Source organism: Bacillus rossius, chromosome 1, assembly GCF_032445375.1.
Source record: "Bacillus rossius redtenbacheri isolate Brsri chromosome 1, Brsri_v3, whole genome shotgun sequence".
Lineage (NCBI taxonomy): Eukaryota > Metazoa > Arthropoda > Insecta > Phasmatodea > Bacillidae > Bacillus > Bacillus rossius.
This window is the reverse complement of record NC_086330.1, coordinates 73198919-73442711: the sequence shown is the minus strand read 5'-3', so window position 1 is coordinate 73442711 and position 243793 is coordinate 73198919. Positions and strand designations below refer to the sequence as shown.

General features: G+C 39.1%; 3 protein-coding genes and 1 long non-coding RNA gene across 4 annotated transcripts; 2 read left to right on the top strand and 2 right to left on the bottom strand.

The window, feature by feature from the left end:
• Positions 1-675: 675 nt before the first annotated feature.
• Positions 676-26289, bottom strand: LOC134537691 (beta-1,3-glucan-binding protein-like). Its single transcript, XM_063378411.1, has 7 exons — positions 26047-26289; positions 23703-23857; positions 9516-9679; positions 8484-8741; positions 6289-6440; positions 2118-2219; positions 676-911 (listed from the first exon to the last, which is right to left on the bottom strand). The coding sequence occupies exons 1-7, from the start codon at positions 26254-26256 to the stop codon at positions 807-809; spliced, it is 1146 nt and encodes a 381-aa protein (XP_063234481.1). The 5' UTR covers positions 26257-26289; the 3' UTR covers positions 676-806.
• Positions 26290-27833: 1544 nt separating this feature from the next.
• Positions 27834-122656, bottom strand: LOC134537684 (nose resistant to fluoxetine protein 6-like). The gene is made up of 14 exons (XM_063378398.1): positions 122594-122656; positions 121518-121734; positions 117612-117760; positions 113483-113682; positions 111957-112045; positions 95855-96054; positions 94383-94543; positions 93765-93933; positions 92961-93133; positions 86079-86211; positions 40101-40290; positions 38861-39003; positions 34470-34578; positions 27834-30075 (listed from the first exon to the last, which is right to left on the bottom strand). Exons 2-14 carry the CDS (start codon positions 121711-121713, stop codon positions 29945-29947), a joined length of 2043 nt encoding a protein of 680 aa, XP_063234468.1. The 5' UTR covers positions 121714-121734; positions 122594-122656; the 3' UTR covers positions 27834-29944.
• On the top strand, positions 28128-30953 carry LOC134537698 (uncharacterized). Its single transcript, XR_010076031.1, has 2 exons — positions 28128-28183; positions 29650-30953. It is a non-coding gene; the product is annotated as an uncharacterized LOC134537698 (long non-coding RNA).
• Positions 122657-125016: 2360 nt separating the features above from the next.
• LOC134537677 (uncharacterized) lies at positions 125017-128479 on the top strand. The gene is made up of 2 exons (XM_063378387.1): positions 125017-125665; positions 126436-128479. Exons 1-2 carry the CDS (start codon positions 125507-125509, stop codon positions 128263-128265), a joined length of 1989 nt encoding a protein of 662 aa, XP_063234457.1. The 5' UTR covers positions 125017-125506; the 3' UTR covers positions 128266-128479.
• The last annotated feature ends 115314 nt before the right edge of the window (positions 128480-243793 follow it).

Sequence of the window (243793 nt, the reverse complement as noted above, 5' to 3'; positions counted from 1 at the left end):
GGTACCTACTGAAAATGATAAAATATTGCTAAATTAATGTAACTTGAAAAATTGGCCAAAATTGTTTCTCCGAAAGTATTGGTCAAACAATAGTCATTCTTATTTCAAATTGTTTAAAATTCAATCAACTTTAAAAGTGACTAGAACGATTGTTGCCAAAAAAAACAGTTCTTCCAGGTCAAAACCGACAAAAACCAAAAATTTTTCGAATAATATCGAGGTTATCTTTATTTTTGACAATGACGCGGTCCTCTGTGGAGGTCAAAAACTTGGATTTAAAATACTCTTTGCATCATAAACAAAATATAAAAAAAACCTAACTCCATCCATCGTTCACCCCCTTTTCGTGACTTTATTATTTGTGTTAGCTTTGTCCGAGCATGTGCCATGACCTAAACCTCACCTAAATCAATTGTGACCACAAGTGTTTTTCACAGCTTCACTCCATGGGGTTGATGCTTATAAGCAGCGCATGTATTAATTTTTTTTTGCATTATTCTACAATGTAGCCTACTTGAAATTCGAACATAAAAATTAATTAAAATTAAAGTATGTTTTGGACACCATAGCCAACACAACAACAAGTTACGTAACTTGTAACATCTATATTGGGATGAAATATGCTTTTCTTTAAAATTAATGTTATGGGTTACTCTAAAAAAATACTAAACACAATAAGATTAATTTATTTAATTTTAATGATTTTTCAAACAAAATTTAAAGTGACACTTAAAATACATTTTACTCTTTAGAGCATTGTTCTTGTGTTACACTTTCTGACTTCTCATTAAGGTGTGGTGAAGACCTCATACAGCCCAAACCTTAACCCAGTCCACTTGCAAGGACTTGGTTTCAGCTGTTCCCCATGTGGGCAGCCAGTCAGCGCGGCCATTCCAGAAGTCCGTGGATGCCTGCAAAGCCACCGCAAAGCTAAATGAGTGAACCATGTCATGTTAAGGTCCTTCTACCCAGAGATGAGAAACAGGTTATTGAATATCGATATTGATTCCAAGCGAGATTCCCATGTCTGGAAAGTAGCTACTGTTAAAAGTTTATATTTAAAATATAACTCTGGTAAATTCAATAACTATATACTAGCACATAAGTCACATGTGGTGTAGGTGATCATCAGGGCTGATAAGTTGCTTAAATTACCCCTAGTATGCCACACCCACACTAACATAATCCTGTAATCTTGGAGGCCTTATCACCGTAAGTCTGTCTGGGCTTTTCTGTGCAAAATAAAATCTCCTGCCATCTCTTTTTTTCTTCACTGCATTAAACTAGTTTTTACCCTAAACCAGACAACTTTTTTCTCATTTTTTTTAAAAACATTACATACTTAAGTGTCCTTGGTGGCTGTTGTAGCAAAACATCTCCTCATATGGTACAGCACAGGCATGACTTGTCACTTTATGACCACTGAGTTAGTAATCACATGCGACTTGGATTATATCATAATCCTGGAGGTACTGCAAAGTTTGCAAAGTTTAGTTATTCTTTGTATAGCTATGCAACGTTTGAGAAAACCTGCCCACTACTCAGTGGCGGATCCAGAGAAAAAAGTCTTAAAATTACTAAATTTGTATTTAATCTACTCACACTACACATAACATCCAACGACAAGATTTTATGATTCTACAAGAAATTCATTAATTATATTAAAATATTTTATTGGTTTCAGAAACAATCATTTTTGTCGGCAATATTAATGTAGCAGACAACTGGTTTATCCGGGGGGGGGGGGGGGTTCACTTGCCTCTGGTACCCCCCCCCCCCCCCTGGATCCGCCACTGTCACTACTGAAGGCTAGTTCAACCAAATGTCTCGGCAAATAGGTTTTTGTATCATGGGGATTCTGAAGTGATGTAGATCTTTTCCAAGCTCTCCCATCTCCTGCATTTTCATTCCTCAGAGACTCACTTCTATCTTATCTCTCATCATTTCATAGATTCAGCAGACTGGCCAGGCACACGTAATCCAATACTTGGGTAGGGCAGATGGCCTCGCACAGGTAAAAACTCCTCTCGTCTCCCCGGTACAGATGGTGCTATTGGTTGAAAACAACGCGGTAATGGTTGTTTAGTCAATGTACTCAAAACAGCAGAGTGCAATACCTGGGGTGATGTATTGAGCCACGGTTTGCTCTTGGGGTTTGCAGCGCTGTCTGGGAAGTATCCGTTCACCCCTCCGACTGCAAGGTTCAGCAGGATGTAGAACTGAAACACAACACGAATCATTAAATTCGATTATTGTATCCTAATTATTTTGTATTTTATTTGTGCTTTAAATATCGTCAACATAAAGGTAATTATTGACGGTTAGACACGACCACAGACCAGCGACATTGAGGAAGGAATCGGCCATGGGATTTAGCAAGGAAACATCCCAGAATTTGTCGGGAGTGATGGGAAACCGAAATTTGGACGGTGGTATAGGGAGTCGAACCTGAATGCTCTAGAATGCGAGTCTATAGTCCAGAATCTTACCACTGCACCACCTCGTTCCAACACATTGATTGTTGCTGCGTGTTAGCCACAAGTTACATTTCGTGCCGCTTTGTGGGGTCGTCAACGTAAGGTATTGGATTATGTCGTTCATTTGCGACACGTGGGTTTTCTACCCATTTTACTTTTATTTTGAGCTGACAGGTAGCTGTGCCGCCTCATCTCACACTTGGAATAAACAGGCACAGCTAGTAACTTGTTAGTAGATATAATAATTAGACGACTTAATGTGCATCTCTCCTCAGGTTTCATCTCACAAAATAAAGACAGTTTTTTGGAAAATCTTAAATCGAGAATGGATGATTTAATGACAAATTAAAATATTTCGTGACATTAAAAAGAAAACCACACACTAAGTTAAGCGGTTCTATGTTCTAAAATAACTTGTAATAAAATATAAATTTAAAGTTTGTAATTTTCATCAAAAATTAGCGTTAATATATATTTACCAAATTTTATAATAGGTTCTGGTGCTTGAAGTCAAACTTAGCGTCAAATGAATCCGCGAAATGTTTTGCTTGATAACATTAACTTGATAATAGACAGAACAAATAATAATATGTCACCTTTGGTAAACAAGACACTTCATAAGCGTTATATCAGAGATAATTGTGTGGCTATCCAAAGAGCTGATAAGCTCTGATAATAGCGAGGTGCGGTAATCTTTCCTGGATACGGCCATTAAAAAATGCTGTGCATTAAATCGCCCAAAATATTTGAGGCAAATTACGACAAAGTGAAAGTCATTTTCCTATTTCAGTTCCTGAATGTTATATTCATTCTTAAAATCGGTTTTATATATGGTATTCTGGCAAAACATCGAAAACTGTTAAAAATTAAACTTCAATTCTTATGATATAGACTTCTGCTCTTTATTAATAATAATCTTATAAATCAAATAATCTCTTTCCTTCATAAAAATCACAACGTTTGGCACCTTCCTATTGCAACATTTTTTTTCTCTTTTGATTATATGAATATCTCATTCAGTTTTATTCAGTAACATGACATAATAGAATATAAATGCCTATATTTTTGCAACTCCGTAGGATAAGCTGTTGTGAGGTACAACACATGCAAAGGTTTCAGCGACACACATACAATACCTGGGACCTAGTGTAGGCAAAACGTATGCCATACATGCATAAGTAATCATACGGTAAGCAGCCAATATTGGGCCGACTTCCTTCATAGCCACATTGAAACGCCCTACGACAATTGGTATTCGCTTGCCTCGCGTGTGTGATCTGCGGCAGCGAAGCTAGTATCTCGAGGTCCACTTTGGAGGAATTCGACGACACGCAGCAGGCTACATTTGCCTCAGACCTCACCACATGTCCCAGAAAAGGTTCGGAAATCGTGTGACTACTCATGCTCATCAAATAAAAAAAGCTACAATAATAACATATTTATGTGCCGTCTGTTTGTTCTTGACGACATTATTGCTGTGTTTTTCATTAAGTATAGTCTAGACATTCCATGCTTTTAAAAGCTCCAGGAATTGTGTTGAACTAAGATGCTCGTATCATGATAAACTATAATTCGATTTCCATAAGGAATCATCTCCAGAAAAAAAACGTTTGTAAGTTCCCGAACAACCTGTATTGTATATCTAAAAAGAAAGAAAAAATCGAATCGTACGCTGAATGTGAGATGGTCTTATTTTAGTTTACTTTGCATGTTCCCATGACTTACTCAGGATTTTTCCACAGAAGCCTCCGCGGATTCCTTACTGAATGGATATGAATTTATATTAATTATAATCGTAAGTCGAATAAAAAGGATTTCTTTTTCAACCTACAATCATAATCCTTTCTTACGAGGGTTATTTTTTTTTCAACCTCCGATCGGCTGTAATAAAAAACGGGAATGAATTGGGAAATTATTTTAATGTCAAAACAAACGTACATCTTTACTCTATTTTTACACATAATCACCGTGCAGATTGAGGCATTTGTCGTACCGATGCACCAGCTTTCCAATACCCTCTGCATAAAATGATGCATCCTGCCTATTCAGCCACGTTTTAACAGTGTCCTGCAGTGTGATTACAGTTTCATTTCTCCATGGCATGCCCATTAATCGATACCCTAATCGCTCGTACACGAATCGACACGTCTCGTAGTGTTTACCCCCTTCCACCAACCATGTGGAGCGGCCAACTCACACCTCAGTTGAAGCTTGGTTATGGGAATGTCAACATGGCTGCAACGATAAACTGTACGGCGAAATGCGAGCTGCGTGGGGTCATCCGTTTCTTACAGGCAGAAGGGCACACCAATGATGAACTGCAGAGCACTGTTAAAACGTGGCTGAATAGGCAGGAGGCAGTTAGTTTCTTTTGACATTAAAATAATTTCCCGATTCATTCCCGTTTTTTTTATTACAGCCGATCGGAGGTTGAAAAAAAATAACCCTCGTATTTAGCAATTTATTTCATGTGCAGGATATTTCGATGTACTGAAATAAAACAGCAAGCATCATGTACCACAGGATCAAGCCAACAAGATCATGCAATCAGAATCAAGCCTTCAGGATCAGTGATAAACTGGGATACACAATTTCACCAACCATTTCAAACACATAATATACTACGGCTGTAATCAAAGAATTGCTTGGAAATATTGCAAAATTCTAAAGAATTTTAAGAGCTTATTTTATCATTCAAACATTAAATAACTATTTGAAAAATAAAGAGGGTTTATTTTTCACGTAGCACTGCTTCCATTAAACATTATGTAAAAGTGGTTATGATTAGTTTCGTTAAAAACAAAATAGAGGAACCTTTTTATTAGAATTCCTATGACAATAATATTTCTCCTTGTCATAAGAAATAACGTATTCTCCCTCCACTTTTCAATACAAATTTTTATATGACTCTCGCGAGAAAGCACTAGTGTCCAAGGTTTTAATGTTTCTCCATGCTAAGCATGCCCAGTGTCCGGTCACAATTGTTTATTCTGTGGTCCGGTATTGAGTTCTGGATTATTTGTACTATGGCCATGGCTTCCAAATAAGGAAACATTGGCCCCATCACGAAAACAAACGTAAAAAATGGTTTCGTGAAAAAAGGTGTTGCGAAAATTCGCTGGTTAGTGATATTATAGCATTTTGTAGTCAAAAAGATATTATAGCGTTTTGTCGTCAATAAACTTGTTTGTAGGAATTATTTACGGCTATATCGTTTAGACAATTTTCCGTTAGGTATCTCTAACAATTGTGTTGCCATGACAAGTATCCTATAACAATAGTACGATCGCCTGGATTCGTAGATTTTTGATATATTTTTTTAAAAAACATTTTCGGAGATTTAAAATGAAATTTTTTAATTATTTTGGAATTTTTCCGTCTGTTACGGGACGATATCTATTATTGTCAAAATTTCAAGTTTCTAGCTCGTCTGTAAATGTCTTAGAATTTATATAAATGAGTGAGTGAGTGAGTCGCTCATCAGGCTGTATATGTGTGTGTGTATATATATGTATATATGTATGTGTGTGTGTGTGGATGGATTAAAAACTTGTACGTTATTAATATCTGGGAAATTAAAATAACAGTGAATTTAATGTATTCCAAAAATAACAAACTTAATCCCAAATAAAGGTTATTTCATAGAGTAATTAAATACTTAGTTGGCTTGTCTGCGATTTTGTACACAGCTTAAGTGACACATGATTTTGACAATTTTGTTAGGAAAAAAAGCAATTTTATGATGGGGCCAAAAATTGACTAATGTGCAGCCATCCTGTACTCTCTACTCCAAATTATCTGAACACAAAACCTCCTGGTCAAAAGGAGCCATCTTCGTCCCTCCTCGCCATGGGTTGTCGGCTGATGGGTTGACGGAATTAAAATTCCCAAGCTCCCAAAACCCGCCACTTGGAGGTGTCACCGTGCCCATCTCAACACCATCCAAGCTGAACTTGATGTGATCTGGAACATATTGCACAAACCCTTAGTCCTATTTTGTTTTATGTTCTAAAATAGTAATAAAAATTAAATATAAGTGGATTAATCTTTTCATTAAAAAATGGCCTCATATTTGTTATCGATTTAAAAGATTTTCTTGGACATACGCCATTGTTGGTTTTAACTGTATGTGATAGAGAAATCACAAGAATCAACAAGAAAGAAGAATACACAAAACACACAGGAAACAAGCTAAAATCAGCTGATGTCAAATGTTAAACGCATAGACATCACGGATAGAATCCCGCGGAAGATATTGGCCAAAAAAACAAACCACAGCACAGAAAACAGTGGCCTGCCAACAACGATACAGTTGTAACAAGAACATAAAATAATAGACAAACAACCACCTTGGACATCACAGAGACAAACAGGTGAATCCAACGACGAAACAAAACAGATAATCTGGACAACACAACGACCACACAGAGTTGCACAGGCGAACACAGTGATGTAACTAAACAAACGAGATAGCACAGATGAACACAATATACGCCCTAAGACAAACAGTTGCGACGTTTCTGGAACTGATATCTGTTCCCAAGGACACTGGTAGAACAGGGGTTCTTCACTGTGTTTTTTAGATTATCTGTTTTGTATTGTCGTTGGGTTCGTCTGTTTGACGCTGTGTTGCCCAAGGTGGTTGTGTTGTTTGTATGTATTTTCTGTAATTGTTACAACTTTCTCGTCGTTATCAGCCCGCTGTTTGTCTGAGCTGTGATTATATATATAATTATATATATATATAGTAATTTCTTCCATGTAATTCTCTATATACTGCCTATGTGTTTAACGTTTGAAATCGGCTGATTTTGACTTGTTTTTTGGGTGTTTGTGTATGCATCTTTCTTGTTTATTCCTGGGGTTTCTCTGACATATATTAAAACCTGCAATGGCATATATCCTTGAAAATATTTTAAATCGAGCTTCCCCATCGAAAGAATCATTAAAAGAAAGAATATTTGTTATTATTGTTGAACATTTTCAATATCTAGGCCATTAGTATTAAACGTGCTGCTCAAGAGGGTCACAAACAAATGAAATGATGGCTGATGGCCTTTCTTCCTTTTGGCCAGGAACATATGCCACATTTAATTTCGAGAAAAGGGGGAAAAGGGTGAAAAAAAGAGGGGGGGGGGGGGTGATAGAACTTCTTTGCCTTTTGCTTTCATTATATTTCCTTTTGTTGGTTGGAATGATAAATTTTTTACGCCTCTAGCTCTAGCCTATCTGATTAAAATAATTTGAACATTAATATGTCTGTGATTTCTGAATGTTTCATACCATTGACACAAAATACGTTTGGTTGTTGCAAGAATTAAGTACTATCGTGAATAAACACAATTACACTTCAGGCATAATAATACTTTTAGTAACCATGAAATATTGTGATTTATTCCAAAGGCTTTTCATGCAACCTTTAATTGCTGTAGAATCTCCATCGGTTATTCCTGTCAAATATTTTTTGACACCTTTAGGAAACCCGTTTAATGTACGAGTACTGTAATTAATAGCCCACAGAAGGCTACTGAGAAGTTATGCGCACTGAATCATCACACTCTTGTGGAAAGTTCTACAATGTATCAATGATCATTTGTGCCCATTTTGTTTTAGCCTATCTCGATTTATAAACAACGAGCCGCTGCCTAATAGGTACGAGGTTACTGTAACCTTAGATGCCCCGTCATCTGAAGTCTACACGAATAAAACTGTTGCTAGCGTGTTTTACTACACTTCCATACGGAAGACTTCTGTTCTGGTGGAATCTATGCTTCTGTGCCATTTGACTGGAAGGAGACATGGAATTAAGCTCTACAATGGAGCATCGAAGTTGCTTTTGGGTAGGTGAGTCACGAGTGCACACCACTAGGAAACCCAACATCCATAATGTTTGTGGGAAATGGGGGAAGGACCCCACAGTGGATCTAACTCGGACTGCCTCGGTGGGTGGTCGTTGTAATGACATGGCTCCTAGTCGACCGGAGGGACACGATGGACGACCCGCACCTGCGGTCCACTCCATCTGGTAGAGGTGGAATTCCTTGTCGTAGCCACCACCTGCCCCGGCGTTCTTCTGGAAGTGAGCCCTCTCGTAGGCATCCAAGCCACTGTACGGCCCGAAGTGCAGGGTGGACGCCACCTGCTCAGAGCCGATGTTCACGCCGTCCTGGACGTAGTTGGCGTTGCCACGCGACTCTGCCAGGTCAATTTCCCCCGAGGCTGGCCACGTGCTGTAGGCGTTGTAGAGGGGCAGCATCCACATGCCTGCGAGGGGAGCACAGACAATCCTGATCCCTGCAGGAGTTCATGGGAGACCTAAGAATTTACACAGTTTGGAGTACTATCGGAAGTCCTAGAGGTCCAAAGGTAGCGGCACACTTGCAGAACTAAGCGCAGCATCCATATGCCTTTGACGGGAGCACTCAAATTTCAGATTCTTACAGATATGTTTTTTCATGCTTGTCTGAGTGCAATAGTTATGGAGTAACAGCTTTCATTCACTAGCAGTGTCAAACACTGTACTGCATTGAAACACGGTTAAACAAAGCTATAGGCTACTAGATTTATAGCCTTAACAAATTACCATCTGTGTCCGCTGTTACATAATAATGTTAAGACACCAACATGTTCTGCTGCACCATCTATATCCACTCTTAGTTCATGGTTACAAAATGACTGCAATAAATTACTTTAAGCAGCTCACTCCGTAGTTACAAGAAAAAAAACTATACAATTGGCTTGTAATTAGATCTTTTTATCATTTGTACAATGATTATTTATGGATAAAGCTTTAATGTTTTAAAGATACATTTTAAGTATTGTTATCATATTATATCGTCTTTCCATGTTTACTCCTATTATGATTTTATTTCGGATGTTCCATAGTTTTGTCCATCTTACCTACTGCCTGTGCAAAATATTGCGACTTTATGTAATGTTTTATATTGTTTGAACGGTTTTTAATGTTGTTATATAAAGCTTTGCAAAATCTGATGCATGTCAAAATGCTCGGGTCGCTAAAGGTGCGGACTCACGCACCTGGCCACAGCCAGTCTCCGGAGGGCATCTTCGCCTTTATCTCCACACGCCCGTACTTGAAGCGGAAGGAGTTGATGGTGCGGATCCTCGCGGACTTTACCGGGTTCAGTATGTTGGTGGTACTGCCAGTTCTACTGCAGCCGTAGTCTGCAGGGTTGGTACACCTGCGAGGGCATGCACAGAAAACCTCAATCCCAGCATGTTAAGAATTAATTCCTTAGCAGCTAGTAAATAAAGTTTTTTTTTAAATATTAGGATGATGACGAATTAGGAAAATCTTAAGAGTTTAGCGATAAATAGTAAATTAATGTTGCACTTAATTTGAAACGAAATACAGTGATCCAAATACGGAATATTGGAGATCTTGGCAAAAGAAGTCTTGCATGGCACATGGTAAACACAGGAATAATAAAATTCTAAAACTCAAACCACTTGGCTACCCCTACCCCCTCCCTCTGCACCTGGTGCTGAGTCAGTAGTATGATTTGGCCGGTTCGGCAGCAGGTTCAAGGTTGAGGAGCGAGGAGACAGGTCCGTCATATTGTATTGTGATGTCACTCAGTTATCTTGGATGACTGTGGCCTTGAAATGTGACTGAAATATGATACCTAGAGTTAATTCGATACCACAAATTACACTTAACCTAAAAACAAAACAAAAAATTAAAAATTTAAAAAAATTTAATTTTTTCTCAATTGACTTTGGAGACCTGGGTTTGAGCCCACATCAATGGGGCAGAAGGCTCCGGAACCCCCACCACTTTGACCAAAAAATATATTATTTCCGCCTTTTGATGTTGCGAAATTTGCGCCGTTGCAAAAACTAGAAAATAAATAGATTTTAAAGTGTTTGGAAGATCTACCATGTTTACATTCTGCTTACCCCCCGCAATTAATAAAATTGTCATGGGATTCAGTGAAAGTAGAATAATGGTTCAATTTGTGCCTTAGGAGGGTGAAAGAGAATTTGATAAGAGATTTAGTATTTCAGGGAGAATGTGAGAGTACAGTTGAGTTTCTGCAAGGCATTTGTAACTACGCTAATTTTTTTGGAATCATTTTTTCCGATGAAATATTAATTTTTAGCTATTGAAAACCTGAAGCCTAAGTTAAGACGAGAATTTTCGTTTGTTGCGAGGCCTCAGACTTTGAGTGAGTTAAAATATTGGGCAGTCAATGTATATAACATGTGATGTGCTAGGGAGTATTGTGATAGTTTTGGCAATAGTAGTAAACCAGCAAAAAATTTTCTAGCACCAAAAAAAAAATTTCAATCAAAGGAATCCTCTTTTGGCTAAGAATCAAGGATGTTTCAAAATTGGAAAAGTAGGGCATTTTGCCCAGAAATGTCCACCGCAAAGAAAAAAAAAGAATATGTATGTGATTTTTGTGGTAAGGCTGATCACTTAGTAGATTTTTGTTTTAAGAGAACAAAGGCTGTTGCTAAAAGGAGAAGGACAGGGGGAAAAAGATAAGATTAATGCTAAACTTATCGTGATTCAAAAGGTAATAATGCATGAAAGGTAACCCGAGACAGTCGCGTGTTACTCGCAGGTAATAAAATTTAATACTTTATCATATTTTTATAACACTTAAAACCTCTTTTATTTTAATATTTTAACGATATGTTAATTATCCAGAGTAGTATATAATAGGGGCTCCTGAAACTGGCTTCTGGCTGTGGTGTGTGTGTCGGTGTCCGCCATCTTGGATTGTGACGTCACGGCGGCCATTTTTGACTCAAAATTCCTCAAAAATGACTCAAAATGACTAAAAATTTCCCGTTTTCGAGGGAAAAATTCCCGTTTCGAGGAAAAATTTCCCGTTTTAGTCCTTAAAAATCCCAGCAGCTAGAAATGTCCATATGTAGGCTTAAGCATCCATGTCTACAGCCTCCGATAAGCCTCTGACGTCGTCATGGATAATGTCGTCACCGTTGCAGTTTCCGTTACACCCGCCATCTTTAAATTTATTATCTGATTTTAATGAAAAAAAAATTAAAATTTATAAAAAAATTCAATTAATAAAAATTTAATAAAAATATTTCAAAAACAAACTTTTACGGCACGGAGCTCAGAGTCCTCGGTTCGAACCCGGTGAGGGCAATAAAATAAAAATGGCGAACGATCCTTCCTCCACAGAAGCCACCTACAGACTGACCTACCACCAATAACAAGGTATAGGTATATCATCAACTTGTATGACGTCATGTCCGCCATCTTGTAATTTAGTCGCCATCTTGGAAATATTTATTTATTATCCGATTTTAATGAAAAAAATTCCAAAATTCATCAAAAAATTAACTTATTAGAATTCTGATTGATTCTATCGATTCCCGTCCTTGGTTAGAAACCGGTGAGGGCAAAAAATAAAAAATAATAAAAAATCAGATCCTTCCTCCGCAGAAGCCACCTACAGACTGACCTACCACCAATATCGTCAGCTGGTATGACGTCATGTCAGCCATCTTGTCTTCGTACGCTGGAGACCGTCATCTTATTTTCGTCTGCTAGAGTGTGCTGGCGACATGTTAGTATAATTTTCTGTTCACCATAACTTTAATATCGTCTGTTGGCACTGAACTTTGACCTGGCTTGTACTAGAACTCTATATTTGCTCTACAATGATAAGTTCACAAGCTTGCAAAATCTGTTTATGTATTTTTTTAATTTTTTTAATAATTTTTTTATAAATTTTTATTTTTAAATATTTTTTTCCCTGTAATTTTATGATATCAAAGAAAACGTTAGTCGTTTTTCTCCGTGTGCTTCTGATTAATCTTGTCAATATTATGCTGGTTATCTCCGTGTACTCCTGATTATTCTTGTCAATATTTTGATGGTTAATCCGTGTGCTTGCGATCATTCCTGAGGTTTCGGTCAAAGGTCAAGGTCACACCCATCCAAGATGGTCGCCGTGACGTCGCAATCCAAGATGACTGACCGTGAGAAATCTGAGAAGCACTAGCAGGAAGGACGAACTTCCTTCTCCTTGGAGACTATCGAAGCCATCCTTCTTATGCGATCGATAGTGAGCATCCCGCATCCCGCATAAAATAAATACATTTTATTTACCTGCAAGCAACACGTGACGTCATCTGATGTTCAAAAGCGGAACTACTTGCAGCAAGTACCTTTGCATGAGATAAATTAACTCTCACCACTGAATAGTGTTATTGTAGTCAGTTAGAGACATGAAGTTTTGTATCCACGCGGCCAATTAGTCATGCAGTCTCGTAACCATGCGTTCTGGAAGCATCGTAGTCCTATAGCCTCGCGATCACGTAACCATGAAGACTTGCAATCACATAGTCTCGGAACCTCATGGCTCGAAGTCTCGTAGTCATGATGCATTGGAGCCTCGTAGACTTGAAGCTACGTAAGCAAGTAGTCTTGTAATTTTATAACATAAAGCTGATGGTGCAGATGTAGCAAAAGAGAAAATTCCGTCGAAGACAAATGTGGCAATTGGAGCCTTGTAGACGAGTAGCTTCGTAGTCAAGAACTCTTGCAGACTTGTATTCCTGTATCAACGCAGTCGCGTAAACTTGTGTTCTAGAAGCTTCGTTGCTCTGTAGCCTCGCAGTCTCGTAAACTTGAAGATTCGTAGTCACGTAATCTCGTAACCTCATGGCTCGAAGTCTTGGGACCTCGTAGAATTGTAGCTACGTATCCAAGTAGCCTCGTAGACTTGAAGCTACGTAAGCAAGTAGCCATGTAATCTTATAACATAATGCTGGTGGTGCAGTTGGAGCAAAAGAGAAAATTCAGACGAAGACAGATGCGGCAATTGGAGCCTTGTAGACGAGTAGCTTCGTAGTCAAGTACTCATGCAGACTTGTAGACCTCTATCCTCGCAGTGACGTAAACTCGTTTTCTAGAGGCTTCATAGCTCTGTAGCATCACAGTCTCGTAAACTTGAAGATTCGTAGTCACGTAGTCTCGTAACCCTATGGCTCGTAGTCGCGTAGCCAGGATGTCTTGGGACCTCGTTGAATTGTAGCCTCGCAGTCTCTTAACCATGCGTTCTGGAAGCTTCGTAGTCCTATAGCCTCGCGATCACGTAACCTTGAAGACTCACAATCGCATAGACTCGTAACCTCATGGCTCGTAGTCTCGTAGTCATAAAGCATCGGAGCCTCGTAGACACGAAGAATTCTAGCCAAATATATTTGGAGTTAAAAGACTTTTGGAACTAAAAAGACTGTTGGTGTCAATGACTGATGGAGCCAATGAATATTGGAGCCAATGAATATTGGAGCCAATGAATATTGGATGCAATGAATATTGTAGCCAATGAATATTGGAGCCAATGAATATTGGAGCCAATTAATATTGGAGCCAATGAATATTGTAGCCAATGACTATTGGAGTCAATGACTATTGGAGTCAATGACTATAGGAGCCAAAAGACTGATGGAGCCTTTTGGAGCATTTGGAGTCTTTTGGAGCATTTGGAACCATTTGGAGCCTTTTGGAGCATTTGGAGCATTTTGGAGCAATTGGAGCCTTTGGTGCCTTTGGTGCCTTTTGGAGCAATTAGAGCCTTTGGAGCCTTTTGGAGAATTTGGAGCCATTTGGAGCATTTGGAGCCTTTTGGAGTCAATGACAAACGTGCTGCCTTTTCGTTGATGGTGCTGCCTTTTCGTTGTCGGTGCTTCCAAATGTGCCGCCTTTTCGATGACGGTGCTTCCTTTTTGTTTTTGGGCACAGTACAAAATGTAGTGACTGATTATTTACTAGTTAAAAACCTCTTGGTGTTACTAAAATATTTTTCAAGGTCACTTGGTCTTTTAGTATGTCTAATAAATGTCACGATGGACTAATTGAATATAATTAGCTAACGACGAAGAAGGTCATGTGGTCCTGAAATGACTATCCTATACGTCTGATATTGACATGACTCGGTCTCATGGTCTGAAGACAATTGGCCTGTATGTGTGGCTTGTACATGAACGGCTTATATATTATTAAGATTAATGAAAAATTAGACTTTCATGTTAGGCTAATCGCCACTGTATTTAATTCATTGGTCAGGTATATTGTCTTGACTTGTTTTTCGTAGAGTGAATGATTAATAAACTCCGCGAAAGGTAATGGAAAACAGAACCTAAAATTTATTTAATAATTTGTCAAGAATCGAACCGTGGACAGGAATCCATCGATTTTATTTGTAAATTAATAATTGATTTTATCGGAGACTTTTGGAATTTTTCCCGCATTTCAAGCTAAATAATTACATGATTTCAAGATGGCTCCCAAATTTCAGGATGGCGGGCACCTCAGTAATAATAAATTATTACTGCACTGTAGCAGGTTAGAATAAAACTAGCATGATGGTAAGACGAGTACACACAAGATGGTGTCCTCCAGCAGACGAAAAGATGGTGACAATGACCACTAGCAGGTGGTAGCTCCTGGTAGCATGTACTGAACATAAAATGTCGGATCCATGGTGGACGTCAAGGTCAAGGTCAAATTTCAAGGTCAAGGTGAAAGTTCACTGTCAAAGTCAAAGTTCAGTGCCAACAGACGATATTAAAGTTATGGTGAACAGAAAATTATACTAACATGTCGCCAGCACACTCTAGCAGACGAAAATAAGATGACGGTCTCCAGCGTACGAAGACAAGATGGCTGACATGACGTCATACCAGCTGACGATATTGGTGGTAGGTCAGTCTGTAGGTGGCTTCTGCGGAGGAAGGATCTGATTTTTTATTATTTTTTATTTTTTGCCCTCACCGGTTTCTAACCAAGGACGGGAATTGATAGAATCAATCAGAATTCTAATAAGTTAATTTTTTGATGAATTTTGGAATTTTTTTCATTAAAATCGGATAATAAATAAATATTTCCAAGATGGCGACTAAATTACAAGATGGCGGACATGACGTCATACAAGTTGATGATATATACCTTGTTATTGGTGGTAGGTCAGTCTGTAGGTGGCTTCTGTGGAGGAAGGATCGTTCGCCATTTTTATTTTATTGCCCTCACCGGGTTCGAACCGAGGACTCTGAGCTCCGTGCCGTAAAAGTTTGTTTTTGAAATATTTTTATTAAATTTTTATTAATTGAATTTTTTTATAAATTTTAATTTTTTTTCATTAAAATCAAATAATAAATTTAAAGATGGCGGGCGTAACGGAAACTGCAACGGTGACGACATTATCCATGACGACGTCAGAGGCTTATCGGAGGCTGTAGACATGGATGCTTAAGCCTACATATGGACATTTCTAGCTGCTGGGATTTTTAAGGACTAAAACGGGAAATGTTTCCTCGAAACGGGAATTTTTCCCTCGAAAACGGGAAATTTTGAGTCATTTTTGAGGAATTTTGAGTCAAAAATGGCTGCCGTGACGTCACAATCCAAGATGGCGGACACCGACACACACACCACCGCCAGAAGCCAGTTTCAGGAGCCCCTATTATATCCTATTATCCAGTTATATTATTTTGGTTTGTGTTGTAAGTAAATAACTTAAACTAAGAGGTATTTATTTGTATTATTTTTTGTTGGTTTATCAATTACTTACGAGATTATGTTATTTTGGAAACGTAAGCCTGAAGTTGGTAGTTACTGTCCAAGGAAAATACTGAAACGTTTGATATAAAACTTCTAATAAGTTATTATTTTAGTATGGTATTAATTATTTTGAAAGACGACTTTAAACTATATTATAGTCACCAGATTTGCCAAAAACACATGAAAAGTTGATATTTTAAGAAAGAAATACGTTTGTGAGCAGATGGTTTGTGACGTGTACGGTGAGGTGGCAGATGGGAGAGCAGGGATGGTGTTGATGACGTACGGAAGAGGGGAGTGTGAGTGCGCCGGGCATTCGGCGACGGGGCTGGATTGTGAGCGCTCGCGCGCTGCGCTTCGGCGACTCGGCTAAAGTTAAGATTTTTCGTGAGCAAAAGAGTGAACAATGCGAGGAAGACTGCTCGACGATAGGACTCAGGTGTCATGGAACAAGAGGTCATGCCTGGTTGCATGCGTATCATGCCACGCATTTCCGACGACTTCAAAGAGCTACAAGTATTACTCAGCGCATTTTGGCAAATAAATAAGGTTGGCCAAAATTTCTAGGAGAATCTACATTGCATTTAAGTGTCAAGCCCATCATTGTAATCCCATTAGAATAACAGTATAGAGAAACTCTGTCGGTAAGAAAAAGACTACATAGGAAAATGATCTGGCTGAACGCTGACTTCGGTGGACAGACTGGAGCTGAGAAGTAGTCATTTCGCCGCATTACAGAAGTAGATGTATACATTATTAATTTTACATTTTGCATGTATCCATATAATAGAGTATAAATTATGTCATAATATTTTTATTTGTAATTTTGTTGTTTTATTTCTTTTACCAGTCACTTTTATGGTATTTTAAATTCAATTACCTTTTATTATCGACCAAGGATCGAATTAAGTACTGTAATCGATCGAATCAATAAGTAAATAGAAAGGCGAATTATTTTGGTGAATTTTGGAATTTTTCTAGAATTTCTAGTTAAAATATTATAGATTTTCAAGATGGTGGCGAAGATGAACGACAAGATGGCGGATGTTCTGTAATAATTCATTACTGCACTTTAGCAAATAAAAATCAAACTAACATGGTGGCAGCGCTTTCTAGCAGAGGAAAAGAAAATGGAGGACCCAAAATGGCCACTGTGACATCATATTGGCTGATATATCTGCCTTGGCATTAATGGTGGGAGGTCAGTTTGCCGATGGCTTCCGTGAGGGAAGTATCCATCGCCATTTTTCCCCCTGACCGGGTTTGAACCGAGGAACATAAGCGCTCTTTATTAAAATTTTACTATATTAATATTTTGTATATTTAAAATTTTCCCCGAATAATTATGTATTTTCAAGATGGCGGCCTAAATGAAAATTTTAAAGTTTTAGAATCTAATATGGTGACTGTAGCAAAAAGTATAACATTCTAGAACCCAAGATAGCGACTGTAACGAAAAATGCAACATTATAGAATCTTAAATGGTGATTGTAACGAACCTTGCAACATTATATAATCAAATATGGTGAATGTAACGAAAACTGTAACATTTATAAATTCCAAGATGGTGACCATAAAGAAATTTCCAACATTCTAGAATCCAAGATGACATCTGTAACGATGAATGCAACTTTTGGTGATTGGGACATTCGATTTCAAGAGGGCGGAATTCAATATGGCGGCCATAATGAAAGTAGAATCGATGACGTGGTCATGATTCTGGCTTAGCAGCTTGAATTTATTAATTTTTAAGGTCTCTTAAACGGCTTCTAAGCCTTTCAACCCGTTGGCATTTTTTTAGATTTAAAATGGAAAATTCCCCCTTAAAATGGGAATTTTCCCCTCAAAATAGAGAAATATTATTTTTCTGATTTTTTTTTTGTTTAGATTTTTTGCCGATTTATTCCCCTAAAAAACTGGACATTTGGAAAATTTTTTGGCAAATTTTGAGTCATTTTTGGCAATTTTTGAATTTCAAAGGTCTTAGGTCAAGATAATCCAAGATGGTCGCCGTGATGTCACATTCAAAGATGGCAGTCGGTCATTGAACGGCACTCCGCACTCCACCCTAAACCCTGTCATAGAAGGAACTATTATATTCTACTCATAAGAAACCTCAATTGCAGGCAAGAAAGATAAGTATGCAAAAACATAGATGTTATGCCTGAAACGTACTACATAAATGTTTGTTTTAAGAAATTTGGGTGTGCGACGAGCTTGGCCGCCTGGTGGCACGCCACCCACCAGTTTTCTATCGCCGCGCGGGCCCGCAGTCACTTTCAGAAGTTGGCTGCCTGCGTTTGTCCTGACGTCGTGGTCTCGTGATCATTTGGCGACTACAGTATGGGACATTCCAGAAAAAAAATTACGTTACAAGGCTTCAGCAGGCCAAATGGAGGAGTGTGTTTCTATTGCCCGAGCACCAGCTACTGCATCGACGCCGTCGGCCGTGGAGAAGCTTGCTGCCTCCACACCGCACCAACTGCCACCCGACCTCCGCCGCGGAACGTGACGCTGCCTGGCGGAGGGGCGTCGAAAATTCCGCTGGACTTGATCTTTTCCCTCTACAAGGGACATCGGCAGTATGACTGAGTGTTGGAAACTTGGTAACAAATAAAGCCGAGGGAACAGAGTCGGAGTTTCGTAAGCAACTAATGAGCAGTGAAGTTTGTGGCTAAAGGACTCTGTGACGTTTAATATAATTGTAATATATGTGTACCCCGTTAACGAAATAAAATACATAAAAGTTTAAGGCGTCATTTAAATAAATATCGGCAGATATAAGTTGCGGGCAGCTAAAATATTTGATTATTCTCTGTACGACTAGATTGATAAAGGACAAGTGAAGTAAGGAAAGGATCGCTATCGCTATCCTAGAGAGCTGTGTTCATTGTTATAGAACACGAGAGTCTTTCACGAGGTTATTCATGTGTATTATATGGAGATTGTGCAGTAGTGAGTTTTCTCACCATCCCAAAGATCGTCGAACGAGTCGACAGTCGAGCCAGAACGAGTACCTGGGTGGTGCCCGTCTTGGAATACATCAGCAGCGAGCGGGAGGAAGACAGCGAGACCATCGCTGAACGAGTTCAGAAGGCGACCAAGGGCTTCATTTGCTGCGAGGATTCGCTAACGCAGTCCCGCAACTGTGACGCGAGAATCCAAGGCGAGTGACTTCTCTAGGCGCAGTATTACGAGCGGGTTTACGATTAAACACATTTATGCCACAAGGGATAGACTTATAAACTATTGATAATTTTATCAGAGCTCAAATAATAATTTTGAAATTATAATCTCGTAATAATAATTTTCTCGGATTGCAGATTGCAAGGAATATAATTGAAAGTCTAATTTTGTAATATTGTTTATAAGGGATGATATTTGTGAGAAAACAATAACATTACTCGTGCTGTCAAATAATATGTTTAGCTGTTTATGAATTAATGTCAGCCGTAGTATTTAATAAAGATCAATTTTGTCTAAAGTTTAGTTAAACTTAAATATAATATTGAACGGCGTTAGTTCTGCTTCCAGAATATTGTTTGTTAACATTTTAAGTAAAGGCCTTTTTGAATAAGTATTCTAGAATCTTGGTATTGCAGGTGTGTAATTTCGTATTATTTTATGTTTACAGAGCGTCAGTCGTTTTGAGTACAGCTGTATTATTAAGACCAAGTTGTAGAAACCAGAGAACATGTACAATGTTTATGTTTGCCAAAGAAACATTGAAAATAAAACAGTATTTACGCTTAGCACTTCTCTCGCTCGTTATTAAAAACTATCGTCTAGTGTTGCGCCTTCCAGGGTACAGCACTAGACAAGACAGAAAACAAGTCAAAATCAGGTGATGTCAAACAATTAAAAAAACATAGACAGCACAGAAAATTCAATGGAAGGAATTAGTCAAAAAATTCATTACAGCACAGACAGACACATTGGGATAGCAACGACAAGATAGTAGTAACAACATTAAATAAAGACAAAAAAGAACCCTGGACAACAAGACGATAAACAGAATAACCAAACGATGATACTAATCAAATAAAATTGATAACATTACTGCAACACATATATGCACAGGCTAGCGATGTGGCAAAAACATTCTGTACACTACAACGACAGCACAGATGAACAATGTAGACTTCCTAAGACAACAGTTGCGACTGAGAGCTGCTACCGTCATCAGTCTGTTTTTACCTGAGTTTATCTTTGTGTTGTCTAAGGTCCTTTTTGTCTTTATTTACTGTTATTGTTGCTACTAGTCCGGTCAAAATAGACATTTCAAATAACAAAAATTCCGACAGAGCTGAATTTTGGTAGAGACCTTGGGTACACCAGTAGAAATAAAGTGCCAAAAGTCCTCATAGATCCCATGTGTGCTAAAAAAGTTATTCAAGGTCTAAGGTCAAAATTTTCTGTTTTTTGGTTTTTATCAAAAACGGTAAGTTTTGTCAAACATATAGCCCATACAAAAATTGTAGATTATAAAATTATCTACAAAAATGGCCCTTCTATTCGTTTTCCTAAGAATCACCATTACTAAGATATCACCATTCTAAACGTTGAAAGAGTTAGATTCTACACTATATGCACACATTTCCACGCCACCTGTGAGGTAGTGTACTTGGCGCGTTTTGTTTAACGTGGTTTCCCCGGTAGGCCTACTCCACGATCTGTTATGACGGAGTTTTATGGGAAAATACTGTATTTACTGCATTATGATTACTGATTTTGATATTGATATAGGTGATTGATTTTAATTTTAGTTCTGATTTCTGTTAATATTCTCATCTGATTCATATTCTTCAAATTCAACTCCAACAGTCATGTCTTCTTCGATTTCTTCTTCTTCTTCCTCTTCTTCTTGCTGGATGTTCAGAAATTGTTCAATTGAAGATGAATCAGCTGTCTTTACATCGATATGACATGAATCTTCGTCTATTGGATTAAACTGAACATTCGAGCAAGACTGGCCCTGGAAATTAGTGCACGCTGGTGAACACAACAACTCTACTCTTCTACAGCCACATTTAGCACTGCAACCTTTTTTGCAATTGCAAAAAAATAGTGTTTTAGAGTTTTTCCGGAGCAGGTGGGAGTATAGTTTAAATCGGTTCCAAAGTATTATCTGTTAATTTCCAACCCCAGGCTTCGGGGTTCAGTTGATTGCCTAGCCATGTCTGAACTTGATAGTATACCCGATACAAGTGTTGATGAGCAGAAGCCGATTTTGGAGGAAGACAAGATAGTTGTACATGTTTCTTGTTCCGTGAATTTTTTTACAAAAGTTAAATATCTATACTTGTCGACACAATTAATTTTTTTTCGAGCTCCATAAACAGCAAGGAGAAAGCGAATTCCTTTTGTGATTATCGTTTGAGGAGGAGAGTCAATTTCTTCAAATACGTTAGCGCAATCAATTAAATCCTTTTTCTCAAATAATGTCAATACTGATGAAATATTCAACACTAAAAGTATTTCACTTTAGCCACTTGAAGAAGCAGGTATATAACCGCTGTCACGTGGACAATAGAGTAAGCAGATGTTGCTCAAGGCCATGCGGGTAGAAGGGACTGGCTAACGGACAGTTTCGATTGAGTGTATATTCTCAGAATTGTATATTTTATACATATAAGAGACACAAATAGGCATTTTTACTTATATTAAGTGCCTAACTAACTACGTATTTACGTGGCATTTGTGCGCATATCATGTAGAATCTAACTCCTTTATATTGGCCTTTAGAATGGCGATATCTTAGGAATGATGATTCTTAGGAAAACAAGTATAAGGACTATTTTTGTAGATAATTTTATAATCTACAATATTTGTCTTGTATATATTTTTGATTAAAATTACCGTTTGTGAGAAAAATCCAAAAAACCGAAATTTGTGACCTTTGACCTTGAATAACTTTTTTTTAGCACACATGGTATCAATGGGGACATTTGGCACTTTATTTCTACTGGTGTACACAAGGTCTCTACCAAAATTCAGCTCTGTCAGAATTTTTGTTATTTGATCACTATTTTTATGTCTATTTTAACTGGACTATATTGTCTCGTTGTAGTTAGCTCACTCTGTCCGTATGTGGTGTAATAATTTTTTGACTTAATATTCCATGGTAATTTCTGTGCTATGTTATTAATTTTTTGACAAAGACTGAATTAGGCTTGTTTTCTGCGTGTTTGCATATTTATCTTTCTTGTCTGTAACTGAGGTTTCTTATGACATACTGTGTAACCAGCAATGGCGTATGTCCAAGGCTACATCTTGAATCAATCTTCTTAATTTCAAGAAGCATTCAAGAACGCATAGTGGAGAGTTTTTCATATTGCTTACCGGAATAGTCGTAATTTTATTGAAGAAAGGCTTTAATTTCTGACTAAACGGATGCTTTGTTTTTTATGTTGTTTATTGATTTACTGTTATTATAATAAAAAGTTTGTGTGATTCTTTTAATGAATATTAAGATAATAGCGTTCATATATTAATTTCACCTACTAAATATTGTTGCGAGCGCCAGGTACCCGGGCGCCTAGCGGGCCCACACGGCCACTGACGTCACGCGCGTTTACCTTCGGAATTAGAGCGGTCCAGCCTTGCCAAAACCTCCGACCCCTGCCCCTGCACTTTCCTTCCTCTGCGCTGTAATCTATCTTTGAGTGGCCTGGGAATCCCGCTGGTTTACAGAGACCGCCACGTGGAGTGACATGAATAATGCGCCGCTATTCTGGATACTTCGAGCCTCGGGTCGGCCCGGGATGACGCACGTCACAACCACTCCAGTCGGTTTCAGAATGACGGCCAACGGGTATAAAAGCGGTGACACCGGCCTCGGCGTGAGTTCCAGCAGGCGGGTTGAGTGAAGTGCGAGTTCGGTGAGCGGCGCACGCGCGGAGCGACGGGACCGTGCGAGTGTGACCGAGTGGCGCGAGACTGTGTGTGTGAACAGGTGCGAGGTAAGGGGCGGACCACTGTGGACTGGACAGATACTTAGTGATTTGTAAACATACATTAAGTGTGTTGATTTAATTAGTAATGTAAATATAAGTAGAAAATAATACTGTATAAAATTAATTGGACTATCCTTAAGAACCCGTTTACCCACTCGTAACAATATAAATATTACGCTAACCAGTTGGACATAATAGTAGAATAGTTATATTTGTGTATAATTTTGTATTATCTACGAATATTCTTTCAAAGTATCAATCATTGGTAAATCACCTTGTTTTTATAATTGTTCAGGATAGCTAGTTCTTTGTCATATTAAAATATTATTGACATAACTACCTTTTTCCCTCTTATCAGATTTCAAGGCTTGGTGTTAAATTTAGTTCATATTAGTTACCAGAATCGTTGTTGATTTTAAATTTTGGTTTTAGTTAGTAGGTAAACCTTGTGTCCTCTAACTGATATTTAGTCAAGAGTTTTTTTTTTTCCATCGAAGAAATAAATGTTGAGATAACTATACTCAAAAGATTTTGTCTTCCTAAAGAGAAGAGATGAAAATTTTACGTCACCGGCTTTATGGTAATGGTAAACATTTAAAAGATATGGATTTTTTTTTTAATCGTTAGGTTTGAAGAGTTGTGACATTGATGAAGTACGGTGTGTCGCTCCCCCTCCCTCGCCAGGGCGCGGGGTCCACTCACGTGTCGGCCGGCGCGCCCCCGTACAGGCTGATGGTGCCCGAGCTGAGGAAGGCCTCGCCGTACTGCTCGGCCGTCAGGCTCGGCGTCAAGTACAGCCTGCCGTCCTCGGCGTAGCTGTTGCTCCTGTTGTTGCCGTACAGCTGGAACTCCCAGTTCTGCCGCCACGGCCCCGCGAGCCCACTTAGCGCGCATCTCCCGCGCCCAACCGATCAGCAGTGCAGCCAGCTCAAAGTGTCGGAGTTCAACCTCTCTCGTGGGGAAGAGCAGGGGCGCAACAACTAAATTTCCAAAGGGGGGGGGGCAATATACCTTTTTATAAAGAATCATCGATCCTCCCTATTGTAGCGGGGGGTCCGGGGGTCCTCCCCCATGAAAATTTGTATTTCAAGGTGGAAAATGGTGCTATTTAAGCAGTTTTATTATCTAAAAATTGATTACATAGTACTTTCTTTGCTCCCATTTGCCCCCACTTCAAGGTTTCAGAGAAGGGGGAAAATACCCTTGCCCCCCCCCCTTGTTGTTGCGCCCCTGGGGAAGAGGATCAAGGGTTTCTAACAATAATAAACGATAACGTAACGAACAACATAATTGACGTATTTTTAGAATTAATTTGTGAAGACAAGTCACTTTATTTTAAACTGTAGCTCCTTTGTTTGCGGAAACTCATTGACGACGAATAATCATGGGTTGGTTGACCCATACTGCTTCTTAACCATGTTTTGATACACCATAACAAATGTCTGTCATAATTTTTTTTCTTCAAATTATTATAGATTTAAATATTTATATTCCACTTCAGAAGGGAATAGATGCCCTCCTACCGGATACTCCCTTGCGCCTCATCACGATTTATTGGACAAAACGACCTTGCGAATATTTTCCGATGCAAGACGAGGGACCGCGATAAAGAGTGGGTAATAATAAATAAGTGGTAATGAAACATTTATGACAAATGTTTTTTCAGGTTTTAAGCTAGTGTGTTTGGGGTTGTGACCACATTAAGGCTCTGTCTCACGCGTCATGTTGGTTATTTCACTGTCCGGCCATTACTATTGGTTAAGGATAGTTCCCTGTAAAATTATTGTGAGAGCTCTCTTGCTAACGGCTACTGCTGGGTAGCGTATCTTCTCAACTGATATTTTCTAAACGTTGATTTCGAGCTTAGCTATGAAAACTTGCGTGACTTTAAACACTAATAGATAATATTTAGGAAATATATATATATTGAAAACAATTTGAGACGAAATATAAACTTCAAGAGAGCTATCGTAATAAATTAACAGGAAAATCACCGAAATAAAAGCAATGTCAAGAAAATGAAAATACCAACATGACGTGTGAGACCTAGCCTCAATATGAGGAGTGGTCACTTTGTGTGTCTTCATCCTTCTTTGAGTGCCTTTTGTTGGCTCAGAGTCCTCCACATAACATAAGTGATGGTCCGGGACTAAGTAAATTAGATAGAAGAAAGGCATGCAAAGATTATTACAAATTGTATGGATCCATTTAAATAAGCTTTAATTTGGTTGTAAGCATATATGATGGACGAGTTGGCGCAGTGATCAGAGGGAGGACTCCAACTCCAGGAGGTACGGGTTCGAATCCCGGGGCGGCCATCCTGATTATTGATTTTGGGATTTCAAGGCTTTCTGAATCATTCAGGGGCCTCGCGTTACTGAGGGTCAGTGAGCTGTGGATACAGTATTGCCAGAATAAGTTGACAATGTTAAACGGGAGTACCCCAAGAAAACCCACCAGTTCACAAAAACGTCCACCACGTTTATCACTTGCGAAAAAGAGAAATTGATTGCGAATCCGCCGGTAACGGAGCCCGTATCGCCTGCCGGGAGCGAGTCTCTGGTTCTCGACCTCTGCACATTTCACTCCAGAACTCCTCGTCAATTACGTCGTTTCAAAACGAAAAATCTTCACACGTCAGGCATTCTTGGCATATTTTTGCTCACGACAGTCTCTAATCAGTTCTATAACAGCATTCATATTAATATGTTTAGTGAACGTGACTGCAGGGGTGAATTCAAGAATTTATTTGGGGAAATGGTATTTTTTAAAAAATTAGAATTTGTGTATTAAAAACATTTGTTAACAATGGGTTTGGACAGTTACGTTATCATTCTCAACATGAATCACTTCCTGTGTGGTTATGTAGCTCCAGGTGTTGTAACAGCTCGCCTTGCATCGCCTAGAATATAACATACTGCATTAACTATCCCTACCCCGTGCATCCACCACTGAACGCGAGGTTCAAAGTAGCGAGTGTTTATGGCAGATACCTCCATGTAAATCCCTGGACGGTTAACGGGAGGAATGCCGTGGCGCGACTCACCCCGCCTCCCGCCAGAGTGACCTCGTGCTCCCACGCGGCCAGGTCCAAGGTCGAGAACTCCTCGTCGAAGATGAGGTCGCCCTTGCAGAACTGGCTCGGCGCCCTGGAGCCGCTGGCGGTGGTGGAGGCGGCCTCGCAGGCCCTGGCCGCCTCCGCGGGGGCGGCGCCGCGCCAGCACGCGATCAGCAACAGCAACAGCGCGCCTTCCATCGCCGTCGCCGCCTCACTTGTGAACCAGGCGGCGGTCGGGCGGGCGTCGGGGCCGGCTGTCGTGTCTCGGTGCGGCGTGTATCGAGTTACGGTACACGCACCAAATAATGGTACGCTCCCAATGTTCGTGTACGAGGTCAACGTAACAGTTTCACCGTAAAATGACCGCCTGGCTGATCGGTCAAACGGCGCACAGAACTCCAGGTGTTGCGTAGCTCGACTAGCCAAGGGTGTATTTGAATTGTTTGTGTTGTGTTGGTGTTGAGGTGGATTGTTTAAGTTCGACGCTCCTTGGTGTTTACTGTGCGGCGGATAGAAATTGAGAAATAATAAATTAAATATAATTTATCTACTTTATCAATTGTTTATACCATTATTAAAACATTTTTATGATTTTTTATATGCCAACAAGTTTGGAGGAGTGGCATTAAGTAAACTTTTAGGGGGGAGGGGGGCAAAATACATCTTATACCCCTTTCCTTCATTTATCACATTTACATTTATATGTAGTATATATGAAGTACGACACCTCAAAAAACAAACAACCAACAACCAATTCAATAAGAAAAAAAAAACACATTGCACGAGACTAGAATTCAAAACAAATCAAGTTTATGATCGTGATTATCTGGTAACTTTTGCATCATTGGAAACCTTTGCTACATCAATGTCACGCCCTCAGAATAGTTATGTTCCTGTTTTCAAATAATTTTTGCTACGTAGGCAGGGTTAAAATAAATCTGTAAACAAAAATTTCCATAGTATATTGCATAAAACTACAATTTAAAACATGTTTCCTGCATATATCATTTACACGTTAATTCTGTAGTGTCAAATAAAATAAGTGTACCTTGGTAATATTATTAATACACAGTACAGCTAGCTCTATAATGGTATATTTACCACGTTACGATAATGGTACACGTAAGGACCTTGGACAACGCCCACACCTTGAACAACGATCAAGTGGCGCACCGCTCAGAGCGGCGACGATAAGCTACGACAGCTAACAGATAAAATACCAGTAAGTGACTGCCGCTGTCGAAAATGCCGCTGTCGAAACTGCCGCTGTCGAAACTGCAGATTATCCGGGTTCCCACCTTCTCATCTATGCTCGAGGGCGCACTGGGAAACGTTAGACTGCAGCGTTTCACAGTTGCCTTCAACGGCACGAAGGTTGAGAGACCACGCAACACCCGGTCCTCGGCACAGGAAGGGAAATGTTTACATTCAGCCGGGAGTCGAACCCAACAGGCCAGCTCTGCTCTAGACGTGCTGTCAGATGTGTCCTTGGTGGCTGTGAAACACGCGGCGAGGGTCATGGAACCCAGCACGACACCCATTCCTGAGCACTCAGTCGGAAACCAGATGATTCAGAGCCCTCTACAACCTTGGAGGTCTCGACCCTTAAGCCTCTGTACACGACCGAGCAGCGTACAAGGAACAACAATTACTTTATTATGGTCAACATATATGTAGACTTATTTTTCTTACAAATGGTAAAATTGCTTCCAACAGTAATGAATATAGCGCAGAACTTATCCAACTTTTTAAACACGGCGATTGAAACAAACATCTCACACTTCTCAGTTTATTTAATACGTAGGTACTTGGAATATCACAATATTGGGTTACATAATCATCCATGATAATTATTATAGGAACAAACGAATACACGATCATAGAAGTGAAATAATTTAAGACATCGATGACATTGGCGAGATATGCGGGTCCAAACTTCCCGTCAATAGGTCCGTGGCTGCTCGCTGACCGCGAGATGGCAATGAGCGAAGAGCACTTCCGCTCAGCATAACGACCACTTCCGGCGTCGCCGCTTCGACCGGACACTTTCAGTGCCCTCCAGTAGACATCCTCGACCACGCGAGGTGCTCGGCTCTCTGGAGGTCAGGGCTTCGACCCCATCCAGGTATTCTGATTGGCACGTCATGATGTCTCTCTCTCTCTCTCTCTCTCTTTGCTTGTGTGAGTGCGACTGAGTTGTATATTAGGTCGACGCCACCACAAACAGGCTGTGTAAACATAAAATAATGATTGAAATTATAAATTTACCAAAATATTGTATTATACTTACAAAACCTTTCCAAAGTGTTCCATTGATATTAATTTATCGATAGTCAAATAATAAGAGGCAGTTATGGTGAAGACAAAAACCATCGATGTTATTCTTCATGTAGTGTTACGTAAGTTTTGCATAATTGTTTTTTTAATCAGTTTAAATAAAGTATCAATTATAAACCATTAAATAATTTTGGGAACTTGTATTTACGAGGTAATTATTTATGACCTGATTTATCATCGTTGTGGTAAGCGAACGTAATATTTAGTTAAGTGGTTGTAGGTTCAATTATCAATTCGAGAATAGCTGTATTTATATTCAGTTAGTTTGAGGGTTTTTCATGCAAGAGCTTAATTGGTTTACAACATAAATAGCAACAAATCTAGCAAGAATGTAAAGTCCATAATTATTTTAAAAAGGGGGTTGTTTGTAAAGTCGGTTTACGGACGATAATTTTACGTGATAAAGTCATAAGAAAACATTGATGAAAAATTGCATACTTTTATGAATTGAATTGACTTATTATCACTGAATTATCATTATTTTGTATAATACAAAGAAGGAGTTAATTGAAAATTACAATTTTTTTCATTGAATACTAAATAAAAGCAGTTGACTTTTTATACGATCGTTTATATGACATAATTTTTAGTCAAAATTGTAACAAACCTATTATTACTGCACTCGCCGACCGATGCTACTTTTTTTAATAATCAAAGAACAAATATATGAGATTATATCGCTAATCAAATTCTTAAAATGCAAGAATTAATTACCTTTTTTGCCGCAATTTTTGTTGTAATAAACAATGGAAACCACATTAACTTTTCACTTCACTTTATAAACAGTTGACAAAACATTTCACGTGTAGGTTGTGTGCTGCCGCTGTCTCTCTTCTACTCGGACGCATCGGCCGATGGAGTGGAAGAGAGATAGATGCGTCACAAGCCGATCGTGCCTCTCTATCGCTTGTTCCGCGCTCTCGCTTGCACGCTCGGCTCAGGTGGAACGTGACAATGAGTCATGCTTTTTCGTGCGTGCAGCCGGCGTTCATCGATTTACAAGACGTTATCACGTCAAAAAAAAACATGAGAATAAAATGTAAAGAACAAATCACTGTCAATAAATAATGTTCATTGGTTGAAAAACAAAACGCGCAATGAAAATTCAATTTTGGTATTTGGCATGCATATCAATGCTCTCTCATTAATTTGTTCTTTAGCGCCAACATAATGATGTCAACTTTAACCGGCAACAACACTGAGTGTAAGATTTTACTGTCAATTTTTTTTCTAGCTAAACAACAAATGTTACAGCTCCCACGAAAAGACGTGCTTGCCGGCTACGAGGAGGGGCGGTGACCCGTGACGCCGTCTCGCGGCCAGAGGACCAGGGGTCGCATCACTGTTCCGTGGTTTTGCCCCGCAATCACTCCTCACGATTGCAGGGATGATTCCTCCCCCAAATGTCCCTCAGTCTGTGTTCTTCCGGATCACTGGTCCTCGATATGGACCTAGCTGTCGAGACGCCAGTCCCTAAAGAAGCACTTGAACTTCCTAGTGGACAGTGTGGTCACCAGGATGTACTGCGGAGTGGACGAGGGGCGGAGGGTCACGAGGCGGGGCTGCTGTCGACGATGCACACGCTGCTGCCGGCGCACGAGGGCAGGCCGGGGTCTCGCCGCTGCAGGGAGAGGCTCCTCTTCAGGTCCGCCGGCAGCCGGGAGGTGGCCGCCGCTATCCCTGCCGGAGGGAGAAGCAACAGTCACGGCTAGACACGGCTGGAAAACAAGGGGGTCGTTATTCCTGCCGCACATTCAGTAACATGCCTGGAGCAAGCCCGTCATGATGGGAGGATGCAGTCACCCTGGAGAGCTAAGAGGCTGGTTTTCTGGGTGACTGAGGACTCCCAGGACATGCGAGACTCAAAAATGTTTGAATGCCCTTTTCTAAACGATACTAAAAAAATAATATGTAAAGTATTTTTTTGCAAAAGTTAAAAAAAAAAAATAGAAACCTGGAGCAAGAATAATTGTGATTTAAAAACGGTTATTGTATTCAAGAGTTAGAAATTCCAATGGAATCGCAGACCATCCAACCAAGAGTGCACTTCGAATAAACCAAAAACTTATTTGCAGTCGCGGACAGCTGGGTATTCTAAGACCACCCGTGCCGAGTACGAACACCGTGTTCTGTTGTACACAGTGTAAACCAACTGTTTCGCTGCAGTCACGGACAGAAGGATATTCGAAGAGCCCTGCCGGAGTTCGAATGCCATGTTCTGTTGTAAAAACCAAGCTCCTAGCTCCTAGCTTCTAGTTCCTGGCTCCTGGCTACTAGCTCCTAGCTTCTAGCTCCTATCTCCTCTCTCCTATAGCTCATATCTCTTCTCTCCTATAGCTCCTATCTCCTAGCTTCTATCTCTAGCTCCTAGTGTCTAGCTTCTAGATCTTACCTCCTAGCTCCTAACTCAGCGCTGGTCTCGACAGCAGCGCATCACAGCTCGTAATATGTAACCAGGTTCCAATAAGCCAGTTAAAAATTGTTACATTCACTAGTTGAGTAACTTTAAAATTGCTGTTAAAATTACTGCAGATACAAAATAAAGTTGATCAAAAGCATTACAGAAATATAAATTAAATGTTAAAAACTAATTTAAAACAAACAGTCAAAAAATTAAAGGTAGAAAGTTACTGACTGAGCGAAAAAAAAAACATTAAATATAGTGTCAAATCGTATTTTTTTCCGTAAAGAATATTAAATGGTACAACAATTTTAGACTGAAACAGGAGTAGATGGTGGCACCCGCTACACTTCTTTGTCAAATACTTAGTATGCAATACGTCCAACCAAAAATATATAGACAAGATATAGACTAGCGTCTACGAACCAAGAGGATTTTTCTGCGGATTTACTCTAAATGCTTTATACTTACAAAAAGGCCTATGCCATGCATATAGGACGAGTATCTCCGAATTTCCAGTTCTACAGTATGGATATAACATGACATACTTAACGTATACTAAAGTTTATTACAGGCATATTGGATAAATTCTGTAAAATACAGGACCAAAACTAAAGGCAATAAAATGATTATTCACTGATGATATTTGATCATGGAGTTATGTAGAGATCATTCTCAACATTATAAATGATAGGCTATTATATAACGAATATACATTTGATCCCTTGAGACGTCTTTCAAAGACGTAGGATACTATCGGAGGCGGTTTCAAGGGGGGTTGGGAGGGAGGAACTTTCCCCCTCTAAGAGCCGAACCTTGCAAAAAATGGAATTCTGTTTATTAATACCAACGATAATACATTTATCAAAGGCTATACCTGAAAAATGTTTCGTATAATTATTGAGAAATTTACCTGTGCCTTTTTCAAGGAATTTATCACTATGAAGTTGGCGACACTGCTTGGTAACTTCACTGTATATGGTGGAGTACTATATCTTTAGTAGGAAGTTTATCATTTTTTCAAGGAGTTCCTCAATATGAGGTTGATATCACTGCTTGGTAACTGTAGTGTCCAAGATAGTTTCGCACGCAGTAAAATTAAATAGCAGCAGGACTGTGGTAGCAAGTGTTGTTTCGGTAAACCAAGTTTTAATTTTGAGCTATTTGATGCAAGGATTACTGCAGCATTTATTTTTAAATACCTAAGAAAATTGACAATACACTATTTAAAATGCATCGTCTGCTTCCTAGGTTCCACTATTCTCCTCAGTAGCGTGGCGGCAGAACGCGCGGTTGTGGATTAAATGGGGTAATTTTTGATGTGGTTCAAACCTCTTCACTTTTTTTTTTAAATAACAGTTTACTAGATTATAAAAATTTGGCTTTAAGCAAATTTCTTTGTGTAGGCCTATCTAATTGCTATAATATTAATAAATACACATCACAGTCCATTGACTATTTCATTATTCAAGTTTCATACGTTTTACAGGAATCACGAAAAAATGTTTTACAGTCAAATATCATTCTTTAGAATTTCATTAAATTTCATTTGGAAGGGGGAGGTCTCCAAGAATTAAATACATACTTTTAGTATTGTAGTATTTCTAGGTTACCTAGATTTTGTAATTATCCGGTTTCGAAGCAATCCAGGTGAATATTTTTTTTGTAAATATTTTGAAATTTCTCTCAGTTTATCTGCTCAAGACTCTAACAATATTTAATTTTTTAGGTTAATAATTTTGAATTATGTTTATCAAGTTTGGTATCATCAATATGCCTCTTCTAAATTGGATAGTCTAGGCCTGGGTTTCCATAACTGGATGATTTGTAACCAGTGTTCTTCATAAATTTAAGGTAAAAAATAAACTGTGTTCTAGGCCATCATATATATTCCATTCAACACTGAGCATGAAAATACAGGGTAATTACAAAGTCCGTGAAACATTTCATAAAATCGGTACATCGAAATGGAAAAGAATAACGTAACAAATTATATACCGCGTGAAAGAACAACTCTCAAAGTTTTTTTGAATGTAGCGCCAAAAAGTTATTTTAAAAAACAACCGACAGGGGCGATAGTACATGTAGTTGCTGAAAATGGCTGCGAACCAGGCAGAGAAAACCTTTTGTGTGCTTGAATACGCCCGTAGCGAATCGGTAGTGAGTGTCCAAAGAGCTTTCCGTGGCAAGTTTAACAAAACACCACCAGTTTACAATAGCATAATGAAGTGGTACAAGAAATTCGAGGAAGACGGCTGTTTGTGCGACACAAAATGGTCGGGTCGGCCAGGCGTGTCACAACAGACAGTGGATTGTGTACGGGACGTAATGGTGCGGAGTCCCAAGAAGTCAACTTATCGGGCTAGTGCAGAATTGAACATCCCTCAGCCAACAGTGTGGAAAATTCTTCGTAAGCGATTAAGAGTGAAGCCGTACAAACTGCAGCTTCTGCAAGCCATCAGCCACGATGACAAATTGCTCCGACTGTAGTTCTGCATTGCCATGCAGAACCGTCTTGAAGACGATGACTTTGCAAGCAAATTAATCTTCAGTGACGAAACCACTTTTCATCTCTCAGGAAGAGTCAACCGACACAACACACGCATATGGGGGACAGAGAATCCACATGCAACTCTCGAACACGTCCGAGATTCGCCAAAAGTTAACGTGTTCTGTGCCATGTCAAACAAGACAGTTTATGGCCCCTTCTTCTTCGCTGAGAGAACTGTCACTGGTATCACCTACCTCGACATGCTGGCTTATGCCACAACTTGAAGCTGATAGCAGGGACTTCATCTTCCAACAAGATGGTGCTCCACCTCATTACCACAATGTGGTAAGAGATTATCTGAATGAGACGTTTCCACATCGCTGGATGGGCCGTGGGGCGGCCGCTGACCAAGTGCTACTCCCGTGGCCACCACGATCACCGGACTTGACACCTTGCGATTTTTTCTTGTGGGGATACATCAAAGATATTGTTTATGTTCCACCTCTACCACAGAACCTTGACGAATTGAGACATCGCATCGTAGCAGCTGCTCTTACCATCACTCCTGATATTCTGGGTCGGGTATGAGCAGAATTGGACTATCGATTAGATGTGTGTCGTGTGACGCAAGGTGGACACATAAAACATTTATAATTAGTGAAAAAAACTTTGAGAGTTTTTCTTTCACGTGGTATATAATTTTTTACATAATTCTTAGCCATTTATTTCACTGTACCGATTTTTTGAAATGTTTCTCAGACTTTATAACTACCCTGTACATTAGAGTCCCTCTCATCTTAGTTTATTGCAAAAAAAATAAGTACATAAGTACATGCACCCCTTTTTTCTATTTTTTTTTTAAAATTCTTCCTTCCAAATCCTTTTCTGGAAGAAGGTTGCAGTTTCCGCTCAGGGCTACGACAATCCTCGCCAGACACACGGGGCGTCCCGGCGAGGATGGAGACGCCCCGAGAGCAAAAACTAAACATAAAACACACAACGGGCGTGTAGCTTATAGCAGTTCAACTGCTTTCAGCGACTGATGGAGTCGGTTGACAATATTGTGTATCTCTCTAGTTTTAAGACTGTTTCGCAGATTCACCAAAATTTGCCAGCACAGCTTGCAGGCAGCGCAGATAAAAGGTAACCCACGGAATGAAGTGAACGCGCGCTCGTACTCACTCTTCGTCAGGATGTTCTTGTCGATGAGCATGAAGGGCACTTCGAAGGCGAGCGTCAGGACGACGGAGAGGGCCAGCGACACGACCAGCATCAGCAGCCCTTCCAGGAGCTGCGCACACATCTCGCCGTCACTCCTCGCACACATCTCGCCGTCACTCCTCGCACACACCTCGCCGTCACTCCTCGCACACATCTCGCCGTCACTCCTCGCACACACCTCGCCGTCACACCTCGCACACATCTCGCCGTCACACCTCGCACACACCTCGCCGTCACACCTCGCACACACCTCGCCGTCACACCTCGCACACATCTCGCCGTCACTCCTCGCACACATCTCGCCGTAACTCCTCGCACACATCTCGCCGTCACTCCTCGCACACATCTCGCCGTCACTCCTCGCACACATCTCGCCGTCACTCCTCGCACACATCTCGCCGTCACACCTCGCACACATCTCGCCGTCACTCCTCGCACACATCTCGCCGTCACTCCTCGCACACATCTCGCCGTCACTCCTCGCACACATCTCGCCGTCACGCCTCGCACACATCTCGCCGTCACTCCTCGCACACATCTCGCCGTCACTCCTCGCACACATCTCGCCGTAACGCCTCGCACACATCTCGCCGTCACTCCTCGCACACATCTCGCCGTCACTCCTCGCACACATCTCGCCGTCACTCCTCGCACACATCTCGCCGTCACTCCTCGCACACATCTCGCCGTCACTCCTCGCACACATCTCGCCGTCACACCTCGCACACGTCTCGCCGTCACTCCTCGCACACACCTCGCCGTCACTCCTCGCACACATCTCGCCGTCACCCCTCGCACACATCTCGCCGTCATTCCTTGCACACATCTCGCCGTCACACCTCACACACATCTCGCCTACACTCCTCGCACACATCTCGCCGTCACACCTCGCACACATCTCGCCGTCACGCCTCGCACACATCGTCCAGTCACTCCGGAGACTAGCACCGGACAGCTCAAACATCCTTGTGTGAACACCTGGTCATTCCGATGCTTGGCAGACGGTATCCCCAGTTTGAACAACGTATCTGGTTTTAATTACCTGTGGTACCAACCTTATGACAACGAAATTAAGATTCCTTTCTCTTAGAAAAATTTATTAATCATAATACAGACTGAGGGGGAGAGGGATAGACCTCCAGTGATTAAAATTCCTATAAGGAGATGATCATGTTTGACACCAAATAATATAATATAGAATTTAACAATTTAACTATAAAATACAATCTTTGTAGCCTACTCAGACCTCTTGCCACTAGATCATGGTTCACACTTTCGTCTGTGCTTTTAGAATAGAGTTGTCCGGTATTAGTCTGTAGTGCATTTGCTTAGATAACTGTAACATTGCAGTAGCAGACGTGGAGCATGGAGGTATTAGTCTATGGAGTGGTCGTTTGGTCTGAAGTCCCAGTAAACTGGTTATCAATTGGTTAGCAACACAAATCGAAGCTGTACAAAGACAAATATGCTAGAAGTTTGTTTAATAGCTTGAGAGGAACTCGCTAGAAATAATCGTTAAAAATGCTATCAGAAAGTGAATATAATTAATCCAAGACGAAAACAACGCAACTGCAATGAATTAGCGTTTAACTTCATTATAACCAATACACGTTTTTCTCTTCGGATAGTAAAGTGTAGGTAGGGTATCGTTTTCATTTTGGCTTTAATTATTAACATGGCAAAGACTGCACACACCCACGACTAACTTCTCACCTCCATGCAAATAAATCGAGACTGCGCACTCACGCCTCTCTTGGCAGGTCTGGCATCACGATTGCCGACGGGCGTGACGCAAATACAACCATTTCCTAGTCAGTCACGTTTGACACAACTGTGACGTTACCGTGACCTAATTAGCGGGTGCGGCAAAATTTATTATTAGAATGATTTCCTATTTCCATAGTGTCGTGGACGCGATGTTATTGAAATGTGTGAGAATGTTAGAATTTTTGTTTTTTCAAATTATGGTTAGATTGGTGCATTGATAATAAGTACAATTATATTTCATATATTTTAAAAAGTTTTGTTTACGAAATTTATCTTTGTTATCCTTGAAATTTGTTAACGCAGAGGGATTTTTCGATTGAACGTTAAATTTTATAAAATATATTTCTCTAAAAATGTCAATAGTTTTAATTAATTGATGGCTGTCATATTCATGATGCATATGTAACGACCAGTAACACTTAAGGCATAATATTATTATTTTTTGGCTCGAGTAAAACACCATATGTTAAAATAAAGAGATATCTCGCTGATGCGACACGTCCTTCATGCGAATTTACTCGCGAATGACGTCTTCGTATCACGTAGTATCTTTTCTAGGACGTTGTTTTGACGAGCCATGATCATATAAGGGAAACGGCTGGCTATCGTGGGGTTTTTGAATTTTTAAAAGTATTAAATAATGCTAAAAAAAGTTCTACTCACTGATAGTTTAGTAAATAAATTTATGCGAGATACTGCCCATATAGCATGCAATATTGCGGAAATCTCGTCATAGATTTGAATTAGGCTTGCCATACATGCCTGAGACATCAAGCGTGATTAAAAGTTATATTTGTTAGGTTTAACCTTTAATAATGAGACTTGCTTTCTCCAAGCTTGCCAAAGGCTTGAATTTGGCATGCTTTTGGCACCTGGACGCTGTGGCAAGCTTGTTTGGTGACTATAAATTTAATTTTTTGTTACAGTTGGTAACTTTATTGAGTTTCATTAGCTTGGTAATTTTTTCTTTGTTTTGCATTCTGATTTTATAATTTACTTAACTTTATCATTTGTAGTTTAATATTTTTTTGGTATTAATTTATATAATTATCAGTATTAATATATACTTTAAATGTTGTCAGTTCGTAACCGACTTCAGTTAGTTGGTAAAGATTTCGGAACGGACCACGTACGCGGGGCGGGCCGCGACGCTGCGGAAGGACACACGTGACGTCACGGCGGACAGCAGCGCGGAGTGGGAGCGGCGGTCAGCCGGGACAGAGAGGAACTGAACAGAGCACGCCGGTTTTCCGACCGCCGCGCGAAATGCGTCACGTCCGAGGACGGCACCGAGGGCAAACGGGAGCTCGCGTGTGACGCGGGACAACTGGGAGTGCCGTCCGACACACGAACCTCTGCGCCGACGAACAAGATAATTAGGTACGACGGGACACAGTCATTTACGCCCTGTTTTCCGGCGTGTACGGCACGATGTAAGGTTTTAAACCATTTGCAATTTTAATGAATTTTGTCTTGCACACTTTGATTTTGACTGCCCAGTCTTGTGAAACTTTTCATTGCAAACCATTTTTATTTTTATTTTTATTTTAGTATAGTATTGAAGCAAGTGTTCCCGAAAAATTATGGTATGTAATTTACTTTCCTTGCCGAGGTTACAAACCATTAACGCCCTAAGGAAACAGAAAGTTTACCAAATTTAAAGATGGCGGACGCCTCAGTAATAAATATATACTGCACTATAGCGAGCAAAAATTAAACTATTATGGTGGCAACGCTCTCTGACAGACGTAATGTACACTATCACTCCGGATATAAATTACTGAAAACAAGATGGCGGTGACGCCTTCGAGTAGACGGAAACAAGATTGCTATCATGACGTCATACTGGCTGACGTAATATCTGCTTTGGCATTAGTGGCAGGGTATCAGTCTGCTGATGGCTTCCGTGGAGGAAGTATCCGTCGCCATTTTTTCTCTCATCGGTTTCGAACTAAAGACTCAATGATGATTTTTGGTTACAATTATATTTATTAAATTTTTTAATTAATTAAAAAAAATTCCATTAAAATTGGATAATAATTATGGATTTTCAAGATGATGGACTAATTTTTAAAACACTTGAATTTTAAAAATAAAATTTTTAAAATTAAAGATTTTGAGTTTATGGTCAAGGTCAAGATCATGACGTCGGTGGCCTAGGGTGGCTTGCTTTTGGGGGTCTTAAGCCATTTTTAGAAATTTGGGTTCTTTCAAAGGCAAAATCCTTTTGAGGCACTACAAATTTAATTTTTTTTTAATTTTTTGGAATAAAAACGAGAAATTCTTCCACAAAACAGGGATTTTGCCCTCAAAATGGGGAAATTGCTGATTTTCGAGGAATTTTGAGGAAGTTTTAGGAAATTTGACACCATAATTGGCCGCCTAGACGCCATGATTTAAGACGGTAGATCGTCACCTCGGCACCTCACCCTGGAACCTGTAGCCGGGGATCGGCATTTACATACTTGTATTGTAAAAATAATCTGTTAGTCAGCAGACAGAGCTCTGCACCCAGCCAGGGCGGCCACTACACCTCAAGCAGAGGAACGCACGGGTGCCAACCGCGGGCCTCGGGCGTGACTCACCACGTCGCCGACGCCGATGTGCGCGGGTGTCCTGACGAGCCCCAGCCGCACGTAGATGATGGCGAAGTGGCTGAGGTACACGCAGTAGGACAACCTGCTCAGCGGCTGCATGAGGCCGCAGGACAGCAGGCTGTTCACCGGACCTGCCACAGCGAGGCTTCGTCGCGAACACGTCTGGGCACCTCCACACAGTCTTAGGAACTGTCAGGAGACGGCATGCTGTGACGTAGGTTACCTCGCCATCGCCCAAAACATAGCGGAAACGGTGCTTGGCGAGTCTGATGATGGTTATTCTCCTTCGTTACACACAGTCACTTAGACAAAATAAAGTAATCTAAAACTATTTACCTAAACGGCAACCAATGAGATTTCTGCCGACCTCCGTAGTATAGTCGGATGCACACTGGCTTACGGTGCGAGTGGTTCTGGGTTTGAGTGCCAAGTAAGGCATGGGTGTTAATCTACGTACGGATATTTTATTGATGATATGATAATAAAAAGGCTTCGACTAAGAAAAGGCATCCAGTGTTGGTCATAACCGTTAAGTTGAAGCTAATAACCATTCAACCAGTTAAAACAAATTATCCTCCTCCCATAAAAAAAGTTAAAACTTGGGAAACTTTTGATGAACGGACGGGTGGGATTTTCTAGGCCATCTGATTAGCTTTTGATCACATGATTGACAAACGGACGGGAAACGGACGGATGCGACGGATGATTGTGAGTCTAGCATAAAGCCGAAATTACAATAGTCCGTTGCCTCAGTCCGTCCGTCATCCGTACGTCAATAACGTGACCTGCACAGCCAATCATATGGCCCAAAAAATTCCATCCGTCTTTCCGTACATCCGCCCAGAAACTGACCAATGTCATATTTTTGACGGACGGACTGATGGAATTATAACCCTCAAATGTATACAAAGGTTTTGCGTGCCAAATTGAATCGAATTGCAAGTTTTTGAAGTTTGTTTATTTATAAAGAGCCTAACTTAATTATTTTTTTATTTAGCTTTCAACACATTTAAAAGGTTGTGTTTTGAAACAAATATGTCCTATTGACAGAAGTGATATTAATTACGCACCACGGTAATTCTGAAAAATTTTAAAATACCCGAAGAAAATTAATTGTTGAATGAGTTATAAGTGCATGTCAAACGACAGCAGGCAGCGTGTGGAGGGGGGGGGGGGTGGACGCTGGGGGTTGAAAGGAGGAGGGGGAAGCGAGGGAGGCTGTGCCCACCTCCTCGGCCCTGGACGCAGGCGAAGACGAGCCAGGCGAGGCCCGCCGCCCACGCGGCGCGGTGCAAGGCGTCGTAGCAGACCACCTCGGCGGCCTGGTAGCCGTAGGCGCTCTGCCGCAGGCGGTATCCCCCGAACAGCGCAGCGCCTATCAGCGCCAGGGCAGTCGCCCAGCCGACCGCCGCCGCCGCCTGCGAGAGACACCTTCACAGTCCACAGTCCACAGTCGCCGTGGCGATCTTGATGATGAGGATAAGACATCGCCAATGTGACGGGTTTTAAACGTCAGTTCTAGCATTTGCATATAAATAATACTTATAGAAGTCGCCAAGCAATTGGATTTTTTTTTTTAAATTTTATTTTGAAGCTAGTAGGACTACTACTCTACACGAGGTGGCATTGATGATCACCTTGTCGAGCTGGTGGCGACGTTGTGCGGTGAGCAGGGAAAGTAGGTATTAAATTCATTCATTATTCCGTGAGGGTTTTTTTTTTCCTTCCGTGTTTCATGAATATGGCTCTGGAGAAAACATACCACGGAACAAGTTGCTCGCTTTCTCCTTGGGAATCTGAGGTCATGTTAATTTGCTTGACCTTTGGTGATTCATATTTTGCGGATTATTGTATACTTACAACGGGAACACATCAATCACTTATGCTGCTTGTGTCTTGCTATTTGGGGTGTGCTGGTTTTTAAATCCAATATTTATTTTAAAAAAGCCAAACTATAAGCTGGGCAATAATAACTTCAAAGGTTGAAGACCTTTACCAATGTCATCATAAAATAAAACAACTAATACTTTCTGCATATCAATCAAACAAAATATCAAATGTAAATGGCACAGTACATTATGATATATTTGAACTGTGATTCTTCCCATTCTACAGATAGTAGCTTAACATATTTTGTAGCTGAAGAGTAGTATATAATAGGGCATCCGGGGACAGGGTTCAGGGTGTGGAGCCGAGAGCCGGTCCGCCATATTGGATTATGACGTCATGGCGGCCATCTTGGATGGTTGTGACCTTGACCTTGACATTTTACCCTTAAAATGTGCCAAAATTCGCCAAAATTCGGCAAAATTTGCCCAAAATTCCTCAAAAATCGCCAAAATTTCCATTTATGTGGAAAAAATTTCCGCCAAAAAATCTCAAAAAATTCCTCAAATTAAAAATTTCTCTTTTCGAGGGAAAAATTCCCGTTTCCAGGGAAAATTTCCCGTTTTTAGTCCTTAAAAATCCCGGCGTATAGAAATGTCCATATGTTGGCTTAAGCATCCATGTCTACAGCCTCAGATAAGCCTCTGACGTCATCATGGAATATGCCATATTGGATGATGACGTCACCGTTGCAATTTCCGTTACGGCCGCCATCTTTAACTTTTTTATTTATTATCCGATTTTAATGAAATTTTTTTTAAAATTTTTAAAAAAATTCAATTAATAAAAATTTAATAAATTATTTATAAAAAAATATACTTTTACGACACGGAGTTCGGAGTCCTCGGTTCACACCCGGTGAGGGCAAAAAAAAATTAAAAATGGCGACCGATCCTTCCCCCGTGGTGACTTTTGGCAGACTGACTCCCACCACTTTTCTTAAATCATATATATCGTCATCTAGTATGACGTCATGTCCGCCATCTTGTCTTTGATGCTGGAAGCCATCATCTTGTTATCGTCTGCTAGAGTGCGCTGACGCCATGTTAGTTGAATTCTCACCCGCTAGAGTGCAGTAATCATTTATTATTGATGTGTCACCCGCCATCTTGTCATTTGGCCGCCATCTTGGCATCATGTAATTAGTTAGCTAGGAATTCGGGAAAAATTCCAAAATTCATTAAATAAATCACTCATCATTTTACAGATTGATTCGACCAGTTTCAGTCCTTGGTTCGATACCCGATAGATGCAATAATGTTTAATTTTATGTAAAAAAATAATAATTTCAATATACCATGTTCAACATTCTTAAAGAGACTTTAAAACCTCTACTACCATCATCCTATAATCCATCAACACCACCATCTTGGAAAATTCGTAATTATATTGCTAGATATTCGGGAAAAAGTTCAGAAATCATTAAATAAATTTCCATCAATATACTGACTAATTAGATCAACTCTAAGATCCTTGGTTCGATCCCTGGCCGATACAAAACAACTTTAATTTAAAAAAATACTAAAAAAGTGTTAGGTTTGAGAAAATAAAAACACCACAAGTTCTTTTAAAAAAATGTATTACATAAATTCAATACACTACTACAAGTACAAAAAAAACACTGACAAATTAGCAAAGCCTTTTGGAATCCTCGTTTCAAACAGTATTCTTATTGTACGGACTAAGCCTTTTACATGACTTTAAATGTCTATCCGATCCGTTCATTACCGCAGCCAAAGACGGACTGAAGTCCATATCACCAGGGTCTCACTTATATAGACTCATCAGTCGGTACAACACATGAGTCAAAACAAGAACCATGTTCATTATACTCACACTTAACTTTCTCGGAGCATTTTTTATAATGAAGATGTAAGCTATCAAGACGTGAAATTAGTTTTTTTGCATTTATTGCACTGAAATTGTATTCTTTTAACATTATTAGAAAAACTGCTTCTTTCATGTCTGCGAGCATTTGAGGTGATAGTAAATGATGCGTCACAGTATTTGCACTGACGCAATGTACGCTCTTCATTAGTTGAAGAATCCATTGCTGACGATGAAACTTCGGATGATGGTGGTATCACGTCTGTTGAAATCTCCTCCAATGTTGACATCGTCGTTGCACACGGGATCTGCTCCTTCTCCGTCGTAGCTGTCGTCAAGGTTCCCGTAATCGATGGTACAACCTCCGAGTTCAACGTTAAAGACGGTAAAGATGCCATCGAGGTCTCAAGAACAGCTAATTGACACGACTTATGCACCAGAAGAAACAAACTAGGTGATCCTTACACCACCGTCGTCAGAAACAAACTGAGCGTCCTGCTGTCTAGGACTCGCTTATATACAAGCACCATATGGAATAATACGCTAGTCAAATCAAGAACCATGTACAATAATACTAGAGTCAAATCTACAAATTAAAAAAGAGGATCATTTGATCGAAAAAAAAATTCGATCTCTCCAATATACGCCAGGCTCCAAGAGCTACAATTCACGTCATCAGATCCATCTACATTTTGCTCCTATGCTTCAATTGACCATTAGCTACAAGTGCTCCAACAGCTCCATCAGCTCCAACACGTAATGTACGCAATGTACGCGCAATACATGCAATTTACACACAATAAATGTAATGATTACACAGTACACACAGGAAACTAAACGTACACACAGTACACACAGGAAACTAAACGTACACACAGTACACACAGGAAACGGAACGTACACACAGTACACACAGGAAACGGAACGTACACATCGTACACACAGGAAACTAAACGTACACACAGTACACACAGGAAACTAAACGTACACACAGTACACACAGGAAACTAAACATACACACAGTACACCCAGGAAACTAAACATACACACAGTACACACAGGAAATGGAACGTACACACAGTACACACAGGAAACTGAACGTACACACAGTACACACAGGAAACTAAACGTACACACAGTACACACAGGAAACGGAACGTACACACAGTACACACAGGAAACGGAACGTACACACCGTACACACAGGAAACGGAACGTACACACCGTACACACAGGAAACGGAACGTACACACCGTACACACAGGAAACTAAACGTACACACCGTACACACAGGAAACGGAACGTACACACAGTACACACAGGAAACTAAACGTACACACAGTACACACAGGAAACGGAACTTACACACAGTACACACAGAAAACGGAACGTACACACAGTACACACAGGAAACGGAACTTACACACAGTACACACAGGAAACGGAACGTACACACAGTACACACAGGAAACGGAACTTACACACAGTACACACAGGAAACGGAACGTACACACAGTACACACAGGAAACGGAACGTACACACAGTACACACAGAAAACGGAACGTACACACAGTACACACAGAAAACGGAACGTACACACAGTACACACAGAAAACGGAACGTACACACAGTACACACAGGAAAATGAACGTACACACAGTACACACAGGAAACTGAACGTACACACCGTACACACAGGAAACTTAACGTACACACAGTACACACAGAAAACGGGACGTACACACAGTACCCACAGGAAACGGAACGTACACACAGAAAACGGAACGTACACACAGTACACAGGAAACGGAACGTACACACAGTACACACAGGAAACGTAATGATCACACATACAGTAGCGGAAACACACACAGGCTTAGTTGGAAATCAGAATACAAGAAATAAAAACATTAAATTTTTACTTTTAATATTTTATTACTTCTCAACATTACACAAATACAAGTAAAAGAAGCCATTATTGTATGTAGCCAGCTTTCCTCAGTTCTTTGAGTATGAAGGATATTTCTTTGATGCACGGATAGTTTCCTGCACAAAGCGAGCCATGTAGAAGTCTTAGCCGGTCAACCAATATGTTTGGATCTTTCCATGATGTATAATCAATCTCTTCTACCACCATCTTACTTGCTTGTTTATTATAAATACTTTTAATATCACAATCGTCCCAGTGATCATAATAAGCATTATCAGATTTATTTATTATAACACGACGTTTCCATCGTTTCGGTCTCAGGACATCGCCACATTCTTCGATCTTGTCAGCTCTAGGTGCTTCATCACAGTCTATGCCTTTGTCAACAGCCTCAGAGTCACTGTAACAATCACTGTAGAAGACATCCTCTTCACCCAGATTACCGTATGAATTCGCTATCGATGATGTCGAAGTGTCTTCATCGTCTTCATGCTTCCTTTTTAGGAGTCCATCATTTTTACAAAGAATGGAGGATCTACTGAATATAGGCTTGAATGTATTCTCACTTTTCACGGTGTTGATACTTCCATTAGTTTCAGTCTTCCCGAAGCCATTAGCATCCTTCAATTTATGTTCTTCCTCACGATCGGGTGAGCTAATACCATCACGCTCAGGACAAGGAAAATTATTGTCATAATGCAGATCACTCTTCTTTAGTCTAGTGGATCCATCGGTGTCCTCTATGCCGTAAGTAGTCTTGACTTTACATGTTCTACCATGTCTTTTTAAGCTGTCAATTCGTGTTAACAACCTGCTACAACGATTACAGCTTAACATGTTGCGTAGTGGGTTTCTAGCACAATCATTCTTCTCATGACAAAATCCTTGCCACAGTATCTACAGCGGCTTCCTTCCGATTCAGCTATAGATAACAAACCATGATCCATGGTAGCTTCTGTGACTAATGTTAGATACAAACTGTCAGTTTTCACCAATTGGAACCATTTCTTAAATAGAGTTTTTGAAATATTTCATCAGCGAGAGTTAAGTTATCTAATGCAAAGCAAATTGATGCAAGTAGTTCCGGCTGTCGTCAACAGATGGCGCCACGTGTTGCTTGCAGGTAAATAATATATATTTCATTAATGTGGAATGCGGAACGCTCACTATCAATCGCAAAGGGAGGTTGGCTTCGATAGTATCCAAGGAGAAAAAAGTTCGTCCTTCCTGCTAGTGCTTCTCAGATTTCCCACGGTCCGCCATCTTGGATTACATCACGGTGACCATCTTGGATGGGTGTGACCATGACCTTTGACCGAAACCGCAGGAATGATCGCAAGCACACGGATTAACCATCAAAATATTGATAAGAATAATCAGGAGCACACGGAGAAAACCATCATAATATTGGCAAGAATAATCAGGAGCACACGGAGAAAACCACCACAAGTTTTCTTTGATATCATTAAAATACAAAAAAAATTAATAAAAAATTAAAAATAAAAACGAAAAAAAATTCAAACATTCTGGCTTGTACTAGAACTCTATCTTTGCTCAACAATGAGAATTTCACAAGCTAGCAGAATGTTTGAATTTTTTTTCGTTTTTATTTTTATATTTTTATTAATTTTTTTTGTATTTTAATGATATCAAAGAAAACTTGTGGCGGTTTTCTCCGTGTGCTCCTGATTATTCTTGCCAATATTATGATGGTTTTCTCCGTGTGCTCCTGATTATTCTTATCAATATTTTGATGGTTAATCCGTGTGCTTGCGATCATTCCTGCGGTTTCGGTCAAAGGTCATGGTCACACCCATCCAAGATGGTCACCGTGATATCCAAGATGGCGGACCGTGGGAAATCTGAGAAGCACTAGCAGGAAGGACGAACTTTTTTCTCCTTGGATACTATCGAAGCCAACCTCCCTTTGCGATCGATAGTGAGCGTTCCGCATTCCACATTAATGAAATATATATTATTTACCTGCAAGCAACACGTGGCGCCATCTGTTGACGACAGCCGGAACTACTTGCATCAATTTTCTTTGCATTAGATAACTTAACTCTCGCTGATGAAATATTTCAAAAACTCTATTTAAGAAATGGTTCCAATTGGTGAAAACTGACAGTTTGTATCTAACATTAGTCACAGAAGCTACCATGGATCATGGTTTGTATTCTATAGCTGAATCGGAAGGAAGCCGCTGTAGATACTGTGGCAAGGATTTTGTCATGAGAAGAATGATTGTGCTAGAAACCCACTACGCAACATGTTAAGCTGTAATCGTTGTAGCAGGTTGTTAACACGAATTGACAGCTTAAAAAGACATGGTAGAACATGTAAAGTCAAGACTACTTACGGCATAGAGGACACCGATGGATCCACTAGACTAAAGAAGAGTGATCTGCATTATGACAATAATTTTCCTTGTCCTGAGCGTGATGGTATTAGCTCACCCGATCGTGAGGAAGAACATAAATTGAAGGATGCTAATGGCTTCGGGAAGACTGAAACTAATGGAAGTATCAACACCGTGAAAAGTGAGAATACATTCAAGCCTATATTCAGTAGATCCTCCATTCTTTGTAAAAATGATGGACTCCTAAAAAGGAAGCATGAAGACGATGAAGACACTTCGACATCATCGATAGCGAATTCATACGGTAATCTGGGTGAAGAGGATGTCTTCTACAGTGATTGTTACAGTGACTCTGAGGCTGTTGACAAAGGCATAGACTGTGATGAAGCACCTAGAGCTGACAAGATCGAAGAATGTGGCGATGTCCTGAGACCGAAACGATGGAAACGTCGTGTTATAATAAATAAATCTGATAATGCTTATTATGATCACTGGGACGATTGTGATATTAAAAGTATTTATAATAAACAAGCAAGTAAGATGGTGGTAGAAGAGATTGATTATACATCATGGAAAGATCCAAACATATTGGTTGACCGGCTAAGACTTCTACATGGCTCGCTTTGTGCAGGAAACTATCCGTGCATCAAAGAAATATCCTTCATACTCAAAGAACTGAGGAAAGCTGGCTACATACAATAATGGCTTCTTTTACTTGTATTTGTGTAATGTTGAGAAGTAATAAAATATTAAAAGTAAAAATTTAATGTTTTTATTTCTTGTATTCTGATTTCCAACTAAGCCTGTGTGTGTTTCCGCTACTGTATGTGTGATCATTACGTTTCCTGTGTGTACTGTGTGTACGTTCCGTTTCCTGTGTACTGTGTGTACGTTCCGTTTTCTGTGTGTACGTTCCGTTTCCTGTGTGTACTGTGTGTACGTCCCGTTTTCTGTGTGTACTGTGTGTACGTTCAGTTTCCTGTGTGTACGGTGTGTACGTTCAGTTTCCTGTGTGTACTGTGTGTACGTTCCGTTTCCTGTGTGTACTGTGTGTACATTCCGTTTCCTGTGTGTACTGTGTGTAAGTTCCGTTTCCTGTGTGTACTGTGTGTACGTTCCGTTTCCTGTGTGTACTGTGTGTAAGTTCCGTTTCCTGTGTGTACTGTGTGTACGTTCCGTTTTCTGTGTGTACTGTGTGTAAGTTCCGTTTCCTGTGTGTACTGTGTGTACTGTGTGTACGTTTAGTTTCCTGTGTGTACTGTGTGTACGTTCCGTTTCCTGTGTGTACTGTGTGTAAGTTCCGTTTCCTGTGTGTACTGTGTGTACGTTCCGTTTTCTGTGTGTACTGTGTGTAAGTTCCGTTTCCTGTGTGTACTGTGTGTACGTTTAGTTTCCTGTGTGTACTGTGTGTACGTTCCGTTTCCTGTGTGTACGGTGTGTACGTTTAGTTTCCTGTGTGTACGGTGTGTACGTTCCGTTTCCTGTGTGTACGGTGTGTACGTTCCGTTTCCTGTGTGTACGGTGTGTACGTTCCGTTTCCTGTGTGTACTGTGTGTACGTTCCGTTTCCTGTGTGTACTGTGTGTACGTTTAGTTTCCTGTGTGTACTGTGTGTACGTTCAGTTTCCTGTGTGTACTGTGTGTACGTTCCATTTCCTGTGTGTACTGTGTGTATGTTTAGTTTCCTGTGTGTACTGTGTGTATGTTTAGTTTCCTGTGTGTACTGTGTGTACGTTTAGTTTCCTGTGTGTACGATGTGTACGTTCCGTTTCCTGTGTGTACTGTGTGTACGTTCCGATTCCTGTGTGTACTGTGTGTACGTTTAGTTTCCTGTGTGTACTGTGTGTACGTTTAGTTTCCTGTGTGTACTGTGTAATCATTACATTTATTGTGTGTAAATTGCATGTATTGCGCGTACATTGCGTACATTACGTGTTGGAGCTGATGGAGCTGTTGGAGCACTTGTAGCTAATGGTCAATTGAAGCATAGGAGCAAAATGTAGATGGATCTGATGACGTGAATTGTAGCTCTTGGAGCCTGGCGTATATTGGAGAGATCGAATTTTTTTTCGATCAAATGATCCTCTTTTTTAATTTGTAGATTTGACTCTAGTATTATTGTACATGGTTCTTGATTTGACTAGCGTATTATTCCATATGGTGCATGTATATAAGCGAGTCCTAGACAGCAGGACGCTCAGTTTGTTTCTGACGATGGTGGTGTAAGGATCACCTAGTTTGTTTCTTCTGGTGCATAAGTCGTGTCAATTAGCTGTTCTTGAGACTTCGATGGCATCTTTACCGTCTTTAACGTTGAACTCGGAGGTTGTACCATCGATTACGGGAACCTTGACGACAGCTACGACGGAGAAGGAGCAGATCCCGTGTGCAACGACGATGTCAACATTGGAGGAGATTTCAACAGACGTGATACCACCATCATCCGAAGTTTCATCGTCAGCAATGGATTCTTCAACTAATGAAGAGCGTACATTGCGTCAGTGCAAATACTGTGACGCATCATTTACTATCACCTCAAATGCTCGCAGACATGAAAGAAGCAGTTGTTCTAATAATGTTAAAAGAATACAATTTCAGTGCAATAAATGCAAAAAACTAATTTCACGTCTTGATAGCTTACATCTTCATTATAAAAAATGCTCCGAGAAAGTTAAGTGTGAGTATAATGAACATGGTTCTTGTTTTGACTCATGTGTTGTACCGACTGATGAGTCTATATAAGTGAGACCCTGGTGATATGGACTTCAGTCCGTCTTTGGCTGCGGTAATGAACGGATCGGATAGACATTTAAAGTCATGTAAAAGGCTTAGTCCGTACAATAAGAAGACTGTTTGAAACGAGGAATCCAAAAGGCTTTGCTAATTTGTCAGTGTTTTTTTTGTACTTGTAGTAGTGTATTGAATTTATGTAATAATTTTTTTTAAAAGAACTTGTGGTGTTTTTATTTTCTCAAACCTAACACTTTTTTAGTATTTTTTTAAATTAAAGTTGTTTTGTATCGGCCAGGGATCGATCCAAGGATCTTAAAGTTGATCTAATTAATCAGTATATTGATGGAAATTTATTTAATGATTTCTGAACTTTTTCCCGAATATCTAGCAATATAATTACGAATTTTCCAAGATGGTGGTGTTGATGGATTATAGGATGATGGTAGTAGAGGTTTTAAAGTCTCTTTAAGAATGTTGAACATGGTATATTGAAATTATTATTTTTTTACATAAAATTAAACATTATTGCATCGATCGGGTATCGAACCAAGGACTGAAACTGGTCGAATCAATCTGTAAAATGATGAGTGATTTATTTAATGAATTTTGGAATTTTTCCCGAATTCCTAGCTAACTAATTACATGATGCCAAGATGGCGGCCAAATGACAAGATGGCGGGTGACACATCAATAATAAATGATTACTGCACTCTAGCGGGTGAGAATTCAACTAACATGGCGTCAGCGCACTCTAGCAGACGATAACAAGATGATGGCTTCCAGCATCAAAGACAAGATGGCGGACATGACGTCATACTAGATGACGATATATATGCTTTAAGAAAAGTGGTGGGAGTCAGTCTGCCAAAAGTCACCACGGGGGAAGGATCGGTCGCCATTTTTAATTTTTTTTTGCCCTCACCGGGTTCGAACCGAGGACTCCGAACTCCGTGTCGTAAAAGTATATTTTTTTATAAATAATTTATTAAATTTTTATTAATTGAATTTTTTTAAAAATTTTAAAAAAAATTTCATTAAAATCGGATAATAAATAAAAAAGTTAAAGATGGCGGCCGTAACGGAAATTGCAACGGTGACGTCATCATCTAATATGGCATATTCCATGATGACGTCAGAGGCTTATCTGAGGCTGTAGACATGGATGCTTAAGCCTACATATGGACATTTCTAGCCGCCGGGATTTTTAAGGACTAAAAACGGGAAATTTTCCCTGGAAACGGGAATTTTTCCCTCGAAAAGAGAAATTTTTAATTTGAGGAATTTTTTGAGATTTTTTGGCGGAAATTTTTTCCACATAAATGGAAATTTTGGCGATTTTTGAGGAATTTTGGGCAAATTTTGCCGAATTTTGGCGAATTTTGGCACATTTTAAGGGTAAAATGTCAAGGTCAAGGTCACAACCATCCAAGATGGCCGCCGTGACGTCATAATCCAATATGGCGGACCGGCTCTCGGCTCCACACCCTGAACCCTGTCCCCGGATGCCCTATTATATACTACTCTGAAGTTCTCGTTACCTGGTATTCGAAAAAACAAAGTTTGACGTAACAAACTCAATCTGATATCAAACAAGATACGTAGTTTTTATCACAATTATAATTTTCTGGATAGAGCCTAGAGGTGAAAAGGGCTACCTGACCAGAAATTTCTTTTCTTTAAAGCTTCCTAATTTAAAAAAAAAATGTTAGTAATTGAACGTTATAGCCAAGCAAAATATTAAATGTTATTTAAATAACTTAGTTGTGGTTTCATTCGAATGAAAACAATACGGTAAATGCTAAAATGTGATTAAAGTCATGATCCAATACTAACTTAAGTCGTGAAAATTCTTGTGATCGGTAGACCGTGTTTTCATTAACTTCGCGAAAGAAAAAAATACTCTAATGTGAAATTTATAGGGCGTTTCCCAATACAGTTTTTCACCAGGTTATAAAGTATGGAAATAAATTTGGTGGAAATGCAATATTTCATTTTTGTGATAATATCCAAAGAATTTGCTTGAATGAAATGGTTTTATTATGGGGTTTTAAGCATGCTTTATAGTTATTTTAAATATACCAACATGAGTAATTTACAAAAATACAGCTTATAATAACTCTTCTTAGACTCGTGTGAAGAATGCTCAAATAATTATTAGCATATAGGTTTAAATTTCTTACAGACTGGGGGGAGGTTGTTTGCACGACTCTCTGTGAAATTTAAAATACCGTCATTGTGAGGACAATCTTAGCTGTGAAACGGGGATGATAAACGTAATAATACCACCAAAATACGTTGTAAGGGAAAACATTTTTTTAAAAATTATTACAACAGTTTTTTTATTGCGTGCATATAGGCCTAGACCGCCTAGTGCGATGAGACGGTTACCCCTGCGCGCCATACCGCAGATTCGCGCCCTTGGTAGCATCGGTACCGGTTTTAGGGTTCGAGCAGCCAAGTGGCGTAAGTCATTTAAGAGAGTGACGTTAATGAGCAGCAACTCACTAAGTGAGTGATCCGTCGCCACTGAAACTATGGGAAAACAGGGACGGGAGCGAGTCGCTCGCTCTCCGTGGTTTCTGCGGCCTGGAATTGGAGGAGGCACTGGGCTGCCCGAGGGACATATCCACACATTAGAGACTGACCCGAAAGGGAATCCCACCCTGGACCTTTGTTTCCCAGCCAGCAGCTCTAGCCATATATATATATATATATATATATATATATATATAGTAGTATATAAATGGGGCTTCTGGCACTGGCTTCTGGCTGTGGTGCCTGTGGTGCCGACCGCCATCTTGGATTGTGACGTCACGGCGGCCATCTTGGATGACCTTGACCTTTGACCTTGACCTTGACCCCGGCGGCCATTTTGGATCCGCCATCTTGGATCCGCCATCTTGGATGCATCGTAACAGGACACAACGTAACGGGACACAACGTAACGGGACATAACGTAACGGGACAAGTAGATCACGGAGGCCATCTTGGATCCGACATATTTAAATCGAGCGCCCCACTCATTATGATGAAATTTTCATCTCTGTCGCCATATTGATTTTTTTATGTTCCACTGGAGGCTGCCATCTTGGATACCGACGACTCTGTTTCAGCTGTTTGTTCCTAGATAGCGCCAGCGTCGCTTTTGATTTTTTTTATGTTCCACTGGAGGCCGCCATCTTGGATACCGACGACTCTGTTTCAGCTGTTTGTTCCTAGATAGCGCCAGCGTCGCTCTTGATTTTTTTCTGTTCCACTGGAGGCCGCCATCTTGGATACAGTCGACTTTGTTTCAGTTGTTTGTTCCTAGATAGCGCCATCGTCGCTCTTGATTTTTTTTCTGTTCCACTGGAGGTCGCCATCTTGGATACCGACAACTTTGTTTCCGTCGTTTGTTCCTAGAGAGCGCCAGCGTCGCTCTGTCTCATCACATAAGGTCGATGTTCCATTACCTACCAGAGCTATTATGATCCTTATCGACATATTAAATTTATTTTTTTATGAAAAATATATTGGAAACGCTGTGATTCGAACCATCACAGCTCTGATCTCTAGGTTGGAAAACATACGCCTTTAACCGCTCGGCTATCGAGACATGTACCAGACTGAAAATTAAATAAGGTATATAAAAAAAATAACATGCATATTTGGACTTGTAATTTTTTTAATTTAAAGTAATAAAAGCACCACCTGTTCGAGACAGAACCACCATCTTGTATTAAGACGTAACTGTTGCAATTATCGTTATGGTCGCCATCTTGAAAATCCGTAATTCTTATGTTAGAAAATCGGTAAAAATTTAAAAAATCATTAAAAAAATTAATCAACCTAATTAAATAATAAAAAAATCCTTTAAACCACCGTTGCACTTTTCGTGACGACCGCCATCTTGAAATCACCCGCTGGAGATCATCATCTTGTTTTCGTCCGCTAGAGTGTGCTGATACCATGTTAGTATAAGTATCTAGTCACCACACATTTGTCCTTGACCTTGAACTTTGTCCTTGACCTTGAACTTTGACCTTGAAATTTGACCTTCACCTTGTAATTTGACCTTGACATTTAAATTTGACCTTAACCTTGAAATTTGACCTTGACCTTGAAATTTGCCCTTGACCTTGAAATTTGACCTTGACCTTGAAATTTGACTTTGTACTTTAAATTTGACTTTGTCCTTGTCGTCCATCATGGATCCGACATTTTATGTTCAGTACATGCTACCAGGAGCTACCACCTGTCGGAGTACACCATCTTGTGTGTGTACTTGTATTATAGAGTACATTTCCATCTGGATGATTTTATTCTAACCCGCAACAGTGCAGTAATCATTTATTACCGAGGTAGCCCCGCCATCTTGAAATTCGGCAGCCATCTTGAAATCATGTAATAATGTAGCTAGAAAAGCAGGAAAAAGTTCAAAATTCATTAAATAATTCACTCATTAAAGTAATGATTGATTAGATCGATTCCCGTCCTTGGTTCGATCCCTGAATTATGCAATAATGTTTAATTTTATGAAAAAAAAATAATAAATTCAATAAACCATGTTTAAAATTCTTAAGAGACTTTAAATCCTCTACTACCATCATCCTATCCGACATCAAGACCAACATCTTGGAATTTTCGTAATAATTAAACTAAAAATTCAGGAAAAAGTTAAAAATTTATAAAATAAATTTGCAAACAATATACTGATTAATTAGGTCGTCTAGGGTCCTTGGCACGATTCTGGACGAAGCTAAAATAAATTTAATTTAAATACCAGAAAAGCGTTCGGTTAGAGAAATAAAACACCACAAAGTCTTTTACAAACATAATATTTATTACACAATTTCTATCCTACTACAGAATCACTTGCGAAAGCCAGCAAACTTATAAACATTTAGCTTTGCATAGACGTGCAACGACTACTTCTTAGCTCCAAATGCTCCAGCAGCTCCAAATGCTCCAACAGCCTCCAAATGCTCCAACAGCCTCCAAATGCTCCAACAGCCTCCAAATGGCTCCAACAGCTCCAAATGCTCCAACTACCTTTTCTTTCAACAGCTCCAATGATATTGGGCTACAATGCTACGAGTCTAAGAGACTACGAGGCTACAAGGCTACGAGTCTAAAAGGATCTAGCTGGTTCCGAGTTATACATGGCTGAGAGACTGCATGACTAAAAGACCGCATGACTACGAAACTACATGTCTATGAAGCTACCTGGATACAAGTCTACTCGGCTCCAACACGCAATGTACACACAGTACACACAGGAAACTGAACGTACACACAGTACACACAGGAAACGGAACGTACACACAGTACACACAGGAAATCGGAACGTACACACAGGAAACGGAACGTACACACAGTACACACAGGAGACGGAACGTACACACAGGAAACGGAACGTACACACAGTACACACAGGAAACGTAACGTACACACAGGAAAACGAAATGTACACACAGGAAAACGAAATGTACAAACAGGAAAACGAAATGTACAAACAGGAAAACGAAATGTACAAACAGGAAAACGAAATGTACAAACAGGAAAACGAAATGTACAAACAGGAAAACGAAATGTACAAACAGGAAAACGAAATGTACACACAGGAAAACGAAATGTACACACAGGAAAACGAAATGTACAAACAGGAAAACGAAATGTACAAACAGGTAAACGAAATGTACAAACAGGAAAACGAAATGTACAAACAGGAAAACGAAATGTACAAACAGGAAAACGAAATGTACACACAGGAAAACGGAATGTACACACAGGAAATCGGAACGTACACACAGTACACACAGGAAACGGAATGATCACACATACAGTAGCGGAAACACAGGTTTATTTGGAAATCAGGATACAAGAAATAAATCATACTTTTTTAAAATATAAATAATTCATTTTATTTTTCATTAGTACACACATGACAGTTAATCAAATGATTATTGTATGTAGCCAGCGTTCCGAAGTTCTTTAAGTATAGTCGATACTTCCACGATATGCGAGTAGTTCCCTCTACGAACAGATGCCACCATCACTCTTAGCCGGACAACCAATATTTTTGGATCTTTCCATGATGTGGAATCAATCTCTTCTGCCACCATCTTCATTGTATGTTTATTATAAATATTATGATCTCTGGTGTCTTCCGTTTTAACACCATCCTCACGGTTACTTTCATCATCTAGCCAGCGATCATCACAAGCTTGATCACATTTTTTATTATAACACGACGTTTCCATCGCTTCTGTCTCAGGGCACCACCACATTCTTCGATCTTGTCAGCTTTAGGTTCTGCATCACAGTCTATGCCTTGTAAACAGCCTCAGAGTCACTGTAGCAATCACCGTAGAAGACAACGTCATCACCCAGATTACTGCAAGAACTCAATATCGTTGATGTCGAAGTGTCTTCATCGTCTGTATGCTTCCTTTTCAGGAGTCCACCATTTATACAAAGTATGGAGGATCTGCTAAATATAGGCTTGAATGTATTCTCACTTTTCACAGTGTTGATACCTTCATTAGTTTCAGTCTTCCCGATACCATCAACATCTTTCAATATTTTTTTCTCGTCACGATCGGCGTGCTAAGGCTTCCATCTGTTCTATATTAATAATATTATTTGTCTTAAAATCTCCGCGTCCGTGTCACTATCACAGATGTAAATCATCATCATAGCTGTCATCAATATTATCATGAGTTGCATCAATATCACTCATTTTATGATATCGTTTCCACATTTCAGTTGTCAGAGATGTACCACAATCTATGATCTTGTGAGCTCAATTCTCATTTTCTGTAAAAGCCTATCAGTCCAGTTTTATTATTTAATCCTTCAACCCATCATCACAAACTCAATTAAATCATCTTAGTATATAGAAAAAAAATCATCAAAGTTCCTTTCATTTAATCATAGGAACCGCATCATCCTTTCCACCTATAGTTTAGTTTCTTGAGCCCAAGAGTCTTTCATTATATATGCCATACAGTGTTCTTCAAGAGATGTGGTATACTACCAGTTCTACATACAAATCCATTCTATCAATGATTTGTTTACACATTAGAAAAACCTTCACATTATTTTTACATGTTTTATTAAATTATCTCTTCGACTAAAATAATTACCACACATAGTAATTTCTACAAAGGACACTTTGTCCAAGACATTTTAACCATCATCTGTCTGAAAACAACCATGTCCCATCTATATCACAAAGTAAACGAGGGTTAGTGGAGATAGGTCAAACAAGTGCTAGTCACTCATAGGGTAAGAACCATGTGTTCGATACCTATCTCAGTCAATGTAGCATCTATGTATTTTTCTTACCTCATGTAGAAAAATATGTTCCAATGCATACGAATTTAAACTTATTCACGTGCGACAGGTCAAAAGTACATAAATTCAAACACGTCAACCTCAAAAAAAAAAAAATCTCAAGGATAGAGGCAGAGACTACACGATCGAGACACGCATACCATCACCTGCAAATGAACATTGACCCCTCGCGCAGGAGTTGCAAGCTTGCAGAATGCTGCGGCAGTCATATTTTTGCTCGAGTCATACACACTTCACGACGCTAGTCTTTCCACTCATTTCACGTAAAACTCCAGTGAAATCGTAATCCAGCATACGTAAAGTACTTGCTGGAACCACTTCAAAGTATACATCACTGAACCAGAGCAGAAAATCAGCCTACGAATGTATATCTTGCTACCTACAAAAATAAATGTATAGCACATATACGAGAGGAGTCGATTCCTACATACCATACTCAATACTCTGATAATTATAAGCAGCAAAATATTTTAAATCAAGACCTTAGCCAGTATACATTCATTTTCCCATGTTGTAAAAATTCATGTTAGTAATCAGCAACGAAGGAGTGAGTTACTTGGACGAAGAACAGCTTTCCAAGTATCCAGAATCTTACTGATACAGACCATCCAGTGCACCAGCATACCCCGAAGTGTGGTCAATTGATAAACATTCTTTAATTTTTTAATATCACCTCCGTAGTGTACACCAATATATGACAGGTTACGATTTAAGACCATAAATTTCCCACAAGTCTGTTAGTTTTATTTCGGGGAGTAATAAATTATTTCTCAAACATAATAAATCAAGTTCCTATCAGATTTGCTCTAATGTTACGGCATTACCTGTACCAGCACATTACCAAAACATCTCCCATAAAAATCTTAAGAATGCAGATGACATACACAGTCAAAAATAATTTTAACAAAAAAAAACAGTCTTCAGCATTATTGATAAAAAAAGAATACACACAAACAAGTCAAAACGGACATTTCAAATCCAACCTAAATTACGTGACACATGTAGTTTATTGAATTAAGATAAACGATGCAGGTTAGGGAAAAATATATAAAAAATTCTTTAATTCTATAATTTATTTAAAATTTTACATTTATACACATTAAAATCTGACACTGTATATATTTTTTACATTTCTCAGTCCATGCGACATTCAATATTATTAAAATAAATTATTATAGTTCGTATTAAGAGTGAAAAAATACAAATAATTCATACAGATCACGTTACATCAGATCAGGAGTGTAACACCTTAGAGGGCCAGAAATTATGCTAGAAACCCGTCTTTACAAAATTGTTAATGTTTTTTCAAGTAAAATTTTCGTGTAACCTGTACACCGCACTTCTCACACAGAAATTTTACACGGTCAAGATTTCTTCTGCAGCCATGCCTTTCATGGATGCGTGTACTTCGTACTCGTTCAAAACGTTTACCACAGTAGCGGCACTGATAGAGATACTCATCACAATTACCATCGCTTCCCCGATGTACAACTTGCAAATTAACTTTGCTTTTACAATGCCTAATCAAATTACTTTTGTTTGTGAAATGTACACCACATGGCTCACACGGAAATGTCAACGATTAACGTTTCTTCTACAGACATGATTTTCATGTCTTCTTGCATGTTGTCGGTATTTAAAACTTTTGCTACAGTACGTACACAGATGTCTCGTCGTTAGACCGTTAGTCACCGACGGCTCGGAAAGTATATTACTTTCAATGTGCACTGCTGTTGTAGGCGACGAAGTCCCGTATGTTGCATGAGCTGGAGATTTCCCAGTCGACATTAACAGATCATCTGTACTGGATGCCAAAGAATCTGAAGTATACACGACTGATGCAGAAGCTGGGAATTGCTCACAAAATGTTTTATTTACGAAATGCGGTGTATTTGCAGGTATCGGAGTCTCCTCTGCGTTCGATAATGAACACATTGAAGTCTCTTGTAGTGAAGAGACAGTAGATACAGCCATACATCGGGATCTCTGGAGATGGTAGCTTCGTTACTATCGGAATCTCTGGAGCTTCCCTCATCGTTGTCATAGGGATCTGCTTCGTCATCATCGCCTCCGTCGTCAGGGACCCCGGTGAAGACGTGAGACCCTCCGTCAAGATCTCTGCAGTCGTTGACCCCGCCACCATTGGGATTTATACCGATTTCAACGTTGCTACCATTGAGTTCGGATACACATCAATATTCATATACCAGACTTATATGCAGCCAAAGACTCGCTTAAATAACAGTGTCCGCTTGTATAATACACAAGGCAATACATCAACCATTGTTATTACTTAAAAAAAAATTAGGAATTTCAAGGAATAAGAATTTAAATTATATATTCAATCAACTAATCACACATCATACATACAAGGTTCATTTAGACCTACAAGAGGAGAAAGAGTCTGTAATCAATGGAACTTTCAGAATCCAAACAAAATTTAAACTACTCAAATGTAAATTTTATTATGTACAGCTACACATAACCTCCAACTGACTACAAATTTCTACAACACATGACTAATTTATTTTATCCGATACCAGGCTAGGTCCAAAGTCAATTTTTTTTGTACCTCTCATCTACAGTTCAGGGGAGCTTCAGTGCTGATATAGCTACAGCCAAGACATGCTCAGTACCACACATCTTCAAAATCCTAACCCTTCAAAGTCGATCCTTGTTAAGCCTTACGACAAAAGTCTCCGAAACAAGAGACCTACTCTATAATTTTACTAGACATTTTTAACCTTTCATAGCACACATCGATAAATATCTTCGTAAATAACCCAAAATATTATCAGACCACTAGCATTTGATTTATGCACATACTGTGGGTCACCAGCGTATTCATCAACACATGACCATTCAACATTAAGCTCCCCACTTACTTCCATCAGTCTACTAGGCTCCACGCAGCACACATAAACTAAAAGAAGTCAATTAACAACCTATTATTTATTTACATTCGAATATTTAACAGCATACCGTCGACTAGTAAAATAATCCTGTCAGTGAACATGTCAGCAAAGTCTACATTTATATAGAACCAGGAATCCATTGAACATTCAGAACCTAGCTACACATACACAGTGCTGGATGCAAGTTAATTCTACACTTATTTATCATCACTGACACTCATATTACATCATAGGCACTTGAGTCAACATTCATTTTCCATCATTAACATGCACACAAATGCAAATTAACCACCATCGACACTCAATGCATCCAACCACTTTCCATAATCTAATCTCAATTCGGCACTCATTTTCCAACATCAACACTCAATTCAACACTCACTTTTCATCATCGACACTCAATTCAACACTCACTTTCCATCATCAACACGCATTTTCCATAGTCGACACTCAATTCGACACTCATTTTCCTTAATCGACACTCAATTCAACACTCATTTTCCATAATCGACACTCAATTTCCATCATCGTCACCCAATTCGACACTTATTTTCCATCATCGACACTCAATTCAACACTCATTTTCCAACAACTACACTCAATTCAACACTCATTTTCCATCATAGACACTCAATTCGACACTCAATTTCCATCATCGACACTCAATTTGACACTCAATTTCCATCATCGACACTCAATTCGACACTCATTTTCCATCGATGACACTCAATTCAACACTCATTTTCCGTCATCGATACTTAATTCTACATACTCTTTCCTTCTTCGACACTAATTTTCCATCATCTACATACAGTAAAATGGAAACTTTCCACACACACACACACAGATACATATATAAATATATTCATACTCAACTCAATTCTTTAAAGTAGCATACACATGAACTTTATTAGGACATGAATAACGACACATTTTAATAACAATTTTTAAAATTATATTTATATCAAAAATACAAAAGTATAAAAATCCGTCAGTCAATACACATTACTAACTTATTATATATACCCTGAAATTCTAAGTTCATCAAGAATAGCCCACGTTTCTTTGATAACTGATACAATTTCGTCATCTTGCGAAACAAGTAAAAGTCGCAACCTGTTCGTTAACACGTTCGGGTCTTTCCACGATATATAATCAATTTCACTTGATGACACCATCTTCTTCGAATGTTTGCTGAACATATTCTGAAAATCGTTGTAATAATGATTATGATAATTTGTATCATCATCATCATCGATGCTATCCACATCTTTATCAAACACACTGACATCTTCATCTTGCATATCCCAGTATTTCGAATTTTTTGACATTGGAGTACCATCATTGGCAACAAGCTTACTTGCTAATTTTCCAAAAAAATATTCCAAAGTCCGTAGAAGTCTACTATAGGACGCCTTGACACTTTTTCTGGAGATGTTACTTTCATTATCTTCTACCTTACTTATATCTCCAACACCATTTAAGCTATATACTTTCTCAAGACCTGGAGAGATTTTAACACAATCACTTTTAATACTAGGTCGATCAATTTCATTGTAAGACATACTGTCCCCGAGCATATCGTCTCCATCTTCGTACTTTATCTCCTGAACGAGCTTGGCTTTACAAGTTTTATAGTGTCTTTTTAAATTCTCTCTTCGTGTCATCCGCCTACCACACTTGTCACAACTTAGTATTTGACGGAATGGACTTTTAAAACAATCGGTCTTTTCATGTCTACGAGCATTATAGCTTTTATCAAAGTATTTGCTACAGTATGTACAATGTCCTTCAGATCGAGATCGATATTTGAGTATCGTACCTTCACTAGACTGTATGTACTCCATAATGGTTGAATAGCCACTAAAAGTATTATTTAGGTACTTCGTATTTTTATGTATGAACATTCATTAATTATTTACGAAAAAAGATTTTTTTTTTCTCATTTTGACTAAAAAACTCATGTTCCACGTAGTTTTACTACCCACCTTCATATTTCCTCATATATTATGTTGTAAAAGCATCCAAAGTTGGTTGTAGGTTACGGAATGCTCACTCACGATCTCTTGAAAAAGGTGTGCCTCCCTAGATCTCAAGAGGAAGAACATTGACCTTATTTAAAAATTAGTGAATAATATCATGACCTAGCAAGAATCACAAGATAATCTATTCACATATTAGCAACCATCATGTATCAGTTGTCTGTATATGCAGTCTCTGTTGTCTGTATAAGTAGACAATGTTTTGTGTGGGATGCGGGATGCTCCCTAACGATCGCAACAGAAGGAGGACTTCGCTAGAACTCAAGGGGAAGGGAAATCTTCGTGTGTGATAGCTTTTTCCATTTGTTTCAAGGCATAGTAATCGTCTGATTAATGAACTTTGGTTTTTGTGTGATTTCCACCTGTTAAAATTATTTTTTAAGTGTTGATTTGATAATATGACTTCGGAAATTTACACGAAACTCTGAATAAAATTACCTGTCTTAGACACCAAGGACAGTACAGTTTGTCTTTCATGTTAATGCTTCTCAGATGTCTCAAAGCATATTATTTGTCTGAGTAAAGTTATTATTTTTTTTAATCCACCTGATAACAATATTGTAAGTGCTGATTTATTGACAGAATTTCACTGATTAAATTTAACTCTGAATAGAAATAACATGAGTCAGTAAGTAAAAAATTCTTCATGCAGAGATAGATCTCTCGTAAATAATCAGGAGCACTCGGCGAAATCCATCAGATGTCTAGCCAGGAATAATCAGAAACACTTGGAGAAAGCCATCAATATAATATCAAGATTAATCAGAAGCACTCGGAGAAATCCATCTGATGTCTTGTTAGGTATAATCAGAAGCACACGGAGAAAACCACCATAATATTGTCAAGAATAATCGGAAGCTCACGGAGAAAACCATCAGGGAGGATGTCGTTTATAAACATCATAAATTACCAATTTTTTTAAAAAGTCCAAATTTAATCCTGCTTAAGCAACATGAGAGATCTAGCACAAGCCTGCTTGTGAACTCTTTGCTTAAGCAACATGAGAGTTCTAGCACAAGCCAGCTTGTGAACTCTTTGCTTAAGCAACATGAGAGTTCTAGCACAAGCCCGCTTGTGAACTCTTTGCTTAAGCAGGATTAAATTTGGACTTTTTAAAAAAATTGGTAATTTATGATGTTTATAAACGACATCCTCCCTGATGGTTTTCTCCGTGAGCTTCCGATTATTCTTGACAATATTATGGTGGTTTTCTCCGTGTGATTCTGATTATACCTAACAAGACATCAGATGGATTTCTCCGAGTGCTTCTGATTAATCTTGATATTATATTGATGGCTTTCTCCAAGTGTTTCTGATTATTCCTGGCTAGACATCTGATGGATTTCGCCGAGTGCTCCTGATTATTTGCGAGAGATCTATCTCTGCATGAAGAATTTTTTACTTACTGACTCATGTTATTTCTATTCAGAGTTAAATTTAATCAGTGAAATTCTGTCAATAAATCAGCACTTACAATATTGTTATCAGGTGGATTAAAAAAAATAATAACTTTACTCAGACAAATAATATGCTTTGAGACATCTGAGAAGCATTAACATGAAAGACAAACTGTACTGTCCTTGGTGTCTAAGACAGGTAATTTTATTCAGAGTTTCGTGTAAATTTCCGAAGTCATATTATCAAATCAACACTTAAAAAATAATTTTAACAGGTGGAAATCACACAAAAACCAAAGTTCATTAATCAGACGATTACTATGCCTTGAAACAAATGGAAAAAGCTATCACACACGAAGATTTCCCTTCCCCTTGAGTTCTAGCGAAGTCCTCCTTCTGTTGCGATCGTTAGGGAGCATCCCGCATCCCACACAAAACATTGTCTACTTATACAGACAACAGAGACTGCATATACAGACAACTGATACATGATGGTTGCTAATATGTGAATAGATTATCTTGTGATTCTTGCTAGGTCATGATATTATTCACTAATTTTTAAATAAGGTCAATGTTCTTCCTCTTGAGATCTAGGGAGGCACACCTTTTTCAAGAGATCGTGAGTGAGCATTCCGTAACCTACAACCAACTTTGGATGCTTTTACAACATAATATATGAGGAAATATGAAGGTGGGTAGTAAAACTACGTGGAACATGAGTTTTTTAGTCAAAATGAGAAAAAAAAATCTTTTTTCGTAAATAATTAATGAATGTTCATACATAAAAATACGAAGTACCTAAATAATACTTTTAGTGGCTATTCAACCATTATGGAGTACATACAGTCTAGTGAAGGTACGATACTCAAATATCGATCTCGATCTGAAGGACATTGTACATACTGTAGCAAATACTTTGATAAAAGCTATAATGCTCGTAGACATGAAAAGACCGATTGTTTTAAAAGTCCATTCCGTCAAATACTAAGTTGTGACAAGTGTGGTAGGCGGATGACACGAAGAGAGAATTTAAAAAGACACTATAAAACTTGTAAAGCCAAGCTCGTTCAGGAGATAAAGTACGAAGATGGAGACGATATGCTCGGGGACAGTATGTCTTACAATGAAATTGATCGACCTAGTATTAAAAGTGATTGTGTTAAAATCTCTCCAGGTCTTGAGAAAGTATATAGCTTAAATGGTGTTGGAGATATAAGTAAGGTAGAAGATAATGAAAGTAACATCTCCAGAAAAAGTGTCAAGGCGTCCTATAGTAGACTTCTACGGACTTTGGAATATTTTTTTGGAAAATTAGCAAGTAAGCTTGTTGCCAATGATGGTACTCCAATGTCAAAAAATTCGAAATACTGGGATATGCAAGATGAAGATGTCAGTGTGTTTGATAAAGATGTGGATAGCATCGATGATGATGATGATACAAATTATCATAATCATTATTACAACGATTTTCAGAATATGTTCAGCAAACATTCGAAGAAGATGGTGTCATCAAGTGAAATTGATTATATATCGTGGAAAGACCCGAACGTGTTAACGAACAGGTTGCGACTTTTACTTGTTTCGCAAGATGACGAAATTGTATCAGTTATCAAAGAAACGTGGGCTATTCTTGATGAACTTAGAATTTCAGGGTATATATAATAAGTTAGTAATGTGTATTGACTGACGGATTTTTATACTTTTGTATTTTTGATATAAATATAATTTTAAAAATTGTTATTAAAATGTGTCGTTATTCATGTCCTAATAAAGTTCATGTGTATGCTACTTTAAAGAATTGAGTTGAGTATGAATATATTTATATATGTATCTGTGTGTGTGTGTGTGGAAAGTTTCCATTTTACTGTATGTAGATGATGGAAAATTAGTGTCGAAGAAGGAAAGAGTATGTAGAATTAAGTATCGATGACGGAAAATGAGTGTTGAATTGAGTGTCATCGATGGAAAATGAGTGTCGAATTGAGTGTCGATGATGGAAATTGAGTGTCAAATTGAGTGTCGATGATGGAAATTGAGTGTCGAATTGAGTGTCTATGATGGAAAATGAGTGTTGAATTGAGTGTAGTTGTTGGAAAATGAGTGTTGAATTGAGTGTCGATGATGGAAAATAAGTGTCGAATTGGGTGACGATGATGGAAATTGAGTGTCGATTATGGAAAATGAGTGTTGAATTGAGTGTCGATTAAGGAAAATGAGTGTCGAATTGAGTGTCGACTATGGAAAATGCGTGTTGATGATGGAAAGTGAGTGTTGAATTGAGTGTCGATGATGAAAAGTGAGTGTTGAATTGAGTGTTGATGTTGGAAAATGAGTGCCGAATTGAGATTAGATTATGGAAAGTGGTTGGATGCATTGAGTGTCGATGGTGGTTAATTTGCATTTGTGTGCATGTTAATGATGGAAAATGAATGTTGACTCAAGTGCCTATGATGTAATATGAGTGTCAGTGATGATAAATAAGTGTAGAATTAACTTGCATCCAGCACTGTGTATGTGTAGCTAGGTTCTGAATGTTCAATGGATTCCTGGTTCTATATAAATGTAGACTTTGCTGACATGTTCACTGACAGGATTATTTTACTAGTCGACGGTATGCTGTTAAATATTCGAATGTAAATAAATAATAGGTTGTTAATTGACTTCTTTTAGTTTATGTGTGCTGCGTGGAGCCTAGTAGACTGATGGAAGTAAGTGGGGAGCTTAATGTTGAATGGTCATGTGTTGATGAATACGCTGGTGACCCACAGTATGTGCATAAATCAAATGCTAGTGGTCTGATAATATTTTGGGTTATTTACGAAGATATTTATCGATGTGTGCTATGAAAGGTTAAAAATGTCTAGTAAAATTATAGAGTAGGTCTCTTGTTTCGGAGACTTTTGTCGTAAGGCTTAACAAGGATCGACTTTGAAGGGTTAGGATTTTGAAGATGTGTGGTACTGAGCATGTCTTGGCTGTAGCTATATCAGCACTGAAGCTCCCCTGAACTGTAGATGAGAGGTACAAAAAAAATTGACTTTGGACCTAGCCTGGTATCGGATAAAATAAATTAGTCATGTGTTGTAGAAATTTGTAGTCAGTTGGAGGTTATGTGTAGCTGTACATAATAAAATTTACATTTGAGTAGTTTAAATTTTGTTTGGATTCTGAAAGTTCCATTGATTACAGACTCTTTCTCCTCTTGTAGGTCTAAATGAACCTTGTATGTATGATGTGTGATTAGTTGATTGAATATATAATTTAAATTCTTATTCCTTGAAATTCCTAATTTTTTTTTAAGTAATAACAATGGTTGATGTATTGCCTTGTGTATTATACAAGCGGACACTGTTATTTAAGCGAGTCTTTGGCTGCATATAAGTCTGGTATATGAATATTGATGTGTATCCGAACTCAATGGTAGCAACGTTGAAATCGGTATAAATCCCAATGGTGGCGGGGTCAACGACTGCAGAGATCTTGACGGAGGGTCTCACGTCTTCACCGGGGTCCCTGACGACGGAGGCGATGATGACGAAGCAGATCCCTATGACAACGATGAGGGAAGCTCCAGAGATTCCGATAGTAACGAAGCTACCATCTCCAGAGATCCCGATGTATGGCTGTATCTACTGTCTCTTCACTACAAGAGACTTCAATGTGTTCATTATCGAACGCAGAGGAGACTCCGATACCTGCAAATACACCGCATTTCGTAAATAAAACATTTTGTGAGCAATTCCCAGCTTCTGCATCAGTCGTGTATACTTCAGATTCTTTGGCATCCAGTACAGATGATCTGTTAATGTCGACTGGGAAATCTCCAGCTCATGCAACATACGGGACTTCGTCGCCTACAACAGCAGTGCACATTGAAAGTAATATACTTTCCGAGCCGTCGGTGACTAACGGTCTAACGACGAGACATCTGTGTACGTACTGTAGCAAAAGTTTTAAATACCGACAACATGCAAGAAGACATGAAAATCATGTCTGTAGAAGAAACGTTAATCGTTGACATTTCCGTGTGAGCCATGTGGTGTACATTTCACAAACAAAAGTAATTTGATTAGGCATTGTAAAAGCAAAGTTAATTTGCAAGTTGTACATCGGGGAAGCGATGGTAATTGTGATGAGTATCTCTATCAGTGCCGCTACTGTGGTAAACGTTTTGAACGAGTACGAAGTACACGCATCCATGAAAGGCATGGCTGCAGAAGAAATCTTGACCGTGTAAAATTTCTGTGTGAGAAGTGCGGTGTACAGGTTACACGAAAATTTTACTTGAAAAAACATTAACAATTTTGTAAAGACGGGTTTCTAGCATAATTTCTGGCCCTCTAAGGTGTTACACTCCTGATCTGATGTAACGTGATCTGTATGAATTATTTGTATTTTTTCACTCTTAATACGAACTATAATAATTTATTTTAATAATATTGAATGTCGCATGGACTGAGAAATGTAAAAAATATATACAGTGTCAGATATTAATGTGTATAAATGTAAAATTTTAAATAAATTATAGAATTAAAGAATTTTTTTATATATTTTTCCCTAACCTGCATCGTTTATCTTAATTCAATAAACTACATGTGTCACGTAATTTAGGTTGGATTTGAAATGTCCGTTTTGACTTGTTTGTGTGTATTCTTTTTTTATCAATAATGCTGAAGACTGTTTTTTTTTGTTAAAATTATTTTTGACTGTGTATGTCATCTGCATTCTTAAGATTTTTATGGGAGATGTTTTGGTAATGTGCTGGTACAGGTAATGCCGTAACATTAGAGCAAATCTGATAGGAACTTGATTTATTATGTTTGAGAAATAATTTATTACTCCCCGAAATAAAACTAACAGACTTGTGGGAAATTTATGGTCTTAAATCGTAACCTGTCATATATTGGTGTACACTACGGAGGTGATATTAAAAAATTAAAGAATGTTTATCAATTGACCACACTTCGGGGTATGCTGGTGCACTGGATGGTCTGTATCAGTAAGATTCTGGATACTTGGAAAGCTGTTCTTCGTCCAAGTAACTCACTCCTTCGTTGCTGATTACTAACATGAATTTTTACAACATGGGAAAATGAATGTATACTGGCTAAGGTCTTGATTTAAAATATTTTGCTGCTTATAATTATCAGAGTATTGAGTATGGTATGTAGGAATCGACTCCTCTCGTATATGTGCTATACATTTATTTTTGTAGGTAGCAAGATATACATTCGTAGGCTGATTTTCTGCTCTGGTTCAGTGATGTATACTTTGAAGTGGTTCCAGCAAGTACTTTACGTATGCTGGATTACGATTTCACTGGAGTTTTACGTGAAATGAGTGGAAAGACTAGCGTCGTGAAGTGTGTACGACTCGAGAAAAAATATGACTGCCGCAGCATTCTGCAAGCTTGCAACTCCTGCGCGAGGGGTCAATGTTCATTTGCAGGTGATGGTATGCGTGTCTCGATCGTGTAGTCTCTGCCTCTATCCTTGAGATTTTTTTTTTTTTGAGGTTGACGTGTTTGAATTTATGTACTTTTGACTGGTCGCACGTGAATAAGTTTAAATTCGTATGCATTGGAACATATTTTTCTACATGAGGTAAGAAAAATACATAGATGCTACATTGACTGAGATAGGTATCGAACACATGGTTCTTACCCTATGAGTGACTAGCACTTGTTTGACCTATCTCCACTAACCCTCGTTTACTTTGTGATATAGATGGGACATGGTTGTTTTCAGACAGATGATGGTTAAAATGTCTTGGACAAAGTGTCCTTTGTAGAAATTACTATGTGTGGTAATTATTTTAGTCGAAGAGATAATTTAATAAAACATGTAAAAATAATGTGAAGGTTTTTCTAATGTGTAAACAAATCATTGATAGAATGGATTTGTATATAGAACTGGTAGTATACCACATCTCTTGAAGAACACTGTATGGTATATATAATGAAAGACTCTTGGGCTCAAGAAACTAAACTATAGGTGGAAAGGATGATGCGGTTCCTATGATTAAATGAAAGGAACTTTGATGATTTTTTTTCTATATACTAAGATGATTTAATTGAGTTTGTGATGATGGGTTGAAGGATTAAATAATAAAACTGGACTGATAGGCTTTTACAGAAAATGAGAATGGAGCTCACAAGATCATAGATTGTGGTACATCTCTGACAACTGAAATGTGGAAACGATATCATAAAATGAGTGATATTGATGCAACTCATGATAATATTGATGACAGCTATGATGATGATTTACATCTGTGATAGTGACACGGACGCGGAGATTTTAAGACAAATAATATTATTAATATAGAACAGATGGAAGCCTTAGCACGCCGATCGTGACGAGAAAAAAATATTGAAGGATGTTGATGGTATCGGGAAGACTGAAACTAATGAAGGTATCAACACTGTGAAAAGTGAGAATACATTCAAGCCTATATTTAGCAGATCCTCCATACTTTGTATAAATGGTGGACTCCTGAAAAGGAAGCATACAGACGATGAAGACACTTCGACATCAACGATATTGAGTTCTTGCAGTAATCTGGGTGAAGACGTTGTCTTCTACGGTGATTGCTACAGTGACTCTGAGGCTGTTTACAAGGCATAGACTGTGATGCAGAACCCAAAGCTGACAAGATCGAAGAATGTGGTGGTGCCCTGAGACAGAAGCGATGGAAACGTCGTGTTATAATAAATAAATCTGATCAAGCTTGTGATGATCGCTGGCTAGATGATGAAAGTAACCGTGAGGATGGTGTTAAAACGGAAGACACCAGAGATCATAATATTTATAATAAACATACAATGAAGATGGTGGCAGAAGAGATTGATTCCACATCATGGAAAGATCCAAAAATATTGGTTGTCCGGCTAAGAGTGATGGTGGCATCTGTTCGTAGAGGGAACTACTCGCATATCGTGGAAGTATCGACTATACTTAAAGAACTTCGGAACGCTGGCTACATACAATAATCATTTGATTAACTGTTATGTGTGTACTAATGAAAAATAAAATGAATTATTTATATTTTAAAAAAGTATGATTTATTTCTTGTATCCTGATTTCCAAATAAACCTGTGTTTTCGCTACTGTATGTGTGATCATTCCGTTTCCTGTGTGTACTGTGTGTACGTTCCGATTTCCTGTGTGTACATTCCGTTTTCCTGTGTGTACATTTCGTTTTCCTGTTTGTACATTTCGTTTTCCTGTTTGTACATTTCGTTTTCCTGTTTGTACATTTCGTTTTCCTGTTTGTACATTTCGTTTTCCTGTTTGTACATTTCGTTTTCCTGTGTGTACATTTCGTTTTCCTGTGTGTACATTTCGTTTTCCTGTTTGTACATTTCGTTTTCCTGTTTGTACATTTCGTTTTCCTGTTTGTACATTTCGTTTTCCTGTTTGTACATTTCGTTTTCCTGTTTGTACATTTCGTTTTCCTGTTTGTACATTTCGTTTTCCTGTGTGTACATTTCGTTTTCCTGTGTGTACGTTCCGTCTCCTGTGTGTACTGTGTGTACGTTCCGTCTCCTGTGTGTACTGTGTGTACGTTCCGTTTCCTGTGTGTACGTTCCGATTTCCTGTGTGTACTGTGTGTACGTTCCGTTTCCTGTGTGTACTGTGTGTAAGTTCAGTTTCCTGTGTGTACTGTGTGTACATTGCGTGTTGGAGCCGAGTAGACTTGTATCCATGTAGCTTCATAGACATGTAGTTTCGTAGTCATGCGGTCTTTTAGTCATGCAGTCTCTCAGCCATGTATAACTCGGAACCAGCTAGATCCTTTTAGACTCGTAGCCTTGTAGCCTCGTAGTCTCTTAGACTCGTAGCATTGTAGCCCAATATCATTGGAGCTGTTGAAAGAAAAGGTAGTTGGAGCATTTGGAGCTGTTGGAGCTATTTGGAGGCTGTTGGAGCATTTGGAGGCTGTTGGAGCATTTGGAGCTGCTGGAGCATTTGGAGCTAAGAAGTAGTCGTTGCACGTCTATGCAAAGCTAAATGTTTATAAGTTTGCTGGCTTTCGCAAGTGATTCTGTAGTAGGATAGAAATTGTGTAATAAATATTATGTTTGTAAAAGACTTTGTGGTGTTTTATTTCTCTAACCGAACGCTTTTCTGGTATTTAAATTAAATTTATTTTAGCTTCGTCCAGAATCGTGCCAAGGACCCTAGACGACCTAATTAATCAGTATATTGTTTGCAAATTTATTTTATAAATTTTTAACTTTTTCCTGAATTTTTAGTTTAATTATTACGAAAATTCCAAGATGTTGGTCTTGATGTCGGATAGGATGATGGTAGTAGAGGATTTAAAGTCTCTTAAGAATTTTAAACATGGTTTATTGAAATTATTATTTTTTTTTTTCATAAAATTAAACATTATTGCATCATTCAGGGATCGAACCAAGGACGGGAATCGATCTAATCAATCATTACTTTAATGAGTGAATTATTTAATGAATTTTGAACTTTTTCCCGCTTTTCTAGCTACATTATTACATGATTTCAAGATGGCTGCCGAATTTCAAGATGGCGGGGGCACCTCGGTAATAAATGATTACTGCACTGTTGCGGGTTAGAATAAAATCATCCAGATGGAAATGTACTCTATAATACAAGTACACACACAAGATGGTGTACTCCGACAGGTGGTAGCTCCTGGTAGCATGTACTGAACATAAAATGTCGGATCCATGATGGACGACAAGGACAAAGTCAAATTTAAAGGACAAAGTCAAATTTCAAGGTCAAGGTCAAATTTCAAGGTCAAGGGCAAATTTCAAGGTCAAGGTCAAATTTCAAGGTTAAGGTCAAATTTAAATGTCAAGGTCAAATTACAAGGTGAAGGTCAAATTTCAAGGTCAAAGTTCAAGGTCAAGGACAAAGTTCAAGGTCAAGGACAAATGTGTGGTGACTAGATACTTATACTAACATGGTATCAGCACACTCTAGCGGACGAAAACAAGATGATGATCTCCAGCGGGTGATTTTAAGATGGCGGTCGTCACGAAAAGTGCAACGGTGGTTTAAAGGATTTTTTTATTATTTAATTAGGTTGATTAATTTTTTTAATGATTTTTGAAATTTTTCCCGATTTTCTAACATAAGAATTACGGATTTTCAAGATGGCGACCATAAAGATAATTGCAACAGTTACGTCTTAATACAAGATGGTGGTTCTGTCTCGAACAGGTGGTGCTATTATTACTTTAAATTAAAAAAATTACAAGTCCAAATATGCATGTTATTTTTTTTATATACCTTATTTAATTTTCAGTCTGGTACATGTCTCGATAGCCGAGCGGTTAAAGGCGTATGTTTTCCAACCTAGAGATCAGAGCTGTGATGGTTCGAATCACAGCGTTTCCAATATATTTTTCATAAAAAAATAAATTTAATATGTCGATAAGGATCATAATAGCTCTGGTAGGTAATGGAACATCGACCTTATGTGATGAGACAGAGCGACGCTGGCGCTCTCTAGGAACAAACGACGGAAACAAAGTTGTCGGTATCCAAGATGGCGACCTCCAGTGGAACAGAAAAAAAATCAAGAGCGACGATGGCGCTATCTAGGAACAAACAACTGAAACAAAGTCGACTGTATCCAAGATGGCGGCCTCCAGTGGAACAGAAAAAAATCAAGAGCGACGCTGGCGCTATCTAGGAACAAACAGCTGAAACAGAGTCGTCGGTATCCAAGATGGCGGCCTCCAGTGGAACATAAAAAAAATCAAAAGCGACGCTGGCGCTATCTAGGAACAAACAGCTGAAACAGAGTCGTCGGTATCCAAGATGGCAGCCTCCAGTGGAACATAAAAAAATCAATATGGCGACAGAGATGAAAATTTCATCATAATGAGTGGGGCGCTCGATTTAAATATGTCGGATCCAAGATGGCCTCCGTGATCTACTTGTCCCGTTACGTTATGTCCCGTTACGTTGTGTCCCGTTACGTTGTGTCCTGTTACGATGCATCCAAGATGGCGGATCCAAGATGGCGGATCCAAAATGGCCGCCGGGGTCAAGGTCAAGGTCAAAGGTCAAGGTCAAGGTCATCCAAGATGGCCGCCGTGACGTCACAATCCAAGATGGCCGCCGTGACGTCACAATCCAAGATGGCGGTCGGCACCACAGGCACCACAGCCAGAAGCCAGTGCCAGAAGCCCCATTTATATACTACTATATATATATATATATATATATATATATATATATATATATATATATTTATATTTATATATATAAACCTCGAACGATTTATTTGAATAACTGATATTTCTTTGACTAGAAACATTTGTTTTACCGTATTTAGACATTACAAATACACAGACGCCTATCACGGGACTCGGATCCAGAACTTGCCGTGCCGAGAGAGCCATCGCGCGTCCAATTGCGTTACAGAGGTTGGCACCACTGAGTTTACAGGTCGAACAAAGATGTGATGTACAGATGTTGTCTTCAGCGCACTAGGCCGCCAGTGGCTAACGATTTGCCAACAAAACTTTTCAAACAAGCTAGTGTAAACATGTTGAAATTTTTTAATGGTAAGTGATAATTTACGCAAAAAAGTATTTAAATTTAATTATTAACATACACCGAAATGCAAACAAACAAAGGGACAATATATTTCACAACCCCAACACACGACTGCCATGACGCATATGTTAAACAATTCTAGCGACAAGGAAACAGTTCAATGATTGGCTGAGATATTTTCTACTAAGCAGCTTGTGTCGATAAGCAAGCGGCGACCGTTTTAGTGATCACAAGACTGTGAGGTCTAACCAAGATGTTGCAGAACTTGGTAAAATTTCTGGTCAATAATAATAAGAGACGTCATTAAACTGGCACGCCATTGACTGCCATAAGAAAGATGAAGCGTATGGTACCGCCTCCCATCTGAATGTATTCTTATATTGTACGTCATACGTGATATATTAATTTTATAACTATTTTAAGAGTAGTATAGGAATGACGGAGCTGGCCCAGGCGCCAGGCGCGTGGTGGTGGTGTCGGAGTCCGCCATCTTGGATTGTGACGTCACGGCGGCAAAAATTCCTCAAAATTCCTCAAAAATTCCTCAAAATGACTCAAAATTTCCTGTTTTAAGAAAAAAAATTCCCGTTTTCGAGGGAAAAATTCCCGTTTCGAGGGGAAAATTTCCCGATTTAGTCCTTAAAAATCCCAACGGCTAGAAATGTCCTGATAGAGGCTTAAGCATCCTTAACTCAAGCCTCAGTTAAGCCTCTATCAGGATGTGACCTTGACCTTTGACCTTGACCCCGACGGCCATCTTGGGTCCACCATCTTGGATGACGTCATTTCGTTTTCTCGAACATTCCGGCATTGTGTTATCGGCCATTTTGAATTATGACGTCACCGTTGCAATTTACATTACGGCCGCCATCTTTAAATTTATTATCCGATTTTAATGAAAAAAAAATTTAAAAATTATAAAAAAATTTAATAATAAAATTTTTAATAAAATATTTAAAAAACAAACATTTACAACACGGAGCTCGGAGTCCTCGGTTCAAACCCGACGAGTGCAAAAAAATAAAAATGGCGACCGATCCTTCCCCCGAGGTGGCTGCAGGCATACTGACTCCTCACACTTTTTTTTTCAAAGCATATATATATCGTCAGGTAGTATGACATCATGTCCGCCATCTTGTCTTCATCCACTGGAGACCACCATCTTGTTTTCGTCTGCTAGAGTGTGCCGATATCATGTAGTATAATTATCTGGTCACCACACCTTTGACCTTGACCTTGAACTTTGACCTGACCTTGAAATTTGACCTTGACCTTGAACTTTGACCTTGACCTTGAACTTTGACCTTGACCTTGAAATTTGACCTTGATCTAGAAATTTGACTTTGACCTTGAAATTTTACTTTGTCCTTGAAATTTGACTTTGTCCTTGATGTCCATCACGGATCCATCATTTTATGTTCAGTACATGCTACCAGGAGCGACCACCTGCTGGAGTACACCATCTTGTGCGTGTACTCGTATTACCATCATGCTAGTTTTATTCTAACATGCTACATGCAGTAATCATTTATTATTACTGAGGTACCCACCATCATAAAATTTGACCGCCATCTTGAAATCATGAAATTATTTAGCTAGAAATGCGGGAAAAATTCCAAAAGTCTCCGAAAAAATCATTTATTAATTTACAAATCGAATCGATGGATCCCTGTCCACGGTTCGATTCTTGACCAGAGACAGTTGTAACTAATTATTAAATAAATGTTAGGTTCTGTTTTCCATTACCTTTCGCGGAGTTTATTAATCATTCACTCTACGAAAATCAACTCAAGTCAATATACCGGACCAACGAATTAAATCAGTGCCGATTAGCCTATTATGAAAGTCTAATTTTTCAATAATCTGAATACCATATAAGCCGTTCATGTACAAAGCCACACATATAGATCAATTGCCTTCAGTCCATGAGACCGAGTCATGTCATTATCAGACGTATAGGCTAGTCATTTCAGGACCACATGACCTTCGTAATCCATCGTGACATTTTTATACATTCTAAAGGACCAAGTCACCTTGTAAAATATTTTAGTAACACCAAGAGGTGATAAACTAGTAAATATTCAATCACTACATTTTGTACTACGCGCAATCAACAAAAAAGGAAGCACCAACAACGAAAATACAGAACCACCAACGAAAAGGCAGCACATTTGGAAGCACCGACTACGAAAAGGCAGCACATTTGGAAGCACCGACAACGAAAAGGCAGCACATTTGGAAGCACCGACAACGAAAAGGCAGCACATTTGGAAGCACCGACAACGAAAAGGCAGCACATTTGGAAGCACCGACTACGAAAAGGCAGCACATTTGGAAGCACCGACTACGAAAAGGCAGCACATTTGGAAGCACCGACAACGAAAAGGCAGCACATTTGGAAGCACCGACAATGAAAAGGCAGCACATTTGGAAGCACCGACAGTGAAAAGGCAGCACATTTGGAAGCACCGACTACAAAAAGGCAGCACATTTGGAAGCACCGACTACGAAAAGGCAGCACATTTGGAAGCACCGACAACGAAAAGGCAGCACATTTGGAAGCACCGTCAACGAAAAGGCAGCACATTTGGAAGCACCGACAACGAAAAGGCAGCACATTTGGAAGCACCGACTACGAAAAGACAGCACATTTGGAAGCACCGACAACGAAAAGGCAGCACATTTGGAAGCACCGACAACGAAAAGGCAGCACATTTGGAAGCACCGACAACGAAAAGGCAGCACATTTGGAAGCACCGACAACGAAAAGGCAGCACATTTGGAAGCACCGACAACGAAAAGGCAGCACATTGGAAGCACTGAAAACGAAAAGGCAGCACATTTGAAAGCACCGACAACGAAAAGGCAGCACATTTGAAAGCACCGACTACGAAAAGGCAGCACATTTGGAAGCACCGTCATCGAAAAGGCAGCACATTTGGAAGCACCGACAACGAAAAGGCAGCACATTTGGAAGCACCGACAACGAAAAGGCAACACATTTGGAAGCACCGACAACGAAAAGGCAGCACATTTGGAAGCACCGACTACGAAAAGGCAGCACATTTGGAAGCACCGTCATCGAAAAGGCAGCACATTTGGAAGCACCGACAACGAAAAGGCAGCACATTTGGAAGCAACGACAACGTAAAGGCAGCACATTTGGAAGCACCGACAACGAAAAGGCAGCACATTTGGAAGCACCGACAACGAAAAGGCAGCACATTTGGAAGCACCGACTACGAAAAGGCAGCACATTTGGAAGCACCGTCATCGAAAAGGCAGCACATTTGGAAGCACCGACAACGAAAAGGCAGCACATTTGGAAGCACCGACAACGTAAAGGCAGCACATTTGGAAGCACCGACAACGAAAAGGCAGCACATTTGGAAGCACCGACAACGAAAAGGCAGCACATTTGGAAGCACCGACAACAAAAAGGCAGCACATTTGGAAGCACCGACAACGAAAAGGCAGCACATTTGGAAGCACCGACAACGAAAAGGCAGCACATTTGGAAGCACCGACTACGAAAAGGCAGCACATTTGGAAGCACCGACTACGAAAAGGCAGCACATTTGGAAGCACCGACTACGAAAAGGCAGCACATTTGGAAGCACCGACAACGAAAAGGCAGCACATTTGGAAGCACCGACAACGAAAAGGCAGCACATTTGGAAGCACCGACAACGAAAAGGCAGCACATTTGGAAGCACCGACAACGAAAAGGCAGCACATTGGAAGCACCGACAACGAAAAGGCAGCACATTTGGAAGCACCGCCAACGAAAAGGCAATAAGGAAGCACAAGTTACGAGATCTAAGTCTTAGTAAGAAATCATAATACAAGAAATAAAAACATTACATTCTTATAATTTAAATTATTTATTTTATTGCTTTACATTATACAAATGCAAGTAAAACAAGTCAATATTGTATGTAGCCAGCATTCCTCAGTTCCTTGAGTATGAAGGATATTTCTTTGATGCACGAATAGTTTCCTGCACAAAGCGAACCATGTAGAAGTCTTAGCCGGTCAACCAATATGTTTGGATCTTTCCATGATGTGTAAATATTCTCTTCTACCACCATCTTCCTTGCACCTTTATAATAAATATTATGATCTCTGGTGTCTTCCGTTTTACCACCAACCTCAGAGTAACTTTCATGTTTGAGACGGTGATCATCACAAGCTTGATCAGATTTATTTAATATATCACGTCGTTTCCATCGTTTCGGTCTCAGGACACCGCCACATTCTTCGATCTTGGCAGCTTTAGGTGCTTCATCATAGTCTATGTCTTTGTCAACAGCCTCAGAGTCACTGTAACAATCACCGTAGAAGGAATCGTCTTCACCCAATTTACCGTAATAATTCAATGTTGATGATGTTGAAGTGTCTTCATCGTCTTCGTGCTTCCTTTTTAGGAGTCCATCATTTTTACAAAGTAGGAAAGATCTACTTGAATTCGGCTGGAATATATTCTCACTTTTCACGTTAAGGATTCTTCCATTGTCTTCATTCTTCCGTAAATCATCAACCTTCTTCAATTTAAGTTCTTTGTCGAGATCGGAAGAGCCAAGAAAATTATTGTCGTAATGCAGATCACTCTTCCTTAGGCTAGTAGATTCATCGTTGTCCTCTAGCTTGTACGCAGGCTTGGCGCTACAAGTTCTGCCATGTCTTTTTAGGCTCTCTCTCCGCGTAAACGACTTGCTACATCGAACACAACTTATCATATTGCGCAGTGGATTTTTAACACAGTCATTCTTCTCGTGTTGTCTTTTATTCTTTCTCAAGATAAACTCTTTACTGCAAAACTTACACCTATGTTCTTTCGATACAGCGTCAGATCCCAAATCGGAATTCATATTAGTTACTGAGACTAATGCCAGATACCAATTGAGTGTTTTAAATTAGATTCACTTCCTAAATAGAAATTTTTTCATATTTCATCAGCGAGAATTAATATATCTCATGCAAAAGTACTTTATGCATGTAGTTCTGCTTTTCAACATCAGATGTCGCCACATGTTGCTTGCAGGTAAATAATATTTAGTTCTTTTATGCGGGATGCGGGATGCTCACTAACGATCGCAAAAGAAGGATGGCTTCGCTAGACTCCAAGGAAAAGGAAGTTCGTCTTGCATGTTGGTGCTCCACAGATGTCTCATGGCGTATTATTTATTTGACTGAGTAATGATATTTGTTAATTCCACCTGATAAAAATATTGCAAGTTTTGATTTAGTAGCAGAAATTATCGAATTAAATGTAACTCCAAATAAAATGACATGTCTCATTAGACCAAAAAAAATCCATGCAGAGAGCGGTTTCTCAGAATAGTCAGAAACACTTGAAGAAACCACAGGAATGATTGCAAGAACACGGGAAAAACCATCAAAATATTGTCAAGAATAATCAGGAGCACACTGAGAAAACCACCATAATATTAACAATTATAATCGGAAGCACACGGAGAAAACCATCATAATATTGACCAGATTAATCGGAAGCACACAGAGAAAACCACCACATGTTTTCTTTGATATCATAAAATTACAAGAAAAAATATTTAAATATAAAAATAAATTAATAAAAAAATTAAAAAATTAAAAAAAATGCATAAATTTTTGGCTTGTACAAGAACTCTATCTTTGCTCAACAATGATAAGTTTACAAGCCAGAAATTTATGCATTTTTTTTAATTTTTTAATTTTTTTATTAATTTATTTTTATATTTAAATATTTTTTCTTGTAATTTTATGATATCAAAGAAAACATGTGGTGGTTTTCTCTGTGTGCTTCCGATTAATCTGGTCAATATTATGATGGTTTTCTCCGTGTGCTTCCGATTATAATTGTTAATATTATGGTGGTTTTCTCAGTGTGCTCCTGATTATTCTTGACAATATTTTGATGGTTTTTCCCGTGTTCTTGCAATCATTCCTGTGGTTTCTTCAAGTGTTTCTGACTATTCTGAGAAACCGCTCTCTGCAAGGATTTTTTTTGGTCTAATGAGACATGTCATTTTATTTGGAGTTACATTTAATTCGATAATTTCTGCTACTAAATCAAAACTTGCAATATTTTTATCAGGTGGAATTAACAAATATCATTACTCAGTCAAATAAATAATACGCCATGAGACATCTGTGGAGCACCAACATGCAAGACGAACTTCCTTTTCCTTGGAGTCTAGCGAAGCCATCCTTCTTTTGCGATCGTTAGTGAGCATCCCGCATCCCGCATAAAAGAACTAAATATTATTTACCTGCAAGCAACATGTGGCGACATCTGATGTTGAAAAGCAGAACTACATGCATAAAGTACTTTTGCATGAGATATATTAATTCTCGCTGATGAAATATGAAAAAATTTCTATTTAGGTAGTGAATCTAATTTAAAACACTCAATTGGTATCTGGCATTAGTCTCAGTAACTAATATGAATTCCGATTTGGGATCTGACGCTGTATCGAAAGAACATAGGTGTAAGTTTTGCAGTAAAGAGTTTATCTTGAGAAAGAATAAAAGACAACACGAGAAGAATGACTGTGTTAAAAATCCACTGCGCAATATGATAAGTTGTGTTCGATGTAGCAAGTCGTTTACGCGGAGAGAGAGCCTAAAAAGACATGGCAGAACTTGTAGCGCCAAGCCTGCGTACAAGCTAGAGGACAACGATGAATCTACTAGCCTAAGGAAGAGTGATCTGCATTACGACAATAATTTTCTTGGCTCTTCCGATCTCGACAAAGAACTTAAATTGAAGAAGGTTGATGATTTACGGAAGAATGAAGACAATGGAAGAATCCTTAACGTGAAAAGTGAGAATATATTCCAGCCGAATTCAAGTAGATCTTTCCTACTTTGTAAAAATGATGGACTCCTAAAAAGGAAGCACGAAGACGATGAAGACACTTCAACATCATCAACATTGAATTATTACGGTAAATTGGGTGAAGACGATTCCTTCTACGGTGATTGTTACAGTGACTCTGAGGCTGTTGACAAAGACATAGACTATGATGAAGCACCTAAAGCTGCCAAGATCGAAGGTTGTGGCGGTGTCCTGAGACCGAAACGATGGAAACGACGTGATATATTAAATAAATCTGATCAAGCTTGTGATGATCACCGTCTCAAACATGAAAGTTACTCTGAGGTTGGTGGTAAAACGGAAGACACCAGAGATCATAATATTTATTATAAAGGTGCAAGGAAGATGGTGGTAGAAGAGAATGATTACACATCATGGAAAGATCCAAACATATTGGTTGACCGGCTAAGACTTCTACATGGTTCGCTTTGTGCAGGAAACTATTCGTGCATCAAAGAAATATACTTCATACTCAAGGAACTGAGGAATGCTGGCTACATACAATATTGACTTGTTTTACTTGCATTTGTATAATGTAAAGCAATAAAATAAATAATTTAAATTATAAGAATGTAATGTTTTTATTTCTTGTATTATGATTTCTTACTAAGACTTAGATCTCGTAACTTGTGCTTCCTTTTTGCCTTTTCGTTGGCGGTGCTTCCAAATGTGCTGCCTTTTCGTTGTCGGTGCTTCCAATGTGCTGCCTTTTCGTTGTCGGTGCTTCCAAATGTGCTGCCTTTTCGTTGTCGGTGCTTCCAAATGTGCTGCCTTTTCGTTGTAGGTGCTTCCAAATGTGCTGCCTTTTCGTAGTCGGTGCTTCCAAATGTGCTGCCTTTTCGTAGTCGGTGCTTCCAAATGTGCTGCCTTTTCGTAGTCGGTGCTTCCAAATGTGCTGCCTTTTCGTTGTCGGTGCTTCCAAATGTGCTGCCTTTTCGTTGTCGGTGCTTCCAAATGTGCTGCCTTTTTGTTGTCGGTGCTTCCAAATGTGCTGCCTTTTCGTTGTCGGTGCTTCCAAATGTGCTGCCTTTTCGTTGTCGGTGCTTCCAAATGTGCTGCCTTTACGTTGTCGGTGCTTCCAAATGTGCTGCCTTTTCGTTGTCGGTGCTTCCAAATGTGCTGCCTTTACGATGACGGTGCTTCCAAATGTGCTGCCTTTTCGTAGTCGGTGCTTCCAAATGTGCTGCCTTTTCGTTGTCGGTGCTTCCAAATGTGCTGCCTTTTCGTTGTCGGTGCTTCCAAATGTGCTGCCTTTACGTTGTCGGTGCTTCCAAATGTGCTGCCTTTTCGTTGTCGGTGCTTCCAAATGTGCTGCCTTTTCGATGACGGTGCTTCCAAATGTGCTGCCTTTTCGTAGTCGGTGCTTCCAAATGTGCTGCCTTTTCGTTGTCGGTGCTTCCAAATGTGCTGCCTTTTCGTTGTCGGTGCTTCCAAATGTGCTGCCTTTTCGTTGTCGGTGCTTTCAAATGTGCTGCCTTTTCGATGACGGTGCTTCCAAATGTGCTGCCTTTTCGTAGTCGGTGCTTTCAAATGTGCTGCCTTTTCGTTGTCGGTGCTTCCAAATGTGCTGCCTTTTCGTTTTCAGTGCTTCCAATGTGCTGCCTTTTCGTTGTCGGTGCTTCCAAATGTGCTGCCTTTTCGTTGTCGGTGCTTCCAAATGTGCTGCCTTTTCGTTGTCGGTGCTTCCAAATGTGCTGCCTTTTCGTTGTCGGTGCTTCCAAATGTGCTGCCTTTTCGTTGTCGGTGCTTCCAAATGTGCTGTCTTTTCGTAGTCGGTGCTTCCAAATGTGCTGCCTTTTCGTAGTCGGTGCTTCCAAATGTGCTGCCTTTTCGTTGTCGGTGCTTCCAAATGTGCTGCCTTTTCGTTGTCGGTGCTTCCAAATGTGCTGCCTTTTCGTAGTCGGTGCTTCCAAATGTGCTGCCTTTTTGTAGTCGGTGCTTCCAAATGTGCTGCCTTTTCGCTGTCGGTGCTTCCAAATGTGCTGCCTTTTCATTGTCGGTGCTTCCAAATGTGCTGCCTTTTCGTTGTCGGTGCTTCCAAATGTGCTGCCTTTTCGTAGTCGGTGCTTCCAAATGTGCTGCCTTTTCGTAGTCGGTGCTTCCAAATGTGCTGCCTTTTCGTTGTCGGTGCTTCCAAATGTGCTGCCTTTTCGTTGTCGGTGCTTCCAAATGTGCTGCCTTTTCGTTGTCGGTGCTTCCAAATGTGCTGCCTTTTCGTAGTCGGTGCTTCCAAATGTGCTGCCTTTTCGTTGGTGGTGCTGTCTTTTCGTTGTTGGTGCTTCCTTTTTTGTTGATTGCGCGTAGTACAAAATGTAGTGATTGAATATTTACTAGTTTATCACCTCTTGGTGTTACTAAAATATTTTACAAGGTTACTTGGTCCTTTAGAATGTATAAAAATGTCACGATGGATTACGAAGGTCATGTGGTCCTGAAATGACTAGCCTATACGTCTGATAATGACATGACTCGGTCTCATGGACTGAAGGCAATTGATCTATATGTGTGGCTTTGTACATGAACGGCTTATATGTTATTCAGATTATTGAAAAATTAGACTTTCATAATAGGCTAATCGGCACTGATTTAATTCGTTGGTCCGGTATATTGACTTGAGTTGATTTTCGTAGAGTGAATGATTAATAAACTCCGCGAAAGGTAATGGAAAACAGAACCTAACATTTATTTAATAATTAGTTACAACTGTCTCTGGTCAAGAATCGAACCGTGGACAGGGATCCATCGATTCGATTTGTAAATTAATAAATGATTTTTTCGGAGACTATTGGAATTTTTCCCGCATTTCTAGCTAAATAATTACATGATTTCAAGATGGCGGTCAAATTTTATGATGGTGGGTACCTCAGTAATAATAAATGATTACTGCACTGTAGCATGTTAGAATAAAACTAGCATGATGGTAATACGAGTACACGCACAAGATGGTGTACTCCAGCAGGTGGTCGCTCCTGGTAGCATGTACTGAACATAAAATGATGGATCCGTGATGGACATCAAGGACAAAGTCAAATTTCAAGGACAAAGTAAAATTTCAAGGTCAAAATCAAATTTCTAGGTCAAGGTCAAATTTCAAGGTCAAGGTCAAATTTCAAGGTCAAAGTTCAAGGTCAAGGTCAAAGTTCAAGGTCAAGGTCAAAGTTCAAGGTCAAGGTCAAAGTTCAATGTCAATGTCAAATTTCAAGGTCAAGGTCAAAGTTCAAGGTCAAGGTCAAATTTCAAGGTCAGGTCAAAGTTCAAGGTCAAGGTCAAAGGTGTGGTGACCAGATAATTATACTACATGATATCGGCACACTCTAGCAGACGAAAACAAGATGGTGGTCTCCAGTGGATGAAGACAAGATGGCGGACATGATGTCATACTACCTGACGATATATATATATGCTTTGAAAAAAAAAGTGTGAGGAGTCAGTATGCCTGCAGCCACCTCGGGGGAAGGATCGGTCGCCATTTTTATTTTTTTGACTCGTCGGGTTTGAACCGAGGACTCCGAGCTCCGTGTTGTAAATGTTTGTTTTTTAAATATTTTATTAAAAATTTTATTATTAATTTTTTTTTATAATTTTTAAATTTTTTTTCATTAAAATCGGATAATAAATTTAAAGATGGCGGCCGTAATGTAAATTGCAACGGTGACGTCATAATTCAAAATGGCCGATAACACAATGCCGGAATGTTCGAGAAAACGAAATGACGTCATCCAAGATGGTGGACCCAAGATGGCCGTCGGGGTCAAGGTCAAAGGTCAAGGTCACATCCTGATAGAGGCTTAACTGAGGCTTGAGTTAAGGATGCTTAAGCCTCTATCAGGACATTTCTAGCCGTTGGGATTTTTAAGGACTAAATCGGGAAATTTTCCCCTCGAAACGGGAATTTTTCCCTCGAAAAGGGGAATTTTTTTTCTTAAAACAGGAAATTTTGAGTCATTTTGAGGAATTTTTGAGGAATTTTGAGGAATTTTTGCCGCCGTGACGTCACAATCCAAGATGGCGGACTCCGACACCACCACCACGCGCCTGGCGCCTGGGCCAGCTCCGTCATTCCTATACTACTTTTAAGTGTGTATTTAATTTGGTTTAGCTCACTAGTGTAATTACAAAACTTAAATTTGATTTGTTTTTGTTATTTTTATTCTGTGTCAATCTTTAGAGCTCCTAGCTAAATGTTTTTATGGTAATGTTGGTGCGACTGTGCTCGCGCGTACAGAAACTATGGCGCATGGTTGTTGTGTTTCCTGACCGCGGCGAGGCGCTGCTATCGGGTCCGAGATGATGTGCTCGCCGAGCCTCGAGGCGTCGCATGGACCACGCCACAGCAGGGCTTAGCAGCTACGTCATCTTTGCTACGAGCCGGCTACTTTAACATCTAAGAGTCCTCCTCGGGACAGCTTGGCTTCGACCCACCATTGGACTTCAACCCTTACTGACAACATTAAACCATTGCCAGGAATCGGGCAGGATAAGCACTTCACCTTTGTTACGCTGGTTAGCGTATTTCGTGTGATTATACATTTGTGGTCTAAATTACGTTAATGACTGGTGTAAATTTTCATTGAGACGCTGTTTGGGCTACAACTAAACTATTCTTAACTTTTGCCCTGTACTGTACTGGACTGCGCCGTGTGTTATGTTGGACAGTAGCAGTTGGTCAGCGTGGCAGTTTTTATACAATCATGTTGTCTCCATATGCGCTTCGTCAGTTTGGAGTATGTGGGCTTCCACAGCTATATTCTACCCTCCGTTCATCCTTAAGCAAACGCCATCTACAATTACTCCTTAAATGACAAGGGATGGACTTGGAACTTGCGTGCAGTGGTTTACGAACAATTATTGCTTGGGTTCATGCAAGTGGCGTGCTTGTTTGCCTATTATACCCCAAGATTTGGTGCCCGATACGGACTGGCTGATGACGGACTTCAGCTGAGAACCAATCATTCGTCATACAGCTATTTTTTTTGCGTCTTTTGCATATTATATGATTTGTGTTTTGTAAAGGACGTGGTGAACAGCAAATTTTGAAGCAATTTTATCGGCCTGAAAATATAACAAATACACTGCTTACGACCGTTTTCTTGCGAGGAAAGTAATACAATTCATACCTTTAATATTTTTTTGGTATTACTGATAATTCTAAAGCTTTTGCTGTGTGCTTTGTAGTTAAGGCCTACCAGCTCACTCTGAAATATTTTGTGGCTATTACAGATGCCTCGATCAGAGATCGAGAGAGGTAAAGAGAGAGAGAGAGAGAGAGAGAGAGAGAGAAGTGAAGTAGAGAGGAAGATGGCTGGAGAAAGACACGCGCACACTTGCAGGCGAGGTCCGCGCACCTTGGACAAGGCGAAGTCCTTGCGCAGGACCTGCAGGAGGTACCCGAGTGCCAGTCCCAGCAGGTAGGGGACGGCCCTGGTGTACACCGGAGTGTACGTCAGGTTCCAGTTGTCGTCGTACCAACTGCTGAAACTTCATCACAACACAACAGCTGATGAGCGCTCTGAAACGTCTTCCTCTGTACAAAAAAAAAAGAATAATAATTTCTTGCAATAAACAAACACGTTTTATTTTAAGTGGTTGGGTATGCTCTGTCTTACATTTTTTTAAATGTGTATAATGCGTGATTTCAGAATGTTATGATTATGTCTCAGCACGCCATGTTGAATTTTTTTTTCATTATTGCTATCATTTAAGGGCTTTTGCTGAACTTCAAACACGATACCTCTTTTGAATTTGTTGATCTTTCACCAATATTTTCAACAGATATTGGCTAAATGAAATATAAGTAGCAGATGTTTGCGGGTTCTAGCGCAACTGATAGATTACAAAAAAAAATAAAAAATCTGTCAAATTTTGTTTTGCTTTACAATCATTTGGAATTTTTTACATCAATTTTCACATTTTTTAAAATAAACCTTATATTTTAAAAATAAAATTGGGCGCTTTGCATTCAAGATTTCACGTTTTTTCTACCCTAAATTAGTTAATAAAAAGGTAAACACAAAAATGTTGACCATTGCTGAGATTGGACAAGCCACCGGCGTGGGTCGGCGGATCCACTGGTCGCCGGCACTCGACGACCTCACAACTTTGCCTCTCGGCTGGCGAGTCCCGGGACGAGTGGAGAGGGTTGCTGGAGAGCAAGGAGCCGCACTCGTGACCGACGTTACGTGTTTCAGGCGAGTAACAACGCATATGGAATATTCCTCTTTTCCGGCCCATGTTTACCATCCAGAGTTTGAGCCTGTAAATTTTAATTGCCATTTTATATAACTTATAAATATTTTGATTTATGTCAAAAATTGTAGTGATAAATATATTAAGTGTTCATTCGACACTGTCATTTAACAGTTTAGCCTCAATTAAGGCGTGTGATCGTGGCATAATATTTAACATTATGGCCCGGAGTTATATTTGTATATATAATAATGGGGTTTTCTTTAGTGATTATTATTATTATTATATTGTACTCTGTGAATCTGTGGTTAATACTACGACCCCTGTAATACTTGTATATTTGGTAATAGATTAATTGAATCTCTATAAGGCAATTAATAGATATGTTATGATATTACCGTCATTTGTTATATTCTGCCTCTTGTGTGTTGCAGTTGGCTAACTACCACCAAGTTTATTAACGAGTGTCATATAGAACTGTGCCATACCTGAGCAATACCATTATAATATTGAGTCTGTTGCTTCTAATTTGTTTGTTGATATTATTTATTGTGAATACATTTGTGCTTTAGCTCAACGAACCTCCTCTATCATTTTTGAGTTTTTCACCTAACTCACTCCATGTTCAGGTTCCGGCAACAACATAACAATCTAAATTTTTCGAATATTTATATGTAGGTAGCTCTCTTTACCTCTATAATTAACTGTAGATATATTCGATATAACCAAATCCATTTCATCTTCCATTGTTTCCAGTCTCTTACAATTTTTAAGTATAATATTTCAAATAATATCTCCAATTTTATTTATTTCTTTAAGTTTTTGTTTAATTGTATTTCGCCTAAGCAATCTATAATTTTAAATACTTATATGTGTGGGTTATGTTTTACCATTATAACATTTAGTTCCATTAGCTTTTATTTCCAAATAGGTGTTTCTGTTGAGAACTAAACATTTTATATTATATTATCTGCTACAAAATACATTTCTTTTAATATTTCTCAATTTTCACTAGTCTCTATCAACCTACTTTTAAATAAACCTTTAACATAATAAAAATATTTAACTTATTTTTTGTCTAAAAGTGCTCAGAGTTTTCCTATATTGTTTACCGCAAATGCAGTGTGTTTATACAAACATTAATATTGCAATTTTTCCAATGTTTATTAAAATTGTTTATTGATTCTTGCTCAGTTTCTTTAGTTTTTTCTTTACTTAATACAATTTTGTATTCTTGAATGGATTTGATTTTCTTTAAATATTATAATTTTCTTTGTTAGTTACTTATTTATTTTATTTCTTGTTCTCTTTCCTTAGTATACAACAGATATAAAGGATAAAAAAATGTATTTCTGTAATAGCATAAGCACTGAATATAAAGCAGATAACACAAAAAAAAATTTTATTTTATTTTGTTTCTATGTTATTATTTTGCTTGTAATTTAATTTGTATACCAGTTATTATATAATTTTATTCCCCTAATAAATATTGCAATAAATCTTTAAAAAAAATTTTTGTTATTTCATCTGATAATTTATTCCAAATTTTATAAATAGGCACGGAAAAATGGAGCATTGTAAAAATATTCTTTACTATTTTCCATTAATTCTAAACAATCTTTTATTGGATCAAACTATTTTTCTTGTTATAAATCTTCGTTAAAATAATTATAAATACTTGATTCTAATCTATTAATCCCATATTCGTTTGATAATTATTTGAAAATGTTTCTTTTTTTTTATCTGATCAATTAAAAAAATTATTTAATATGGTTTCCAAGTTGTTTAATTAATCCGGGAGATGTTATTAGGCATTTTCGGTCAGTAAGCATAATTCATATCCTTCGTTAGTTTGTTTAGTTTTTATACCAAGCAATTATGTTACAGAATATTTGTTTGTTGTAGTTGGAATTTTAAGACGCGTGAAAAAAATGTTGTTGAAATATTAAAAGCAAATTTGGTGTAAAAACATAGAAAAATAAATCAAAATTTGGTTGTTATAAAGAGTATTTTAAACTGTGGTTGTAGAAGTAAAGTTCATTTCTAAACTTTATAATATCCATATGGCATCGTATCTATTTTATTTTCTAAAACAATGATTTTGTTATATAAAAGACTCAGTGCGATTTTATTAACTTCCAATAAATACATTTCGTACTTTTGACTTGTTTTAAAGTTCAATTTTTCTAACAAACAATTTTTAAACAAACAATTTATATAGTCATCAAATGATTTTTTCTTTTTAATTACAATTTTCTACACTCATTTGGAGATTTTATTTTTAGTCGTAAGAAATTTGAAATTTTATGAGTAAAACGTTTTCACTTTCTTCACGTTTTCACTTTCTTAACTATTTTTTCAGGTATAAAACAATTAAAAATTTAATAAGTAAAGCTTTTTCCCCTTTTATGTTACCTATTTTCCCAGCAAAATTTGAAATTGTATGTGTAAAGCTATTTTTTTAAAACTATTTTCCCAATTCAAATTTTTTTATTAGGAAAGTTTTTTCCCAAATATTTGTTAATTTTTTGGTAAAAAAATAGTTTAATAATTTATTGTCTTATTGATTACGAATAACATTATTTAATTTTTTGTGCTTTTCTAAATATCCCTTAACATATCGTCCGCAATCGCATTATACTTTGAATTAAAGCAGTTTCTTGGATAAAATAGACCTTCATTATACAGAAATAGGTTTATTTAAAATGAGTATTAATAAAGTTATATAAATTTTTTTATGGTTTTTAACACGCTAGCTCACTTTTGATCTATTCATTGACTTTGACAAATTCATAGTGATTCTTGATTATTGGTGACTTTTACCATGTTTGGTCAAAATGATTGTGGTTAACTTTTACTATTTTTTGGTATAAAGAAAACATGAAATATTGTGTGAAAATCACCAATTTGGTTCGAAAAAATAATTTGTTTGATGTGAAAAATATGAAATTTGATTGAAATTTGATGTAGAAAACTCGTAATGGATGTAAAACAAAATTTAAAATTTGATTGAAAATTTGTAAAATTTGATTGAGAATTCGTTAATTTTAATTGGATATTCATGAAATTTCTTGTAATTTATTAAGTATGCTATAACCCGCAAATCTCTTCTTCTATAATAGGACTAAATGGTCACTTAGTGTTCTTAATTACTATTACTTGCGTGAAATTTTACACCTATTATATGTATTACACTTGATGAATAACTATTGAAAATATTGATGACAGAAAAGCAAATGCAAGGGTGATATCGTGTTAAAATATTTTGAAACATAGCTTTAATAAAAATATTGAAGAAAAAATAAAAAATTCAACATTGCGTATGAGACAGAGTCGTAATGTGTATCTGGTAACAAAATTTGCGACGAGACACAAAATATAAGATATATTGTGATACATTTACAAACATATCCCTTAAAAGGTAGTAATTACTAGGAAATAATATAACTAACATTTTGTGTGCGAATGAGCCTGGAGTTTACAAACACTTGTTTTAAAACTGTTGAAGGTGTAATTTTAACAATCATCATTTCAGTTACAGTTACTAATGTTTCACCTTTAACAGTAATACAAAGCCAAGTTGCTTAATGGGATTTCAATTGCCAGCAGCCTACGAAGTATGCAATCACGCACGTAGATCTGCTAAGCGGGTTTCCTGACAACGTAAATGGAAGTCACACACGATCCAACTACGAGGCGTGTACGGAACGTAAGTACTGTCTGGTCAATAAAAAAATTATCTCGTGAAATAAAGGTTTTATTGAAAATTTAAATTTACTGCATATATACATAATATTTTCACACAGTCAACATTCAGTTTCAAGCACTTTTCGCAACGCTCTACAAGTTTATTTAACCCCTCTGCATAGAAGTTCGCCGCCTGGAAATGGAACGGACGCCTCGGCCATAGGCATCATGGACTTTGAATACGCAATGCGTGTAGCCTAAGTACAGGCGCTTAGTAAACATCTCCGGAAAAAGTTTAAGCAATCTCCGTACTAGAGTCGAAAAATGATTGCTACCGTTTTTTGGGACAATAAGGACTTAATCTTGGTTTATTTAATAAAACGTTAGTAAAAAATTACAGCAAAATGTACAAAATTACGATTGTCATCTGGTTAAATTTCCAGGCGGCGAACTTCTATACAGAGGGATTAAAGAAACTGGTAGAGCGTTGCGAATAGTGCTAGGAACTGAATGGCGACTATGTGAAAATGTGATGTAGATATGCAGTAAAATAAAACTTTCAATAAAATCTTTTTTCATGAGTTTATTTTTTTTTAATAACCAAACGGTACTTACTTTCCATTCACGCCTCGTATTTGCAGAAACGAGAACAATTTTTATATAGTGTTCAGTACAAACGTTGTAACATGACCTGTTACCTGTACGAAAGAATTAAATTCTGGTATTGTATATGTTTACTGTTAAAGAGCAGTACAGCAGACAGAGTAACGAACTACACATAAATTCATTATTGTTTTTTTTTATAGTGAATGTTACAGCAAACTATAATGTTATGATTTACAGAAAATTATTTTGCTGGAAGAACTAATACAAAAATTTAAAAATTATAAATATATTGAAAAAATAACCTGGCATCTTAAATAATAAGCCTAATTTGAAAACTGACTTATAATAATAGTATGAAAAATGTGCAATTCACTGAAAGTTTATCACTCGTGTTACTTTACGTCTTTTACTCATGGTGTTAAAACCCGTATTGAAAAAATTAATTCCACTCACGAAAGTTTATAAACTTCGTAATATTGTTTACATACAAGCCTGATTTAATGTAAAAGTACAGGTACTAAAAGAAAAACTATAGTGACTGAACTAATAGAAAAAAAATGGGCGTGTATACTTTATGTACGTGCGTTTAAGTTATGCCTACTTGGTCTAATAAATAACTAACTTAAATATTGCATGTAAATAATAAATTGATACCAAATAATAATAAAATATTTGAGTGATATTATAAAAACGGTTGGTAAAGTATAAATTCAATCAAATTAAAAAAAATCTGCATCCAATATTAATACAAACATGTGTACAAAATAAATCATTTAATTTAGTTAAATAACAGAGATAATTTTAATTAATAATGAAAATAAATATTCTGATTGTTTATTCTAATTGAATAATTTTAAATTTTTATAAATAATACATTTTTATTTTATAATGCAAAAAAATATGCATACATAAAAACACACGTATCTAAATAAACATGAAAATAAACTTTAAAAGTTATAAAGATAATTTCTATCACTAATATTTACAATATTTTTTTTTAAATATGGACCTGTACTCAATAACGTCACTAAAGTATAACATTAAAATTTTTATTTATAATTTTTATTTGTATTTAGCCATTTTTTCATCCTGTGAAAATTTCGTTGCATAGTGCGCGCGCATTGTACAACTTCACTCACATAATTTTTTCATAACGTGCCTAAAGAAGTATAACTTAAAAAAAGAGTTCATTGAAATATGTACTGATAAGATGCCTTATTTTTTTTCTCGAAAACCTACTTCATCACATACACATAGGAACACTAATTAAATGACTTTACTATCACTTTATTTGAAAACAAGTAACATTTAACATCTGCAATCCACTTAAGTGTCTAGAAATTGATTGGCAAAGGACGCACAGCCACATATCTGGTGTTGTATACCAACATGTTTAACTGTATAGGTGTGTAGAATTTTATAATATATTAACTCGTCTGATGAAGGAGGGCATATAAGATACAGCGTGTACCTAAAACCGCCAAACCCGAGGTGGTAGTTGAGTTCAGGACTTGAGGATTAGAAGTAAAGTATATAAACACAATACTGACCATACTATACAGATTTTCTCAATGGATGTTAATAGTGTTGACTCATCCGATACCGTAGCGGAATAACCAGGAGGCGTGCTCATTCGAGACCTCCTGGTGCAAGAACCAGGAGGTACTCCCAAAAGATACTGTAAAGTAATAACCAGGAGGTGCGCTCATTGAGAACTACCTGGCGTAAGAAACATGGCTTGCACTTACTCAATGCCACTGTACGCGGCGGTGAGAGTCACGAGGGCGGCTGTGGACGCCACCATCCCCGTGACGATGATCAAGCACCCGGCCTTCGGCCACCTCCACAGAGGATACAGCACTAGCGGTGACAGCCAGTAGAACTGCATGTCGGTCGCCAGGTACCACGACTGCACAATGCACTGCAACAATATACGTACGTGTTCTGGTATTTCACAAGTCATCTTCTGTCGCCAATAAAATTATCGTACTACTTTTTTTTTTGGGAAATAAATTTTCACGGATATTGTGACTTGGACAAACATTACAGTCCAATGCGAACTTAAATATTAGCGTCGCTTGCTTAGTTACTATTGCTTTAATGACAACGATGATTGTTTAGGGACTGAATCAAGTTCACACTCCCAATGGGCGTCAGAAGCAAACTTGTTCCTTAAAGTTGACATGCAATAAAACCCTACGATGGAGAAAAAAACAAATATTCACGATCATCACCCACTACATTTTACATTTGCAATATATCAATTCTAGTTCACCTTAGGAGAAGACGAGCCATATTGGCATTGACCATATTGGCATGTATTTTTACTTGTATTTACAATTTATCGCAGTTCATTTTTGTCCTTTTTTTTAGTTTATAATACTATATAACACATATGATTCGCTTTAGCTTAGTTTAGTAAACGTAACGTACATTTATTATTGAATAATTTTTCGTTTAACCAAACAGGATATGATATAGTAACTTGTAGGATGTTCGTGCAGTTATTTCCACTGTAAAAGATATACATGTGTTAGGCGAGACTCTAGTACCGTGTTGTTATTGGAGTTGTAATTGTTGACGTAGAGCAGGTTGTTGAACCACCAGTCGACACACTTCCTTCTCTCGTCCTTGATGAACTCATCCCACATAGGGCCCGAGCCCAAGCGGTACAGTATCGTCGCGTAGAAGAAGATCACGACTGCGTAAACAGGAGTGAGTCTGCAACCGAAAAGTCCTGCGCCTTCAGCAATATGCATACATTATTGTTCTATCAACTATCAGAGTATTAAGTATAAACACACCGAAAAAACTAAGGCGAAGGTACAATTTCATATTGTATGGTCGTGTTCAGAAGTACTTACAGACCGATGGACTTACAATATTATGAGTAACGGCTAAGCTGTCACTGTCACCAAATACCTCCTAATCTGAATTAAAGAACATAATATAATCACACACGAAAATTAATTTTTATCTGTAAAATGAACTAAAATACTACATGAAATTTGGTAGTTTTATGCTAAATAGGTATATCAATGCGTTCTTTCTAGTGTCTTTAACATTCACAATAAAAATTCATTCTTTCTAGTGTCATATTTGAACTACCTCACATAAGCATGGAATTCTCAGAAGACTTTCAGTGATACAGTTTGGCTTTTTTAACTCACCTGATGTACCGGTGCAGGTAGAAAGTTAGTAAGTTAAACGGTTGATTCTTCTTTCGGTCCCTCATGAATATGTATGCCAACAAGACCCCGCCAATCAAGAAGAAGGAGTCGGTAGATAGCGTCCCATTCACCAGTATCATCATGTACCATCTCTCCTTGAACTGAAAAGCAAGGAAGTCCCCAAGTTGTGTTTATTTCGCAACTATCTTAAGTACAGCTGTGTTTGAGTTCACGTGAATTAACTCTATGTAATATTGTATATTGTGGCAATTTAATATTTCTTCATTTTTTTTCAATCTCGACCTCACCAAATATTTAAGTGTTGACAAAAATATCTCCGCTAAGTGGCTTTATTTTGGGCAGCATAATTTTGTTGTAATAAATGCCCTTTTTCAGTCCAAAAAATTATATTGCCGTAAAAAAAAGATGTGCGGCCGTCACACGCTCTAGAAGTAAAACTTCACAGATAGAGGCATGAGAAACTTGCAGGGTACACAAGTAGGCAAGTATATAAGAGTACAGGGGAGTGTACAGGTATGCGAGTAAAGCGTACAGGAGTGTACAGGTATGAGAGTATACAGGCGTACAGGGGTGTGTATAGGTATGCGAGTGTATATATAGTGTGTAGTGTACAGGTATATCTAAGCGTGGATGTATGCAAGTATGTAAGTGTGCTATAATATTGTAAACATGCTATCGAGCGCTGCTACCGTCTGTCTTTTCGGTAACTATGATTTGATAGATAAAAACGATACGTTAATTTTCCTTCAATGAAGTATACCATGGAGGTACGCACTGGAGATTCATTGTTGTCTCGAACATGGCGACTAAAAACCCGCCAAGAGTCTTACACTTGCCTGATTCTCTACTTTATTAGTTGCTAGCTGCTCCATCTGCGCTTCACTACAGGAGTCTACATGCAGAGCACTCTCGCACTGCTTTTCATTAACTGAAATTAACTGAATTAAACATTTTTAAAAATAAAATAACGTTAGCACTAAGATAACGGGAATAAATTTAAACCCAAGATGCTATTTTGGATTCAATAATTTCAGATTAGCATTTATTTAACCGATACCGTGCCAATATGATAGCAAAGATAATTATTAAATACATACTGGATTAAGATCTAACTTGAATTGAGGCACCAACAATGCAGTAGCCGTTGCCAGGAGACGAAGAGAGCATCATCAACAATGCGACGGCCGTTACCATGGAGATCATCAGGTAAATGTAGTCGAGATTCACTAAAAATAAATAAAATTAATAAAGAACTAAGGTATCGAACAAATCTCTTAAAGGTTTTAACGACCCCCCTCCCCCCTTCAACGTAGCGGAGAAATCCCTTAAAAAAATGTCACGTTTCAAAATTACGTAGCCTCCGCACAACGCGGACAACAGACACACACAGATTCCTCATCTCGCTCCCCTTCCCGTCAACAGCGAAGGCCCCACTCTTGAGGAGCACTCACGCGCGAGGTCTCGTCGGCGTTGGCGCGGGGTGTCCTGTGGACGGCGGCGTGCGCGTGGAACACGACGACCCACGCCATGGACAGGAAGCGCACGCCGTTGACGCAGGCGAGGCTGCCGCTGGGGCTGGCGGTGCTGAGGAGCGGGGGCGCGTTGCGGCGCGCGGAGAAGGCCAGCAGGGCCGTCTGCCAGGCCGAGGCGCCTGTCGGGAGCCGCTGCTTAGTGGACACGTCTTTCCTCGACACGAGCTTCATTGCTTTCATTTTACCCTTGTTACCTCCCAAGCATTTGTTGTTTCGTTTTCAACACAACCAGTATATAAATGGAGCTCCTGGGACAGGATTCAGGCTGAGGATTGAGGATACGGTCAATGACCGATTGCTCTGACGTCACGGCGGCCAACTTGGTTGACATTCACCTCGAACTTTGACCTTGACCTTCAAAATTTGCCCAAATTTGTCCAAAATTGGTCGAAATTCACCAAAATGTTAAGTCTTTTGGAAAAAACATTCCGCAAAAAATCTCCAAAAATTTGATAATTCAAAAATTATGAATTCGAAAAACCTCGAAAGACCTTTTGCTTCAGAAAGAACACAAAATCCTAAAAGCGGCTTAAATGTCCTAAGAGTTAGCCGCTCTAGGCCGTCGAGGTCATGATCTTGACAATTAGGATGACTTGGCAGCCATTTTGAATTATGACATCACCGGTGAAATTTCCGTTACGGCCGCAATATTGAAACTCTTTATCATCCAATTTTAACGAAAAAAAAAGTTAAAATTAATATAAATGTAATTAATAAAATTTTAATAAAAAAAAAATAAAAACGCACTTACGACATGGAGCTCGGATCCTCCGGTGAGGTCAGAAATAAAAAATGACGACAGATCCTTCCTCCACAAAAGCCGTCGTCAGACTGACCTCCCACCCCTAATGCCAAGGTTTATATCATCAGATAGTATGACGTCACGTCCGCCATATCGTTTTCGTCTGCTGGAGGCCGACATGTCGTTTAAATCTGCTAGAGTCCGATGACGCCATGTTAGCTTAATTTTTTGTTCACCATACCTTTGACCTCAACTGTTGGCATTATTGAACTTTGATCTGAACCTTTTCCTTTGACCTTGACATTGACCTTGACCTTTAACCTTGTTCATGGTGACCAACTTATATCCTCCATCATGTGTTCAGTACTCACTACCAGGAGCGATAGTTAACATATATCGCCTGCTAGAGAACATTGCCACCATCTTGTTTTCGTCAACTAGAGTGCGCTCCCGTCATATTAGTTTAAGTTTTACCCGCTAGAGTGCAGTAATAATTTATTATTACTGAGACGTCCACCATCTGAAATTGGGACGTCATCTTGGAATTGTGTATTAATTTAGCTAGAGGTTCGGGAAAAATTCCAATATTCTATGGTGCTAAAGATTTCCGTTCTTGGTTGGATCTCTGAGCAATGCAAAAAAAAAAAAATACCCCTCAAGAGACCTCTAGCTAAATTAATACACAATTCCAAGATGACGTCCCAATTTCAGATGGTGGACGTCTCAGTAATAATAAATTATTACTGCACTCTAGCGGGTAAAACTTAAACTAATATGACGGGAGCGCACTCTAGTTGACGAAAACAAGATGGTGGCAATGTTCTTCTAGCAGGCGATATATGTTAACTATCGCTCCTGGTAGTGAGTACTGAACACATGATGGAGGATATAAGATGGTCACCATGAACAAGGTTAAAGGTCAAGGTCAAGGTCAAGGTCAAAGGAAAAGGTTCAGATCAAAGTTCAATGCCAACAGTTGAGGTCAAAGGTATGGTGAACAAAAAATTAAACTAACATGGCGTCAGCGGACTCTAGCATATTTAAACGACATGTCGGCCTCCAGCAGACGAAAACGATATGGCGGACGTGACGTCATACTATCTGATGATATAAACCTTGGCATTAGGGGTGGGAGGTCAGTCTGACGACGGCTTCTGTGGAGCAAGGATCTGTCGTCATTTTTTATTTCTGACCTCACCGGGTTCGAACCGAGGATCCGAGCTCCATGTCATAAGTGCGTTTTTTAATTGTTTTATTAAAATTTTTACTAATTACATTTTTATTAATTTTAACTTTTTTCATTAAAATCGGATGATAAATAAAGATTTTCAAAATGGCGGCCGTAACGGAAATTGCAACGGTGATGTCATAATTCAAAATGGCTGCCAAGTCATCCTAATTTTCAAGGTCATGATCTCGACGGCTTAGAGCGGCTAGCTCTTAGGACTTTTAAGCCGCTTTTAGGATTTTGTGTTCTTTCTGAAGCAAAAGGTCTTTCGAGGTTTTTCTAATTCCTAATTTTTGAATTATCAAATTTTTGGAGATATTTGGGGGAATGTTTTTCAAAAAAACTGGACATTTTAGAGAATTTCGGCCAATTTTGGACAAAATTTGGACAAAATTTGGCGGATTTTGAAGGTCAAGGTCAAAGTTAAAAGTCAATGTAATCCAAGATGGCCGCCGTGACGTCAGAGAAATCGGTCATTGACCGTATCCTCAATCCTCCGCCTGAAGCCTGGCCCAAGAGCTCCATTTATATACTACTATCAGATGTTCACTTAGTGTATAATAGTGGCTTATGAAGTTGCACTATTTTTCAAATTTTGTTTTAACTTTTGCTATATTTTACACCCATTATATTGTACTTACTGAATATCTGTATGAAATATAAGTGACAGAGCTCAACAGAGGTATCTTATTAAAATCTTTTAAATAGTCCTTCAATAATAGTGATGTGAAAATGGAAAAATCCAACATAGCGGGTGAGACCGAGCCTCAAGAAGCCAAACGACATCATCTTGGTTTCAACATTTTTTAAAATATAACAATTATTAAATTTTTAATATTTCACATCTGAATTCGTTGAAGCATAATGTATAATTTAATGGACTTCCTGAAGTCAATAGTGAATATTTGCTACAAATAGATAGTTCTGCGAAGTCATTGGCATCTAGAATAATTTAATTTAACTTTCGGAGTGAGCAGAACTTGAAACAATGCTGTCAATATGTTGTGTTAGCTACACGTCCCACAACGAACATCCGAAGCGATACTTCCACCTGAAGTGATGCCACCTGTGCTACGTGCCTGTGTAGCGGGTGTTTAGTCCCGCAGGCGCTCTACTTGAACAAGCGCGCTTGCGCCCCACCAAGAACCGCGGGAGGGGGGGGGGAGGGAGGGTTTACCTACGTCATTAGGGAGCGATCACGTGACGCGCCATATGACCGCCCTCCCCTCCGGCCGCCCAGACTGAAGTAGGAGAAACCGCGAAGTTCTGGATGATCAGAGAACATAGAGGAATGTGGCCCGAGGTATATATAAACCCCCGACCTCGGCGCTCAAGGCGCAGAACACTAGCAGGCCATCAGCATAAAATCGGCGACCAGTGGAAGCGCTGCACCGCCGCAACAAGACATGCCGCCACTCTGCCTGGACCACCAAGAAGACCGTCACTCTGCCCTAACGAACATCGAACTCCGGTATGGGACTTAGCATATGCGAAGGGTAAGCTGGACTTGGTTATTTTTCGTCATCAGTCGGACTTAGCCCAATTCGCGGAGCAGTGCCGGAGCACAACGAGATTGTCAGAGTCTAAGTGCCAAAGGTATTCAACAACGAGTAGAGTGTCAACTGTGTGGCAACCAAGAGACTCGTACTTGGTAATAGCGTGTCCGAGACAGAGTCGGACAATAACAGTGGGCAACGCTGCGAGCCAGTGCATGCAGGTGACAGTATGGTCAGACAGATGCAGGCAAACCAAGGGTAGCGTGTGACAACTACCAATTTAGACTTCTTTACACCAGTATTGACACGCACATCACATAGGAGTGTTCACTCGGAGGTTATGAGACACACGAGCGGGTGTGCCAGGTGCGGACATCGCGACAGCCCAGCCCAGGGGCAACTCGCTTCGCGGTCTTCAGGGGAACTTCAGGTTCCTGGATAGTAGCGCATCCACGGTGTCGAGAGGGAAGCCGGGCGCTGGATGGCCGGTGGGGTACCTGCAGTGACGACTCGGCGAGCGACGCCCGGGACAGGACGACCCACCGAGTGTTGAGGCGAGCGTCCGGCCATGTTGGACCCGGTAGCGCGAGGGGTCTACCATATGTAAACTTTGTTGTAAGCCACAAGGCAGTCTTGAACTTGAGACTTTTAACGCACAGTAATATTTTGGTAAAACAAAGACTTAATATTCTGTTGTAATTTTTCATATATATATATATATATATATATATATATATATATATATATATATATATATTTATTTATTTATTTATTTAACGTGCAATATGACTCACTATTGTTTCTTAGAGTAAAGCGAGCTTAATAACTTCAAACAGATTTCCAATGCTTTTGTAACAATTCAATGTGCTGTCATTTTATGTGTTATACCAATTGTTAACATATGTCTTATTTTTGTGTTGACAGCCAGCTGGTATGTTCAAGTGGGACAAGTCCAAGAACGAATATTAATATTCGAAGACGCTTGAGTGTATCGTAATAACGTGTTTATTTTTCTCTTGTGTTGTTTCAAGTTAATAAAACTTGCTACTCTCACAACACAGTTTACTTGTGTCGCTCTAACTCTCTTGTTTCCCCTACCCGGGGGGAACAAATAGACTATTTTATAGTAGCATAAAATATCTGATGTAACAAAGGCAAAAATTCAATGTTATGCGATAAAAATGGAAATAGCCTAAGAACCCTTACATAAAAGGTTTGGCAGTACTTTGTGTCCGCCAAGCGAAGCCTAACAAACCATTGGGTTGGCCATTTGATTACAGGATAAGGTAAAATACACGCAAAATTTAAATTTTACTACCTTCAAAATTTATTAAACACATTAAAATACATAACGACATAAAATCTAATAATCCATTAAAATCTAATATTTTAGCTATTAAAATTTTATCAGGACAAATTTTCTACCATTTGGTACACGTAACAACGACTTGTTTTGTATCGAATATAGTGATTGATATGGGAAATAGTAAGCAAACCAAACAATACACAAACCATCAAATATACACACACGCACGCCCGCACACACATATACACATATACACACATACACACATACACATACACACATACTGACGTACACACGCACATACACCTGCATACACACATATACACACACGCGCGCGCGCGAGCGCGCGAACGATTAACACAAACACACAAACCCCCCCTCCCCGCGAGGGACCCATACCACCAAAAACCATAATAATTATTAGTTCTAGATGCCAATAAAATATATTTCTTTATTTTATTTTATTATTTCAGGTCTGTAGCTACTTTCAAAAATAACAATTTTATTAGATGAACCAAAGTAGCATGGATGTTGTATATACATTATATGTAACTGGATAATGTACTGAGAATGTCTCTAACAAAAATATGTAGATGACTTGCCTACAGCTACGTTTCTTACCGCTAATAAACAATATAAATTCACAGATTTTTGTTTTACCGTATTCGATTGAATAAAAACTAAATTAAGTTTATTCTTTCTTGTGTAACCACACAACTGCAGGTGTCCTGGAACTTTCCTTTCTGCGTCCAGTCAATGACAGTCAACTCCGCATTAGGCTTGTTTACAAACAAGCGCTTTAAACATATATAACCTGTGTCATGTAATATGTATAAGATTTGACAGTTTTCTAAAGTGTTACCAGTGGTAACCATTTCCCAAATGTCACTGCTAAACTCGTCCATCAGTTCTACTACTGAGATCTGTCAAGTTGAGACAGGCTACACGGCACATACTGTATCTCATAGCGACGGCTTCTGTGCGTAACAAAACCGGCTAACAATAGCACTTCAACTCCCGTATACCTCTAACTCCATGTTTGAATTCCTCATAAATTAGTAAAAATAAGTAGGTAAAGGTCAACAGAACATTTCTTATATAGGTTTATGAGTAGTATATAATAGCCGGTCCTGAAACTGGCTTCTGGCTGCGGTGCTGTGTGTCCTTTCCGCCATCTTGGATTTTGACGTCACGGCGGCCATCTTGGACGAGCGTAACGTGACAATGTACGTAACGTGACACTTTTTCGTGCGTGCAGCCGGCGTAACGGGACACAACGTAACGGGACACAGCGTAACGGGACATAACATAACGGGACAAGTAGATCACGGCGGCCATCTTGGATCCGCCATCTTGGATCCGCCATTTTGGATGATGTCATTTTGTTTTCTCGAACATTCCGACATTTTGTTTTCCGCCATATTGGATGATGACGTCACCGTTGCAATTTCCGTTACGGCCGCCATCTTTAACTTTTTTATTTATTATCCGATTTTAATTAAAAAAATTTTTAAAAAAATTATAAAAAAATTTAAATAACATAAATTTAATAAAATATTTATAAAAAACAAACATTATCGACACGGAGCTCGGAGTCCTCGGTTCGAACCCGAAGAGTGCAAAAAAAATTAAAAATGGCTACCGATCCTTCCCTCTCAGTGGACGCAGGCAGACTGACCCCCACCACTTATGTCAAAGTATACATATCTTCACCTAGTATGACGTCATGTCCGCCATCTTGAAATTTGGACGCCATCTTGAAAATCTTTATTTATTATCCGATTTTAATGAAAAAAACTCCAAAATTCATCAAAAAATTAACGTATTAGAATTCTGTTTGATTATATCGATGTACGTCCTTGGTTCGATTCCCGGCGAGAGTAAACGGTTGATCCTTCCTCCATGAAAGCTACCTAGACTGATCTACCACCTCCAGTACCAAGGTATATATCATCATCTGGTATGATATCATGTCCGCCATCTTGTATTCATCCGCTGGAGACCGTCATCTTTTTTTCATCTGCTAGAGTGTGTCGATACCATGTAGTATAATTTTATGTTCACCATACCTTTGTCCTCAACTGTTGACATTGAACTTTGACCTTGACCATGAACTTTGACCTTGACCTTGAAATTTGACCTTGAACTTTGACCTTGACCTTGAACTTTGACCTTGACCTTGAAATTTGACCTTGACCTTGAAATTTGACCTTGACCTTGAAATTTGACCGTGACATTGAAATTTGACTTTGTCCTTGAAATTTGACTTTGTCCTTGTCGACCATCATGGATCCGACATTTTATGTTCAGTACATGCTACCAGGAGCGACCACCTGCTGGAGTACACCATCTTGTGCGTGTACTCGTATTATAGAGTACATTTCCATCTGGTTAATTTTATTCTAACCCGCTACAGTGCAGTAATCATTTATTACCGAGGTGCCCCCGCCATCTTGAAATTCGACCGCCATCTTGAAATCATGTAATAATGTAGCTAGAAAAGCGGGAAAAAATCCAAAATTCATTAAATAAATCACTCATTAACTTACATATTGATTCGATCCGCTCCCGTCCTTGGTTCGATACCCGATCGATGCAATAATGTTTAATTTTATGAAAAAATAATAATTTCAATATACCATGTTCATCATTCTTAAAGAGACTTTAAAACCTCTACTAACATCATCCTATCAGACATCAAGACCACCATATTGGAAATTCATAATTGTAATGTTAGAGATTCGTGAAAAAGTTCAAAATTCATTAAATAAATTTGTAATCTATATACTGATTGATTAAATCGACTAAGGTCCTTGGTTCGATCCCTGGCCGATACAAATCAACTTTAATTTTAAAAAAGTACCAGAAAAGTGTAAGGTTCGAGAAATAAAACACCTCAAAGTCTTTTACAAACATAATATTTATTACACAATTTCTATCCTACTACAGAATCACTTGCGAAAGCCAGCAATCTTATAAACATTTAGCCCTGCATAGACGTGCATCGACTACTTCTTAGCTCCAAATGGCTACAAATGCTTCAAAAGGCTCCAAATGCTCCAACAGCTCCAAAAAAAGGCTCCAAATGCTCCAATAACCACCAAATGCTTAACACAGCTCCAAATGGCTCCAAATGCTCCAAACGGCCTCCAAATGCTTGACAGCCTCCAAATGCTTGACTGCTCCAAACGGCTCCAAATGCTCCAATTGTCTCCAAATTGCTTCAAATGCTCCAAACGGCTCCAAATGCTCCAAATTGCTCCAAATGTTCCAAACGGCTCCAAATGCTCCAAATGCTCCAAATGCTCCAAACAGCTCCAAATGCTCCAAACGGCTCCAAAAGCTCCAAATGTCTCCAAATGCTCCAAACGGCTCCAAATGCTCCAAATGTCTCCAAAAGGCTCCAAATGCTCCAAACGGCTCCACATTGCTCCAAATGCTCCAAACGGCTCCAAATGCTCCAAATTGCTCCAAATGCTCCAAACGGCTCCAAATGCTCCAAACGGCTCCAAATGTCTCCAAAAGGCTCCAAATGCTCCAAATGCTTCAAAAGGCTCCAATTTTTCCAAGAGCTCCATCTTCAATTGATTCCAACTGATTCCAATTACTTTTCTTATCGAACTTGGCATGGTTACTAACATGTCTTTATTAGTATACATTTTGACTGGCAGTGGTAACGTATTTTGCACCTTTAAGTTATAAGTTTTATTTAGAAATCAGATTTCGATAAATGGTAGATACCATTTGGAAAGAAAATATATTAATTTATCTTCAAGTTTATACACATTTAATTTAAGCCATTATTGTATGTAGCCAGCTTCCCTCAGTTCTTTGAGTATGAAGGATATTTCTTTAATGTTCGAATAGTTTCCTGCACAAAGCGATCCATGTAGTAGTCGTAGCCTGTCAACCAATATGTTAGGATCTTCCCATGAGGTATAATCAAACTCTTCTGCTGCGTTCATCATCCTTGCATGTTTATAATAAATATTATTATCTCTGGTGTCTATCGTTTTAACACCAACCTCAAGGTCACTTTCGTCATCGTGACAGTGATTATCACAAGCTTGATCAGGATAATTTATTTTATTACGACGTTTCCATCGTTTTGGTCTCAAACCACCATCACAGTCTTCGCTCTTGCATGCTTTTGGTGCTTCAGCACAGTACTCAATCATGTCAGCCTTAGATGTGTCAGCACAGTCTTCGTTCACGCCAGCTTCTGATGTGTCACCACAGTCTTCAATCATGTCAGCACCACAAACTTGATCAGGATAATTTATTTTATTACGTCGTTTCCATCGTTTTGGTCTCAGACCGCCATCACAGTCTTCGATCTTGCCTGCTTTAGGTGCTTCAGTACAGTACTCAATCATGTCAGCCTTAGATGTGTCAGCACAGTCTTCGTTCACGCCAGCTTCTGATGTGTCACCACAGTCTTCAATCATGTCAGCACCACAAACTTGATCAGGATAATTTATTTTATTACGTCGTTTCCATCGTTTTGGTCTCAGACCGCCATCACAGTCTTCGATCTTACCTGCTTTAGGTGCTTCAGTACAGTACTCAATCATGTCAGCCTCAGATGTGTCACCACAATCTTCAATCATGCACGCTTCAGATGATTCATCATAGTCTTCGACCTTGTAAGCTTCAGATGGTTCTCCATCTTTCTCATTTTCATGGAGACGACTAGATATTGGAGTAAATATATTTTCATTTCTAATGTGGTTACAACTTCCTTCGTTTGTTTTAGATTTTAAATTATTATCTTGATCTAGATCAGTAATTTTAGCATTAGCTTTTTCGCCTTCGTTCCTCTTCCGCGATGTTGTAGCCCAGTCTTCGTTATCTTTATTCATCTTAATTGTACAGGTCTTGTAATGTCTATCCAAGTAATATCTTCTACCAAAGGATTTCTGACACTGACTGCAATGAAATGGTTTTTGACAAGGACCCAAATTACACTCGCTTCTCTCATGTCGTTTAGCATTCTTTCTCAAGGTAAACACCTTGCTACAGTATCTACAGTGATGACGTTTCGATACAGCGTCAGATCCTAAATCGGAATTCATATTAGTTACCGAGACTAATGACAGATGCAAACTAAGAGTTTTAAATTAGATATATTACTTAAATAGAATTTTTTAATTATTTCATCAGCGAGAATTAATTTATCTCATTCAAAGGTACTTTTTGCAAGTAGTTCTGCTTTTCAACAACAGATGTCGCCACATGTTACTTGCAGGTAAATAATATTTAGTTCTTTTATGCGGGATGCGGGATGCTCACTAACGATCGAAATAGAACGATGGCTTCGCTAGACTCCAAGGAGAAGGAAGTTCGTCCATCCTGTTAGTGCTTCTTAGATTTCTCAGAAATTATTTGACTGAGTAATGATAATTTTTTTTTTTTAATTTCCGCCTGATAAAAATATTACAAGTAATGATTGAGTAGCAGAAGTTCACTAATTATATGCAACCTTGAATAAAAAATGACATGCTTCATTAAGTAAAAAAATCCTTCATGCAGAGATAAATTCCTCATCAGTAACCAGAAGCACTCGGAGAAAACCATCAGATGTATAGTCAGGAATAATCAGAAGCACCCAGTGAAATCCATCAAAATATTGTCAAGAATAATCAGGAGCACACGGAGAAATCCACCATAATACTGTCAAGAATAAACGGGAGCACACGGAGAAAACCGCCATAATATTGACAAGAATAATCGGAAGCACACGGAGAAAACCGCCACAAGTTTTCTTTGATATCATAAAATTTCAGGAAAAAATAATAAAAAATAAAAATAAATTAATAAAAAATTTAAAAAAATAAAATAAAAAATACATAAACAGATTCTGCTAGCTTGTGAACTTCTCATTGTTGAGCAAAGATATAGTTCTAGTACAAGCCAGAATTTTATGTATTTTTTATTTTATTTTTTTAAATTTTTTATTAATTTATTTTTATTTTTTATTATTTTTTCCTGAAATTTTATGATATCAAAGAAAACTTGTGGCGGTTTTCTCCGTGTGCTTCCGATTATTCTTGTCAATATTATGGCGGTTTTCTCCGTGTGCTCCCGTTTATTCTTGACAGTATTATGGTGGATTTCTCCGTGTGCTCCTGATTATTCTTGACAATATTTTGATGGATTTCACTGGGTGCTTCTGATTATTCCTGACTATACATCTGATGGTTTTCTCCGAGTGCTTCTGGTTACTGATGAGGAATTTATCTCTGCATGAAGGATTTTTTTACTTAATGAAGCATGTCATTTTTTATTCAAGGTTGCATATAATTAGTGAACTTCTGCTACTCAATCATTACTTGTAATATTTTTATCAGGCGGAAATTAAAAAAAAAAAAATTATCATTACTCAGTCAAATAATTTCTGAGAAATCTAAGAAGCACTAACAGGATGGACGAACTTCCTTCTCCTTGGAGTCTAGCGAAGCCATCGTTCTATTTCGATCGTTAGTGAGCATCCCGCATCCCGCATAAAAGAACTAAATATTATTTACCTGCAAGTAACATGTGGCGACATCTGTTGTTGAAAAGCAGAACTACTTGCAAAAAGTACCTTTGAATGAGATAAATTAATTCTCGCTGATGAAATAATTAAAAAATTCTATTTAAGTAATATATCTAATTTAAAACTCTTAGTTTGCATCTGTCATTAGTCTCGGTAACTAATATGAATTCCGATTTAGGATCTGACGCTGTATCGAAACGTCATCACTGTAGATACTGTAGCAAGGTGTTTACCTTGAGAAAGAATGCTAAACGACATGAGAGAAGCGAGTGTAATTTGGGTCCTTGTCAAAAACCATTTCATTGCAGTCAGTGTCAGAAATCCTTTGGTAGAAGATATTACTTGGATAGACATTACAAGACCTGTACAATTAAGATGAATAAAGATAACGAAGACTGGGCTACAACATCGCGGAAGAGGAACGAAGGCGAAAAAGCTAATGCTAAAATTACTGATCTAGATCAAGATAATAATTTAAAATCTAAAACAAACGAAGGAAGTTGTAACCACATTAGAAATGAAAATATATTTACTCCAATATCTAGTCGTCTCCATGAAAATGAGAAAGATGGAGAACCATCTGAAGCTTACAAGGTCGAAGACTATGATGAATCATCTGAAGCGTGCATGATTGAAGATTGTGGTGACACATCTGAGGCTGACATGATTGAGTACTGTACTGAAGCACCTAAAGCAGGTAAGATCGAAGACTGTGATGGCGGTCTGAGACCAAAACGATGGAAACGACGTAATAAAATAAATTATCCTGATCAAGTTTGTGGTGCTGACATGATTGAAGACTGTGGTGACACATCAGAAGCTGGCGTGAACGAAGACTGTGCTGACACATCTAAGGCTGACATGATTGAGTACTGTACTGAAGCACCTAAAGCAGGCAAGATCGAAGACTGTGATGGCGGTCTGAGACCAAAACGATGGAAACGACGTAATAAAATAAATTATCCTGACCAAGTTTGTGGTGCTGACATGATTGAAGACTGTGGTGACACATCAGAAGCTGGCGTGAACGAAGACTGTGCTGACACATCTAAGGCTGACATGATTGAGTACTGTGCTGAAGCACCAAAAGCATGCAAGAGCGAAGACTGTGATGGTGGTTTGAGACCAAAACGATGGAAACGTCGTAATAAAATAAATTATCCTGATCAAGCTTGTGATAATCACTGTCACGATGACGAAAGTGACCTTGAGGTTGGTGTTAAAACGATAGACACCAGAGATAATAATATTTATTATAAACATGCAAGGATGATGAACGCAGCAGAAGAGTTTGATTATACCTCATGGGAAGATCCTAACATATTGGTTGACAGGCTACGACTACTACATGGATCGCTTTGTGCAGGAAACTATTCGAACATTAAAGAAATATCCTTCATACTCAAAGAACTGAGGGAAGCTGGCTACATACAATAATGGCTTAAATTAAATGTGTATAAACTTGAAGATAAATTAATATATTTTCTTTCCAAATGGTATCTACCATTTATCGAAATCTGATTTCTAAATAAAACTTATAACTTAAAGGTGCAAAATACGTTACCACTGCCAGTCAAAATGTATACTAATAAAGACATGTTAGTAACCATGCCAAGTTCGATAAGAAAAGTAATTGGAATCAGTTGGAATCAATTGAAGATGGAGCTCTTGGAAAAATTGGAGCCTTTTGAAGCATTTGGAGCATTTGGAGCCTTTTGGAGACATTTGGAGCCGTTTGGAGCATTTGGAGCCGTTTGGAGCATTTGGAGCAATTTGGAGCATTTGGAGCCGTTTGGAGCATTTGGAGCAATGTGGAGCCGTTTGGAGCATTTGGAGCCTTTTGGAGACATTTGGAGCATTTGGAGCCGTTTGGAGCATTTGGAGACATTTGGAGCTTTTGGAGCCGTTTGGAGCATTTGGAGCTGTTTGGAGCATTTGGAGCATTTGGAGCATTTGGAGCCGTTTGGAACATTTGGAGCAATTTGGAGCATTTGGAGCCGTTTGGAGCATTTGAAGCAATTTGGAGACAATTGGAGCATTTGGAGCCGTTTGGAGCAGTCAAGCATTTGGAGGCTGTCAAGCATTTGGAGGCCGTTTGGAGCATTTGGAGCCATTTGGAGCTGTGTTAAGCTTTTGGTGGTTATTGGAGCATTTGGAGTTTTTTTTTGGAGCTGTTGGAGCATTTGGAGCCTTTTAAAGCATTTGTAGCCATTTGGAGCTAAGAAGTAGTCGATGCACGTCTATGCAGGGCTAAATGTTTATAAGATTGCTGGCTTTCGCAAGTGATTCTGTAGTAGGATAGAAATTGTGTAATAAATATTATGTTTGTAAAAGACTTTGAGGTGTTTTATTTCTCGAACCTTACACTTTTCTGGTACTTTTTTAAAATTAAAGTTGATTTGTATCGGCCAGGGATCGAACCAAGGACCTTAGTCGATTTAATCAATCAGTATATAGATTACAAATTTATTTAATGAATTTTGAACTTTTTCACGAATCTCTAACATTACAATTATGAATTTCCAATATGGTGGTCTTGATGTCTGATAGGATGATGTTAGTAGAGGTTTTAAAGTCTCTTTGAGAATGATGAACTTGGTATATTGAAATTATTATTTTTTCATAAAATTAAACATTATTGCATCGATCGGGTATCGAACCAAGAACGGGAGCGGATCGAATCAATATGTAAGTTAATGAGTGATTTATTTAATGAATTTTGGATTTTTTCCCGCTTTTCTAGCTACATTATTACATGATTTCAAGATGGCGGTCGAATTTCAAGATGGCGGGGGCACCTCGGTAATAAATGATTACTGCACTGTAGCGGGTTAGAATAAAATTAACTAGATGGAAATGTACTCTATAATACGAGTACACGCACAAGATGGTGTACTCCAGCAGGTGGTCGCTCCTGGTAGCATGTACTGAACATAAAATGTCGGATCCATGATGGTCGACAAGGACAAAGTCAAATTTCAAGGACGAAGTCAAATTTCAATGTCACGGTCAAATTTCAAGGTCAAGGTCAAATTTTCATGGTCAAGGTCAAATTTTAAGGTCAAGGTCAAAGTTCAAGGTCAAGGTCAAAGTTAAAGGTCAAATTTCAAGGTCAAGGTCAAAGTTCATGGTCAAGGTCAAAGTTCAATGTCAACAGTTGAGGACAAAGGTATGGTGAACATAAAATTATACTACATGGTATCGACACACTCTAGCAGATGAAAAAAAGATGACGGTCTCCAGCGGATGAATACAAGATGGCGGACATGATATCATACCAGATGATGATATATACCTTGGTACTGGAGGTGGTAGATCAGTCTAGGTAGCTTTCATGGAGGAAGGATCAACCGTTTACTCTCGCCGGGAATCGAACCAAGGACGTACATCGATATAATCAAACAGAATTCAAATACGTTAATTTTTTGATGAATTTTGGAGTTTTTTTCAATAAAAACGGATAATAAATAAAGATTTTCAAGATGGCGTCCAAATTTCAAGATGGCGGACATGACGTCATACTAGGTGAAGATATGTATACTTTGACATAAGTGGTGGGGGTCAGTCTGCCTGCGTCCACTGAGAGGGAAGGATCGGTAGCCATTTTTAATTTTTTTTGCACTCTTTGGGTTCGAACCGAGGACTCCGAGCTCCGTGTCGATAATGTTTGTTTTTTATAAATATTTTATTAAATTTATGTTATTTAAATTTTTTTATAATTTTTTCAAAAAAATTTTTTATTAAAATCGGATAATAAATAAAAAAGTTAAAGATGGCGGCCGTAACGGAAATTGCAACGGTGACGTCATCATCCAATATGGCGGAAAACAAAATGTCGGAATGTTCGAGAAAACAAAATGACATCATCCAAAATGGCGGATCCAAGATGGCGGATCCAAGATGGCCGCCGTGATCTACTTGTCCCGTTATGTTATGTCCCGTTACGCTGTGTTCCGTTACGTTGTGTCCCGTTACGCCGGCTGCACGCACGAAAAAGTGTCACGTTACGTACATTGTCACGTTACGCTCGTCCAAGATGGCCGCCGTGACGTCAAAATCCAAGATGGCGGAAAGGACACACAGCACCGCAGCCAGAAGCCAGTTTCAGGACCGGCTATTATATACTACTTTTATGACCTAGCATTTACCAGGCTTCAGTACCAGAGACAGAATAAACCGTAATCAGAACATTGTAGATCATGGTTGGAAACATTGTGTTTACAGAAACACTTGGATGGTACAAAAAACACATTAGATACTTGCCCATGTGTTGTGAGTATAGAAATTTGGTTCCTACAACCATACTTTTTCTCAGTGTGAGGTTATACTAGAAGAACGCAGCGGGAATGTAGCTAGTTCAGTGAAGCACTACTCGAATAAAAGCGTATACATTAATAGCAAGGTGTGGAAGGAAGTGCATTTACTATATTTTCCCGAAACTGCGAATCGTCTTGAAAAAAATATTTGGCATGGTTCTCAGTTTTCAAATCTCATGTGCTCGTATCCATTATTATTACAAATGTTTCTAAGCAGCAGATAAGAACACATAAAGTAATGAATATTGGATGAATTTAATTATGGGTTCTTGCTCCAGTTCTCGTCCCAACGTGAGTATTATTTAAACTTTCATAGAGCCTGCTCAGTGGTTTGCGTTTAAAACAGAATGAGTAATGCGAAGATGATATTTGGCAGTAGAAGAGTTGACACTGACCTTCGGTGTCCTTGGGGTCTGTCTTTTTCAGGTAGATGTCGTACCCCGTGCCGACGATCACTAGTGCGGCGATGATGGCCACCAAAGCTCTGAAAATTTTTTTAAGAGTTTTAAAAAATACTTAAATCTGCATCACTTTCGCTTGGTTGAATTTAAAAAATAAATTAATATTTCTTACAATAGTCTGGTTTATGTAGTCCGACCATATGGCCTAATGGTCAGAGAGGATTTTTCTTTAATTTATCATTATGATAAAATGTATCGTTGCTTATCAATCATCGTTCATTATTGTCAGGTTCATATTCTCAGTTTTTCGTGACGTCATTATTCTATCGCTTCTGAAGGAGAGAGCACGAAGCTATCTAAAAGAATAATAGTATTTATTTATATTTCATAAGAAGAATCATAAATTTGAATTTTTTGTACGAAAATTTTCCACTGTTTAGTGAAACCTCACCCATGAGACACAAGAGAGACGAGGGAATATAATAATCCGAACTTTCCCAAGCGACTATAGCGAAGCCTACCCATTACGGCTAGGTTTCACAACCCATTTTGTTTTTTTTTTCCATCATTATTTTCAAGGGCTATTTCTAAAATTTTAACTCAATATCTTTGTTATTCTGTTTTCAACAAATATTCGCTAAAAATTATATCATGGGGTAAAATGGTGAACAAGTATTCGTAATTAAATCAACATTAGAAGCATAAAAGGTTGTTGTATTTTTAGTAAGGCGACTTTTTACACCCCATTGAACATTACAGCCCCCTGAACATCTCTCTCCTCCTTAGCATTCTGATTACAATTTCTCTGAAAAGTTTTCTTCTCGCTCCTTAAAAACCTATTTTATTTGAAGTATCGTGGAACAATTATAAATGACGCAAAGGACGATTTTTGTTTATTATAGCTAATTGTTACTCAGCATGTAGGGCTATTAATGCATTTCTTGTGTAATGTAGCCATGCTGAACCAAATCAGTGGGTCATGACTGATACCTTCCCCAGTTTACTGCGTACTGTGATGAGCTCTCTGTCGGCGATACGTTAAATCAGTAAACTTCACTGTAAACCAGAGATTAAAGGGCGAGACTCACTGGAAAATTTAGTGGACCCTACTGGTGAAACAGTGGCGATCAAATACAGAAACAAACTGTAGGAATAGACTGCTTGGGGAGCGGAGCAGTTTAATAATCATGTTCTTATTCAATACTCATTGATATGAATTAGTTTCAACGAAACTGCAACCATATTTCATGGTATGTATCAATTTCAAAAAAAAAAAATATCAGGTAAATTCCAAAAACACGTATCAGTTTCAACAATTTCTCAAGACAAAATTAAATGATTATATATATATGTATAATCAGTTCACACTAAATTTCAATAAAATTTCATGTCACGGAGTACAGTTTAAAAAAAATTCTTAGTGAAATATAACAGGTAAGTATCTATTTTAAGATATTCTGTCAAGTTTCTCAGACGCGAAGTGCTTTGAACCAACTCTCGGTCAAGCAGCAGGCGCTCACAGGAAGGCGTAGTCCTGGGGGCGGTAGGGGCGGCTGTCGGAGCGGGCCGTGTGGCAGTCGTCTGGCCGCACCTGGACGGCGAGCCCCCCTCGCGGCCCCCGGGCCACCAGCAGGCGGCGCAGGTGCGCCTCCACGTCACTGGCCGAGCAGCTGGAGGGCACGCACAGTCCCACGCGGTACCTCGCCGCCGCCGCCCGGCCCTGCGCCCAACCAACCCACGGCTCTGCGGCTCTCAGTCTCGTGGCCATCGCCACGTGCGTAGTGGACTCCACTAGTTGCTCAGAACGGACCGGCTCATCACGGCCCGGCTGCACATCAACTACTGTTCTCGAAACACCGCTGTCGCCGGTACGCACTACACTTTTGATTGGGTATAGCACTACGAAAGAAATGCCTTCTTGGCCACGCGCCAATAATACCTGTTCCCTCCCCTACTTCCCCTCTTCCCGCCGCTTGCATCTCACACTCCACGTCATATGTAACGACTCGCCAGACGTTTCGCCCCGCACTATTCAGTAGAGCTGTAGCAAACCGTATGTATTCGTTACCGAGTAACGGGAGCGCCGTCTATATACGAGTAACGAAACGTCACACACGGCTGCATTTCGTTACTCGCATGTTTCGTATGTTTCACGCATGCGCGCGCATATTCGATGAATTTACGTTACAAAGAACGATGTTTGTTTATTAAATAAAGTATAATTTGGAAATTCGTCGTCCAAGTTTTTTTACGGTTTATTAAAGGTATTGTGTGTGTAGACAAAGTTTGAGATTGGAACAGAAACAACGTAAGAAAGTATTTTTTACAAATTAGAAATATGTATGTTTTTGTTTTTTATTATCGCGAATTTTCACGTTTTTTTATTATCTTAAAAGAGATAATATAATAAGGCCGCTCTAATGAGATTTCATTGTTTCTTGGTTAACAAAAACTGTTAATTATCAAATATTGTTAATTGTATATATTCTAATTATTATTATTTACGCGACGTCATACTGTACGCGTACGCAATACAAATCGATTCGTTGCATGTTATGCGGTATCAGAAGTAACGAGTAACGATACGATAGTAACGAGTAGGTACTGATTGTTATAGTAACGAATACATACGGGTACGTTTTTTTTCGTTACTTTTACACCTCTACTATTCAGACCCTCGCACAGTTTTTTTTTGTAGCGAAAAACCAACTTGTTTTTTTTTTTTTGTCGTTGAAAAACCGGTTATTCAGAGGAGCCAACCTCTGTAAGCGCAGTTGGATGAGTTAGAGGTGGGTTGTTACAGCAATTTTCGATATCTGTTCCATCCAACCTGATACTGATACAGTAATGTACCTAGTTACAAATATCTGATATTTTTGTATCAGAGAAGCAGTGGTCCCAGGAAGCGAAAAGGTATCAGCTTTCTCGTTACAGGGTACACATCCTCCGTGCCGTCATCACCAGCGTAAAAAGGTATCGGTGTCTCTGATAAATTATTTATCACGCCCGGTAATTCTCTACCTCTGTTACTCTCATGCCCGCCTGATACAGCCAGTATCAATCAGTTCAACATTTGCAGTTCGTCCTGGCCGTGTATTAATTACCACCATGTACATTGTTGCGGGCTGTCATGCTTTGTAGTTAGTATCTTTATAGTGAAATAAGGAATGGATAAGTGCAGGAAAAAGACTTCATTTGTGTGGAATTTTTTTACGGAAAATAATGAGTTTGCTAATTGTAATTTGTGTAAACAAAAACTGAGTTATAAATCATCATCGACTAATCTGAAGAAACATTTGAAACGTAAACATTGATATAGTATGCTCACTAATGTACGTATCTGTTTTTTTTATTTTAATTTTTGATAAAATCGTAATCTTTTAATGTATGGAAACACTAGTTACTAATGGTTTTCGGAAAAAAAAGTCCATATGTTGATTACATCTGTTATTAGTGTCAACTGAGAATTTATTTGCATTTTCATAGCTGTTAGGTGCACAAATATAAATATTATATCTTGTATTAATGTACTTTTTAATATTAAAATTTCATTAGTTTATTGAACGAGACTGTGCACGCACTGCGCACTGAGCGTACTTTGATGTGGGACAATAACCAAACGACTCGTAACAATTTCGCTTTGCGCCTCTCCTTCAACGCCTTCCCCTGCGCTTCCTCCCCTACATTATTTCCCTTCTTTATCCCTTATTCGTCGTTCCTGCTCCCTCCCCTTTCACAAGCTCCGCCCAAGTGACCGTCATCTGCGATCGGGTTCTGCGCACATTGGCCGTGGTGTTGTTCCAGGCGAATTCTGAACTGATACTAAAATACTTGATACTTTTCAAGTGTACTAGTTTGCCGTTCCTGATACAGGCGCGTATCAGTGCCAAAGTATCAGGTTTATACTTTTAGACCCACCTCTAGGATGAGTGCCTGCTCTCGGGATTGAGTCCCGGATTAGGTGTGGGTGTAAGTTTGTATCGTCTAAATTCGTCCAGAAATATTCCTAAGTTAATCATACAATGACAAATTAAAACTAAATGATTGCCTATAAAAATAAATAAAAGTGGTCCTGATCACTAACGCACAGCGCTCATGAAGCAAAGGTCGTGGGTTCAATCCTGTCACCCCGCCTCCTTCTAGATGATTCAGATTAATGAGCGATGAGTTGGTATTAAAGCATCAATAATCATATGATACCGTCACATTAAGCCCCTGTGTGTGATCGTACGACGTAAAAACGAGCAAACTGATGAAGTCAATCTGTGTACAATACAAAATTATTTTTGTCACTACAAAATATTTGGTAAGGTATTCATTGACAAGAATTTTATTTTGTGATGGCACAAATTTTTGTTGTTTTTTTTTTTTTTGTATTACGTTCTACTGAGTTAGGAAGCGCGCGCTTCACATAGTCCTGCATACTATAAGTGTTAGAGCCACAATTATTTCGCGTGTTCTTTTTTTCGCCGAGGCTAGACTGAACTGTGTATTAGCACATTGGCTGCTACCCCGGTGGAAATCCTTCCCTTGCCGGGACTTGATTGCTCGTGATTAGGTCGTCCAGGGTGTGAACCGTATGGCCAACTATCAAAGAAAAACGAAAGTATGTTATTTAAAGTCTACTTTGTTACCGAAGATATTTCAAACCGTCGGCAATTTTTTAGGATTAAATTTAAGAAACTTTCCCTAAATTTTGGAATTGTTCCCTCAAAAAATATAATTATTTTTTATTTTTTCTGATTTTGTTTTTTATTTTTGGGAGGGGGGGTATTGATTTGAGGGAATTTTAAAAAAAATGTAAATTTAATCAAATTTTGGCAAAACTTTGCAGTTTATGAAGTTCAATGTCAAAGGTCAAGTTTAAGATCATCCAAGATGGCTGCTGTGACATAACAATCCAATATGCAGTTGGTACCTCCGGCATTACTTTACGAACTCTGTTCCAGTATCGGCATTTATATAATACTAGTATAAACTTAAATAAATTATTAGGTACATTTATTTAAGGTAACTTTAGTTTGAAACTACTGGAGAAATAAACTTCAGGAAGAAATCAACCTTTTGGAATCTAATCAGCAGATTCACACACTGTTATATACTCAGCAACATTGATTTTGTAAAATATTGTATCATATCGCTATTAACTGCGATGTTGACAAATAGTTGCCCTGTATGCATTAAATTAAATTTAGCTTATTTGGTAGTGCATTTTATTTTAATTAAAGGTTTCTGGCGCTCAACATCGGTACAAATTTTGCTCACCGCAAACTGTGACGAATAAATAAATATATTTTAACAGATTTTGGCGAACAACTTTCAGGTCATGATGAATTTTAATAACTCAAGAGGTCATCTACGCTTAGGCATAAATTCTTGTAGCTTATATGGTAAGCCCTTACAAAAAATATTAGATGTGTATGCTTTGTCCTCGTTAACACATTTACTAACTTAAAAAAGATTTTTATTAGTTGGAGCAAAATGTACTAATACAACACAAATGACTCTTTACTTCAGAGCCTCTATACGTAGCGCTCTTGTAATCTAAATGACGACATGTCGAGGCCGCGTCCATTGGCGTGACAGTCTCGAGGGGCGTTAGAGATCAGTTGCCTCGACCCTGAAGCCACAGGCGGCACGTGAACTCACCTCGAGGCCGGCGGAGAGGAGGGCGGTGCAGTACTGGCCGCTGAAGCTGGCTCCGGGGCCGCGCACCGCCAGGCACTCGTCGTAGTCGCCCATGATGTCTCCGGAGCCGCGCATCAGCCCGGCCGGCGTCTTGCCCGAGGCGTCGTGCACTGGCAGGGGCACATCACTCGTCTGGCAGCGCCGCTCACCCCCACCCGCGGACTGTTACCCTCAAGATGGCGACCGCAACGTGCACCGAAACATCAAGCGATCAGCTACGTGCACAAACTGTTGGAAACCTGAACGACTTCAGCCCGTCACTTTACTCTACATCGTACAGTAGCTGTTGTTGTGCGGTGTTTTCCCATACAACATGCACCTTCCCGGAGCTCAGACTGTTACTGCGACCCAGCGTGCTGCAAACTGTACTGTGATCATAGCTATTGCGGGCCACGTGGTCCGTGTGTCAGAACCGAGCATCGAACCAAGGGCTCGCGAAGAGTTCTAGGCTGCTGAATACCGCCCACTACCTCTTGTTGTGAAATAAGATTTTATGTGTGGATGTCTGTGAAAAGGATGATACTGGGTTACTTCTAGTGTTGTTAAAACTTGTTTTTTTGGCGGGATCGTGGCAGGGATTCGAACCCACGTGATGCTGAGGGCAATGCGATGAATAAAGAAGTGGGAGGAAATAAATGAGCGAGATTTGGAAAAAAAAAAAAAAGTTTAAATCCCAGTGTGAGCTGTTTCAGTCAGCAAGGTGGCGAGTGGTAAGGACTTAACACTCACTGTGGAGTTGGGATCCCGTTCCGGCCGACCTGACCTCGGTATCTTACGGAGTGTCTCAGTATTTCCAGGAGAATGCTAGGATGGTGGCTTACGACAGGCCAAGGCTGATTCCCTCAGCAATAGCCAATCCCGTGCCGTTTCTCGCCGTATCTAACCCCTCACTGTCGACGAGCCTGTAACGCCAAGCTACTTCTAGAATGCGCACTCTAGAGAAGCATTGAGCACAGGAAGGAAAACAGAACAAACATGTAAAACAAAATTTCCCTAGTAGCAGTAATCGCACATCTACACTAGATGTTTAGGTTTAATCATCTGTAATTGACAACACTTTTGTGGATTCCTAACACAGTATTTAAGGTACTTCAAACAAGTTATTAATTTTCTGTAAAAAGGCCGTGGAGGATTGTGGGCACATCCACTTGTAATGAGTTTTACTGCGAAAATCGTTCTAACGTACTCAGCAGCGTTAAATCACATGTAAACATTTTCTTCCTTAATGAAGAAAATAAACTATGGCCAGTTGAATAAACCAAACAACAATTAACATAATATTGAAAAATGCACAAACTAATAAAAATTGGTACGCGTAAAAATAGCCCAATCTAAATCGAAATATATCCCAATGTACCAGGAAGTGCCATGTATCGTACATCCTACCAACTATATATTAAGGATGTTTTTTAACTAACAGTTAAAATTTTGTTACTTTGCAATATCTGTAGATATTGTCGAGTTAAAAAATGTAGAAACATTTGAGACAAAGAAGCAATCACTTAAATTTTTCAAACCATGAAATATATTTTGTTTCATTATAAAAGTTAGCACATGTATTAAATATTTTAGAAAGTCAAAACATATAAAAACAAATATTGCAACACTATAACACAGGGTGAGTCATTATTGGACATCTGACCCGTACTAAACCTGAATCTTTAGTTAGCTTTGAACTTATAAAACTGTATTTCAGTTTTGTTTGGCTCTAAACTATTATTATATATTACTGATTGTAAAACAATAAAAATCTGATAAGGCCTTGTTGAAGGAAATATTCTTAACTTCTTAAACTTAGTTTATATGCTATCCCTTTTCCACGTGGGATTTTGTAATGAGTTTTAATTTTTTGCGAAGACTTCACTGTCAATAAATTATCAAGTTCAAAGGAACCACATGTTGAAAACCGTGAACATGTTGAAGGATATGAGGATTAAACTTGAGGTTTATCGTTTGATTTCAACAGCAGGCTGAGACAAAACAAAGTAATTCAAATCCCACATGGATAATTGTTATAAAGGAAGGTAAATTACTATTATTTGGACTTTTCAACAACAATGCACCTCAAATAAATAAATAAAAATTCTTCATATTTCCGAGATGTACTCGGATGTTTGTAGCAGCTACAACAGTTTCCGACTTACGAGTTTCGTGTATCGTTGTAAACATGATAAACAGTCTCGAGGAAGGAAGGAAGGATGTTTCTGCAGGAAACATGTCAATTTTTTTTTTGTGAGGTCTTATTATTCAATACACGAAGATGGTTCTAGCAAGATCATGTTAACAGTAAGTACAGTCTTACGCTTTTTATTGCAGCACAGAGTCAGTGACGACCACTGTTGCCAGGTTTATACTACCCAGCTTGTTAACATTCAAAATCTTATATTGCATACCCTCTTTAATTGTAATAAGCTCAATATTTTTTAATTTTTATTTTTATACCATAAATTAGTGTCTATTGACAGTATAATCACAGTTGTAGTAATTCTTACTAGAATATAATTCAATGTTATACACCAACAATGACTATTTCACAGAAAAATATGTTTGTAGCAGTCGATCACTATCATTAACAAGGCATTCCATTAAATGATGAGCTGTTTTAAAGGGAAAAAATTTAATATTAAATGTTATAAAAATTTCTGACGTAAACATTTGAAACCAAAATGGCGTCTTTCAATTACGACTACTTATAAACAAAAGAAAGAGAATATAATCAGATGATCCTTTTGATTTAATACAACAGAAAAATGTATTTCCAAAATTTTCATTTCCAATATTAATTTACGAAATAATATGATGCAGATAAATTATTTTGATGCATTTAAACATTGTGTCTTAAACATTTTTGCTCTCTGGTGTACATCTGGCTACAATGCATACCGAAACAAGGACAGCGCTAATGGCAGAAATATTGCTTTGGCAAGAGAAAATAAGTGTCCATTTAAAGGTAAAATGCCATGTAAGGATGAGACGCCCTATAGTCATAATCAGAGGCGGATACAAAAGGGTAAAGAGGGGGGGGGGGGGGAAAGTGGCAAGTACATCTCCCTCTTCCCCAGAAGGGTTAAAGATGCGCTGGATAAAATTATTTCTGAATTAAATTTTTGGGTGGTTATTATTTAAAATCATTATCGAAGAAAAATACGTGATTATTAATACATTAGTCGGGATATATCTAGACTTATCTATTAGTGTCTGGATATTATGTCAATCAAGCTAAACATAAGTTGCTGAATTGTTGGGTGTTGTATAATTTGCTAGTGTCCTAATATTTTTTATATTTTTGTATAAGGTTAATAAAGCTCTAAATTATATATGACTGAAAAAATCGTATATACTTTAAATTAAGCCCCTCCAAATTGAATTTTTTCTTGTTCCTGCTATAGTTATAATTTCAAACTATTCATCCCAATTTTTTGGCATGTAAAAGTATAGGTATCTATATCTCCCAGACCTTATATACCTTTTTGCAACCACATATTGACTAACAGACTCTAGTCCGTAAGCGCCGCGAGGTAATAACTTCTTATTTCACGCGGGCGACTACAACTGTCATGATAACCACACCAGTTCACAAGTGCTGACTTCAACAAGTAGCCGAAGCTTAGTCCTATGCAATGTCACCTAAATAAATTTAGCACAAAAGCTTTATTGCAATCAGTACCTTCCAAAATATTTGAAATTGCAAGTCAGGGAGACCTAATCCCCTAAACGTTTAAAGAATTTACTGAGGAAGCTTCCTTCGTCTGCCAGTTTTATTGGGAGAGAAGTGGAAGGCGGTAGTCTTCCAGACACGAAGATTCCGTAGATTTACGAAGCTCTCTAGATAATAATTGGCGAGTCTGCGGCGAGCAGTGTACTCACTGCGGACGGCCCACTCCGTGCCATTGGCCAGCTCCTGGAGGAAGTCTCCGCCGTGGCCCTTGCACTGCAAGGACACGTTCCCGAGGGCCAAGGGCTCCCGCAGGACCCGCTCCAGGACTGCAGGGACGTCGGGCGCCGCCCCCTCGCCGCCGCCGAGCGCCAGCGCCGCCCCCAGCACCGCTCCCAGCAGTAGCATCTTCCCGACGAGCGCCGACACCTAGGGCACGGCGTGTTTTATCGAGCACAGCGCCGGGGGCGGGGGACTTCGACAACAACACCGCCTTCGAGCGGGACAGAGGCGCCTCGTTAGGGAACCAGAGCGCGTGGCCTCGGAGGAGCCTGGGACAACTTCCTGGTACGGGCACACTACACCCGGCCCCGAGGTACAATAGCCGTCCAACGTGTTCGCGACGCGTGATGTTCGAGGATGAACAAACACCTCGAAGATTACAATCTTCCGTCGCAAACGATGCGACTGTCTTTGGGAAGTTTCTCCAGCACGAAGAAAGTTGTCTTCAATACAACCACGCAATACAATTTCATTTGCACGTGATACTGCATTGCGTATGTAGTAATAGGCTAGAAAACTAGTCAGTTAGAAAAGTTTAATCAACAGTCTTACAGTATGTTCTGGTCAAAACACAACACTTCCGTACAAGACACTTAAAGTGGTATAGACAGTTCAATGTATATAAAATGCTTAAATAGAGATAAGCTGCATAACATTTGCCTTTGAAGTAATTCAGTGCATGTTCAGTGGAGGTAGAAAGAAAATTTGAACTAGGAAACTCCAATTTTGACATATATTTGCATTTTAACTTGGCGAATACTATAGAGGAACAATAGGAAAATATTTTAGGGGGAAATTTTGTTCAAAATAAAGTAGCCTACATTGTTTGACATTTTGGGATACTATTGAAATTCTTGAGTCCCGCAAAACCCAAAGATTTGAATTCGTTCCATTTAATTCACGTGCAAATGTCTCTTCCGTCCGAGTAGATTATGTCCTCCCAAGTGAATTCTTCTGTTGATAAAACTGTTATAAAAACTAAATGGAGTACATGTGCCGTGCCTACCCTTCAGCTATGGCTACAGCCCGTGGTACTGTAGCGCCGTTGGCGCTGTCATATCTCCAGTTGGTCCGACCAGCCAGTCGCTACTGAAACGCCGACTGCATACCACTTGTTTAAGTAATGTTCGCAGCCGGCCGGCGGAGTGAAGCTGGGAGGTGCACCGGACAGTTAAGGAAAAAAGACAAGCAAGGTGAGCAGGATTTATTCATCTTCTTTGCGAACGTTTTCCTCGTGAGTGCTTTCGCGGAAAGAGGGGAACCACCGCGCTGCGGTGAGTTGCCTCAATCCAGTGTTGATTGAGGAAAGTGTGCTCACAATAATTGACACTTTCACGTGGGGGTTTAAAAAAAAAAAAAAAAAAAAAAAAAAAAAGCGAGAGGGTCATATCTAAATAATAATAAGCTCGTGTATCAATCATGAAAATTTATTTTTAAGTGAAACTCCTGTACAGCCGGTAGGGTAGTTAGAGGTGGTGACGTCATCAGAGCGTAAAAAAAATTAATACTCAAAGAGCGACGAAAAGTGCAACTATCAGGAATGGGGTGCTCGATATTATGCTTGCGTTATAGCACACTTGCATAGTAGTATAGAAAAAGGGCTACTGGGACATGGCGCCGGCGCGTGGAGACGGGAGGCGACCGCCATATTGGATTATGACGTCAAGGCGGCCATTTAGGATGACCTTGACCTTTGACCTTCAAAAATTGCCAAAAATTCGCCAAAATCCGCCAAAATTTCCACTTTTTTGGGGGAAAAATTCCGCTAAAAATCCTAAAAAAAAAAAAAAAAAAAAAAATCGACAGTTCAAAGATTAGGAGTTCGAAAACTTCAAAATACTTTTTACCTTAGAAAGAACACAAATTTCTAAAATAGGCTTGAGAATCCATGTATACAGCCTCCAATAAGCCTCTGACGTCATCTAGGATTATGACGTCACTGTTGCAATTTCCGTTCCGGCCGCCATCTTAAAAATTCGTAATTTTTATGTTAGAAAGTCGGGAAAAATTTTTAAATTCCTAAAAAAATGTAATATATCGAATTTAATAAAAAATTTTAATTAAAATAATTTTAAAAAATTATATTTAAAAACGTACACTTATGCTATGGAGTTCGAAATCCTTGGTTCGAACCTGGCGAAAGCAAAAAATAAAAAAATTGTAACCGATCCTTCCTCCACGGAAGCCGCCGGCAGACTGACCTCCCATCACTCATGTCAAAGTGTATATATATAAATATATATATCAACAGCTAGTATTAAGTCATGTCCACCATCTTGAAAATCCGTAATTTCAATTCTAGAAAATCGGGAAAAATTTTAAAATTTATAAAAAATTAATTAAATTTTAATAAAAAGTCTTTAAAAACACTGTTGCACATATCATTATGCCCACCATCTTAATTCTATAAATTTTGCATGTTTCGTTATGCCCACCATCTTGGATGACTTTGGTGTCACCATTACACTTTACATTACGTCCGCCACTTTTCGTTACGACCACCATCTTGAAAAACCGCAATTTTATGCTAGAAAATCGGGAAAAAATTCAAAAATTATAAAAAACATTAATTAATAAAAATTTCATAAAATAATGTTTTTAAAACGCACTTATGCCTTCAAGTCCTCGGTTCGAACCTGGTAAGAGCAAAAATAAAAAAAAATCGTCGACAGATCCTTTCTCTATGGTAGCCGCCGGCAGACTGCCCTCCCACCATTAAGGCCAAGATATGTATCATCAGCTAGTATGACGTCACGTCTGCCATTTTGTTTTCTTCTGCTGGAAGCCACCTAATTGTTTTCGACTACTAGAGTACACCACCATTATGTTAGATTAATTTTTACCCACTAGAGTGAAGCAATAATTTATTATTACTGTGGCACCCATCATGTTGACATTTGGACACCATCTTGGAATTGTGTATATATCTAGCTAGAAATTCGGGGAAAATTCCAAAATTGTAATGGCACCGGCGCCATGTCCCAGTAGCCCCTTTTTTATACTACTTTGCATGTTTGTGAGCATGCATACTTGTTCACTTGAATATGTGCGCGATCGCATACTTGCATATTTTCGCATCTGTATACCTGCTCACTTGAATACTTGCACACATTCTAATACATTATTATACCTCTAACTGAGAAGTTTCACTCCTAACGCGCGTGGTAGCCTCATACACTTTTTTTTTATTTACTTCATTGTGATGAGTGTTAGTCAATTGATGATGCTAAGTGCATCCAAGCGCATTAATTTTAAAAACAAACACAGCAATGCAGGCAGTTAGAACTTACATAAAGACAAACATAAAACAAAACAAAATGGTAAAACGCTATAGGCGTATGAATATCGCAGGTAGGCTATGCAAACTTACAAATAACGCATATGGCGAGATACCTGCGTGGTTCCGCAAGTACGTAGGGGAAAGGCACCTAAGAGTGCGCATCCCCTAAGAGTACGCATTGCTATTTTCTTACAGTTGGCAACATTGAAAAAAAAGTGTATAGCCTCAGATTGTTCGTTACTGTGTGACAAACGAGTGGCGTGAAACTTGCAGCTGCACAAGATTATTTGTAGATTTGAAAGGTGAGAGTTCATTTGTTGTTGTTTTCATGTAATATTTTTATCGGGTAACTTAAGCTATAGCAAGTAGGTAAACAGAGATGCGTTCATTATCTTTATATTACGTAGCAGCTTTGGTTTTCAGCATTCGTGTCGATAAAGCCATATTAGCTTTTACGGTATGTGCTGCTATCTGTCGACTCTTTTAGATACTTCGTGTTCATTCCCTAAGAGTGCGCACAAAGTTTGTCCACAAGAGTGCGCGCGCACTCTTTGGAGCACCTTGCGTACTCTTTGGGACAAGTTTATATTAATGCAAAAATGAACAATTTTAATCAAATAGGCCTATATTTGTTTCAGAATGTCATCTTCTTATAAGAGAAAATCGGAAAGAAAGTTAATATTTTCAGAAGAAATCTTAAATGAAGCAAGAAACAGAATACTAAATGGGGAAAGTCAACGAAAAGTTGCAAAGGATCTGGGCACAAAGGAATCTACGCTAAGGAAACGCCTAAAAGCAGTAAGTACTATTTAATTAGCAATAATTGTATTATTTTGATAAATGTAACTTAAATGCATGAACTTATTCATGTTTCTTAGTACGAGTCTTCATTAGAATTAGTAGTGAATTGAAATCGGCCAAATTGAGACCAACCTAGTATAGGCCAATCAATAGCAATTACTTGACTTCCCATACATAATGTTCCAAAACAAAATTATTAATTACATTTTTTGTAAAAAATACACAACAATTTATATATATTTCATAAAATTGCTAAGTTACAATAAAGAAAATTTGAGATAATTTATCATTACCTACTTTAGAATTTTTATAAATATAATAAACTTGCATTAATTTAATTCCTTGTCAGTTATCTAGGCTTTCTTAACAAAATGTTAATTCATTTCCCATTATACAAAAATAAGGTTTGTTAAGCCTGCATAATTAAAGCAGTCGTTTGTATATTTAGTTATTATTTAGCGATTACTATTCGAAAACTGGCCATCGCTAGCTCAGAATTAATGATTTAGGCTAAATTCAGTCGATTTCGTCGTAAAGAAAAATAATGTACTGTGTCAGTTTAATGGATATTTTTGTGTTCTTGTTTGTGTGTCTCCTTACTCATTTCATTGCTGTTTCATCTACATAACATTCCATTCTTTGAAGCGCTGTTAGGGTAGATTGACCCACTAATATTTCCTTCCTTGCCTTTCCTAGCTGTCATTTATTTTCATTAGTAAGTAGATTCCTGATATCTTATCCTGAGTTGAGTTCGATGATTGTTTCAGGGATCCATACCAGTGTCACTAGGAAGATTGAAACGAGTTTTTACACCGGCTCAAGAGCAAGAACTAGCAGACCACATAAGGGATTTGGACAGCCGATTCTATGGCATAGGGAGAAAGCAACTGATGAGTTTGGCTTTTGAGTATGCGACTCTAAACAATATTCCACACAGGTTCAACAATGTGACAAAGGCAGCAGGGCGACACTGGGTGCAAGATTTCTGCAAGAGGCAGAATTTGTCCCTTCGAGCACCCGAAAAATGCAGTCTTGGCCGTGCCATTGGATTTAACAGAGTACAGTGTCAGCGGTTTTTCCATAACTTGAAACAAGTGTCAGATGAAAAGAAATTTCATGCTCATCGTATATTCAATATGGATGAAAGTGGAATCTCGTGTGTCCCAAACAAAGTTCCCAAAGTACTTTCTCCCAAAGGCAAACGTTCAGTCAGCAAAGTGTCTTCAGCAGAGAGAGGACAAACTGTGACAGTAGTTTGTTGCATGAATCCTGTTGGTTTCTATGTGCCCCCTGCGATTATTTTCGCCAGGAAAAGAATGAAACAAGAGTTATTTAAAGATGCTCCTGAAGGTTCTTTGCACATGATATCTGATAGTGGCTTCATTAATTCCGATCTGTTTTTGGTCTGGCTTAAACATTTCAAGACCTATGTCAAACCATCTGAGGATGACCCAGTACTCCTAATTCTAGATAATCACTCATCCCACTATTCTCTTGAGGCTGTTCTTTTTTGCCGAGAGCACAATATCACACTTCTTTCACTCCCTCCCCATGCTACACACAAACTGCAACCTCTCGATCGAGGATTCTTCGGCCCTCTGAAATCAATGTTTGCTATTGAAGCGGAGAAATGGATGCACAACCACCCCGGCCGTGCAATTTCCAATTCTGACATTTGTTTTTTGTTCCGCAATTCATATGAGAAGGTTGCCACCATGGAGAAAGCAAAGAATTCATTTCGTGCAACAGGAATTTATCCTTATAACCCTGATGTGTTCAGCGACGAGGATTTCATCCCATCTCATGTGACTGACAGGCCAAATCTAGAGGAGCCAATGGACAGTGGCAACGAGGTGGTTCCTGTTGCTCCAGATACTTCTGTACAAACTGTGAAAAACCCCATCATGCCTTCTAGCTTTGACACATCCCCATCAACTATTGAAAATCTTCAAGTTGATATGGAATGTTTGGTGTCTAGTGAGAATAATGAAACAATGCTGGACCAAATACCGTCGACCAGTAATATTGTCCATGTAGCTGGATTGGAGTTTTCTAACGCTGATGAGAATGATATGCCGATCGATAGTGGTGTCGAGTTGTCGACTAGTGAAATTAATCTGGGTTGCCAAATGCTAGCTGGTGTATCAAGTGAGAAAAATGTTAAGAAAATTAACTCTTCCACCTGCATTGTAAATAATAGTCCTATGAAGGTAGATCAGAGTGAGGGAAAGGGAATCTCTCCAGCCAGCATCGTACCTGTTCCCAAAGCAGACACAACAGTCAAGAGACAAAGGAAAGCCAGGCGATCGGAAGTAATGACAAGCTCGCCGTTTAAAAATGCTCTTTTGCTGGAGAGTGAAAAGAAACGTTCACAAGATTCACAGAAGTCAAATAAGAAAGGAAAATCATCAGGTCCATTGAAAAAGCGTAAAACTTCAAAGACAGTGGAAAGTGATGTACTCTGTCCAGGATGTGATGAGAGATATACTGAACCAATCTCAGAAGACTGGATACAGTGTATTAAATGCCAACAGTGGTGGCATGAGCAGTGTTCGTCATTTGAAGGATCTGTAACATTTACTTGTGATCTGTGTTAAGTGCGCACTCTTAGGGTAAACAATGCGCACTCTTAGGGGCTAGCTCACCTAAGAGTGCGCATTTGCATGTATTTGTTTTTGTGTGTTTTATAACAATATGAACAGTTTTCACATAATTGAACATATGTAGATGAATGCATAATAGATTAATAAAACCGAATTTGACTCAAACATTTATTGTTAATTTAAAATGTAGTCACATATGACTATTGTTTGTTAGGTGCGCACTCTTAGGTGCCTTTCCCCTATATCCCCGTCTCTGTAGCAGCACTGATGGAGCAGTCCACTCGGGATTGTGACGTAACAAGCATAGCCAGGGGAGTGTTCAACCTATTACTTATAGCGTATGAATAAAGAAAGTTTTATATATTTTGTTTTGTATGCCATCTAACATATCTGAACGCGTGTAATGAAAATTACTACAGCGGATTAAATGTTTCTTACTGCTGTTTACTCACTTAAAAACAAACATTATTTTCAAATATCCGTTTCAATGGAGAGAAATGGGAACAGAAAAACGACTTATTGAGTTCAAGAGTTTTCATACTATAATAAAATGTTATCCTTTAACATTGAAAAATTATTGTCGTTAAAGATAAATTACCCACTAAAAGATTAAAAAAGATAATATTTTATTGACTATTGTTAATATTATTGCAGTTGTAATCGTTTCGAAAAACTATTAAATACTAATCGCCACAGGATTAATTACTTGTAGCATTCAGTCATTATTAACTTCAGGAATTCCATTAAATAATGTATTTAAACGCAGTCACATTCTGAAAATTAGACGATAGACACTGTCATAATCCTTAAAATGATAAAAAAGAACAAGTTTTTCATTACTTTCCAGATATGTGTAACATCTAAACTCGGTAACGAGGTGTTCTCATGTTGCAATACACTTATAATACGAAACTCTGACACTAAATTTAATTGCATCACTAAAATAATGCCGCGCGTGATAAACATATGTTAATTGTCTTTTCAACTACATTTCTGGACGCGAATTACTCGTAGTTTCCACACCCACCGCTAGGAATCGCTGCCGGAACAGCTACGTCGACTATCGAAACACTCGATTTGTAGAGCGAAATGTTAAACTATATAAAGAAACGGCTCCGATAAACACCGTCTTTGGATCTGATTTTCGACAAGAAATTTTATAAAATACTGCCCATCTTGTTAAAATTCACTAAACAGTTATTACCTTAAAAGTTTCCTTTGGCTATGTGAACTTTGGTTAACGTCATCCGCCACAGACACACACGCGAAAATCCAGGAAGGAAATGTCATGGATCGAATGTATGACATTTGGGTATATAATAATAATAATAATAATAATAATAATAATAATAAGATCCTAAAAGATAAAAAAATTATAGAGATAATTTCCGCCGATTCATCATACTGCCATCCGGGGCATTTAGTGTGTGCGAGACCAGAAACCGAAGTTTCTATAGCTCGCTTGGTGCATTGTAAAGCAGGTGCACCCCACACTTTTGTTAGAATCACTTGGATCAACGGGCGGGGTGCGTGTCTTGTGGGATAAGTTTGGCACACAGGCCTGTGTGTGCGCTGGCTTGTAGTGTACCTAATGCTAGAAAAGTTACGTGTAGATGTCGTCGGCGGGGTAGAGAAGCTCCCCACCAGTTAGCTTGGCTAACTGGCGTGATGTGGTCTTGTGATGGTGAGCTTTATAGGCTTGTAAGTGTGCTGAAATGTCAAGTGACCTAGTTTAACTCGGGTGTGGCCTGTAGTGTAAAGCTGTGCGAGCTGCTCCGAGACCCCTAGAACACAGGACATGCATGGGTAGTTAGCCCATATGTGCATTGCACACTCAGGCCGACACTCGCTCAGGCGTATCATCGTGTGGTCGTGTTGGTGAACGGTAAATAAATTAACATGGGTTAGTACACTGCTGGCTGCCTTATGGACCGAACTGTTGCGTTCCAAAACAGTTTCGTTCAAAAATAGGCTAAGCTAGTTGCTGCGTAGAGAGCCCAGATGACTGTTGTCACCTTATTCATAGAACAAAAGGAGCCATATTATTAGTTATCCTTGTACAGGTCGTAAATTGTAAAGAGGTAATTTTTGGTTGATCGGTTTTAATAAAGCTATTTGAATTCTACGTTTAAGTGACGCGCAGTTGGGGACCCCGAGTCTCAGTGGAAGTCACGCACCCAGAGCTCTGCGTCGTGTTCGGACACGACGCCTATCAAGCCAAAATGCACTGTAAAATACATTGGCTTAAAATTTACGAAGCAGTAGCACTTAATGTTATGCAAATACGCGTATGTTTTTTTTATTTCAAAATTAGAATATTTTCATTGTATTAAGATAATACTTTAATTGACTTATTTAATGATAATTAAAAATCTTACTAAATTTACTGTAATTTTTTATGCCGGTATTTATTAAAAATGTTTATTAAAACATTTTATAAGTGTAATGTAACTTAAAATTTTATTTTGTTAATTATCATTCTGTAATAATATTTATGAATAATTTTTTTGCACTGAAATTATGATTCTGTTCCGGTCACCAGAATCATTTGAAACGATATGGGAAATTTTTGTGACGATTTGTCGGAACATTTTAACATCAATCAAAACTGGTTTTCAAAGGCCTTGACCACACTATTCCTGAAGTAGAGAAAGCGCAGTAACTCATTACCATTCCGTTTATCCTGTTAGTTATTTCCTACAAAATAATTATATATATATTTATTTTACAGCTAAGCTTTTTAAAAACCGAGGGCTTATTTTAAGTAAATTGTTAATATATGCTGTAATGTTACTTATCGATCATTCTTTTCATGCTCTCAGTTTTCTCGTGACGTCACCATGTAGAAAATAATTAAAAGCCATGGTTTATGAACGTGAGTGCATGAAACCATCGAAACGAATAAAGAATTTTATTTATATTAAATAAGTAGGATATAATTTGTATTTTTTGTACGGTAATGTTTCTACTGTGAAGTTAACATCACCCACGAGGAGGCACAAGAGAGAAGAAGAAATATAATAATCCAAACATGCCCAAGCGACTGTAGCGAAGCCTACCACGCAGGGGCTAGATCTAAGTACATCGTTAAAATCTATCGAGTCATCTGACAATCGACTTGTATCGATGTCGTGATGACTTAATATTTGTAATGACTAATGATAAACTTTAGAATATATATCCTGGTTACATCACGACATAAATAATATTGCAGTGGTTATTTTTTAATTAATTACATTTACCTGTAGTTAATTTGTCATATCTACAGAAAAATTCAATTCAATTTTTTTTTCTATTCATCTCATGTGAGAAATTACCTGTCATTCAATCTTTGATACGACAGAACACATGTAGGTACTTATCATCATGCAATGATGAACTTATAATTTTTTTAATAGTTTATTATATACCAAATCTAAGATACAGGCTATTTCACCAACTCAAACGTATCCAATTTTAATAAGAGACAGACTTACCCTAAAAAGTCTGGAAACAACTCACGAAAATCTGTTGCCTCCGTTAGTAATATAAACCACATAATTTACGTCATCAAACAAGGTGTCACACCTTGTAGAGCTTCTTACCTTGGTGGGCCAGCGGACCTGGACGAAAACACTCAACAAACATAAATTGTCCTACATATTTCTGTTACACTCCAGAAACATTTTAAGGTTTCAGTAAGTTTATGTTACGTTTATGAAAAATATTATGAACAGAAGTTATCTGTATAGGTAAATGTGTTGGGAGGTCGTAGGCTACCTAAATTTTTGAAATAATTTCTAATCTTAAGTTTTTCGTATGGCCGTTACAAATACAAGGGGAATTATCACGGACGAATGACGCTAAGTAAGAACGAACAAAAACACATTATAAGACTTCCCGAACGAAGACAACGTGCGTGTTACTACTCCAACAGTTGGCAGTAATGGGCGATGAAAACAAATAGCTAGTTAGTCCCACGGAGGTGTTAGTCTAAGGGAGTGGGTGTCTGTTCTAAACTCTACTTAGCAATTAATTAGCAAATAAAAACCGTAGCTATATAAAAGCAAATGCTAGAAGTTCAATAGGAAAAATCGCAAAATGTCTTTATAGTGATTATTATCAAACAAATATGTTAACAACACGTCAGCAAGGAATTTACTATATCAAAAATATTTAATTTTTTGCTATCAATTCTTATCTCCTGTGCCGCAAATCAGCGACTTCTCGGCACAGTTTTAACCTTTTCATTTATTCAAGAGTTTGACGTGCAGGGTACACATCGTTTGCCCTACAGGCGTTTGCCCTAAACGTAGGGCAAATGCCTGTAGGGCAAACGACTTTAGGGCAAATGCCGTTTAGTGCAAACGACTGTAGGGTAAACGCCGGCAAGCACTTTTGTTTTGGATTAACGAAACCACACCAACTTTTAGGGCAGACGCCTGTAGGGCAGACGCCTGTAGGGAAAACGACTGTCGAAAAACTTATTTTAGGGCAAACGCCTTTAGGGCAAATGCCGGAGCTTGGTCCGAATGGGATTATCAAACATTTTGTGCAAACGCCTTTAGGGCAAATGCCTGTAGGGAAAACGCCTGTAGGGCAAACGCCTGTAGGGCAAATGCCTTTAGGGCTAACGCCTGTAGGGCAAATGACTTTAGGGTAAACGAAGCTTAGGTTATTTTGGGTAATGTAGGTTTTTTCAATTATGTATCCATTCAAACAGTGTTCTCGTAGTTTATATTTCCTCCGCAGGTGGCAGTACCTAAATAAATGTTTTCCCTCTAAATGCAAAGTTTACAAAACCGTCGCTAGATGGCACCTATGTAAGCCTATATAAGATTTGGTGGGAATTCATGTGGTATGAACTTCCTAGATTCACCAACAGATGGTTCCCTGCACTAAGTTCAATGTTATCGAATATATTTTCTGTAAAATATTTCGGAACATTAGATGATGTAAGGTCTTCGACCAAAAAAAGAAATCGTATAATAAAAAAACAGTATTGGCGATTTAACAAAAATATCGCTGGAAAAAGGTTCAATTTTTTTTTCCGGGGCTTTGCTTATTTCAATTTCAGCTGTCAGACGCGCATTACGCTATGATTACTTAAAATATTACGATCATATAGGTAAATAATGCGAATACTAGCTGTTAAACATTTTCTTAATTAGCATAATAGTACTAATGCGGTTAAACTCCTACACATTGTTCATACTATTTTATTCTGGAATGTATACACAACATACAGCTGAAGTACACAATGAAGAAGTATTCTAGTTCGTTTTGTTCTGGGTTTTCCATAATTTGCATTTAGTTTGTAATGTTTGTGTTAGATCATTTTGACGTTCAGTTATAAGAGTTGGCCGATAATAGTAATTGGTTGGCATGATTCTTAAAATAGGCTATATCCGTAATATAATATATATTTAAATACATTCATAATATTTCCCATATTTCCATAGTGGATTCCACTTATATTTCCAAAATGAAATAATGAAGATACGTAATGGTATTTCTCAATAATAATAATAATGTGACTTTAGCCCACCGCACACAGAACGACTTTCCTTGCGGGATTGTATGCATATTTGTTTGTTCCACAATATTCCTTCCTTCTTCCAAACTGACTTGCAGTGACGCGATGTAATGTTCACACTTACTTAATAGTTCATTTTCAGGAAGATCACACCCTTGTACAATAGTAACTTGCCCTGATGAGGATCCATAGTCAACATTTTGTTTAGTCGATTGGAGATCACGCCGTTTTAGTTTCAACCGACTATCTCCTTGGTAAGCCAGTTTACGCCGAGTTGTGCCATGTCGAATCTTTTTACGAATGACTTTCTTGTGTATTGAACCAGGGCTCCTACCTGACATTTTTTTGAAAGGACTTTTCTCCCAAGCTAAACTATTCTTGAATCTTGTCCTGCCATGTAACATTTACGCTGAAAAGAGCCTCGCTGTGTCTGTGTGTAGGTAATTTATTATTTTGCGTCCATTAAATTTGGCAACGAGGCTCGTATAGAATTCTGTCGAATTACTGGTTTTGTTTTCTTTGAGATATCTGTCACAAAAACAATGTCTTATTAAAAAATTAAAAACCTTTCGTTTGAACAAGATTGTTTTAGATATGAAGCGTCTGTGTGCATAATAGTGTCAAATCATATATCCCATATTATAAATGAAAAATCCCCGATGGCAGCCAGTCAGAAAGGTAGATTTCGCCGTGCGGCCTACCAATATAAAAAAAACTATCTGAAAAATTCCAGAAGTTTCAATAACTATGTAAAATCTTATGAATATTTCTAGAATATCGAATGTAACAATAAATTGCAAATTAATTGTTGGCTCAACAATATGTATGGGATATAAATCCAATCCAACAATACATTAGACATTCATATTTACCTCAATTAGAAATTCTGAAATTCATAGGACCTAGATAGGAGAAAAAATCGTGAAATTTTCTGTAAGTCGCTCTGCGAAATCTACCTAAAAACGATCTCAGGAGAAAATAAAATTATAGTCACGTACAAACTTAATTTGTGGAGATGAACTGCGCTTGCACAACTAATACTATTTTTGATACATGATTGTTATGCTAACAGTTTTTGTTATGGTTTGCTGTCCTGTAAGCCCGCCCCGCACGACGCCCAATTTATGCTTTATATTCTATTATACCCATGGGTATAAAAGTGGGTATATAAATTTCATTAGCAGAAGTGAAGAAAGAATTCATTACTCAATACACACGATACCCAGAGTTCTAACAGAGAAAACAGCCAACATATTTGCCAACCAAGGCAAGCAAGTCGGGTTGGATAAACCTATTGCGTACATTTAACCAAATAATAAATATGTTAAAGTCGTAAGACTGTTTGTGGGCATGTGACAAATATGTAATTAACTAAATATAATTGCAACGGTTTATTTTGAAAATTATGTAATTCGGTGAATTATTTTTTTAAATTTTATTTTCTAATCTTCACTTGCAAAAAATATAGAGAAGTTGATTCAGTGTTCAAAAACAAGATCGAAGCAATTTTGAAACTAAATTGTTTTGAAAATATATTAACTAAAATTACACTATTTTTGCTGATTCATTAGCATCTGAAACAGAGTTATATTTAATGATCTTTCTTTGTGTATTATACTTTTACGTAATTCATTATTGTACATTCCACGACATATCAAAATTGTTCCTAGTTTACACTCATACCTATGACATTCATTCAAATATTGTGGCAATATAAATGATATGATTAAATGCATTTTGAAATGTTGTACATTTCATTGGCTGTCACACATAAAATCAGTCTTTTATTATTCTTCACTTGTTCCCATAAAACTTATTAGGGGTTAAGCTATAGATGGTCTGGGCGAATTAGCAAAATATGCACACTCTCGATGGAAGTATTTTCACCGCACTCTACAAACATATTAATAAAACGACAGATTCAGTTGGGCACATGTTATATAAAAATTGAAAATAGGCATGAAGGTCTCGGAGGCTATTTTAACACTAACTTTTAAACACTGAAAATGTTTTTATAAATGCATATGTATAATCTTCTGCCTTAAATTATTTTAGGGTCATCGTTTTTAGGACGACTTTAAGTGAAAATTCCAGCAGGCAAGGATAATAAAATTTTGTAAGCTCCTTTTGTTAACGCTTGTTTTTATATATAGCAGCAATATTAAATTAAGTTAATTCGTTCGCTAGTTAACCCCCCGCCCCCCACCTTGGAAAATATTACATCATCAACCTCTTTGTTAAAAATTATTTAAAAAATACAATCCAGTCACTGAGATTCATCTGTTGTAAGGTTCAATTACCAGCTGCATTCTTAGACTTCAACGTTGGGATAGCAAACCGTATGTGCTGCCATCTAATTTGTGAATTTTGTACTTTGTACTCATTTGGAGAATGGTTCCAACATTTGTCAACAGGGGCGACACACGTAAGGACATCTATCTTCGAAAAGGTTCGTAGGGCAAACGCCTGTAGGGCAAACGCTTTTAGGGCAAATGCCTTTAGGGCAAACGACTGTAGGGCAAACGCCGGCAAGCATTCATTTTCGGATTATTGAAAATTCGCAAACTTTTAGGGCAAACGCCTGTAGGGCAAACGCCTGTAGGGCAAACGACTGTCGAAAAACTTCTTTTAGGGCAAACGCCTTTAGGGCAAATGCCGGTGCTTGGTCCGAATGGGATTATCAAACATCTTGTGCAAACGCCTTTAGGGCAAACGCCTGTAGGGCAAACGCCTGTAGAGCAAATGCCTGTAGGGCAAACGACTTTAGGACAAACGCCTTTAGGGCAAATGCTTTTAGGGCAAACGCCTGTTTGGAATGAGGAATGCGAGAATATGCTTCGAAAATGCGTTTAGGGCAAACGCCTGTAGGGCAAACGACGCACTCCCTCCTCGGGTAACATTAGGCACGCCTGATAAGACTCCGGCCTAGCGTTTCGATGCGTCCACCGTGCTTTAACGCAGCCGGGGTAGCTCTCCCGCCCTTCCCTCTCTGCAACCAGTTGTTCTACGAACCCACTGCTGTGCTGAGTAATTTGCTTTCCTGCTCCCTCGGGCGCAAGTGTCGCCCGCCATCTTGTTGCTAGCGTGGCCCTGGCGTGGTCTCCTTCCCGTCTCTCTGCAGCACCACGCCACCTGTTGGATGCTGCATTAACAAAAGCCACGGTCATATACATACGTCTGGCAAATTACCTTCATTCTCCGTCGTCTTAGTGACGCTCGCGGCGGCCTCCGCACTAACGGCGCTAGTAGTAGGTGTCTCCTTCATTGACATTGGATTAAATGGGAGTATCATACAAAAGTAGACGTATATTAAAAAAACTTGCGTTTCAAACGTTGGGTAAAGTTAAGGGTTTTTAATTTATTTGGAAGTCTTGTAGGGTTTAATAACATGGCAAAAACCTGAAATTTTGCCGCAATTTCTAGTTAAAGTTTTAATCTAACAAAGATACCACCATTTAACAGATATTTTTTCTTCAATTGTTGAGTCCACGGCGTGGTGTGGTGGTAATGTCCGCGAGCTCTGCGGGCTCGGGTTCGATACTTGCTGGTATTTTTTTTTTACATTTTCATTTTAATATTTTTTGCTAAATAAAACTAAATTAAAATTTTGTTTTAATTAAATAAATTAAATATGTTTAAACAGGTGTTATTTTGAATAAAATAAAAATTTTCAAAAATTCTAGCAAGTAAAATTATCTATTCTGCTTTTTATTTATTATCAGAAGAAACATTACATTTTTCCATTTTACAATAAAATAATACGTTTTTAACAGAAATTAAATATATTAAAACTGTTAAAAACGTATCTAAGTCTCTCTCTCTGTCTCTCTCTGTCTCTCTGTCTCTCTCTGTCTGTCTCTGTCTTTCTCTCTCTCTCTCTCTCTCTCTCTCTCTCTCTCTCTCTCTCTCTCTCTCTCTCTCTCTCTCTCTCCCGTGGGCCACTCCAATTTACCTCTTCTTAGAACTTCATCCTTTTCTGCTCTGCCTTGCCATTTTTTTCGTAGTATTGATTCTTCGAATGTTCGAGGTCTCATTCGGTTGTATCTTTGAATATATATATATATATATATATATATATATATATATATATATATATATATATATATTCAAAGGTTGTATGAACATGTAGCTCTTTGTGCTACTCAGTACATTCGCTTTGTATCACACACAAAACAAGTAAAGAAATAGTGACGAGATATTGTTCTAGGAAATGATTTTTAAATGCAATATGTAGCCTCCCTTGAGACCAAACCACAAGTGTAATTAGTAACGTAGGATAGCCGGTACTGGCACAGGCACCAGGCGGTGGATTGTGGATGGGGTCAATGACCGATTGCTCTGACGTCACGGCCACCATCTTGGATGACCTTGACCTTGACCCCGGTGGTCATCATGGATCCGCCATTCTGAATGGCGTCATCGCCGCCATTTTGAATCCCACCATATTGAATTATGACATCACCGGTTCAATTTCCGTTACGGCTGCCATCTTGAAAATATTTATTTACTATCCGATTTTAATGGAAAAAAATAGTTAATTAAATATTAGTAAAAATATTTTAAAAATGCACTTACAACATATACCTCGAAATCCTCGATTCGAACACGGTGAGGGCTTAAAAATAAAAATGGCAACCGATCCTTCCCTCATGTCGGCTGCTGGCAGACTGACCGACTGACCCCCCACCATTTTGCCAATTGCATATATGAACTACTCCTCCCACCCCTCCCCCCATTCCACCCCCACCCCTCCCCAAAAAGTTTAAAAAAAATTTTTCATGGAAATTTCTTCCTCCACCTCTTACCAACCGCCCCCCCCCCCCCCACTAATTTTTTTGTCTTGTAATTACAGCCCCCCCCTTTTCTCTAAAATTATTTGTTTAATTCTCTCGCAAGAAACCCTCACCACAACTACCGCCCTCCCAACCTTCCAAGAAATTGTCACCCCTCCCCTCCCCCACTCTTTACCAATATTCCCACCCCTACCCCCTCACACTAAATTTAGGGTATAAATACAGACCCTGATAACCCGGTTTACACTACACACACAACGAGTTTAACTAGGCCACATTGACACAGAATACCAAACAAGCCTCTAAATACCAACATCACGACACTAACATGCATCAGTTAGCCAACTAACTGAGGGGAAAGGGTGACCTCCCCCCGCCTGACATCTACACTAATTAAATTAAAGCCAAGCAACTTGCGACAGCTTTTCTACTTCCTACTGGACCGTGATACAACGTAATCTTAAATTCGCACACTTCGCGCCCCGCCGTCGTTTCCAGTGATTCGAACAAAGTGACGGGGTCGCATTCTTGATTGATGTCCCACATAGCGAGTTATGGGAACATAATAGTTCCTGGTATCGCTGTCACACGCTCCCGGCCGAGCATATGAGGAAACGGCGGCGGCCGGAAGCCTTCAGTTACCTGCGTTTACAGCACCGAGCGAGATCTCTGCCTATACCTGCATCAGCTCAGTAGGTGCATATAGTTGGACTTTGACTTTGACTTGATTATATTCAATGTAAATAGTAATAGAAAACACATTAAAAAATTAAAAACACATTAAACATATTAAAAACAAATGTTTCCTAAAATGGGTTATAGGAAGCAGCAATGTACACTTATAGCCGCGATCTGTAAAAATAAAAATATGATACTTTTCCTTCTGTTTTGACGGGGGAGGTGGGGCGACGGAAGACTGCCATACTGGAAGACTACCATAATCGAAGAATTCCGTCTGGGGGCGACGGAAAACTACCATAAGTTAAAACGCGACCACACAGTCCTAATACTCGAACGACATGAGTAAATTATGTCCATTATTTTAAAAAGAATTTGAATAAATAAGTAGCATACAAAGTCTTGTGATTCTAGTTAATGTTTTAACTTCAGGTCACTAGTTGAAATGAAATGCAATCTAGTGACCGAAAATCACAATTCCCTGACAACCGACGGTTAAGTAAGTAAAATATTGCATTATATATCTATAAAATTTCCACCTATGTACTGACTCATCACGATATCTCTGGAACCATAAGGCCTAGAGACTTGAAATTTGGTAGGAATGTTCCTTTCGCCGAGTAGAGGTCAGCCAAGAACGGATTTTACGAAATTCCACCCGCAAAGGGGTTGCGAAGGCGTTAATGAAAACAAAAATCCACATTTTCAAACGTTAGCTCATATAGGTATAAAACATGGACAGAATATTCTTTTTGGCATGTTGATTTATTTCGTTGCATTTCATGCATTTAATCATTGAAATCCGTTTCTATTAAAGTACACTCATTTCGTTATAATTGGGTTCTTTTGATGCTTTTAGATGTAATTTTACTTCATTTTATTTATTTCATTACATTTTGGTACAAATAATTCAATTTGTATTGTATTAAGTGATTTTATTTGTTATATTAGGTTTCCGACTCATTTCGGTATATGTGGATTTATTTCATTTCCATTTGTATCGTTTAAGATTCTTTCGGCTATTTCACATTAATATGTTCAAGTAGATAACATTTCCACACATTTCAGTTCTTTCCTTTGATTTATTTCGTCACAAATTTTATGAAATTCCACCCACAAATGGCCGTTAAAAAAAATTAACTTTCAATCTATAGCTCCTACATATTTTTAATTTGGCGAAATTATTATTTTTGTCATCTTGAGTTCAACTGAATACGAATTTTACGAAATTCCATCCATGAACGGGATTGCGGGGGCGTTATAATGAAAGTAAAAAAAATATTAATTTCATTTCGGGCTATAATGAATAATAAAATTAATATGTAGGATTCTATACGGGTTCAATTTAGATTGCTGATTTTGACAGAAATATTATTTTATTATAGAAATTGAATAAGCGTAGTAAAAAACATAACCACATTTCATTTGATTTCAATCAGTATCTTAAGTATTTGAAAAAAAATTAAGATTTTAGCTGTACTGCAACTATGTATATTTCCAGCCCAGATTAAGTCAATAACTTATTTTAATTATTTATATTTCTTCGTTCCATGTATATATTTTATTATTTGATAACTCTTTGGAATTGGATATGTAGGCTATATCTACGTAATTGAAACTCTATTACTAAAACAAAACGTTTGAGAACTGGCAATTGCAATGACCCCTCTAAGAGCAATTGAAATTTAAAAGGTAAATTGCTAACTTGACACCGTGTTTATTAATATAAAATTTTATTACTACATATATTTGTTTTAAATTTAATGAGAAATTTTGTGTTCCGCGCTATTGTTGCGCGCGGAATTGAAGTGTTTTTTTTTTTTTAAATAATGTAACTATCATTAGTTCTCAACCAATCAGGAGCCGTATTTTAAATTAAGCACGCATTGTTAAATTACTTAAAAGTAGTGTGTAATAGTATGTCCGGAAACTGGCTTCTGGCTGTGGAATGTGATTGTCGCTCCGCCATCTTGGATTGTGACGTCACGGCGGCCATCTTGGATGGTCGTGACCTTGACCTTCAAATTAGCAAAATTTTCCTAACTTTAGCCAAAATTTACCCAAAATTCCTCAAAATTCGCCAAAATGTCCATCTTTTTTTGGAAAAAAATCCCGCCAAAAAATCTCAAATATTCCACAATTCAAAAATTAGGATTTCTAAAAACTTCAAAAGTCGTTTTGCCTTAGAAAGAACTCAAAATCCTAAAAACTGCTTAAGCATCCATGTCTACAGCCTCCAATAAGCCATTTTTAGGAATAAGGATATCATGACCGCAATCTTGGATTATGATGTCACCGTTGCAATTTCCGTTACGGCTGCCATCTTGAAAATCTTTATTTATTATTCGATTTTAATAAAAAAAATTAAAATTTATAAAAAAATTCAATTAATAAAATTGTAATATAAATATTAAAGAAACAAAAATTTGCGAAACAGAGCTCGGAGTCCTTGGTTCGAACCCGGTGAGGGAAAAAAAATAAAAATGGCGACCGATCCTTCCCTCACAGTGGCTGCCGGCAGACTGACCCCCACCACTTTTTACCATGCATATATATCATCAGGTAGTATGATGTCATGTTCGCCATCTTGAAAATCCGTAATTTTTATGTTAGAAAATAGGAAAAATGTTTAAAAATCATTAAAAAAATTAATCAATCGAATTAAATGATAATAATCTTTAAAAATACCGTTGCACTTTTCGTTATGGCCGCCATCTTGAAAAAACGTAATTATAATGCTAGAGATTCGAGAAAAATTCCAAATAATAATTTAAATATTGCCCACTTCAAATGTTTGGTTATTGAAAAGATTTCGGTCCTCGGTTCGATTTCCGGCGAGAGTAAACCAGTAATTTATTAATAAATTTAAAAAATTCTCAATAAAAAGTAATAAAAACATCTTACACCACTCCCGTCGTTTTGAATTATGTTGAAGCGTTAGGATCGCCGCTTCTTTCAAACACCGCGCGTCTGCGCGGGCGGCGGCTCGTCGTCCCCTCCTTCCTTCCCCCTCCTAGTGTATGCCTGCTTGCTTCTCGCCTCCCCTCTCCTCCTCCGTTCGGCGCATGCGCGCTGCGCGGCACATATGTTATAAAAGCAGACGTTTTCGATTTATTCGGGCTTGTTCTTCTAGTTCTACTTGTATCAACTAGCTCGTCTGATCTCGTTTAGTCTCTTTTGAGAGCTCGAGTAATTGTTAGCCAGCATGTAGTCAGTCAGTTAGACTTTAACTTTGTACGACGTGCGCGACCTCGGGGGAAAGAAAATGTAAGTTGTAGTAAGGCGGTGGCCCTTGCCATAATGTAAATGTTTGTTGAATTTTGTGTGTTTTGTCTAAATTCCCTTTCGATCGCCACCTGGAAAATTTCTTTTGGATTTCATGTAACTTGTTTTAATTTAACTTCATTGGTTTGTAACTGTTCTCCCCTGAGCCGTCGACGTACGTAAAACGTATCGTAAATTTTCATTTTAAGATAATGTAACTTACTTTTGTAACGCACGTAATGCGCATAAGGCAGTGGGTTTTCCCTGCATTTTGGCAATCTTGTAATTTGGCAGTTTCAATGCGTCTTCAATGCCCCTTAACGGGACCACGCATGTTTTGTACTACGTTGCGCCGGTGTAAAATATAACCTTTTGTAGCCTTGATAATGGCTCGTTCACTTTTGCTGTGTGTGTTAAACTCTTGTTACGTAATGATCACCTTGTTATTTATTTTTGTTAAGTTTTATTAAACCTTTATTATTGTTTAAAAATTGTTGTGTTACAAATACCCGTTCGCAATCCTTGCCATGCTATGGCGTTCCACCCCGTCCTTATGTCTGTAGGCATTACAATGTCACCACTTGTATCAATGATCGTGAAAGGCGCCATCTTGAAAATCTTTATTTATTATCCGATTTTAATGAAAAAAAGTTCAAAATTCAGCAAAAAATTTACTTTTTAGAATACTGATTGATTAGATCGATTCCCATCCTTAGTTCGAAACCGGTAAGAGCAAAAAATAAAAAAACAGATCCTTCCTCCACAAAAGCCACATACAGACTGACCTCACACCACCAATACCAAGGTATGTACCTATATCGTCAACTCATATGACACCATGTCCGCCTCATTGTCTTCGTCCACTGGAGGCCAACATCTTGTTTTCGTCTGCTAGAGGACACCATCTTGTGTGTGTGTACTCATCTTACAATAATTACCATCATGCTAGTTTTATTCTAATCTGCTAGAGTGCAGTAATCATTTATTATTACTGAGGTGCCCGCCATATTGAAATTTGGGTATCATCTTGGAATCATGTAATTATTTAGCTAGAAATTCGGGAAAAAAATACAAAATTCATTAAATAAATCACTTATTAATTTACATATTGAATCGATGGATTCCTGTTCTCGGTTCGATTCTTGACCAGTGACAGGTGTAACTAAATATTAAATATATTTAATTTTTTTTCATTACCTTTTGTGGAATTTATTAAACATTCACTCTACGAAAAACAACTCAAGACAATATACCTGACCAACGAATTAAATACAGTGCCGCTATGCCTTACATGAAAGTCTAATTTTTTGATAATCTGAATAACCTATAAATCGTTCATGTACAAAGCCACACATACAGACCAAGTGTCTCCGGACCATGAGACCGAGTCATGACAATATCATAAGTATAGGCTAGTCATTTCCGGTCCTCATGACCTTCGTCGTTAGCTAATTACAGTCAATTAGACCATCATCGTGAAATTTTTTATACATACTAAAGGACCAAGTGATCTTGAAAAATATTTTAGTAAAACCAAGAGGTTTTGAACTAGTAAATATTCAGTCACTACATATTTTACTACGCACAATCAACAAAAAGGAAGCACCATCAACGAAAAGAAAGCACATTTGGAAACACCATCAGCGATAAGGCAGCTCATTTTGGAAGCACAATCAAAAAAGGTAGCACATTTTGGAAGCACCATCAACAAAAAGGAAGCACATTCGGAAGCGCCATCAACGAAAAGGCAGCGCATTTGGAAGCATCATCAACAATAAGGAAGCACATTTTGGAAGCACATTTGGAAGCACCTTCAACGAAAAGGCAGCACAATTGGAAGCACCATCAACGAAAAGGCAGCACAATTGGAAGCACAATCAAAAAAGGCAGCACATTTGGAAGCACCATCAACAAAAAGGCAGCACTTTTGTAAGCACAATAAAAAAGGAAGCACAGTTGGAAGCACCATCAACAAAAAGGCCGCACATTTGGAAGCACAAGTTACGAGAACTAAGTGTTAGTTAGAAATCAGAATACAAGAAATGAAAACATTAAATTTTTACTTTCAATATTTAATTTATTTCTCATCATTATACAAATGCAAGTAAAACAAGTCATTATTGTATGTAGCCAGATTTCCTCAGTTCTTTGAGTATGAAGGATATTTCTTTGATGCACGAATAGTTTCCTGCACAAAGCGAGCCATGTAGAAGTCTTAGCCGGTCAACCAATATGTTTGGATCTTTCCATGAGGTGTAATCAATCTCACTATCTTACTTGCTTGTTTATTATAAATACTATAATATCACAATCGTCCCAGTGATCAGAATAAGCTTTATCTTATTTATTTATTATAACACGTCGTTTCCATCGTTTCAGTCTCAGGATACCACCACATCCTTCGATCTTTTCAGCTTTAGGTGCTTCATCACAGATTTTGCCTTTGTCATCAGCCTCAGAGTCACTGTAGCAATCACCGTAGAAGGCTTCGTCTTCACCCAGATTACCGTGAGAATTCGATATCGATGTTGTCGAAGTGTCTTCATCTTCTTCATGCTTCCTTTTTAGGAGTCCATCATTTTTACAAAGTAGGAAAGATCTACTTGAATTCGGCTGGAATGTATTCTCACTTTTCACGTTAAGGATTCTTCCATTGTCTTCATTCTTCCATAAATCATCATCGTCCTTCAATTGAAGTTCTTTGTCGAAATCGGAAGAGCCACGATCATAATCTTTCCCAAGACAAGGAAAAATATTGTCGTAATGCAGATCACTCTTCCTTAGTCTAGTAGATCCATCGTTGTCCTCTAGCTTGTACGCAGGCTTGGCGTTACAAGTTCTGACATGTCTTTTTAAGCTCTCTTTCCTCGTAAATGACTTGCTACATCGAACACAACTTATCATATTGCGTAGTGGATTTTTAACACAGTCATTCTTATCGTGTTGTCTTCCATTCTTTCTCAAGATAAATTCATTGCTGCAAAATTTACACATGTGTCCTTTCGATTAAATGTCAGACACCGAATCAAGATTCATATTAGTTACTGAGACTAATGCCAGATGCAAAACTGAGTGTTTTAAATTAGATCTATTACTTAAATAGAATTTTTTTTTCATATTTCATCAGCGAGAATTAAGTTACCTCATACAAAAGAACTTGTTACAAGTAGTTCCGTTTATTAGCACGAGATGTCGCCACGTGTTGTATTGAGTCATAATTTATTTAGTTCTTTTATGTGGGATGCGGGATGCTCACTAACGATCGCAAAAGAAGGGTGGCTTCGCTAGACACCAAGGAGAAGGAAGTTCGTATTGTACGTTAAAGCTTCACAGATGTCTCATGGTATATTATTTTACTGAGTAATGGTGGGTTTTTTTAATTCCACCTGGTAAAAAAATTGCAAGTGCGGATTTAGTAGCAGAAATTAACGAATTAAATGTAACTCCAAGTAAAATGTCATGACATATTAGGTAAAATAAATCCTTCATGCAGAGAGCTGTTTCTCAGAATAGACAGAAACACTTAAAGAAACCACAGGAATAATGAGGAGCACACGGAGAAAACTATAAACATATTGAAAAGAATATTCAGGAGCAAACATATTGACAAGAATAATCGGGAGCGCACGGAGAAAACCATCAACATATTGAAAAGAATAATCATGAGCAAATGTATTGACAAGAATAATCGGGATCACACGGAGAAAACCATTACACTTTTCTTTGATATCATATAAATATAAAAAAAGTATTTAATAAATATAAATAAATAAATTTAAATGAAAAAAATTACAAAAAATACATAAAAATTCTGCAAGCTTATGAACTTCTCATTGCTGAGCAAAGATAGAGTTCTAGAACAAGCCAGAAGTACAGTAATGGCAAAAATAACGAGAACTAAAATTTTCTACGTATCCTCCAATGAAGTGACTTTCCAAATTGTCCCCAGCAATGTAACTTACAGATCCCTTAAGTTTCCTGTCTCCAAATTCTATTCCATCATTTTCAATTTTCCAAATATTACATTCTGTCCAAAATATCTTAAATCAACTGACCTGCATAGCAGAACCAGCTGAATACTGTCTACTTTGGATCTGCACCATGGCTGCAAATTACCCAGAGTACAATAAACACCTAGCATTTTTAATTCCTTTCTGCTAGGTCCAAGAGGATTGGCAATAAGAAATTCATCCTGGAAAATGATAACTTGAAGTGCTCGCGAATTTACTGAAAACAGTAAGTACTCTTTCATCACTGATCCATCTTTCATTTCTCTTAGAACAAACTCATTGTTTGAAATATTGGGGATACGACAGCTACTGGTCTGGTACTGCGAGTACACAATCTCATTCGACAATTAAGCCTTCAGTGTAAGTAATATTGGAACATAATGCATGTGGCATTCATTCCTTTTTTAGTTTGTTTAAGGCTGTTCAAGGGTAAAATAAAAGTCTGAAATTTAATATTTACATTGTCCTGTCTGGAAATCATTGATTAAATAGTACATCTGAAATAACACAAAGTAATTAAAAATATATTTATTACTTTTTTTAATATTTAATCGTTTTGACATTATGTTTCCAAAACGGCAATACCGTCTAGTTTTTAAAGGTGAATTTTTTTTATAATTGAAAAAATTGTATTTCTAATAGGCCAAGAAAGTTTTGTGTAGTTTCGAGAAGTCGTTCTCAAGAGAAAAAAAAAATACTTGTTGGCAAATTTTGTATCGAAAATTAGCAACATTAGTAGTACTCTAAAAACAAAATCAGTTTTATCTCTATCGAATATTACATTTTTAACACATAGCAGCATTTTTCCTGATTACAACGATACCAAGTTTATAGCAATGCGAGCTTTCTATTCATTGTGCTGCTGCCCCAAAGCAGCGCGTGCACATCCTCTTCTGCGACGCGAGAGCTGCCATGGCGAGCGGCCTCTCAGCCGTTGTTACCGACCGGTGAGGTGGCGCTCCTCGCGCCATCTCTTGCAACTGCGTGGGGTATTTGAGATGTGTCGGAGGCTCGCTTGCTGTATTTATTTTTCGCGGGCTTTTTGAGATGCAGTGTTGTGATTGCAGTTGTAGCAATCAGCGGTATATAAAATTAGGCTTTTCGTTGTCCTCGAGGTGTTTAACGATGTCAAAGGCTCGGCGACGGAAGCAATCACGGCCTTACAAACGGAGTAAAAAATCTAAAATCCAACGAGCTCTCTGGATGAAAAAGAAATTAGCCGAAAATCAATTAACAAGAAACAATGAAGTTACGAGGTAAGTATTTTTTTCTTTCAATCGGCTTAAAAATTACTGCATTATATATACATAATGTGTATTTAACGGGAATATTGTCTTCAACGTACTGGTTATGGCTGAGCAAAGTGTTAAATACATACTATTTATTCCTTGAATCGGAAGTTACAATGTTGATAAAGATATCTGGATTCAAACTCTTTCGTTGCCTCATTTCAACAGTGATGTTTTTATTATTGTATTAATATTTTTTACAATTTTATATTTCACCATTTTTAATTGCCTATTTCAGGTACAAATAGTTTATATAGTTACAGTCTAGACTTTTTATAGTGTTACAGGCTAGGATGAAATTTAATATGAATTGCGATGCAGGAATAATTCTGCCGATGACAAACCATGGACGAAACCGAATTCTCATTTATAGGATTTCTGGATAGATATGTATATCGGTATGCAATGTGAGTAGGTGTATTTGGTTCATATGGGGACAGGGGAGGGGGGAGGGGGATTCGGGGATTCGAGGCGACCATCTTGGATGACGTCACTTCCAGCGGCCATCTTGGATGACGTCACTTCCGGCGGCCATCTTGGATTACTTCACTTCCGGCGGCCATCTTAGATTGCGTCACTTCCGGCGGCCATCTTAGATTGCATCCCTTCCTGCGACCATCTTGGATTACGTCACTTCCGGCGACCATCTTGGATTACATCAAGTCCGGTGGCCATTTTGTTTTCTACAACATTCCTCTATTTTAAGTTTCGTCCGCCATCTTGAAAATCTTTATTTATTATCCGATTTTAATGAAAACAAATTTAAATTTTAAAAAATTAAATAATCAAAATTTTAAAATAAAATTTAAAAAATATTATTTAATAAAATTTTAATTAAAAACCTACGTATCGAACACCCCACTCCTCTAAATTACAAGTACATCATCTAGCACCCCCACCCCTCTGTTACAATGGCATCGTCATCGAACACCCCACTCATTCATGTTACAATTTTTCGTTACATCCACCATCTTGGAAAATCATAATTATTAACTTAGAAAATCAGGGAAAAAAATATATACCATCGTTGTCTGCTGGAGGGACCATCTTATTTAGTGGAGACTGCCATCTTGATTTCATCTGATGGATGTCGTCATCGGCTGTAGGTTTATAAAGTATGTTAGTGTATGTAAGGTCGAGTTACAATTCTCTACCAACATTGTTATGAACCTTATAGACCAAAATCCACAGAATCCAAAAAATCCACAAAATCCACAGTCATTTTGTTGTTGTAACCGACAGTTTTTTCTTAAAGTCTTATCACTTATAGGTTTTAACTAAAATATATGTTATCAATACTATCGTTGTGGATGCGTTAGTTAAAGTAATGATAATTTAAAAAAACATTTATTACTCCATCTTAGCTGGCCAAAAAATTTTCAGAGTCCTAACTCACAAGTAATAATCTCTTCTCATGTTTGCGTACACGTGTTTTAAAGCTGCATGGAAGCAGATATTTTTAATGTCTGCGTTCAATTTCACTTTTATAAACAAGTTCATGTTTGCGTACATGTGTTTAAAAGCTGCATGGAAGCAGATATTTGTAAAGTCTGCGTTCAATTTCACTTTTATAAACAAGTTCATGTTTGCGTACTCGTGTTTTAAAAGCTGCATGGAAGCAGATATTTTAATGTTTGTGTATAATTACATTTCACCATTCTGTAAGACATTTATAAGTATCAGTACCTCGTGGGATATAGGTTCTATATTAAAAATAATAAACAATATGTAGGTAAAATTGTATTTATTAAATTAAGAACATATTTTACACAACAAAAATGGAGCAAAAACAAAAACTACACATAAAAAAACTGAAACTTTACAACAAAAATGGAAACTATAAATCAAAAACATAAACTGTACAACAAAAACAGAAAAACTATACAACAAATGGAAACAACTACCAAACTGCCAAACTATTTAAATCAAAAACTATTTACAGAAAAAAAATTATTCGCCGCCTCCAACATATCCGTGGGGTACTGTGTGGATACCATCTTCGCAGATCAGCCGTTTGTCGTCCTCCCACGTTATGGCCAGCTTATTGCTGTACTCAGTATAGAGTATGTGCTGATGGGAGCGAATTGCTCTAACGCCTGCCCTCATTGTGCGGTGGTCTTGCAGGGCTTCCAGGTAGTCATCGAATGTTATGTGGTTTTTGACCACACATCGCTGGATGCCCTTGGCCTTTTTCTCGCTCTTACCACCACACCTGTAGGCGTAGAGTTTGGCCCGTAGGCTTACAAACTCCTCCATCACTTCTCCCCCACATTCATCTTTGAATTTACCGACAACTTTCTTGTTGATGGGGGAGAAGCATGGGTGGTCGGAAGGGTAGCAGCTGGTGTCGAATTTAGCCATCAGTGTAGGGTCGGCTTTGAGGTCTGAGTAAAAGTCTGTTGTCTGGATCTCATACACAAAACTGTCTGTATCCATATACATCAGGTGAATATTGTCATGGTAATGGGGTTTCATGGTATTGTAGTGGAAGTCGTACATGAGAGTCTTTGAAAGATCTAGTACGGCCAGTCCGGCATAGATCGGCTTGTCGAAAATGATGGTCTCGTGATTAAGGTGGACTAGAGACAAATTCGGTTCGTACATTGTACGGTCCTTGAAGGACGGACGACACACCAACTTCTTGAACCTCTTCTCAGAGCACACCAACTCCATTTTGAGCCTCCGCCTTTTATTTTCCATCAGTTTACCAAATGTCGAGTTCACAGCGAGCTTAAAGAACTCCTTCTCGAACTCGTTGGCTGCTGCTTTCCGCTTGTTGGTATTCAGCCGAATATAGGGCTCCAACCATGCCGACTGCTCAAACTGCAGGACTCGATGTATCTTAGTCACTCTCAGCCCATGAGATACCGCTTGCTGGAGGTTTTTGTAGTGGACAATGTAGTGCTCTTTATTTTCAAGTGTTGTCATCAACTTTGATTGATTTTAGCCGGGCGGACACTGATTTATGGGGAGAAATGGCAGGTCTTTATGACTTTCATGGAGCTCGGGAGGGTACTCCACATCACACTCAATAATGTAGCCTGTAGGAGAATCATCTGGGACAGACACAACATCAATTGATGTGTCTGCCCATTGGAAATGCCGAATTGGAAGCGGCAGAGACATCGCCCACCCGTACAAATTATTTGCATCAATGTACTCCAGGAATGTGGATGGCTTGGATGCATCATATGTCTCAGGTATGTAGGAGTTATTGGCTACGCAATGACGTTTAATGCTTTGCGCTACTCCCCCCCTAATACCAGCCTCCACAAACATGTACATATCATAATCGGTAAGAAGCTCTAGCTGTACGCCTGTGGCTCGAAGCATCGCATCGAAAGCGAACCCTGGACAAGAAACATAGTGAGACGGATCTAGGCTGTATGTCTCCAAACATATGGAACGGAAATTCTCGAATACATCCGCCAAAATCAGGACATCTGTCTTTAGATACAAGTCAGCGTACTCCCCCAAAGTAGCACACTGAAACTTGTCCCAGACTTTCACTGCATGAGCGTACTCCATCTCTAAAATCATGGAATCAGTCAGACTATTGTAGAAATCATCGATGGATGGAAGACGAGTATCATCTAGTCGAGCAAAAGAATCCACAAAATCATACGGGAAGACACCCTTGCGGGTAACCAACTCCAACTCATCAGGCGCGAAAAACTCAGTAGTACTTATAAACTTGTCTGCAGGCAAGAACTCAGCGAGCGAAGCAAGACCCAGACTCATAAAACGGAACGTATCGACAAACTGAATGCTGAACTTATCATGTAACTTCTTGGAAAAAGTTATCAGCTTCTCCTCTGAATTCGGAATGATGAAGATGTCTTTACTATCATACCCCAACTTCCTGATAATGAAGTTCTGATCGTATGCCAGGTTGTGGAAGAACACAATCAACTTTTTCGGTCTGCGCCTGAGAAGGTTGCAGTCATTACATGCAGGCCCAATAAATTCGCCGGTGAAGTGATTGTGGTCACGAACTTTCTTTACAGTTCCTCCGAACTTTCCTCCACAGTAGCAACAACACCTTGCTTGCAGAAAAGCAGTGTTTTGTGCATGTGTGAGCGGAGTCATAGGAACAGACGTAGAAAATATTTTCTGTACGTCATGTCCAATCTCCACAATGCGGGATATGAACTTATCCTCTGCGTCACAACCGCGATACAATTCAGGCTCTGATGGAAGTGCTGAAGTGAGGTGTGCAGGAATGATGGTATTATCAGCTTTCACGTAAATACAGTAGCTGTATGCTTTATGCTTTTGGTACTGCAGCGTGTATGACTCATCAGTATTCGGGTGACATGTATGGATTTTCTCTAGAATAGCTTCAAAGTCGCAATATACCACGATGGGCATCTTATCACTGTGATGGAAGTTTTTGAACTTCAGAACAGGTGGCTGGCCGTTTTGATCGGGCGATGGCATCTCCATCCTAACAGCAGCATGCTGTTTGCAGAGCTCACGGTGTTTTTCCAAACACTGAAGGCCAGTGAGCCCGCTAACCCTACCCCGATCATCGTAATGCTTGAAGCATCTTTTACAAACATGAATAGCATCATGATGTGTAGTGATTTGGGACCGAACCAGAGCAGAAAAATTAGTGATGTAGGTGAAATGGGATGAATCGTCATTGACCAAGAGCAGAAGATCGAAATGATGTTCTTTTTCTTCAGGAGCGACTCGTGCAGGAACAACATTCAGATTCTCGTCGATACTGTAGATGTTGATGGAGACTCCGGGGTTCTGTTTTTCAAACAGTGGTATTTGCTTGATTGGAGTAGGGAAGTCAGTGTTGTTGAAGTTGAACTTCCCCTCCAAGTCATGGTAGCGCTGGTTGACACGTTCAGGATGCTCACCTTCCACGTACTTCACAAGAATCGACCACTTAAAGCACATGTGGTCTTCGATGTTTTGCGGATTTATCACTGCGTATTTGTCTTTGATGGAAGTAGGTAATTCGATGTAGGAGCTGGCACGGAGTGGATCGAGCTTGTTGATTCTCAACTGTAGTCGCTTAACGGCCGACAAAGTCCATCCGGACCCCTTACCCATGTAGTCTTCCTCCTCCTTGCAGATCTTAGAGATGGACTCGGTAACTGCCTCCTCCACCTCATGAACTGCGTAGAGGGGGACATTCATGGTTTTGAAGGCCCTCTTGTCTTCACAGGCATCTACGGGTTTTTTGTAGGCGCACTCGAGCACGATATTGAATTTGAGAGGTCCGTTCTCTTCAATCTCCTCCACAAGTTGGTTGATTATTTTGTTCTTGATGGAGTCCAGGTACGTACAAATATCCTTGGCAGAACTTGACATATTTTCTGCCACGTACGTCTTCAAGTTACCCTTGAAACCCACTTCGGCGGTGATGAAGCCGTGGGTATTGGCCAAACCAGTCCCGGTCACCACCTTTGTTCGGCTGGTCGAAGGCTTGGGCGTAACTGCAGGCTTAACTGCTACCATCCTCTGCTTCTTTGTTGGAGGCGGAGCAGGCCCCTTGCATACCTTGATGTGGGCTTTTAACTTATCAGCCCTGGCGAACTCCTTAGCACAGTTGTCGCAGGTATGTGATATGCGGTTTGGGTTAAGACCGCAAGCCGACTTCTCATGGCGTCTTACAAAATCAGCACGGGCGAAGGCCTTGTAGCAGAAGCTACACCGCATGCCTGATGTCGTAGCGACAGCTCCAGCACATGATGCAAGGTGCTGCTGCATCTTATCGCTGCGTGCGACCATCTTTCCACATAGGTGGCACTGTTGGTGGTCACGATGCTGGTTCTCAGCACACTGACGCTCGTGCCGGTAGCGGTTGTGGCCTGCCGTGAATGTAGCAGAGCAGAAACGGCATTTCTGAACGGTAGACGCCATCATCACGACACTCGGTAGACTGGTCTCAACGTACGGAACACACAACGGTAGCTCGACGCACGGAGAACTATAACAAAAGAATTAAGAATACAATGTAGCTAGATGTTAACACGAAAAAGTTGCAAACATAACCTCAAAACTCTATCCCTCAAGCTTATTAACCTAAACTGATAGCAATGTAACTAAATAAAAAAGTTACAAACATAACCTTAAAGCTCTAGCACTCAAGCTTACTAACCTAAACTACTAGTAATGTTACTAAATAAAAAAAGTTGCAAACATAACCTCAAAGCTATTCCTTCATGTACAATCCTAAAAATGGTAGAATATTTAAAGTACCTACTCATAAAAGTTAAAGCTGAAAAAGTATTCAATGTTAACTCAAAATGATTGATTACATAACCTCAAAACTACACTAATGCACAACTCAAAAATGCTAGAATATTTAAAGTACTGTTAAAAGTTTAAGCTAAACAATTCCTGGTTACCCATACATAAGTGTACAGAGAAAAAACTAGCTATCAGATAACCTACGAAAAAGCTGAGAAACATAAAAATATTAACGAAACATGTAGCATACCTCAGAAAACGATGAAGTGGAGCTGCAGAAGATGATGTATCGGTGGCGGTAGGAATCGTGGTAGCAGCGAAACTCACACACGAACTAGCTCACTCAAACTCCAAGAACACAATGAAGCTCCGACAGTTAATCCTGGCCTTTTATAGCCTCGGACCTGCCTGTTCTTGGAAAAACATTAGGAACAGAGTATTTCTGTTGTATCCGCCAATAGGAATGTAGTACATGGAAGTACCATTGTCTTCGGAAAAACCCAGCATGACTCATGTGCATGTCGTAGCAGGTCTGTGAGTGGTGGTGGTAGAAATGTAACCTGACAGCCAAACATGGGAAACCACACTCGGGTAAAACTACGAATGACCTAGGTGATTAGAGATTAGGGCGCGAGGCACTGCCTGCATCGTGACTCATCACTCAGGAATGTCATCTCACAGTGTCCAGGGGACCCAAACAATAGACTTGACCGTGCATGTCACAACTGGTACATTAGTCCGCGACTTTGTGGCGCCATGAGGCGCTCATGAATGTCTGAGCCTGCCACCAACTGCTCGTCAAAGTGTCATCACGAAGCACTCGAGCTGCAGTCATGACGCGCATGCTACAACAGCCCCGTTAGTCACCGACTTCGTGGCGCCAATCTGACACTCGGGTAGACAGGTAGCTAAATGGTAATACTAGTAATGCAAGGAAATAAAAAAAATCGGGTATGTTTAATACATTTATTAAAAGTAAGAACACATTACAAAACTAAAACATTAACAATTTATTCCACATTTATTATGACCAACATTCGTTTATAAATTTTTAGCATTTCATTGCGAACAATCAGTTGAACATCCACAGAATGACACATTTTGCTGATGTTCCAGGAACAAACCCTTTTCACAAACATTTAAGGAGACTTACCTTAAGCTTTCTTTTCATTGGTCAAATAAAACATCTCCCTCTCTTCCCCTTTTACAATGATGCTGCTTCACCATTACGCTAAAATTCTGTAAGACCAAAAAAAAATATACTTCCCTTAAACCTTACGGTAGAAATTTCATCCTAGGATGCTGTTACTGCATCTAGAAATTAAAAATTATATTATCTCATACAGGTTTTATTTACATGTTAGGCTTAACCATCCTACCACACACACACACACACACACATGCGTGCGCATGCGTGCACTGAGATGAAATACATACTTGCCCAAATAATGTACTTTTATTTACAAAGGCAACATATTAAAACAAATAATATTTAAATTTTGTGTAGATTGGATGGTACCAGAAACCATACTACAAAACGAGCGGACAACACTTGATTCTTTACTATGATTGGGCTGACGGATTGCCTCTGGAATGCCCTTGTTACCTTCAACGACTCAGAATTAATACTTTTATCCATCAAAAAACAGCAACAGTTTAACTAAGCAAACATACACCCCACACCCCTCAAAAAATTGTTATTACACAAGGCATTATTTACATGGTAGGAGACCGCACATACGAAGTGCGAAGCTTCAGGTTAGAAATATTGATTAAAATAACTACTAAAGATGCTAATTTGTTTATGAAAAAATTGCACATTAAATACAGACACTTGCTTATTTACACACACATACATACATACATACATACATACATACATACACCCTGCATGGCTTCAGAAGTAAGTACGATATTTTGAAAACCACTCAAGACTTACATCTGTTTATGAAAAGGAGCTAAATATTAAAAAAAATTCAAAGTTAATTTTAGAGATGAAATATCATGTGCTAGTCCTTGCATGCGAGAAGATTTTATTACGCAATTATCTTCATTTTCCCCAAACCATAGGTCTGATGTCTGGATACCACACAAATCCCACACCTAACATATGCAATACGAGATGACTGCACGCCAGTCCAAGCCCCTGCGCTTAGAGACGAATCTGCACTAGAAGCGTTAGCAAGCATTGCAATTATCTCGCTTCACTAATGCAGATTCACCTCTGACTAGGTAGACCTCCTGAAACAGTAAACATAGGACGGTGAAACACATTAAAATAATGCATTTCAAAATAATTGAATAATATAAAACACTGCATATTTCACGAAAATCACCACGCAATTGACAGCCCTTTCAGTCACAATTCTGCGAATGCTATCACAGAATGCTAGATTTTGAAAGAAAGGATCATTCATTCCTTCATTATGGAACAAAGTAATACATCACATGAAGAGAAACAAAAAAGACACACACTTCGTTCTTAGACTCGTGCCGCCTCCTTGACAGAGAGAAAAGATTGTACACATAAAATAGTATATATTTCATTTCCAGCGATGAAGCTGTACTAATATCACATTGACAAGCTTAGATGATCTAGGGAGAGATAAAGTAAATATATTAACAAAAAAAGTCGACTAAAATTCATTTACAAACAAAATACTTAACATTCCTTCGATTACATATTTTTCTCAATTTAATAAATGAGAGAACACAAACATTTGCTTAAATCACTATTTATCAATTTTAAACTCTCTTGTACATCAGGAAAAAATATATTGTATCATTCATTATTAGTTGTAATGTAAAAAATGCAAAACAGTTTCTTTGTGGGATGTGGAATTCTCACTCACGATCGAAAAAAGAGGGGCTTCGCTGTAACTCAAGGGGAGGGGGGGAAACCATCTTGAAAGTTGAAGTTTCTCATATATTTGGATGTATAGTAATCAAGTAAGTAATAACATTTGGTGGTATAATATCCGTCTGATTAAAGTTTATTTGCTAACATGAATTCACAAATTAAACGAATCTCTGAGTACATTTGCTTATCTTATTAAAAAAAAAAATGCACAGATTGATTGTTTTATCATGAATAACCAGGAGCACACTAAAAAAACAAACGAAATTCTCGCCAATAATAACCAACAGCACACAAACAATAAAAAAAAACCATGTGTCAGTAATAACATGCAGCATGCGGAGAAAATCACCAAAATATTGTCAAGAATAACCATCAGTACATGTAGAATACCAATAAAGTCTTGACATGAAAAAGGCTGAAGTGCACGGAGAAAATCATCAAATTCTCGTCAGGTAAAAAAAGCAGAAGCACATGAAAAAAAAACCAACAATATTATAACACAGTAATGTTGAAGCACACGTAGAAATCTATCGAAATTTCATGTGAAAAAATTGGAGCACTCAGAGAAAACTATCAGGGAGAAGATTAAAAACTCATAAATTATCAATTTTTTTAAAAAAGTTCAATTTAAATCCTGCTAGAACTCTCATGTTGCTTAAGCAAAGAGTTCTAGCACAAGTCAACTTGTGAACTCTTTGCTTAAGCAACATGAGAGTTCTGGCACAATTCGGCTTGTGAACTCTTTGCTTAAGCAACATGAGAGTTCTAGCAGGATTTAAATTGAACTTTTTTAAAAAAATTGATAATTTATGAGTTTTTAATCTTCTCCCTGATAGTTTTCTCTGAGTGCTCCAATTTTTTCACATGAAATTTCGATAGATTTCTACGTGTGCTTCAACATTACTGTGTTATAATATTGTTGGTTTTTTTTCATGTGCTTCTGCTTTTTTTACCTGACGAGAATTTGATGATTTTCTCCGTGCACTTCAGCCTTTTTCATGTCAAGACTTTATTGGTATTCTACATGTACTGATGGTTATTCTTGACAATATTTTGGTGATTTTCTCCGCATGCTGCATGTTATTACTGACACATGGTTTTTTTTTATTGTTTGTGTGCTGTTGGTTATTATTGGCGAGAATTTCGTTTGTTTTTTTAGTGTGCTCCTGGTTATTCATGATAAAACAATCAATCTGTGCATTTTTTTTTTTAATAAGATAAGCAAATGTACTCAGAGATTCGTTTAATTTGTGAATTCATGTTAGCAAATAAACTTTAATCAGACGGATATTATACCACCAAATGTTATTACTTACTTGATTACTATACATCCAAATATATGAGAAACTTCAACTTTCAAGATGGTTTCCCCCCCTCCCCTTGAGTTACAGCGAAGCCCCTCTTTTTTCGATCGTGAGTGAGAATTCCACATCCCACAAAGAAACTGTTTTGCATTTTTTACATTACAACTAATAATGAATGATACAATATATTTTTTCCTGATGTACAAGAGAGTTTAAAATTGATAAATAGTGATTTAAGCAAATGTTTGTGTTCTCTCATTTATTAAATTGAGAAAAATATGTAATCGAAGGAATGTTAAGTATTTTGTTTGTAAATGAATTTTAGTCGACTTTTTTTGTTAATATATTTACTTTATCTCTCCCTAGATCATCTAAGCTTGTCAATGTGATATTAGTACAGCTTCATCGCTGGAAATGAAATATATACTATTTTATGTGTACAATCTTTTCTCTCTGTCAAGGAGGCGGCACGAGTCTAAGAACGAAGTGTGTGTCTTTTTTGTTTCTCTTCATGTGATGTATTACTTTGTTCCATAATGAAGGAATGAATGATCCTTTCTTTCAAAATCTAGCATTCTGTGATAGCATTCGCAGAATTGTGACTGAAAGGGCTGTCAATTGCGTGGTGATTTTCGTGAAATATGCAGTGTTTTATATTATTCAATTATTTTGAAATGCATTATTTTAATGTGTTTCACCGTCCTGTGTTTACTGTTTCAGGAGGTCTACCTAGTCAGAGGTGAATCTGCATTAGTGAAGCGAGATAATTGCAATGCTTGCTAACGCTTCTAGTGCAGATTCGTCTCTAAGCGCAGGGGCTTGGACTGGCGTGCAGTCATCTCGTATTGCATATGTTAGGTGTGGGATTTGTGTGGTATCCAGACATCAGACCTATGGTTTGGGGAAAATGAAGATAATTGCGTAATAAAATCTTCTCGCATGCAAGGACTTGCACATGATATTTCATCTCTAAAATTAACTTTGAATTTTTTTTAATATTTAGCTCCTTTTCATAAACAGATGTAAGTCTTGAGTGGTTTTCAAAATATCGTACTTACTTCTGAAGCCATGCAGGGTGTATGTATGTATGTATGTATGTATGTATGTATGTGTGTGTAAATAAGCAAGTGTCTGTATTTAATGTGCAATTTTTTCATAAACAAATTAGCATCTTTAGTAGTTATTTTAATCAATATTTCTAACCTGAAGCTTCGCACTTCGTATGTGCGGTCTCCTACCATGTAAATAATGCCTTGTGTAATAACAATTTTTTGAGGGGTGTGGGGTGTATGTTTGCTTAGTTAAACTGTTGCTGTTTTTTGATGGATAAAAGTATTAATTCTGAGTCGTTGAAGGTAACAAGGGCATTCCAGAGGCAATCCGTCAGCCCAATCATAGTAAAGAATCAAGTGTTGTCCGCTCGTTTTGTAGTATGGTTTCTGGTACCATCCAATATACACAAAATTTAAATATTATGTGTTTTAATATGTTGCCTTTGTAAATAAAAGTACATTATTTGGGCAAGTATGTATTTCATCTCAGTGCACGCATGCGCACGCATGTGTGTGTGTGTGTGTGTGGTAGGATGGTTAAGCCTAACATGTAAATAAAACCTGTATGAGATAATATAATTTTTAATTTCTAGATGCAGTAACAGCATCCTAGGATGAAATTTCTACCGTAAGGTTTAAGGGAAGTATATTTTTTTTTGGTCTTACAGAATTTTAGCGTAATGGTGAAGCAGCATCATTGTAAAAGGGGAAGAGAGGGAGATGTTTTATTTGACCAATGAAAAGAAAGCTTAAGGTAAGTCTCCTTAAATGTTTGTGAAAAGGGTTTGTTCCTGGAACATCAGCAAAATGTGTCATTCTGTGGATGTTCAACTGATTGTTCGCAATGAAATGCTAAAAATTTATAAACGAATGTTGGTCATAATAAATGTGGAATAAATTGTTAATGTTTTAGTTTTGTAATGTGTTCTTACTTTTAATAAATGTATTAAACATACCCGATTTTTTTTATTTCCTTGCATTACTAGTATTACCATTTAGCTACCTGTCTACCCGAGTGTCAGATTGGCGCCACGAAGTCGGTGACTAACGGGGCTGTTGTAGCATGCGCGTCATGACTGCAGCTCGAGTGCTTCGTGATGACACTTTGACGAGCAGTTGGTGGCAGGCTCAGACATTCATGAGCGCCTCATGGCGCCACAAAGTCGCGGACTAATGTACCAGTTGTGACATGCACGGTCAAGTCTATTGTTTGGGTCCCCTGGACACTGTGAGATGACATTCCTGAGTGATGAGTCACGATGCAGGCAGTGCCTCGCGCCCTAATCTCTAATCACCTAGGTCATTCGTAGTTTTACCCGAGTGTGGTTTCCCATGTTTGGCTGTCAGGTTACATTTCTACCACCACCACTCACAGACCTGCTACGACATGCACATGAGTCATGCTGGGTTTTTCCGAAGACAATGGTACTTCCATGTACTACATTCCTATTGGCGGATACAACAGAAATACTCTGTTCCTAATGTTTTTCCAAGAACAGGCAGGTCCGAGGCTATAAAAGGCCAGGATTAACTGTCGGAGCTTCATTGTGTTCTTGGAGTTTGAGTGAGCTAGTTCGTGTGTGAGTTTCGCTGCTACCACGATTCCTACCGCCACCGATACATCATCTTCTGCAGCTCCACTTCATCGTTTTCTGAGGTATGCTACATGTTTCGTTAATATTTTTATGTTTCTCAGCTTTTTCGTAGGTTATCTGATAGCTAGTTTTTTCTCTGTACACTTATGTATGGGTAACCAGGAATTGTTTAGCTTAAACTTTTAACAGTACTTTAAATATTCTAGCATTTTTGAGTTGTGCATTAGTGTAGTTTTGAGGTTATGTAATCAATCATTTTGAGTTAACATTGAATACTTTTTCAGCTTTAACTTTTATAAGTAGGTACTTTAAATATTCTACCATTTTTAGGATTGTACATGAAGGAATAGCTTTGAGGTTATGTTTGCAACTTTTTTTATTTAGTAACATTACTAGTAGTTTAGGTTAGTAAGCTTGAGTGCTAGAGCTTTAAGGTTATGTTTGTAACTTTTTTATTTAGTTACATTGCTATCAGTTTAGGTTAATAAGCTTGAGGGATAGAGTTTTGAGGTTATGTTTGCAACTTTTTCGTGTTAACATCTAGCTACATTGTATTCTTAATTCTTTTGTTATAGTTCTCCGTGCGTCGAGCTACCGTTGTGTGTTCCGTACGTTGAGACCAGTCTACCGAGTGTCGTGATGATGGCGTCTACCGTTCAGAAATGCCGTTTCTGCTCTGCTACATTCACGGCAGGCCACAACCGCTACCGGCACGAGCGTCAGTGTGCTGAGAACCAGCATCGTGACCACCAACAGTGCCACCTATGTGGAAAGATGGTCGCACGCAGCGATAAGATGCAGCAGCACCTTGCATCATGTGCTGGAGCTGTCGCTACGACATCAGGCATGCGGTGTAGCTTCTGCTACAAGGCCTTCGCCCGTGCTGATTTTGTAAGACGCCATGAGAAGTCGGCTTGCGGTCTTAACCCAAACCGCATATCACATACCTGCGACAACTGTGCTAAGGAGTTCGCCAGGGCTGATAAGTTAAAAGCCCACATCAAGGTATGCAAGGGGCCTGCTCCGCCTCCAACAAAGAAGCAGAGGATGGTAGCAGTTAAGCCTGCAGTTACGCCCAAGCCTTCGACCAGCCGAACAAAGGTGGTGACCGGGACTGGTTTGGCCAATACCCACGGCTTCATCACCGCCGAAGTGGGTTTCAAGGGTAACTTGAAGACGTACGTGGCAGAAAATACGTCAAGTTCTGCCAAGGATATTTGTACGTACCTGGACTCCATCAAGAACAAAATAATCAACCAACTTGTGGAGGAGATTGAAGAGAACAGACCTCTCAAATTCAATATCGTGCTCGAGTGCGCCTACAAAAAACCCGTAGATGCCTGTGAAGACAAGAGGGCCTTCAAAACCATGAATGTCCCCATCTACGCAGTTCATGAGGTGGAGGAGGCAGTTACCGAGTCCATCTCTAAGATCTGCAAGGAGGAGGAAGACTACATGGGTAAGGGGTCCGGATGGACTTTGTCGGCCGTTAAGCGACTACAGTTGAGAATCAACAAGCTCGATCCACTCCGTGCCAGCTCCTACATCGAATTACCTACTTCCATCAAAGACAAATACGCAGTGATAAATCCGCAAAACATCGAAGACCACATGTGCTTTAAGTGGTCGATTCTTGTGAAGTACGTGGAAGGTGAGCATCCTGAACGTGTCAACCAGCGCTACCATGACTTGGAGGGGAAGTTCAACTTCAACAACACTGACTTCCCTACTCCAATCAAGCAAATACCACTGTTTGAAAAACAGAACCCCGGAGTCTCCATCAACATCTACAGTATCGACGAGAATCTGAATGTTGTTCCTGCACGAGTCGCTCCTGAAGAAAAAGAACATCATTTCGATCTTCTGCTCTTGGTCAATGACGATTCATCCCATTTCACCTACATCACTAATTTTTCTGCTCTGGTTCGGTCCCAAATCACTACACATCATGATGCTATTCATGTTTTTAAAAGATGCTTCAAGCATTACGATGATCGGGGTAGGGTTAGCGGGCTCACTGGCCTTCAGTGTTTGGAAAAACACCGTGAGCTCTGCAAACAGCATGCTGCTGTTAGGATGGAGATGCCATCGCCCGATCAAAACCGCCAGCCACCTGTTCTGAAGTTCAAAAACTTCCATCACAGTGATAAGATGCCCATCGTGGTATATTGCGACTTTGAAGCTATTCTAGAGAAAATCCATACATGTCACCCGAATACTGATGAGTCATACACGCTGCAGTACCAAAAGCATAAAGCATACAGCTACTGTATTTACGTGAAAGCTGATAATACCATCATTCCTGCACACCTCACTTCAGCACTTCCATCAGAGCCTGAATTGTATCGCGGTTGTGACGCAGAGGATAAGTTCATATCCCGCATTGTGGAGATTGGACATGACGTACAGAAAATATTTTCTACGTCTGTTCCTATGACTCCGCTCACACATGCACAAAACACTGCTTTTCTGCAAGCAAGGTGTTGTTGCTACTGTGGAGGAAAGTTCGGAGGAACTGTAAAGAAAGTTCGTAACCACAATCACTTCACCGGCGAATTTATTGGGCCTGCATGTAATGACTGCAACCTTCTCAGGCGCAGACCGAAAAAGTTGATTGTGTTCTTCCACAACCTGGCATACGATCAGAACTTCATTATCAGGAAGTTGGGGTATGATAGTAAAGACATCTTCATCATTCCGAATTCAGAGGAGAAGCTGATAACTTTTTCCAAGAAGTTACATGATAAGTTCAGCATTCAGTTTGTCGATACGTTCCGTTTTATGAGTCTGGGTCTTGCTTCGCTCGCTGAGTTCTTGCCTGCAGACAAGTTTATAAGTACTACTGAGTTTTTCGCGCCTGATGAGTTGGAGTTGGTTACCCGCAAGGGTGTCTTCCCGTATGATTTTGTGGATTCTTTTGCTCGACTAGATGATACTCGTCTTCCATCCATCGATGATTTCTACAATAGTCTGACTGATTCCATGATTTCAGAGATGGAGTACGCTCATGCAGTGAAAGTCTGGGACAAGTTTCAGTGTGCTACTTTGGGGGAGTACGCTGACTTGTATCTAAAGACAGATGTCCTGATTTTGGCGGATGTATTCGAGAATTTCCGTTCCATATGTTTGGAGACATACAGCCTAGATCCGTCTCACTATGTTTCTTGTCCAGGGTTCGCTTTCGATGCGATGCTTCGAACCACAGGCGTACAGCTAGAGCTTCTTACCGATTATGATATGTACATGTTTGTGGAGGCTGGTATTAGGGGGGGAGTAGCGCAAAGCATTAAACGTCATTGCGTAGCCAATAACTCCTACATACCTGAGACATATGATGCATCCAAGCCATCCACATTCCTGGAGTACATTGATGCAAATAATTTGTACGGGTGGGCGATGTCTCTGCCGCTTCCAATTCGGCATTTCCAATGGGCAGACACATCAATTGATGTTGTGTCTGTCCCAGATGATTCTCCTACAGGCTACATTATTGAGTGTGATGTGGAGTACCCTCCCGAGCTCCATGAAAGTCATAAAGACCTGCCATTTCTCCCCATAAATCAGTGTCCGCCCGGCTAAAATCAATCAAAGTTGATGACAACACTTGAAAATAAAGAGCACTACATTGTCCACTACAAAAACCTCCAGCAAGCGGTATCTCATGGGCTGAGAGTGACTAAGATACATCGAGTCCTGCAGTTTGAGCAGTCGGCATGGTTGGAGCCCTATATTCGGCTGAATACCAACAAGCGGAAAGCAGCAGCCAACGAGTTCGAGAAGGAGTTCTTTAAGCTCGCTGTGAACTCGACATTTGGTAAACTGATGGAAAATAAAAGGCGGAGGCTCAAAATGGAGTTGGTGTGCTCTGAGAAGAGGTTCAAGAAGTTGGTGTGTCGTCCGTCCTTCAAGGACCGTACAATGTACGAACCGAATTTGTCTCTAGTCCACCTTAATCACGAGACCATCATTTTCGACAAGCCGATCTATGCCGGACTGGCCGTACTAGATCTTTCAAAGACTCTCATGTACGACTTCCACTACAATACCATGAAACCCCATTACCATGACAATATTCACCTGATGTATATGGATACAGACAGTTTTGTGTATGAGATCCAGACAACAGACTTTTACTCAGACCTCAAAGCCGACCCTACACTGATGGCTAAATTCGACACCAGCTGCTACCCTTCCGACCACCCATGCTTCTCCCCCATCAACAAGAAAGTTGTCGGTAAATTCAAAGATGAATGTGGGGGAGAAGTGATGGAGGAGTTTGTAAGCCTACGGGCCAAACTCTACGCCTACAGGTGTGGTGGTAAGAGCGAGAAAAAGGCCAAGGGCATCCAGCGATGTGTGGTCAAAAACCACATAACATTCGATGACTACCTGGAAGCCCTGCAAGACCACCGCACAATGAGGGCAGGCGTTAGAGCAATTCGCTCCCATCAGCACATACTCTATACTGAGTACAGCAATAAGCTGGCCATAACGTGGGAGGACGACAAACGGCTGATCTGCGAAGATGGTATCCACACAGTACCCCACGGATATGTTGGAGGCGGCGAATAATTTTTTTTCTGTAAATAGTTTTTGATTTAAATAGTTTGGCAGTTTGGTAGTTGTTTCCATTTGTTGTATAGTTTTTCTGTTTTTGCTGTACAGTTTATGTTTTTGATTTATAGTTTCCATTTTTGTTGTAAAGTTTCAGTTTTTTTATGTGTAGTTTTTGTTTTTGCTCCATTTTTGTTGTGTAAAATATGTTCTTAATTTAATAAATACAATTTTACCTACATATTGTTTATTATTTTTAATATAGAACCTATATCCCACGAGGTACTGATACTTATAAATGTCTTACAGAATGGTGAAATGTAATTATACACAAACATTAAAATATCTGCTTCCATGCAGCTTTTAAAACACGAGTACGCAAACATGAACTTGTTTATAAAAGTGAAATTGAACGCAGACTTTACAAATATCTGCTTCCGTGCAGCTTTAAAACACGAGTACGCAAACATGAACTTGTTTATAAAAGTGAAATTGAACGCAGACATTAAAAATATCTGCTTCCATGCAGCTTTAAAACACGTGTACGCAAACATGAGAAGAGATTATTACTTGTGAGTTAGGACTCTGAAAATTTTTTGGCCAGCTAAGATGGAGTAATAAATGTTTTTTTAAATTATCATTACTTTAACTAACGCATCCACAACGATAGTATTGATAACATATATTTTAGTTAAAACCTATAAGTGATAAGACTTTAAGAAAAAACTGTCGGTTACAACAACAAAATGACTGTGGATTTTGTGGATTTTTTGGATTCTGTGGATTTTGGTCTATAAGGTTCATAACAATGTTGGTAGAGAATTGTAACTCGACCTTACATACACTAACATACTTTATAAACCTACAGCCGATGACGACATCCATCAGATGAAATCAAGATGGCAGTCTCCACTAAATAAGATGGTCCCTCCAGCAGACAACGATGGTATATATTTTTTTCCCTGATTTTCTAAGTTAATAATTATGATTTTCCAAGATGGTGGATGTAACGAAAAATTGTAACATGAATGAGTGGGGTGTTCGATGACGATGCCATTGTAACAGAGGGGTGGGGGTGCTAGATGATGTACTTGTAATTTAGAGGAGTGGGGTGTTCGATACGTAGGTTTTTAATTAAAATTTTATTAAATAATATTTTTTAAATTTTATTTTAAAATTTTGATTATTTAATTTTTTAAAATTTAAATTTGTTTTCATTAAAATCGGATAATAAATAAAGATTTTCAAGATGGCGGACGAAACTCAAAATAGAGGAATGTTGTAGAAAACAAAATGGCCACCGGACTTGATGTAATCCAAGATGGTCGCCGGAAGTGACGTAATCCAAGATGGTCGCAGGAAGGGATGCAATCTAAGATGGCCGCCGGAAGTGACGCAATCTAAGATGGCCGCCGGAAGTGAAGTAATCCAAGATGGCCGCCGGAAGTGACGTCATCCAAGATGGCCGCTGGAAGTGACGTCATCCAAGATGGTCGCCTCGAATCCCCGAATCCCCCTCCCCCCTCCCCTGTCCCCATATGAACCAAATACACCTACTAATGTGATAGAGCTCTTGAATTGTCTCAAATTTTCATGCAGTAAAAAAACGTATTTACCATTGTAATAAAGCGTAGCTCTCTGTAAAGCGAATTTAGGACAATTTATATATATTATTTTTTGTAATAATAATGCATATTAAAATATTGCATACAAATTAATTGTATTGATGCAGAAGAGTATTTCTGAGTGAAATTGTATGCATTTGTGTTTAAATAATCATGTGTGGCAGTGATGTTTCTGTTTCATCACAATTTCTTGACTGCGAACAACTTGTTTCTTGCGTTAGATATAACAAATATTAGTTTTTAAATTACTCTTTCCCAGGGAACTGAATACTCCAGCTATCATGTACGGGAGAGTGCGAGAACCGGATGCGATGTGAAAAGAGTAAAAGTTTACCCGTGTGGCATTTTTATTGGTGCTGAGGAACCCTTTAGCTCATCGCACACTACAGCGCGCCGCGCAGCCCTGAAATAATTCCAGCTCAACACTCGCACACTAGAGCGCGCCGCGCAGCCTTGCGGAAATTTCCGATGGTTCTGGAGGGGGTCGCACACTACAGGTGCCGTTTTCTGATTCCGCGCGCTCAGTTCCTTCAGTGGTGACCTACAGTACAGGAGTACCGAGGGGCTAGTTTTGCTTCCGTTTAGTAGTGTTGTCGGTTTTCAGGTTTAGTTTACTATTTAATTTCAAAGTCATGAGCAGTTCTGAGGAGGAAGATATGTTTCTATATTGTTCACTGGAATCGGAAGAGGAAGAGAAGAGACAGAGGATGATGTGGGTTCACCTGATTAACGAGAAGAGAGATTTGCATGTTTTAGTTTCATATAACTTCATATACAACGTGACCCATCACTAATTTAAATTTTCGAAACTTAGGCAACATTAAATTAAAGGCCACAAAAAGGAGAAGGATAGCTTTTTGACTGATACGTTAGTTTGAGGTTAAACAAAATCTACACTTCTGTTATCTCAAAAACTTTTGTTTCCCGACCTGTTTATTTAAGTTTGAAAATTGAATCAATGGTTAGCCCATTTATATAGTTAAATCAGAGATGTAAAATAAAGTAATCTATGCTTTAACTTACCTAAAATAGTCTTCTGTGTACACTAGATACGTACATCCCGTGTGCAGGTCTTATATAATAGACTCAAAAAAGAATAATGAACGAGAAGCACCGAAGAAACCCGGCACCCGAAGGTTATCTCAGCCCATATTGTCTTCCGTCTGTCACCAGACACGATAGCGCGCCGCTTGGCGCCTCGCCTCGCCCGCCTGCTTGGCGGAACAATTCCGCTCCGAATTCTCCTGGCAGTTCCGGCGCCGGAATAATTCCGCGGCGGACAGGGCGGCGCGGCGCGCCCAAGTGTGCGCATCGTCATTGCTTTACATGCGAAGAGTTCGGCCGGAATTTTCCCAGGGCGGCGCGGCGCGCTGTAGTGTGCGATGAGCTTTTCTCGCTGCAACACCGGATGGTCTGGTAGAAGATGATGGGTTGGTTGAGGTAAAATGCAGGGGCGTAGCCAGGGGGGGGGGGGTTAGGGGTTCAAACCCCCCCCTTAGCACCAAATATTTAATTAATTTCTTATTCATCACTCAAACAAATTTCATATTAAAATTAATAAAAAATTTACCATTACAATATTTAAATTTAAGTATCGAAAACTGCTAAAATAGCACTATTTTACACCTTAAAATCCAAATTTTCCCGGGGGAGGGCCCCCCCACCCCCCCCCCCATCGCCCGCTTTAATACAGAGGGGGGTGCCATGCTTCTTAACACCCCCCATACACAAATCCTGGCTACGCCACTGGTAAAATGTTTACCATCAGTGAAAGATAAGCTCCTAATGGAAGTTGCTAAGGAGAAAAAATCGTCACTCTGTTTAGAAATTATTAACGGAAAACTTCAACTAAAGAAAACCCACAAATATTATTACCAGGTGCAAGGGCAGCTAAATATCAGTGGCAGACGTTATTGCGATTTCATTATTCTCACGGAAAAAGATTTTTACATACAAACTATTCAGAAAGATGAACTCGTTTGGAAGAACGTCATGCTGCCAAAGCTAAAGACATTTTATTTACAATGCATGCTCCCAGAACTGGTAGACAGCAGAATAAAACGAAAAATGAAAGTCAGAGATCCACCTTATGTACTTGAAGCACAGAGAAAAGTTCAAAAAAAGAAAGAAAAACCCAATAGTAAAGTTTAAAATTTATTATACATAAATTATCCGAAACTCATAATTAGAAAACCACACGGGACTTAATGCAACCATTATGCTATTAGATCTTTTGTGTAGCATACGGTCACTGCATAATGATGTATATTATGTACAGTTGCAGGGACACACGTGCAAATTATATGCTGACAATACACCTTCCTCAGATCGAAGTAATAAGAAAATATGATATTAAAAACTATGTCATTAAGGCGCTGTAGTTTTTCATAGAAAGTCATACCGATCACATTTAGAAAGGTTACCCTTGGTTATATATACATATATACACACATACATTTGTGCAAAAATAATTTTTTTTAAATCATTTGTCAAAGATGTGAGAATTTGTGCAGTCATATGAAGTACAAATTTATGTAAGCGATTTTCAAAATTACGCAACGTTTGTCCACAAAAATATTTTGCTTGATTTTAACCTACCTATGTTTATATTAAAATTTATGATACTTCATTTGAAATAAAAATTTCAAAATAGGTAAGGTATTGTTATTGATAAAGGTATAGTGGCAAAACATATATTTTTTTGTTGACAAGAGTATGCAATTCCGGCATGCGTACATACCACGAAATCCAGTATTAATATAAAATATGAAACTTTATCGAACATTGTTGTTACAGATAAATTGAGTATTAAAAATAGATCGTTGTAAATTACCATGGAAATTTATTTTTACTGAACGTCATTATTTGGAAATATAATGTGTATGCGCACGTTTTGGACTGCCATTTACTTTTATTTATACATATATTCTTTATATATTATACTTTACATTTTTCTGTGGTGATTTCAAAATTTTATACATTTCAAATCACTACAATGTGCTAAACTCGGCTGTTACTTTTTTTGCTTCTCTGAGTTCTTTTTCTGTAAGCGACACTGCTGCAGTGTTGTGTGAACGAGATACATTGTTGCAAAATTCCATTCCTGTTACAAGAATTTTTCAAATTACTTTTAAACATTAAAGATTCAATTACTATATTTGCAGTACAGATTATAAACTACTTGGAAGAAACTCTACTCTTTTTTTTTTACATTAAAGCCGTAACGATTATTATAAATTTTTTGGTACAATGTTTTAGACTTTTTTTGTTTTCTTATATTATTTTGAAAGCTTTGTGCCTGTAAGCCAACACTTTAACTGCTGGTGTGAACATTTTATATTGTTATTTTATATACTATGTGTTTGTATATTTTTAATCTGTATAGTTGGTGAAGTTTTGTTCTTATAGTGTGCATGGTCGTATGTGTACTATGTTCATATTTTTTTTCACCAATTACTCTATTAATTCGTCTATTAGTAGGAAGTAACTATCTGTATTAGTAGGTATATATAGTTCATCCTGGCGCACCGGTGGGTGGTGGGGGATCGGGGATCCGATCCAGCCACCTTAACGCTTCGCTTCATCAGCCATGTTGGATTATGTCACTTCCTTCGACCATACACACACGAAAAAGTATCCCGTTACGTTCATCAGCCATGTACGCACGAAAAAATGTCCCGTTACAGTAGTTGGAAATAGGGGGTTCAAGCACAGGCGCAGGAGCCAGGAGCCCGCCATCTTGGATGACGTCATCGGCCGCCATCTTGGATGACGTCATCGGCGGCCATCTTGGATGACGTCATCATGACCTTTGACCTTGACCTTTGACCTTGCTAATCTATGCTAATCTATGCTAATCCATATGCCAATCTATGCCAATCTATGCCAATCTACGCTAATCTATGCCAATCTATGCCAATCTATGCTAATCTATACCAATCTATGCTAATCCGTATGCTAATCTATGCTAATCTGTATGCTAATCCATGCTAATCTGTATGCCAATCCATCCGCCATTTTGTATTTCTAGAAATTTCCACCAACTTTGAATCGTGACGTCACCGTTGCACTTTGTGTCACGGACGCCATCTTGGATTTGAATTTTTTTTTTTCGAACTTTGAAATTCGATGTAAACATCAACCGCCATCTTGTTTTCGTCTGCTGGTGGCCGCCATCTTGTTTCGTCTGCTGCAGGCCGCCATCTTGTTTCCGTCTGCTGGAGGCAGCCATCTTGCGACGTCATATAGTTCTGTTGGTCGCCACCAGATAGCAGCAGGGATTATTTTATTTTTTTTCTTTAACTAAAATAATTTCAGTGCCGAGGCTGGGATTCGATCCATGGGACGTGAAAACGTCCAGGATGTCGTGGTTATGAGGCGGACACCTTGACCACTAGACCACGAGACCAATTGGGATATGGTGGAATAAATAATCTATATATGCCACGTACTGACGTCAAGTTTTATGATAAAAGGGGGGAGGGTGTCTTTGCCTTCCCAAATGCATGAAATTCAAATTATTATTATACCATCGCCATCTTTAATTCCAGCACAGACTACCAGATGGCGCCAAATTCAAAAATTAGTTGCCAGAGGCGCCGCCATCTTGGTTCTCAAGTTGGCTGGTAGATGGCGCCACCGTCGCCATATTTTAGTTCATACAATCGATACCAGATGACGCCACCATCGCCATCTTTAGTTCCTAGTGTTGCTACCAGAGTGTGCCACCGTCGCCATCTTTAATTCTTAAAGTTACCACCGGAGCGCGCCACCATCGTCATCTTTAATTCATAAAAGCACCACCGGCATTAAAGTCTCTCCTGCTGACGGTATCAAATATTAATAAATGAATGCAGTATGTAGGTATTATCATATTTATTTAAATAACCTCGAACGCTACAAAAACAAATTCTGGATTAAAGAAAAATACATACACATCAAACGAATCTATACAACAAAAAATGAAACCATATAGCAAAAATGAAACCATATAGCAAAAATGGAAACTATACAACGAAAATGGAAACTATAAAACAAAAAACGGAAACTATTAAAACAAAAAAAACAGAAACTATAAAACAAAAAAACGGAAACTATACAACAGAAATGGAAACTATACAACAAAATGAAAACTATAAAAAAATTGAAACTATACGACGAATGGAAACAACAACCAAACTGCCAAACTATTTACAACAAAAACTATTTACAGAAAAAAAATTATTCATCGCCTCCGATATAGCCGTGGGGGACCGTGCGGATACCGTCTTCACAGATTAAACGTTTGTCGTCCTCCCACGTTATGGCTAGCTTATTGCTGTATTCGCTGTACAGCACATGCTCTCTCGACCGTATGGCTCTAACACCTGTCCTCCTTGTGTGGTGGTCTTGCAGGGCATCCAGGTAATCACCGAATGTGATGCGGTTTTTGACCACACAACGCTGGATGCCCTTAGCCTTCTTCTCGACCTTGCCACCGCACCTGTATGCATAGAGTTTGGCCCGCAGACTGACAAACTCGCTCATTACTTCCCCCCCACATTCATCTTTGAATTTGCCAACAACTTTATTGTTGATGGGGGAGAAGCATGGGTGGTCAGGAGGGTAGCAGCTGCTGTCGAATTCAGACATGAACTTAGGGTCCGCTCTTAGATCATGGTAGAAGTCCTGTGTCTGAATCTCATACACAAAGCTGTCTGTATCCATATATGCCAGATGAATATTTTCCTGATATTTCGGTTTCATAGTATTATAGTGGAAGTCGCACATGAGTGTTTTTGATAGATCAAGTACTGCGAGTCCGGCATAGATCGGCTTGTCGAAAATGATGGTCTCATGGTTCAGGTGGACAAGACTCAAGTTTGGCTCATACATTGTGCGGTCCTTGAAGGACGGACGACACACCAACTTCTTAAAACGCTTCTCGGAGCACACCAACTCCATTTTGAGCCTCCGTCTCTTGTTCTCCATTAGTTTGCCAAATGTCGAGTTCACAGCGAGCTTAAAGAACTCCTTCTCGAACTCGTTGGCTGCTGCTTTGCGCTTGTTGGTGTTCAGCCGAATATAGGGCTCCAACCATGCCGACTGCTCAAACTGAAGAACTTTATGTATACTTATGATTTTTAGACCATGCGATACTGCTTGCTGTAGGTTTTTGTAGTGAACGATGTAGTGCTCTTTATTTTCCAGCGTTGTCATCAGCTTTGATTGCTTTGAGCCGGGCGGACACTGATTTACGGGAAGAAATGGCAGGTCTTTGTGACTTTCGTGGAGTTCGAGAGGGTACTCCACATCACACTCGATAATGTAGCCTGTGGGTGAATTTTCCGGAATAGACATGACATCAATTGATGTGTCTGTCCATTGGAAATGACGAATGGGGAGCGGCAGAGACATCGCCCACCCGTACAAGTTGTTTGCATCAATGTACTCCAGGAATGTGGATGGCTTGGAAGCATCATGTGTTTCTGGTACGTAGGTATTATTGGCTACGCAATGACGTTTAATGCTTTGCGCTACACCACCGCGAATACCAGCCTCCACAAACATATACATGTCATAATCTGTGAGTAGCTCTAGCTGTACACCTGTGGTTCGAAGCATCGCGTCGAAAGCGAATCCTGGACAAGAAATGTAGTGAGACGGATCTAAACTATATGTCTCCAAACATATTGAACGGAAATTCTCGAATACGTCCGCCAAAATCAGAACATCCGTCTTTAGGTACAAGTCAGCGTACTCCCCTAAGGTAGCACACTGAAACTTGTCCCAGACATTTTGTGCATGAGAGTAATCCGTCTCTGAAATCCCAGTATCGGTCAGAATATTAAAGAACTCATCGATGGATGGAAGACTAGTATCGTCTAGTCGAGCAAAAGAATCAACGAAGTCGTAGGGGAAGACTCCCTTGCGGGTAACCAATTCCAGTTCATCAGAAGCGAAAAACTCAGCAGTACTTATAAACTTGTCTGCAGGCAAGAACTCGGCGAGCGAAGCGAGACCCCGACTCATAAAACGGAACGTATCGACAAACTGAATGCTGAACTTATCATGTAACTTCTTGGAAAAAGTTATCAGCTTCTCCTCTGAATTCGGAATTATGAAGATGTCTTTACTATCATACCCCAACTTCCTGATAATGAAGTTCTGATCGTATGCCAGGTTGTGGAAGAACACAATCAACTTTTTTGGTCTGCGCCTGAGAAGGTTGCAGTCATTACATGCAGGCCCAATAAATTCGCCGGTGAAGTGATTATGGTCACGGACTTTCTTTGAATTTCCCCCGAACTTTCCTCCACAGTAGCAACACACACTTGCTTGCAGAAAAGCAGTGTTCTGTGCATGTGTGAGCGGAGTCATAGGAACAGACGTAGAAAATATTTTCTGGACATCATGTCCAATCTCCACAATGCGAGAAATGAACTTATCCTCTGCGTCACAACCACGATACACTTCAGGCTGTGAAGGAAGTGAAGAAGTGAGGTGTACTGGAATGACGGAGTTATCTGCTTTCACGTAAATGCAGTAGCTGTACGCTTTATGCTTTTGGTACTGCAGCGTGTATGACTCATCAGGATTCGGGTGACATGTATGGATTTTCTCCAGAATAGCTTCAAAGTCACAATATACCACGATGGGCATCTTATCACTGTGATGGAAGTTTTTGAACTTCAGAACAGGAGGCTGACCGTTCTCATCAAGCTGTGGCATTTCCATCCTAACAGCAGCATGCTGTTTGCAGAGCTCACTGTGTTTTGCCAAACACTGAAGACCAGTGAGCCCGCTAACCCTATCCTGATCATCATAATGCTTGAAGCATCTTTTGCAAACGTGGATAGCATCATGATGTGTAGTTAGTTGGGACCGAACCAGGGCAGAAAAATTTTTAATGTAGGTGAAATGGGACGAATTGTCATGGACCAAGAGCAGCAGATCGAAATGATGTTCTTTCTCTTCAGGAGCGACTCGTGCAACATTCAGGTTCTCGTCGATACTGTAAATGTTGATGGAGACTCCGGGGTTCTGTTTTTCAAACAGCGGTATTTGCTTGATTGGAGTAGGGAAGTCAATGTTGCTGAAGTTGAACTTCCCCTCCAGGTCACGGTAGCGCTGGTTAACACGTTCTGGATCCCGTCCTTCCACATACTTCACAAGGATCACCCACTTAAAGCACATGTGATCTTCGAGGTTTTGTGGATTTATGATTGCATGTTTCGCCTCGATGGAAGTAGGTAATTCTATGTAGGAACTGGCACGGAGTGGATCAAGCTTATTTATGCGAAGCTGTAGGCGCTTGACTGCTGACAAAGTCCATCCGGATCCCTTTCCCATGTAGTCTTCCTCCTCCTTGCAGATCTTAGAGATGGATTCAGTAACTGCTTCCTCCACCTCATGAACTGCGTAGAGGGGAACATTCATGGTTTTGAAGGCCCTCTTGTCTTCACAGGCATCTACTGATTTTTCGTAGTCGCACTCAAGAACGACATTAAACTTCAGCGGTCCATTCTCTTCAATCTCCTCCTCAAGTTGGCTTATTATTTTTGCCTTGATGGAGTCCAGGTACGTACAAATGTCCTTGGCAGAACTTGACGTATTTACAGCAACGTAAGTCTTCAAGTTGCCCTTGAATCCCACTTCGGCGGTGATGAAGCCATGGGTATTGGCCAAACCCGCGCCGGTCACCACCTTTGTTCGGCTGGTCGATGGTTTAGGCAGTACTGCTGGCTTAACTGCTGCCATCCTCTGCTTCTTTGTTGGAGGCGGAGCAGCCCCCTTGCACACCTTAATGTGGTTGCGAAGAGTGTCAGCCCTGACGAACTCTTTAGCACAGTTCGTGCAGGAATGTGCTATGCGGTTAGGGTTAAGACCGCAAGCCGACTTCTCATGTAGTCTGGCGACATCAGCACGGGCGAAGGCCTTATGGCAGAAGCTACACCGGGTGCCTGATGTCGTGGCGACAGCACCAGTACATGTTGAAAGGTGCTGCTGCATCTTGTCGCTGCGTGCGACCATCTTCCCACACAGGTGGCACTGCTGGAAGTTACGAAGCTGATTCTCAGCACACTGACGCTCGTGCCGGTAGCGGTTGTTGCCTGCCGTGAAGGTAGCAGGACAGAAACGGCATTTCTGCATGGTTGATGCCATCACAGCTATCTGTAGTCCGGTCTCGACGTACGGAACACGCGAAGGAAGCTCGACGCACGGAGAACTGTAACAAACGAATAAAGAAAACAATGTAGCTAGATGTTACACGAAAAAGTTGCAAACATAACCTCAAAACTCTAACCCTCAATCTTATTAACCCAAACTGTTAGCAATGTTACTAAATAAAAAATTTGCAAACATAACCTCAAAACTCTAGCCCTCAAGCTTACTAACCTAAACTGTTAGCAATGTAACTAAATAAAAAAGTTGCAAACATAACCTCATAGCTGCTCCTTCATGTACAATCCAAAAAATGGTATAATATTTAAAGTACTGGTAAAAGTTAAAGCTGAAAAAGTATTCAATGCTAACTAAAAATGATTGATTACATAACCTCAAAACTACTCTAAGAGAAACATAAAAATATTAACGAAACATGTAGCATACCTCAAAAAACGATGAAGTGGAGCTGCAGAAGATGATGTAGCGTTGGCGGTAGGAATCGTGGTAGCAGCGAAACTCACACACGAACTAACTTACTCAAACTCTGAGAACACACTGAAGCTCCGACAGCTAATCCAGGCCTTTTATAAGCAGTTCTGCTTTTCAACAACAGATGACACCAGGTGTTGTGTTGAGTCATAATTTATTTAGTTCTTTTATGTGGTATGCGGGATGCTCACTAACGTTCGCAAAACAAGGATGGCTTCGCTAGACATCAAGGAGAAGGAAGTTTGTCTTTCATGTTAATGCTTCTCAGCTGTCTCAAAGCATATTATTTGTCTGAGTAAAGTTATTATTTTTTAAATCCACCTGATAAAAATATTGTATGTTCTGATTTATTGACAGAATTTCACTGATTAAATGTAACTCTGAATAAAAATGACATGACTCAGTAAGTAAAAAATTCTTCATGCAGAGATAGATCTCTAACAAATAATCAGGAGCACTCGGTGAAAACCATCAGATGTCTAGCCAGGAATAATCAGAAACACTTGGAGAAAGCCATCAATATAATATCAAGATTAATCAGAAGCACTCGGAGAAATCCATCAGATGTCTAGTTAGGTATAATCAGAAGCATACGGAGTAAACCGCCATAATATTGTCAAGAATAATCGCAAGCTCACGGAGTAAACCGCCATAATATTGTCAAGAATAATCAGGAGCACACGGAGAAAACCACCATAATATTAACAATAATAATCGGAAGCACACAGAGAAAATCATCATAATATTGACAAGAATAATCGGAAGCACACGGAGAAAACCACCACAAGTTTTCTTTGATATCATAAAAATACAGAAAAAATATTTAATAAATAACAAAAAAAATTAATAAAAAATTTTAAATGACAAAATAAAATACAAAAATACATAAAATTCTGGCTTGTACTAGAACTATATCTTTGCTCAACAATGAGAAGTTCACAAGCTAGCAGAATCTGTTTATGTATTTTTGTATTTTATTTTTCATTAAAATTTTTTATTAATTTTTTTTTGTTATTTATTAAATATTTTTTCTGTATTTTTATGATATCAAAGAAAACTTGTGGTGGTTTTCTCCGTGTGCTTCCGATTATTCTTGTCAATATTATGATGATTTTCTCTGTGTGCTTCCGATTATTATTGTTAATATTATGGTGGTTTTCTCCGTGTGCTCCTGATTATTCTTGACAATATTATGGCGGTTTACTCCGTGAGCTTGCGATTATTCTTGACAATATTATGGCGGTTTACTCCGTATGCTTCTGATTATACCTAACTAGACATCTGATGGATTTCTCCGAGTGCTTCTGATTAATCTTGATATTATATTGATGGCTTTCTCCAAGTGTTTCTGATTATTCCTGGCTAGACATCTGATGGTTTTCACCGAGTGCTCCTGATTATTTGTTAGAGATCTATCTCTGCATGAAGAATTTTTTACTTACTGAGTCATGTCATTTTTATTCAGAGTTACATTTAATCAGTGAAATTCTGTCAATAAATCAGAACATACAATATTTTTATCAGGTGGATTTAAAAAATAATAACTTTACTCAGACAAATAATATGCTTTGAGACAGCTGAGAAGCATTAACATGAAAGACAAACTTCCTTCTCCTTGATGTCTAGCGAAGCCATCCTTGTTTTGCGAACGTTAGTGAGCATCCCGCATACCACATAAAAGAACTAAATAAATTATGACTCAACACAACACCTGGTGTCATCTGTTGTTGAAAAGCAGAACTGCTTATAAAAGGCCTGGATTAGCTGTCGGAGCTTCAGTGTGTTCTCAGAGTTTGAGTAAGTTAGTTCGTGTGTGAGTTTCGCTGCTACCACGATTCCTACCGCCAACGCTACATCATCTTCTGCAGCTCCACTTCATCGTTTTTTGAGGTATGCTACATGTTTCGTTAATATTTTTATGTTTCTCTTAGAGTAGTTTTGAGGTTATGTAATCAATCATTTTTAGTTAGCATTGAATACTTTTTCAGCTTTAACTTTTACCAGTACTTTAAATATTATACCATTTTTTGGATTGTACATGAAGGAGCAGCTATGAGGTTATGTTTGCAACTTTTTTATTTAGTTACATTGCTAACAGTTTAGGTTAGTAAGCTTGAGGGCTAGAGTTTTGAGGTTATGTTTGCAAATTTTTTATTTAGTAACATTGCTAACAGTTTGGGTTAATAAGATTGAGGGTTAGAGTTTTGAGGTTATGTTTGCAACTTTTTCGTGTAACATCTAGCTACATTGTTTTCTTTATTCGTTTGTTACAGTTCTCCGTGCGTCGAGCTTCCTTCGCGTGTTCCGTACGTCGAGACCGGACTACAGATAGCTGTGATGGCATCAACCATGCAGAAATGCCGTTTCTGTCCTGCTACCTTCACGGCAGGCAACAACCGCTACCGGCACGAGCGTCAGTGTGCTGAGAATCAGCTTCGTAACTTCCAGCAGTGCCACCTGTGTGGGAAGATGGTCGCACGCAGCGACAAGATGCAGCAGCACCTTTCAACATGTACTGGTGCTGTCGCCACGACATCAGGCACCCGGTGTAGCTTCTGCCATAAGGCCTTCGCCCGTGCTGATGTCGCCAGACTACATGAGAAGTCGGCTTGCGGTCTTAACCCTAACCGCATAGCACATTCCTGCACGAACTGTGCTAAAGAGTTCGTCAGGGCTGACACTCTTCGCAACCACATTAACCCTACAACTCTGTCTGCTCAATTTTCCTTAATACTCTGTCTGGGGTCATATTTGACCCCATCCTATAATCCATTAAGAAAATTTTACTGAACTGCCAATATGTATCGGAAATATTTATCAGAATTTGATCCAGTTATTTCCATAGGTATTGCATGGTTTAATGTTTCTTAGTGTTCACTATACAGTATTACACGACATTTGCAGCATTTTGAAAAGTTTCTTTCACTTAACTGCAAACATCATTCAATCACCTCCATCAGAATTTATTCTAGACTCGTCTTCACAGTTTTTGCATGTAGTTAATGTTTCAGAATGTTCCTTGCACACAAATATATTACATCGTTTGCAGATTGAACTGTATTTGGTGTCCTTTGACCGGGGGCAAATGAAGCATCTTCCTCGCTTTCTCATTTGATTGTTTGGGGTTGGTTCTGGATGTTTTTTTTCTAGAATATCACCAAATCCACACATTTTGATGCTACTAACAATAGCCGTGTTTCTTGCTTGTGGTAAACCGACACGGTGCTCCACTTGAGGCTTTGCCATTTCTTTAGCCAACTTCATTAGAAACAGACGTCTCTCTGTTTTCTCTAAGCCTACGCAGAAAAGTCTGTAGGCGTTGAGTGCAGCAAGATCAACGAGATCATAAAATATAGCTAACGGCCAACGTTTCGTTCCCTTTTTTACAGAATAATGACGGCTCACTTGGTCGAGTGTGTCAACGCCTGATTTTGTGGAGTTGTAAAACAATACAACTTCCGGTTTTCTTTTCAAGTTGTTTTCTACTGGTACTGAGAATAACTGATGTTGTGTAGACAAGAGAATCACAGCCTTATTTTTTTTTGGAACATAAGAAACTAATAGTGTTTTGCCACTGCATGCAAATTTGGTGGTGTTTTCTTCTCTAGTTTTTGAAGGTAGCATCTCATTTGGGATTTCTTTTCGTGAAGAGCGTAGAGTGCCTACAAGAGTTAAGTTCATTTTCAACAATTCTTGACCTAAGTCAAAGCTCGTGAAAAAATTGTCAGTGGTAATGTTTCTGCCACTCTGAGCTAGATGTTTCACTAAATCTGTGACCACTCTCTTGCCTTGATTCACTTCCCTTCCATCACATGATTTTCCAGTGTAAATCTGAAGATTCACCAAATAACCATTTTCACAGTCTACAGCACACCAAATCTTAATGCCATACTTTCCTGGCTTGGAAGGAATGTAGACCTTGAAACTACATCGACCTCTGTATACACAAAGATGTTCATCTACAGTAATGTTACTAGAAGGTATAAAAGATGTTTTGCACTGCACAACAAACAAATCAAATAGTTCTTGTATAGGTTCAGCCTTATTTCCAGTCCTTTCTTTTCTTTCAAGTCTTGTGTTGCAATCATCGAAACGAAGGGAACGCAAGATTGCCTGAAATCGTACCCGTGACATAGTAGCACGGAAAAGAGGAATGCCGTATTCACAATCCCAAAATTCTTCAATAGGTTTCCCACGACCCTTTTGTACACCATACATAATCAGCAAACCTAAAAATGAAATTAGCTCGCGCCTGTCTATATTACGCCAGTCTAATAGTTTTCCCGACATTTTCAGTTCATTTCCCCGTTGATTGGTGTACCGAATTATAATATCTATCATTTCATCTGTAAAAAACTGTTTGAAGCAATCAGTAGCCGAGTTAACAACAACTGTAGTAGGAATACTTGATACAAATCGTTGTATGTTGCGAGATGGTAACCTACGAACTGTTGGTTCTTTAGTACTCCAGTCAATATTTCTACTTCTACTTACAATTATTGTATCTTGGTTTTCTCTTTCTTCATCCGAAGTATAATTTTCTTCTACTTCAATTTCATTCAGACAAATGTCATCATTTTCTTCTATTTGTGTCTCTGTCCCATCATCATCAGCATCACTACCATCTGAATCACTGCTGCTATGAAACAAGTCTTCCATAGCTTGTTCTACACTGTAGCCACGTGCAAAATTTACACCTTCCATAACTGAACTAGAATGAATCCCAAAACACCCACACAAAATTGTTATTTAGCTAACAATCTCAATCTACAACTTTGAGGTTAGCTCACAATAACAACAAAGGGTAGCATCACCAACTCAGAGTAGCCAACTAACGTGTACTAAAATCAATGTTGCCAAATTACGCTTTCTGAAATCAGTGTTGTCCACCTGACTGGTGGAATGAAAAGTGTTAGACGGGAAAACCAATTGACAATTACAAACTAAACAATTAGTTGGCAATACAACCAGTTAACTCCCAGTGTCTACCAGTCTTTGTACTCCCACCCGACTCATGTACATTAAAATCTCTGGGATATACATAGGTTTTTGAAATCTTAGCAAAAGTTACATTTAATCTATCTGGGGTCATAAATGACCCCATCTTAACTGTTTTTATGAATTGTATGTAAACAAGTGCGTAGAACTTGTCGTAAATTTCAATGAGCAAACTAATTAATGCTGCAAGAAAAGTCATTAAACTTCAGACTTGTAGATTAAATTTTAGACATCCTTCCGCCACATGAAAGATGCTTGGGGTCCCCAATGACCCCAGACAGAGTTCTAGGGTTAAGGTGTGCAAGGGGGCTGCTCCGCCTCCAACAAAGAAGCAGAGGATGGCAGCAGTTAAGCCAGCAGTACTGCCTAAACCATCGACCAGCCGAACAAAGGTGGTGACCGGCGCGGGTTTGGCCAATACCCATGGCTTCATCACCGCCGAAGTGGGATTCAAGGGCAACTTGAAGACTTACGTTGCTGTAAATACGTCAAGTTCTGCCAAGGACATTTGTACGTACCTGGACTCCATCAAGGCAAAAATAATAAGCCAACTTGAGGAGGAGATTGAAGAGAATGGACCGCTGAAGTTTAATGTCGTTCTTGAGTGCGACTACGAAAAATCAGTAGATGCCTGTGAAGACAAGAGGGCCTTCAAAACCATGAATGTTCCCCTCTACGCAGTTCATGAGGTGGAGGAAGCAGTTACTGAATCCATCTCTAAGATCTGCAAGGAGGAGGAAGACTACATGGGAAAGGGATCCGGATGGACTTTGTCAGCAGTCAAGCGCCTACAGCTTCGCATAAATAAGCTTGATCCACTCCGTGCCAGTTCCTACATAGAATTACCTACTTCCATCGAGGCGAAACATGCAATCATAAATCCACAAAACCTCGAAGATCACATGTGCTTTAAGTGGGTGATCCTTGTGAAGTATGTGGAAGGACGGGATCCAGAACGTGTTAACCAGCGCTACCGTGACCTGGAGGGGAAGTTCAACTTCAGCAACATTGACTTCCCTACTCCAATCAAGCAAATACCGCTGTTTGAAAAACAGAACCCCGGAGTCTCCATCAACATTTACAGTATCGACGAGAACCTGAATGTTGCACGAGTCGCTCCTGAAGAGAAAGAACATCATTTCGATCTGCTGCTCTTGGTCCATGACAATTCGTCCCATTTCACCTACATTAAAAAATTTTCTGCCCTGGTTCGGTCCCAACTAACTACACATCATGATGCTATCCACGTTTGCAAAAGATGCTTCAAGCATTATGATGATCAGGATAGGGTTAGCGGGCTCACTGGTCTTCAGTGTTTGGCAAAACACAGTGAGCTCTGCAAACAGCATGCTGCTGTTAGGATGGAAATGCCACAGCTTGATGAGAACGGTCAGCCTCCTGTTCTGAAGTTCAAAAACTTCCATCACAGTGATAAGATGCCCATCGTGGTATATTGTGACTTTGAAGCTATTCTGGAGAAAATCCATACATGTCACCCGAATCCTGATGAGTCATACACGCTGCAGTACCAAAAGCATAAAGCGTACAGCTACTGCATTTACGTGAAAGCAGATAACTCCGTCATTCCAGCACACCTCACTTCTTCACTTCCTTCACAGCCTGAAGTGTATCGTGGTTGTGACGCAGAGGATAAGTTCATTTCTCGCATTGTGGAGATTGGACATGATGTCCAGAAAATATTTTCTACGTCTGTTCCTATGACTCCGCTCACACATGCACAGAACACTGCTTTTCTGCAAGCAAGTGTGTGTTGCTACTGTGGAGGAAAGTTCGGGGGAAATTCAAAGAAAGTCCGTGACCATAATCACTTCACCGGCGAATTTATTGGGCCTGCATGTAATGACTGCAACCTTCTCAGGCGCAGACCAAAAAAGTTGATTGTGTTCTTCCACAACCTGGCATACGATCAGAACTTCATTATCAGGAAGTTGGGGTATGATAGTAAAGACATCTTCATAATTCCGAATTCAGAGGAGAAGCTGATAACTTTTTCCAAGAAGTTACATGATAAGTTCAGCATTCAGTTTGTCGATACGTTCCGTTTTATGAGTCGGGGTCTCGCTTCGCTCGCCGAGTTCTTGCCTGCAGACAAGTTTATAAGTACTGCTGAGTTTTTCGCTTCTGATGAACTGGAATTGGTTACCCGCAAGGGAGTCTTCCCCTACGACTACGTTGATTCTTTTGCTCGACTAGACGATACTAGTCTTCCATCCATCGATGAGTTCTTTAATATTCTGACCGATACTGGGATTTCAGAGACGGATTACTCTCATGCACAAAATGTCTGGGACGAGTTTCAGTGTGCTACCTTAGGGGAGTACGCTGACTTGTACCTAAAGACGGATGTTCTGATTTTGGCGGACGTATTCGAGAATTTCCGTTCAATATGTTTGGAGACATATAGTTTAGATCCGTCTCACTACATTTCTTGTCCAGGATTCGCTTTCGACGCGATGCTTCGAACCACAGGTGTACAGCTAGAGCTACTCACAGATTATGACATGTATATGTTTGTGGAGGCTGGTATTCGCGGTGGTGTAGCGCAAAGCATTAAACGTCATTGCGTAGCCAATAATACCTACGTACCAGAAACACATGATGCTTCCAAGCCATCCACATTCCTGGAGTACATTGATGCAAACAACTTGTATGGGTGGGCGATGTCTCTGCCGCTCCCCATTCGTCATTTCCAATGGACAGACACATCAATTGATGTCATGTCTATTCCGGAAAATTCACCCACAGGCTACATTATCGAGTGTGATGTGGAGTACCCTCTCGAACTCCACGAAAGTCACAAAGACCTGCCATTTCTTCCCGTAAATCAGTGTCCGCCCGGCTCAAAGCAATCAAAGCTGATGACAACGCTGGAAAATAAAGAGCACTACATCGTTCACTACAAAAACCTACAGCAAGCAGTATCGCATGGTCTAAAAATCATAAGTATACATAAAGTTCTTCAGTTTGAGCAGTCGGCATGGTTGGAGCCCTATATTCGGCTGAACACCAACAAGCGCAAAGCAGCAGCCAACGAGTTCGAGAAGGAGTTCTTCAAGCTCGCTGTGAACTCGACATTTGGCAAACTAATGGAGAACAAGAGACGGAGGCTCAAAATGGAGTTGGTGTGCTCCGAGAAGCGTTTTAAGAAGTTGGTGTGTCGTCCGTCCTTCAAGGACCGCACAATGTATGAGCCAAACTTGAGTCTTGTCCACCTGAACCATGAGACCATCATTTTCGACAAGCCGATCTATGCCGGACTCGCAGTACTTGATCTATCAAAAACACTCATGTGCGACTTCCACTATAATACTATGAAACCGAAATATCAGGAAAATATTCATCTGGCATATATGGATACAGACAGCTTTGTGTATGAGATTCAGACACAGGACTTCTACCATGATCTAAGAGCGGACCCTAAGTTCATGTCTGAATTCGACAGCAGCTGCTACCCTCCTGACCACCCATGCTTCTCCCCCATCAACAATAAAGTTGTTGGCAAATTCAAAGATGAATGTGGGGGGGAAGTAATGAGCGAGTTTGTCAGTCTGCGGGCCAAACTCTATGCATACAGGTGCGGTGGCAAGGTCGAGAAGAAGGCTAAGGGCATCCAGCGTTGTGTGGTCAAAAACCGCATCACATTCGGTGATTACCTGGATGCCCTGCAAGACCACCACACAAGGAGGACAGGTGTTAGAGCCATACGGTCGAGAGAGCATGTGCTGTACAGCGAATACAGCAATAAGCTAGCCATAACGTGGGAGGACGACAAACGTTTAATCTGTGAAGACGGTATCCGCACGGTCCCCCACGGCTATATCGGAGGCGATGAATAATTTTTTTTCTGTAAATAGTTTTTGTTGTAAATAGTTTGGCAGTTTGGTTGTTGTTTCCATTCGTCGTATAGTTTCAATTTTTTTATAGTTTTCATTTTGTTGTATAGTTTCCATTTCTGTTGTATAGTTTCCGTTTTTTTGTTTTATAGTTTCTGTTTTTTTTGTTTTAATAGTTTCCGTTTTTTGTTTTATAGTTTCCATTTTCGTTGTATAGTTTCCATTTTTGCTATATGGTTTCATTTTTGCTATATGGTTTCATTTTTTGTTGTATAGATTCGTTTGATGTGTATGTATTTTTCTTTAATCCAGAATTTGTTTTTGTAGCGTTCGAGGTTATTTAAATAAATATGATAATACCTACATACTGCATTCATTTATTAATATTTGATACCGTCAGCAGGAGAGACTTTAATGCCGGTGGTGCTTTTATGAATTAAAGATGACGATGGTGGCGCGCTCCGGTGGTAACTTTAAGAATTAAAGATGGCGACGGTGGCACACTCTGGTAGCAACACTAGGAACTAAAGATGGCGATGGTGGCGTCATCTGGTATCGATTGTATGAACTAAAATATGGCGACGGTGGCGCCATCTACCAGCCAACTTGAGAACCAAGATGGCGGCGCCTCTGGCAACTAATTTTTGAATTTGGCGCCATCTGGTAGTCTGTGCTGGAATTAAAGATGGCGATGGTATAATAATAATTTGAATTTCATGCATTTGGGAAGGCAAAGACACCCTCCCCCCTTTTATCATAAAACTTGACGTCAGTACGTGGCATATATAGATTATTTATTCCACCATATCCCAATTGGTCTCGTGGTCTAGTGGTCAAGGTGTCCGCCTCATAACCACGACATCCTGGACGTTTTCACGTCCCATGGATCGAATCCCAGCCTCGGCACTGAAATTATTTTAGTTAAAGAAAAAAAATAAAATAATCCCTGCTGCTATCTGGTGGCGACCAACAGAACTATATGACGTCGCAAGATGGCTGCCTCCAGCAGACGGAAACAAGATGGCGGCCTGCAGCAGACGAAACAAGATGGCGGCCACCAGCAGACGAAAACAAGATGGCGGTTGATGTTTACATCGAATTTCAAAGTTCGAAAAAAAAAATTCAAATCCAAGATGGCGTCCGTGACACAAAGTGCAACGGTGACGTCACGATTCAAAGTTGGTGGAAATTTCTAGAAATACAAAATGGCGGATGGATTGGCATACAGATTAGCATGGATTAGCATACAGATTAGCATAGATTAGCATACGGATTAGCATAGATTGGTATAGATTAGCATAGATTGGCATAGATTGGCATATATTAGCGTAGATTGGCATAGATTGGCATAGATTGGCATATGGATTAGCATAGATTAGCATAGATTAGCAAGGTCAAAGGTCAAGGTCAAAGGTCATGATGACGTCATCCAAGATGGCCGCCGATGACGTCATCCAAGATGGCGGCCGATGACGTCATCCAAGATGGCGGGCTCCTGGCTCCTGCGCCTGTGCTTGAACCCCCTATTTCCAACTACTGTAACGGGACATTTTTTCGTGCGTACATGGCTGTTGAACGTAACGGGATACTTTTTCGTGTGTGTATGGTCGAAGGAAGTGACATAATCCAACATGGCTGATGAAGCGAAGCGTTAAGGTGGCTGGATCGGATCCCCGATCCCCCACCACCCACCGGTGCGCCAGGATGAACTATATATACCTACTTGTATTTTGTTTTGGTACCTTCTAATAGTGTTTATGCATGAAAGTGATTTTATGACAAATAAATTCTACTTCAAATACAAGTTCTAAAACAATTAACATCTTGTATATGTTCGTAAGTTTGTCAGCAGTGAAAATGTATAGTAAACCATGGTCGATCCGCATTAGATAATTTATTTTTAATCAAACCCATTATATTTTTCTTTGACTTAATTGTAATCATAGAAACGTATGTCATGAAGTTCCAAGTCATAGTCAAACAATAAATGATACGTTTAACATATTTAACAATTTCCACGATTCGGCGAAACATACCGTGAGTAGTGACAATAAACATAATTACGCTTCTTTTCGCAGGCAGAAAAATATATTTTTAGGAATTACTGTATAATTCATTATTATTACTATAATATTAAATTATATTTTCCGAGCAAAAGCAGTTTCTAAATTTATTTAATGTTCACAAATTTACTATATATGTACCTATATGTAAATATGCATGTATATATACTACACACATAGATCTATATATAACATATTGATAAACGGTTTTCCATTTGAATTCGAACTAAAATCAACATATACATAACATTAATTGTCTTATTTGTTTTGTTATAAAATATGTAATTTTTTATCTGTTGTTTGTGCCTACTATGCCAGGATAAGAGTTCTTGTGTCATGCTGTTTCTTTTTATTGTTTTTTGGTTCGTAGAACAATAAACCAGGAAACAAATAATACTCAATCCGTGTTTTTTAAGCCATCTTTTGAGCTATGAATTTCGAGGTTTTTGTACGCTGCACTGAAAAAATGTTTGTAGGTAAAGTATAGGTATCTATGTCAACATTTCGCCAAGAAATGTTTTTTTTTTCGTACTGAACTGAAAATCTTGTGAAATATATACAAAAAGAACGTTTTCATAATCAATTGAATCAACGAAACATTTACTTTTCCGTAGACTTGTAGTAAATACAACGCAAAGGTATTTATTGTCGACGTACGTGTTATTAAACTAGCAGTACATAGTGCCATTGCATTGGTTGTTGAAATGTACCCAGTAGCTGATAACCTGTTGCAAGCAGAAGGGTTATTTCGGAAGTGTTACGGGATATTTCCAGGATACGTCAAACACTGCAGCGCTGGTTTTCTGCCGATGTCACACCTGAATAGATACCTTGTTTGTTATCCATAATACACACAGCATATTCATATTTCGTTGGAGTTATGTGTCGAACGTTTTGTAGAGATAATCAAACCTCAATAGTTATTTTGATTCTGATAAAAATATTTTTGGATTAAAAAAAAGCACGTGTAAACTAGCAGGACACCATCAGCATTAAAAATTCACGTTCCCACTGTAAGTATAAAATCAATTGCAAGCTAGAAAGGATCAAAACTCAAGCCAGTAGACACTCCCTCAGATATCCCAAGAAGAAAGCGGGCACCTAGTTCCGTGGTCTGTGTTCTCCAGGGCCATTCATGAAACCAGCAAAAGTTATTTCTAAGCCAAAAAGTAAAACGATGTAACTATAAATGAATAACTTATTTGACTGCTCACCCCACAACGGCACCACCAGCTTGACGAGGCGATTACAATGCCATCTCGTGTCGGGCAGTCCTACTAGTTTTAAAACTGCATAAGAATTCTACTATGGCTTGGAGACTTCTATAAGAATTATTTATATTCAATGGCAGTACGTAGTATTTTACCATGTCTGTAATTAAAGTGTTACACAGAGACTATTTATCAGTTAAATGTCACAATTTAATATCAGTTTCGAAACGTTAATGTATGTAGGCAATAATTCAAATTATTATTTTTCAACCAAAATAATACTCAACAATATACATACGAGCAATGGAGATCATGGGCCTCTCTGGCATACCTATAACATTTGGTGGGGACATCAAATAAATGTATTTAAATGCTAGTCGTGGAGCTGCTGTCACTAAGTTCCAGGAACATGAATTTTCTGGGACTCTTCTGTGAGGTCATACAAACACATGCCGGGCATGATCACTCTCCAATTTAGTGACAAAATGCAAGTTTTATTTAGCGAAACATAAAAAATTCCACTAGTTTATTTAACAACACTACGGATGTTGACTATTAATATAGTGTGTCTTTTTCCCAATACTATGCTTTGTATGTAGTTTTTTATTTGACACGTAATCAACTACTATATTAAATCACTGTAATTACAGGTATTTCATAAATATGAAAAAAAATTACAACTTTAGGATGAACTTGGAAATATTGGGGGGGTGGGGGAGTGCCCCTGGGGGGGGGGGGGGCCGACACCCCTCCCCCCTCCCACCCCCACCCGCCAGCGACGCCCGTGATTGAGATAGTGTACAATTTGACTGTATACTCTGTGGATCTGTCTTAGTGATATTTTAATGGTCTCAGTTGCCAGCTGTCAGGTTTTTATTTTTACAAAAAGATTACTTATAACAATAATTACATGATGACGTTTATTTTATTCCAAATTATTTGTACCAGCATGATATACAAAATAAAATATATTGGTGTTAAGATAGTTTTATGGAAATACTCCGGTTAACATTTTCATAGTTATTACCATAAAATGTACTCGAATGTATGATAATATCGTTAGCGGGAGTGGAAGTGTTAAAAAAAAATTATAAAAGTTATTACTACACAAAATGTTTTTCTCTACTCAGTGTCATAAACTTTCACACACTGTAAATAGTTGTTTTATTTTTGTTGGTTGTATAATTGTATAAACGGTTTTGTACTTTTCCCAGAAAAAACAACCATTTAGTCTATATTTATCTTACCAGTTATACCAAAATAAGCAGGAAACAATTCAGTAGCTCAATTTGCAAGTATGATCACCGTTTTCCACGTGCAGCACACCTATCACTGAGGGGAAATGTTGAGTTGTCTGGTGCATTTATTTTTTATTTAAAATATATTTTCTTACTTAAAAAATTTGTCCATATGCCACTCTTTATCAGTGTTGTAGTGACGAATTCAAAGAACTTTAATATTTTCAAACCGTCGTTGACGTGAGGGATAACTGAAGACTGGCTCAGACTCACAGCGTTCTCCGCGTCTCTCAATCACCAAACATCTCAAGTGGTATTTGTCCGGAAACCCGGATTGCCGTGGAGAGATGTTGGCGTGCTATGTGTAACCAAGTGACGGACACATCAATGATATCTATAATTACTTTATTACATTAAATATATAATGTACTTTCGTGTCAGTTTGTGCGCCGGCCTCTAAAAATAGTTATTGCATAAATCGGGTAACGTTAATAAAACATGATTTAAAAAAAAGTCATAAAAGTATTAGCATCACCCTGCTCACCTAGGCTACATGCGACGGCATCTACAGGGGTCTAGTGGGCTGTGAACTACTTGACAGAATAATTTCAGTCTTGCTGGAGATAAGTTTCGAAACAACGCAGCTTCGGTCATCTCGCCGCATTTTAAATGAGTCTTCTTTTGTTTTCAGAACATGAGGTAAATGACAGTAAAACTCTTTTGGTTTTATAAAGATCTAACAACAGATACTGAATCGATTTATAGCCATTGTAGCTTGCAGGTTTCGTAATGTGTTTCATGTGAATAGTGCAATAAAGTTTACTGGTGGGGAAAATCAAGGAAGTATTAATAAAGTAATTTGATGCAAAAATAGTCACATCGTTAGCCGTGTGATTTAAGTCTTGAATAATGTTTATTCTTAAATATAATGAAACATTCAATCTTCCAATCCCCCTTGGACAAGGATAGTATTTTAAAAAATATTATTGCAGCAGGTTTTGTCTTGGCCAATAAAATACAATAATGCATATTGGAAAATGTTACGGCTCTCATTCTGCAATATAAATGTATATTGATTTACTGTATTATTGGATGTAGACAATAAGTAAATAAAAAATTTATGCCTCTATAAATTACATAAGCTTATCTATTGCACAGGCCGAGCGCATATGGATGAAGCAACATTATAGAAAATCTAGGAAGTATATGCGAAATGGTAGCTGTGGCAGTATGCCATTGTCTGCGGAGCAGGAACACGTGTGACGCCGCGCCCTGCTGGCCTGTGAGCCGGGCAGCGAGGACCGTCCGAGCTGTCACATCCTCCCCCTTCCCCTAGTCCACGGTCTAAGAAGGGGAGGTCTGGACACTCCCCAACCAGGTCAGCATGCAAAAGTGGCACACCTAATGTATCCGTAGTTCCGCTCCGCTCCACCATCTGACCTGTAGCGTTGGTTGTTCTGCGGTGGTATTTTAAGCTTTGTTGTTATGAACAACTCAACATAATAATCATTTAAATTTTCATTTAAATGTTATAAATGCATTAATCTCCAGATATCGATACAGTATTAAATAGGATGTGTTTATTTTTTATAAGTTTGGGAATTATTTCATAAATTAGGTCAATTAGGTTACGAAGTATAGTTTCCACATTGGCATTGGCGGGAAGCCGGGAACTTCATTGTGAGCAAGGAGCATTGATTGTTAGTAAATAGAATAAGCGTATATTGTCGGACGAGAAAGTTGCAATATTCCGAGTTCCCAATGATGACAATGTTAGGCAATAATTGTGGCAGAAAGCAATTCCATGAGACAAGTTTGTACTTAAAAGATCCCATTATGTATGCGAAAAACATTTTGTGGAAGACGACATTCTCACAAAAAAAAGGAACACAAAGATCAGTTCGGAAACGTCATTGGAATAGTAAGTTAAATTTTATTATTTGTATGAATGTAGTCTAAATATTAGGCCTACTTATTTTTGTATAGGCCCGAGTTTTTTAAAAAATGGAATGTATGATGTCGAATTTTATTAATGACCAGCACAACCCTGACAATACTTGTTTGTAAGTAGTTTGACAATACACCATTTTTTATTAAAATACAAAATTTGCAAAACGAGTGCGGTCTCTTCCTTAAAAAAATAATAAAAATCCCAAAATACTTTTATTCAGTGCTCTAAACTTTCCTTTGTTATTTCAAAAGGCGCAGCTACGGAATTCCAACTCGTTTAGGAGTAATCGCCGTTTGTAATTTACATTACAATACCTGTGCATTCATGCGGTCAAAGCAATTATTTTTGTTTGCTGTGTATGTGCATCTTGTTTTGTTTTCGACAACTTATAAAAACATATATATTTTTTATTTGGATATAGTAAGGCAATGTAAATAAAAAAATTAAAAAATACGTCCCTACTATGCACCAAAGCTGAAGCGTCAACACTTGACATGAGACACAAAACATTGACGATAGCACTTATTTGTGTAGCAAATAATGTATTGTAAATGCAGGTTTGATATTGTTATTCAAATACGTAAATCAGCCAAGTTATGTAATTTGATCCAGCCTTTAATTTTAAATAATAAAATATAGTGTAATTATATTAAAATTCATTGCAGTGCATCAAATACTGTCGTAACTCTCTACGTTTGTAATTATGGAGTAGAGGGCCACCATGGAAATAAAAAAGTAAAAAAAAACTTATTTTTACTTCCTTACATGATTCCTGATCATTCTGCAAAACGGCATTGCGATATTTCCAGTAATTTGCATAAAATTATTAGGTTGCGGAAATGTGGCCCTATGCCCGATTATCACGTTACTATGCGTCCTCCGGCGATGATTTTAAACTATCGTTGTGTCGTATATTATTTACATCTTGTTTGTTTTTCACGAGAATTGACAAATTCATCATAAGGCCTAGTGATATATTTCCACCGCAAGACACCTAGCGCTAGAGTTGAATTGCGGACGTCGAACGAACTATGGAGACAGTAAGTTGTCATTTTTATCTGGCGAGTGTCCAGACCTCCCCTTCTTAGACCGTGCCCTAGTCCAAAGGGCGCTCCCACAAGCCAGCGCAACTACCTGCTCCGGCCTTCAAGCAGTTAGGTTTCCCTCCGCTAGGAGTGACACTGTCCATTTTCTTACGCGCATCGCCTTTCCATTGTTCGGGAGCGGAGCGATACACCCTCCCCCTTTGAAGGCTGTCTCGCCACTGAATGCCCAGCGGCGCGACCCTGAGTCTTATACAGCGCTGTCAGGGTGCTCGGCCATCAGTTTTCATGCTACTGTGAGTGATGTATCAGTTTGAAGTCATTCTGAAGTAGGGATGATTTTTGGACCTCTTGAACAGCCTTAAGGGGATTGGTGCACCAGCATCGTATTAAAAAAAAACAATATATTTGTTAATGATTCAGCTACTAGAGAAGATTTGAACCATTCTGGTGTAAAATTATTTTTTTAATTTTTTTATTTTAATTAAGTTATTGCTGATTTTCGGGAATTTTTTAAATTCAAGGTTTATTAATAAACTATAAAGAATTCAGTGGTAAAACTTCCGCAGATAAATTTTCAGACACGGGAGATATGACTGTGACCATTATTTTATCTGTAATCATTATTAATTTAACGTATTTACAATTTGAATTTTAATAAATGAGCTGCTACGAAATTGCGTGATATTCATTTGCGAATTTAATAACATTCGCGTTTTCATTTGTAATTCAAACGCCAATATATCTGTCGGCTGAATGATTGACTTTATTTTAGTCTTTAGCTTATTGCAGTCGGACCTAAAGTAAAAACGTAGCTGTAGAAGTTTGAGCAGCGTGCAAGCTCGGATACGAGAAATTATGGAGCGCGCTGGACAGTAGTGACACCTTGCGACAGTTTCCCGAACTGTTTGCAGCCAGTGTTTTCTCTCGTTCCCACCCTACCTCAGCTGTCTGCTGTTTACGAAGGGGAGACGGGATTTCGCGCGAAACTGATATGAAGGTCAACGTACTCATTTTCAGTAGATAAGAGAACGTGTTTGGTCTAGCTCGGCGTATAATTGAATGGTTATTCTCTGTTATTATTTAGCACAGTGATTTAGCTAGATGTTTTTTGTTGTAAGCGTGAGATTTATTCAGGAATAAAATGCCGAAGAAACCTCCACCAAGCATAGTACACAAAAGAACAAAACTATCGAAAGCCATTAGAGCGCTTAGAAAAAAGAATAAAGAAAGATAAGAGATTATTTTATTATAGCTTTTTTACCATACATTTATTTTTCAGAGTTGCGTATGTACAACGCGATGGACGCGATGCGACAACATAAAGATGTGTAAAATTGTAAACATGCTTTTTTTTTCCAGCAATGCGTGAACCATTCATAAACTATACTCAACATGTATCCCGTATGATTACGTTTGAATTTTTTTTATGACAGGCATCAATGTTAACAAGTTTATTAAGCCACAATATACTTTTTTTCAGAAAAATAAGTGTAGCAGAAAACACTCAACATAGTCTCACACAAAATCAGTTTACATGAATGCAGTTTTAAGAAGTAAGCTACGTAAATAATAGTTAAACATTATTTAATACATGCTGGTAACGTTTCCAAAGTATCAGCTTCGCCTTCATTCACGAACAATATTCGTGGCCTTATTTATTTATTTTGCTGGCGTTTCGTTGGTGACTGTTAGGACTGCAAAATTAGTAAACATTTTTCACCCTATCCTGAGTTAAATCTAAGTGTGCGCGGTTAGATGAGGACCAGATGTGTATCATGCTTACGCCTTTACACTCTACTCAGGGGTGCCCACAAGGGGGGGGTAACGACGCAGACTGCGTCATTAAAATTTTTAAGGGGGGGGGGGGGTGGTTAAAAGACGAGAAAAATGTATATATTATTTACATAATTATAGCTTCTAATGTGAAAATACGATTCTGGTGCTTTGATAAATGAAAGGGGTCTTGTAAATCAAATTGGCAACCCCGCACTTTCCTCAACAAAAGCAGTTTGGTATCTGTCGGTTCAGGATGGAAATATTACCTGATATTACCAAAATTATTATTAGAAAATCAGTTTTAATTAATGCAAAATGTGATAAAATATAATACTAAAAAAGTATAATATTATAAAATAATTGAGTAAATCATTTAGAAAATGGCATAAAAAAATTCGGGGGGGGGGGGGGCCATAATTAGTTTACGGGGGGGGGGGGGTGAGTCATAGTGTTTGGGGGGGGGGGGGGGAGGTGGGCACCTCTGCTCTACTCATGCGGGTATTAACCATGCGCGTAAGGGCGTGTTGCCAATGACCTGTACGATAGTCAATCCTCTACGGACTCGAAAAATGTCACCTGCTCATTGGCTACTTGACTTGTGGCCGAATTGAAGAAGCAGTACAAATGTTACATGCTTGAATTCATAGCGAATGGAAACCACAAATATTTACTGATGTAGTGGTTGGTAAAAAAAAATATTATTCGTATCGCGTCCATCGCTTCGCGCCATGGTGGCTCCTATATTATATGGATTTACAAAATATAACGATTCATTTACGACACTTAAGATAAGGTGTGTAGGATTTTAAGAATTCACTTGAATTAATATTTAAGAACATATTTCAGCATAACTTGTGAAGACGCTCGTACAGACGGCACCGGTTGTGATGACTCATTGTTAGGGACACCTGTATTTCGAGAATACATTTCGTGTCAAGGTATTTCACAAAATGCTGTAGCTTTTCTCCTGTGGTTATTGGCTGAGAGCGGTGAGAGGTGTCGTCCCGCTCTTGACGAGGCCAATGAGAATGTGGTCACAGTACTGCTGCACCCTCACAATTTGCCTTTCCTCTTATAAAATCTACAGTATTTTGTGTAATACCTTGACACGAAATGTATTCGCGAAATACAGGTGTCCCTACTCATTGTTACCAGAGCAGGGGCCATCTCGTGTACACGAAGTGGCATGCGAAACCTCAACACAACTCGAAAATCAGTGAGTGTTACATTGAAATGCGTCCGCTACAAATGTTCAGGAATTATAATTTTGAAATCAAGTAGAAATATTCCTGCAATTAGCATTAGGTATATTTTAATAGACATTGAAAGCGAATCATTAAGTAGCTTCAAAATCCAAATACCGGAATACAGATAGTCTGTAACAATACAGACCTCACCGACTAGATATGGTCCAGATTGTTAATACTAACACATTTGAAAAAAAACTGACTAGTTAATGAATATGTTGAAATTTTGTAAACCTGTTACTTAAGATGATTGGTGATGTAATAATGTCTCTTGGAAACTACATAAGATTTTAACTGCTTTTATTTCTCCATAAATTCGCAAATCACCATGGCGGCCAATTTACGATCACGATTTAGTTCTTAAATTTTAAATTAGTTTATTTGTTGAGAGCCTGGTACAATGTATCTGACCACTAAAGCGATCCGAGCCGCGTAGTGTATACTACTGCGAGGTTGCAGAAGTAGGCTCGGGTCGGGACGAATTTCGCTGTGAAGAAACAAAGGTTTTTAATACATAGAAAATTATCCCAAAGCCGAAATTTGTACAGTAGTAGAATCAACATTTCTTAGTAACACGTCAAAAGTGTAAGTACTGCCGCAAACCTTGTGTGTCACACCGAAAACGAGTAGTTGAGTCCAAAATTAAATTTTTTTGCAACGATCCACAATAATGGATATTGCAAATGCAGTTTATGGAGTAGACCTCAGTATGGAACCCAAAATAATCTAGAAACATTGCCCTATCTGAGGATAGTGATAAAAAGCACAAAGTTTAACATGTTTCTATAAAATAGACCTTTTAAATCATTAAAGTTAACGAATTCACTTTCATTCAATTTTAAGGAAATATAAATACATCTTACATAAACTTAAAGAGCCCAACGTGGAAATCGCTTAAAGTAATCGTTGTTGCATATTTATTCATCTTTAAATTGGTATATTTTTTAAGTGTCTCATACAATTAGTCTGACCACTAAAGCGATCCGAGCCGCGTAGTGTATACTACTGCGAGGTTGTCGAAGTAGGTTCGCGTCGAGACGAATTTCGCTGTTAAGAAACAAAAATTTTTAATACATGGAAAATTATCCCAAAGGAAAAATTTTGTGCAGTAGTAGAATGAACATTTCTTAGTAACACGTCAAAAGTTTACAGATGAAACCTTGTGATCACACCAATAAATGAGCAGTTGAGTCCTTAATGATAATTTCTACAATGATCCACAAAAATGTTTCGTAAATTTAATAACTTTAATACTTTTTTAAGTCGGTTCTCATTATGGCACCAAAGTAATATAAAATAATGTCCTACATGGTAACTGTGATAAACACCTCAAAGTTAAAACGTCCTATTATTAAATTGGTAATTTTAATCATAAAAGGTAAGAAAAAAAATATATCTTTTAATAGAAATTTGACTACATGTTACATAAATATGTTGAGCGTAACGTCAAAATCACTTCATAAATATTGTCTGTGTTTTTTTTTTTTTTTTTTTTTTTTTTTTTTTTTTTTTTTTTTTTTTTTAAGGTTTAAATGTGTATATTTTGAGTGTCTGGTACAATAGTCTGACCACTGATGTATTTCAAGCTGCGTAGTGTGTGGTGCAGCAGTGTTAAAGTCGCTCGTGCTGGGACGTTTTTTGCTCCAGAAAACTAAGGTTTTTAATGTATGGTAATTCCAGACTGAATTTTACTCTGAAAGAATAAAAGTTTCCTAACTGCAAGTGATTTTTGCTGCAAACGTAGATAAAAATCTTCCAGGATGCAATTTGCTTAGGTAAAAATGTTAGTATGATCGACTCTTTAATTTCTAAATTATAAATAAATAACAACAATAGAACTTCCCGGAAAGTTGTGATAAACTGACGATATTGTGCGAGTAGCAGACCCGTACGTGACTACAGAGAAAGGCTATTTTCCTTGACCGTTAGGATTTCTGGGACGAACACCCTCTCACAGCTGGGGTCATAAAATACGGTCAAACTCTTGCAAAAACATCCACCACCGCTCTTTGCCACTAGCAATTCAACGAAGTAAGCTAGGCGCAGCACTCCAATGAATTAACTTAGAAAAAAAATTACTAAATATGTAATTCTATCAATACATTTTACAACACAACTTATGTATTATTTATTTTCTGGAAAAAAATAATATTATCATCCGAATTATGTTATAAAAGTGACAAAACTCAATAAGCACATTAACGGTGTATCGTTTTCTTCAATTGTTATATAGTAAAATAATTTCATACAATTAAATATATATATATTTTATAATATAGGCTACATTAAAATTTTGCACAGTTCTGATCTAAAATAATATAATGTATTAGAAATAAAAAATAATTATATTTTTTGGTATTAAAATAATTTTTAATAATAAAATTTTTGTAACAAAATACGAACACACATATATAAAACCAGAGGTCCTCTAGAATTTTGATTTACAAGTTCCAAGCAGAAATTGTTTATTGTTAATTTTATTGTATCAAAAATCATTCATATATAAAAAAATAATATGTATATCTCAATAGATGTAACATGAATACACCCTATCATATGCATTAAATATATTTTAAGTAATCCATGAATAAGACCAAGTTTATTGAGTGTCGCAGTACGCAGCGTGTTTCAAAGCCCGCCGGCCGTGAAAGATCAGTACGGCCGCAGTACACTGCAACGCTCGGGCAGCTTTAATGAGGCAACTAATTATGCTAGACTCTTTTTAAATATACTATATTAAAGCTAAAAGTATAGTTAAAAACATTTATTTAGACATTTTTTCGCATTGGGCTCTTCAAATCGGTGTAAATCGTATTTTTATCTGGGTGGCAAAGATAAAAAAAAATATGTCGTGAATTAATCGCTTTATATCATATATATTAAAAATTTAAATTTTTTCTAACATTAATGGGTGTATTAAAGTTTCTAGATTATTTTGGTAAGTTTATGGACAGTCTAAATTAAAAACTGTATAAATGGGTAGCATTTTAATGGACTGATGCAAGTTGCGGTCACCTAGGACTTAAATGCAAATTTTCGGTGATAACGCACAAGGTCTACAGCGGTAAACTTTCGGTATGTTATTAAGCATAGTCAACTCTACCACAGTACAAAAATTCAGCTTTGGACAAATTGTTCACAGGTTGTCTTGGTTTCCTGGAGTAACACGAAAGTCTACGCGGGGAAGGGCGGCTACCTGATCCCAGAATGAAGGATAGGGCGAGATGGGAAGCGATAAGAGCTGGTTGGGTGTCCGTGTTGGAGAGAGAGATAGAGAGAGAGAAAGGCGATATTGTGGAAGACCTTCGAAAGATTCCCGCTAGATGGCAGGCCTCAGAGCTGCAACATTCGACAACCTCCCCTCACAGAAGCTCTCTCGCCACTAACTTGCCAAATCTCACCCGCTAGCTTATATACGTGCTGGCTGGCCATACAGTAGTAATAAACAAGCATTTATGAAACACTTAAGCTCATTTCCAACAAATTCTGACGAATGACTGTTTTTTGTCCTGCACCAATCCCCTTAAGGGGCCCGCCTCGCGGCCGATTTTTTCGCCGCTCGAGCTCAAGAGGTAGTTTTGCCTCCAAGCAGGGTGGCGAGTCTGAGAAACACTCTGTGCTATGAGGAGGGGCAGTCGGGGAGTCCGGCCACCTTCCTCTTCCTTCTTTCTTGACGCGACCTTGAGCGCAGCGCGGGAGGAGGAGAGAATGAGAGAATGATAGCAGGCCGTGGTGTCAGGTACCCGTAGCTGGCGACCGCTCGCTTCCCTGTCCCCAGCAATGCATCTTTTTGTTTGTATAATCTACACGCTAGGCTATCCCGTACAAGACGCACAGTATTAGCATTGAATATATATAACTTATAGAAGTCGCGAGGGGATACGATTTATTCTGCCAGTTTTGGAATCAAAACTGAGGTAGCTGCAAGCTCCCCCGCCAGACAGCTCTGCTTTCGAAAAGAAGGCACTCGTGGTTAGTGTCTCCCACGCTAGAGCGCTATAGTATCGCTTGTCTCAAGGTCGCGCGTGTATTATCTCTCTCTCTCTCTCTTTCTCTCTCTCTATCTTTTGTATTTTGTTTCCGTTGCTGTGTGGAGGGCCAGCACATTGACAAGGCGGGAGGTTATGCTCGTCAAAACGATACGTAAATATATTGAACACAAATGTATTTTGTTTAAAGAACCGAAAGTAAAATAAAATATTCCTTGAAATATTACACAATTATTTAAAAAGAGCCACATATATCAGTACTTCATTGGTGTTGGATTCCAGATGGTGTAATAATTATTGTATTTGAATAAAAATCGGTCCAATTGGATATAAAATAAATATTTTATTCACCAAAATAATTAAAGTACCTCAAAGAATCCACTTTAATATAAATTCAACCAAATGTATGCAAAGAAGAAATTATAAAATACCAGAAATTATAAAATACCACTGTTATATAAATAGTTGATCAGTGTAAATCTGTGCACGAACTTAGTCATACATTAATAAAAACTTTAGTAAGCTCTAACACAAGAAACTCGTTTTTATCGGGGGGAAATATTGTATGTGGCTAAGATCCTGAGTTTCTCGCGAGCGGGCAAAGACACGCATAGTTATCTTTCTCCTCAACAGAGCGCACTAGCAGTACGGTTGAACGATGTAGCGACGCGCGGAAAAAAGAAGGGGGGTGGGAAAGAGGACGCTGTTCTCAGAATTCTTATCGCCCAGCGGGGTGTCATGTTTACGACTGGTTCTAGGAGAGGGGGGTGGGGGAAGGGTGTACTCTTCCTCGGCGAGCATTAGATTTCCAATCCCTTTGCCACTCTGTCCCTTTCTCATACACCCATCCAAGACTACTCGATCCTCAACAAAGCGCAAGAGAATAAATATTACTATTTTTGGTACATTTCAGTTAGAAACCCGTACGCAACCGAGTGCAACCCAAGGTAATTATAATAAATATTAATTTGGTGCACTACACATATACGATATACAAATTGTATGTTTTACTGCGGTGATTATGTGGCCAAAACTATCAGATTTGGTCTCTTTTGCAAGAACGCTCGTTCACAGCTAACCACTACATTCAAATAAGTTGGCCAGTAATGTAGATTTCCTGCCCCCGTAAAAGAAATAATAATAATTTTTAACTGTGTACTACCATTGAATATATATAATGTATAGAAGTCGCGAGCCCAGGTTAAATTTTCTGTCCGGTTTCTTAGAAGAATTGTTGTAGTTCCAAGCTCCGCCGCTGCGATCGCTTTCATCGCTGGGTATCGGCTGTATAAGCCCCTGGCGGTATTTGGCAGAACTAGGTTAACCAGCCCAGTCGTGACATCATCCTTCACCCCCCCCCCCCCCCCCCCCTTTTCGAAAATCCCAGACCAACGATTCAAATTACCCGGCAGGTCTTATCAACATCGTTAGGCGACCTTGAAGAGGAGCTTCCCTTACCGTCGTTTGAGAATGATGAAATCCCAAAAGAAGCTAGCCACGGAAATCACTGAATGATGGGATTCTGTACCCGAGTGAAGTGAAAATTAGCTATTAAAACTTTGTATTGGGCCAATAGTCAGTGTTACGTTCAAAATATGGTTTTATTTTAAAAGTAAAATACTTATTTAAACTATATTTCGCGTTTGTACAAATTTACTTTTAGATATTGGCAAGGAAAATCAACATACCTTAAACAACCTTCTCTTATTCAACGTTATCTATTAAGTAGTAAAAGGGGTAGATATTATTTAAAAAAAAAAAAATGTAACCCACTAAATCAGTATTGGCAAGATATATATAAATTCAATATTAAAATACGCACATTAAAATTTTTTGTAATTAACTTTTTTCGGTAATAAAAATTCAGGATGATTTTGGTTTAATTGGTTTACGTATATTGCTATATTTTCTAAATCACATAGAAAAGGGAAAACAGTGCATCAGTGAAAATTCAAAAATTTAGTTTAAGTAATACTAGCCATACCAAAAGATCAATATGCGAGATAAGAAATTTGGTAACTGCTCTACATTTCAAATAAAAATGCACTGGTTTCATGAATACTGAAATGTATGCGTAATAAGGCATATTATGTTATTATACTAAGCATGACTATAACTAAAAAAATTACAGTAATTTAAAACGATGGCAGTCTTAACATACAATAAGTGCGCGAGTCTTAGTTTATTTTTTAATTGGCTTCTTCGTCAGATGGAAAAGAGTTAAGATTTCATCAAGGAAAAATATATTCTCAAAGTCACTAAACCGGGAGATAGAAAATAAGGTAGGTACTTAATTTTAAATAAAAGTTAAAATAGACTTACGCTAAACCAATTAAAAATAAGTCGTAAAAATATTTTTATTTATTAAATATGTTCTATACTTGACAGTTCTTTATGTATAATTCTTCAAAAATCTTTGAAATTTAATACATATTTTCTTAAAATGGTAGAATATCAGCAATACCCGGAAATTACGTGAGCAAAGCCACGGGTTATTAGATACACTTTTATTATAAAATAAAAACAATTATGCATTTGCAGTTCACGAATGTGATATTTTGTTTATTGCTTCACAACATTCATTTGCCAGTCTCAAATTTCATTGTACCACTTGTCAGAAATGTCACCAAAAATGAGAGATAGTTTTTTTTTGACGAATTTCAATTACGAGGAAACCTTTCGCAAGACTTTTTTCTTCGCAGTAGTCACTGGGACACCATTAATTTAAATCCACTAAGATAATAAAATTGTGTGTATAATGATTTGTTTTTGTATATTTATATAACTTCCCAACCAATTTTTAATGATTTTCATGTGAATAAAAACTTGTAAAGCAATTTAATTAACTGTGTCATAATACTTCTGATTAGATGGAAATACTAACTTTTCATCAGTAATATACGACGATAAAAATATTTATTATTGCAAAATAATATTCACTGTTCAAATGCAAATTTAAATAGATTATTCATACATGTTTCCTGCTAATTAATGGTTTAAAATAATAATTTTTTAATATAAAATCATTTTTCTCTTGTGTTAAAATGGGTTGCTAAAATGAGGAATTATAAATATGTCACTTACTAAGTCCGTGCACAGATTTACACAAAACAGCAATGTAAATAATCTTTTTTGGTAGTTTCTAATTTTGTGCCCTGGATAACATGAATTTGGTTTAATTCATACCAAAGTGAATTTTTTGAACAACTTAAATTGATGTCATAAATAAATATTTATTTTATATTAAAAATCCACAAACAGTTTTTAAAATATAATATTTATCACGCCAGATGGAATAATAAACAAAAAATAGCTCTTATATGTTGTCTGTGTTTAAATAATTGTATTATATTTCATGGAAATAATATTTACCTTTCGGTTATTAAAAGAAAATATATTTGTATTCAAAATACTTGCGCATCGTTTTTACGAGCATTCGCAATAGCACGCAAACAGCACACAGATAGCACACACGCACAGAGATAGCACAGAGCTTGATGCTACATTCACGCACAACACAACACAAAATAATACCGGAAGCATTCAAAAAAGTTTTTTAAATGTAAAACTCCCGTTCACAATTTTGGTCACTGAAGTTGGCATACGTGACGTTTGTTTAGATTCGTGTGTTGTTATTGTGGTACGGTTTTCGTTAAACCCAGAAATATTTTAAATATTTCAAAGTTAACGTACAAAACACAATGAGCATTCAAAAATATATATCACTGTTTATTTCAAATCCGGCTTCTTTAACACATTCAGACCCAGACTTCCAAGCATTTAATTTAGCTTCTTCATTTTTGTATCCTGCGGATCCCCTGTCATACAAAATATTTTTACTTTCTATTACAGCTATCAAAAAGCTATCAAATGTGCCTTCCATTTTTATGTTATCGCGTGTTTGAAAACAATAACAAACTACTCAAGTCAAGAGCACCAATACTTTCGTGACAATTTTTCTTTTATAAGCCCACTCGAGTAGTACTTAAACTGTTTGCTGATTGGCTACCACCATGGTCGCGCACAGAAAATAACCTAAAAGTTAAAAGTTAATGAACTTTCTGTGCGCCGATCATGTGCTATTTTTCTGTGCGCGTGCTATTTGCCAATGTGGCAGCTCATATCTAATAGTGTATGTTGAACTTCTGTGCGTCTGTGCTGTTTGCTTGCTATTGCGAATGTAGCCCGGGCTTAACTTGTGTATCTAACCTCAAAGCAAGGAATATAAAGAGTGGGAACTCAATGCTATAACAAACACTCTTATTTTCTTTGGAGATCCGGGAAATGTGCGTTATTTATAAGCAACTTAACATAGTAAATCGTTAACTTTTCAGATCTATGTTGGCAAAATTGATTTTTTTTGTGGTCATTCGCTACTGGGAATATTCACCATATAACGTTTAAGATTATTTATTTTGAATAACGAAACAACCAAAACATTATGTAAAAATGCTTCATCTTATGTTAAAAAAATTATAAACTGCATAGCCACAAAGTATGACATCATACCATTAGTTTCTGTTACTAATAACAACACGTGCACGCGTTTGAACAGTCATCGCAGCCATAGTTGTTTCATAGCTACCAAAATCATTCAACGTTGTCAAGAATTATTCCAAATTATGTTTAGCCATTTTACTCAATGCGCCACTCCGTTAACACAACATTTTATAAATTCTGAACTACGAATGTCAGTGGGAATGTACACTATACTGTACATTCCAATCTGATACGCTTTAAGAAATTTCTGTAGTTTTCTTATTATTAAAACTTAATTTTTGATGTTGGCATCTTTTAACCGCACTTTTTTTTTTTTTTTTTTTTTTCGGTGGCCGTACTCCTCCAATTCAGTTGCGCCCGCCGGTATCTAAGCGCTCGGATTTCAACAAAAGGCACCGCCTCTCGATAGAGTGAAACAGAGAATTACGCGCACGACCTTGAAAAAAGCGACGCTACAGCGCTCTGGCGTGGAAGCTGGTAACTACGAGTACCCTCTTGTGGAAAGAAGAGCTGTCTAGCGGCGGAGCTAACAACTACCTCAGTTTTGGATCCGAAAATTGGAATAATAAATCCTATCCCCTCGCGACTTCTATAAGTTATATATATTCAATGGTACTACAAAGGTTTTGCGCTCCTACAAATTTTATTTCTTTACACATTTTGTCACAGGTGTGTGCGTATGTGTATTACACAAACAGTTGAACGTTGACCATCTAATAGCATGACGTTATGTTGCAAAGCGGTATTATTTGCTATATTTTATATCTCATTAGGACTGTACTTTTCTGTGCAACTATATATACAGGCGAACTTTTTATACTATCCGAGAATTTTTTGTAGCTGAATATATGTCTTCAAAATATTGCAGGTTACTGCATTAATTTTAGTGTTTTAAATGTATTATATTTTTAAGTATGTATACATGAGGCTAGAGCTAGAAAAATGTTTGGTTTGCGTTTTTAGCTGACCTGCAGCTTGTTGCTTTTGATTACACTTCCTTTTTTTATATGTGATGTTTAAAAACGATGTTATTAGTAAATGTCCTGGCATTCGTACTTCTTGTAAAAAACATAATCATATTTTCGAAAAATAAGCTATCATTTAGTAATTTATTATTGCAATATAAATACTTGTTTATGCCAGTCGCGTCTGGCGAAATGAGGAGCTCCTTCATGCTATCCCTACTGGTGACGTCAAGCATCACTGGTAGTTCGTCTTTTATGTATGAACTGGAAGTCAAAGAGGCTCGAAATAAACATCAGTTGTAACTAATAATAATAATTTAATTCTGAAAGGGCCACATACTCGAAGAATCGCCTTCTCTACGCAATGAAACGTGTTGGAAGTAAAATATCTAAGGAGTAGGCTACACGTCATAGGTTGTATAAGAATATTTCAGAGGGAGCTAACCAAAGGATATTTTATCAAGCATACAGATAAAGTGATATTTTAAGAGTAGTAATTCCTCCCCCCCCCCCCCCCCCAACACCACACACAAACTGACGGATTTATTGACACATTCGTACATAAAAAACACTGCTCCAGAATCTGCACCTGAATCGTCTTAGTGGGGAAAAGGTGTACATAAATTACGATCACTGACTGAGGTTATACAGAAGGTAATCAACCAGAGTAACTGATTAGGAGCAAGGAATACTAATGCAATAAATATGCCATTGATATAATTTAATGATAATTTTTACTCGCGTTTTAGAAGTTGATATTGCTGAATAGCAAATTAACATTTTTAAATATTGTAACAATGAAAAATTGCGAACCAATAAATATTTTTTGCTAAGTGTATAATTTGATTATGTCTTAAGACAAATGGAAACTATATATTATGAGTACAAAATATTTGTAAGTAATATAAAAAATTTTATAATAAAATACTTACATTGATACAAAATACAAATATTTTTCTTAGATATACAAGTATAACTACAATTCATTTTCGGCCAACGAACATATAGTTATGCCTTGGGCCCTGATAATAAATAATACGTACATAATTACATTTTCACTTTTCACCAAAAGTACATGAGGTACAAAAGTCAACAAATCTTAAAACACAATAAAAATATACCCGGTATACATTATATTTTAATACAAACACCAATACAATACTAATTTTAACTGAACATTTTTTGGAGGTATGCATAATTATGTGCCGGAAATTAGGCATTTCGTCACTTTTTTTAATTTATTCTATAATTTAAAAATTTTTTGGGGTTTCTTATTTTTTTAAATTTATCTGGTTGTTAATGGGGGTGATTTACTTTTGTTAGGCCTGTGTACACCATGGATTTAAACTTTGTGCCAGTGGACCGAAGCCCCTTCCCAGGGGGCCAATCTGATATTTTGCTGTCTAATGTGGACATGGTCAGCCCGGTTGAAATTTCTCTCGCCTGCAGTCACGTCCCGAGTTTGTAATTTTAATTCCCTGCATGACCAAAACTGCTTTGAGCAGCTCCTGGGCTGCAAGCTGCTACCTTGTAGAGGCCTGCTGAGAAAAGCATGTCTCGTCACGAAGCAGTCTCCAGTGGAGCTGCGTTCCCACCTTAGTGGCTATTTCTGCCCCCCCTTCCTCTCTCTCCTCCTCACTTCAGTTCTGAGAAATTAAGCTAAGAGCAGTGACCGGACGGGACGATGACCTGATGCAAAAACCTTCTCCCGGGTCCGACAGACACATCCCTGACATCGAGCGGAGGAAAAAGTAACCGCGGGCCTGGTCGCCAGCGTGCAGAGCTTACCCTCATGACACCTGGTGGCAAGTCTGCTCACCACCTCAAGTAGTTCCCCCTTACGCCGCTAGAAAGCAGCGTCGCGGTGCCATAAGGCACTATGCTTTCCTCTCGCGGCCCGGAGAAGTCGATTGTACGTTGCTTTCGTTTCGGTCCGGTAGAGAGCGCGCATGTCGTGTTGTCGTCACGCCCGCCTCGGACTCCTTCGGAAATTTTCGGCTTAGAACCGAACCTACCCCCTCCTTTGACCCGGGGCCTTACCGCCCGATTTAATTAGGTGCTTTGTCCGATTGCGGGGACTCAGCCCTCTGACCTCGGCTACTGACCACGTCTCCTCTACGTCCTCTGCGCTAAGAGGCTTTTTGCGGGAACGGTGATTTTCGTGTGCACGAGAATGTAGTCAGCTTGCTTAAGGGATGTGATCCCGTTTTGTGCAGTAGCCAGACAGAGGTAGTTTTTAGAAAAGTCACGCGTAGTTAAATTTTTATTTATTCTTATTTAATTCTAAAAATTCCGGTTTCGTCCGCGCATTCTGACTTCTCGGTCCGAGGCATCCTGATGTCGGCGCGAGACACCTAGTGAGCTCCGAACTCTACACCCTGGTTGGTGAGTAATCCGGCCTTTTCCCCCCCATTCCCGTTTGTTGGCCTTTTGCGCCGACTGTGTAGGACTGTCTGGAAGCAAGTCTAATTTGTTTTGAATTTGATTTGGGTTTCAGACAGGGTCGAAGTGCTGGAGAGACAAATTGCTCCCAGCTCGTGGTCCTGCACCTCCACTGCGGGTCACGTTAGAAGAGAGGTTTCCGCGACCCGGCGTTATTTTTTGAAGACCCGGGTGGTAATGTGAAATCAACATCCCCCCCCCCCCCACCTTCTAGCTACGAACTACATTAATAGAATGAATAGCCTACCAGCGAACAGTGCTTTCCTCAAGAATATGTAGAGTCAATAAAACTAATCATCGATGTAATAATTGGACAAATCAAATTTGGTGCGATTTTTAAATTTTTGATTATGTAATAATATTTTGTTAAGGTGTTATGTGTATTGTTTTAAATAATCCTGGGGCGCCCCCCTTTAACTTTGTTAATTACTAAGATTTTTATTGTCAGGTTTGAATAATACGAACACAAAATTCCATAATAATAAACTAGGAACCTATAGACCAAGCTACTTGTGTAGTGTTAATTTATTTATGATATACCTTTTTCCCGTAAACGATCCACCAGCTCCCCAGTTGCTTGTGTCAGGGAGTTCCAAATTGTCTTGTTCTCCACCTCGTGCCACCTCTGGTCAATAAACTTATTTTTCTTATATTTCTTACCTAGCAAGTTTCCAAGGCTGTTTTTAATTAATTCAAAATAATTCAATTTTGAGGCACGAGGGGCGTTTCAATTGGTAGCAGAGCGTGGTTTGGTCTATAGGCATACCTAAATCGAGTAGGCATACCTAAAATAAAATAAAAAATAAATATAGATTAAAAAAAATTATTAAATTTTGTGATAGCAATTTTGTAATAATAACATTGTGAACTGATCGCTGGTACACCCGGTAGTTATATTGCTTTTCTATTTTAAAATTTATTTTGAGTTTTACGTCCCACTGTGATTGTGTTTGCGCGCGGAGACACCGCACGGCCCTGTCGCGTCGGTGCGACGTCCTTCAGTCAGCGTGCCTTATCAGGCACGCGTGTCATTCCCCCTGTCATCCTCTTCACCCCTCCCCTCCACGCCTCACCGGCAGGTGGTGACAAGGTCATGCCGTTGACCCGTGTACGGCAGCGTAACAATGCGTTACAATCTAGTTTGTTCCTCACGGCCGACAGTGCCCTGAGTTTGTCTAAATTCCTCCTTTTATCTGTGTTTTTTTTATAACACATCCGCCTGCAAACCAGGCCATCTTTGTAAAAAAAACTCATCATAGAAGTCCTTTCAGACATCGTGGTATTTTTTGGGAACTCTTCTCTACTCCACCCACGTACCACGTGTTTTGTAAACAAACTACCCATGCTTTGTATGTCCTAATAATATAATTTTTATGTCACAAAACAAGCACTATAAATAATCTATACTGCTTTAAATTTAGCAGCAAAGTATTTTCTTAATCTAAGGAAACGTAAAATATAACATAACACATTTATATAACTTATAATAATATAAAAAATACAAATAATATGATAATATAAACCTTTTGTTTAAGCTAATGTTAAGAAACTTCCATTGTTTAGTATTTTTAAGTATCTTAAAATTAACGATTAAGTATTTTAATAATACATAAAATAAATTTTAAAAAGGGTCCATTCATTAAGCTATATAAAATAAGAATATGCTCTTAAGTAAAATACTCAAGTACTCCAATCCTATTTCATCGTTCACAAGCTACGTGAATATACTTCAACGTACCATTTAATTGTGTCACCATACATATCCATGTGCCTAGCTTTGTTTAGATTTATTTCGTGATCACCCAACGAGAGGTGCAATCACTCATGCCTTTAAGTAAAGGTTACTGAATTAAATTGTTTATATACACGGGTTGAATCCCCAATACCTTTTACGCTAGTCATGAGATGAGGAATTTATTGTAAGATAGAGTACTATACCTTTTTTTTAACGTCGAGTTTTCTATGAGCAATTTACCAATTAATCTAAGAATGCAAGGTAAAGGATAAATAATATTTTTGTAATTATGAATTTTGAGTAAACAATTTATTAACTTTTATATTTTTTGGATCGGTGTTAATTTCCTTTACAAGGTGGTGTACAGCTATGTAATTTTAAACATCTAAATTTTTTTCACTATCCATTTTTCATCCAACATTGTTGATCTTTCGGGCTTCGAACCCGATCTAACTCAGGGTGAAATTCCCTCGTAGGTCTCTCTGCTTCAGCCTGATGGTCTGATCAACCGTCAGAGCTTGAACATATTGAGCTTATGTGAGTTAAGAAATGTAGGTATCCGGGACCGAGGTGTACTTCGCTTTTTAAGCAAGTATTAAATTCATTTATTTCGTCTGATCCATCGTCAGATTGTGCAGAGCTATGACTCAATGCCTTCGACTTCTTATGGACAGCGAAACAATTATGTACAGGGGTTATATTCCCAAATTTAGTTTGTAAGTTACGGGTTACCATACCCATTTACAGGGGTTACAATCCCCATTAGTCACTGAGTGCTCAAGGACGCATTTCCCTTGTTTCGGCCTCAGTGCTTTTCGGCCTCCCTCACAGCGCCCATTTTGTGTTCCTACACGATATCAAATATCTGAGATCAACGGGATGAATTTCATTTAATTAATATAGCTACGGCATAAATAGTTGTAAGCTTACAGGTACTTTAAGGTTAAGCTTTAAATTTAATTTTTTATTTATTAAATGATTTTAAGGATTTATTTTAAATAATTCAAACCAAGTTTAAATGGACTCTATTTAATTATTAATCTTGTCTTGGACTTATAAAGTGTTACAGTCAAAGGTCATGGAATTAATTCTGCTTTATTACAAGTAGTAGGGCAACAGATATATTTTTTTATCTTTTCTTTTAGCTCATTAATAATAATAAAATCAATCATATTAAAATATGTATTCCCCCAAAATTTAGTAGCTACGAGAGGACTAGTCTCATTTTAACATTTAAGGTAATCACCGAGAAGGGTGAAATACTTTCAACCCCCAACGAGAGGTCCACTTAATTAATTTGGGGTATGTTTACGCATCCGTTTCTAGGCTAGCACACTCTAGGTAATTTAAGATATTTTAATTTCTAATTTTTACTTACGTAAGTTCAGTCTTTAAGAAGCTACTTGTCGCAAATAGTTTAACTTTTTTTACTCAGAAATACCTCTCTGATATTTTTTGAATCTTCATGAATCTTGTTCCACGATTTCATATACAATTTAATTTCTGATTACGTTCCTTTTTTTTAAATAACCATAATTCGTAAAGTAAGCAAGAATAATGTTTGTAGTGTTTTTTGTACTGATTTTGCGTTAACACTTGTACATGTTTATTTCTTTATTTTCCATTGCACGTAAATGTGATGTACAGTGACGTACATAGAGTCTGAGCACTGAAGCTGTCACATCTAGCCATTTTTCTTTTTTCTTTTGCATTCTACCCCAAAGTTGTATTTCTTTTACCTCGTTATCGATGAGATTGTTTATTTAAATAAGAGCTACGTGACTTCCAGACGGCAAACTGGTTTCTTTTATGTGTTTTTCTAAAATAGGAGCTAGGTCAAGCTAGCCAACGAGCGGCGCAAAAGTTAGGGTCCTCTGAGCCAACGAGCCATAACCAAGGTCCTCTGAGTGAAATATCTCATGACCATTTTCGAGTGTTCTTTGGGTTACATTCCCACCACTCATCTTTGGACGGCCTATGTTCAAACCCCCTCTCAGGCAGTGCGAAGCCTATCAGCAGTCATGAAAGATCTAACCGCTCCATTATAATTTATCCCTTTTTGATTTATAATTGTTGGTTTATTACATTTTACATTTTTTTTTAATAATTTAAGTTTGAGTGCGAAGAGTCGTTAATTTATCGTTTTGTTTGCAGAAATCTTTTAAATAATAAATATTAGTTAATAATAATAAACATCAGAGTGGTATGCGCTGAAATTTCTTAATTTATCGATTATTTAATATTTTTAAATTCATTATTTCCTACGGATGGTTGATCTGTTGGGGTTTTCATCCCCAATAATTTAAAATTCCGCCAAGGGAATACCACCCTTAGGCCCTGTGACACTCTGGGACTGAGGCTCTGTTTCGCCTTCGGGCAAGCAGCAAATTTGACTGTCTTCTCCATCGCCTGACTGTGCAGGGCGGAGTCCCAATGCCTTCGGCTTCTTATGGAAAGACTATTTTCAGGGGTACACAAATCCCCACCTTTCATAACTGGCACCCGACGGACCAAGTTCCGGTTCCGGCCCAGTGTTTTCGGCCCGCCTCACAGCGCCCATGTTTAGAGTTTTGTCACGTGACATCATTCCCAACATCTGAAATCAACTTTCCGAATTACATCATTCACCGTTAAGGGTAATTTAAATACTTATAATACTACTTCGATTTGATCAAAATATTTATTTGTAAGTAGTAGGATACAGGCGGACCTGGTACTAGTTTTACTGAGCAGTGTAAGTGTTGTAATTTTTTTATTTTCCTATATGCTCCGCATTCAAGCGGGGGAGTATGTGCCGGAAATTAGGCATTTAATCACTTTTTTTAATTTATTCTATAATTTAAAAATATTTTTGGGGTTTCTTATTTTTTTTAATTTATCTGGTTGTTAATGGGGGTGATTTACTTTTGTTAGGCCGGTGTACACCATGGATTTAAACTTTGTGCCAGTGGACCGAAGCCCCTTCCCAGGGGGCCAATCTGATATTTTGCTGTCTAATGTGGACATGGTCAGCCCGGTTGAAATTTCTCTCGCCTGCAGTCACGTCCCGAGTTTGTAATTTTAATTCCCTGCATGACCAAAACTGCTTTGAGCAGCTCCTGGGCTGCAAGCTGCTACCTTGTAGAGGCCTGCTGAGAAAAGCATGTCTCGTCACGAAGCAGTCTCCAGTGGAGCTGCGTTCCCACCTTAGTGGCTATTTCTGCCCCCCCTTCCTCTCTCTCCTCCTCACTTCAGTTCTGAGAAATTAAGCTAAGAGCAGTGACCGGACGGGATGATGACCTGATGCAAAAACCTTCTCCCGGGTTCGACAGACACATCCCTGACATCGAGCGGAGGAAAAAGTAACCGCGGGCCTGGTCGCCAGCGTGCAGAGCTTACCCTCATGACACCTGGTGGCAAGTCTGCTCACCACCTCAAGTAGTTCCCCCTTACGCCGCTAGAAAGCAGCGTCGCGGTGCCATAAGGCACTATGTTTTCCTCTCGCGGCCCGGAGAAGTCGATTGTACGTTGCTTTCGTTTCGGTCCGGTAGAGAGCGCGCATGTCGTGTTGTCGTCACGCCCGCCTCGGACTCCTTCGGAAATTTTCGGCTTAGAACCGAACCTACCCCCTCCTTTGACCCGGGGCCTTACCGCCCGATTTAATTAGGTGCTTTGTCCGATTGCGGGGACTCAGCCCTCTGACCTCGGCTACTGACCACGTCTCCTCTACGTCCTCTGCGCTAAGAGGCTTTTTGCGGGAACGGTGATTTTCGTGTGCACGAGAATGTAGTCAGCTTGCTTAAGGGATGTGATCCCGTTTTGTGCAGTAGCCAGGCAGAGGTAGTTTTTAGAAAAGTCACGCGTAGTTAAATTTTTATTTATTCTTATTTAATTCTAAAAATTCCGGTTTCGTCCGCGCATTCTGACTTCTCGGTCCGAGGCATCCTGATGTCGGCGCGAGACACCTAGTGAGCTCCGAACTCTACACCCTGGTTGGTGAGTAATCCGGCCTTTTCCCCCCCATTCCCGTTTGTTGGCCTTTTGCGCCGACTGTGTAGGACTGTCTGGAAGCAAGTCTAATTCGTTTTGAATTTGATTTGGGTTTCAGACAGGGTCGAAGTGCTGGAGAGACAAATTGCTCCCAGCTCGTGGTCCTGCACCTCCACTGCGGGTCACGTTAGAAGAGAGATTTCCGCGACCCGGCGTTATTTTTTGAAGACCCGGGTGGTAATGTGAAATCAACATCCCCCCCCCCCACCTTCTAGCTACGAACTACATTAATAGAATGAATAGCCTACCAGCGAACAGTGCTTTCCTCAAGAATATGTAGAGTCAATAAAACTAATCATCGATGTAATTATTGGACAAATCGAATTTGGTGCGATTTTTAAATTTTTGATTATGTAATAATATTTTGTTAAGGTGTTATGTGTATTGTTTTAAATAATCCTGGGGCGCCCCCCTTTAACTTTGTTAATTACTAAGATTTTTACTGTCAGGTTTGAATAATACGAACACAAAATTCCATAATAATAAACTAGGAACCTATAGACCAAGCTACTTGTGTAGTGTTAATTTATTTATGATATACCTTTTTCCCGTAAACGATCCACCAGCTCCCCAGTTGCTTGTGTCAGGGAGTTCCAAATTGTCTTGTTCTCCACCTCGTGCCACCTCTGGTCAATAAACTTATTTTTCTTATATTTCTTACCTAGCAAGTTTCCAAGGCTGTTTTTAATTAATTCAAAATAATTCAATTTTGAGGCACGAGGGGCGTTTCAATTATATTAAAATTTAATCATAAAGTAATGCATTTACATGTTTACAACCTTGCGTACTTCACTTGCATTTGACGAATCCGGATATGTTCAATGTTTAGCCAGCCGAAAAGGATGTTTAGATTTTATTTTTAAACGCATGTGAAATTAGTCCATCGCTTTCACGTGCATTTACGGCATCTTACATTATTATTGGACTTTTGTTTTGTAGTAACGATCGGTAGGCTAAATATGTACATGTGTTTGTTGAAACTTAGTTTTAAACATCCATAAATTAATTTTGGCAATTTATTTATTGATACCAGTAAAATACAAAATAAATGATATTTATTTTACGACCTCTTAAATTATTTAAATTATATATAAAATATGACCAAAAAATTTTCAAATGAAGACGTATTTTCAATTGGAAGTACGCGAGAACTACACAGATTCATTTACTTGCGTATTTCATAGCATACTTCACATCCATTTCTGACAGCCTTGCGAAGTCACTTCCAAAGTATCTACATGTATATTCTTCAGGCGAATTCGCACACGGCATTATAATCTTCCGTTATATCTAGAAGACGTGTTCTTACATTTGCTTGGAGTTTTAAATTATTGTTTTGAAATAATAAAGGCAACTTTAGAGTTTAACTCCATTGCAGAAACACGCAATATATTTGGTGGTTCTCTGCAAGTGTATTTTGTGTTTTATTCTACTTCGATAATGAAGTCAATCTGAATTTATTGCCTTTTTTTCCAGATTTATATATATATATATATATGTCAAACTTTTCCGGAAGTCGTACCATGGTAACGACTGAAATATGAAGTCTTACTTCTAAATCTACTTATCTAGAGAACAAATTGTGTTACATTATTTTCATAAAATTAACACCTTTATACGAACAGAAGTTTGCTCTTTTATTAATTTTTTTAGTTACGTGATATATATTTTTTTTAGTTATAAAGGAATCCAACTTGAACAGTAAAAAAGAAAGGCTTTTAATGAACAAACCAACTAAGTCATTATAGATAACTGTTCAAACCATTTAAGATTCATCCTGTTACATAAATTTTTATATTTATATACATCTAATGTATAAAAAAATATGGAAAAAAAGGCAATAAATTCAGATTGACTTCTTTATCGAAAAAAGTATATAAGTATATATATATATAATTACAGAAGGTACCGGAGCTTGCAGGTTTCGCAGAAAGGAATTGTATTGTTTGTGAGAGTTCTCTGTTGGCAGTAACACCTATGCTATATGTTTGATGTTCTGTTTCCAACTCATCGTTAAAACTAAATTTTACAGACTGATTATTATCCTTTGATTTAAAATCTAAGTTATTTACAGTGTTTAAAATATTCTTTCTTGCGTTTAAGAATATTTCGTATTGTTTGTATGATGTTTGAGTTACCCGCAAAGATAATGAGATAGTTATTTTATACTGCTTCTTTCGCCATTTTTTAAATTTTAGTCTTGACAATAGGAAATGAACTATTCAGGCTGTGCTAAATAGATAGATTATGCTTTATGTCATTTTTGTGCATTTTATAGTATTCCTAGTTTAGTTAATTCATCCAACAATATATTTATACAGTCAAGGGCTTAGATGCTTTATAAAAAAACTCCAGTGATTCATAATCAGTTGCCGTGTATAGATATATTTTGTAGAAAATAAGCAGTATATGTTTTACTGCTTAGAGTTGATATAAAACCATGTATAAAATTTGAAAGTATTTTGTACTTTTCATACTTAAAATTATCATACAATGTTCAAATATTTTTCGATATAAGTAAGGACACATGTATTTAGCGAATACATCTCGTGTCAGGCTATTTCACACATAACTGTAGCTTTTTTCTTAGAGGTTTGGCGAATTGTGGGCGTGCAGCAGTACGGTAACTACGTCCTCATTGGCCCCGTCAAGTGCGGGAAAACAGCCTTCACCGACCACAGCCAATAATTACAAGAAAAATCTACATTGTTTTGTAAAATACCTTGACAGGAAATGTATTCGCAAAATACAGGTGTCCCTAGATATAAGACGTAATTGCTCTCTGACGATAATTTTCTTTACTGGTATTATCACCTTTCTTATGCAGGAGAATAGTTTTTGTAGTCTTGTGATACCCATTCTGAAAGAATTCCAATAATGGAATATGTGTTTATTATAATTAATGGAGAAGTGTATATACTATTAGCAAATGGATCATTAAAAATGTGAAAAGAAATTATAAAAAATTACAAATTAGTCTACTGCACAAATCACAGATTTTAAAAAGCCAAAATTACTATAACATTCAAAATATTACAGAGCGTGCCATGTAGAAAACACGGACGCATGTTGTTGTCTAAATGAAATAAATAAAATACAAGTCTGTGGCTTTAAATACCAAAGAAATAAAATGTTTCATAAATATTCAACGCTTGTAAGGGTACAACCATTCATTACACTGATAGGACATATTTTTTCTAGTACATCATACTGATTCCTAACCAGACACACACACACACATATATATAATTTGTGTTACACTTCAATTAATTTGGCCATGAATTAAACCTGATAAATAAACAATGCAAACAAGCGAAACTCTACAGAGTATCGTCAAATAAAACCTGGGCCAAAAGTAAATCAATATTTTAGTGCTCAATACAATTCGAAAGAAAAATGGAAGATTTTTTGTAGTATTATAAATGATCATACAAGAATTGCTGATTTGGTTTTGTATTAATTTTGAGCGTAAAACTACCCCGAAAATATTGAATAAATTTTTCAGTTAAGCTGCATATAAACTGAACTGGTTTGCTAGCTGTCTTGCCATCGTAAACATGACAATGAGTCTGATTGGCCATGTTGGTGATAGGCACGATTTTCAAGGCTGTCTCCCGATATTATATGATATGTGTTTTACTTTTATACAAAATGAAGCACGAATATGTTTTATATTTCTTGTGTGAGATACCAGTTGCAAAGACTTTGCAGTTTGATTTTATGGGTAGTGAATCAGTGGTATAAAATAACTTCATTTATTTTTTCCCGATAACATCTTTTTGACATTAGTATAATTTAATCACTCGCCAAGCAGAGAACCTTATTTTTTGTAGTCACGAAAAAAATTGTTTGTATTCAATATCAGCTAATAACTTACTATTGCTTATGTCATCAAATACATTTACAGTACTATTCAATTTGTACAAGCATGAGAAGTAAACAATAATTTCTGCAACAACGTTCTTCCGAAAGAAGGTATACACCGATTTTAAAGGTGCGTGCATATTTCTTAATTTTATTTTTTTAGTAATTAGAAAATAAAAATCGGTACTTTTCCAAATTTCCTCATTGAGGCTGCGACCCAAATTTCAAGTTTCCAGCTCTTTTGGTAGTGGGTTGGAATTTGTATAGGCCAGTGTGTGAGCGAGTGAATTACTTTTTGCATTTTCGAGCAATTCAAAATTTAGGCAATAAAGTTTGATTATAACAATTTCACGTAAGCTAGAAAGCTCAAAGGCTGGTAAAACAATAGCATTTTATTTCATATAATTCTAGATCAATTTCATCTAAGTATAACACACCCATTTAAACACATTTTATATACATAATAATTTTACTTCAGCAAGGTCTTCGGTTTCTTGTAACACAAATAAAATTACCTAAAAACAATTACTGGACATTCTTAAAAAAGTTTTTAGATTGTAATATTTGCCAAATAATTTAAATAAATCTAACTGCAAATGTAAGAACACAATATAAAGGTCTTTAAAATTGTATTTTGGAAAATTACCTGAATGTTTATTTGCTAAAACTCCTCATTTCATTTGTTCAAAAGTATTTACATGTATACATATGCGTGCGTGTGTGCGCGCACTTGGAACTTATGTTTCTTTGATCATTTATAGTTGCAAATAATGTAGCGGAAGTTAAATTGAAAAATATATACCTAATTCTTTCTGGCCAATATTTGTTTACAAACATAATTTTACATGACCCCAGAAGAAAAAAAAAGAATCGCCACTGCCTTGTAATTGTGTTTCTAACGAACTTATGTAACTAACGAAAATGTTTAACTGCTCAAGGTTAGTGATACAATAAATGCTTGGGTAGTGAAAAATCTATTGTTAAAAACCAAAGGTAATTTTAAACGACTTTAGTTAACCATTGTTCAACGACAGCATCGAGAGATCGGCCCTAATTTTTGTATTGTTATATACATAACTAAATCATTACGGGAGGAAGTTGCCATAGGCGGCTGGTCCTTCAGTTACTATTTTTTTTTTTAAACATCTCTATAAATTTGCAATACTATTAATATTTTCATCATAACTCATTTATGTAACATTACACCCAGAGGTATAGCCCATTCTACCAGAGCTAAAGTCGAGGTACAAATATAATCAAAGAAACATAATTAAATAAATATAACTAAAGAAATATAATTAAATAAATTTATAGAAAATCATTGTCATTTTGCAAATAATTTTTTTTACAATAATTTAAATATTCTAATAAAATCTAAAACATTATTTATTTGTCTTGAATGTACGATTCTTGGATAGAAGTATAAATAATAATTTAAATTTATTTTGGAAGTTATATTATTATATGAAACCATTTTGCTATTATTGTAATACACCGTGATTGCAGGATTCATTCATGTGCTAAGGTAGAGTCATATCAAAATACATAATGAAGTCACTAAGATAATATGTGAAATAATGTTGTAATAAAATGTAATGTACAACGTTCACGTAGATGCCCGTAAACGAAACAGGTTAGATATTATAATCATATTTAGCACTTTATTATTTCCAAAATAAGTTTTTTTTAAGACGCCCAACTATTATAATAAATCTCTATCTACTAAAACAATTCAGTAATTGTAGTTAGATTATTTTAAAAATAAAAATATATTCTATGAATAAATTTGTCACGACAAGTGAAGCATAGTAATAATAATTTACATCACTGAAAAGCTGACAAATATATCTATATAAATTGTCGACAACGTGAGACGGTTTTCAATTCATTGATTACTATTGCTGATACTAGTGTTGTGTTTTGACCGTTTCGAAGCGATAATATTCCCGCCTGAACTCCTGCGATATTCGAGGCATCTAGTGAGTAAACTCGGAACTAACCGGAGCTCTAGCGGCAAACTGTTGAACTCGTACCTTTCATCAGCGGCAAGTGACAGTTAAATCACAATATTTTGTACTCAGATTATTTAAATTCTGTACGTTGTATTAAAAAAATTAAACCGGAGAATTGTTCATTGTACCTCCTTTAAGTTGTGTGCAAAGTAACAGCTGTGTACCGTTTAAATATATACCTAATATTTAGTTTTGAAAATTTCTAAATTAAAATTAAATAAGAAAGAATTTTTTGAGAAAATTTTCATCATCATATTCACAAAATTCAAAGTTTTATTTACAATTCTACTGTTTATTAATTTTTTTATCTACTACGATATTCATGGGAGAAAAATTTTTCTTGGAGGCTGCAAAAATAACTAAACAGTAAACATGTACATACATAATATTTATGTTCGCATACGTGCAGTGAATATTATTTTGCAGTGATAAATTAATATTTTATTAACATGGCTATATCTAAAAAACGTTTATACAAAATTTTAAAAATATTTACTACCTATACTTTTCATAAGTAAGGTTGGTTTGTAAATTCTCCTTCAGGAGCATTATACAACACAGTGCATTAAATTGCATTTCAAGTCACATAAAAAAATTAAAAATGGGTGGAAGAAAAATAAAAAATACCACAAACAAATGATTATACGTACTATTTTATCATCTTTATAATTTACAAATAATTAGGGCCCAGTAATTTTGAGTTAAGTTGGTGTATAAAACTCTAGCGAAAGACAGTTCTCTGTATTCTAAAGTTGTTTGAAGAGTTTATTTACATGCACAAAAACTTTCAATGTAAAAAAAGCCACATAATCATCATACCATAGTATGTGACATTTTTGACAGTTCGTACAACGAAATTTGTGACTTTGACAAATGAATTATGTGAAGCATTAAGAATTTGTGAAGCAATAAACAAAACTAACACATATTCATGTAGTGCAAGACTAGCTAATCATGTATTAATAATTTTTGTTTATTTTGCAGTAAAATATTCAGCGGCCAAAGACTTTAGAGCTGTAGCAAACCGTATGTATTCGTTACTGAGTAACGGGTGCGGCATCTAGTAACGAGTAACGAAACGTTACACACGAATGCATTTCGTTACTCGCATCTTTCGTATGTTTCACGCATGCGCGCGCTTATTCGTTACAAAGAACGATGTTTGTTTATTAATAAAAGTATAATTTGGAAATTCGTCGTCCAAGTTTTTTACTGTTTATTAAAGGTATTGTGTGTGTAGACAAAGTTTTAGATTCGAACAGAAACAACGTAAGAAAGTATTTTTTACAAATTATAAATATGTATGTTTTTGTTTTTTATTATCGCGTATTTTCACGTTTTATGTTCTTATCTTAAAAGATATATTATAATAAAGCCGCTCTAATGAGAGTTAATTGTTTCTTGGTTAACAAAAGCTGTTAATTATCAAATATTTTTAATTGTTTATATTCGATTTATTTTTATTTACGCGACGTCATACTGTACGCGTACGAAATTAACATAGCATGTGCCATGTCATGCGGTATCAGAAGTAACGAGTAACGATACGAAAGTAACGAATACTAATTGTTATAGTAACGAATACATACGGGTACACATTTTTTCGTTACTTTTACACCTCTAAAAGACTTAAGCCGTTGCAATAAATGTAATCTAAAGCCATCTTAAGTGAAACAAACTGTGGCTAAATGAGGCCCAGTAATTTTGAGCGAAATTGTAATCGTGCAAGTTCCCATGTACCACAACTGTATTTACCTTATATTATATGTATATGCATAATAAATTTAAATATCACTTAACAACTTTAAAAAAAAAAACAGAGTACAATATAAATTTCAAAGAATTATTTCATTCTAAATATCAGTATATAAAACTCTTCTATTGCGTATATAAATTTTGTAACTTTTACTTCCGTACATTCATAACGATACGAAACATGCACAATGCCATCTAATGACATTTAACAAAACTATTGTGTTATTGTCCCTAGGTATTCGTTACGTATACGTTTTATACGTTAAGTAAAATAATCTCATTAGTAAGTACTATTTTTTACAACATTAACTAATGTAAAATATTTCATTGTCGAGCTTTAGCAAACGACTTACACACGTGCAATCACTGACACGTATAGAGGAAGGTTTATAAATCAATGACTCGTTAGAAAATGTACGTGTTTGTTTCATCATCTGTGAAATATGTAAAAAATATGATCGTGTAAAACGCAGAGTAATAATCAACTGTCATATGTCAGGACTGAGATTATTTGTCAGAAACGTTTGTTGAAAGCTTTCAAACTAGCAATAGTTCTAATGAAGGAATAAATATCCCAGTCAAAATATGCTAACATTTCGTTCGTAGTCGAACTAAATCCGATATTTTTGTTACACTTTGCACGTATTTAGTAGTGTCCAGGGGAATTAAAATCAAAAGTCATGATGAATAGGAAATGAGGTAGTCAGAAACTAGAAAGGATTATAAAAAAAGGCATTTGTTTTTGATTTTAAAAAAAATATCTAGTAAATGAGTAACCTTAAAAGAAAAAAGGTTTTAATAAAAAAATGAAATAGTATTAAAAATCCTATAAAAGATTATTTTCACTTTTTCATTTCTCCAATATTGTTTGAGATAGTCTCACTTAAAAAATGAGTTTTTTTTTATTTATCTCAAACCTTTTTCCTATAGCAACTGACCTATATATTTGTGAACCGTGCCTCTCGTATGCCAAATGCTGTCACTTGACTTTACAAGACATGTTTAAGCTAGAGTCCATGATGACCCCAGAATTAAACATTTTTACATGTCAGGGTTACTTCTCAAAGAAAAGAACTGATAGCGTTTGGTCAGACAGACCACAGAACAGACTTAAATGCGTAACATGAAAATTGTTGGAAGCCTCACACGAGGACAAGGATTCACTGACAAGTTCTTGAGCGAGTGGACCTTGGGGATGACTGCATTTGCATCTGCTCATCATTGAAGAGTCATGCGCTACTCATTTTATATCTTTGAACGACTAGATTTCTGACAATATCGAAGAATTAGGGATGCCACAGATTAATATAAGATCTCTGCTTAGCTAAATAATCACCCACCATTTCCTGGATCACAACAAATCATGTCTATAGCAAATGGACTAGTAGGGGATGCCACAGTTACCTTTTTCAATGCTATAGTAATTGGCGAGCAATCAATACAGAGTAATGTTGGAAAAATTCTAATCAAGCATTGTCACGAAAAGATCAAGCTTTCCCTCTGGCGAATATTAGCTACACTATTACATTCAATTGTAATAGCTCATTTATCATTTGTTAGTTTTCCAGAGGATAACGATAAGTGAAGAAAAATAGGATGACTTGATCATGTATATGCAGTATGAGTTGGCTCCATTTCATTTAGCTCTCATTGACGAAGCTGGGATACGCAAAACCAAGAAAGCAACCCTGTACATGTTTTAGGTGACGAGGGAGAATTTGGACTTGGAGAACCCTGACTTTGTTCTTAATGGTGGATTCTTACTACACAGTCATATAGCCGATAAGAGGTACTGATTCATCTATTTGCCCAAAATATGTCAATTACATTATCATTTCCTATTTATCATGACTGTTGATGTGACGTTCCGTGCAGACCACTGAACAATTGAAACACAAAATCATAAACATCGGATTGAATTTGAGCACATAATATACTTTGGGCTAGAAGTCTATAACACCTCGTGTTTAAATGCGTACCTAATTTTTAGAATCTCAATATAAGTTTCTTCGAGGTTAATTTTTTTTTCTGGATACATAATAAAATATTTTGGAATTTAAATTGTTCATAACTTAGGTAATAACGGTAGAATTCAAAGCATTTTAAACCGTTTTATCTACTTAAAAAAAGTACGGAGGTGGTTGTGTGGACCAATTTTTACCACTTTTTTGTTTTTATTTTTGTATAAAATAAAAGTTCGAACTTATGTTTTTCTTACACTAATCCACTTAAAAAGTATGTTCTCTGGTAAATAAACGCAAAATTTTTCACGTGACTTTTTTTGACATCGATCATTAAGCTACTAACATCTTAATATTGTAAAGTAATAAACAAAAAAATACTAATGCAGCTGCAGTCTATCTACTCACAAATAATTAATTGTTTAGTTATTTCTTAAGCACATTTTGCAATCTATCTTAAAATTTTTGTTGAAACGTTTGCCAAACAAATGCATTTTATGACAGACGACGTGGGTAATACTTGGCTAAAACTTTGCGTTTATTAAAATTTACATCGAAAATTAACTAGCGTTCACTCGGTTTTAGTCAAAATGATGAAATTAAAAATATGGGGTTGCTGTAATATAATTAGTTTTTTAAAGTAATTAAAACGTGGATATTTTAAATATAATAGAAAATAATTCTTTACTAATTCATATTAAATAATTAGGACTTTCCTCGCATACTTGCGTCAACTTTTTTTTTACACAGTATATAACTGATAAATAATGTAAAACAAAATTGGCAAGTTATAATTCACAACTTCCCTGTCATTATTTTTAACTGGAAAACGGAACATTGTTGTGCCTTGTGAACCGATCCTCGTATTCTGACAACCCGTGTACGCACATTTATTACCCTTCAGCATGTATGAAATTATAAAATTATCAATGCGAAATAAAGTTAAAATAAGTAGGTATTTAACTTTTAAATTAAATCATATTTTAAACTCAACATGGACTGAAGGCCTGATACAAAGTTCTTAGGAGATAATTTTCACGTTACTAGGGTACACAATACCTCGATACAGTGATCCCAGTAACTGTCTTCTCCCGGGGTTTCGTGGCTCTCAAAGGCAGTGGTAAGGAATACTTATCGTCAAGGTCGCCGAACGGTGCTGATCAGTGTTACCAACTCATGGACACACAATCCCCCCAAATGGTACTTGAAAAACCCCCAGATGAAGCAAAAAACCCCCAAAAATTTAATTTAAGGAAAAACATTACAAGAACTAAACACTTTAACGGTTTTATCAACTAAACAGCATACGCACATGTAGGAAAATCACCTCACCTGTATAATGTAGTCCTATTTTCGTTGAAATTTTTTTATGCAAACACACAAACTAAGTCACTTCGAAACATTTTTAGCACTCAGTTAACCAAGAGTCCCAGGCCATCGGATCCGGATTGTCTGAATCATCTTCATTCAGTAGCAGAGTCAAGTAATAAGTTCTAGTTGATTTTTCCACACTAGATGGTTCTTTTGATGAACTTCCCCGTGAAGCTGGAGGGTCATCACCATATGCTGCCATCGTTCCAATTTTTTCCAGCACATCAGTTGGGAATGTGTAATCTTTGCAGCATTTCTTTTTACGTCTGAGTCCAGCACGAACGCACAAAATCGCATTTAGCATACCAATTTCCATTTTGTTTCTTTGGCGGTTTTTAACCAAATTCATTTGGCTGAAAACTCTCTCTAGCTCGCCATTGGACCACGGCAAAACAAGGAACTGAATTGCCAACTCTGCAAGGTTCTGAAATGGATTAATTCCAAATGCATTCCTGTAGCCTAGAATCTCTGCCCACAGTGCTGTAGTACTTGTCCTGTAACTTCCTGAATACAGTCCAGGGGCGTAGCCAGGATTTTATTTTTGGGGGGGGGGGGGGGGGATAAAACATTTGGCTATTCACCCACCCCCCTTTACGAAGTGGGGGGTCCGGAGGTTTCCCCCGGAAAAATTTGGATTTTTACATGAAAAATGGTGCTATTTTAGCAGTTTTCATAATATAACATTGAATATTGTTCTGCTGTAAACATTATTGATTTTGAATATTAAAATAACACAAATTACACAAACTCAACTCAGGTAAAAAAAAACCTTCCACACATTTCGGGAAGGGATGGATCCCTATGATCCCCCCCCCCCCTTCCCAACGCCCCTGATACAGTCCTTTAGTTCATTATCAAAAAACCACTCTGGCCTGAATCGCTGCAAATAATTATGATCAACTTTTTTGTTTGGCATAATATAGGCTAGATTTACCTACAAAATTACATCACAAAAGACTGATTTTAGTTTTTGTTCACTTGCAGAATGCAGAAGAACACTGTAAGATTACTAGATAAATCATAAATAATGCTGAATTGTTGAACAACACAATAACAACCGTTTAGGAAACATGCAAACATACAGCAAACTTCGGAAATAAACATACATAAATATACATGTAATTCCCCCAAATTTCCCCCAAGATATGCGGAAACCCCCCAAAATTCCCCCTAGCCCCCAGATGTAAAATTTTGCCCCCATAAGCAATCAAAAACCCCCAAATCTGGGGGGAATACCCCTTAGTTGGCAACACTGGTGCTGATACCAGCTTCCCGTGTATGGGAGGGTGAAGGGAGGTGGCATGACTGGCTGGTTAACGTAGTACGTCCTAAGACCGCTAGGGGCGTGCGCTGTCGATACCCAGCGATTGAAGCGATCGCTGCGACGGAGCTTCCTACTACTACAATTCTTCTGCGAAACCGGGCAGAAAATTTAACCTGGGCTCGCGACTTTTATACATTATATATATTCAATGGTATTAGCATTGAATATATATAACTTATAGAAGTCGCGAGGGGATAGGATTTATTATTCCAATTTTCGGATCCAAAACTGTGGTAGTTGTTAGCTCCGCCGCTAGACAGCTCTTCTTTCCACAAGAGGGTACTCGTAGTTACCAGCTTCCACGCCAGAGCGCTGTAGCGTCGCTTTTTTCAAGGTCGTGCGCGTAATTCTCTGTCTCACTCTATCGAGAGGCGGTGCCTTTTATTGAAATCCGAGCGCTTAGATACCGGCGGGCGCAACTGAATTGGAGGAGTACGGCCACCGAAAAAAAAAAAAAAAAAAAAGTGCGGTTAAAAGATGCCAAAATCAAAAATTAAGTTTTAATAATAAGAAAACTACAGAAATTTCTTAAAGCGTACCAGATTGGAATGTACAGTATAGTGTACATTCCCACTGAGGAGGATAAACGTAAATAAACGTAACGTAAAAAAAATACTGACATTCGTAGTTCAGAATTTATAAAATGTTGTGTTAAGAGTCAGTAACACTACCCAGGTAAACTCCGAAGCGTGGCTGTATGGCTGGCTGGGTGGCGGGACTGGAATGTGACAGGGTGGTAGGGGGTGGTGGGGACCTAGTTTGCAGACTTGCTTCTTCTGTTTCTTTCTCTCCAATTCTTCCTTGACCAGCCATCCTCAAACCGGTTTTCTACCCCTACAAACTTGAGTGGCCATTATGAATGACAGTTGTCGTCCTGCCCAAGGAGCATGTAAGAAGATCTGGAGTGGACATGTGTAGGGCGAGAGCGAAGCCAGCCGGTTGCGAAGAAGGGTTGAAAAGAAAGAGGAAGAGAGCGTATTTCTACTGCAAACGCAGCCCCAGCCCACTTGTCCTTGAGGTTTGAGTGGCGCTGGTGTGCGGCTACAATGGTGATTTCCTGTAGCGCATATGGCTGTACAAATCGATGGAATTCCAAGCCAGATGGCGTTGCTTTTCACATGCATTAAAGATTTTTTTTTCATTTGTTAACTAAATTAATTCCCAAAACTTTTGAAGCATCAGAAAAAAGTGGCAAATGTTTTAAACAGAAGTAACTAATCTTCGAACTTTTCGAAAAACCTAAGAAAACTATTTAACAAAGAGAAGTTGTTTCAGCTGTAAGTATAATTCTTTACTTTTTTCATAGATTTCCAAAACGTGACGATCAACGACAGATCTGGGAAAAAGCGACAAAGCGGAAAAATTGGACTGCGTCTCCGAACCATGCATTGTGTACAGTGCATTTTGAAGACAAATGGGTCTTAAGAAGCGAAAATCTAACTCGATTAAAGGATGATATGGTGTTCGGTATATTAAGGTTTCCCTCAAAGGAACGGTTTCACAATGCTTTTAAGAAATTAGATAAATCCCAACATAAGTTTAAAACATTTCTCTTAAGAGTGTGCTTCGTAGCATTAAAAGACGTGCCTTAATTATTTTGCAAATTTATCATTGTTATGGTGACGATGTCAGGGGTTTTCGTATTTTTTTTAGAAATATAGTACAGTATGTATTAGCAACTACCTTAAGAACTGTTATTTTATTCACACAGAGAAAAGAAATACAAAATGCTAAAATTTAGCGTCTGTCTTTTTATATCCTATATAGGCTTGTTAATATATGTGTGTTGTAACATGTATACAAATGTTAAATATATTCAACAATATTTGGTAATTATATATATTTAAAAACTTTTATGTACGCTACTTGAAACTACATGAAAGGTTTTCAGTCTATAAAGGCCTATTCTATGATTTTTTTAAATTATTAATTCTTATGCAAACAATTAATAAAATTGAAAGTTTCTTACATTGTCAGTATATGCATAGCATTACAGTTATTACAAACAATTCTCTACCAGTGTTAAGCTAAGGTTTGCATGTTACGTTGGTTGAGTAAGTAGACTGGAACATGAACATGATATTGAAAAGACTTCTACCTTCTACTAATACACGTATATTACAAGAGATTTGTAATAGATTAAATGAAGTAAGTAAGAATTCGTTTTTTATAAACGTTGTGTATGAAATTATAAAATTTAAGAAGTATAATAACAAAAAGAAGTGCGTTACGAAGACATATGTCGGTAGTGTTACCCACTGAAACATTATTCCCACTTCAACTCTCTGTAAAAATAAAAGTATGGGGTTGAATGCGTCAAGAGTGGTATATAAATAAAATTTGAAGCTTCTTCCTAATTTCATACGCAGGTGTCCCCCACCTATAGTTGCAAACAAAAATTTTTCCTCGATGTTGAAATTTACTCTGCGTATTCACAAAAATATTTGGCAGTAAATAGGTATTTAATTTTTAAAAATGAAAGTATTCATGTTTAGAAAAAAATATTAAAGCGGTGTGGGGAAGAATGTTTACAGATAATCCAGTAAAATTTTCAGTTTGATTGTTTTGATAGTTTCGGAGCTGTTGCGAGTTTAGTTTGGAGGATTTTTCGGCCGCGCGAGACAATTTTGGCTCGTTTTCGTTTTCTTCCAGCGTAGGAAGCAGGGAACAAACGCCGATACCCGGCTTCACCTCGCATCCTTTGCTGGCCTTCCCTTGTCCTCTCCAGATGTATTACTGTATATTAGCTCCATGGTCCTGCCGGGCGCTCGGGGCAGGGGCTGGACACAGCGTGAGACATTGATGAAAGGATTTATATACCGAGAGAGATGTCGCAACGGTAACACATTTGACTCGCATTTAGGGAGACTCGGGTTCGATTCTCAGTCTAGCCATCCTGCTTTAGGTTTTCCATGGTTTCCATAAATTACTCTAGACAAATGTTGGGTTGCTTCCTTAACACAAGCCGTGGCCGATTATTTTTCCAAACCCTGTTCTTGTTTAAAGTTGTGCGTAACCATTAATAATCACCTCGCCGTCAACGAGACTACGTAAAGCCTACTCATAAAAATTGCTCTTATTTTATGATTTGCTAAACGTTAAATCTAAACTGACAGAACTTTAAATTTTCATAAATTGCTAGTCCTTTTTTATTTTATGATGGAATGTTATGCTTATTTATTTAAAAATTCCATAATATGTGACTAAAAATTAGTGATGTACACAATTTTTTTCTATAAGCAATGCTATTTTCTTATGATATTGATTTTATTTTTAATAATTTTTATTGTAGCTTACATGGCGCTATGTAAATCAGCGTTCTTTGAGTTTGGTGTGGTATGTGTTGTTATTAATAAACGTCTGAATAACTTCGTCGTTGAGGTATGTGTTTTTCAATAATAAAGCAGTGTGTGCAAAAGAAAACCTTGATAGATTGTAAGACTATATTGATTTTTAGAGTAGCAATGCTTTATTATAGTTTTTGAGATTTTGAAAACCAGCTTTTAACCCAGTTCACGCCATGAGCTTATGCACCTTATCTAACCGAAAGGATCTCTGGGAGAATTCTAAAAACTTCTAGCCCTCATTAGCTTAATTGAAAACTTTTTTTAAATTTTATTTATTTCCAGCTTTACGCCAATAAACTTTACTTCATTGACTGCCTTTTTTTACGTTCACCTTCGTCATTTAATTGTATCATAAATTATGTTATAAAGAATTATTTGGATAAAGAGTATGGACTAAGAATACCATATTAAAAAAAATAGGGTAGGAATTGGATATCTAAGTAGCCTATACATAAAAACATGTTAACACATTTGCAAAAATAATCATTTTCTGTATTGATATAAAGTACTAAGTATTAATTTAGCCTAACAATAAAAAAAACAAGTCAGCATATCCATTTTCATATAAATTCCCAAAAAAACTGCCAAACATTACATAGGTACCTTACCCTATTTTGAAAGTAAACAAATCTTGAAGTCATAATATAGTTAATTCATAGATCAAATATTTAAACTGTACACAGTAAAACAAAGACATATCATTGTTAGAATAACCACATCTTGTAGTAAAGTTGGCAAATTCGTAAATCCTTTGTAATAGTTAGATACTAGGAGTAAGAAATGTGTATGGCACAACCAAAATAAACGGGAAAAAATCTTATAAATGTAGGAGTCATAAAAAGCAATGTCACAAACAAAACACAAATAAAATATGTCCAATACGAGTACTGTTAGTTTTCAGCATAATGAACGTTCTCGTAGACGAAAATAGCAAAATTTCTGTTATATAAAACAGGTAATTTTGAGTACCATAACCACACATATACTAATATTATAAAGAGGAAAGATTTGTTTGTTTGTTTGTATTGAATAGGCTCCGAAACTACTGGACCGATTTGAAAAATTATTTTTCCATTAGAAGCCGACATTATCTCTGATGAACATAGGCTACTTTTTACCGCGTTATTTATTAACCACATTATTTAAGCAACAAATTTAATTTTTTCTCTCCCTGATGAACATAGGCTACTTTTTACCGCGTTATTTATTAATCACATTATTTAAGCAACATATTTTAATTTTTCTATCTTTGTAATTCAGTAACTAGCAACTGTCCGTCGTCGTGTCTCTCTTGACGCTCGCGTTCCCACCACCGCCTGCCTCTGCTCCCGCGCCCCGCCCACACCCCGCTCGGCTAGCTAGGCAGCAGCATTTCCCCTAAGCGTCACTGCAGTGCGGGAGGGGAATGAATGTCACAAAATAAAGTGCCACGCGGCTCACTCACGCGGTCGGTCGGGTCCCTACGCAACGGTTGTGTGCGATAAGGTATATTTTTCCTTGAAAATATTTTGAATTTTTTATAATTTTTCAATTACCACTTCATATAGACCTACAGGCTAATTCCTGTTCAACACTTCGTCTGTTTTTGTTGTATAAGTGCGCACGCATGACACAATTTATTTAAATATAAAATATAGACAGAGATAGAGTGATTATATATATATATGAGTTAGATAGAGAGAGACAGAGATAAGTTGAGATAGAGTGAGGTATAGAGAATGAAATGGGTTAGATAAAGAGATATATAGATGTATAGAGCTATATAGAGATTTATATATAGAAGAGATAGAGATAGTGTGAGGTATATATGTATATATGTAGATATGTAGATATGTAGATATAAAGATATAAATAGCGATAGAGATACATAGATATATAAAGATGTAGATAGAGATAAATATATGTTTAAAGAGATGGATAGATGATTTGTATATGTGAAACTACTTCAAACATATACAAAACAATACTGATTGAGGCATTGCAATGCATGCCGAGCATTAGATAGATAATGGCATCTTTTCAATATTAGTAATGTCTTATTTTTCAGCTTTTTTCTATAGTGCTTTAGAGTCCAGATTACATACAGATTATATACAGTTGAATTATACACTGGCAGAACAACGTCTGTCGGGATCTAAAAGTGATATAAATTATTTTGCACACTAGACATTCAAATTAAAAAGACAATTACTAACTACATCTGATTTCGAAAAAGGTCCCCTTCACCCTGTGTTCAGCCCGGGCAACGCCGGGTACTGCAGCTAGTAATTAATATCTTAATAGACAAATAAATGGGTCGCTTTGCTTCCAGCACTTGGAAAAAGTTTAAATTAAAAGTATTAAGCTATGTCAATTTTACAAGCATATAACACACAAAGAGAAAACAAATACTATTCTACATCAGTTAACCGCAACAATACTACAACTACTAATAATAATTATTTATTCCTAGTGCATATTAACAATAACTGACATTAAAAAAACTGAAATGCGTTTGTGTGGCTATACACACAAGTCGTTGTTCATATAATGCATTAAAAAGTAATGCAGAATACAGTAGTGTTTGATGAGCACATTTTATTTATTATTTTTTTATTTAATTAAAGTAAGCTAATTTCATATTTAAAATGCAATGAAACAAAATCACGTGGCTTCTACAAATACATTTGATTTTCATTATTTTTTACTTGCAGTTTTGGCCAAAAGATTTCTCTGTGCTTCCTCGATACTCTTGGCATTCCTAATTGGCATTGAGCGTGGAAAGCGGGGATCAACAATCTCGGGGAGAAGGCATTCCATGTAAAATGTACGAAGTTTTTCTTTCATTTCGTTCTCCCAGAAATTGTCATCACGTTCTACGCGAATGGTGTGCAGCACGAGAGGAGTCCAAATGGAAAGAATACAATAATCTTTTTTTGTGATCTGAAGTTGTCCTTGAACTTGATAGTAATAGTTATGTTATTGGTTCATACTGTAATTTCCTTCCAAAAATTTCACAGCTTTAAATTTTCCCGCCATTATGGCATCGGTAGGGTGCGCAGACATTATACCATACGGACACTTCACTTCTACTATTACTGAACTGTTGTCCAGTAATCCGTCGGGTGTGGCTCCTAGGAACGTAATATCAGCATGTACAAAAAGTCCACTCTGACTTATTTTCAGCCCGGTTTCATTTTCTACTTCCCTGAGTGCACGTTCTTCGTTGACCTTCCCATGCTGTATAGGAGGTGTATTGGGCGAATAGCCATACAACATTTGTTTCACTAGACGCTCACAACTTGTCTGACAACTTGTAGATACTACAGTCTCCATCTGCAATTACTTTGGCATATATGCATCCGTACATGTCCATACTAGAAAGGAACCCCTCGGCGATAATTGCTGCCTCCATGCTACTAGAACTCTGGTCAGAATTCCAGTTTTTGAAACAGGTATGTTCCTTTGGTGTTTCACTGCGCACCTCTGCACGGTGACAGAATGAGCAATAATTATTTTTGACACCTATAAATATTACTTTTTTGGTGTAAAAACCCACGAAAGCTGCCTGAAAAATCAAACGAAGAAAAATAGTTAGGTTTATTTTTAGCAGAATGCCCTGTACTTGATAATAATAGTTAGGATTAATGAAACATATGTTATCTCGAATGGTAATCAAAGTATCTTCAAAAATGAAACCATAAGTATACTTGTAGACTGTTAAGTACATAAGAAAATCATAAAACGCATGATATAACTCTTATGTGACTATTTATAGATATATGTGAAAGAATTTCCGGAAACTTTAATACGAATATATTTTATAATAAAAAAAATATCAAATGCATAAGAATACTGAAACAAAACATATTATTTGCATATTATATTTCATTGATACGAGACCATAAACATTTTAACATTAGTCTGAGGCAAGAGCATATGAGTGCTGAGCATTGAGTTGGTAATTGTAGTGCTCAATTAAATATTTTATTAGAGCAACAATGTATGTATTCGTTTCATCATATACAAACGCATATTTAGTACGCTTAATGAAACCTTTCTCTCAGTGTGCATTTCACACCGGTATCCAATTACTTGCATTATGTTTTTATTAGATGTAAAGTTTCAACAATGAACTTTGCAGAAAAATATGTCTACAGTTGGTACCGCAACAACCATACTTCATATAGCTTTATCATAACTTTAATACATAGGTTCAATAACAACTTCGTAGTTTTGTCATAATACTCTAGAGTGAAGATGTTTGGGTATGTTTTGATATCTAAGGTTGACGCCGTCCCGCTACCTCTGAGTATTTAGACGTGATTTTGTTCAGTTCGTGATCTCAGGGAAGGTTCGGCCTTGTGGCTAGAGGTAGGGGTCAACGCAGTAGGGCCCCCCGAGCTGTTGAGGCCACTCGGGACGCCTGAATAATAACACAAAACCTCTTCAGATAGTTGGTGAATTTAATACAGCACAGCCCAATACATGGTGCTGCCCGTTCTGGCCGTAACGGTTTGCCCGACGCGACTAGTCACACGCGCAGCTCACTTCCTCAGTGGCGGCTCACGATTCTTATGCGCGTGAGGGGCAGACTCGTATACGTGACGCGAAAGTTACAAAAGACACTCTGACATGGCACACGATATTTTGAAGCACAATACACTACACTAATACCTAGCTCTGGATAAACTGGGCTAGCAACACGTAGGCCCGTGTCTCCGGCGACTCTACGTGGTGACTAGGTGTGTCCCAGGGACTGAATCGTTATTAAGTTTGGTGGCGCACTGCAGTACGACGGTGATACATAAGCCCTGACATGACGAATTACACTTAGGCGAACAACTATTCCGCTAACACATTACACTTGATAAACTGGGCTAGCAACACGTAGGCCCGTGTCTCCGGCGACTCTACGTGGTGTCTAGGTGTGTCCCAGGGACTGAATCGTTATTAAGTTGGATGGCACGTGTCGCCTGCTGGCTGCCCCGTGCGGGCCAAAACTAAGTAGCCTGTAGGCTAGGTTGGGCGTGAAGCGCCGACGTAAAAACACATACTCTCCCCACAGTACTTACGTATGACGTAAACACTCATCTCGGAGCACTGATTGAATTAAGTTAAGTACCTCATGGTAAATTTAGGCCGACCGCGGAACTGTACAAAAGGTTGAAAAGAAATTACACTATGGAAAACTACATGTCGGTGAATGCAAAGGTTGAAGGTTCCGCGTTGCGCGCAGGCTGCCGGCCTGGTTGAGCTCTCGAAGTACACTAGCGGTGTCGCCGCGCGCGACCCCCCTCCCCCGCCAGCCCTCCCGCGGAAACGTGTGAATTTCGCGGGAAACTGAACCGGCCAGGTTCGGGACAAATCGCACATTGAAACATGATTTTGCAAAGACTTAATTATTAATTAATAAAAAATAATGTTTAATAAAATCCTGTGGAAAAACATAATTATAACAATTTGTTGTAGTGCGGCGGAAGGATATGCCACACCCGGCCGGATCCTTGCGCCGGTGTAGCACTTGTTGTATGGCGTTCGCCTCGTCGCACGAACTGCACTTTGCTGCGCGCACGGGCACGTTCGGTGCACACGCTTTTGCGAGACGTTGATGAGGCATAGCGGTCTATGCGACAGAGGAGCATTGGCGGTCGGCGTCAAATGCCCCCCCTTCTCTGAGACCGCTATGTGCATCAACGCCTCGCTTCACACGCTGAGCACTTCACTGACGTTCGCCGCACTGCGAGCCCTACACTACGCGGCGGAGTGGTGGTGTGTTGTGATGTAAACATTCTGCCCTGAATACCTCTCCCACTCAATGAATGATAAGGGGTTACGCCCTGACCCGTGTCCTTTCCCCCCCTGGGACTGGGCAGCGACGTGCGCCTCTTCTAGCTCAATATGGTGACAAGTGGGTGGGGGGGTCAGTGTGGTCGGGGTGTGGCAGGGTGGTGGAATGGATGACGTGGGCGGGGGGAATGATAGGGGTCCGGCCACGAGTGTTGGCACACCTGGATCGCCCCTTACGGGCCGCGCCCGGGTGGAGTAGCTCGACGGGGACCTGGACCACTCGTAATCCGCCAGGTAGGCCGGGGGTCGGCGGGCCCTCTGTGGTCGTGTGGTGGGGACTGTGCTGGTAGGGGTCTCCACTGTGCAGAGTGTGGTAGGTCCCCTCGTGTCCGGTTGGGTGGTCGGGCAGCTCGCCTCCACGGCGGGGACAGGAGCGAACTCTACCGGCTCGCTGTCGTCCGCGCAGTACGTCCTGACCGGGGCCCGACGTCTGCGGGTGGGGCGCCTATCCCTACTGTCCGGCTCCTCCTCCCCCTCCTCGGGCTCGTCCACGGATACCCGGAACGTGGCGTCCGCCAGGCTGAGGTCCAGCGGCCACAGTGGCTCGACGTCCTCCTCCTCACAGACCTCCTCCCCCTCCTCGTCAGGAAACCAGACCAACGGATTCCCCACCTCCTCGGGGACGTGCGGAACTGTGGCCAGCGGCACCGGGGACCTGCTCGGGGTGTCCCGGAGGTCGGGTTGGTTGCACTCATGTGCCTGATCAGGGCTACCCACGTCTGTGTCGCCCGTGTGCATGTCCCCCCGGGTGGTGGGTTCAGGTGCTGCTCCTTCCCGCGGCGTATCTGTGGCTTCCTGGAGTGTGGGGGATGGTGAAGAGGGGGTCGTTGGGCCAACTCTGACCCCGTGCGCGACTACGCGCAGGTCGTCCCGGTGCACTTTAGCGGGCCGTCCCCTTGGCGTCCGGACCGCATAGGATGAGGGGCCCGTCCTCCACAGGACCTCCCGCGGCTCCGACCATCGAGGCGCCAACCCCGCACAAAAGTTACGCGCCCCGGACGACAAGTGGTGCTGCCTGACATATACCAGCTGACCTGGCTGGATGGGGGGTGGGGGGTGACTAGTCATGGGCGTGTGGGCCGCCAGGAATTGGGCCTGCCGTTGTCTGGCGTGCTCCCTCCCCTCCTCATGATTGGGGCGCGCCACCGTGCCCATGGCAACATCGGCCACCCTGCTTTCCCCGGGCAAAGCCAAGTTCTTCCCGTACAGAAGCTCGGCAGGGGAATGACCGGTGACAGCGTTGGTGCGGCGCCGGAGGCAATACAACAGCTTCGGCAGGTGGACGTCCCATTTGGAGTGGTCGTCCCCCAACCTCAGCCGCAGCTGCGCCTAGACCTCCTGGTTCCGCCTCTCAGTGGGGTTGGCCTGGGGATGGTAAATGGGGGTGGTGTGGTGGTCGAGACCCCAACGGCGACAGTCAGCTCTCCAGCGCCTCCCGCTGAACTGACAGCCGTTGTCCGTCAACAGCACGCGCGCGAAACCATACCGCGGGAATATCTCGTGGTCCAGCAGGGCGGCTATGGTTCCGGCGCGCACGTTGGACACCGGGAAGGCCTCGACCCACCGGGTGAAAATGTCTGTGATGACGACCAAGAACCTCCTTCCCCGGGTGGTCCGCGGGTAGGGCCCCATTATGTCCAGGGCCAGGGTGTGAAACGGGTCGCGGGGCCGTCGGGGGCGCTGCTGCTCCACCCCGTCAGACCGCCTCGTCTTCCTCTGCTGGCACTGCTGGCAGCGCCGCACCAGGTCCCGTACGTCCCGCGTCACCCCCGGCCAATGGAAGGTCTTACGGATGTCTAACTGGGTTTGGTGCGCACCTGGGTGTCCCGCCAGCTCGTGCGTGTGGTGGAAGCCCATGACCTGCTCGCGGGCACCGAGCGGCACATGAAGGCGCCAGGCGTCCATGTCCCCTGGTACCCGGGTCTCCAACACCCCGTCCACGCACCTGTGGTAGGGGTGAACCTGCTCCCCACATGACCGCACCTCGGCCTGTGTGGGGTCGTCTGTCCGCTGGGCCTGTTTCACGAATTCCACTAATCCGCTCAGGGTCTCCACTGGCAAGACGGCGGGATGATCGGGGGCCCTTGGGATGTGGAATAAAGTTGCGGGCGCCTCCCCTGGAGTGACCGGCGGCGCGACTCCCCCTGGCGGCAACAGCCCCTCCCAGTCCTGGTCATCCTGAAACGTGTTGTGTGGGTCGGGATGGCGCGACAACTCGTCGGCGAACTGGTTGTCCCGTCCAGGGACGTGCTCGACCGCGAAGTCGAAGTTCTGGAGCATCAACGCCCACCTCGTGAACTTCGACTTGCGGCCCTGGGCGGAGTCCAGCCAGCGGAGACACTGGCTGTCCGTCCGCAGCGTGAACCGGCGGCCCTCCAGGTGGTGGCGGGTAGCGGCGCATAGCCCAAACGACGGCCATGCACTCCTGCTCGTTCACATGGTACCGCCGTTCGGGCTGGCCGAACTTGGCGCTGGCGTACTCCACCACCCGGCGCACGCCTTTGTCCCCCACCTGGTATAGGACGGCCCCCATCCCCTCCTGACTGGCGTCTGTCTGAAGGAACAGGGGAAGGTCAGGCTGCAGACGGGCGAGCTGGTGGCACTCGCGGAACTGCCGTTTCACCGCATCCAGGGCGGCGTCCGCTTCGCTGGTCCACTGAAACCGGAGCTTGGGTGACAGCAAGTCCGTCATCGGGGCGGTGACGCTGGCAAAATGCGGAATGAACGAGCGCAGCCAGTTGAGAAGGCCCATCAACTTCTGCAGCTGCTTGCGGGTTCGAGGGGCGGGTTTGGACTCAATAAGGTTCAGGTGCTTTGGCAGAGGGCGGCAACCCTCCGCGTCCACCATGTGCCCTAGGTACTCCAGTTCAGCCGCGCCCACGTGGCATTTCTGGGGGGCACACGTGAGGCCGTGTCTGGCCAGCCGCTCAAGGACCAGGCCGAGGTGCCGGGCGTGGTCCTCCCACGACCGTGACCAGATGATGACGTCATCCAGGTACGCGGCGGCGAACTCGCCCGCGTACCCGTCTAACACACGCACCATCATGGCCTGGAAGGTCGCGGGGGCGTCCATCAGCCCGAACGGCATGGCACAGAACTGGAAACGCCGGCCGTCAGGGGCAGTGAACGCGGTCTTCGGGCGGTCCTCTGGACGTACCGGCACCTGCCAGTACCCGGACTTGAGGTCCAGGGACGTGAAGATGCGGGCGTCGCCCAGCCCCGCCAAAGCGTCTGTTATGTTGATGAGCGGTGGTGGGGCGGGTATGGTTACTGAATTGACTGGTTTGAAATTCACACAAAAACGCATGGAGCCATCTTTCTTGTTCGCCATGACAATCTGGCAGTTGTATGGCGACTCACTGGGTTCGATGACTCCATCGCGTAACATTTCCGTGATCTGGGTCTGGATGACGTGTCTTTCAGTGGGTCCGAACCCGTATGGTTTTACGAACTGGGGTTGGTGAGGTCGGGTGGGGATGGTGTGTTCCGTGGTTGTGGTACGGCGGAGCATATCTGTGGCCGCAAACACCTGTGGCTGTTGAGACAAGACATTGTTTATGAGCTCTACATGGGCAGCGGGCACACCGTTCCTCAAGTCCGCGAGCGTGATGGGTGTCCCCTGCTCGGCGGGTGGCCGATAGCCCAGGCTGTAAACTGTGCGCCGCTCGTGGTGGCCAACGTGCAACCTCCCCTCCCTGACTTCCACAGTGGCGTCCTCCTGCGCCAGCCAAGGCAGACCTAGGATCAGCATCTCCCGTAGTCCCTCTACTACTAGTGCTGTTGTGTGACTAACATGGTCCCTGATGGAGAGGGTGATGTTCGAGCGGCCAACAATACGCGCTGTCGCCCCCTGCGTCGCTAACTGTACCTCCTCCACATCTGAGACAATGTCCCGTACGCTCGAACATTGAGCCGACACATACGTGTGGCTGGCGGCCGTGTCGACAAGAGCATGCACCGGCTGTCCATCCATCCTGACGGGAATCCGGAGTAAATGCCCCGCCCCAGGTCCCAACTGCCCTAATTGGAACGACTCACCACACTGCTCCCGGGGCGCTGCCGCTGCCGTCAGGCGGTCCGCAGGTGCTGCCGGTGTCGCCGGGGTCACCTGGTGTCCGGTACTGCTCGCCGACGACCCGGTGCAGGCCGCTGACGAGTCGGGTGCGCCGCGCCCGTCCGTCCTGACGGGGCGTGCCGGTGTATCAGCGGACACCGCAGGTGCTGCCGGTGTCGCCGGGGCCACCTGGTGTCCGGTGCGGCTCGCCGACGACCCGGTGCAGGCCGCTGACGAGTCGGGTGCGCCGCGCCCGTCCGTCCTGACGGGGCGTGCCGGTGTGTCAGCGGACACCGCAGGTGCTGCCGGTGTCGCCGGGGCCACCTGGTGTCCGGTGCGGCTCGCCGACGACCCGGTGCAGGCCGCTGACGAGTCGGGTGTGCCGCGCCCGTCCGTCCTGACGGGGCGTGCCGGTGTGTCAGCGGACACCGCAGGTGCTGCCGGTGTCGCCGGGGCCACCTGGTGTCCGGTGCGGCTCGCCGACGACCTGGTGCAGGCCGCTGACGAGTCGGGTGCGCCGCGCCCGTCCGTCCTGACGGGGCGTGCCGGTGTGTCAGCGGACACCGCAGGTGCTGCCGGTGTCGCCGGGGCCACCTGGTGTCCGGTGCGGCTCGCCGACGACCCGGTGCAGGCCGCTGACGAGTCGGGTGCGCCGCGCCCGTCCGTCCTGACGGGGCGTGCCGGTGTGTCAGCGGACACCGCAGGTGCTGCCGGTGTCGCCGGGGCCACCTGGTGTCCGGTGCGGCTCGCCGACGACCCGGTGCAGGCCGCTGACGAGTCGGGTGCGCCGCGCCCGTCCGTCCTGACGGGGCGTGCCGGTGTGTCAGCGGACACCGCAGGTGCTGCCGGTGTCGCCGGGGCCACCTGGTGTCCGGTGCGGCTCGCCGACGACCTGGTGCAGGCCGCTGACGAGTCGGGTGCGCCGCGCCCGTCCGTCCTGACGGGGCGTGCCGGTGTGTCAGCGGACACCGCAGGTGCTGCCGGTGTCGCCGGGGCCACCTGGTGTCCGGTGCGGCTCGCCGACGACCCGGTGCAGGCCGCTGACGAGTCGGGTGCGCCGCGCCCGTCCGTCCTGACGGGGCGTGCCGGTGTGTCAGCGGACACCGCAGGTGCTGCCGGTGTCGCCGGGGCCACCTGGTGTCCGGTGCGGCTCGCTGACGACCCGGTGCAGGCCGCTGACGAGTCGGGTGCGCCGCGCCCGTCCGTCCTGACGGGGCGTGCCGGTGTGTCCGCGGACACCGCAGGTGCTGCCGGTGTCGCCGGGGCCACCTGGTGTCCGGTGCGGCTCGCCGACGACCCGGTGCAGGCCGCTGACGAGTCGAGTGCGCCGCGCCCGTCCGTCCTGACGGGGCGCGCCGGGGTGACAGTGGAGGCCGGGCTAGGGTTCCAGGGACAGTGGCCAGCCATGGCACTACCCCCTAGCGGGTGTTTCCCGACGTAAGGCCGCCCGCCCCACGGGCTTGCCAGACAGCTGCCCGCGTGGGACAGACGTCGTGCCAGTGGTACCGCTCCTCACGGCAGTACTTGCAGCGCGGAGCCCCCTGGTTTGGTGCCCCGGTGTTCTCCCTGGGTGCGGTACGTCGGGACGGCTGCTCCCCCTGTTGCCTCGGCACTGGCTCCACGTGTGGTACCAGAGCCCTGGAGACCTCGGGGGCCGCCAACATCGGTGGCGACGCACCTGGCCGTCGGGTGGGCGGCTCGCGGCTGCGACGGACAGCTTGCACGTCGCGCTCCACCTCGTTCGCCAACCGCACGAACGTCTCCAGTCCCTTGTCGGTGGCGGCCCTAAGGAATGGCCGCAGTTCGGGCAGCATCAGCTGGACGACTACCCCTAGCATGCTGCTGTCGTCCTCCCCTTCCGCCAGCCGTCGGTGGAGCCGCGCCTTAGACCTGATGAAGGCCTCCGCGCTCTCCCCCGCCTCCTGAGGCCGGCAGAACAGTGACTGTTGACACCGGGCCCGGGCACGGGCGTCGTTGAAATGCTCCTCCAGTCCGTTGGCGAAGTCACCCCACTCCATGCCGTATTCTCCGGCTGTGGTCCACCAGTCAAGGGCACACCCCCTCAGCTGATCGCACGCCTTCTCCGTCCACTCATCTGTAGGCACCGCGTATCGTGCCAGCCTGTCTCGGCATGTCCGCAGGAACTTTGCGGGGTCCTCGTGCTCCTGCCCTCCGAACTCCGGCAGCTTGAGGGTGCCGCCGGGGCGCGGTGCGACAGGGGCCGCCGGCGTCGCTGACGGTCTATCCAGCGCGAGCTCGCACGCGCGGCACATGAATAGCCCATTCCGGAAGTTAAGGAACTCCCGGGCCTCGGTGCACGAGCGGTGCCTCACGGTGCCGCACTGGTGGCAGAACGCCACCTCATCGGGCCGCCGATGACATCCCCTCGCGCCGCACTGAATTGTAGACGTCGGCCCTGATTTTCTGTCGTCAAAGTCTGTTTCGTGCTTCCTATCTGTGTCGCAGGTACAGGTGGCGAAAACCCCTGCCGCGGCATGATTTATTGGCAACCCTGGCAGAAGGCATGCGTGGCATACCCCTTCCATGTCTATCTTTACCGCTCCGTCACGGCTCATGTTCGTGCTCCTGTTCGGCGCGTAGCAGCTGCGCAGCTGCGCCACCTGATCCGTGTGCGAGGCGCGCGGACTTCCGCTCCCACAGCCGTTATCTCGCCTGACGCGTAACTTGATGCGCGTCTGGCGTGTAACTTGACGCGCGCCTATCGCCAGGTGCCCGCTCCTTTGGCTGTCTGCGCATCGCGTCCGTTTCCGCGCGATTCCCGACTTCCTACGCGAGCCCTTACTGGTACACTAATTTGAAGTATAAAATTTGAAAAATTTGAGAAAAAATTTGAAAAATTTGAAACAAAATTTGGAAATTAATTTTTAGAAAATTAAAGCCACACTAGTCGGGCGCCAATTTGACGCCGTCCCCGCTACCTCTGAGTATTTAGACGTGATTTTGTTCAGTTCGTGATCTCAGGGAAGGTTCGGCCTTGTGGCTAGAGGTAGGGGTCAACGCAGTAGGGCCCCCCGAGCTGTTGAGGCCACTCGGGACGCCTGAATAATAACACAAAACCTCTTCAGATAGTTGGTGAATTTAATACAGCACATCCCAATACATGGTGCTGCCCGTTCTGGCCGTAACGGTTTGCCCGACGCGACTAGTCACACGCGCAGCTCACTTCCTCAGTGGCGGCTCACGATTCTTATGCGCGTGAGGGGCAGACTCGTATACGTGACGCGAAAGTTACAAAAGACACTCTGACATGGCACACGATATTTTGAAGCACAATACACTACACTAATACCTAGCTCTGGATAAACTGGGCTAGCAACACGTAGGCCCGTGTCTCCGGCGACTCTACGTGGTGACTAGGTGTGTCCCAGGGACTGAATCGTTATTAAGTTTGGTGGCGCACTGCAGTACGACGGTGATACATAAGCCCTGACATGACGAATTACACTTAGGCGAACAACTATTCCGCTAACACATTACACTTGATAAACTGGGCTAGCAACACGTAGGCCCGTGTCTCCGGCGACTCTACGTGGTGTCTAGGTGTGTCCCAGGGACTGAATCGTTATTAAGTTGGATGGCACGTGTCGCCTGCTGGCTGCCCCGTGCGGGCCAAAACTAAGTAGCCTGTAGGCTAGGTTGGGCGTGAAGCGCCGACGTAAAAACACATACTCTCCCCACAGTACTTACGTATGACGTAAACACTCATCTCGGAGCACTGATTGAATTAAGTTAAGTACCTCATGGTAAATTTAGGCCGACCGCGGAACTGTACAAAAGGTTGAAAAGAAATTACACTATGGAAAACTACATGTCGGTGAATGCAAAGGTTGAAGGTTCCGCGTTGCGCGCAGGCTGCCGGCCTGGTTGAGCTCTCGAAGGACACTAGCGGTGTCGCCGCGCGCGACCCCCCTCCCCCGCCAGCCCTCCCGCGGAAACGTGTGAATTTCGCGGGAAACTGAACCGGCCAGGTTCGGGACAAATCGCACATTGAAACATGATTTTGCAAAGACTTAATTATTAATTAATAAAAAATAATGTTTAATAAAATCCTGTGGAAAAACATAATTATAACAATTTGTTGTAGTGCGGCGGAAGGATATGCCACACCCGGCCGGATCCTTGCGCCGGTGTAGCACTCGTTGTATGGCGTTCGCCTCGTCGCACGAACTGCACTTTGCTGCGCGCACGGGCGCGTTCGGTGCACACGCTTTTGCGAGACGTTGATGAGGCATAGCGGTCTATGCGACAGAGGAGCATTGGCGGTCGGCGTCAAGGTCTTGAAAACCCATATAGGTGAAATGAGGTATTAATAAAGCAGCTCCAAAATAAATGGGAAAAAATGTATGCGAAAATCTCCAAGAAAACACGCCAATCAGCGGCGGCGTCTGAAATACACTGAAGTCGAGACTAAAATACTGAAATGAGAATGTAAAGACGTAATTTGATATAACTTACCATTCCTGAAAGAGAGTTGTAGTTAGTGCGATATGAACGTTTGGGCCAACTACCGTCAACAACCACCGTCAACAGTGAAATTCCATTTTCATCAACATGT

Excerpts from the sequence above, each read along its gene's own strand:
- LOC134537684 (XM_063378398.1), bottom strand. The coding sequence starts at position 121,713 with ATGCTACTGCTGGGAGCGGTGCTGGGGGCGGCGCTGGCGCTCGGCGGC. Across the intron at positions 117,761-121,517 it reads CACGGAGTGGGCCGTCCGCA|TGCACGACGCCTCGGGCAAG; the intron begins GTGAGTACACTG and ends TGCCCCTGCCAG. Across the intron at positions 93,934-94,382 it reads TACCTGCACCGGTACATCAG|ACTCACTCCTGTTTACGCAG; the intron begins GTGAGTTAAAAA and ends TTTCGGTTGCAG.
- LOC134537691 (XM_063378411.1), bottom strand. The coding sequence starts at position 26,256 with ATGGAAGGCGCGCTGTTGCTGTTGCTGATCGCGTGCTGGCGCGGCGCC. Across the intron at positions 23,858-26,046 it reads TCACTCTGGCGGGAGGCGGG|AACTGGGAGTTCCAGCTGTA; the intron begins GTGAGTCGCGCC and ends CCGTGGCGGCAG. Across the intron at positions 2,220-6,288 it reads TGGCTCCTTTTGACCAGGAG|TTCTACATCCTGCTGAACCT; the intron begins GTTTTGTGTTCA and ends GTTGTGTTTCAG.
- LOC134537677 (XM_063378387.1), top strand. The coding sequence starts at position 125,507 with ATGTCATCTTCTTATAAGAGAAAATCGGAAAGAAAGTTAATATTTTCA. Across the intron at positions 125,666-126,435 it reads TAAGGAAACGCCTAAAAGCA|GGATCCATACCAGTGTCACT; the intron begins GTAAGTACTATT and ends TGATTGTTTCAG.